We start from the raw sequence: 288,358 nt of genomic DNA, 5'->3' as shown, positions 1-288,358 counted from the left end.
CATTCATCAAGTCACACTTGTTCATGAAGTGTCACGAATTGCTTTCAGTACATAACACCTCATCATCACAGGTAATATTAATCTCACTTGATAGAATTAGTTAAGAGTGCTTCAGAATTGATTGCACATTGTCTTGAAACAAAAAGTCGCAAGTTAAAAAAAAACTATTGAAGTTGCCTTGGAAACTAATCACTCTAGACAAACTACATGCTCCATTTATAATGAACCCATGGGAGCCCATAGAATTGCATTTTTATTCACGGACATGTACTTTCTCAAAGACTGTAAAGTAATGAGCCTGTTTCGTATGCTTGTCATAGAAGTATGACATTAAGACATTAACCCATTATATTACTGAGATTTTCTCTTCCTATCCAGTCGCCCTCATTTGAAAACACCCAAGAAAATATTGTTTCCAACCCACTGCGTCTCCAACAGTTCTGAATTTAACTTTGCTTGTCATCTCCTGTGACACAAAAGTACATATACACTGAGCTAACACTCTCCAGAGATTTCCATTTAGCCTTGCTATAATGGTAGACAGTGGTATTTTTTATCTTTAGGCTTTTTACTCAAAGGCAGCATTAAAATAACATGCGTTGAGAACAGCGGGCAACATGTCATGTGACTGTAAGAAAGGAATAACATCCACATTTAAATTAGTGTATTTACCATTATGTAATGAGTTTCAGAGGTACATGCAGGCAACTGCTAGCTGCTTTCTTCTGCGCTTTGTGCTAAGCTAAGCTAGCTGGCTAACTGACCTATATTTACTTTGTGTCTATAAAGGCATAAATTCGTAAAGTTTTTATTAATATTATTAGCAAAAGAAGCCCTGAGATGGAAAAAGACAGCAACTTAACAGCGCTGCAGAAAAAGTCTGTCAATTCTCCATCCATCTCAAGCCATGCATTGCAATTTCAGATAAGTTTACAGTTACCATTACCGAATTTCTATCACCTAAAACTGCCATAGCCCCTAAGCACCACTTAAGCAGTGTTTGTTTTTGATCTTGCAAAGCAAGATCCACTTACAGTTCAAACAGACCTATGCATTTTTGATCTTGATGGATCACTAATGCTTCATTTAGTAGGCATTAGTGACCCATCACATAATTAGGTTTTGGATAAGGGAGTAATATTTTGGTTAGGTTAGCACAAGCCTCTGGTTTAATGCTAAACCGAATAGACTGAAAACTAAATACAAGAAAACTAAGCCAAAAACTAGAAACAAGGAACTAAAACTAGGAAACTGGAAAACTAAGACTGGAACAGAGAACTGGGAATTACAAGGAGGGCGACGCAACAACAAGAAGAGGAAGACAGAGGACTAAATGCATAGAGGGTATGAGAAACAGGAGGGAAACACAGCTGGAACAGATCTAACCGAATGAGACGGGGAGGAAGCAAAACAGAATACAATAAACACAGGACAAGGGACTATCAAAATAAAACAGGAAACACAAGAAACACACTGACAGACAGACTGGGACTGGGGAAGAACAGACATGCGAACATAACTGACTAAGGAGACAGAAAGACAACACAGTCAGGACACAGGAGATGCACAAACATAGAGACAAGGGTGACTAGATGTGACACAGGAGAGGCACAGAAACAAAACCTAAAGACTAGAGACTACAAATATAACCAGAAAATAACTAAGAGAACTAGAAATACAAATCACTACACCATGAATAACACCAAATCCTCACAGGGGTTGAAAGAGAGTGTTTAACTGCAGTCCCATATTTCAGGCTTTGGAGGCAACTGAGACCAAACTGAGGGGCTAGACCAACTGAACAACAGCCATTTGAGTATTTTGGCTCAACCAACCTTGTAAAATTAACTGGTGGGCAGGGTAGGCAAGCATTGATCTCCTCTAACTGAAAAAAAACGTGTAAGGGTAGTTCTGAAAATGCTAACCTACTACACTTTAATGCCATAGAATCATGCTTTCTGTCACTGTCGACCTACTTGATTAGCTCAAGATAACAACTTTAATCTTCAAAGAAAATCAAAGTCATGCCAATATTTGTTTCAATTTATGTGTGAACAACGGGAGACGCCTAATAGTAACTGCACAAAAAAGAGCACAATGTCTGAATGCGAATCTGCAACTTTTCATTTTGTTTTTTTAATCACACATTGCAGTATAATTGTACAAAGAAACCAGGGTGCACGCTTTGGTTGTCTTGGACCACCCTTTTAGATTATGAGAGATAAGAAAGCATAATGAAAGTCTGGAATCACAACAGCCCCAAGAGGGGTGGAAGGCTGCCTTCTATCAAATCTTACTTTATAATCTTACTTCATCACAATCCAAGTCATGCTTCGTTCTTGGTAACTGCTGTGACACTTCACCAACTGTATGCAGACAAAAGCGATTGTCTCACCTCAAAGTGAGAATCCCAGGTAATTTTCAGAGTGGAAATAATAGGATTTCAGTCCGACATAACTCCCTGTTGCTATTTTAAATTCTACTGAAGAATAAAGGAAAGCTGTCTATAAACATATTGTATCGCAGAGGGATGACGGGGTCAGTTGTAAACAAAGCACAGATGAAGGATGATCAGTACTGGAGACGACCAAGCTTCCATCCAAGGCTCACGGATGTTTTTAGGGTTTTATTTGCAGCACTGAAGATTTTATACCGGAATAGTCTAAAAGTTAGTAATAACCATAACAGCCCCGTGAGGGGGTATTCGCGTTATACAACAGACAGTCCGAGGGCTCAACAACAGAGGTACATGTTGTTATTCTGAGCCATCCATGAGGCAAAAAAGGAAAAAAAAGAAAAAAGTTTGGCCTGGGGGTTGTGACAGAAAAAAGGCCACACTATACTGCTACTTAAATCAAAAAGATTTATCCTCTGGGTGACATCAAAGTTTTATTTGTATTTATTTTTTGGCCTCAGGGTGGTGCTTTAGGAAAGGTTATTGCTGCACACGTCTTTTTAAATTTGGGGATATTTTTGGGATGGGACTCGTGTTTCTCTTCTGACATGTTGCCAAGAATAATAATAGTATGACAATTTGCTCAATAAACGCAGGTTTTTCATGCTATCCCCTGAGTTGCTCAATTCACCAAGAAGTTGGCTGCACACTTCAATTCAATTTTATTTATATAGCGTCAAATCACAACAACAGTTGCCTCAAGGCGCTTTATATTGTAAGGTAGACCCTACAATAATACATCACAATGTGAGTAAATGTTATCTAAAGATGTCTAGGAAATGTTAAGTGTGCACATAAAAAAAAAACATGATAATAGAGTAAAACACTTTAGGAACCAAAAAAATATTAGTTCAATATAATTTATTATTATTTTTTAATTATATTTTGTTAATTATTTGTGGTGGCTGTGAAAGCTGAGTTCAGTGTATTTACATACCATGCCAAAACACCACTTTAGCTACACTCCAACCATGAGATCTTGCAGTTAAGATTAACCATTTCACAGCAATAACACACTGTAAGCATAAATGGAGGCCAAACCAAACAAAACAGGCATTCCTTCAGCCATTATATCGTATGTTGTGATCCAGATTATTCAACACGGAACACCAGAATCTTGTTAGGATGTACATCTTACCATGGATCGGTGTAAGAACTTTCCAGAAGCAACAGTTTCGATTCCATTTCTTATCAGTATTGACACATCCTCGACAACAACTCCCTGTTTTATATGCTTTGCAGATTAAAACGCATTTTTGTAAAGAACTAAAAAACATGTCAATGAAATCAAATACATTTTCTCTGATGCAACAGATTGGAGTTGCACTTAAGAGCATATCTAAGTTATATTACACAAATGTGATATCCACTGGTACATTTTACATGGTTTCTGCTTCCAGTTCAAGGTCTGTTTTCTTCTTTTGAAACTGACCTGAGAGACAGCTACAAAAAAATTTTACCGTTTCCTCACCTCAGAGCAGTTAATGTATTAAAAGAAAAACTAAAAAAATAAATACATTTACTTTATTAATGTAACTGTTTTCAGTGCAAGAGCAACACAGCAATGGCAAAGTGCTTTATAGATGAAGCAGTTAGTCAGTTTATCATCAGTGAATTTTGATTAATAATTAATTAATTCTTTGTAATTTATAAATGTGTGACTAATTAAACCCTCGACCTTGCAGTAAGACAGCGATTCTTCTGCCATGGCCAACGTTTTTCTCTGAAGGTTTGACTCTATCTGCTACATAGAAGGTTGATCTGAAGGGTCATCTACGTCACCGACTGGTTCGTGAAAATAGTGTGACTCATCCGGCATTAAATATTAGATTAAAGCGTTCTCCACCCCACTTTGAAATGTCATAGTGCAGTGGTCACCAACCCCCGGCCCACGGACTGGTACCGGTCCGTGAGTTGCTTGGCACCGGGCCACAAGAGTCGAAGCTCGGGTGTGAAATTTACGGTTTTCAGGGTTTTTATCGTTAACTCGGTTTCCCTGGGTCTTTTCCTGTGTTGTAGTTGTGTGTCTTATTTTGAAAGAAATATTTACGCGTTATCATAGCGACCAGAGAGCATTAAGGGGCAGAGAGGAGGATGTTACTCTCATTGTTGTTGGCACATTTCAGGAGGTCGCCGCTAATAAAGCTACACAAATACACAGTGAATTTGCATTTATTATTATATTTGCAAAATACCACAGTTTTTGTCTTGGTCGTATCATTTATTTTCTTGTATTATCTGCACCACCTTAAAGGCTGGTCCGTGAAAATATGGTCTGACATTGAACCGCAAAAAAGGCGCAAAAAAGGTTGGGGACCGCTGGTATAGTGCACAAATTTCTGGTGTATGCCTCAGTTTCCTCTAATGGGGTTTAAAGCAATGTATTTCTACCCTTTAGTCGTGCATGAAACCATTTTTAGTCTGAATATTTTGCAGCTTATAGAGTTTACTTTTTTATTTCTTTACCCAGATGCATTGCTCTTGTAGCTTGATGAGCCGCTGACTCTGGAAAAACCACTGCACATTCCAGTGGCCCAAACCTGCTTCTGGTGCTTTTCATAATATTTCCAGCTTCTCCTCGATTTGATACTCTGCTGTGTCAGCAACTTGAAATTTCACACTCCTACCAATTATATATATTTCTTTGTCTCTATACTCACAAGTGCAGTAACTTATCAAATCAGGATGTAGTCTGGGGGGCAAGGGGTTTTTTGATCGTGCCATCTGTAGGTGGAGTCCTATGCAAGCATTATGCCCTTTAAAACATGTGATTATTTAATATAAACTGATTTTAAACACACCTTCATCGTCAGTGACCTTTATTTCCCAGGTTAACAAGGACTGTTTTAGATAAACCAGTAAAATTGGATGTCTGCGCCTTCTTTGTTCAAATTATTGTCAGTTTAATCTAAATACAAATGAAAAGGCAAAGTCAGTGATTCAGCCCAAAAAAAAAATAATCAGGTAAGAGTGGCTTGCTTGCTCTTCTTCTGAATACAGATTGAACAACAGCAAAAGGCTTTTCAGCAGAGCTATATTGTGGCTCAGGCTCATCCAAGGCTCTCTGGGGATGGCTGGGTCAGAGAAGGAAGCAGCGGCAGCAGCCTGAAACTAAACTCCATCTATCACACTTAAAAAGCTGCCCACCTCCACCTAGCTGCAAATATGCCAGGAGATGTTGGGGGATTATAGAGGGATTTTGCAGCGAGATAAAGCTGTGAATAACCATTGGCTTGTTTTTTCCATTAAAAGAAGCCGATATTGTTTAAGGTTAATTACTGACTTGGGGACATGGTTCAAAAGAATACAAGTCCCTGCATAATTGCGGGGTGTATTAAACAACTGATTTGTCTCAGACAGGGTACATTTTGAAGAGAAGCGACTTAAGGTAAGTCTGACAAAAGAAAAGGCAGGACACTGAGGACTAAATGAATCAGAATAAGATTAGAGAAGTAGTTTTTCCCCTTCATTTAAAGTCTCTGATAATTTTACACTGATTAGGCCTAATACACATGTAAAGTACACTTAGTCAGATTTTGTTTCCGTCTCACTCATGCCACTGGAAAAATGTTTGCAGGGGATCTTTTGTGGCCTCGTGTCCTGATTTACTCCTGCACAACTTCCAACACCATAAAGATGAATTCAAAAGGACCCAAAGCTTCCCAAAAGAGCTCTATACTCTGACAAGATGATCAGTACTGGTCTATTTACCCGTCAGAGGTTTTAATGTTTTGGTGTGCATGATGTGTGCATGGCCTTGCTGATACTAAGATTATAAGTACAGGATTACTTAAAAAACCCTTGAAATAAAAAAATGTTGAAGGCAAAAGAAAAGATTTATTGCACCCTTTTTGTATTTCGTTTTTGAGGAGGGGCAATAAGCCTGTTCAAAGAAAAATTAGCAATGAATCAGCTCTAACCTCCGTTAACTTTTGTGAAATTTTTGACCATCAATCCCTCTGGCAAAATGATTAGAAAGCACTGGACCTATATCTATCTGCAAAGGCAGGTGACGCAAATCAATTCGTTAAATGATAAGCATGTCTTAAAGCCATAAAGGCCCGAGCGACCTGTAATTTTCTACTTCTAAATTCAGACGCAATTAAAGTTATTATATTTTAGCCCTATTACATTTAGAAAGCCAGGTGTCCTACCAGATAGATACTCAGGACGACATTACCTTGGCCTCCAGAACAGCTGTCCTTTAACGTGCATATTAAGCAAATTAAAGAAAATCTCGAGGGCCACCTTCCTTCATTGGCTCAATATTGTCTAAATTAGGAACATCCTGCCTCAAAGTGATGCTGAAAAACTATTCCAAGCATTAGTTATTTCTAGACTGGACTACTGTAATACCTTATTATTAGGAAATGCTCCAGGGTGAGCACTAAAGGAAATTAGAAAGAGAGATCACATTTCTGCCACACTAGCTTCTATTCACTGAATCTCTTTAAGATCCAGAATAGAATTCAATATCATTCTCCTCACAAAGTCCTGAATGAACAAGCTTCACCATACCCTAAAGACTTCACATTAATATATTACCCCATTAATGCACTCCGTTTTCAGATTGCAAGCTTACTTGTGGTTCCTGGAGTTTTTAGAAGTACATTTAAAGGCACAGTCTTCAAGTGTTAGGCTACTTTCCTGTAAAACCAGTTCTCAATTCAGGTTCAGGAGACTGATGCCCTCTCTGCTTTTAAGATTGGGCTTAACACTTTCCTTTTTGATAACTTTTACTGCCAGAATCAGGTGACCCTGAACCATCCTTTAATATTCTGATATTGGCCCAAGCTGCCGGGGGACCTCCCAGCACCTCTCCTTCACTCGCTTCTCTTTAACTCATCATGCATTTATATGCTACTAATACATTAACCTTGTAACTTTTCTCTACTGTAGTCTGTGCCATGTCCCCCCTTCTCTCTGTATATACCTGTTCCTTTTTGCGGATATCTCTGGCTCTGGTAGAGCTACATGTTCCTGCTCTGCACTTACTGGTCCCACCAGCCTGTCGAGAATATCAGCTTATATTTGAATAACAGCTGATGTCAGTAATTCATTAATATAACCAAAACTAAGAACACTTTTACTGCTCCCAAATTGCATTAAGAAGGTAAGTTGCAGCCAGAGGTTCAATAACAGAACATCACTCGGGTTCTGAGAAGGTGGTACATCCCAAACATGCCCCTCCAAGACTCACTGCTATTGCCTACATGAGCATTGAACGCTCCCATTGGGTGATGGAGCAGGTGGAACAGCTTCCAGCAGCTTCAAATATGCTGGGGTCTCTAAGCTGTTGTTTGGAGCATAAGCACAAACAACAGTGAGAAATTGATCCCCAGCTAGAAGGTACAATAAAGCAACCCTCTCGTCCACTTACAAAAATGCAAATGTATATGCAGCAAGCCGAGGGGATACAAGGATTCACAGTTTGTCCACAGTGAACACCATATTTGAACATAAGGGTGTCTATAAGTGGATGACCATAACCATCCACCCATGCTCTTTCGTTTATCCACATCAGGGTTGCAGGACGGCTGGAGCCTAGGCACACCCTGGATAGGTTGTCAGTCAATCACAGGCTAACATAGAGAGACAGACACCCATTCGCACTCACATTCACATCTATGGGCAATTTAGAATCACCAATTAACCTAACCCCACTAAATGCATGGCTTTAAACTGTGGGGGGAAGCCGGAGTACCCGGAGAGAACCCACGCAAACACGGGGAGAACATGCAAACTCCACACAGAAAAGCCCCGTTCAGGTGGTGATGTCGAACTCAGGACCTTTTTGCTGTGAGGCACAAGTCCGATCCACTATGTTGCCATAACCACTGAGTGTAATTAGTTTTTCAGTGGACTGCATAGAGGCCTGTTCTTTTTCTTTGGACTGCAGCAGCATACCTGAGAACCCACAGCAATGCAATGCAGACATGGCAGACCAGATCTGTTTTGTTACACGTGAGAAAGGCAAAAATATATTCAATATGTATAAAAGGTTTCCTCCTGTTTGCCCCTCCACTCCCAATCCTCGTCATTCATATGACTGTCTGACTTCACAGAAGCCTCTTTCCTGTTTCTCACCAAGTGCTTGCTCATGGAGGCACACTGAATCACTGCATTTCCAGTTTGTGTGTTAATATTGTAGGGTTTTTTTATGCTACAACATAAAGTGAATTCAGATGACTGTTGTTGGGAAATGATGTTATATAAATAAAAATTAACTGAACGGAAAATTAATCCATTTCGATGTCAGTGTTATTCATTTTTTCTTATATAAAAGTTGTCATTTTCATTTGTTCTCTGTTGCTAATGTTAATGCACGACAATCTGATGGAATCCCCGCTTTATTGTAGATCTTAATTTTACATAGCTGTACCAACATAGAAGTAGTGTCTGTTATTGGCGTTTTCATTTATTTATTTTTCCATTACCTGGTAGTGCTCAGTGTTCATTTAAAAGTAAACAGCCTCCTCTTTGACTGAGAGGATTTTTTAATGGACTCTGCCTAACCGTATCCCAAAATTGGGTTAGATGTAGAGAGTATTCAAGTGTAAAATGTTTCTATGCATCAAATCATTTTATCTGATATAGCATATTACAAATGCAGATCCCATAATGCACTATGCGTAAAAGCACTACTCTTTTGTCTTTTGACAAGGTGAAAGCACTATTTAAGAATGCAAATTGAACTCTGAGATTGAAAGGATGAACAAAAAAGCAATTTACTCTATCAATTTACTGTATTTTTGAGAATATTGTTAATCATTGCTCTTTGGATAAGGTTCCAGTAACAAGGCAATATTTTAGTAAGTAAACAAACCTAAATAAGTCATTATCACCCTAGCATCCAGCTACTAAACACCACTGTACAGTAAAGAGTCTCCATCTGACCTCTGGCCCAGCCAGTTTCAACACCATATCTCTTCCTCACAGTGGAATTATAATTAGTAGGACAGATGCATAAGAAACTGCTGTATCATGCTGTCAGATGGTTTGAAACATTCAGGTTACTGGTCATCATTATTTTCATGTAGAGATACACAATTAAGATTGAACCTGAAAGTAACTTTGTTTTGCTTCTTGAATTTTATTTGCAGATTAAAAAAACAAACAAACAAAAATATACAGAAAAATATAAACTACACATCTTAAGGCAGGTTTGATGTGACCACACTATCAGAACTGCCTTCTCCTCACTGGTGAGTGGAAGCAAGGACAGCTAAGATTAGGGCAACTGATGAACTGGGCATTAATCAAACGTGGCAAGTGTTGTACAAAAAAGTAGAAAAAATCAGAGGCAAAAGTTACTTCCTTACAAAAATTATCAATAGCAAAGCAGATTAATGTCTAGAAAAAAAACTAATGTACTTTGTCTGACAAACAATACTATGCTTAGGCCTTGTCAGGAAGGATGTGTATTGCAAGTGGTTGCTGGAGGTTAGCTAAAAAAAAAGAGAGCGCTACACACAAATTTCTTTCTCTTTCTGATTGGAATAATTTGCATGAAAGATGCCATGTTGGCTGCAAACAAACACCTTTTACCTTCCAGGCTTTTTTTTAGCGATGCAATGCAAATCAGAAATGAAGAACATTTGCCTTCAAAGTAAAAGCTGTCTCTTACCGCTGCAACAAATACATTTCAAAAGCAACAAATTTTACCTTTACCAACAGAATTTTACCTCCGGTTTGCGTTGCACTGTACAGATTTGCTACCACTTGGAATTTAGTTTGCAACTGTTTGCTGCCAAGTCAGTCTTTTCCATGGAAGCTACCAGAGATGGGGAGTAACGCATTAAAAGTAACACGTTACTATAATCCTACTATTTTTTCAAGTAATGAGTAAAGTAAGGGATTACTATAGCAAAAAGTAATTAGATTACTGTTACTTTCCCATAAGCAGGTACTGCGTTACTGTGCTACTAAGCCGTGATTTTGTTTGAGAGTGTCTCATGACAATGACGTACGAGTGTGCGACATCTGTGGTAGCAACAGATGTGTGTAGATCCACAATGGATAATATGGAGTGTGGGAGAGAGTACGACCATGCAGCGTTTAAAGCTTGGAAGCACTGACATTACTTAGAGTTTGATTCCGTAAATCAGAATCAGAATACTTTATTAATCCCTAAGCAAATTATGTAAAAAGTGACAAAAACATTAGCGTCCACTGTTCACTCTGCGTGGAAAGAAAACTTCTTTCTACAGCGAAAAATTAAACTTCAAATCTGAGCAAGCACCTAGCACACTGCCACGGGAATGTGAAATTCACAGAGAAACCCCCGGATCCCCCCACCGACATGACAGCTGTGGCTACCACATCCAATTCCACCAGGCAAACCTCCACCAGCCCCACCCCTGCTAAACAGGTGAAAATAGACTTAAGAGCGACAGGACTTAGTGCTGCTGAATCTTTGATTTTATTTCTTTTTTGCTGTGTTTTACTTGCATCTATTTTAAAGAGTGAATGTAAACACAACAAGTTATTTTATTTATATGCTGGAATACGCAGAAAATAGGTTTAAATGTCAAACAAATTTCTTCAAGTCAAAGACAGTTGCATATAATTAAATCTTTGCTTGATACATAAAGTTAAAAGATTAAAACTAATAAAACAAGTTTTAAAAAGAGACTTTTTAATTTGATTACATTTTATATGATGGATTATGCAGAAAAAACAGATTTGGGCTGAAAGCTCTATTGCTTTATTACGGATTCAGGTTGTGTATCACGTTTTTAAAAAGTAACCAAGTAATAAAGTAACTAATTATGTTTGAAAATAAGTAACTGGATTACTTTCTTGGAGAAGTAATTAGTAATTAGGAACTAATTACTATTTTCAAGTAACTTGACCAACACTGGAAGCTACATGCAGCCTGCCAGCAAACAAAGCAAGTGCAAAGAGGTTTTTTGTGCACATATACCTCTTTGCGACCAAGACTCAGAAACACTGACCAATAAGCCTCTGAATACACACCAGCGTCCAGCAGTTACCAGGGAGTCACTGACCACTCTCTAGGCTGAACTGACTTTAACCATCAACTACTACCAACTGTCATGGTCCCCGTGCCTGCTCGGCTGGCCCTGTGTGGCTACATGTGTTGTTTTTGCCTCTCTCCTCTCTTCTCTCCCTCTCTCTCTACTCGCTGCCTGGGCGGAGCTCATAGTGGGCTCCCGCTCCTGGCCTTCACCACCTGTAGGCAATCACCTGTGGCTCCTCACCTTGTTTGCTCTCGCTACTTAAGGCTGTGACTGAGAGCATCTCACCGCTGGACTATTGAGTAACGCTCGTCAGTGCTACTTTAGCCTCAGCCAGTTTTTGAGCTCTCTTCGTGAAAGTTTTCCATGTTAACTCTTGTTCTCTGTATACAGATTTCTCGTGCTTGGTTTGGAGATCTGGACACCTAAGCCTGTTCGTGAGTGCCGTAGTGAGAGTGGCGTGTGTGAGGAAAGGACCTTTCCAAGCGCGCCGCCCTGCCCGAGTGGGGTGGAGTAAGAGAGGACACTTTTCCCGATTCTTCCCTGTACCCCTGGGAACCCTGGCCCCCTTCTCCTTCACCAGTGTATAGTGCACCAGGAGTGTGTAAATAAAACCTGTTTTCTGTGATTTCAGTCTGCACCGAGTCCTCCCTGCTCCCTCGTGACACCAACAACCTCCAGTCACCAATCTCAACTTCCTCGGGAATACATATTTTTCCCTGTCAACGCCAGATGGTCACTAACTGGTATCATGGCCTGTGCGACTGGTACCTGGGGAATTTAAACAGAGACATTCACTTATTGATTCTCAAAACAAAACAGACAGGACACCCTTCAGCCTGAAATGTCACCAGAAAATTACTCCCATGTGTTTACCTATTTTAAAGCTCGTGTGCTTGAACATTTATCCGCCAAATGATTCAGTGCAGCCTACCAGATGGTTTCAATCAAAATACTAAGCTTGAAGCTGTTTAGTTCCACTTCACATTTTCAGGTTTATTTTATTTGTAGCGTCACTGCGATCTTTAAATTGTAATGTACATGCTGTGACCATAGACTGACTGAATGTGGATAAAACAAACAACTAAATGACTGATAATGGACCCATTGTTTATTTCTTTTCATTTTAATCACTGCCTGGTCAGCCTATATTTTGTAAACTAAAGCAGAAAACACCACAATAATAATATAAAATACTGAAAAGCATTAAAACTAAACTTTGACACCGTCTCTAAGAAAATGTGATATTATAAAAGAGGGTCTACTGAGATCATATTACACCAGGGTCCAGATTTTTATTCTGGGAATAAAGTAGCTTTGCTCAAAATAATCCTCTGTATTTTTTTTTTTTTTTTTTTTAACGGGCTTTTTTGCAACCATTCAGTTTAGTCACTGTCTGAAACAAGTAGTTTTACTTCCTTTAAACTAATTTTTCTGTCCCCGGTGGCCTCGAGCAAACAAAAGCAGCAGAACCTCTGTGCTCACCGCCAGAGCTCCGTACCTGAGATTACCATATTCGTGAGGTCTGCTCTCAGTGACCTCATACGGAGCCAGGAAGAAACTTAACAGTGTGAAGCCTGAAATTTTCTGGTTCAGAGCATAATAAATGCCCTTAAACCAAATTATTTAGAACTTTGTAATATTTATTTACATTTGCTATGTTGCCAAGAGCTAGATGACAAGATACCTCTCTCTTATCTGTGCGCTAACTGTGAGGCAGGAAACAGGAGTCGCTCAAATTTGCTTAGCATAAAAACGAAATGTTGAGAAACAGTTAGCCTTACTCTGCCCAAAGTTCAAAAATAAGTCAGCCGTAACTTTTAAAACTCAGAAATGAATACATTGCATCTCATTTGCACGGTTCACAGAGGATATTGTAAAAACAAGATGTTACTTTATAGGCAGATACGTGCAGGAACTTCATTTGGCTGTTGGATGCTGTTTGAACAGGAAGTCTAACTAATTAAATTCTCTGCAAGAAAGCAAATAAGCATGATTCACAAAGTGTCAAGCTATTCCTTTAACTTTTAATGAAAGATCTGCATAGTTGATACTGTACTCAAGTGGTGCAAATTAGCAATTGATCAAATCAATCAAGGGATGTGCAGAGACCTGATGGTTTCTCCTGCTGCGGTTTCCTATCCTGCCTTATTAATGGTTCATCCTTGTGGATATGCATTTGAAACAACGAATGCATCTGATCAGTTTTCTCAAATGCAATACTAATTCTAATTTCTAAAATTTCAGTATCTTTTAAAATCTTATGAGTTCTCTGCAGCATCGTCAACATATGACTGGTATTCATAGCACCCCTTCAAATTCTGCTATCGCATAAATTGGACTGAAAGAAAAAAAAATCTAGGTTGTCTTTCTTCAAAGACTTTGAAAATATCACACTTAAAAACACCCAGAGAGAGACGAGCTCGCTGAAAACAAATGAGGTTAACAGCCACTCCCCACCCCAGCGGCGAGAAGTGATTGGCAAAGACAATGTTTTCATACAAATATGTTTCAATATCAGATAGTCCCGTCTCTCTTTCTGTGCGGACATGATGTTCATGTTTTGAAAATTCTTGACATTTCTTCCAAAGAATGATTTTTACACTGGGGAGAAAAAAAAGGTAATTTCTACTTTGAAGAAAAAGCTGTTTCATTTTTCTCCAAACATGTAAAATATTCATCGGTTTACATCGTGCAACAATTCTTTTCATGCAATATCCAGTCTGCTCAACAGAGACCTTCACAGTAGCCACACTGCCAGTTCACAATTACACATTAGACAAGGCGGTTTACAAATATGCAACTGACTGATAAATATATGCCACGAATAGGATGAAATAGAATGGCATTCCCACGGTAATGCAGAAAACACCAACCCATACCCTCAAATGAGGTCAGTCTGTTCATATTCAGAGACTGTTGCAAAGCACCAGGAATATCTTTCGATCTACACTCATCACAAGGTTTTAAACAGCTACAAAAGATAATGGAATTAAGCAAGATGAAGATAACCAGTTTTACAGGGTTTCTAATAAGTTGTTCTTTGTTGTTTTCTTTATGTTGCAAACATCGTGCATGCAATAAAAGTCACACGTAGGCTGGAATTTCAGTATGAGACACTTCAAGTTGAGAAAATTACCATACGTAACAAATACTTAAAAACTTTGACTCGGTTCCCAAAGCAACAAGGATTCTGAGATCTAACCCTGAACCAAAATTATTGCTTCCTGCTTAGTAAGCATTGGAAGGGAGCACATAAAACACTCCAAAAAACAACCGAGCCTCTGTGATCCACCAATATGAGTCTGTGCAACAATTTCACAGGAACTCAAGCCCTTCTCCTCCAAGAACAGTTTTTATCATTTCAAGGCATCACTGCTGTTTTGCTCATATCATTTTCTTTATAAATAACAGCTTACTACTTCACTGTAATTCTTTTTCCCTGTTTAATTTCATCATTTATATTTAAACCGTTCACTTCCTTAGTCCTTATAGCTGCGTTTCAATAAATTATTTTTATGTGAGTTTTATCACAGCTTTCTTTCTGATGTATATTTTTTGGGTTTTCATTATTTTATTTACATTATAAAAACAAAATGGCAATAAAAAGGAGGTATCTTGGCACATATTACTTGTCCCAGACTATATTTACTGCCTTGTGCATCTTTCAGTCAGTTGTAAACCATTTCCATGAAAGGTGCTGTATAAATAAATTTTGTTTGATTTATTGATTGAGAAGTAGCTCAGGAAGCATGCCGGACGCCCTCAGGTAAACATGAATCCCCAGTGAAAGGAAATATTCTAAACTAAATACATCTCAGTTTTACCATCCATTTCTTAATTGTTTATCCAGCTAAGGCCGTGATGGAGTTAAGGCTATCCCAGCTTAGACCAAGGACACAATGACAGACAGGCATGCATGCTTATGTTCACATCTACAGCCAATTTAAAACGAACGTCTTGTGGATTCTGGGGGAACGTGGGACCATGGAGGAACAGGAAGAATGTGCAGACTCCACACAGAAAGGCCCCAGCTGAACCCAGAACCTTTTTCTACCGTGCTGCCCACTAAATTTTAAACCAAGCCCACCTTTTCTATGGGAAGCAACAAAGATTGTTGCAATTTATCGTGATTACTTTGATAAACCCATGGCATGCTGTTAACACGCATGTTGTTAAATGAGAAATATTTCACCACTAAAAGGGACGTAGATTCTTCTTTCATGCAAGTCAGGCCTCCTCTCCTCTCTTAAAGCAACTAAATTATTCATTAGAATGAGATGAAACTGAGATAAATTGAAAGTCCTGTTGTGAATGCAACGCTGATCATTTTCATGTTTGTTTGATTCTCAGTTGCTGATGAGCAGGATTGGAGTGATAAAAAGGAAGTGATATGGTGTGGCCTGGGTATCTGTTGTTTATCTGGGATTGTTTTATTCAACAAAATGTATACTGGTTTTAGTTTTTGAAGAACGTCGCATAGGGATATAGATATAGATTCTATTACACTAGGATAACAACAAACAAAAACCACGATAATTAGATGAAAAGCACACTGGAGCAACGGGAAAACCTCAAAAATCATGAGTGGAAAATAAAATATGGCCCAACCTACTAGGATCACTGTGTGCATTGGGCGTAAGTCATGCCAAATAACCCAAGCAAAAGTTAGCTTAACTGTTGTATGGACTTCTAATAATGACCTGGACAATAGATTCTGAATAAATATGCAGAGATTCAGCAGCATAATAGTAAATTGAGCAGCAAGAATTTCCAGTTTGTTTACAGGTTTATGCCAAAAACACACCTGTCAAAATATACAAGCAGTGAAGAAAAGCACAAGCAGCACAGCAGAAGATAGGTTACTTAACTTAGACCTTGGGAAGATGGCAAGTTGAAAGCAGCTGCAGAAATCGCAGCTTTAGTCTTGGCAATTTTCCAAAGTGGCAGAAAGACTCACAAAGTAATGGCATTGTATCTTTCCCAAGATGAGACGCATCAGATCTAATAATGATGTGACTGATTATCCAGGTAACAGAAACCCTTTAAGGCCGTAAAGTCCTGCACCTGGATGTCTATGACTATTTACTGCATGTATAAGTGAGCCAGTCGTCATTAGTAGTATCCTGGAATTGGTGATGTGTATCAGCCAATACAGGCATTTCTTAATTATTAGATCCAAGCTAATGATAAAATTGTCCAACTGTCATATACCCGAGACAAAGGGTGCTACAGCTGTACTAGCTTTCTACAGAGACAGACGTGCAGGTGAGACAAAAAGAAAGAGAATAAATATATATGAGAAATCCTAGGTAAGTCATTGTTTATGTAAGCCTTTTTTTAACACAGTACACAGTATTCATCAACGTACAAAACATAATCATTAATGAGTGAATTTCTTAGCCTTGATGTCACTGCTATAAAAGAGCTTTTCATTTTATCCCAAACCGCAAAACATTTTGCAAAGGCCATTTCAATAAATGGCCTATGAAATAATAACAATAATAATCATTAATTATAGAGCACAAAGTGCTTAAAAAAGCACTTTAGAAGGCATAAAACCAAGAAAAGAAAGAATAATACAGCTTAACAAGGAACATTTAAAAAGAACAGAAATAAAAGTATCAGTAAAATTGAGAAATGCTTTCTAGTAAATAAAGAATAGATTTACATACACATCAAACACACACACTAACTGTGAATTTGACCAGAAATTTGAAAATATATAACAAAAATAGATAAGTCAAATCGGGGATAAACACATGACGTAAGAAGAGGTCATTGTCTCAGCTGATCTTATTTCACTTGGGCTGTTCATTCTGCATCTTCAGGGTCTTACTGAAATGTAAATATTCTGTCACCTTTAGCTTTTAAACGTGCCTTTGCAACAGATAAAATCACTGCTTATCCTTCTTATCTTTAATAGTAATTGTAGCTATGCCAACAACCATCTACAGGTAGGCTACATGTGTTTAATTTGTGGCCCACTGTGAAAGCATTGCTGTAAAGTCAGTGTCTGCATTTCTTTGCAGTACTTCAGGCCAACTGTAGCATTGTCTGAAAGGTGTAAAAGCAGTTGGCTGTATATGAGCATTTCAGTGTCAGTGGGTGCAAATAAGGCTTATATTTGCATTTCTAGATACTGAGAACTCTAATAAGGAGTTTCCAGCTGTAATAATTTGAATAAAATACTGCATATGCACATTTAGTTTTTAGTCATGCATCTACAGTACAGTGTTATGTGCATCATCTACAGAATGCTTTGTAGGAATCACATTACAAATGTATTTACATGCAAAGCAACAAAAAATGTCCACATGCATGCATTTTGCACAGTAACTTAAACTTTGCACACAATGGAATATTCCAATAAATACACTTCCACAGTTAATAAGCATTAGATGCAAAACTCTCATGAATGTAGGAATTATGGAAGTAATATTTCAAACAAAATTATTAAGATATAAGATAAGATAAGATAAGATAAGATAAGATAAACCATTATTAGTCCCACATGTGGGAAATTTTTGGTAATGACAGGAAGTACAAGAGCAGTAAAAAAATTAAGAGAAAAAGAGAAAAAACAACAGAATAGAATAAGATAAACAGAATAACATACAATACAAAATAGAAAGAATACTATATACAATAGAATAAGTACTATACAAATAGAATAAAATACTTTGTTACATAGGGAAAACTGCACTTGGTGCCATTGCACATTAGTACATTATTTGAACAGGAGCTCAGGTCCAAGAATGAGCCAGTTATTAACCCTTTAAGACCTACCATAGAACCAAGTCCGCCAGAGCTTATATTATATTTTTACATGCTGTAGTGCCATTTTTGGGAGCATTTCAAGTTGATATACATCAATACAACCATTATAGCCCAAATTTTGATAATATGTATGCATTAAGTGCATAGTAATTACATAAATTGCAAAAAAGTGCAATAAACTACAAAAATTGAAAATCGTTTTTGTTTTTTTAATAAAATGGTCAAATGTGGAGGTGAAGTCCCAGAAGCATTGCTGTAGTTCATATACAGGATGAACTTTGTGGTACTGAAGCTAATAATTTAGTAAGTACAGACATGGTAATGAATTGTGTTGCAACTTCACACTGCATCCAAAATAGCTGCATTATCGGTACGAGTACACAATCTCCATTCAACTACTGACATTCCAACCTTTTTGTGGAAATGAAACATGCATGTGCTAGAGTATGCTTGTGAAGCCCAGGGCATCCAGTGTTTAATTTTTAATCTGGGCAGAATCAAACTATCTGAAGACACTCGCTTTAGTCTTACCACAAGTCTAATTAAATCCAGTTTATGCCATGGACTGAACTGTAAGGCTATATGTCCATATATAAATATAATTAAATAAAATAAATATATAATTAAATAAAATAAAAATAAAAAAGGTCACATGGACACTAATTTTATATAAAAAAAAACAGCATATGAGATAATTCACTAAAGAATCTGTCGTTATTCAACATCACAATTAATATTAATAGAATAGAATAGAATAGAATAATCCTTTAATTGTCCCACAGGGGGAAATTTGGTTGTAACAGCAGCCAAAAAGACACATATACAAACAAACAGTACACAGGACACAGAACAGAAACATACACAATTTTAATAACATTAATAATATCTTTTTGTAAATGCACAGATGACTTTACACCATCTTGCCTGAACATAAATGTATTTTTACGGCTCCTTATTGCTGTCTTACCTTATGTTGATAAATGACTTGCTGGATAAATCTTATCACACACAGTTATATCCTCATACTATCAACGTAAGCAGCCAGATGTGTCCACATTCTGCTCCTTTTATACTTGCATCAAATATTTGTAGAATAGTGCAGCTGTAAGACCAAAAGAGAGCTTTACATCAACTGAGCACACGGGGAATTTATATTAATGTGTTGCAATGTTTATAAAATTATGTCAACCATTCAGGAATGTTGACAATGAAGCTGACCTAAGTGCTTACTGTAAAAACATTTCCAGTAGATGTGGAACTGCAGAAATACTACATGTCTAGCTCCTTTGCATTGCTAGACATGCTCCTGGTTATCCAGGCAAAGATTAGCATCTTTAACTAAGCACACACACTAACTAGTGACAGTTTTGGTTGTCCAAATTTTTTATAGCATCCAAATAGGGCTGTGGAATAAATCTGTAGGGATGGGGAAAAATGGGATGCTGTGTAAAATGTAAATGAACAAATATAACACAAACATGAAAGACAGTATAGAGTCATAAGAACACAGTTTTTTACAGGACTCTGTTTCCACAGCAAAGAAGTGTGTAAGTAGTGGCCAGGTGCTGCTGATCAAAGGCACCTGATTAATTGATCATTAGCCACTGTGACCACCTCTATGAAAGTAGTGGCCTTTTGGTATTTTACTGGTCTGCAGCATTCAGCTGTGTGTTAACACTATGCCACCATTTTCCCATGAGTGGACGTCTCACTGTAAATTCACCTCAAGTTCAGATGGAAAAATTGTTAAAAAAGCAAAGAGCTAAAGTACACTTCAGACTCCACAGGCCTCAGTTATGTCTTAAATCCTAAGGTTCACGACAGTACAATTAGAAATAGGCGCAACAAATATGACTTATTTTGAAGGGGTACCAAGAGAAAGCCTCTTCTCTTTAAAGAGAGTAGAGTAGAGATGTTTGACCATAATGGATTTGTTTTACAGTCACGGGACCTGAGATGTATGCTGGCCCCTCAAGAAAGCCAGGCTTAATTTGAGTTATCTGGCTTGACAAAACCTCAAACCCCCAGTTAGAGAGAAAGTATAACAATGAAGGCTGTCAACAGTCTCTCTTAAGCTGGCATTCTGCTTCAGGCTCTGTGAGGGCGGACTTCAAAAAAAGGAGTTTTCTGCATCACATGACTCTTGTTGACTGACATCACATGACTCACACACAAAACGATCCCTGCGAGTGCCACCTGCTCCAATCGGAGATGTTATCTGATGATGTTGATGATAAAATGGCGACGAAAAGGACATAAAAGAACTGAAAAATGCAACCATGTTGCAAATAAGACGAGAGATTAATGCTGCGGAAAATGTTAATCTGGTGATTTAGCACACAGAGCAGTAAACTAAACATTTTATTTCAAGTTAATTATTTCACTGATGAGTGCCCTCTCAGTGCTGCTGTTTACTCATAATGTGACAGCTGCACATTAGCACTGTGAAACTTTAAACTGGAAACATTTAAACATTAAAAGTTACTGCCCCATAGCCCAATCAAGAAGCCGCGGAACTCAATTTAGCTTGTCGCGGATCAAAGATAAATGAATTTGATTTATTAACAGATATTCTTGGTTTGAGTTCTAGTAGTTGCAATTCCAACAATGTAAAAAAGACTCAGGGAATACACTTTCTATACATTTTCTGCATCACCAGCTAAATACATGCAAATCCCAGTGAGAATGCAATGCAAAGACTGTGGCGCTGTAAACTTACAGTTCGACTTCAGGTTATAATGATCAGGTTATGTGTTCAGCATAAGTTACCATGGTTTTTTTTAGCCAGGTAAAAAGTGGGGCACTTTTGTGACACAAAAAACCTTCATTTTAAGCTTGACTTAGCTCGTTAAGCCATTAATCGTTCTTCATAGTATAGCCCTCAGGGCACCTTGTAGTCATTGAGTCCACGATTAACTCCTCTTTATACCCACTCTGGAGTCAGATGTGAGCCCATCTGTCTGACAGCTAAATGTGGCCAAAATTAGGTCATGCCACAGGACAATGATCCCAAGCACAGCAGCAAATCTACAATTGAATGACTGAAAAAGAAAAGAATCAAGGTGTTGCATTGGCCCACTCAAAGTTCAGACCTCAGCCTGATTGAAATGCTGTGGTGGGTCTTGTGCATAAAATAATGACAACAAAACTCAGTGAACTGAAGCAACACTGTAAAGAAGAGTGGGCCAAAATTCCTCCACATTGATGTGAGTGATGGATAAATTCATACATAAAATGATCATTTCAAATTTTTTTTTAATATGACTGTATGTTGAAACTTAGACATAAATCTCTTTTTAAATAGCTTTAAATAATAGTTTTAAATAAAATTAAATAAATATTAAATAAATACTTATTTAATAAACCAGCAAGACGTTTCAAAGAACTTGAGACACGTCAGAGTATATTTGCCACTGAGATTAAAATTAAAAACTTTCTGTAAAAACATTGACATTGACATTTTTGTGATGTTTTCAAAAGGTGAAAAGGTGAAAGGTCACCCACATTTTTTTTTTTCTTTGGAGGCATTAATTTGTGATACATACACATACATATTTTGGCATTCTCTTGTTGAAATAAGCAAGGTCCTCCCTGCACAAAACCTCTACGCTTACATTAGAATACTTTTTTTTAAACTTGCACTAAAAAAAAGATTCTTCACCTTCAGAAAACACGAGGCAATAATTTTAAGTATAAAAATAAAAGGTTTATTTATTCACATAAAATGAATACATACCAATCACGTAAATTGGATTTGACCAGATTCTATGAAGTGCAAAATGTTACATTGTGCTTAACAAATGTAACAAATTTTACATATATTTAAATTTTGGGGCAGAATTTGTGTTTGTGTGTGTTTCAAACACCAAAATAATTTTTAAACGTATAAAAAATTATTATGATTCATCATAAGTTGCCTCATTACAGCATAACCAGGTTTTACAATGAATATTATTTCAGGTTTTTGGTTGTTTTTTAATCAAAAAACTGTGATATAGAGAGCTGAAGTGAAAAATTGTTGATTATTCAATATTTATGTTCTTTAGTGACCTTCGGTAAACACAATTTTCCATAAAGGTCAAAAGTGTCTGCTCAAAGGGAGAAGCAAGACCTGGAGGGTGTTGAGGGGTTGAAGTTAGTTCACATAGCTTTAATAACAGCTGAACGGCATGGTCTGAGCACTGTAGAAGCTTTTCAACAGCCGAAATTACAAGGAGATGATTAAAAATAACTTTGATAAGAAACTTAGGAAAATTTATGGCTGCAGCATTAAACGATTTGCTTTTTGTGTGTTCAGAAATGATGCGACTAATTAAAATTACGAAGCTTTTAGTTTGTTAGAGGCACAACTCCTGTTGAATTTTCCTAACAGTAACTTCAACTTCACCTATTTTTTGGGTCTATGTTACTTGACAACTGGTTATATGGTGACAATGTTGAAAGCCATGGTTTGGGTGATCAGCTGATCAAACTACAGAACAGTATTAGAGGCTAAACAGCTGCTGGAGACCAGTGGAAAGAGAAATCTGCATGTATCAAACCATTAACTTTACAAATGCTAAAAACACATCCTTCCAAAGAAGCTGCTCTCTTATGCTATTCATGGAAGTCAGGCATATGTTGTACTTGCATTCATATACAGTATGAGTGTATCAGCCAGATGATTCATGGCAGGGTCAAAGATACAGCCTCTGAAGTAGCGGTGTTATGTGTATATTTTTCTCTTACTAACATACTTTTACCTTCGGTAGATAATACTGATAAAGTATCCGCATTTACAATCATAGCAGGTACAGTAGCTGGTTTGCAGCTGCTATCCTGCACCAGATCTCCAAAACAGTATCCGTATCTGATCTGTGGACAGAGTGATAAACATTGAATTCCAATATTCTCCATGCAAAACATTTTCTTCACAGTTTATTAGTTGGGGTAACACCATTACTCTTATAAAACATTTAAATGTCAAACTGTATGTCACTGTCTGAATTAGACTGTGAAATGTCTGCATGACAAAAACACTAGTTGAAGGATTGTCCACAGTGAATGAGCCTTTAATCTTTTCTTTCACTCTTATCAAAGTGCTCAAGATAATATTCTTTAAAAAGATGGCATGCCCTGTGCCACCGGATCAGACTAACTAGAACAGAGCAAAAAGAAAAAAGGGGAAGAACAAAAGAAGGAGTTATACTACAGCACGTGTTACACTGATAGTGGTACTTTGACACGTAGAAGGTGCAACCACATTTCAACCATGAATATATTAAAGTCCTGGGACTCCATGGTCTTCCATCCTTACAGCTCGTGATACTGGGCGCTCTCTCAGGCCTTCAAACTCTCCAAGGTGCAAGATCAAATCTGTGATGAGCCAGCTTTTAGTTTTTATGTTCTAGGATGAGAGAACAGCTTAAAGATGATTTGTTTCATTGTTTCATTTTAGAAAATAAGGGCGGCACAGTGATGAAGTGTTTAGCTATGTCACCCCACAAAAAGAAGGATCTGGGTTTGAATCTCTGTGTAGCATCTGCATGTTCTCACTGTGCTCTATGAATTCCTCCAACAGCCCAGAGACACGAGTGTTAAGTTAGCTGATGGCTGTAATTGGTTGTAGGTGTTAACACGAACCTGCCCAGGTGTATCTCTCCCTTTGCCCAGAATGGGACAAGCAGTTAAGACAAGTTGCTGTCTGTTTCATTTGTTGTTGTAATTTCTTATAAATTTTTTTTATAAAACATCTTTTTCTTTTACTTAGTTATTTTTCAGTGTTTTAATTCTCATGTTAAATAGTTTTACTCATTTCATTTAAACTTTCCTGTTGTCAGCTGTAAGTCACGTGTAAGGGACGCAGGATAAATAACAATGATAAGATTTCCTCATTTCTGTTAAAGTCTTGATAAAACAGACTGTCACACACAGTTCACTCTGTAATGACTATAACCTGCTGCGATTAAATGTGCGGAATGATATGGATGGATATAAGCTTCTTTAATCATTTTCATTTTTTCATTTTCATTCATGTCATATTTTTTTTTACAGTGCTTATATAGAAGGTTCTCAATCAATTAACCTAACAGGGTCAGTCCATATTCTTCTTTTAAAACCTACTGTGCAGAAGAAAACAAAAAGAACAATAACATTACCAAATTATTCACACTGTTAATCTTTCAAAATATCTTTGTACTTTTATTTCGAAAAACAAAATCAAATTTCACATTTCTATAGTTGTGCATTATTCCATAGTTTAACAATAAAGATTCATCGTGTTTAATTCTCTTTATTGGCTAAATTATGAAACCACTCAAATCATATTGGCTTCTGTCCACTGAAAAAATGTGCACAGTTTGAAGTGATTAATAATCCATAAGTGTCTGTAAATGTGCATCCTTGTGTATTATCTTAAGACTATTATTATTAAAACACAATTCATACAGAAAAAAACAAAATATCTCTTTTTTGGTGTTGTGTGCCTTTTTTATAAGAGTGTCAAGTTGTTGAATTTTGTGTTGTTAATGACTGAACAAGTACACCAACTCTACGGTTTCTACGTCACTGAAACTCATGCACTTGACAAGCATTGCACTAAGACCAGCTCCTGCTCTAAATAAGGTATTATTTCAGAATTACATGATCACTCTTTGTCAGAGGTGAGAAGTAACAAAGTACAAATAATTGTTACTGTACTCAAGTACAATTTTCAGGTATCTGCACTTTACTTGAGATGTATTTTTCTGAGTACTTTTTACTTATACTCCCTGCATTTTTAAGCAAATATCTGTACTTTTCACTTCTTACATTTTCAAAACAGACTTGTTACTTTTGGTTTAACGCATTTCAAGGGAGTTATTATTTCATCACTGTAAGCCTTCAAACATCAAACCGATTTGAGCCTAAAAAGAAACACAGCAAAATCAGGGATTAAAAGTGGGTTGTGTTTTGGGTGATTGGATATGTTTATTAGCTGCGGTACTTCAGCATGTAGCTAGCCCTACTGAAGAGGAGTGAGCATAAAGGGAGTCATATTATTAAGTGGCGGGTGATTTCAAATGCAGCGTTTCTATCAGCATAACAAACATCAACAAGCACAATGGGCAGTTTGTCTCACAGTGTGTTGCTAGCTAAAGGTCCAGCTGCTGTATTTTATAGGGAGAGAAAAGAAAGAGAGCTAACTTCACTCACAGATGGAGAAAGATAAGAAAGAGGACAGGAGAGGAAGAAGAGAGGTTAGATTTAAAGGTAAGGACTGCTCGGTGGGATCTGATAAACTGGAAATGTGAAGCTTACATGTAAGTTCTCGTGTTTTTAAATTAAATACTGGGTATGTACACGTGACATCATGTTTTTTTCATGTTGCAAAGCAAATTGATGTGGACTAACTGTTATTTAAAGGTTGCATGAAAATCCTCTGCAGGTTAGTGCAGGATAAACAGGTTAGTTTGCTGCACTGTGGCTGTGGTTCATGGTCAGAGTTAGGTTACACAGATCCCTTTGAGCTTGAGATCTGTGGTCTCTTTTAAAAAACAGCTAAAAACTCATCTTTTTAAACTTGCTTTTGGTTAATTTTTGTTTTTATGTTTTAGCTTTACTGTGAAGCACTTTGTGATTTTTATCTTGAAAGGTGCTGTACAAATAAAATCTGACTTAGTTTACTTACATCAAGGGTAGCAGAGATTCATCTGAAGTTTTAGCTGATGATGCTGAGATTCACTGACTAAATTCCACCTTTATACCAACTTTATAACTTCTAGAAAAAAGACACCATAAACAGTGTAGTGTCAGTGTAGCGGATAAAATCAGCCAGAAGAACTTATAAGACATCTGCTCACATCTGGTTGAATTCAGTTGTGTAATTGAACAAAAAGCAGCAGGTCAGCTGATCACATCCTGTACACTAAGAAAACCTCCTGGAGCTCACAATAGAAATTATTGTGAGGTATGATTCATTTCCCCACATTGAGCCATTACAACCAATTTTAGGTTTCCCACCTGCTGAATCCACTTTAACCCCTGACATTTTCCTGTTTAGAGGCAAAGTCGCCCTCTACAATGCAGGCAACAGAAAATAAAGAGATTGTTTTTAATTCTCTTTTTTCTTTAGATTCAAGCTGAATATAATTAGAACTAAAAAAAACATTAGCTTTGGACAAAAATAGAAACATCCTCCAAAGAGCTATTCTTACTTTGATTACATTTCAGAACTGTACTTTTTTACTTTTACTTGAGTAAGAAGTTGAATAAGTGCTTCTATTTAAGTACAGACTGTCTGTACTTTTGCCACCTCTGCTCTTAGTTAACTCTGTTAGTATCCACAAAAATGCTCCTGGCCCACAAGTACCCTACATCCAGGACAACTGTGAGATGAAATGACACAATCCAGATTGTTTTTGTTTTTAACCACTGAGCTCCATCCAATTCAACCACTTACACTAAGGCTAGACTTAATTGTGCTCCAATATTATGCATCCCTTTTTGATGGTATTCTCCTCTGAGCTGGTCGAGTGGCCTAATTGAATGTATTCAATAGACAATTTATTGGCAGGATGACATTAGCTTACTGGCACACATCAGCATTACATTTGCCAGTTGGAGCTGACTGATGTGTTGAAACCGAAAGTGAAGTGAAAATACAGCACAGCACCTACCGAGGTGTTAATAGAAGAGATTCAGCAGCAGGATCAAGGTGAACAACACCCACAAACATCACAGTGTCACGTTTTATAATGGAATTTATAAAGCACATGAATGAGGGTTTAGTCTGTGGGACTTATAATGGAATTCTATGACACAGATGAACATTATGCTGAAACTTTTATTGCTTGTCCACAATGAACACACTTATTTCTTTTATAATAAAGTGATTCAGTCTTCTTTTTTTGCTTCTTTTATTTTAAATGATTAAGCTATGTTTATATTTCAAAAAAACAAGAAAAGATGAACACCTGAGCGATTACAGAAATCAGAAATGTCACCCTAAAGCGAGGTTATAAGAATATTTTCTGCTGCTGTTGTACCATAAATTGAAACTAATTAGGTGACAGTAGAGCTGAGTCAGTGCAACACTAATATGACTGAAGGATCGTTGGTTTAAACGTGTACTTGGGGAAAATCTTCCTGGAGTATATTTGAAGCATTCATCTTTCTTCAGTAAAAGTCATTAGAGTAATATTGTGCAAGACACGGAGGCCGCAATCGGTCTGCTGAAGCTGTCCAGTGGTGCATCAGCTCAGCATAAGGTGGGGCGATCCGCCCAGATTGTGGTGCCCTGTGGTATGTGTGCTTAAAATTAAAATATGACTCTAATACCTTATTAGCAGACTTCTACAGACCCACTGCCAGCTATTCGAGGCACAGCAGTTGTTGTGCTAATGATGCTAACGTACAGATTTTTAACAGGTATAATGTTTACCACACTAGTTTGACTTTAGTGTAATGTCATGCAGACTTACTCAAATATTTCACTGAGGAGCAAACATTTGCACCCTTGTCTCATAAGTGTCTTAAAAGTGAATAATTGCACAAGGTTTTGCGCCAACTCATTTAGCAGATGTTGAGATATTTTGGAAACATCGTATCCATCCGACACTTGTCCAGACACCTCATTTAAACAAAAATCTCCACTTCATGGAGGCATTTGGAAGCAATCCCTGTTAGACTGTTGACCCCAGTTCAAGAACTCTGGTGCCACGTGCCAGCCTCTGTTTGGAGATGAATCTAAATCATCATCACATGATAGTAATGGACTGGTTCTTTAAAGTGCTTATCCAATTTGTCTCATTCACCCATTCATACACTTTGCTTAAGTGCTTTCTATCTAACACTCACACTCAGTTTTTTAAAATTTATTTTATTTTTTTGTAGAAGGTCTAAAACCTTCTGATTAGTAGATGACCTGCTCCACCCCCTGAGCTACAGCCACCCCTAATGGTGACAGTTTCAGTAAACATAGTCGCTCTGGCTCTCCAAGTGGACTGTTTACATACATGCACCCAAATGCTTGGTCAAATATTAAGAGTCAATACTAAGACTAAGTCCACATGTATATGGGTACTTGAGAATTTCTGCTTTTGTTTTGAAAGATACATCTGTCCACATGAAAATGTAACAGATGCCATGCTGTCTCAAGTGCATACTAAAAGCACCTCAGCGGTTTTAAAGAAGGCCCAACTGCATCTCCATGTTCTGAGAATCCTCAGAAAAATGGACCTGAGAAAGGAGCTGCTGATCGTCTTCAACCGTTATATGACATATGGCATCTCTGTATGGTTCTCCAGCTGCACCACAGCACACAAAAAGGGTCATTAATATGGCCCAAAAAAATCAGTGGACATCTTCTTCCCTCCCTGAAGGACCTGCACAGCACTCGCTGTCTCAAGAAGGCAGAATCCTACGGGACGGTACACACCCAGGACAACCGGGTGTTTAAGCTGCTGCCGTCTGGCAGGAGCTTCAGGCTGCTGAGGTCCTGACTAATAGACTCAAGAACAGCTTTACAACAGGGCAATAGCCCTAATCAATGCTAACAGCTGACCTGGACTTTTTTTTGGGGGGGGGGAACAACAATAACAATAATAATATTAATAACAATGTGCAATAATAATGTGCAATAAACATACACTCATTCTGCCTTTTATTACTAAGTTACTGTGTTGTGTTATACAGTTTACCAATTTCATTGTACTATTGTACTATGTATGACTGTGCAATGACAATAAAGCTCTTATCTATCTTAAAGAAAGAGGCTGTGTTATATCTGTAAGTGTATAGAAATGTTGGCTAATCAGAAGCTTAAAAACAGTAACACTGCATACCATCTGATATTTTAAAAAGGACATAAAGGTGCACGCCTTTGACATAACACAAATCTTCATTTTCCCTGTCTGCATGTCAAATGCATTATTCGAGTCTCTGAAAACATTTACATTGGAGGGACTTTTTCAAAAGCTCCATTTTCAGTGACCCAAAATGCCTTTTATATGTGGACAAAGACCTAAAACGTATAGAGAAAGCTACATTGACAATAACACCTCAAAACCCACAATCTTGTCCTTCGTCCAAAGATTCTGCATTTTCATATGCCGGTATCTTTTTCCAGACATTACAGTAAATGTAAAAAGGAGTACAAAAGGAAATTTACTTGATCTTCCGGGAACCTTGAATACCTGAATAAACTATCACAGGTGTTGACCTGTGAACCAGAGGGGTAGACAAACGCACTGATCCAGATTGTCTAGCCCTTAACGAACACGACCTCCACTGTGACTAAAATGGTTAGAAATCATCCACCCTTCCACAGAGAACGTGCCACATATCACACAACGATGATGCAAAATAACTTTTACTGCTCTGAAATGGGAAGCACCTACCAATCAGAGTGAAACATATATTGATTGACATATGAGGGTCTGGTAAATACAAAAGAAAGATGCAACCAGAGCCTCGAACATCCACTAGCAACCAACTGTCAGCTAAATGTGACAAATAAATCCCAGCTGTTATAGTGCAGGAGGTGGGGTATTATAGACACATTGCTGCATATAACTCAAAATAGTTCTATAAAATCCCTTTAAGAGACAAAACTATAGTAGGTTTTAAACAGTCTATTCTTTCTTAACATGCCGTGAAGCGTGCATATGTCCGTCTCTTCAAGGTCTTTGCTGTGTAACTGACAAAAATTTTAGGTAATGATATTCATTGATATATTTGGAGTCATTCTACTGTCTTTCATATGGTAAGTTATTGGTCTATTTTTCCATGGTGGATATGGAAATGTATTTCTGAAGTAATATTCTCTGCATATTAGGGGCCTGTGATTAAAGCAGCTAACTGATGGAAAGTTACAGCCTTAGACTCCCACACATTTTTAGGCATTCTAGGCAGAGGCTTGGTAATACACGGGGTGAAAGTTTTAATTTCCAATTCAGCAATTCATAAATGAAAGATAAACAAATCTTTAAATAAACCACTGGATGTTGGCTCTGAGACACCAATTTGTTTTCGAAGCACTTATAAGTTCTGATTGCTGCACCGATGCCCCCCCACCCCCCACACACACAGAAATTCTCACAGAGGGATCAGTCCACACACAGACTTGTCTTCATCATTCAGATGATTCATAAGCCGCCGCAGTGGAATTGCGCCTTTATTGTCTCGGCTGATCATCTTGACAGACAGTAATGAAATGAATGACAGAAGATATCCCAACATAGTGCTCAGCCTCCACACATAATGCGGCCCAGAGTCCCTGTCCACAGGAAGTGAAGGAATTCATTACCATCAAATTAATTAGACTTAAAAGTCTCACAAAAACTTAGCGTGCCGTCTACAGTTTGAGCTGTGTGCCCTATCGCTGCCTCCTAAATGATCTGTGACATTTGTTGACACAGGTGCATCCCTGGATTGTGCTTCTCGCAGCCCCCGACACGAGGTCTCTTCACTGCACTCAATCTCGCTTTGTGCTTTTTAGGCCTTCCCTCTTAATCCCCATGATATAGCTTACTTGACATTCTCTCATAATGCATTTCACTGCAGCTGTCAAGGCTAAGGACTCTTATATCCTGTCCCATCATTCAGAAATTCAGTTGGGCTTTCCAATCTACTTGACTGAAACACAACAAAGGCAGAACGGTGTAAGACTAAGGCTGCAACTTGTTACTGTTTTCACTTTGCTTGGTAATTGTTCTGATTGATCAGTTAACTATTTGGCATATAAATTGACCACCCCTATTTCTTTATGCTCCACTGATGTATTGAAATATCCAAACAGTCCAAAATCAACCATATTTGAGTAATAATATAAGAGCAAAGCTTTAAACCTCTAAATTAGCTGTGATTAATCTGCAAATCGACTGAGAAATCATCTCAAATCCAACCGAGGAACAAATCACTACAGGCGTGTGTAATGGTGGTTTGCATGAGATAAAACTCTCCTACTTACAGAAATCTTTATCTCATCTAATGAACCTATAAAGAAATTATAATAATTATTGCTATTCTTTAGGGTTCACAGCAGAGCCATTCTACTTCCTTTTAATCTCATCATACATAAATTGCCTCCAACTTGGCCAGGGGGGGGTGTCTTTTTTTCTTAAAGAAATGATGCCAATGCTAGCATTCTGCTGAGGCGTGCCTATTGGTCAATCACTACAGTATGTTATAAATCCTTGATTTATAACATACTGTAGTGACACCACCTTTCTAAATGATAAGTAAACAATATGAAATTACAACAGAAACTTATCTGTGTACAAACAGAGCTGTGGACTACTGTACTACTAAAGTTGTTCTGAATTTTGTTGCTGCTTTTATAGCCTCATATCAATATCAATCCAAGGCTTGTGATAGCCACACATTCAAAGCGAATGTAACTCTTCCTGTTGTATTCAAACTGTCCTCAATTTCCAGAAACCAGTATCTATGAACACAGTTCACCATGCCATTCATAAATCCAGGTTTAAGATCTATGGTGGAAAGAAGAAGCCATATGTGAACATAATCCAAAAGCACCAGCATCTTCTCTGGGCCAAATCTCATTTAGTCCAAGTGGAAAACTGACAAATCTATATTTGAAATTCTTTTTGGAAAACAAGGACACTGCATCCTCTGGACTACAGAGGAGTGGGACCATCTGGCTTGTTATCAGCACTGAGTTTAAAAGCCTGCATCTCTAATGGTATGGAGATGCATTTGAGTCCATAGAACTGGCAGCTTGCATATCTGAAAAGGCACCATCGGTGTTAAATATACAGGTTTCAGGCCAACATCTGCTCCCATCCAGACAGCGTCTTTCCAAGGCGATGATAAACCACATACTGCAGCTATTATAACTGTGTGGCTTTGTAGTAGAAGAGTCCGGTGCTGAACTGGTCTGCCTGCAGTCCTGACCTCTAACTAATTGAAAACATTTGGAGCATCATGAAACGAAAAATATGACAAAGGAGCCTCAGGACTGTTGAGGAGCTAGAAACCTCTATCAGACAAGAATATGACAACGTTCCTCCCCGAAAGTCGTGCAGCTGGTCGCATCAGTTTCCAGACATTTACAGACTGCTGTTAAAAGAAGAGGGGATGCATCTGCTAACTTGGTAAACATGGCCCTATCCCAACTTTTTTAGAAGCTGATATTAAATTCAAAATAACCTTTTTTGTCTTTTTAATGATACATTTTGACAGTTTAAACATGAACTATTGTGACTAAAATCATTTGAGATATGCAATTCATTGCATTCCGTTTTTAATTGACATTTTAGAGTAGCCCAGTTTTCTTGGAAAAATGATGTCGAATCTATGCTATGAAATTTAAGTTCTCATATTTTTCTGAATTTTTGCCATTGTTACCAAGATATGCACTGTTTTCATATTGACTATACTGCCTATGTTTCTGTCCTCAGTCAGTGCTTCCTTACAATACAGCCAAACCACGACACCTTTCTAGGCCTCGTCCAAGTCCCCATCACTTCACCGCCACTAGCGTCTACACTCCCAGGATCTTCTCCTTCTTCCTACCATCATTTTCAAGTAAGGACTCGGTGTTGGGGTTGTATTAGTAGTCATCTATATGGTTTTGCAGTTGAGTTTGCAAGTTTTGGACACTTTGCTTTTTAATTACTTGCATCCCAGCTTCCAATAGAAATGACTGCATTGAGCTGCTTGTTTATTTTTCTATCTTACCTTTTCGCCATTTAATCTATCATTAACATATTACATAATAACTCTGTTCTAGCCCAGGAAGAAATGTCATTGCTCATTATACAGGTGCTGCTGTCCCACTCTTTTCTAACCCAAAAAAAAAGATCCAAACCTAAACTTTTACACAGGTGCTCGCATCGCTAGGTCATTATAAAATCCTCAATTTTACATGTATAGCCTTTCACCTACTTAAAAAAAACATATACAATCAATTTATTCTGCATGTCTTTTATCCTGTTTTCCTTCTCTCACCCTAACCAGTCGCAGCAGATGGCCCCGCCCCTCCCTGAGCCTGGTTCTGCCGGAGGTTTCTTCCTGTTAAAAGAGAGTTTTTCCTTCCCACTGTCACCAACGTGCTTGCTCATAGGGGGTCATATGATTGTTGGGTTTTTCTCTGCATGTATTATTGTAGGGTCTACCTTACAATATAAAGCGCCTTGAGGCGACTGTTGTTGTGATTTGGCGCTATATAAATCAAATTGAATTGAACTATTCCTTTAGCACTCCTCCAACAAACTTACTGTGAATGTCTCAAAATCCGAGCCCTGTTTAGAGACCTTATACCCACCCAAAATTATCAATACGCCCTCTACAAAGATGACATCCTTGTATTACCTCTGCAAACCTAATACTTTTCCCCAATCAGGTCTGGCCAGGCATTCTTCTTTCCTGCCATCTTACTCCCTTTCCTTTCACAATTTGCTGTGAATTGTCGCAGAGAAAATAATTCCAGTCTATTAAAAGAGAGGAAAAAAAGCAGACCTGTATGCTAATAACAACAGCAAAATAACAACACGATGTACTGCAGGGCTTTTAATTTTGCAAATTCATGTAATATTGTGTTATTGAACTGCCTGCCATTTGACAAGCAGCACGCTGCATTGTGCTTTCGAGAGGGGCTGGATTGCTCCCCCTTGTAATGAATAAAAGCTGGCTGAGACAGAACAGCTGTAAGTGATGAAGAATGGCTGTAGCTGCTATGGATTTTTCAAACCGTCTGAGTTGACTCTCCTGACATTTAGGCTAACATACAGAGACAGTGAGCAAACACGATTTTTCACTGTAGCACCAGCGCAGAAAATGATATAAAGTGTGCACAAACTCTTCATGGAAAAACAAGGGATACCCGCTCAAACAACTGTTTCTTTTTATTATTTAGAAAGCAGGCAAATCAAACTGTTTGTTGTATATGTAATACATGCAATTGATTTTTATGGGAAAATGATGCCCCAGATGCATACTGCTGTTTTTGTTTTGGTTTATTTTACATTTCATTCATAATTCTTCTGCAGGAGACATGACGTGAACATGTTTGGACGTATATTTGCAATGCGCAGCTATATTGAGGGATCTCAGAGAGCTTATCTCGATTCTACTTATAGATACGAGTTCACTGAAATTACTGGGGAACTAGAGACACCCACTGGTATGTTTTTGCTGTTACTTTAAATCAAAGGAAGCAGAGACTACCACATATATGTACCTTATTTAAAGTCACAACTTCAGATCGTGTTCCTCCAAATAAACAAATTAAGATGACAGTGTTTGGTGAATTAAACAGACTTCATCCTATTGAAATTGTGTCCAAACACTAATGAATCTCAAGATTCTGGCAGACTATACCCGACCTTAATTGAATATTCACTCCAAATCATGCCACTTTAAAAGCTATCAATCCAGCAGCGCGGCTGATAAATATCAACGTGTGCGTCATTTGAGGGGAAGCGAGGGAATGAGCGGACAGGTAAAAACGAACAGATGCAGGGGGCGAAGGGGCAGAGACTGAGTAAACAAGGCCATGAGGGAAATAACTCCAGTCATTTCCATGCATGTTCCTCTGAGCCTGAGGTTTAACAAGCTGTGCATAAAGACAAGCCTGTGTGGGCAGTGTTCCTCTTAATCATAGCTATGAATGTTCAGCAGGAACCCTACAGGGAGGGGAAACTTGTTAATTGAGATCTTGATTCTCCAGAGGTGTCTGCTATAACTTCAAGCTCTCCATTTCTTTTATTTTTTATTTTTTTATCCCAGACATTTTATTAGCTCACGCAGGCCACACTTGAGGGCACAATTTAATGAGGTTTGTGCATTGTTGATATTTGTGAGAGCCACCAACCATCCAGAACACTGTATATGCCGGATTAAAATGGAGGAAAGACATTAAAGACAACATAATTCATCTTTTAATTCTGCTGAATTGTTACAGATCAATGAAGTGCATTTCAGTTTGAACTGGGTACTAGATTATACTACCCCCGCCCCCCTCCTCCAACAACAAATACACTCTCTCTCTCTCGTGCAGTCTTCTTGGTCTGAGAATTTAATCAGCATTTTCAACGTACACCCAAAAATCAAACTTCTATGTTACCTAGTGAGTGGCTATTTCCTTTTACCTTTTTAAAAATGACCCCCCTCTGAACTGAGTTTTGTGGATTTGATGCAGATTTCTTGCATGTTGTTTTAAATTATATCTAAACCGAATGGCTACATATTAAAGCAGAGACCTCGATATTTGCACACTCGTTCAGCCTGCGACTACGTGTCTCAGCGAAGCGTCATTTGCTGAAAACGCGTCCGTTTATCGTTTCTGTCAAAGACCAAACTCTAAAACTCTCAGACAGAATGAATTAATGATTGATGAGAATGACGTCAAAACTTTGCAATGAGTACAAATCAGTGTACTCTAAATTATTGATTGACGACTACACCGATGTGTCACAAACACTTTGTCCTACCTTTGACTTTAGCAAAAAATAAATAAGACTTCAAATGACACAAATCCTTTTGCTGCATTTCAGACTCTGTAAAAAGAACAAAGAGCTTTGTAATATTTTAATTTCTGGCAAATTTGTAATCAGTTCAGTGAAAAACAATTGAATATGCGACCACTTGAAATTCATTAGAAATGAAGTACATTTATTCATTTGCGCAAAACATTTCTTTTTGATGACCTTGTGAACACCAAACTGCAAACACATTATTAGCATAAATGAAAGATGCTACCAAACGTAAGAAATCATTTTTGGGGGATGTTGTGAAGCCGATACAGGAGGTCTGTGGAAAAGTCCAAACTGGGGCAACTGTCAAAGTCCATTTCACTGCTCAGCTTTCATCTGCCTCCAGGTTAATGTTGTTACCAAACTTGGCATAAAGCTGCACCTTCAGATCACTCAACACTTGCTGTATCGCTGACACTTGTTTCTCAAGGTCTTGGACCTCTTGCTCCAGTGTTTCCTGATTACAGAACACAGAAACTCCAATTACAGAACAGCCAGTTCAATTTCCCCACAGCAGGCAAGCAACAGACACAAGACATTTCCTAAACCAATTTCACCAAATGACTCCATTTATGTCATCAAAAGCACATTCCAAACACTAAAAGAGATCATTTTAGGTAAGAAATCATCTAAAATGACTGGTATAAATCCACATTAAAATATAATCTGCCGATATAATGACTGAGCTGTCTTCGACATATTTGTCATTCAAGGTTTGCAGCAGACTCCTTTCAATCAATCAGTTCAGGGCTGTGCAGTATGTCCTATTGTGACGAAGTCACAGCAACACAAGGACAAATGGAGACATAATGGAAATTACAGAACGGAGAAGGTTTAATCTTAAGTCCCTCTTGGTTAACGTCTCTCATGCAGCAGCCACAGAGCACCGCCATTGCTACACGTCTTTCCAAAAGGTGCAGCAGGAAGCTCTCAAACCTAAAATTGAGACTTAGACTTGTACTTTTTGTAAAAGGAGAATTTTTGTAAGGGAACTGAATTATGAATACTTGGCAGGCAAAGATAACAATGACTGCTTTTTGGACATAACAACAGGACTGCTAGAAATCCTTTACCCAGGGGAGCATTTCTAAAAATACTCTCCATTTAAAATAAAAGCATTTGTTAATTATGTATTATCAGATAAATGCACAAGTCCAATTCAGGTCTGAGTGATGAAAAGACTCAAAATCCTGATTGATTTATGAAGAAATTCTTGGTCTAAAGAGATTTTGGAATTAATACATTAGATTTAACTGACAAAACTACAGTTTTTCCATTTTGCAAGCAAGTTATTCTTATCTGCAAAACACATGACACAGTTTTGATGAATTGTGATTCATAGCTAGTAAGCAGTAGGTATAACTGAACAGGCATTTAGCACTGTTTGTCCACGCACTTCTGAAAGTAATTATAAACTACACAACAGACACATTTGTCAAACTGTGCTCAGTGAGTCTGTTTAGATGAGTTCTGAATGTTGTGCATGCAACGATATTTTCATCTTTGGACAACAACACATTAGAGAAAGCAAAAAGCATGCAAAATTCACTTTTCCCTCAACATTTTGGGACTGCATTGGCCTCCAGTACTGATAAGCTGACTTTCAAAGGAATGACACGACAAGGATAAATCTTTGTGTTTACAGAAAGGAATGTCTTTGAAACAAACTGTGATCGATAAAAGCCATTGAAATTTGAAAAGAAGCTCACAAGACAGTGATTTAGAGAAGGTATTGAGAAACCGTCTGCGTTACACTTACCTTTGCGGATTCCAGCATCTCTTGTGTTTCGTCCTGGGAGTGATTTATAAAGACGTCGCCGATTTGATAAGGGATAAATAGAGAGTTGTCGTCAAACAGCATTAGGTCATCACTGGCATCCTGAAGGTTCTGAAGAGTTTTCTGCAGGAAGACATTCACAGTCAGTCAGTTTGAGGTGGTTGTAAATAAACCTCGGTAATTAAGGAGTCATTTAGTGTCACAGTTCAAGATGCATCATTCAACGCTCAAATCCAGTTTTGTTTTTTTAATGACACAAACAAAACTGGATGAACTGTAAATGTTAAATTAGCTTGATGTTGCAAATGGGGGGGGGGGGGGGGGGGGAAGTATAATTATACACATATACACAGCAAATTAGCAGGTCACAGCTGATGAGGGTGTGGGTAAGGGTGTGGGTAACAAAACACAGGGACAACACAGGGGCTGAGAATATGGTGCAAGCCAAACTTTTCACATACATTTCTCTCTAGAATACAAATGTGAGGGATTTGAGGTTCATTCTGTGTTTCTTCAATACTGTAATCATTTATTGAAGTCAAAAGGAATTTGACAACTGCAGGCAAACAACTCATCTACTTATGTTTCTACAAAATCCTGAATGAATTATTCTTGAATGCCTGAAAGACATCTTGCAAGATTTAAATCTCACAAGAAGAACACCATTAATGTAACACCCTTCAGATCTAGGATGGAGGGACTAACAGCATCAAAGACAGAGCTGCGCATAAAGGTGAAGCCGTCAATTCCCTGGCCAACTGGTTCTTAAACTGACCTATAACAAGATCAGATACAAGCAACAGAAATGAGCTTCCTCATAAGAGCATCTGGTTTCAGCTTTAGAGATTGAGGATGAGGAGGCCAGTTACTCAGGAGGAACTTGGTACAGCTGCTGCTCTGCTGATCATTAGGAGCCAGTTCAGGCATCTGATTAGGATGCCCCCTGCACACCTCCTCGGAGAGGCATTTCGGGCATATCCAACTGGGAGGAGATCCCAGGACATGTCTGAAAGAAGACATCTCTTGACTGCCTTGGATATGCCTCTGAACCCCCCCCCACCCCAAAGAGCTGAAGGAGGTGGCTGGGGAGGGGAAATCTGGGCATGGTCTGCTCAGACTGCTGCCCCTCAATGACCCAGACAAGCAGCAGAAAAGTGGATACATGGAACAGGTTTTTTCCCTTAAACCAAGAGGTTTGTGCTGATGAGAGTAAATGTGGTCCAAAGTATCGACTGAGTCAGTTTTGTGGTCATTTTAAAGTAAAAGGACAACAAAAGAGCATTAGAAACATCTCCATGGATATCCATATCCACCAGCAGGACAATGACAAGGTTTACCAAACAGCTAATTAAAGTCACTTTTCCAGCAACTAGGCTAGAAAGTGAAACCAGTGCACAAGTGATAAAGGAATGAGGTTACTTTCTGTTAAATTCAAACACAAGCCGATTCAAATAAAGTGCTAAGTAGTCAGACTTCTCCTCCAGTCATTAACCAAGTTCAATCTTCCTGATCAGAGTGCCAGTTGTCATTTTGAATTTAATGTAATAATTTTATCTAGATATAAAAACTCACATCTGGGTGTAGTTTGACTTTTGTAAATTTAATTGAACACTCTAAATCCTTGCTCCGATATAAGACTAAACCACGTCTTCCCACCCCCGGTAGTACTCACCCTCCTTTCCAATATCTCATTCTTCAGCTCCGTCATCCGATTCGTGTTCCTGGCAAATTTATTGATCTTTTGCTGGTCTTCAAACGTTACATTCACATCTTCAACTGCCTGCAAACAAGGAGAAATGACTTGAGTTTGCAGTTCATTTTAGCCTGTTAAACATGACAATCTTACATGCCCTGACAGAATTTAGCTCATTCTGCTATGAGTTATAAGTATTGTTCAGCAGCAACTTTTCCAAAGATGAAATCACAAGCATCACAAGGACATGTCAACTGTGTTAACTGGGAAAAACAACAACAACAACAACAAAAACCCACCACCTTATGATGGGAAAAGCATTTAGTAAGATCAAAATAAGCCTTATAAATAAAGAATGTGTGTGGGGTTTTTGTTTTTAAATCAAGCCTAAGGAGTAAAACCAACGAGCTGTGTTCAGTTTCATTTAGAGTGACCAAGTGGCCTACTTTATGCGGGATTGCACAATGTTTTTATTTTTCACCTCCTGTCCTGGACTTCGAATTGGCCCCAATTCACCACAGCACAGGTCTGGCTTTTAGTCGACTATGTATCGAAAAATACCGCAAATAAAAGTTATGTGGTGTGATTTTGCTGGCACTGCACTGCAATTTCCCTTTTGAGAGGGTAAAATAAATAAATAAACTATGCATTTTTTATTTGAACCTCGAGATAGGCTATATCTGTGAACCTCAAAAACCTGTAATTTAGTTGATTCGAAGTGCTAAAAGAAATTTATCAGTGCATTCCTCCTCAACACAAAGATTATTAAGAGGGGAACAGCAGATCAGACACCAGAACAAATTCTAAACAAGTACTGCAATACAAGACTATTGCATTAAAAAAAATAAAAAGCAATAGCTGGAAAGTTGTTTGTAATGGTGCATATAGATTTGTACCCGTCAGTCACATCCTCTGCAACCCGCATAGCTTTATCACACTGCCTCTTAGCATTACCGTGACCCACATTGTCCAACACATGAAAACCATTTGCTCCACATTTGGCTCGTTGTGATGTGGTCGTCCTACTGTGCTGTTGGCCCGTCAGAAGCACTTAAATATCATTTGAACGAGACTGAGCAGGGTATTGGTCATTCATTGGGGACATAAACTGCTTTAGCTTGTCGTTTCTTAGACAGTTAACTACAGGCCAGTTTTTATTTTGTTTGCTAGCATGCTAGCTTGGGTGTCCCATCACCTGCAGCGGCCACTGCCCTGATCTGGATATTGAGCTCATTATTTCACCACATAGTTTTTAAGCTTGCACGAACAACAGCTGCAAAATTACAACGTATGTCGAGCTAGTGTTTTAACACAAGGAGGTATCGCTTTACGGTAGCTACACGAGGGTGTGACGGCGCTTTCAAATATCACCGCCGTGAGAAAGCTCGGCGTCTTAATCGCACACATACACGATGCCACCTTTCTTTCTGCATCCCTTGTTAAAACAGCGATACAGTAACAAAAATTGCAAGACAAAAAAAGTGGATTTTTGTTTAAAAATATTCCTCACCACGGACGATTTCATGGTCGCTGCCATCTTTGCTTCTTCGACTGTTCACCCGCAGCGTCGCTCAGCGGAATAAATATCCCCACACTGCCACCTATCAGCAGGCCTGATCTGGAGTTTGACCCCCACAAGTTGGCCAGAAAATGTGTTTACTTCTCTCAAAATGTTTGTTCAGTTCTTTTCCTTCTTTTTGAGTTTTTGTGTGATTGATTTGATTATTTAGTTGAGTTCATGTTCTGGTAAATATAGTTAGATATGTCGCAAGGTGCTTTCCCTTACATTTACATCTAAAAGCTGAAATTTGATTTATTTAAAAAAAAAAAAACAGCATTTTTTTTGTTCTGTTGTAGGTAATTATCTCAATAAATGTGCAAACGTGCTTTCAATATGCCAAACTAGTTATTATGCCAACCGGAACTGCTGTTCTGTAAATATTTGCACACAGTACTGCACCCAAGTTCAAATATTTAATGAATACATCTGTAATGGGAGAAGACTAGAAATTCATATTTGTCTAAACCGAATTACAATGCACCACCTGTAGTTTTAAGCATCACTGGCGTTTTGGTCTGAGTGAAAAACAAATTGTAAATATGCAGGTTTTTCTGTCTCAAAATCAGCAGTCTTTATCTAACTTTGTAGGAACCACTAGCATACCTAGTAGGCTGTTATGCGTTGGTGCACCATGAAGAGCTTTCTTGAGGCCCCTCAGCTGCAGGCCTTGCATGAAGTCACCAAACAGGGGAATCCAACTCCCACCTCAGAATGCAGTCTATAGGATACAGTCGAGCCATTGTTTTCATGGATTCCAGGGCTTGCCATAATAAAGTCAATAAATAGTGCACATGTTATAGTCTTTTTTAGTTTGTTTCTTAAGCATGCTTGTTTGTGATAAAACGCATTCACATACTTTGATTGACTTGCATTAACAAGATGTTGAATGATTTGACGTTTGACGTCCTCCAGGAGTCGAATGACTTCTAGAAGTTAAATCCAATAAAACAAAAGCCTTTGTCAGCATTATCATGGCCTATTTACTTACAAAAAAAGCAAACATAAAGATGAGTTCATCTTCAGTACCATATTGACATACACTGATAATCAATAGTATCTAACTATGGACACGTGGAAGCCTTTAAACACAGACATTTTGACATGATTTTATCACAAAGCTTGTTACCTGCCTTGATGACCTCTTTTCTCTTTTTTAATCAGATAATACCAAAACAACACAATGGGTATGTTAAAGCACATCTGTGTGAATAGATTTATTTTTATCAATTAACTGCATCTTTAAAGACTAAATCAGTAAAAAATGCTAAAAGTGTTCTCTTCAATTTAACCAGTGCCAACATAGTTGTTTTGGTTTTGTCAGCGTGGATGCTTGCCAGACCGGTATCCTTAATATCCTTAATCCTGTTAGGTCCCCGCCAGATTGGTCAACAAACTGTTTGGACCGCCTTATCACAGTGGGCTTGGACAGATTCACACCTCATTATGATCTTGTCAGGGTATTTTCAGGATGCCACATGGAGATTACTGTGAGTTGATCAAAGCACCAATACAGCGCACTTTTTTTTTCAGAGGAAATCCAACTGCCAACGTGAAAACAGACCCACCCATTTTAACACACACATAAAGTGTCCAGTTAACAAAAGTCTATATACATAGTTGGGCAAAAGGAGGAAGTCCATCTCAGACAGACCCGCCGTATCCTTAAGAAGGAAGTCAAATAACAAGGTAAGACATTTCACTGAAGTTAAAGCAGTATTAAAACTTTTAAATGGCTTTGCAAAAGTCTTAATAGATGTTAACCATTATTTGCAGATTATCTTTGCTTATCAGTACAACATAACAAAATGACATTTCTATTTCATTTAATTCTATTGCAGCCTGCAGGTCTTAACTGGGAAAAAGATGGGAAACGAGCAGTCAGTAAACATAGAAGAGCTATCCAAGGTAAAACAATGCAAATTACATGGCAGACATTACAGGCTAAAAGCTGCATGTGTCATTTTTCTATATGATGCACACTTTTCCAAAACTCTAGCATGCACAGGTGACAGGTGACAGGTGAAAAAACTCTTCTAGTCTAGATAACCCTTCTGGACTAGAAAGCACAATGCTGACATTGTTATTTACTCACAGAATGGGACAATTCCTGAAAAGCATGAGAATGGAACCGTGAATGGCATCTCTATAGAAGTCACGTCTGGCGGACTGGAGATTAATGGTAAGTGAGTTTTATTTTATTTTTAATTTCTCTTAGGATAAATAACATCCAAGCAATCTGTGATAATGATCTACCTGATCTACAGTGGTGGTGTCACTGTAAAGCAGGAGCAAATCAATGCTCAACACTGGCAAATTAAAGTCTTACTTAGGAATGAATGTTTTATTACTGTCAGACTGTTGTGTTTTACCGTATCACGCTTTATGCTGATATACTTTATGGTTCTCCTTCAATTAAAAAAAAGCAAATAATTTTACAAATTTATTAGTAGTGACTACTCCTTTAATCCTTTTAATACTCTGCAAACACAGTGACTCCCAGTTGCACGGTGTCTGAGTAAACCACATGTGTTGTCTCAGGAATTATCAAGGAGCAAGTATTTGACTTGTCAAGGTGTGGTGGTTTGTGTCTTCACTATAAAAATAAAATACTGTGGGATTCCCATGGCCCTTGACTGTTGATGCCTGAGATAACGTTTTCACACTGACTTGCCCGTGTTTACTAGCTCATGGAAATTTTCGGCACAAATCAGCCTGACGTTACGTTAAACAAGCTTCACATACATTTTTGAACAGTTTCAGTAACATCGCTTTTGCTGAATTTTGTGGCAACTGTTTAAATTCTCTTTAAGCTGGAAGTAAAAATCACTCTTTGGGCTAATACTAAATAAAATGACACTTGTGTTTAAAAATAAATTCCATAAAACCCAGAATTGTTCATTTTGACCTTTTTAGCTGTTGTGGACTCATTAGGGGGATGTTTGTTAAGGTGGAAATTTATAGAAAAGGTCCAGAATCAGAATAAGGAAATTGCTTTGTAATAGACATCTAATTAAGGTGTAATAAGGTGTGTCATTCAAGCTGCAATATATTAAATAAATATTTCAAAGCTAAAAAAAAAAGCTATGTGCAGTATTTACAAGATTGAACAAATGATGTTGCCAGGTCCAGATGTTGCAGGGAGGAACTGATACATTTTAACAGGAATGATGTGCTCTGACATTCCATGTTGCATTGCTGTGGTCATAGCCTTTGGTGAATGTGCTCCTATTACTGCCTAGCACATCATGGATGTGATGTGAAGGATTATCTATGAGTTCCCATAACTTTGACAGTATTCCCCTTTCTGCCATTGCTGTCAGAGGATCAAGCTCCACAATCTCAGATTTAGGCGCCTTGAGGATCACTTTGTTGAGTTTGTCGGTGTCCATAAAGATGCTTAATGTAGTTTCCTTTGGTTCAAAGTAACAAAACACTTTCCCCAAATTAACTAAAGCTATGACGTGATGCACTGGTTAAGACTTTGGGTTTAAAATATCTATATATTGTGTTGAAGAGATATCAACTGAAATGGAACTAGAGCTGGGCTGCACTTTCATGCAATGCCAATTTGTACCACTAGGTGGTATAGTAAGTCCATGTAATCTTTATTGAACCAGACACGTAATTTATTGTTATTTACAATGACAGCCTGGCAAAATGCTAAATATCCTAAAGAAAGAAAGAAAGAAAGAAAAGCACCACCACACATGTGAAAACATCTGAACACACCCTGTGGTAAAATGTTGCTACCTGGCAGTGAAAATGTTAAGTAAGTCTGCAGACGGTAATTATAAAAAGGGTCTTTAAGCATATGTCCAACAGTTATTTTATAGTAATTTTTTCCTAAAAAAAATTAAATTCAGCCTGGGTTTAACAATACTTTCAGTCCTTTATTTCAATGTTTTTCCTGTATGTGGCATTTTGCTTATTTTGAACTTTTTTATTTTTTAGGTAAAAGTGAAACTACAGTCTGCCAAAATGGCAAGGCCCACTCTTTAAACTCTGCCATACAATCAACTGATGTGATCGGCAAATCAGAGTGTCAACCTGATATTGTCCAAGATGTTTCTGAAGCCCCTGACGCCAAAATCCAAGCTGTTTCTGAAGCCCCTGACGCCAAAATCCAAGCTGTTTCTGAAGTTCCTGACACCAACACCCAGAAGGAAGAGGTCAAGAAAAGCAAAGGAGAAAAAGGTCGTCATCATTTTGGCAAACTGTTCAAAAAGAAATCAGAACCTAAAGCTGAAGCTGAGACTGTTGAAGAAAAAGAAAAAGAGACACAGAGGGAAGATCAAACGGATGTAAGTGTTCCTCCCACTGAGCCACAGCAGGTGAGGGCACTTTTCATGTTTATTCTCATCAGATGAGTCTAGTTGTTTTTTTCTATTTGCCAACAAAGCTGTGAAGAGACGAGCCAGAGCAAGTCAGGTTACTTTGCATAGCACAATTTACACATAAGGGAAATTCAAAGGGATTTTCTAATGTACGGATGAATGGCCATTGGAATCTATGATGGATGTACTGCAATGAAAGTATGCAAAAACACAAATAAACTCATAGTAGAATTTTAAAGGTAATAGTGGCATATCAATTAAAAGCAGTGGAAAAAGCAAAAATCTTTAGCTAAGTTTTAAAAACTGATAAATTATGATAACTCTCATGTTGTGCAATAGACCTCCATTGTTGCTGAAAACCAGCAATAATAATAATACATATAGCAGCACATAAAATTGAACCACACATCTTCCTTTTTAGAGTGAGCACAGACACTGTGGTGTGTTTTTGAATTGTGTTATTTTATCATTCTGCAGCTAACATGAACTAAAACAGGCCCACAGGGTATAACCCTTTAAAAAAATAAAAATAAAAGAAGATAAATATGTCACACGTTGTTTATCTTTGACAAAGATTAGTGGGCGTGGGCCTCTGCAGCACTGATGCCCACGCCCACGACAGGAAATTCAGAGAGCACTGAGATGTGCCGCTCACATTGTTAGTTTTGATGTTATCATGGGATTTCCTGAAAATGTCTAAAAGGGGGGGGGGGGGGGGGGGGGGGAGCCACACTCTTTTATGTTGTGCTGTTTTTGTCAATTATCAGTTGACCAGATTGCCAGAAGACACTTGGCATGATTAAAATTCCCTGATGTCGACTTTTAGCTGTGCAAAGAAAATTACCTTATTTTGTCAGCCTGCCAAATAGTCCAAATCATCTTAGCAGTGTAATGTAGTCCAACACACCATGCACTACATGCATTTAATCATTTTTTTCCTTTTTGTTTTTGTTTTTTTAGCCTTGTTTGCAATGGGCAACATAATGTAGAATCGCGCTTATTGCAAAAAACAAACACCTAAATAAGCAAGTAAATAAATAAAAATGTAAGCATGTTATACTACATGACTAATTTTTCTGATTACTCATGATCAGCCACACGGACCCGGGAAAATAGACACAAGTTGTATGTTGGTTTACATAATTTAATATTCAAATAGAGAGGAAGCTCCCGTTATAGTTTACATTGACCATCAAGACGGAAATGAATGAACATCAAAAAGTTGAATTAGCAACATAAAAGCAGATATTTCAATATTTCAGGGTGATGGTGACTTCACAACTGTGGAAGATCCACTGAGTGAGCATGCCATTAGCAAAGCTGACGAGGTTGTTAGAGACCCTTTAAAAGATGAAACCTCAACATTCAGAGCAGAGCAATTTTAAGCGACATAAAATTTGGGGCTTGAGAAATCTGACTCAAAAGATGACACTGTTGCAGAGGGACAGACGAGCGAGAAAACTCTGGCGAAGGAGTTCACTTCCACCATTCCAAAAGCAGCGGCAAGTTGTGTTGAAGCAGTTTTGGCAGTTGCCTCTGACTGCGCTGTAATTGCGTCAGAGCTGGGAGTAGGTGAAGCAATTACTGAAGACAACAGTAAAGGAGCTGCAGACACGTCAGCTGATGTAGTGCTGATTGAAACCGCTGAACCTGAGTCTAATGCTGTCACTCCTGAGGGTCTAGGGAGCAAATGACATTACCTCCCTAGACAAAGAGGCAGTGACTGGAGTGACGGAAACAATCTCTGAGGTTGTTCATGAGAAGCCAAACTCCGCAGCCGCAAATGAAGACATGCCTGTAAAAGAAGCTGCTGTCCGTTTTCAGAATGGAAATCTAGTTAAGGTGGATCTGGCCCATGAGGAAGTCACTCCTGATGACGCACCACAGCTGAAGATTTGCTACAAATAAGTGAGCAAGACAATATTAGCCCTGTAACTACCAATGAGTATGGAGAAAAGTGCAGTAGTTGTCCCAAAGAAGAAATTAATATTGCAGAAGCCTGAAGTTACTTTAAAATCTCTGGCAATTGAAGTCAATCCACATTGTATTCTAGAGATTATTATAGAAGACATTGAGGTTGAAGAATGTTTGATAACTGAGATGGAATCAAGAATTTGAACCCAGCTACCACGCTTCAGGAGCCTGCAGTGGATAACAACAACACAGTCACAGAAGAGGACATTGTGGCAACAGCTTTTGTGCTTCTCCCTGGAGAACATGAAGAACGTCTTTCCCTTTCAGATGAGCTCGCTGCTAAAGAAATGATTGAACAAGCTTTTTCAGATCAAGCTTAAACAGTGGCTGACAGTGTTGAGGAAAATGGTCCAAGGTTTATCTACTGAAGGAGAGGTAGAGGTTGCAAGTTCTGAAAAAGCTGTAGAAGAAAGTGACATAGAAAAGGAAAAGGTTAAGAATCTAAAGATGATGAAAGCCATAACACACCTGAACAAACCCTTGTAATCTTAGAGGAAGCAGGACGAGAATCCAAGCCCTTTGTAAAGAAGATGGTACCAGTGAGGGTTAGGTTTGTTTTTTTTTCCAGAAATCCTACAAATAATTGAAACAACTAACAACTGAAGGACACCACAGAAGATTTAGAGCCTTGTGTTTCAGTCTAAGGAGAATTCACTGAGGAGAATACTGCCCCGGAGAATGTTGGTCAAGGATAGATGCTGTCATGTGTGATTTTATATGTGAGCCTTGGGATTAAATCCTAAAAAAATAAATCCAACCTTGTTTTTGCTTTTTTTTTTCTCTGAAAAGCAAAGATGGCAAAGATAGTAGAGAACAAATAAAAATGAGTCACTCTTTCTCATCCTTGAGACAACTGAAAGTGAACATTTCACCTCTGAAGATTCTTAAACTGCCATTTGATGAGCCTGTGGCAAGGTGTGCCGAAGCACTCCCAGGCCAGAAGTTGAATACACCTCTAGGTGGAGAGTGACACTGAAGAGATGCATGAGAGGTAGTGCAAACCGGATAGATTCAACATGTGAAGTACAGAATTTCCCTAAGGCGTCTCAGTCACAAGCTCAAACACTGAATGTTTACCTCTTAGGTTTCAGTCACCTTTAGCTGTTGAGAAAACCAACATACCTGGTGACTGAAAGATAATTTCACCAGTCCTCCATATTATTGACATCCACAAGTCTACAAACAAACAAATAAATTATGAATGAGCAGTGATCAATAAGCAGACACGGAAATATTAATTTGAAGTTTCCTTTTCTCATTCATTCATGATTTTAGTCAAACTGTGTTTAATGACAAATAATACTTAAAGGGACATATTGTGCTCATTCTGCACTTTACATTCTTAGAACTTTTATTTGAGTTCAATTCAATTCAGTTTTAATGCTATAGTGCCAAATCACAACACTTACTCAAAGTGCTTTATATTGTACAGAGAAAACCCAACAAATCAGACGACCCCTTATGGGAAACACCCACTTGATAGAAGTGGGAAAGAAAAACTTGCTTTTAACAAGGAGAAACCTGCAGAACCAGGCTCAGGGAGGGGCAGCCATCTGTTGTGACCGGTTAGGGGTTACGGAGAGGAAGATGGGACAAAAGAAACGCCATGACAGGGGAGTTATGGGAGTTATTACATATATACATATGTAATATATATGAAAATCAAGAGAACTGGTATTAAGAATAAATCTTTAAAAAAGCCCAAATATATGTTACTAATCACTGTATGTGTTACAATGTTCATACAAAGTCTTGTTCAGACTGGCACATCTGTTTAAGGACGAGATAGGCTGCATGCAGGCGTACATACACTTTGATCAGCCCTTGTGCTCCTCACTTCATCCACTGCTTAGAGCAAACTTTTATGCTCTCTTTCCTCTGATTTAAACCTTCTTTCTTCTGATTGGCTGCCCCTCCTGAGTAGAAAGTGGGTCTGGCTACTGTGAGCCGACCTGTGTGACGGAGGTCTGTGTTGCTGGTCTCATTAACTGAAACTTTGGCAACATTTATTTTGGTGTTTGTAACAGAAAATATGGAAAAGCAAAATAGGCCACCTCTACAGTTGCTAATGGGATAATAAATCGGGCCAAAATAATGTATCAAGATTGCTGGAAGAAAAGGAAAAAAATGTATAAATGAATCGACATTGGTTCAGTTCACATATTTTATAGACGCACACCATATGGGCATAGCTAGGTATTTGATTTTCCTGACATTTCTCGAGAAATAACTCTCACACATTGTTGAATATCAATGACTGAGGGGTGGGACACACACATTAATAAAAGGGTGATTGTTGACAATGCCCCGAGTAGGCAGAGGCATGGTTGGAATTGTGCTCCCATCTCAATGCTGCGATTAAGACACTCACTGCTTAGATATCAGCTCCGCTCTGCTCTAACATAATTCTCAAAGGCTAATTCTTTTGTCATGGTGTATAGGAGACGGCTAACCTAAACCAAGAGCCTGAATCATTAAAGGAGCCAGAGAGGGTGACTCCAGTCTCCAGTCCCAAGGAAGAAAACGTTCCTGAAACTGACAACGGAGACAGTGAGGCCGTGGAAAGCAAAGAGGAGAGTAACCCCGAAGAGAATCCAGTTATGAACTTCTTCAAAACCCTAGTAAGTGGCATCATTTGGGAATTTAAGCTGACTTTTTTATGCTCTTGCTATTTCTGTTTATCATGTCAAATTAGACTATTTGGGGGAAAGGGGAAAGAACAAATGTACTTTTTATCTGTTTCTTTTTCTGAAGGGAAACAGGCAAAAAAACTAAAAAACTAAAATAAGGTTAATGCACCTTTCAGTCATGCCCCAGTCAAAGTGAGATGTATGGTCATTTTTCCAATCATTTAGCAGTAATCGGTAGTAATACACTTGAAAATTTTGCATTAGTTTGTATATATTTGCGAATCTTTTTGTTCTGTGTAGTGATGTGGGAAGGCAGTATAACTGTATATGACATTAAATGTAACCATAGCGAAATCTGCCATCATGACAGTGCCAGATGGAAAAGTTGCAACAAGCAGCTATTGTATTTCCTCTTCATCATGCTGTCTTTTGGATTCATGCCGTTTTAAAGAGTTACCATTGCCCTAGCCCCATGCTAATCAAGTCTTTGAACATGCGGGAATGTGGTGGCCTATTGTTCATCCCATAGTGTGAGCTCACAAGGGAGGCCTGTGCGGTTGGAAGTCGAGATTTGTGAAGATAGAGCGAGAGCAGGCCTACGCCATCTCCGGAGCACAATGGCTGTCACAATGACAGCGCATGTACTGTATGTGCTCTGTCAGGGACCTCTGTGGGCCTCAGTTAGCTTACCATAAAGGCCCATGTCTGCATTCATGAAAGGCTTCTGTTTTATCCAAATAATTATTTTTCTGTTTCATCAACTGTATCCCCTGGCATTTTGCTTTTCACACTGCTTAACCGCCACATACATAGTGCTCCACAATGCTTACACAGTTCACAGTTAAAGATTACGATTTTTTTCTCTTGTGTTTTCTTGTGGATCACGACACAAAAAATAAAGACGGTTCATTTTTATTCCTCTGTTGCACAGGTGACCCCTACTAAAACGTCCAAAAAGGAAACGGCTATTCCCGATGCCGCAAAAGTTAAGGTGAACAGACGTTCATTTTAACCTATCACTCTCTCCTGCTGCTTTTATCAAACCATATCTCTGATTATCTAATACGGACAGCTATACAATGAGCTGTCACACCCTCGCCTGTTCTGTTTCTGCTTTAACTAAGGATGTTCCTGAATTTAAAAAGTAACATTTATTTTTAAAAGGTGGTTTATTTTTGCAGAATTTGTGCATAAAGCTTTTTTTTGCATCCTTTGTTTGCTTCAGTTTAACCTTTTTTTAAAATGCTTTCTTTTCTGTTGCAAAATAGTCCCAGAAGGAGACCCAACCAGCGGCAACCACTACTGTGAGCATATAGCCCATAAGTTTTGATTTCCATAACCATAATCTTGCATTTCACATTAAATGTATATATTTATTACACATGGTGGGTTTAGTTAATTTCGGGATATGCTGCCTTATTTGCTCATTTTACATAGCAATGCATTTTTATTGGGTGAAACTGGAAGGAAATACAGTTGCTGATGTCATATCTGACAAACCTGCCCTGTCAAAAAATGTCTTTGCAGTGTAAGAGGGCTGTGTAACCCATTGCTTTAACAGCCCTTCTCTTTCTTCAATAGGTTGCACAAATATCTGAACCGCCTGCAGCACCGAAAGGAATGTCCGTCCCACCACCCCCACCTCCAGAGCCACCGAAAATGGAAATCAAAGGAGAGCCAACTGCCAAACCTGTAAAGGCCTCGGCGAAAGAAGAACCTAAAGCTGCTGAAAAGGAGCCTGTGTCCTCGAAAGGAAAATCAGCCAAAGATACTCTGAGCAAATTATTCCGCCAGAAGGTAAACAAACAGCTTTAACTGCAGATTACAAGATCCAATCACTATTTTAAGGAATAGCTATTCATGTAGACACTCACTGCATGTTCAATGAGAACACAGTGTGAAACATACTGTATGTCAGTTTGAGGTATTGCTAGGAGTCAAGACCTCCAAAAGCAATGGTGCTTCAGCAAGTGGAGCCAAAGCCCCGGGCAAGACTGCAGCAGTGGTACAGTAAATGATCATATTCTCAAACTGACCATGGCTCATCAGTTACTAACTGAACAAGAGCTCATTTGTCCAGAGGCAGCAGGAATTTACAACTTACTGTTTTCGAATAGGAGCTATAGTTTTGTGAAGTAGCATTAGTCCCATGCTGAAACCTTTTCTCTTGGGAGAATCAGGTTTTCTTATTTGAGAATTAGATAAGAAGAATGACATTGTCCTTATGTCTTTTCATAATAGATAAAGACAAAAATAAAAGATTATAGCTTCAGCATAAGGAGCAGAAGCAGGGACAAAGGGCTAACAAGGCTCATCAGCACCCACCAGCACCACAAATGCTCACCCACAACACTGCATCTCCTTTCTTTTAACCGCACTGACCGTTAAGTCACATTTGCATCACTGTGAGCTCAACAAGAAGCCATTACATTTAGCTGCTGCCCAGAGAAGGTGTTATAGAGCATAACTACAACAGATTTTTTTTATTTTAGTTTCCGTAGAGCCAAAATAAACAACATGTGTATTTTAAAATAAAAACGCTTTAATTTACAAGATCAAATCGTTATGTTGTTACATTTTTGAGCATTTTCCATGTTTTTTTTTTCTGTTTTCTTCTTTGCAGGGGAACTTTTATGCTAAACAAACTAATTGCTGGATTTTGTCCCATATTTAAACACAGATCAACCAATTCAACCCAACACCTTTCATTTTCAAACAGCAGAATTACAAGCTGCCAAGACAGCAATAAATAAATAATAAATAAATAAAAAGTTAAAGTAAACAGACAAACAACATGAAGAGGGTAAAATGTCCAACATAAGTACGCTAACAGTAATTAATTGCTATCTGAAATAATTAAAAAGACAACATTTCATGAAAAAGAATCACATTACAACAAACATCAAACTAAACATAAGTGAGGAAAACAGATTAAAACACTTAAAAAAACAATGAAGTAACAAAATCAAACTCTTACTCAGTAAAATAAATTAAAATAAATAATCTAAATCAGTAATCTACACAATCTAAAAGCTGGTTTTGTCCTGTACTTTGGACTATCTGCAGTAATGCCAGAGGAGCTGTGGGGCTGTGCTGACATTACAGTGTGGAGATCTTTCTTACTCTTCTAATGCATTTGAACTTCCTTGACCAGTTGATAAAGTCACCATTCATTGTCATGTTAACATAGTGAGTAGTCCATAAATATAACTTTTCACGTGTTTTGAGGTTCTGAAGTCATTTTGCATTTTAATAAAAGTAAGAATTCCTTTGCTGTCCTGCAGACAATCAATCATGTGCAACAGTCAGCTGTAGGAGTAGAGATACAGCCAGGTGTAAACTTACATGTGAACTAGAGCCTGCTTAATCTTCCCAGCTGTATGTAGGGAATGTTACATTAATGTATTAAGATGTGAACATGAATCTACCGCACACGAGGCCTTGCTGGAGACGACTAATTACAAACCATCTTGCCCGTGTTACATAACAAACATGCTTTATGGTTAATTACAGGGTTTGAAATGTTCATCGCAATTTGCATCTGTGCAGAATAAAATAACAGTTTTACTCTGCAGGAGACACCAGTGGAGGTGCCAGCGCCTGTTGTAGAAGTGCAGGTAAATGAAAGGAAACTTCTCACTCTTGGGGTTTTGTACTCTTTTAGGGAGTGGAATGGTCTTTTGAGCCTCTGATTAAACCACGTACCCTCTTCCAAAGCTGTTTTTGTATGTAAAGATTCATTTCTATTTGCTTAGATTCAAAATGAGGTTGAACCTCAGGAGGCAGCAGCAGTGGGGGAAGAGCCCGTTGTAGAAGTGCAGGTAAATGAGCAAGAAATGCTTAGGAATATTAATTCTTGATTTTCTTCACTCTGCAGGCACCTCTGCAATAACGTTGCCACACTTATATTGTACCAGAACATTTCCCACATTTACTCTTTGTAATTCGTCCATTTTTTAAATAATTTTATCACATCACATCCCAAACTGTACAGATTAAACAACCCCCATTATGGCACAAAATGAGTAAGATGTAAGATTTAATGACTATCATTATTTACGCTCTTCGAATTCAGGATATAACAAATAACTCTCCCTTTTCTGTAGATAAAGGAAGAGGTACCACAACCAGTGGTAGAAACTGAGGTAAATTAGTGGTGTTTAACGTTCTGGGAAAGCTTTTTTCTTTTCTTATGTTTCTTTTAATAGTTAGGGGAGATGAGTGGCTATAAAATAACCATAAGAGTCATACCTGACAATCACAGTATGTGTGAGGCCAAAGTACCAAGATGGCTGACTGAGCTTTAGCAGAAAGACTACAAGTACGAGGAAGCAGCCTTGCAGCCTTGCAGCCTTGCACTATTCAACTGTGACACAATCAACCTAGATATCTGGGGTTATATGACTCTTCTTTTCTTACTTTCTTGAAGAATTAAAGTTTTCCCAAAATGTTTAACTGGTTGTTTCTTTAAAGGTGAACATCTCTGAAATGTAAAGTGAATATTGATGGGCTTTACCTTTTTCCTCTTTCTTCCTCTTTACAGATTTTGGCTTTTGCGCTTGACAATGTGGGCTTCCTCACTAGTTCTTATCTTGAACTGATTATATTCTGTCTCTCTACTCTGATCACAGATATCTTTCTACTGCTTTACCTCCTCTTTCATGTCACAGATGGAAGCTCCTACTCTCACTCTGTCACCCAAATTGATGAGCATCCCTTTGATTTTTTTTTCCGATTTTTTAGTAAATATTCATGATACATATTTTTCTTTTTCCTGCTTTGGTTAAAGAAGGTGGATTCCTCAAAAGCTGACACCCGGGAGGCTGCTGCAAAACCAGAGCCACCACCACCTGCTCAGGAAGAGAAGAAAAGCGCCTCAAAATCACCATTCCTTTCTTTCTTCAAGCCCCAAGTAAGAACCTATTCCCATAAACATTTATAAGATCTCTGAAAAGAAACAACTCTGAAATACATTAGCTATGAATTGTGGTGAAATTACAGAATGGTAAGTAACAGGTTAATGTGAATTTGAGGTACTATTAGATCACATGACCACAAAAGTCCAGGCAGCCTCCACAAGTGGAATTCGGTTCCTCAGGAAAACTACTGGACTGGTAAATACATGGAATACGTTGCCTCTTGCAAACAGATGCATTATTAACCAGAGTAATTTCATCAATTACATCTGGTATTAAAACATGCTCTAAACAACTTCTTTGCCAGAAGCATTTTTCTCCATTTGCTGTTATCTTTGAGCATATGTCATCATCCCTCGTAATGTTGCGCATGATGTCGTATCCTAACAGCAGGTGTACATTTTAATCCCACTTCATGTGCCACCTCAAAGTCCATCTGCACTCAACGAGTGAAGTGTATGAGCCACCGGTATGTGAATCTCTAGCTTGTCAAGGACTGAAATAATCGAATGCTTCATTATGTGCCACGACACTTTTAGGCTGCTGAGCCCAAGAAGGTGACCCCGACCCCACCTGCAGCAGCGGAGGCAGCTCAAGCAGTTAAAGCCAAGGAGGAACCTAAAGTGGCAGCCAAGTCTTCAGAGCAAGCTGCAGATAACAAACCAGCCTCTGTGCCTTCCCAAGCTGGCGATGATGCAGCCAGTGTGCCCAAAAAACTGGAAAAGAGGAACTCCATTCAGCTATTCTTTAAAAATCTGGTAAGAAGAACATTACTTTCCCCACATACTGACATTAGAAACATGCACAATATCCTTATAATATCCTTATCACTGCATAGTGCAAAGTATTTTTGTATTATCCCCACTAGATGGCAGCAGACACTTAAGGTGTAGGCTCCACATTACTGAAAACCAAGCGGACTGATATAACACATCTGGAAATGCAGTTTAGTTTTAGGACAATCACCGCTACTTAAATGTAACAAATTTAGTCAGAGTCCAGTTTAATACATTTGATGCCTGTGAAAGAAATTAAGTTTTTGTTCAACTAAAAAAACAATTAAAGCTTATAAAAGACAAAAATTAAATAAAAATAGATATTGAAAGAGTTACATTTTCTAAAGACAAATTAAAGACACTGCAACAAAATGTGCCATTTTCTCCCTGCAAACTGTAGACTCAGAAACGTCCTTCTACAGACGCCGGAGTCCAGACAGAGCCACTGACCGCTGCTCAAGGAGCTGAGAAAGCCAAATGAGACCAGAAGCAACCCTTACGTTTTCCTGTACAGTCTCCTTCCCTCCTTCTCACTTGTACTCAGTCCTTCTTTTTCTCTCTTATCGCCTTCTTGAATCCCCTGAGTTACTTTGACTACTTTGTTTTTTAATTGTTACTGCTTAAAAGTCACGATATCAAAGGTAAGGTTTTGGAAGAGTAAAGGAAAGTGGACAGAACAGTTAGCAGGGAGTTGAACTTGTGGAGATTTAAAATGGTCAAAGGTTGTTTGGACATATTTTTTTGTCACATAAATGTCTTGTCAGCAATGTGACATTTTCTACAGACATTTAAAATGACTTTTCTCTGTTTTGCAATCTAACATACTGGGCTTATGCAATATATAGTGCCATGCTTTGCCTTGAACAACTATTTTGTGTTAAATCAATAAAACTCAATGTCATATAGGTTCTATTTTTACACTTCACACCAGAGAATTCACACAGTTCAGGTAATGCAGTGGTTAACATGAAGTACGTAGATATGAGTCATAGAAATGCTCTTAATGGAGCTGGTCTAAGGAGTATTAAAGTTTATATAGCAGAGTGTGCTTACAGATTTTTGAACTCTATGCAAGTTATATGTGGACTAAAACAAAAAGCTATCTTTTAGCTTTAATGGGACATCACAATCTCTACTGATCTTTGGGGAACTGATTGTAAATACTCAACAAATGCTTAAAAATGCATCCGAGGTATTGAAATGGTGTCTTTGTGCAAATGTCTCCTTGTGATAAGCTCTGCATTACTCATAAATCACAACCGAGAAGCTTTTATTTTGATTTTAGCACTTTGTCTCGTGTCAACTAACAAGTCTTCCGGTGTAAGTAAACTGTGTCAGGCGTATGTGCAATTAATGTGACGCTTTAGTTTGTCGTTATGTAGTGTGCATGTGAAACTTGAGCTATTCTGAAGACAATAAATGCAAATAAATATACCACATGTCTGTTTTGTTTCAGAGTTTTCATTTTTAATGTAAGCTATAAAAGCATGGGGAGTGTTATCAAGAATAATTGGGTGTTCCAGCAATTTTTAAAAAAAAAAGATGACCAGGCAAGTTTGGCCAAAAAAAATAAAAGATGCCTCTATTGCGTGAGCAGTGTCATTGCAACCATTTTTATGCATATATGAGTGCAGGAAAGGTGTGGCGTATCACTCTACACCCATTCCGGGTGTTGAGTCAAATACTGTAAGTCTGACTCATGTTCATAAAGATGTCTGACAAATCATAGGAAAAACCTGATCCCTTGACCCCTTTGGTGAGAGGATCTGGTGGTTGCATGGCAACATTTTTTGGGTCCACGTGTTCTCATATAGGGCAGAGTCAGTGCAAATCATTATAAGATTATGGGGAGCCATCTTAACCCTTTATTATGATGAAATGCTTCTGTTGGGAGTGGCCTCTTCCAAGATGGCACCTCGAGCCACAAGTATGTACAAGAATTCAAATCGCATTCTGTGGCCTTCACAGTCAGCAGATCAGTTTCCATTTGAAAGAGTGGTCTAACATGCTAGACAGCTGGCTAACGTGCTGCCATGGTCAACAAAACAAGTTAGGGAGTGTTATTTTTTGGAAAAGGTTTTCCTTTTTTGTTTGTTTTCCTTTAATTTGTCACCCACTCGTATATATTTGTAATGCCAGCAAATAAATGTCAGTTACCTGGAGAAAAAGCAAATTAACCAGAGTACAGCTCATATTTTTATTTTAGACGGACAGATGGCTGTTGGACATTACTGCCGAATTTTAGTGTCTGTGAGGCGTACCTTGGAGATAAAAAATGTAAAATAAGATCTAAGGAATTTGATATTTCAGGTAAAGGAAGACCTCAAATCATCTTCTCCTTTTATGATGTAATTTCTGTGATTGATGGCGTAGTGTGCAGTCTCTGGAAGGATGTGTTTTAGATAGAAGTGTCTGAGAACCACTATTCACCCACCATTAAGTGATGAGTCGCAGCCCCCGAAGGCATAACTCACACTGCTCCTTTGTTATCAATGAGGCACACTATTCTTGTATTACTGTCTATAATAGGTGTGATCATTTTAAATTGTGCATCAAAGTAATTGCCACGGCACTGAGGGAGAAAAAGTGAGGTACTGCTGCTTGCACAGCTTAAGACATGTGCTCCATTGTCTCTCCTTTCCCTGGAGGAATGTCTCAATTAAGATACACTGTGACGACTTTGCCAGCAGTTTTGTTTATGTGTGAAGAGCTCATTTTCATTAGCAAACAGAGTATAGTGTTGATGAATCTGGGAGTGAGGAATTCTGACTGAGTTTTAATGAGACGGAAGTGAAGAAGAAAGCAAAACTACTCACACATCTCGCTTAGATTACTAAAACTAATTGGAAGAGTGACTAAAAAGATGCCCTTACACAATACTTTAACTGGAAATCACAAGCAACTTTGTGGCCTTGCTAACAGTTCCAGATGTTTTAAACTTCCGTGTGTAGTTATTTAGAAATCTGCTCAGCCTTTTCTGTATTTAGTGACTTGGCAAATAACAGTGAAGATGATGATAACAGCTGCATGCCCCTACACGCAGCGTTCCGGGAGTGAGAGTTAAGGGAACACTTTTTCCAGTTGGGAAAGTGATTGCGCGTCACAAGGACTAGTCACTCCCTTTTTTTTTTTTTTTTGCACAATCACATATGATAATGACCTAAAAAGGCTTATTAATAAAGAGATAGTTCCAAGTATGGATTTAACAATGCACAGACTGTACATAGTGCAGCAGATTTTCTCAGCCACCATGTTGCTGCAGTTCATCCTAGGACAATGCATGTGACTGTGTGAATGCACTGAGCTCAGAGGGGGTGAAACAGGGGAATAGTGGGAGGAGAAGCCTGATAGGAGGCCTGCTGTCAGCACTAAAGTGCATCATGGCAGTGCTTGCTAGTAATATGGAATATGAGAGGTTAAAACTATTCCGGGTACTGATGAAAAGAAAAAAGAAAACCGTCATAACCGGTTCTGATCCTTTCACAAACTGATGTAATTGTTTTACCTATAAGGAAAAAGCAAGCTAAATCTCTCAATGTGTTCCCCCTGCAGTGCTTACGGGGACAACACATACATGTGCGTGTCTGTTAGGGAAGTTTTGTAATGCGGATGCTATCTACTGTGTCTCTACATTTTTTGTTTGTTTGTTTTAGTCTTTTGAGCGGAAAATTAGATTATACTGCTGAAGGGATGCAAATGAGTGACGTAATCATGATCTGCCTTCAACTGATAGATAAATGTTCATCTTAAGAACAACTATACAGACATACATTTAGACAAAAACACTTTCGCTTCTGTTTTTACACTTGGATACATCAAAGTTTGTTCTAAGTTGGCAGAATCTGAGCACAGTATTACAGCTTTGGGATCATTTTGAGAGTAGAGATAATAAAAGATGTTGTTTACATGTTATTATGTGTGCTTAACTTGCTAGAAACTTGGGAATGCGCGCAAATACCACAGCTGTTGTATGTCCAGGCTGCTAAGCTGGTTTTGCTTAATTTTGTAAACAGAACAAATCAGTTTCAGTTTTAGGTGTGGTGCTCATAACGTAAAATTTTTATAGAAGAGATGATTATATCACAAGGATTGCACACTCTGAATGACAAGAGACTGACGTGACTGCCATCATTATAACTAATAACAAGAAAGTGTTGTGCAAATACATACGTCACTATTACCATAATTTAAAAAGGTAAAGTTCTTTGCTTTTTTTAAACATTTGCATATATTTTTCCTGCACAGTTAATCAACAAATAATGTATATCCTTTGTGTCTTTTTTATGTGTAACTGTCATTTATGCACTTCACTGAGAGGTCATAGTGAAACAAAGAAAGGTCAGGAAAAAAAAAGTCATCAAAAGAGGTCACGCAGACAGCGGGGCACTAGCAGCAGAACAAAGAGACACTTCCTTCACCCAGTTTCTACTCAGAAAAGACGGGTACTGTTTTCAGTATGAACTGTGAAAATTTCTGTTTGGCCACTGATACTTCTATGATCAACAGAACACAACAGCTGGTAGAACTGAATAAACGTTCGGGGTGATAAAGAAGCTTACGTATTATCAGTGTCTTTCAGAAGCGACACCAGGATTATGAAAGAACTCAGGCTGTGAATCTGAAGGAGAACAATGCGGTCAGCTGCTCCTGACACGTCAAGACAAAAAACAAGCCATCACAGCCTTCCCCGAGTCGCTGATCCAATTCCTGTTAGGATGTCTGCCCGCAGAATACATTATAATTCTCTAAAGTACTGAGGTTTTTTCTTACAGATACCCCTTCTTTAATTAGATTTAACTGCTTTTAGCTAAATGTTTTAATAAAGAAACTATCTGAGATAATGACTTCAAAAAAATCTATTAGCATAATGTCAAACAATAGCACAGAGTTAATTAAATCAGTTAAAAGTAAACAATGCTCGGCCACTTGTTGCTGTCATTGCCACTACAGATGATGAATGCTATTTAAATTATCATAATAAATCAATGATAAAAGTTCCAGCCAGCTAAAGATATATTTGTAGGATTAGACACAAACAACCACTGGCTTCAGATAAAAGGCATTTCCTGTGATGGGCTACAACATCTTTTGGCAATTTCATCATCCTGAGGAATGATACTGCTGCTCCAGACTGATAGCTTTTCACAGAGGCTTTGTGGTTGCTGAACAATAGGAAATGACCGAGAGGCCTCGATGTGTCACATGTGGTGCCTTTGATTAACATACTAGCCTTGTTTGCAACAGGATCTCGGGGGAAGGCACGAGTACCTATAACTGAATCGTAGCACTGCGAGGGGAGAAAGTGTTTTTTAGTTTAGGGTAAGCAGCATATGTAAACGAGTCTTACTAAAGAAAAAATATGCATTTTTTTAATCAGTCAGCTGAGTCATTTATTAAGACAAAATACAAATGAAAAAAAGTTCATTGGTATCCTTGGAATGAACTTAATTATCAAATTCATTATTCAAACCAAACATTTTTATTAAGTATGTTTTCTAGGCTGGAAAATCACATGTATGTTTATTTCATTATGAGAACTACATTGGTTCAACCTGTTTGGTGACAATAAGTGCTTGACAACAGCTTGTAATATAGGCAAAAGAGCAGGCTGCTTACAGCCAACCCTTGGCTCATGTGAGAGCCATAGCTTAAGCAAATCAAGCACTCCAGTCTTTGTTCACTGTTTTTCAACTGGGAGTGGCTACTGATAAAGTTTTGTTTTCTTCCAGACATTGCTGCCATTCTGGGGGGGAGATAGAGTGGGTCTACATAATGAGTGTACACTGAAGTCAGCTGAATATCTTCATTGACTGATTAAGTGCCCATCAGTGTCTCTGCTTTTAAGAGTGGAGGAGGGGTTGATTTTACATAGGAGGGTGTGGAGGCTACTGTAGGTGAAGGTCTTTATCTCACAAGCACCAGTCTATTAATCTTAGGTGATTACACAATCCAACAGTAAATGTGTGCTGATTCTCTATTATTATTATTAACAGCAATATAGTATATAACTAAAAGTTAAGGTTTTTCCTTCCATTTTTCTGTAAGATCAAATGTGTTTACATGCACCATCTCATGGCTTTGTCAGAGGTATGTTTTGGGTGGCAACAACTCATATGGGATATAAAAGTGGGCTGTGCGCCTTGGTACGTTTTTGTGTCACCATATAGGAAGAACTTGTAATTTCTCATGACTCAACCAACCTGCTTCTGCAAAAAAAAAAAAAAAAAAAAAAAAAAGCCTCATGTAACTGAAAAGTTTGAGGCACCCCTCCCCCAGCTCCACATGGTAGCTGGTGCATGACGTGCTGACTGGCTGCACTTTTAGGTAACTTAAAATGCAGCGTACACATCAAAGAGTGTTATATGGCGTCTATTCAGCGCACTCACTCTTACTCCGTGGAAGTTTAAAGCATCGTTAGACACATGATTGAACCACTCGAAACGCAAAGCGTGACAAGAGACTTCACTGTAAGCGAATACGACTCTAATATTGGCCGTTTGAAGCACAAATGAAGCAGCTTACACATCTAATAGTGAAAACACTGGGAATAAAAATAAAAAATAAAAACCTCACATGTGACGACTTGTAAGTAGCTCATTGTGGGCTAGAACAATCAAATAAAATATGCCCTCATGCTTTATTGGCGTGTATGAGATAAGATGATTATGTGCACTAATCCCTCTCTGTTATACGTGACCACGTGATTGCCCTTTTTTGTGGTGGTGGAGGGAGGGGGGGGGGCTGCCGTGCACGCGCCCCATCTTCCCCTTGAGAAAAAGTTGAGAGAGCGCGCCCCGGATTTCAACAGCTGCAGCAGGGAGGACTCGCCAAGTCGAACAAATATGATTCACATTCAAACAATTGAATAGGTGAGCTGTCCACCAGCGGCAACGCGTTGTGTGAAATGAAGAAGCAAACTCGAGCAAACACCCGAATTCCCTGAATTCAGTCGCTCGTAGTATCAGTATCATTATTAATCCGGAAATTCTGAGTTGGTAGGTATTGTTTGGTGAGTTTCTACAGTTTGCTCGAAGTCGAGGCAACAGAAAGTGTTGTTTGCTAACGTTGCTGTCGTTAAGAATGACCGAGGCTATGGGAGTAAAAGTAGTTAGCGTTTTGTTATGCCACTCTCTCAATCTGGGTGAACTTTTGAAAGTGGCGTTGGAAAACAAACCGTAGGGGACAGCGTAAGTAGACACACACATAAAAAAAAAAAGTCAGGTCGATAATGTTCTTTTTGTACCACAGTGTTGTCATGAAATAACGTCGTCGCCACTCGAGTAGGGTTTGTGTCTGGATGTATTGATTTAAAATTCAGTCTTCCTCAGTCACAAACGCGGACAGGGCTGATAATTGATCTGAGTGTTTCCAAAATGAGTAAGGAAGCCCTCGTGCTCGGCTTATGATGCACATATAGAAACGTAATAGCCAGTCTGTTAAATGCACCGACTTTATTGACGTTAGCTGGAACTTTTCAACTGTTAACTTCGAGCATCGCCTCCGGGGTAAAATTACGTTCAAACCGGAGCTTTGCTTTCTTGAATAACAAGGTGGCAAACGTTAACGCTTGCCTCCCGAAGCATGTGTGTACTTCAGAAAACCACACAGGATCATTAAGAGATTCCTGTGCTCACCTGGCCGAAGGCAAAAGTACCACACAGCAAACTAATTCCAGGTAAATTGGTTATGAATAGCGTTGATGTATAAAAAAAAATATATGTGTGTGCGCGCATGTATTATATAAAACTGAAAATAAAACCAATTATCATTGGCTTGAATGACTTGAAACCTACAGTTGGGACTTCCCCTTTATCTACTCATTTGTGGGTTTTTTGTTTTGTAGCCTTCTACTGAAAACTTGATTTAAAGGTAACAGTTAAAAATGTGTGAAAAGGGGGAGGGTCTTTGATGCTACAGTAGACAGCTATAGGTATTGCTGGTGCCACAGCCTTGATTAGCATTTTGCATGGGCCTTGAGCATTTTGTCCTTGCTGAACCAGTTACTCCACTTCTCCACCAATCAAAGAGCTAAGCAGTTCGAGCCTTCCCCAATATAAGCAGTTCAGTATACAAGCTGAAACCACTACACAGAGAAAAACCACACTGTTTTTTGTCACTGATGCCTGAAGAAAAGGATATGCTGGGATTTGTGAGTAAAGATTTTAGAGTTTTCAAAAATAGTTTAACAACTTGAAATTCTTAGACTTTTGCTGGGATGTTGCTTTTTATGTTGTTGACTATCAGTTAATCTGTTTCTGTAGATTGTATTTTAACACTACATTTTTAGTGTGATTAGTTAAAGTAGTTGGTGTGTTTTGTTAGAAACAAAAAAACAGAAGTAAAGGTTTGTTAGATTTAGAAAAAAAATGAAAAAAAACATTGACCTTACTTAATCATCTTACTGTACAATTTTATTATGTTAATGTTAGTCATATTAAGCTTAGACACAAAGGCATAAATTCTAAATTAAGTTAAATAATGTCTGCGAGTGAGTGATAAAAAAAGACTGTTTTATCATTGGCCTGCACATAGAGGAAATGACTTGTCTGTGTAGTTGATTGCTAAAAAAGATACATTTCCTGTTTCAGTGTAAGGAAAGGCAATTCTCTCTGTGGTGTTTTTTCAAACAGATTTTATGATAACTTAGGTGTTCCAGTTACCTGATCCTGTTTTGTTTTTTGAGCAAAGCCTAAAAAACATTTTTCCCATTTTTTCCAGGCTCCTAATAATCTGGACTGCTTGTAAAACATTAGGAGAAAATGCCGACTCATTCATTGCTGCCATTTGTAAATAGCCCAGATGGACTTGCCCAAGATATTCTTATTAGTAAAGATGCAAGCATCCCAGGGTTGGGCTTTAGCATGACGCCACACACTACCTACCCAGAAAAGACTGTGTTGCAAAATGAAGAAAGTGCATCGCTGTACTGTATGTTCTGCGAGGAGACTTTCACTCATCAGGATGAGCTTGGCCCCCACGTGTTAACACAGCACCCCACAACATTCTCCGAGCCGACTGTGCTTCGGGTTGAAGCAGAATTCAGGATCCCAGGAGAGAGACCCCGGGCCAAACAAAGCAGCCTTCCTGCCGAAAAAGACGAGGTTCACAGCTGTATCCTGTGTGGTCATGTATCCCAAGATGGCAGCGAGCTTGAAGCCCACATGAGAAAGCACAAGGACTACTTTACTTATTGTTGCAATTTTTGTGGGCGTCGGTTTAGAGAGCACTGGTTCCTCAAGAACCACATGAAGATGCATGTTAAAGCAGGAGCAAAGAACAAGGCCCAGCAAGACCCAGAGAGCCCAATCACAATTAATGGTATCATCCAAGAGCCTCCATCAGAGCCTGTAGGCACCGCATACAAAATGTGCATGGTTTGTGGGTTTTTCTTCCCTGACCACGATAGTTTGGTTGAACACAGTAAAATGCATAATCGAGAGGCACAGCCTGGAAAAGATCAAAGCAAGGATAAGATGGGTGATACTAATGAACCCACTGCCAACCAGGATTCATTTCTTCAGTTCCTAAACCTTCAGCCTCGCCCCGCAGGAAAGGATTTGGAACCTGTGAGATCATCAAAATGGATTCCCCAGCTAGATCCTGTCAACACATATCAGGCCTGGCAGCTTGCTACGAAAGGCAAGATCGCAGTTGGGCCTAATAATACAAAAGATGTTGGTCAGGAAAACAGCACAGACAATGACGAATCTGGCTCTGACAAGGAGGAGTTGAATAATATTTGGACTGAGGGCCAAGGAGACAAGGCCGTGAAAGAAGTTGGGAGAGAGCTCCGGTCTCAGCAACAGGCCCCTGTTAAAAGCCCAGACCCACAGCGAAGGTCTCCAGTTCAGAAAGATAAGGACAAACAAAGGCCAACGACTTGTGAGGAATGTCAAAGAAATTTCAGGACCTACCACCAGCTGGTGCTCCACTCCAGGGTCCACAAGCGTGAGAGAGGAGGTGAAGAAAGTCCAACCTCATCTGTTGATGGCAAGCTTTCAAGAGCAGGCTCACTGGAAAATACTGAGGAAGGCTCTGAGGAGGGTATAGAGGAAAACTTGGGTTCAGGTAAGTCTGTTTTTCTGTATACACTCAGATTATCTTATCTGTGGTGTAGTAATTGTTTGTTACCAAGGGCTCCCTCTGCTGAGGGGACGGATAATAACACATGCCTTTTGTGGCCATTGTTCTGTCCTTTGTGTGTTGTGTTAATATTTCAATTTTTGTTTGTTTTCAAAGGTGAAGATGGATTTGACCGATCCAATGGCAGATCAAAAGACTGCAGTTACTGTGGCAAAACCTTCAGATCCTGCTACTACCTCACAGTTCATTTGAGGACTCACACAGGTAAATTCACAACAAATGATTATAAATTATCCTAAAAATAAACTGACCTTAAACTCTGACTTATGTTATGTTTATGCAAAACTATTTGTTCCAGGTGAGAAACCATTTAAGTGTGCTTACTGCGAGTACGCTGCAGCCCAGAAAACTTCACTGAAATATCACCTGGATCGACGCCACAAGGATAAGCCCTACGTGGAGATCCCCAGCAGACCTGTGCCTTTAGTGCCCTCACCCAGTGATGGAAAAAATGGAAACAATGCTGAAAATCCTGCGCCAAAGAAATCCTGGGTGCCTCCAGCCAGGCCGTGCATCGATGGAACACCAGAAAGCGGACTGGATAGTGTCGATGGCAAGCTTGGCAAGCCACTTGTCCAAGTAAATGCTGTGCCTGCCTGCTCTCCGGAAGATGATGCACTCGCCAAGTGCTCTGTGCCTGTTAACCTGAAGAAAAAAAGGGAGGAGGTGCAAGAAGAGAACTGTGAGGCCCCATTAAATCTGTCCATAAAAGTCTCTGTCTCCACACCTGCCAGTGTTGAACCAAGAAATGGTATTGTTCCAATTGCCTGCCCATTTTGTGCTTATAAAACCATCTACCCAGAAGTTCTGATAATGCATAAAAAGCTCTCTCACAAAGACAAGTCAGACAGCACCAAAAAGAATGGGTTCGGAGGCAATTTAAGTGAAAGTCGTCATACGGGTTGCCCGCCTGCCCTCAATGGGAAAGATGTTTCCTCAGTTCTGATCACTGAGAGGATCTTCCCTCGCCGAACCAAGTCTCCACCTCCCCAACCTGCAAAACCTCAAGAAAAAACACCTGTTAACCTACCGCATGTTCCTAAGCCATCCCCTGTCCACGCACCCATAAAAGATGTCCAGGAGACCCAGCGTTACAGGCAGAGCATCGACTCACATCCCAGTCAGGAATCCTCCAGATATACAGAGCTAATGAGAAAAAACAACACAGCCAACAAATATGTGATGGACAGAGTGGGCATCGGCGATCGGAGCTACCCAGTACGAAGCGGTGTCCTTTGGCACACAGATGCCGCCAGGCTCTGCCTATCCAGCCGATTTGGAAGCCTCCCCCAGATGGACTTTGGCGAGCCGTCCAGCAAGCGATTAAAGTTTTCTGTGCCTACAAACAGGGACGCTGAGGCTGGCGAGAAGGCTGCTTTTAGAGGGCCACCAGCAGATGGATCTAACAGGATGTTTATTAAAAGAACTGTGAAACCCACACAGCAAGGGTCATGTCCACCCACAGCTTCTGAGGTTTTGGGTCCGGCAAAGAATGCACCTACGACTATCGGAGGCAGTTTGGAATCTGAATGGAGCATGATGAACCTTCTCCGCTCCTATCCACCCCATGACCTGGCATCTTTCTATCACACCAACCCAGCAAACCCCAGTCATGCAGGACTAGCCAACTCAGGAGCAGGTAAGCATTAGACTTGCAGTTTCAGTAGAGTGAATATACATTTTTTGGGATATTTGGCTATTTTGTATCTGCATATTCTGATACTTTGAAGAGTTATTGTTATATTTTTTTTTTGTTTTCTCAGGGGGCAGAAGTGTTCTGTTCCAACATCTGCCCAGTCTACCCAGCCTGCAAAGAAGAGATGTTTCAGGCCCATTCCCCAATCAACGCTGTGGGGCCACTGACAAAAGTGCCTAAAGTAAAAAGAAACAAAGAAAAGGTTGAAAACTTTCATTTAAAAAAAACCTGACGAGAATTTTTGAAAATGACATTGAACTTCATATAGTTGAATCAAATCATTTTCTTGTCCTTCTAGATGTAAACAGTGCTGCTGCCTTATTTTGGAGAATTTCTAGAAACGTTTAATGTACATATTTAGAAAGAGAGGTAGTTCGTGCTCACAGCGTGCTTATCCTCTTAATTTAATGTTTCTTTTTCAACAGAAAAACATTTGTGTTATATGGACATTTCAGGGCTACAGTTTCAACAGAAGTCCATGTGTTCTTTTTTTGAATGCAAAGGTGCAGATAACCTTTGGTTTTTTTTGTGTATAGTCCACTGGTGTGCACTGTAATATTTCTGTTTGAGACTGTTGATAAATCTGACCCACACTAATGTTCCAGAGCCTGTCTTAGCTGTAAAAGTTGTGTGTGTGGGATGGCATAAAAATATCTCTACATAAACTGTGTTAAGCTAAAACCTAAGAAAAACCTGTGTGGGGAAAAAAATGCTGCTCTGTGTAATTGCTGCACTGCACTGGATGGTGGGGAGTTTCTGTCGGATAACTTGATGGCTTCGGTCCAGTTGTTTACAAACAGGCCACAGCAGCGAGCTCTGCTGTGTGTTTCAAGTGTTCTACCTCAAGTTGTGCTCTGAAGGCTTCTTTTTGTAAAGCCTTTGAAGCTATCATGTTAGCTGAGCCTATATACCTACTTCGACCAGAGACTGGTGTTTTGAGTTGTAGTAATAGTAGTAGTACATGGAGAAGTGACCCGTGACATCTATAAAACACCACAGGAAGCTCAAGCTCATTTGGTGACACTGGACTACTACTGCTGCTACTGTTTTTTGAACTATACCACAATTTGGGCTGTACGTTAATTTTGATAAACTCGCTATATACAAGTATTGTTATTTTCCTTGAAAAGCAGAAAGGTGCTTAAGTGGTGCCTCACATCCGTCAGCTGTAAAATGTACCAGATTTTTTGTAATTTTCTGGGTTTGTGTGAAATAGTCATGCAGTGTTAGTTGATTACTGCACATTTAGCCGCTCGCATGTTCGGGAGTTTGCTTTTGCTATGCAAAGTCTTGAAAGTGTTTCTTGTGTCAAGGGGCAGCAATCACTGCCAACTGGATGTCAAGGAGCATTTAAGGTGTCGTGATGGTGCAGTTTTAGGGGAGACAAAAATGCAAAAGCAGCGATGTTGATTGCTTCAATTAACTTTATGCTAAAGAGGGAAAAAAGACTCAGGTTAATTCAATTTTACATGCTGGGTAGTGTTTGGTATAATTTTGAAAAGCCTTTTTTAAATTATTTCTTTTTTTTTTTGTTTGGTGTTCACATTACTGGTGTGTTTATATATTAAGTATTGTTTTGAAATTTCTGATGGCACGTTTCAACAATAAAGTGAGAGGCGAAGAACAAAAGTATATAGGTGTTGTATTTAAGCTGAACCATAATGAACCTAGGATCACATTTCTTAATCTCCTGAGACCCGTTTTTCTAATCTCTCCTAGCTATTTAGGATTAGTCGGACCTGATTAGACTTGCCCCCATAGAGGACAATGGTTTTATATTACAGCATAACATGGCAAAGTCACAATTGATTAAAAAAAATATAAAAACACAGAATATAAAATACAAGGTGCAAAGCAAAATGTAATGTTGCCATATGAGGACACAAAGTTAAGAAATAAAATCATAGTTGGATACAGTTGAGCACATTGTTCACAGACTCAAGGCACCAATTATACAGCTATGTTCATAACATCTGGGGGATGTAGGGTAAGCACTTCCAGCTATATTATAATATATATATGCTTATATATGCATATATTTAGCAATATACCGAAACCAAGAGATGCAGTGGTTCACGGTCATAACAATAATCTGCTTTCTTTAACTTGCACCTGGGGTTCTAGCTCCTTTAATGACAACTTTAATACCTGATTACACAGACACAGAGAAAGATAAATTCGGTAATATCTGTTCTAATTAAATCATCAGTGGACTGTAATATTCCAATAACTCGATTACCATTTCAGGCTATTAGTCCTCCAGAATCTCCAAATATAGGCAACAAGTATTGGTGTCACCCCTATATTACAACATAAGAAAACAATTTTTTGTTGGAGTATTTGTCACTAGTAAACTGTGTTTAGTTTTTGCATTTGACAGCAGATTATGTGGGCTATTCTTGACTTTTCAATCAATTACTCAAATCGAACACTAGAGAGCAGTATTTACAAAGTCAAGATTATAGTCTCGTTAGATTCAGGTTTCACAGCCTTAAAACGTCCAGACCTTTTGTAGTGCATTTACCTTTTATAAAACTTCACACCTTGACCACACTGAGAATAGAATTAATAAAATCATACTGTCAGTTACATACTGCTATAAGCCTTAATACTGAATAGTTCTTAAAAAAGAAAATATGGTATTCACTTTAAATGTTTACATAAACAAAAACACATGCACTCCTCTGTTTAGCTTTAAACCTGTAGTGACAAGAATGCCATGCTTGGGGCTACACCTGTAATTGATGATGTCACACAGGTGTTGCACGTTAGTTGTCAAAGACAACACATCTGCCATGACATCATTGATTGTAATTGAATGACTCAAACAGCAGTGCACCCAGATTATATTCCCCGAACATCAAGTCCTTAAGAAAATAAAACCGCTTCGGAGAAGTTGGTTAATAGCTTCTACATCTGCAGAGACATCAGAGCACTATTGTTTCACATCTATAAAAGCAGAAGACTGACAACACCTATCACTGCTTTTCATTCTGTAAACAACAAATTGCAAAGGACAATCTTCAGCACATTGAACACTTTAAACTTTGATTTTTTTTTTCTTTTTTTGCCCCCCTCCTCCCCTTTTGAGTAGACCACATCTGTTTGCTGTCTGTTCCCCTGGGCCAGCACTGTGTAATCTATTGCATTAGCTCACATTAGTGCATATCGCCCATGGGCCTTGGTAATCACAAACGCAAAATGAGCATTTCACTTAGCATCACCCTCATATTCCCTCACACTGTGGCAAACTTAGTGCAAACGCTTGGCAGAGAACGCAAGTCGACAACAGCTTATGACATCCATCCCGTTACACTCGATCCCCGTGTCCAGAATGCTGCGAGGGCTTTCATGTCAAAAGCTCCTTTAATAAGCAAAGATACATGTTGAATTTTCCTTCTGTTTACTTCCTCTTCTGTATTGTTTCTTTGTGATTTGGAGCCCTCGAGAAACGTCATTTCTGAGCGTTCCTGCCAGAATTTTTGTCTTTACCATAACATATGTGTTCGTGTTTTGCAGGCCTTTCATGATACCGCACCCTCTGTATGGTCTACATTAAAGATGCAATGATGCAGTGTCACGAAAGAAGGTCTAAAGGCCTAAAATAATGTTGCTTTAATAAAACAATTTAGTAGAGTAACAGAGATCAAGGACACAATGCTTCACTCAGGTTAGTTACAGAAAACAGATTTCGGTGAAGTTATTAGAACACAGGCTTTTATTTAATCCACAAACGCTGCGATTTTTCCAGTTATGCACAGACCCAAGAAAATACCCACGTTTCAGGCAAATTCACCCGGGATTGCTCTGGTTCATAATTCTTTGGCATAAAACACCTGATGTCTTCACGGCTTCTTATCAAGTTTTTTTCATCACATTAGCTTTTGTGTGATAAGGATTCCCACAGCAGCCATTTTATTGCACAAGTCAACACACAAATGGCATTTTATGCTTGCATTGCTCCTCATTCATCTGTTCAGAGTGTTTGGTTTTACAAGAGGTGATGTTTAAGACTTGGATACATTCATCTGTGACTGACGATGTGCCGAGCAATTTAAACCCTTTTCTCTCCAGTTTTCTCTCTAGACTATCAAATTTCCTACCTCCCTCCATTCTTGCAAAGTAAACTTCATGTTTTTATCCCCCTTAAGTGCTCTCTCCTCTTATTTTCACTCCTTTCATCACTCATAATTGTTGCCTCCAGATTGTCAACTTGCATGAATTAGCAATTGGGCCAACAAAGCAGATATGGTCAATTGTTGAGTATCCTGTCAGAATTTCAGGCTGAAAGTCTGCTCTCGCTGTGATTGCTCATCATCGTCACCCCATTCCTCTGAGGAAGAGGAGCAATGTAATGGTTCCCACAAAAACAGCCCCTGGCCTAAGGAAAGGGATTTGGGTGTCTAGAGACAACAGGGGCCATATGGAGCGGGCTGAGATAGCAAGGCACATGTACAGAATAATGGATGATGTGTCATGTTTCATGTTGCAGGGAAGCCATCAAGAGAGTTGGGTTTGGGAAATCAAAAGGCTCACGTACAGGAAAAGCGACTGTTGGACCATTTAGCATTTTTGTTTATTTTCTGAACGTGTAGGCTTGAAAAATGCGGTGTTCTATTTTCAATGCCTGTGGTCTGCTGATGTTATTTATAACTAAAATAATAATCATGACTTTTTTTGGGCTAGATGTAGCCCTGTGTGCAATATTAAAGCAGATGACCTTATGAGTATAATGAGCCAACCACCTGTTTACTAAAACTAAGAAATATACTCTCTGAAGCAGCAATTAAATTAAGGCTAGATTTGTAAAACAGATGAAACCAAATTTGTACACAATGTATTTATCCTGCTCAGTGGGTGGCAATGTCAGACAGGCACTTGATGCTGACAGGAATATTTAATCAAATCATGCTCTCCTGAGGATAAATCACATTCACTTTAGTGATCCCTTTACTTTTCATCCAGTGCCATCAGGAGGCTGATGAGCAGTATTTTGGTTTGGTCTGGACAAAATACCTGCAAAATTAACAAGACCACCAATCTGGGAGCACAGACTGTATATAAATGATGGATGCAATTACTGTGGCAGCACCTTTTGGATGTTTTAAAGTTTAAATATTATATGTCATGTTGTTATTTTAAAGCCAGGCAAACAGCAGGGTTTTTGGAGCCACAAATGATCATATTTGGGGCCCCAAAAGCCTCAAATTCGATTTCAGTTAGCTAATGCTAACTTAGCACAGTCAGTAAGGTGCATCAGTAAACTGAATGATTTCACCACACAGAGACACATACCTTGTAAAACTAAGAGAATTAAAATTTCACTGACCAAATCTGAAGTACGAATGTTCTTGACGAGCTGTTAGTTTAATCTATCACACAGCAAACCATGTTATTTGTCAAATACATGACACAGAGATCATACCACAACAGGGTCAACCTATAATTTTTATTGGTGGAAGTAAAGCTAGCAGACAGCTGTCTGTTACAGCAGTTTGCATCCGCAACCACCTGTTAGTCAAAGTAGCCACGCCCCTAACGTTAACGCTGTAAATTTTATAATTTACTGGCAGGTGCATAACCTCAGGGAGTTACTGTGAAATATAATTTATTTTATAAGTTACCATAAACAGTGTTTACAGAAGTGGTTCCCAAACTTTTTTTTTGCCAGGCCCCCCTTTGTTTTACAAGAAAAATGTTCGCGCCCCCCCCGCCGCACAAACACATCCTCCAACCACACACACCCATATTTTGTTTACAAACTCCATTGCGGTTTATTTCACACCTCAAACATTTAGTAAACAATTAAGCAAATACAAGTAAACGGCAATAAATTACAGGTAGTAATAAAATATACTACTAACTCTTTTACGCTGCGTCCACACCTACACGGGTATTTTTGAAAACGCAGCTGTTTCTATGCGTTTGGGCCTTTCGTTCACACGTAAAAGGCGTTGCGATTCACCGAAAACGGAGATTATTTAAAACAAAAAATGCCTCTCTGTGCAAAATGGGTTCAAAAACAAAACCAGCTGTGGGATACTGTTAGTCCGTGATTTGAACCGGGGGGAACAAATTACGCCAGGATCAGCCTGATATTATTTGTATCCCACTGTAACTTTACTGCATAAAGAGCTAACATCTCCAAAATGTCAGGGGTAGTCATTACAAGAAGTGTTTGTGAACTAAAAATCAAGAATGTGGGATACTGTTTGTCCATGATTTGGAGAGCCCAGCGCGTGCTCCCGACGCAGGGAAAACTAATTTTGCAGGGCAGACCTACCTTGGCACCTGTGCAGGTGAAGCCAAAGGGAAGATATGCTTCACCATATTTTCCTGTCTTTGGCTTGGAAGGAAGTTGGTTTGGAAACATATTTGGCGATGCTTCATCTCCTGCTTTGCGTTTGTGTGGGAGCCCCGTCAAAAACCTGTCCACAGTGTCCAAGCGCTCTTTTTTTTTTTTTTCCTTTTCTTACCGCGCCTCCCCTGCAATGGCTCTGCGCCCCCCCTAGGGGGCGGGCCTCACACTTTGGGAACCTCTGGTTTACAGTAACTTTCATTTCATTTCATTATCCAAGAATAGAAATCTTGATGTAATTTTATTCAAGGTAAAGTTACTGTAGGTGAAATTACAGTAAGATTAATGTTACTGTAAATGAAACTGCAACTTTTTTTTACTATAATTACTGTAAAGTTACAGTAACTTATAGGCAGCCATTACTGGCTATTTACTGTATTTTAATTTATGTTGTTATAGTTTTATAATAGATTTTTTGTAGTTAGCAATAGAAGTGTATTTTTTATTTGCATCTCTATATATAGTGTTTAACTACAGAAAAGACGCTGTAGTTAAGCACTATAAGCCAGCGGTTTCCCTGGGTCTTTTCCTGTGTGTTATGAATAAATCTTTTTTTTTGGTACCGGTACTGGTTTTATTTTGTTGTATTTATCCACGACACCTTAAAGGCCGGTCCATGAAAATACTGTGGGACATAAACCGGTCCGTGGCGCAAAAAAGGTTGGGGACCGCTGCTATAAGCCATATTTCAAATAAATGAATAAAAACAGTTGTTAACAGTTTTTTCCACTTTAAATTTGAACATTTGAATGCAAGGGCCTACAGAGATTAACCTGCTTTTTTGAGCCTTCAAAGAACATTCAAAGTTTTTGACCTTTCTGGGAACACATCATCTGATTTAGTCAAATGTAGTCAAAATTAAGATATTCATATATCTATATATATAGAGAGAGATACATATATATTCTTTCTTTTGCTTGCCATATGAACTGTTTCCTTCCATGCAAGCAAAGCCTGTAAATGTAATTGGTCAACAAAGCCCAGACTACAGCCAGGCTGCTAACAGAAACCAGAAGTCTTGCAGTATCAAAAATCTCACCCCTTCCCCTGAATTCTGTCTCTCCTTTCATAGGTATCTATTTATAGAGACTCATAACCTTATTATCAGATATTCTTTATGTTTGGTGCTAATGAGTGAAATTCATTAATTAACACGAATAGGAATCCAAGATGTTGAACACGTCTGCTAAAATTAAAAATATTACCATTGTTCCTGGAATTAAATATAGTTTCACAGATCTAACTGCTCGGCTGTAGATCCTTCAGTGTTGTTTTAGTTTCATTTCATTGGAAATAACTCTAATAGTGAGGACAAAGTGAACATACAAAAGAGGAAAGGAAAAAAATCCTCCACTGTTGTGGAGATAAAAACTCCTTTGTCCAAGCTCCACCGCTACGGGGGCACTGTATACTTAGACCCTCCCTCCCCTCTTATCTGCTCTACCTGCATGTGGAATAAGCAGAGCACCTCATCTCTGTTTTTCTCCCAGTGTCAGAACTACACTTAAGTGCTGTTTCCGATACCCATGAGTAAGCCCCATAAAAGCTGCCCCATCGCCACAGCGTTATTGTTTCTTGCGGATGATTGATTGATGGATGAGGGCTGACACTTCAATGAAGCCATTTCCACTGGCATCTCTATCCGATGATGTGCAGCGTATATTTTCCATCCACGCCTCATTGCTCGCCTGTGTCATTCCTGGAACTTCATTTACACCATGTTCCCTGAAGGACCTTTTTTAGCCCCATCTCCCTTTTTCTCTCTCCGGCTCCTCTTTTTATCTCTTTCTTTTTCTATGCCATAAAATAATGCTATTTCTTGTACACTCTGGAGGGGCTTGGAATCATTTGCAGGGAATGATAAAACCAAAGGCATGAAGGGGTTATTTACAGGAAGTGTAACACTGACAGGGTCCCACTGTTCTGCTTTTTTCACTGTCACATGCCAAGTCCATGCTGAGGCAGGGCAGGGATATGATATACATTTCAGGCGCACTCGACCTACACTGTCTGCACACACGATCATTTACTGTTATCTCCACAAGCAAAATAGGCACTTCCAGCTTTGCACATTGTAACAGGATGATGTCCAAAGCTACCCAAAATACATGTTAAAGTATAGTTTGATGGCAACATGATTGAGGTGCCTTCTCTGAGACAATTGCCTGTTTTTGCTCATATGGGGAGCAGATGGTAAGCAGGCATCAGAGCGGCAGGCTTTCTGGGATGACAGCCATGAGATTCCCCCTCAGGTGCCATTGGAGCCCCTTTAGAAGGGGAGAGTGATTGGTAGGACATGGCACCCCTAAGCAAGTGTTTTTTTTCTTTCCTCCCTCGAGTTTTCTGATTTTACAGTTCTCATCAACAAGCCACAGTGCCGGAAATAGATGTACAATGTCACCTATGACATTATCTAATTTAGGAGCCTACATCACATATGGAGAACTTTATATTTAGCACCAACAACAATGTGTTTCCAAGACTTCGCCATTATTTCTTAGATGCGAAATGCCAGTTTTAATTCTGGATTTCTGTCTGCCCATGTTGTACAATATGTAGTGGGGCTCTATTTAACACCTTTCACCCTTTTCACATTAAGGATATTGTCCCTGTGTGGGCTTTAGTAGTTGCAAGAAAATAGGAGATTTCTGTTTATTAAATTTTGACAAACAAAAACCTTCATCGCTGACCCCTAACTCTCATGGCTCTGCTATGCTATGAGGTGCATGGTTTGGGTCTAGGATCACCACCAATCAATACAAAGTTGTTCCCACCAATCGCTTTCATACTGTGACGAAACATTTCTGATGGGAGCAGTCTCTTCATAGCGTACGAGGTGACGCTAAACAGCTTAATGTCAACAGATCTCACTCTAATTGAAGATCTATGTGAAATTTATACAGACATCTTCACCACCATCCCTGAAAACACCAGATGAGGAAATCTCATTTGGAAAAAAATAGTATCCCATCTCTCCAGATGAGTTGTAAGAGACTTGTGGAATCTCTGGCGAGATGAATTCAAGCTGTTCTGGTGGCACGTCGTGAGCACACGGCTTTCCAGTTTTTTCCTTTAATTTGTCACTCAGCACTATAATGTTCAGCAAAATTCTGGATTATAATTAAAACTTATTTCAAAATATTCTAACCAGATCTTTGAACATCTATATATGAATGACACACCTTCATGTAGCTACAAGATAATTGGATACAATGTATAAAATTGTATGACTTCAGTTGCATATAGACAAAACTGCTATATGATAGGATTACACAAAGCTGTGCTGTTTGAGATCATATGGCTGTTAGCCATGCATGTTAGATTAATAGGTAATTCTAAATAGGCCATGGATGTAAGGTAGATAAAATGCTTGAAGTGTATAGAATAAAGTGCTATGTGGTTAAAATGTGACTTTTAGTTTCAAGTGAACGGCCTGTACGACTACAAAGGCGCTGTATAAATGCAAGTCTAGAACACAGATAACCATATTAAGCTTCATAAACTTAGCATTGTTATGTGTGCAGGATTTTTTTTTTCCACAAATGCTGAAATGATCCTTATTTCAGCTTCACTGTGGATATATGTGCCCCAAAGCACACAAAGCTTCATGTTCCTCGTGATATTTTTTTAGCTATCCTGTTTTTATTTCTGCCCTCTCAATGTACAAATACTAACATATAAAAATCTGTTGAAAAACCAATAATGAATGCCTCATAAGATGAGTTGCTGCTATAGTGATAAATACTCTATACTACAGAACAGCATGTTGTGATACACGATATGAATTGGTTACATACTGCGTGATATTAGATGCTATTATGTGACAAACAGTTTAGAACTGCCTGTAGGCTATATTAAGATGTTAATGTGTCACTGTTTTTGTGCAAAAAAAACATCTTTTGAAGTGTCTTCCTTTCAGTACCTTGAGATCAAAACCTTTCCTGTTGTAGACTACAGGGGGGGAAATAACGGACACAATGCACAGTTGAACACATGATGCATTCACTGTAGCTGTTTCTGTCTGTGTGCGTCTGTGTGTGTACTTGACCTTGGCGGCTACAGGACATTTTGGTTCATCAGGAAAGATGATTGTTTCCTTTAAAAGATATTAGGAGGACTGTGTCTAAAGGAAACTGACATGCCTCCCTGCATCCCTGATGGTTTCCACTCCGTTTCTTTTATAGTCACTCAGTAGGTAAGGGAATAGTGTCCCACCTCAGTATTTATACATTAAGCAAGGTCTCCCTGTCCAGAAACAAGAGATGAGCAGTGATTGGGCCCAGAGAATAATTTCTTCTGTGTCTACACTGGGGAGTCAACCTTAATCAATAATCACCTTGGAGGGAAGTGATGCTCTAGTTTAAGGTGAATTGACCTCTGTGGTGATGAGTCTGTGGACAGTGGTCATCCATTACCACAATACTGGACCCTAATATCTGCAAATGGGGAGGGTAGGAGTCCTGGAGCAGGGCAGGTCTTTTATTGTCCGTGCAGGAATTAGTGTGGGATCACGAACATTCAGTGTCCCACCCATCCAGAACTGTCACCACTCCGGTAAACCCATCTCAGAGCTGTCGCTTTCACCACATGTCATGGTAAGAAAGAAGAGGGCAAATGGTTTTGCTTTCAAAAAGATAAAAGCAGAAGGAGTCTGGACAATGTGGCCTTTATTTAAATCCTTTTAAGACATTATATGTTTGAGGTACATGTACTTAAAAAAAAGAAAAACATGTAAACTAATGAACATCTCCGTGTGGGAAAGGAGGAGCGAGGAAGTTACGTATCCATTCCAAAAAGCAATAGCCCTCATCCTCTAATGCAATGTGACATTGAATACTACACACAGAGAAACAAGTAACCCCAAATTGGGTTATTCCTCCTACCTGCCAGTAATCCAGTTGATAAGCACTATACATGTAGATTTCTGGGGAGCAGAGAAATCAGATTACCCTGAGCTGAACTGGGATTTTCAGTCTAAATTGGCTGTTCTTCCTCGGGTCTCTCATTCTAACAGGATGAATGAGGGGAAATAAATGATTTGACTTTGCACCAGATAAATTATCTGTGCAGGAGCACACAGCAAAGTAAAGAAAAGGATGCTCGGGTTATTGAGCTTACAAAAATGAACCATGTTCCTACATTTAAAACAATAACACAAGTTTAAAAATACAAAATAGTTGGATGACTTCTTGATATTTAGGGATGTAAAGTTATAAAGAAACGACAATTTTGCAAAACAAACACAGGCAAAGATTTCAACTTGTAACTGCTTAGTTTTCCATAGGGCACCAGTTGTACATCAACTGAAATTAACTTTTACCTGGGCCTTTATTGGACATGGAAGACTTATTGGTGTCATGGATGACCAGAGGGGTGTTTCTGTGTTTCATAAAGGTGTCTCAGGAAAGCAGGGGGTTATTGTGCAAAATCCCATCTTGAACGGATATAAGGAACCAAAACAGAAAGGTTCTTTGAGGATTTACAGCAACGCTTTGAACTGAATTCATGTCAGCAGCTGGTATTAGTCAGGCAATACGTTTACAATCATAGTTGTGCATATAAGCATCTAATGATCATTTACTAATAAAGACAAATCCTGATAATATGAGTTAGCTGCAGCTTACATAGACTGTATGTGAAAGATGGCCACTATGACTTTTTTTGTGAAGTTTCATTTTGAAGTGATTTTAGCCATTTTATGACCACTTCTGTCTTTTGAGTAACTATAATGTGATAATAGGATGGGTGGCTGTGCTATTGCTAAACTAGCTAAACAAACTTGGTAAGCTAGCTGAAGCCTAACTGACACTAGAATCTCACTCACCAAAACTCAAAACCCAAGCGCAAAATTCTTGGATGGTTTCTTTCTACATTTAATGCCACAGCATACTATACTATTTGTTATGACTGTATAAACATTTACCAAAATGCAGCAACACCACAAGCACAGCTGAGAGGTCTAGTTCAGTGACATGTGCACCCTGCATTGAGCTAGCTACCATGTCCTGTACAGTTGGTATGTAGAAAGGTAGTTATAGAGACCTTTATTTGTTGTTGTTTCTTTGGTACTCATTTAAGGTAAAGTCAAGTCTTTGGACACTCACAGGCTTTTGGAGCCACCCTTGAGGAACAGCAAGTCTTGCATGTTGCTATTTGAATTGTAATAGCAATCTTCGAAGAAGTCTGTGACCCAGTTTTTTTGGTAAGACATTTTTTTTTATTGCTACAGATAGTTACCAGGTGTCTGCACCTGTGGATTTACCTATCTTAGCATCCCAGGTTTCATCCAAATATGGTCACTGTTAGCTCAAAAAAAAAAAAACAAGACAGCAAAATGCAAAACTTGAGGTTGCAAACTGATAGCCCTCAAAAATCACAGTGGCTTAGTTCATCTCTGATTTAAAGCCAGTTCAGACCTATTTGAACCTCCATAGCACTGATTGAAAATGAATTCTCCCATGAAAAGAGGATGCATTTTTCCTTTAGCACTTATTTGTTGCTTTTGGTTACGGTGCAGTTAATATTCCGAAAGCACAGTTTAAGCAAGAACATTAGAATTCAAGCATTTATGTGGCCCTTGCATCCGTGCATGTGTGACTTGCATGCAACGCCTCGGCATGATTTATGTCCCGAGCAGCTTTTTCTTGCATTGCAAATAGGTAGAGGCTCAGCGTCTCTTCTGCTGTTTTTGTATTTTCTAACATGACACATGAATCCCCGGTGGCCCTGAGAATCAGACAACCCAGGTGCAACACTAATATCCTCCCAGTATCCAAACATTTCCTTTAAAAGTAACTGGCACATTGGGGCCCATAAATTAGAACTGAATGCTGCTCAAGATGTCTGGCTTCCAATAAGACCGTACCCAGAGCAATAAACTTTGACATTGCTGCTTGAAAAATGCCTGCCCTTTTTCATTGTCAAGTGTTACAAATTGATGAAATGAGTTCATCGATGTTCCCTGGTCATTATCTCTCCAGTGGCACTTTGTTTTACAGACAGTGGGAAAAGGGACAGTGCAGATTAGAGGCCCAGGCACAGTTTATCAAACAAAATCTAATATCATCCATAAGAGAGGAATCTGGAAATCAATACTTCATTACTAAATTGTTAGTGGGGATGAAGAGTAATTGTGTGAGTTCAGAGATGTGTCTCGGCGGCCGGGGCATAGGAAGTTCAATGTCACCCGGGAAGTGATAAGTAAAGGCACTGATGGGAAGAAACATTTCTGTAATGGGGGGTGCTGTAGGAGGGCAGTGGCCTGAGCACAAGAACAGACAATAGACACTGGTTTGCCATTGATTGGCTCAGCTATAAAGATGGAATAGTTTAAAGAGCTGTAGAGAGATAGAGGGGGGAGACAGAGTGAGACAGGAAAAAAAGAGTTAAATTGAGCACCACCTCCTGAATTTACCCTTGTCTTGTCACCAGTTTTTGTGCATTGCGTAAAGTCTTCGGCTGTGGTCACTCCGATCAATCGTCCGGTACATTTGCATCCTGACAGAGATAAGTGCAATGATAAAACCTCTGCAAAAATGGAAGACCGCTTGATGACACGGCCATTACTGCTGGCTGAAGGTTCGGCGCTGAAATGGCTTTGTGTTAATGAACGCTAATAAATATCTTTGATGAATAATCAAAGCCGTCGCAGCAGATTCTGTAATGTTTACAGTATTGTACATTCATCTGTTAGGTGTGATCTTAGCAGGGCCCTGTAGCTCCTCTTTTGTTCGCCATGTGTAAGGTCACATCAGTGGAATGAGCACATCACCTCTGTGCAGCCTGGCATGGCCTCATCCCTCTAAAAGCTTGTGTCTGGAGTCCCTCTGACCTGTTCCCCTGCCTCGCCATGTTCAGCCATGCAAATCGGAGTGCCTTCAATTTCAACATTCATAAGCCAAACCTGCAGCTTGCGTTTGAAGCCAGAGGGAGCTCAGAGGAAGCACAGCGCTTCCTGACATACAATAGGGGACTTTTATGTTTTGGCAAAAGGACAAAAAGCGAGCCAATGGTAGAGAAAGTCTTTGTTCTGTGCTAAACCAAACTGTTTACCTGTGTGTGTTTACTTCATTTAGAGACACTTGGGGGTAATCTGAAAATGTCACTCTGTCTGTTCACCACTTTGTTCAGACATGGTCCTAAGAGGATGATTTTTGTCTAGCACCACAATGAGGTTGACATTTTTGTTTTGAGTGAAATATCTTGACATCTATTGGATACACTGACATTAAATTTGCTCCATATATTTCAGGTCTATCCATCCATTTTCTTCCATCTATACAATTCAGGGTTGCAGGAAGGGGTTGGACCGTATCCCAGTCATCATAGGACCAGAGGCAGGAAACACAACGACAGGTGGCCAGTCTGTCGCATATTAAGACAGACAAGCATTCACGCTCACACCTAAAGTCAATTTAAATATCACCAAATAATCCAAGGTGGGTTCTTTAAAATAGGTGGGTTCCCTATCAGAGAATCTGCAAAGAACCATGCACACTCCACACATAAAGGCCCCAGGCTAGATCAGTAGCCGGGTGCTAACAACATACCATTGTGTTACCCCAAATATCTGGTACCAAGTATATTTATTCTAGTTACTCCAATTATTGGCTGAAATATTGGCTAGCAAATTTGACGAGTCAAACTTGTCCACTTCTTTGTTTCCTGGCAAAAATATCAGCAAAAATAATGACATTCTCTAATAAGCTAATGCTAATATGCTAATAGCGTTGGCTTACACTATTAGCTAGCTTGCACATTGTTACCTTGCTTGCTTCCTATTTTAGAAGCCCCAGGGAGCTCTCGGCATAGCTTTAAGAGAGTTTAGTGTTTATCAAAAATGTGGACCAGGAAACCCAAATAATGACCTCAAAGACATCTTTATAACACCGAGGAGAGCGTTTCAGAATCAGGTGACAGTTCTCAGGTTTGTCACAACTTCTTCAAAAGATATTTTAAAAATCTGATTGTTGATGAGGAAACACTGATTATAGCAGCTTTAGGTCTACAGACTCCTAAAACCTTGACTGAAAATGTAAATAATTATAATAAAGATAAGCTAGTAACAATTCATATTGGAACAAAAAGTTTACTGTTACGCGTCTCATGTGGCGTAGATATCTACCACTGCAGATTCTACAGATGGAGTAGCTTTTCTAATTAACAAAAAACACCGCCTCGCTTACACATCAAAAACTAGTGGTGGGAGTGATATAACAAGCTGTTAGAATCCAGATACTCTCATTTCGTGAGCACATGTTTGACTGTTCAGCAAGTATACTGTTCCATTTTAAAAAAGAGGCTTCCCCCATTGTTGACAGAGATAATCATTTTTTTATCGTGGTGCTTTGACGTCGGTGAAGTGAGGCTGACAGTCCAGTAACAGGGGCCGTTTGCTAATGATTTTTGAGCAGCCCCCAACTGAGTCCTAAATGTCTGCAATATCCATAAACAACTCTATACTGTCCAATTAGGCAGACAGAGATGTACTGGGCTGTCAGACAGATTTGCATGGCTAAGCACCTGAGATCCAGAGGATGATGAGGGGGATGGTTCACCGGCCAGGGAAAGAATGTGCACAATGGATGACTTTCATTACAGCATTACCGCTTTACATACACACTCATCCAATTACTGCTTGGATTAATTGATCATCGTACTTTTCTTTCCCCAGCACCCGAGTCGGAGCTGGTGTGTTTTTCTCCCTTCTTTACCGACTACACAATCTGCTGCTTTTATTCCTTTTGCTCTATAGCCCCTGTCCCAGGTTTACAGCCAGGGCTCTTCATAAAAAGTCTGAGGGGACATTTTGAGCAGGGTGGGAGGGTTGAGGGGGGTGATTGTTAGAGGAAACCGTCACCGGCCACCACTGTGAGGATGGCCATTTGCAGGATCGCATACATTGGGAATAATTAGAATTTATGTGTGCTCGTCAATCCCGCCTCATCCTCTTCCCTGCTGTAGACCCATCAGTGGTCAGAAGGGTTCACCGGAGCATGACTCATCCCTGAGTGCGTTTGATCAGAATGAATTATGCCTTTTAGATTCATTATGGCACTTTATTTCTCCTCTCTGTCCTCCTCCCTTGTCCGTTCAGCACAGGGAATGAAATGTACAAGACAGGGTACATATTTTATTGTATGCATGCTGTCATGCACGCACGGTTAAGGATAAGAAGTAGACAGTGGTGGTTTAAGCTAGCTACCCAGTGCTGCACATTTTGCAGAACACTTTTTCCAGAGGCAGTGCAGAAAAAAAACACACAGTATGGACATACAGGAATGTTTATAATATCAGCTCCCAAGCTTGGAACCTTAATGCATGAGAAACATTTGTCAGAGCAAAAAGATTTTCAAAGTGGCATCGCAAAACCACTTTAATATGACAAAAAATCTAATTGAACTCACGCTGTTTAGTGTACAGGACTATGACAAGTGCTAATGGGATCATTTAAGATCATTTAAAATACAAACGAGTCTTTTCTTTCTCTTCATTAATTACTGCTAATTATACGAACAGCTAGCCTTGTCGGGGCAGTGCATTTGGCTGTCTCCGAGTTGTGAACATCAGGTCTGAACAAGAGGATGTCCCATTTCCCTCCTGGATGGCTGGCTGATAATGTGTGGTGATAGTAAGATGAATAAACAACAGCGTGCATGGATCAGGCTGCATTCATAAGCGAGTCTCGTGTTGCTTTACTGGCCTAACTGTGTTTATCTGAATGATGATTTTGCTCTTCTTTTGCCTTTTTCTTTTCTTTTTTGTAAAGAATTGTCTAACCTTATTTATCAAAATATGGAGCATGAAGTGCTCCCTTTTTCTTGACTGTGTTCTAGGGAATATTGATAGCGCTAAGGGAGAGCACCTGGCTGGTATTCAGTGCTGGAGAAAAGCACTTGTTTCCTAATATGAACATTTTTAGTCCTTGTTTTGAAATGCGCTGCGTGAGATAAGGGTTTGTTTTTAAACACACGTTCTGTGAATTACAGCAAAGAAGTGAGAATTATTGGAGATATTTGAGTGAACTAAATATTTTAAGCTGCTTACGGTAATTTATTTTGAAAATCCTTTCTTTCAGTTATGTGCAAATCACAACTGTCCGTTCTCTGAATACGGTTGATGCAGCGATGCGTTGGAGATTTCAGCAGAATAAGTCTGCAACGTCGTTTAGAGTGAGCAGATTGCATCAACTCATTTTTGCATTTTTAATTGTTTTTTTCCTTCTTTTTTCCCCCTGCCATGGTCCCATTCCCCTGCAGGGAAAGAGTCCAGTCGAACAGAAAGGTTAGTAATCTTTGTTGCAAGCAAGCTGCTGGATTTCAGATCTGTTAGTGCTTTTTTATCCCTGTTAATAATGTAGTTTCCTATCCTAATTTATGTACGCACATAAGCTTTACCTAACCAGATGTTGTTTTTTTTAAAAATTTGAAACAGTGATATCTGAAATAATTATTGCTACTGAGTGGTCAATCTTTTTAAAATGTTGTTTTCAGCCTCTGTTCAGAGCTTCATCAGTAATCAAGGGTTAATTTCACACCTCAGTGGATTGCCTGCCTTAATCTCTATTCAGTGTAATTAAATCTGTCCAATAAAGTGAGCTCTTTTCCTCTTTGTTCTCTCACATCTCCTACTCTCTCTTTTTTTAATTGTTTTACACCCATCACATCTCATCGTCTGAACTACAGGCCATCCAGCCTCGCTTGACAGGCAGAATCTATCCCTAAAATTAAAACATTCCTGACCGAGATTGTAAGGGGAAAGCGAGGGAGGCAGGAAAAATGAGCAAAAGGGAGGGAGAGAACAGGGGAGTTTGCTGAGCTTGGGAGAGGAAAAGAAAAGGAAGGGAAAGGGAAGGGAAGCTGACACATCCAGTGTCTATTTTACTTTCTTTTTTCTCATTTCAGCAGAATGGAATGTGAAGATTTGACCCTGTCAATCAGGCCTCTTGACAAGTTTAATCACGATGTGCCCTCTGCAAAATCACGGCTAAATAGGAATGCAAATAATAGAGCGCTGGGGCCTCTTATAAATGGTAATCAAGAGGACTAATCAACTGACAGGTCCACAGATCTGGCTTGCTCAAAGAGTCACTCAGATTTCTTTTCTTTTTTTTCCATTTTAAGTGCTTGCACACTTTTAAACGACATCAATAAAAGGAGGAGGGAAAAGGGAGAATTAACACCTCCATCTGTCCTATTCTTGTTTTCTTTGTACGCGTATGTACGTAACACCTTATTTATGATTGCTTTTTATGCCGCCAACTACTTTTTTTCGTTCAAACTTTTTCCCCCGGTGGAGTAAAAGACAAAAGGTTACATTTAAGCCATGTAAAGGGTATTTTTCTTTTCAAGACAGACCAGCCACACATTTCTGAACAATGTAAATGAGCCTTGCCAATCCACTCCTCTGTGATCTGCCACAAAAGTCAAGGGCTCCATGAAGACTTTGAAATGTTGATTCAGTTGAGTATGGTGACTTCCCTTAGCACCTTTAAAAATACAACTGATCTAAGTTTTATGTGCGCTTGAAAGTTGTGAAGGTTGACTCTCTCTCCCCAATTGTCAAAGATGTCAAAGCTAAATATGAAATTCCGTCTTGCCCTGACTGCATCAAAAGTCAGGACTTTTTCTTTTTTTTAAGTCCATATATATGAAAGAGATGGTACAAATCTCACTGCTTTGCTATTTCTACTGGACAAAATAGATCACATGTGAAATCCTGCAAACAAATCACTTATAATGTAATCTCTTATTTGCATTGCACACGTTAAGATTCAAATCCAGTGATATTCTATGTGAAATCCTGCAGATTCTTTATGTTTCTGTATCTGTAAATCATTTATTTAGAGGGAAAAAAACATTCCAAAGGGGGTAAATTGGATTTGCAGCAGCGTAATTATACATGATTTTAGATGGTTTGGTTTGTCACTGGGATTAAAAAGGGTTATATGGCACGTCAGCTGGATCTAACATTTTAAAGACTTACACTTCTCTACTCGCTAATGATGGTTTACAGGCCAATTCTCTGGGGGCAGTCTGAGTGCTTCCAAGATATCACATCTTCACAGGCAATCCACATAACTTAGTCTGGCAATGCCAAAGGGAGGTTTAAAGACGAGCCAAAAGAATGAGTAAGAGACATGTCAGAAAACAACATCATGTATAAATGTCTGCAAACAAAACATTACAATATTAAATCCTCTTTTACCTTCCTTCTCTTCCACTGGCTCATTTCTCTAAATTATGAAATTTAAGCGTTAATGAGAATTTTTCAGGCTTCACTGTAAATCCCATGTGTTTCATTTCCCATGTTGCATTCATCCACCGAGGCGCGGCCATATGTGCACCAGAAAGTCGTTTAACACAGATTTCTTTTAAAAAATGCTTATTTTTGCTTTGTGTTGGATTAAGTCCAGGTAAATTCAGTCACCTTCCTCACCTACAGAAGAAGATCAGCATCCAAACAATGGAACAGGCAAGACCAGACATCATTAGGCTTCTTAACACCTCACAAGACACAGACAGATTGACATCCAGCCAATTTGGCCATGAGCTGCGATAGCTACTAGTAGTCTGCAACCTCACCATGGACTAATGATGGTCCAAGCCTGTCTTGGCCCTTCACAGGCCCTTTTGATCAGGTAGTAGAAATCCAGTGTTATGTGAAGTTCACTATACATTCAGCAGTATTTACCTGCTTGAATCCTGCCGCGAGTCTGGCAGTTGATCAACATAAGAGTTATTTCCACTGATGTACATCATCTTTACAGTACAGCGCTGGTCACCTGTCATCATCCACACTGGAGAATGTGCTAAAATTAACAGAGTGAGAAACAGAGTGATAAACATCCAAACAAGGTGATGGCATATTGCTGATGTGCAATATGCAAAGTTTTCCTGCAAAAAAAAAAATATGATGTGATGATGCTATCATTAGCAGCCGACTTATCTATACGACCTGTTTTGATTAAAAACAAATGGCACGGATCAGTTTGCACAGAACAGACCATCAACTCAGGACTGCAGGCAGCTGCATGGATGGTATGAAGGCAAATATAAGCAGGAATGATGCACAGTATTTATAGCATCCAGATAACACTAGGTTGGAAATTGACAGGCCCACCTAATGATGCTCCTCAAAGTGGCATGGATGCAGACGAGTGGACCTCTTCAAATGGGAGGCCAATCCCTGCTGACACAGGGGATAATAGCCCAGCATTGAGCCCATTGTCTGGGCACCACACACCATGGCATTTGGAACTGAGCAGCCCCTGTTCCTGCGGACAAATGATCCGCACTCTGCCAGGGGATGTCAGCCATCACATCTCTCAGTCAGTCTGTTCGCATGAGAGATGATGGCAGAGGGCACTTTTTCTTAACCCTATTAATTTATGAATAATTAGCGTCATTACAGCAGCAAATGGGGAATTTATCTATCTATCTATCTATCTATCTATCTATCTATCTATCTATCTATCTATCTATCTATCTATCTATCTATCTATCTCTTTGGACATTGGCTGCTTTTACAGTACTTTTCAGAGTTTTTGTTTATTAAGCCACTTTACACGGACCTATGAATTATTCAAGAATAAAAAAGGCACATAACTCAAGAGATGATCAACCAGTGTTGTGTCTACATAACAGACAACTTAGCAAAGAACTCCATTTAAATTGTATCTTTAGGCACTTTGTTAGAAGCAGCCTGTCACAAAAACATGTAATTTGTTCCCATTTATTTAGCCGAATCTATGAAAAATGTCAAAGAAAAGACAGTTGACATAAAATAGCATTTTTGGACCAACAAGGTGATTGCCAAAGAGCTATTAGTTGAAAACTTGGCATATCTTGGCACAGTGTGCTTGTGTCCTTAAAAAAATTGTGGAAACAGGACAAGTGGAGGACAAAAGAAGAAATGACAGTCCTAAAAACTAACTACACCCGAGGAACAGTATCTGAAAGTCACGTCCTTAAGAAATCGAAAAAAAATCCAAAGACCTGGCACAGGACCTGAGAGATGCATCTGGCCCTTCATTTGATCTACTGTTCTCTAAAGCCTCATCAGAAATTGCTTCAATGGAAGTGTGGCTGTCAAGAAGCCAATCACAGGGAAACAGGAAGAAAAGGTATGCCTAGTCACACAAGTACTGGACTGAAATTCCAGCAGTAGGCCATATGGAGTGATGAACTGAAATTTTTCATTCAAATTGTCATCAACATGTATGGATGAGACACCACTGCCTAAATTTCAATATGACGAAGATCCCAATTACAGTGCCATAAAAGCACACATGGATGGAAAAACACACAGTCATAGATTCTATCAGTCATAGATTGGACTCCCCAGAGTTAGGACCTCAACTTTATTGATGCAGTGAGGGATCATCTTGACAGAGAATGGAAGAAAAGGCAGCCAACATCCAAAGAATAGCTTTAAAACTGTCCTTCAGGAAGTCTGAAGAACTATTCCTGAAGAAATGACAAGAAAAGCTCACCTAAGAGAGTTCAGGCTGTGTTGAAGCACATTTTGTAAATTGTAAAATCCACATTAGAGCTGAAAAAGATGATAAAAGTGTTACTTGTGATTGTTAAGTCAACCAAATGGCTTTTCAGTCAGATTCACTTTGTCAGTTCCAGTTTCAAAGAACCAAGATGCCACCAGCAAAAACACCCAGTTCAAGATTTTACAATGAGGTCTCACTAATAGGTGACATCCTTTTTTCTATACAGTCTATGCCACCAACCAATTTGGGAACAGATCCCCTTATATTTCATGTGTAGCCAGCAGATATCTGGGACAAGACATCCTGCTCCACAACCTGGTCATTGCTCACGAATGACCACTAATAAAACAAAAAACAGGTGACTGCAATCCTCTCGAGGTTGTGTTTTTCTGTTTTTCTAGAAAATACATAGCTGCAATTTCATTTTTGATTTATAGGGGATTTTGTTTGTTGTAAAGTACCATGCTGTGAGTATTACGGTAGGTGTGTTACAGCACCAAGACTCACCTTACGGCATTCACCATTTTGATTTGACATCAAACAAGCAGAAGCAGCAGGAAGTGACGAACAGCAGCCACAACAGTCACCCAGCTGCTTCTTGTACACACATGCAAGTTTCTCGTTTTATTTAACTAACATCTGCTGCAGTTATAGCTGGGAACAGGTGCCACTGACGCAGTACGTCATGTTGACCAAAAAGGGTTTCCCTATAACAAAAACAACAGTATGAGTATGATAATGTTTCATTTCAGTCCAGACATATAGAAACCATGCTAAATTTGCAAAAAGTATGATAAAACTGAGGGCTTTTTGTGTAGAAGCAGGTGTAGCCAAAATCATTTTTTATTTTTATTGGCCATTATTAGACTATTAGTAGCCATTAGCCATTTATCTCCATTCACTAGTATTCATTGAGGACCATTTGACGACTCCTGTTGACTTCCAGCCAATTTCAGTACAATGGTGCTAATAAAAAGTACTCTCGGTGTAGACAGGCTCCAGTGAAACCAAAACCTGCTCAAGTGTGATTTATCTGCAGAACTCCAACTACAAGCAGTCGACAAGAAGAAATCAAAAAACGTTGGTATCAAAAATCATTGTCATTACATACAGATTCCCCATATTTACAATTGACCACCCAACCAAACAACTCCATTGCTTACCTGTTTCACCTTGGCTTTTATAACTGCAAGCAAACAAAACAAATGCTTAACTTCTTTAAGTAGTCCAGGCTGGACTACTGTAATTCTTTATTATCAGGATGTCCTAAAAACTCGCTGAAAAGCCTTCAGCTAATCCAAAATGCTGCAGCAAGGGTACTGACAGGGACTAGAAAGAGAGAGCATATTTCTCCTGTTTTGGCTTCCCTTCATTGGCTTCCTGTTAAATCCAGAATTGAATTCAAAATCCTGCTCCTCACATACAAGGTCTTAAATAATCAGGCCCCATCTTATCTTAATGACCTTGTAGTACCATATCACCCTATTAGAGCACTTCGCTCTTGCACTGCAGGCCTACTTGTTGTTCCTAGAGTATTTAAAAGTAGAATGGGAGGCAGAGCCTTCAGTTTTCAGGCCCCTCTTCTGTGGAACCAACTTCCAGTTTGGATTCGGGAGACAGACACTATCTCTACTTTCAAGATTAGGCTTAAAACTTTCCTTTTTGCTAAAGCATATAGTTAGGGCTGGACCAGGTGACCCTGAATCCTCCCTTAGTTATGCTGCAATAGACGTAGGCTGCCGGGGATTCCCATGATGCATTGAGTTTTTCCCTTCCAGTCACCTTTCTCACTCACTATGTGCTAATAGACCTCTCTGCATCGAATCATATCTGTTATTAATCTCTGTCTCTCTTCCACAGCATGTCTTTATCCTGTTTTCCTTCTTTCACCCCAACCGGTCGCAGCAGATGGCCGCCCCTCCCTGAGCCTGGTTCTGCCGGAGGTTTCTTCCTGTTAAAAGGGAGTTTTTCCTTCCCACTGTCGCCAAAGTGCTTGCTCATAGGGGGTCATATGATTGTTGGGTTTTTCTCTGTATTTATTATTGTGCTATCTACTGTACAATATAAAGCGCCTTGAGGCGACTTTTGTTGTGATTTGGCGCTATATAAATAAAATTGAATTGAATTGAATTGAATTGAATTGAATTGAACATAATCAAATGTCTGCTATCTATCTGGAGTAGCTTGGAGCTGTAAAAACAAGATAATATGATAATAACTAGTATTTTACATAGCTTATATATTCTGTGTTATTAGAAATATATATATTCTTGTCAATAAGGAAGTTGGATATATATTAACTGACTATACTTTAGTTTTTTCTCTTTTATTCCTAAACAACCTTCTATATATTGTTTATAAATAAACAATTAGGTGTATTTTTGAATTACAATTATGAAATACATTGAAAAATACAGAATAAAAGATCTATCTATCTATCTATCTATCTATCTATCTATCTCTGTCTGGATTTGTGTTATAATTGCAAGTAAACAAAAGAAACACTCAACAGTCATTATAAACCCACCCACAGCTGCCACTGGGACCTCCATTAAGCCCAGTGTTCCTGAGATGCTCTGGTCTTATCTGATTCATCAACAAGACGTTGGCTGGCATGATTTATCTATGCCACTTACTTGTTTTCATTTTGCCCGAGGGCTGCTGCCAGCATCAGGGGCTTCTTTTTACAATGTGACAGCTCCATCTCAAGAGAAAAGACTCCCCATGCAAAAACAGTGCATCAAAACAAATAAGGCCCGAGCCACTTAAGAGAAGTGGCTGCGTTCGGGCCCCATTTTCGCTGCATGTCAACCAAATGATGCAACGGCACGCACAAATCTGCATTACTTCTGTGCTTGTGCCTTTTGTCTGGAAATTACACGTAGGAGCCTAAACACAGAGTTTGAATACGTATAGTGTAACATGTTGCCACTTGAATCTGAAAAAATATTACCCCAAAATCATTTATACTGATTTCTTTATTGATTATCTGTATTTTTCCACTGTGGGGCTCAATTTACCCACACTCTGTGAATTCTGTACCTCCTAGTTTACATCTCCCTTCCCTTTGCTACTCCCCAAATCTACAGGCAACGGGACGCTCTTGTACATTAAATAAGAACTGTCACCCTGGGCAACTTGCAGCAATGAAGCATTTATTCTGCCTCACATTTCCTGGCACTTGGAATTATTTCCTTCATGCCTGATAACCAAATTACAATATGGCAGGTCTCCCTGGAGCCACAGGATTGTTAGTGCCAGCTCACAACATACTTTCAACTGATGTGGCATTTCATGTACAGCTGCCAATCAAAGCCAGCAGAAGGCTGAGATGTAAATGAGGGCGGGCCCGACGGTGTTCAATTACTGCTCTGAGCTCTGCATAATCCCCCTTCCCACTGACTGACTGACTGACAGCTCCACATTCCTCCTCATCCCCAGCTTTCTCCCCTAATTTCACCACCTTGGTTTTTTCTCACACTGGGACACGGAACCAGACATTGGAGGGAATTTCTGTCGTTTCCATTTCCATTTAGAATAGCGCCTAAAAATGTACTATCTGACATCTGTAAGGAAAAGGCGTCCGTATTCTGAAAGTAAATTATCGCTAACAACAATTTCCCTAAAATTTGTGACCCAGAGCTCCAAGCTAAGCAAAGTCTCCTATATGTTATGTCAGTGTCTTTCCCTCTATTGAATATAATTTTCCTTTTCCCATTACAAAACAATGGGAATTTCAACAGTCGAGTGGGCCGAGATACTCTCAGCTGCCTACTCAGCATCAACCTTTGGTAAATACTCAGATTAAAAAGATCCATGAATAGCGGCGGTATCTTTTGCTCTTTCTGTCATAAAGACGCCTTTAGATTCCTCTTAATCCTCGTGTTAAAGGTACGCCAGCTGAATGGCTTAAGCAATGTTCTGCTTGAGACTGAGAAATGATGCCATTAGACCTGCAGGATTCAAAATGCTATGTTTTGTGCAGGAGCGCTTTAATACCGCGATGTATCATCGGACATAATTCCATATAGCTCGCCTGGCTTCATTTAATTTTAAAATATCAAATTGTTTTCCTCCACAGTCACCTGATTTCGCCTGCCATCGTCTTCGTCATTTTCCCCACTCGTCTGTCTAAAACTGGCACTTTTGTTGCATTCCGAGAGGTTGATAAATCAATCCATCAAAAAATTCTTTGCGGTGAAACTCAATCAAGAAAGGTCATGTCGGCGGGAAAAGAACAGATTAAATTAGCATTGAATTAGACATGGAAAGTGAGCTCTGTCAAAACCATCACTGTGCTCAGCACAATTAGAATATGTTAATTATGCATTTCATTAAGGGGCCTCAGCGCTCTTTGAATGTGAGATGAAATGTCACTGGTGTAGGCAGCCGAAAAATGGAAGATTGCCAGGCACAACTTTCTTTGTGCAATGTGTGACACCTTCATTAACATCAGGGATTGCTAGTCTGATTAGACTTTTTGTATTAGTTTAAGCCTTTAGGCTTTCAAATGCTATGCTGCCTTCTTTTTTTCTCCATTTTGATGTGGCAGCTAAGACCCTTCTCTATTTCCAAGCAGATATTGTCTGTGGTTCAATTCTTTGTTGAAATTCTCCAACATAATGCCGTGACATTGGACGTAACATCTCATTGTCTTTGTGTGGATGACGCCATTTACCGCGTCTTTGTTTCACGTAATCTCGGGTCACTTTCAGCAATGCGAGACTTGAAGAGCCAAATTCCCACACAGCGAGCTCATAATTAGGATATTCAGGGAAGCCTTTGAAATAAATCACTCACGATGTTGACATTAAATTGCATAGCTGCAGTCCCAATATAAATACTATATACGGTTTCAGTTTATACCATCCTGTATGGTCACGCTTTATTCTTTTGATTAACGTAGGTACGTGGACACGGTATTATTTTTAATAAATAGAAAGAAGAGGTGGGCACTTACAGCCCGATACCGGTATGACTCTTCATCATAGCAAAGAAACTCCAGGACAGACTTATTTCTCCGCACTAGTGATTAACTCCTGAGTGAACTCGGGAATATCCCACACACAGTGTAATGGTTGACAGGTCATCATATTGTATTCTGTGGCAATCACACGGAGAACAGATGATAGGTAAGTGAGAGTTGGATCGTAGCAGCAGCTTACATTACAGATCAGCCAAGTTTTAAAACTTCATTAAAACAAAATGAAAGCACTTCCCGGCACACTTAAATTAAATCGAAATGCTTTGGGAAGAGATGATGAAAGCCAGAAGTGGGAGCTGTCTGACAATTTCAGCGCTCACATACTTTCATGACATAAGATGATTCTTGTGTGTTGGAAGTGAATCGTAGGAATGATTGTCTCTGGAAGACCCTATCTCGCAGATGTAATATAGATGTCTTGAATGAGTGACTACCTGCTGGTCTATCTTTGTACCCATAACTGAGAATATACAATACCTGTAGAATACAGCTCCCACCTGACTAGCTACACCACAAGATTACCTTCCTTTGCCCACCACTGGAGGGTTAAGGAGGGGTGGAGGGGATCCATTTCTTTACGTCTTTATGGGTTGCTGTATAAGAGTCATTAATATAAAATCAATCACTGGTTTGATATTGTAGTTTAATATCAAGATTTCATTTTCCATCAAGGACTTTAACAAGTAGAGCATCTTCTTCAGAGTCCTTTATCTTTGCCTGAAAGGATGTATTACACTGCAAGGCTGTTCATATTTTCTGTGGCTACTTTTCACTTTATCCACCTCGCACGGTCAGCATTACGTTCCAGATGAGAGATGGTTCGGAGAAATCCACAAGGATGAGGGTCCTGTAAACGATGAAGTCCGATCATTCACTGTCTCAGCTCCGTTTCAGGTTTTGGTTTATGGGGATCCTGCGGTTGCACTGAAGGCTCTGACATGTGCGGGACTGACTGCTCAGGTGGGAGAAATTTAGTTTGTTCACAACTTTGCCACAGGTGTGTCATTTGCCTTTCTTGTCTCGCTGTCAACCGTTCGTCACGTTAAAACCTCGGCAGCTCTGACGGTTGCGCTCCTAAGAGAAGTGGAGTAATTAAAATGTATCAATCACTTGTTTTAGCTCGCCGAGCTATTTTTCACGAGTTTGATCCGATATAGGCAGCAATAACAAAACGAACAATGAAAGCGTCATGTTGGAAAATAATCTACTTACGGGTCCAGCACTGGAGGGAAGCACTCAATCAAAAGTGAAAAATGGAGGACTGTGTCCAAGGCCTAAATGTATTCCATGGCCGGAGAATGAACTTGCTGCCCATGTGACACATGATTTACACAGGAAAAGGCCTGTGACTCTCTACAATGATAGATCTATGCCTAAGTCTGCCTGGGCTTACTCTATGACATATAATCCTTCTCTTTTAAGTTGTAAGATAGAGATAGATAACAAAATGCTGTATTGATTTCCCTGTCTGCACAGCGGCTGGGTTTTTAAGACTGCACATGTCCATGTCTGAATCTGGACTCCAGTGACAGCTGTCTCTCTGCACCTCGTTGTATCCCTGCTTCTTACATTTGCATCGTTAGATTTAAGTCAATCTCAGTGCATCTTCCACATAAAAATAAAAGATCTTTCATAGGACTGTTTATTCACACACGACTCTAGCATACTTGATATGTTGCAGGCTGTTCAGTTTGTGAGACATATATCTTGCAGTGTTTTCAACTGATCATCAAACTGCATGCTGTTCGCGCTTGGTAAGGTGTCTTCTTCATTGATTCAGAAACCGTTATGATATTAGTTAGCAGTGGGATTAGTTTGCATACTTCAAAAATGCAGAGGGCAGAGGATATTCGGCTAACTTGTTTAAACAAATGTAAAGCAAGATTATTTAAATACTATATTTGATGCAATGCTGCTGTGTCCACAACCAAATCTAAGGTGGTTTTTATGTCAGTGAAAGCAACACTGTGTGTGTGTTGCACGTTCACAGTTTTTCTTGCAAAAATATTCACTTCACTTGTAAACACCATGAAGTGTCACACAATGTGTGACCTGCCAACCAATGTTCCATCATATATGTGATATTTCTGACAATCTGATTTTCTTACATTAGACAGACCTATGTGAAAACGTTGCTTAGTTCAACAACAAAAAAAGACCAGAAGCTAGGAAATAATAAACCCACACTGCATTTCAGAGATACCTAGAAATACACTGCACTGTTGGTAATTTGCAGAGTACAGATTTTTTATATAGCGACGGGAAATTTCCTCTGAAAGCATAGTTTTGCAACCTAGTAATGTCCTTACCTTGATTATTGAGCATGCATCATGACAAGCTACCAATTATTCCTTACTTTGAGAATGTGAATTACAACGAGAGTACTGTGATAGGAACTCTAATTTGATTAACTGACACTACTTGGAAAAGCTGGCTTATTGCAAAATGAATGAATTGACAATGTGCATGTGAAAACACACAAAAATACACACACACACAAAATCAATTAGAATATCATATACCTGCAGGCAAAAGGAAAAACAGAAAACCAGTCAGATAAGCTTGTTCAAAAAGTGACCAGTTGCCGACAGGTTACATAAAAACAAACAGTAATAATGATCAAGTCAAATAAATAATAACTGGGGGTTTGAACCAAACCAATAGCATGCTACTACTTCCTTAGCTTTTCTTAATAAATAGCCAAAATCAATACTGACTAAATCTAGTCAGGTTTACATTCAGATACATTCACTGGTGAGCTGACATACAATTTTCTGAAAGACCCCTAACGCCTAAACCTGTCCCAAACAAAACAACCTCTCTATTTGCAAGAAATGTTACATTATGCCTGAAAGAAATCTGGATTTTGTATTATGTGAACCGTAAAAGTGTCAATTATATCAGACAGGCAGCAGTTATCTAAACCAGCGGTCCCCAACCTTTTTTGTGCCACGGACCGGTTTATGTCCAACAATATTTTCACGGACCGGCCTATAAGGTGTCGCGGATAAACACAACAAAATAAAACCAGTACTGACACCAAAAAAAAGATTTATTCATAACGCATGGGAAAAGACCCAGGGAAACCGAGCTAACAATAAAAAACAACTATAAAAACCCTGAAAACCATAAATTTCACACCCGAGTCTCAACTCTCACGGCCCAGTACCAAACAACTCATGGACTAGTATCGGTCCATGGCCCGGGGGTTGGGGACCACTGATCTAAACAATAATCATCCACAAAAATAACTGAACTATTTACAAATCAATAAAGTCAAACTGACTTGTTTTATTAGTGTTAGAATAGTAAGACTTGACTTTTTTGAGTTCTTGGTTTGTTTGTTTTTTGTTTTAGTTTTGTTTTGTTTTTTTTTGTCCAAATTCTTTCTGTAATTACCAATGTCATTATGTTATTATCATTATTATTATTATTATTATTATTATTATTATTAGTTTCATTATGTTATTACTTTTTGTGTTTGGTTTTCGGATGTCTGAGGTTATCCTTGAAAGGCATGGATACAAGAGTGTGCACCTAGGAGTGCTCCTGTGGTCACAATGGCCTGCCATGTTGTGGTTAGTTGTAGATGTTTGCTGTGTGCCATAGTTGTGAGCTTTTTGTTTGTTTGTTCGCTTTGTTTGTTTTGTTTGTCTGTTTTCCAATTTGAAAAAGAAAATAAAGCTTATGAAAAAAAAAGAATAGTAAGACTTAAGTTATATCAACAAATTATACTATATTATATAATAATGTCATAAAGTTTAGCTACTATCATGGTCATACATACACTCACCACCGCTTAATTAGGTCCACCTGTGTTGGACCATGCTTTGCCTTCAGAGCTGCCTTATTTCTTCAGGTCATAGATTCAACAAGGTGTCCATATTGACTAGGAGTGTCACACAGTTGCTGCAAATTGGTTGGCTGCACATCCATGATATGACTCTCCTGTTCCACCACATCCCAAAGGTGTTCGACTGGATTAAAATCTACTGGCTGTGGTTTATTTGACTACACTGATCTCGTTGTCATGTTAAAAAAACAGCTTGAGATGATTTGAGATTCATGGCATGGCGCATTATCCTGCCGGAAGAACCCATAAGTCTCTGTGCAGAAGTCTCTTCTGCATACTTTAGTTGTAATGAATGGGTACAGTATTTGAGTTACTGTTGCCTGAATATTCTCCTCCTCTGACCGGCATTAACGAGGTATTTTTATCCAAAGAGCTGTCGCTCACTAGGTAATTTCTCTCTTTCGGACCATTTTCTGGAAACTTCACAAATGCTTATTACGAAAAAACTCTTAGTAGACTGTTTATTTGTTTATTATTTTATTAATTTATTGTGTTATATGTTTACAGGATCATTTAATTTCATGGCCATAATCTCCATTGTTTTAAAAAACTAAAATCAGAGAAGCATTAACATGTGCTTCACATCTGACTCAGTATCTCAAAAGAAACTCACTAAAAACATTTTATTTTGAAGAAATCTGCCATACATTATCCAACCACAGCGTGCTGGGTTGATGGGAGATTTACTGCTACAACAATGCGTTTTCTCAGTCTGAAACTGTGCCTTAATCTGGGCCAGGAAAAGTGAGTTGCAGCAGCATGTCACATCACATTAACACAACCTGATTGTCACATCACATTTAATTGGAGTTATATCACAGAAAAAAACCCCAAAACATGTCTAACCATATTCTTATGCATGCTCTCTCGTGCTCTTATGGGTCATTAGACAACATTCAGTAGTTTTTGGATAGGTGGTGAAGGGTGTTTTTTTTTTTTTTCAAACTTTGCTTGAGGCCCATGGACCCAGGCTGTGTTTACAGGCTGAGAGAAATAGCTTAAATCTGCTGGCGTCAATGCTGATTCATGTCAAATTGAGTGGCAGGTGACCCGAGAGCCGGCAGCCAGACAGTGAGACGGATTACAAGTGAGCAAAACGCCAACAACCTCTGGCCTGCTGTGGGGCAACAGATGACAGCAGAGGAGGGCAAGAGGTGGAGAGCTCTGTGTGCAAACCCCCCCCCCCAGCTCTCCATCTATCCATCAACCCATCCCCCTCTTGGCCACTATCCATTCAAGCTTACTGATAGACAAGGGGAAATGAGAGCATTCACTTGTTAAAATAATACAGCTATGTCAGATGTTGAAGTAACTTGTTACAGATTCGTTGTTTTACTTTTTAAGTGTCACTTCTACCAAGACTATAGTGCATCTGGCTAGAGTTAGACTCCGTAATGTTACAGCACACGTACAAATCACCAGATTTTAAAATTGCTTGTCAATCAAAAAGGTCATTGTAGTTACATTATGCGGTCGTAGCAGCGGAAATTACATTGTAGCCAAATACAAGTGAGGAATAAGTGTTTGTGGCTTCAGGACTAACAAGGCTGCAAGTCAGGAAGCGGTCCATTAATAGAAAGGTGTGAACACTATATGCTCCTAGTGAAAAATGTGGACAAGAAGAGAGAGGGAATGAAAATGCTCCTGCTCGCCTACAAATGTGCAGTGGCAAAACGTAAGCATGCATGTGCCCTTGTTGACGGCTGGTTGCAGCAGAGCCAACAAACCCCGAATTCTCCTGACAGCGTCTGAGGGGCCCGAATCCAATCCCCTCCAATTCCGGTTGTTAGTTTACAGCGAGGACGACCTTGCACGGTGCTGACAGTCAAATTCTTTCCAGGCTGTTTCCTTGGATTTTATAAATGTTATATCTCGCTGTGCCACGATGTTACAAAAAACTGCATTAAATCGTTTGCAGCTGAAAGTCGATAAAATGAAACGATTAAAAGCATCAATATTCTATAATGTCTGATTAAAAAAATCAGCTTTCGAAAAATTTATATTAGTAAAAATAAGTAATAGTAATTTCGCACCCAAAATGTCCCCATCTGGACCAATCAGCAACAAATGTGTCACTTTGTTTTGAAATGTAATTTCCCCTCGGACCAATCAGTGTAATTCTGATTGCCGAAAAGCAGCGGCGATATGAATCATTTTCCACATTTTGTCAAAGTGAGATCAGTCATGTCTGATGTTTTGTGTCTGACACATAAATGAGCAAACAGATGTTGCGCTGTTTCTATTGGGCTCATATGTGTAATTCGGAAAATCTGAAAACACAGCTGTTAGTTTCATCATTTTCAAGATTTAGCTCGATATGAAAAGAAGTGGCTCCACGACTCTTATGTTGCATTAAACTTACCTTTAACATATTTAAAAGAGCATCGTCACCCTGGCCCCAAGTTACTGTCAGGCCAGCGGAGCATTTTAGCGTCCATCAGCTCATTCTGCTTTCTGTTTTGGTTTTCTCTGACCGTTTCCATCAGATTTATTTAAAGCTGCAAGCAGTTGCTTATAAACCCATGCTGTAGCTCATATCAGCAACAAACTGGTGAACTTTGGCATCTAGAGATCCTGATAACTCATTCCCACAAGCTTATAACCTTGAACAAATGCAGCTGTAGTCTCCTGGATGTGCAAATAGGCAACTGCTTGTTCACAAATGCGCCTTATCAACTTTATAGGGAAATGATAACAAGGTGTGATCCTAAAGTCCTGCACCTCCAACTATAAAATAATAAAAATAAATGAACTACCTGGCCCCTTCAAAGTTATGTCTTTGTGGACGTTTGGACCACCTCCAGCACAGCTTCTGTTTTTAGAGCTCTCCTTGGAAACGCAGCTCTGACCTCTCGCATGTGCTCGACTGCAGTTTCACTACATGCCTCAAATATGAGCAGAGAGCAAACATCGACTTCTGTGTGAAACGGGTTCAAATTTCAGGTTGAGAATCATCCCTGGTGGATGAACTGCAGCTATCACCCAGAGCCCAAACAGGAGTTTTGGGCATCAGGTCAAGAGTATAACCAGGAGAACGGCTGTGCGCTGTGAATTCATCTCCCACAGTCAGACTGTCAGTGCAGAGTGTTGCTGTCATTCAGTAAGAATTCAGTAGAAGCAACTTCATCTGTAAAGCACGCTGTGACGTCATCGCAGCGCAAGACGTTTCACGCAGGTGTTCAACTATCGGCTGACCGCCTTCCCTCAAAGTTTAGTCTTGTTAAAAGTGAACTCAACACATTTGTTTGGATTTTTAGCGAGGTGACATCTGTGTACAAGAACGGTTATTATATCCTTTAATTTGTTAGAAGAAAATTAAATCAACAAAACAACAAATGGAGAGAATAAAAAAACATTTGGCCAAAACTCAAACTTGCCGCCCACAGTTAGTCTTTTAAGCCAATAAGATAAATAATCTGTATGCTACTTCACTCACACCACTGGTTTATAATGCTGATATTAGATGGTAGTAAGATCACCAGCCAATAAATGAGACATAATTAACAGATAGATAAGAATAAGTATCATCGATATGTTGTTAATAATTACAACAGGAGGTCCAATAATACTGCTGAACACTACATGGCTGTCGGTGCAGCATCGTTTATTAACCAAATAAGCTGTCAATCAATTTCTGTGGTCCTGTTTTTGTTTTAGATCAATTTTGACTTAAGTAAATTTGTCATTTCAACCATGTTTGCGTGATGGCCACACCAACATAACCTTTGCTTACCTTCCACCATGCTCACCTGATCCTTGCTGAAAGGCCACCATGACATAGTGGACGTGATACTGCAAACATCAGGGATGCACAAGTCCACAAGACCTCCAAGTAGCAATCTAAAAATAGCAGCTAAAGTAGGGCAGAGCTGCCCAAAGAGCCTTCAAGTGAAGACCAGCCAAATTTATCTCAGGTATGTTTTTCATTTTTATGATTGCACCAAGTTTAAGACTTTTTGCATCGTCCCTAAGCAGATAAATCAGTGAAGTCTCGACTTTCCTCTGGGTTTTTCAAGTCGTCACGTGACCACAACAGCTAGCGCAACAAACTAGCTAATTTTCTACCAAAGGAGTTGCTTTATTTTCTGAATACTTTTACCATATCATTACAAATATGTCCTGTATTGATGAGTAAGTTACAGTAAAAGTCAGAGTCTGCCCGGGTGACAGCAGGCTCTGGGCTGTTTACAGGTGTGAGTCGTCATATAAGCTGCTGCTTTTTCACTGTAGCTAACATCAAGCTGGAAATTACTGCAACAATACATCTGTGGGTGCTTGGTGCTACAGGAAGCTGTAGTCATTTGTAATCTTTCTCCTTCTGGCACTGACTGTTTAGTTCAGTTTATCTTTGAAATCCCCTTGTCACGCACACTAGCACTCTCTGGTATCAGAGCCTTACAAAAAAAAAAAAAAAAGGTTTCTGTTGGCTGGAATGTGAGAAAAAGTGACTGGGTTTCTGCTCGCTCCCAGCAAAATCTTCATATCTCCTGCTAGGATATGTTTTGTTCTTAACCTGAGTGTCTGTTATCTGCATTAAAGCTCAGGATGTACTTCGGAAGCTCAGTTTCACATCTCTGGACCCGGTAACCATTAATCTTCATTAACTTGTAGTTTCATGCATTTTTATTTGACGACATTAAGATTTGATCTGAATAAGCTTAAAACTTTGCTTCACAGTTTAAGCACTGCACTTAATGCACATGAATTTAAGAATTGGGTTGGGCAGTTTTAAAAAAAAAAGACCACAGCTGATGCAACACAATAGAGAGAAATTGTACCAAGCAGTTCATTACTGTTGTTATAAAAACGGCTGCCTATATTGCCTACAATTCCTAAGCAGACACGAGGAGCTGCTATAAATATCTGATAAGCTGACTTCTTCTGTATCTACACTCAGAGATTTTTTTTTTACAAATGTTCTAGCTTGTAGTCCGATTTTAAGCTGATTTAAGTGACAGAATCATTGGGCACAACTCGACCTCTCTCTCAGGTCACACCAAAGACTGTAAATAGAAGACGGAAGCTGCCACCAACTTACTATGTTGATTTAAGAAAATTGAAGCCTCGTGTTTTCAACATTGTAGCCACAGTCATTAACATTTGATAAACTGATCCGTAAGGCCAGTAGTGTTGTGGGGATGGAGCTGGACTCCCTCAAGGTGGTGTCAGAGAGGCGGATGTTGACCAAAATAAAGACAATGTTGGATAACACCTCCCACCCACTCCATGACATGCTGGTCAGTCACAGGAGCACGTTCAGTGAGAGACTGAGAGTACCGAAAAGCACCACTGAACGACACAGGAAATCATTCCTGCCTGTGGCCATCTCCCTGTACAACGCATCCACTTAACACACTGGTTACTGCTACAACTACATGTTTCTTTCCAGCTATTTATTAATGTGTGACTTATGTATATATATATATATGTATATTGTACTATTCTTAGTTAGCGTGTTGTCTGTTTTGTTAATGTTGGTTTATAATGGAGCACTGTAACAAAAAATAATTTCCCCCAGGGATCAATAAAGTATTCTGATTCTGATTCTGATTTTTTATGGCTCCACATGGGCCTATATTTAGACAAGAAAATGGACAGTTCAGTTATCAGTTAATGCTAGCAAGCTTGGTTAGTAAGGTGCAAAGGTATGGTTCAATAACCTCAGTTAGTTAATGCAACACCTACCAGTGGGCTTGCCAGCACCAGCCTGTCACTTAAAGTGCCCATTCCTCTGGTAATGAATACACTGATCCTTAGTGTAGTTTAAGTGAGTGAATAAGAAAGAAATTCAGTCCCTGTACAGCCTGAAAAATCAAAAAGTTACATTTGTTTCTGCTGCAAAAGTGGACTTTTTAAAATGGGAGCGTAAAGGGACTGACAAGTCTATGTGGACTTGAGCTATGACATTTGTACAGTAAACACTGTTCAATTTGTGTATAGTCTCAATTGCTAGTTTCATATTGTGTTGATTACTATATGACAGCAGTCCCCAACCCCCAGGGCATGGACCGGTACCGGTCCGTGAGTCGTTTGGTACCGGGCCACGAGAGCTGAGGCTCGGGTGGGAAATTTATGGTTTTCAGGGTTTTTATTGTTTGTTTTATCGTTATTCTTTTCATCGTTAACTTGGTTTCACTGGGTTTTTTCCCGTGTGTTATTAATAAATCTTCTTTTTTTTGGTACCGGTACTGTTTTTTTTTTTTTTTTGTTGCATTTATCTGCGACACCTTAAAGGCCAGTCCGTGAAAATATTGTTGGACATAAACTGGTCCGTGGCGCAAAAAAGGTTGGGGACCGCGGTTAATATGATATTCATTTTGTAAATTGAGGTCCTTGTTAGAGTGAAAAAGAGTCTGCTTTAGGGCGGGGCCGAAGCAGACGAATGAGCATGCAGTCTCTTCAAAAAACCAAGATGGCAACATTCAAAATAAATGGTTGTGTCCATCATTTATATACAGTCTATGCAGTGTTCAAATGAGCAAATTCCATTCACAAATGTCTTTGCATAGTGTAAATTGTTAGTGATGTTACACTGAAGTCAAAAACAAACGATACATAGCCTTAAAAGAGTGCATCAGACCTGTTTCTGTATCATTGTTAACAGAAAGAAACACATTTCATCATCAACATCTGGATTTTTATATTGCTTTTAGTTACACTTTTATGTGGGTGCAGAAAAAGGCACCTGCTGTTAAAATTCCAGACTAGACAATTTTTTCCTCCAAAAATGTTGCTGCATTGACATTAATTTTATTATCAACCCCCTGGTTTTACTTCCAGTCTTCCTGTTTTTTTTTAATTGTAGCTGCATTCCCTGTCACCATTTTTTTTATTTTAAACAACTGAATAATCCACTGAGTCAAATTTGGACATTCCCTTTTCATTTGTCACAAGAATCAATATGTGTGTTTCCAGATATAATTTATTATCTATTTACAGCTGAACCACAGATTACTCAAAGCACAATCCTGTTAGATGAGTTGCACATGTTCCTACCGCCATATTAAAGCCTCCTAATAAGCCTAGGTGTCACCCCTGTCTCTGGTGTCTGGCCACTTTCTTCCTTTTCTCAGCGAGTCCAGAGATGCTTGGGAGGCACAAGCAGCCAGTCGGCAAGAATTAGAGCAGCGTCCGTGATTGTGCTGACGTCTGCAAGGGGCTAGGCTGGAGATTAAGCCCAATAAAAATGTGTGATTTGTTGCTTTCATATTTGGAAGATGTCAGCTTCAATTTGAGCTAGCACGCTGCCTTGAGGCAGGCTGGGTGAAAAATATGAAGGATGCGCTGATGAACTGCTGGCAATCAAGTGTTAGTTCTCTCATCCACTATATGATGGCAGTGAAAACCTCCACACATTGTTACACAGCGGCTTGGCAAAATACTGATGGCATCATTTTGTTTATTATAATACATTTCAGTTTAAAATGAAGGGAATTTAATGTATTTAATAATCTTTTGTTCAGTCATCCATTTACACTTTTGCCAAAGGCTTCTCGTGCTCCCACGACTACCCCAATTTGGCAACTTTAAGCCGCCCTGTTCAGCGTTCGCAAGGAACATGCAAACATTTGCTGGTTCATTTTTGCCATTTTTGTTGTCCACATTTATATTATTGAGATTATCCCCGCTGTTATAAATTTCTGTAAACATCTATTAAATGTTTACTTCTTATAAATTCTAATTCTGTTTTTAGGTAAAGTACTACTTAAATTTGACATTTATATTAGAATACAAATGTAAAAACTAATGAATTATTTACATGCTAAAGTACAGCCCTAAATATCCTGAATGAAGCCCGGCTCACTGACAATGACTCAAACACAATAACGTTAGTCACCCATCCTTTTCGGAGCACTGGCAGTAGTGGTGCCTAAAAGACAGAGGGGAGAAAAAGGGGGAGAAATAATTAAAAAGCCAAATGTGCAAAGATTTAAGATCGCTTGAGCATTATCAGGAGCGTGGCTGGACCGACTGTTTAAGATTCTGAAAGTTTCAGAATATCTCATGCATTATAACTGAAGCACCACCCTGAGTTCCCTGAGTTTAATCCTTTTTGCAAGTGCTTCATCAACCTTCAGCTTTTTTGACAAGACAGAAGTTTCAGCATGTATGATTAATAAGATACAAATGTGCAACTGATATTTGATAAATGACTTTGGTTTCATATTCATGATGTACAATGAATATGCAGCACCAGGGGCTTAGGCCTACTTGATTGATCAAATGTATTCCATTCATCACTTATTTTTGCTTAATTAGCATATTTGAAGCAACACCATTAACAGTGGAGGACTATGGGCTATTTGGAAGATATGATGTATGTAAGGGAGCAGACATACGTGCATAACTCTTTGTCTTGCAGTGCTCATATTCTCAGGAGGTAGAATTCATTAGAAGGCAGATTTTAGAGCTTGTTATTAACCACAAAAAGGAGGAAATAAAGATGGAAGGCATGGGTGTAGCATTAGGATACGTTGTTTTTATCCCACTACTACTTTTATATTTAGAGTATGTTCTCCGCCATATTTAAAACTAATATCATGTCACCGTGTCTTCGATAGTACATTGTAGGGCAATAAAATGTTCTGATATGTAATATGTGATAGGAATGGAGCAATGCGATGCTCTTTGTTGGAGATTTCTCCGAGGGACGTAATAACCTGAGGACTTTGGGGAGAATAAATGGGAGTAAAGGGAGTTAGGATGTGGGTCATTATAGCTATAAGTTCTAAAGCCCTTCATTAAACACATGAGCTCGTCATTACGCTGCTGCTGCTGCTGCTGCTGTGTGATGAACATTTTGAACCCTCCTCCCTCCCCGCCACCTCCAGTTTACAGGCCAGATGATGCAAGTGAATCCATGCTTGTCTGGCACGGGGCGAAGCAAAGTCAAACACAGTGTAAATGTTTTGTGTGTATCCAAGCAGGCAAATTCTGATGCACATTTGCCCTATTACAGCACATCAGCATCAGAGAGACGCACGCCAGTGCAAGCAAGGAGAGCACACTTATCATTATTTGATAGCATGTTTAATGACAGATTGACAAAGGATTCGCAGATGCGAGCTGGCGTCGATTTTGCTAAGGTCGCTTTTCACTGCATCTGCGACGCAAGTAGACTTATGTGCATAATTTGATTTTTCAGCCAAGCCATTAGGACTATTTTAGAAAGTATCTTCAAGGAGGGAATAATAGAAGCACTTTTGGTATTTTGAGTCTGACATTGAGACATTTGCAAAGCCTTAAAACATTTCAAAACAATTTCACAGCTGAACTTTTGTAAAAATCAATGATATTAATAGTGAAAATAACATAATAAATTGGCTTCATTCCATTTAGGGCGAGGTGTGACCGCATCCACTGTTCGCTACATGTTTTTTTAATTTTATTTCTTTTTTCATTAAGAGCAACATGGACGGAGTCATGCTTCATCACTGGGCCATCTACCCAGCGCTAATGTGGAACTGCAACAAATAAAAGCTTATATTGTGTTTATATCAGGTCTACGTATGAGCGCGTTAGCATCACTGATCCCTATGACAACCAGTTTTTTGGGGGTTTTTTAACCGTGCATGTATCTGTGGGTGTGTCTGTGTTCAGTAATTAGCCATGACATGTTGCATGTAGAATGCAATTAACAGCGTTAATGTATGCAAACACTCAAAATGAATATAAAGCACCCAAAGAATAATGGGGTTATTTCACCTAATTATGATGATTATGGCACCTAAAGAATGTAGGTATTTAATAAATCACGCACTGGAAAGAATAATGTGTATTTGAAAACAGCGGATATGTATTTTGATTTGCACCTTTAAATTATTTCACGATAAGAATCTTATTAACCTTAAAAAATGCACATCCATACAAGCTTTTTGTGTACCAACAATAAATCCCACATTGACTTTGACTTATTAGGGCAAATTATAGCCAGAGACAACTAATTTCCTTCTGCGGCTGCACTGATGACAGCATTTTTCTTTAGTTAGCCTTGGGTAAGTCTCTACTAGGTTGTGCTGATTCTTCAAAATGCACTTGTAGACTAAATATGCTCTGAATAACTGCTGTGGATAGAATTACGGCAAATCAACGTGCATTTTAGATAAAAATGGAAAAGTATGTGCTGCAAAATGCACAGCCTCGCTTTAATGAACAAAAAAACCCCCAATAGTATTGTCATTGTTTCTCTGCAGAGCATTCTGCTGCAGCTTAAGGACAATGCTTGCTTCAAACAAAAAAAAAGAAAGAAGTAAGTTGCTCCTTTAAAACATAATGGCCCCACAGACAAATCAGAGATCCATCGGCGAAGAAAGGCACTAAATAATTTATAGCTTTAATCTGCTCACTGAGGTGTGTGGTCTTTGACAGTAATTATAAATGCAGGGAGAAATTATAGCTGAATACTTTAACTGCATTAGGAGTCATCTGATGAACAACGTGATTGCCTGCTCATTTCCAACAATAGGGGGCAAGTTGGTGTCACAGCATTCAAATCACCACAGTGCCCATGTGCTTTTTCCCATTTACCATCAAATGTCAGTTGCCTGTTATAAAATAGAGATTTGATGGGTGGAGGTAATTGAGGACTTGATTGCTTGAAAAAAAAGATGAATTGCATAAAATGTTTATGAATTTAGGAGGCAATTATTTTTAATAGCCTTGAAATAATAGAGCTGGAGGAAATATGTTTAATTGTTATGATACCATCTTGCGGCAGCATTCACAGGAAAGCAATAAAGTCTGACAACAAGATCTTTGAAGTGTATCTAAAAGTCATAAGGTAACAAATGAGTGTGGCGTGCTCTATAGTGGCGTGATGTTGTTCTTTGTCGTGTATAGGTTCTGTGTGGCCTGCAAAGATTTCAGTTTATGTTTCACAGTATTTTACAGGTCCACACATTCAGCTGATACAGTGTGAATAACCGGAAAGGCTATATTGTAAATGAATTATATTATTATTGTGAATCATATCAGCTGATTATTCTGTGTAAAAGTAGGAAAATAATCAAATTAAAAAGGGAGCCAAAAAATACAAGGCATTATCAAATGTTAACTCTTTATTTGAATAAGTAAAAAAAGGTGCAGGTATCACAGGTATCATCTGCCTTTTTGTTATCCTTGTTGCATGAAACACACGTTTTTTTTTCTTCTAAAATATATTTACATGTGAAAGAGCCTCATTCTGAAACTGTCTAATTTATTTTTGAGTCATGTACAGGATCCGAGTCTAAACTGGTGATTAAATTTTTATTAAAGTGCTTTTTTCCCCCCCTCGTCTATCGTTGCAACACGAAACATCTTTACATAGCAATACACTGTACAGGTCTGCATGAGTGTGGTCGCGTTATCAGGCTACCTGCTTCAACAGCTGCACGTCTGTGCGGCTGGACTGTATCACAGAGGTTGTAAAGTACAGTTAGGTCATTATTTTGTCTTTGAAATACAATTGAAACTTGACATATCATACAAATAAATAGTAGTCATAGCCAGGGCTATTGCATGCAAACATCAGCAATAATGTTTCTTCAAGCAGTAATACATTTCATTACTGGTGATGCATTTGAGCAGGGTGCAAAAGTATCTCTTAGTGTTTCCTTACACAAATTCTAACCAGTGTGTCTTTGCTGTAATCCATTAATTTTTTTTTAAGTCGTTACAATGCACACTACACAATGATAATTGAAAAATGGTTGAATTATCTGACCCGTGTATTGAAATAAAAAGGCAAGAAAAGGAAAAAAAAGGTGACGGTAATATGAAAAACTACTCCTTGTCCATTTCCACATATTGTGAATGGTTGTCAGGGGATTTGCTGTGAGTTTTACTCAAATGGAGTTTGACTGCATGATTACTTGCAAATGTCCGACAGCAGAGCTTACATTTGAATTTTGAGTCAATGTCCTCCTCTGCGACTAGAGCCTCTGTGGCTCTGACGCTGAGGGCCTTCGACAGTTCTGGCTCCTCTACCTTCGTCTGGTGCTCTACCGGCATTTTGCACATGTCTTTGATTTGGAACCCGAGATGGGATTCCAGATGGGAAATGAATGTGGTGGGTGACCTAAACTGGGAAGCGCAGTCATTGCAGTAGAAGACTGGGTGGCCCGTGTCCATGTTCTTCAGGAATTTGGTCCCTCCCGTTTTCCGCAGCTGGTACTTTACATTTGCTAACCAATGGCTTATGGTAGTCATGGACAGGCCAGTGAATTTAGAGATGTGCATCCGTTCCTGAGGGCCGAGGTCCGAGAGCAAATACTTTCCTTCAGAGGTCTGGAAGAGGCTGGAGGCAAACTGAGCTTGCAGGATGAGAAGATGGCGCGGATTCCAGTTTGACTGTCTACCTTTACGCTTGTGGACGGAGTACACCTCCGCTGAGACATCTTCGAAGCGCCTGACATCCGATTCCAGTTTCATAGATGGAATCCTTGATGGTAATGATGGTTTTGGAGTGGTGGCTTTTGGAAGCACTTTAACCATATCGGCGATATCAGACAGAGCATATTTCTGTGGCATCGGTGCGGAGGGCTGCACTAGCAGGGAGCTCGCCTTGTTGTGTTTAGATTTCGTCAGATCTATTGGCTGGTCATCGCTAACAAAGAGAAAGGTGTTATCGCGCTTATTTCTTACAGGATTTCCGAGCATTAAAGCCGACTTCTCGCTGCTACGATTAATGTCAGCAAACATAGACTGTGTGTGAGCCGATAGTTTATCTACTCTTGAGTTATTGGGCTTATTTGCTTTCCCCAGATGATTGTTCAGAACTGACTGCAGTGCACTAAGAGGGTTTATGCCAAGTATATCCGGAGTGTCACTGAGAGGCTCTGAAGCAGTGCTGCGTCCATTGCTGGCAGTGGGGCTCGGTGTCTTGCCTCTGTCGGAGAAATCTGGGCTCAACTTTCCTTTGATCGCTTCACTCCCTTCATTCACACAGTCTGCATCAAGCTTTGAAGAGGAAGAGGAATCGTCCTGACAATCGCTGTCATCATTCTCTACCAGATCAAACTTAATATTCTGACTTTCTTTACCATCGCTAATGCCAGCCTTTTCTTTTTTGATGTCCACAGTCTGATGCTGTCCCTGGGGAGCCTCAACTCCCACAGCACTGTGGTATAACTTCCCCTTTGGGGCAATCGGTCTCAGCTTGTGGTTGAACGTCTGCTTTAGCTGAGTAGGTGGAGATGCTGAGAGAGGGGCGCTTTTGATGATGCCAGAGAGCTGATAGGCAGCATGAATGCTTGGGTAGGCACTCCAGCTCGGTGTCCCGGTTTGAGCTTTATTTATGGCAGAGGCCACTGTGTTGGCTAAAGATTTAAGAATGTCACCTCCTCCACCCGAGTCCTGTTCAAGATCCTCCTCACGTAGATAAGGGTACTTAAAAGTCCCATTGCCGGCCTTTTGATCCTCACTCTCTTGCTTGTCATCTTTAGTATCACTTTCTTCCATTTTGTCTGAAGTACCTTCCCCCTGGCTATCCTTCTCACCGTTCCCTGGGGAAGGATTTTTTGGAGACACTTTTTCTCCTTCAGTGTCACTGACAGCAGGCTCAGCCAAGCCCTGGATCTTCTCTATGGCCAAGGGGTCAAGGGCTAACTGTTTACCCTTTTTAGAAGCTGAGTTTGTAACTTTGATGAAGTGTCCAGTAACCATCATATGTGTGGTCAGTTGCTGAAGGGTGTCATGGGAGCTTCCACACTCCATGCATTTCAGAATCTGAGATTTGCACGTCTCAAACTGCCAGGTGTAACTCGCTCCATTCTGATATCCATATCGATTGTTGTTGGCGTTTGCAATGCTGGCAGCTCGTTGTGCCTCAGTGTAGCCAGACACACCAGTCGTGGAGTCAGGGGAGCAGGGCCTCGTTGTTTCGAAAGCCCGTTTCTTTGCTGGTGGCAGTAATTTGGGTGTGATTACTGGGATTGGCTCTTTTAAAGGCACTTTTTGGTAATGCTTAGTTTTAATCATATGGACACTCAAATCCTGGAGCGAGTCAAAAGAATGGCCACAAAACATGCACTTCAAAACTTTCTGCGCATCCTCCTTCCCTTCCATGTCTTGCAAGTTTCGTTTCCTAGATTTGGAGGACGAGGCAGAGGAATTACTCTGTTTGCTGTGGTTGTTGTCTTGGTAGTGCCCGCTCTTGTTCATGTGAACTGTCAGCTCAACCAGAGTGTCATAAGCAGCGCTGCAGTCCTTGCAGCGAAATCGGCTGGCTCCCGTGAACACCGAGCCACAGGGTTTGGTGGTTTGCCTATAGAGGTGCACAGAGCTAAAGAGGTTGGGTTTGGTTGCAGGCTTTGGGGAGAGTGTCTGCTGCAAGGTCTTAGAGAGCGCGTCCTGGTGCCAGTCAAACTCACTCTTGGTGCTTCCATTGGTGCTGTCACAGTTGGCTTTGCTGGTGTTTTTGCCAATTTTCAAGTCCATTCCTATCCCCGTCCAATAAGAATCCGCGAGAAAGTTTGCATAGGCCGCCCTCATTTTCTCCAAGCTGCTGCCCGTCTCTTCTTTATGCTTGGAGCTGCTGCTTTCTTCGTCTCGCTGACTCTCAGGTGGCGATGAGGTTTTGAAGTCTGAGAGCCTGTCACTGCTGTCGCTAAGGCGCGATTCCAACTCTGCCTCTTGATTGGAAAGGACACTAATGGGAGAGTTCTGGTTGCTGTAAGTGTTAGTGCTCTTGTTGTCGAGCTCTCTGTCCTCAGACACTTTGGGGCTGGTCTTCTCTGAGCATTCCTCTTCAGTCTGAGTGTCGTTATCTCCGTCTTCTTCAGCGATGGAATCCTGAAGAGCGGCATCTTCATCGGGCACGTACACTAAAAAAGCAAGAGAGATAGCGTATAACATTAAAAACACACTGTGAAACAACAGTTTTCCTAATTTATAATTTCTAAACAATCTATACAGTGAAAGCAAAAGTCATTCCAGAAAGCATAATGGCGATTGCCTTGTGCCTTGGGAGGCTGCTGAGTATAGGTGGACATAATGTTTCTGCTAACAGACTGCTGCTGGTGTAACAGCACCATTTGATTCACGACAGGCCATTGACTTAGTGCTGTGTCCAAGCTTTCCCTGGCCTCAAGTTGAGATGTTTACAACAATCATTGGCCACTGAGTGACAAAAGGAAATTGATTCTTCTGGGGCTTGTTGAGCGTTATTGCAAATGACCTATTCCACGGTGATTATAGATGCCTCAAAACTGCAATGAAAATGTAAGCCTGCTGTTCTGGATAACATCTTAGACTCCCCGAAGCCACTTGTGAGGAATGGCTTAACATAAACTGAGATATTATAACATCCCTCAGTGATTTAGAAATAAATTAAAAGCCATGGCTGAGAAAAATGAGAATATTCGGAATATTCTTTCAGCATTCTGTAATTTAACATCGGGCAACAGATTTTGTTGATAGCAAAAATAAAAATATATTGTAAATACGACGCTGGTTCCGATGCAAATGTTGATCACGCTGGTGGAAAAAGTGATTCAATTATCAGTGCTAAAACCAGACAATTATACAAAATTTCAAAAGATTACTGGCAATCTGTCAAGTCATTATATTTTCCCTGACAGTCTCATAAACAGCAATTACTTCTTTCATTATTCACCTGTTCATTCTCTCAACTCATAGAGCACAAACATTATTGCTTCAATTAACAGATAATTAAACAACAGTATTTCTAATTGACACATTTCCCATCATCCAATTAGTGGAAACTCTGACTCAGCACAGAGCCGTGGCTGCAGGGTCTGCGTGGCATATGAAGACGGCTACAGAAGATTATTACAACCTTTCTGACAATAACTGTTTCCGATTATTTTAAATCTAACTACCCGGCAACCCACGCCAACAATATCACAAACAAAGTTTGCATATCTGTTGAAGACATCCTGCAGTAAATGCAGTTTGTCAGAGTTGTCACACATCTGAGATATTTTCCGCCTCGTAGTCGTGCTGGAAAATGTGCATTTTGGGAGAGACGCGGCAGATGTGCTCCGAGTTAAATATGAATAGGACATAACAGCCCTGTCCAGGCACTTATGCATTTCATGTGGTTAATATTTCTCTTCTGAATAAAGGGGCACTCCATGAGGGGATGACTGAAGCCGAGCACTCAGAAGTCCCACACTGGGCAGCCCATAGAATGTCTTCGTCTTCTCTGCCTTCTGAAAGTAAGACTTTTTTATTATCAATATTTCACAAGTGCCTCAAGAGAAACCCCGGAGATGAACTGCTTGCTAGCTAATGGATGGAGATGGAGATGGGATTCGGACTTTCAAAACAAACATCGAGCACAGGGCCTGGCGAACAAGAGCCTGTACACACACACACACACACACACACACACACTCAAGAGCCCCAATGTGCTGTGACCTTGATCTACCGCAAGAGAAATGTTTTGATTGGCCAGCCGAGGTCTGTGATGGCCTCCGAAACACCCTTGATGCTAAGGGAGAGAGTTGTCAAGAGCACAGAGGTATGTTTTATTTATAGTCTTATATATAGTATTCACAGTGAAGGAGAACACCAATGGCTTTGACAAGCAGCCAGTTGATGTCATCTCTCTTCAAAGTCATCACTAAAGCTGAAAGTATAGTAAGAATGTACACCAAAGTGGGGGGAACAGTATTTTCCAGTCTGGTGGTGGTTAAAGGAAAATTGTTCACTCCTTGATCAGACCATAATTTACAGTGCAGGCCATTTTCTGCATATCTCCTGTGCCTAGAAATTTACTGCCCTCTTAGTAAAATAATTGTGCATTTGACAAAGAAGGGATAAACACTGGGTTCCTGGAAATACGACAAAGCTGTACCGACTTTAATGTGAATGTTTGTCCTCATCTTAGTATTTGAGGATGAAATTGACAGAGATTAACAGCTGCCCTTCCTGCTGTTGTACGCCTTTCTATCAGATGCCCCGAGTAGCAGACATCCTGAGGCACCAATTAACCTTCTAGAGGGGATCATTCCAAGATACCCACATGTCTAACTCCGCTTCTCACACTATTTGTAACTGTGCTTTGCCAGCTCTTGATCTACCACAGAACTGCTGCCATGCCAAGCTGCATTACTCTGTAATCCAAGAGCACACTCAAGGACAATGGGAAAACAACCAAACACCTACGAGAGTGATCATTGTATTGTGACAAACATGTTTGTCAAGTGATACGCTTCATAAAGCAGCATTGTTCAAAGCATAAGCACTAAGTTGTGTATCATCTTGTAAAACAATAGCGAACAGCTATTTCTAGTTCTTCTTGTTTTTTCATAAATCAGAAAGAATAAGAAATGCTGGCTTTGAAAATGTTGTCTCAGAGTCCGAACGAGGCAACTCAGCTAGCCTTAGAAAACAAGAGGCTGGCATGCCTTGCTTGAGATTTAGCATGTCATAAACTGCTGTAAAGCCTCCAATCTGTGTCACTACAAATTTATATCTTCAGACAGAGATATGCAAAGGTCAAAAAACCTGAGGTGTCCATCATAAATCAGACGGTTGAAGTGTTTACAACCTTTATCCGTTAGAACAGACTCTTGGCATAGCGAGGCTGGGATTTACAGAAGCGGCAGCCTGTTTCTGAGCCAAAAGCTTTTTCCCCATACATCCAGAGAAAAACAGCTAACTGCACAGAAAATAATAGATTATATTTACTGCTACCTTCATGGTGGCATGCTGTCCAACAGGGCCGGTGTTAAAAGCGTACATGAGATTATATTTACAACTCAACTTTCAGCATTAGTATCTTCATCGAGCAAAATCCCCTCTCCCAGAGGAAGTGAGTCTATTCAAAATGCGTCAGTCATTGTAGAAATGTATGTGACAGCTGTAAAAGGGCATTCTGTTTCCGATATTAACATGCCAGGAGAAACTTTTGTAATGGTGAGAACATCAACATTTATCCCTTGGAAGGTCAACATTTCCTTCATTAATCTGACAAGCCACAGAGAGTTAGCAGCCTGAGGAGCTTAGCTAATGGACAGCTGCAATACCCATCGCAGGACTTTGTGAGTATCCGAGGTAACACTATCTTCAGAGAAGATTGGGTAATTCATAGGTGCCAGTGACAGGTCTGCACGTCTGCGCCACTTTCCCCAGTGCTCCCTGGTTGTCTCAAGCTACAGTTTTTGCTGCTCGCAAATCAATATCTCTTTTTACTTCTCATTGATTGCATAGCGGTGGGACCAACCTAAGCAGGACTGTTATGACATTTCTAGATTTCCCCCTGTCCTTGGAACAATCAATTACACGCGCATGGCAATCAAAACCTCTTTGCAAAATGAACCTGCTCCATGACATTTTCATCTCCCGGATTTATGCCACGTGAAGAAAAAAAAAGGAAAGAGAGAGAAGGAGATAGAGAGAGGCCTGCTGGATAGGCAGAGCACACAGTAACAACGCAGGTCAGGACTGAAGCTTCTCTCCGGGTTGTCTGTAAATGTAGTACTATGTATCTGTTTCCACTTTGTGCTTTCACTCACATCTAAGCAATGTACCCACTTAACTGCAGCTTTACGTTGCGCAGCACTTAGTCACCGTCTGCTCATCTGTTGTTATAAATAGGTGGGAAATGTCACTCAGAAAGTACTTGCTGTACAAAACATAATTGCAAACAAAGTTGTGAAGTTTTTTCTCCTTTGTCAATGTTGGAAACAGCATGATGTGTTTATAAAAGTCACCACGATGCGATTTCTTCAGTGAGCTATCATTAGAATGAGACGCGCACATGCCACAAGGTTTAATATTTGACAGTGATATCTGACAAACTCGGTGAGAAGTGCACGTCAAGATCAAACAGATACATTGTCAGACATCCTGATGATAGTCCTGATGACACATCTGAAGTTAATTCTGAACTGAATCACATGAGAAACGGCGAAGACCTAATTCTGAGCCCCGAAGCCATCTGTAAAGATCTGTAAACACCTCTCTCTTCATTGTTCCCTGTCAGGAAACAGTCTCCCCGAGCCCAAGGACACTGCAGAGTAAAGAGAGAACAATCACACGCAGCCTGCTCCCTTTGACAAAATTTGTCTGGAGGTTAATTGATATCACAGAATGAAACAGTTTTTGAGTTGCTTTTAAATCAGAAAGTGCCATTAGATCCTGTCTGACCTATTATTTAGTTTGAGCACTTTTGTGTTAAATGATTCCAACGATGCAGTTAACAGACTTGGAAACTGTGCAGACAGACCGAGTCTTTATCGTGTTGTATTTAGCTGCAAACGGTTATTAAGAATACTGCAAAAAATATAAAAGACTAGATAATGTTTTAAAAGCAGCCACGAGTCCCTGCAAAGTAGTTTTGCTGGATCTTTCTCAGGCTTTGTCTAGAAATCCATGAGACAGAAACACTGTTGTTAATTTTTGTATGCATGAAGGAGATGTAACTTAAAGCGCATTACGTACTTCACTAAACACAAGCTATTCATGCAGATAAATGCCTTGCTTTCATCCACCCTCAACTTTAATATTTAATAGTCTAATATAATCAAATAAAAACTGGAAGCTCAAAAAAGACACGGACAACTTGAGGACAGATTGTGAACACAACAAATGGCACAATGTGCTCAGATGGACCCGGAGCCAGATTAATATGATAGGATCGCAAATATGACACCATATCCTGCCATCTGGCTGTTCATTTGGGCAAAAATGATCACAATAATTATGGCAATTAATCAAAAATGTTTTCACAACCAACATTCTGTTAACTAAAAACACAGAGAACTTTGGAATGCACAATCGCTAATAAACACACACACTCACGCGCACAAGTCGCACAGCTTTCGAGCATGTTTAGTTTGAGTTATGGGACATTTTTATGTAATGACACAAATGTGGGAGTTAGTAAAAGTCTGTTCCTGCATGTTGCATGGATGCTAATCATGGTATTTACTGAGCCACATCAGATTGCAATGTCTAACTCCAGGAGCCCCTTCTCAACATGAAGTCACTGCTCCTTTTGATGCCTACTAGAAGCTTCTGCTCTGAGATGCATCAGTCGGCCCGCTGCCTAATTGGAAGTGAGCGGTGGGAGAGCATTGCAATCTGCACTCCAGCACCCAAGTCATCGCTTTGAACGTGCCACAGCCGCCACATTATATGATGCTGCCTGGTGTTGCGTCTCACCAAAGGGTCCCCTGTCAGCACCAGAGGAGACAATTATACATATAATGTTTCCTTCCTGTCTCGTAGGATTTTTTAAACCCTGACGGCACAAAGCCAGGTGCTGTATGCGCATATGATAACAACGGGAATTTTGAATGTGTCAGGTAGCCTAAATTTTGGAAATAGTTTTCAGTCTCTTCAATATTACCAGTTCTAATGAACTGCTAATAAGCATTGACCCAAATCTGTTTAACACAGCTTTCCACTGGTCTCTGGTTCAGTATGAACTGTACTCACACTGTGTATCTAAATGCATTTAAGAATAATCCAAAAACATATAAATCTCTAACGCTGAGCTTTCTATTTTTCACATATGTTGTATTTTGTGCCACAGCATCGATACATTTTCTTAAGTAAATTATGTGAATGGCTCTTCCTCCACTAAAACGACTGAATTTCATTAAAACGAGGGGGCAGATTTTTAAAAATCCATAACATTTACTTGGCTAGCTGTAATTAAGAAGAGCTGGAAAAAAAGCGAGTTAATGCTTTAAATTACTGGCTGCTGAATAAACCGTAATGAGGTATTTTTTGTAGCTAGCAGCACAACCAAAATCCGCAGTCTCTCGCTAACAGGTATATATAAAAAATTCAAGAACATGTATAAGCTTACAATTGAAGAGGCTTAAAAGCCTCTGCGTATATTTGCCAGATTATGGATGATCTTCTCTGCCCTAACTGATAAAGTTCCAGTTGGTGGAGCAGAAGCGGGGCTGCTTCAGCTCCAGTGTGTTTTCCACTAGCGGGAGGGGAGCAGCCTCGCGCCGCTCTGTCACTTGGTTTCTGAAGAGCCCGTGACACGGCTCTCCAGGAGCGACATGATGAGGTCTGATGGTTCCTTTCTGCAGAATAGCAGTTTACCCCTCATTCACCCTTATCAGAGAGTGAACCCATCATCTTACAGTACGCCACTCAAACCGCTTCGCATATTGGAGCTGACCAGTCGAGCAAACAGGGCGGTACTAATAAAAGACCATCTTGCTTCGGTTCAAATTTCCCTGATTGAATGTCAGTCAGGAATGTTTGCGTGGCAGCGGGGAGGAAAGTGGGCCATCGTTTAAAGGACCACTGCCTTGAACACATAAGGCCTTTGTTCGAGTTTTATGAGATACTGAGTGAAAGGTATGATGGCCTGCAGTCACCTAACGTGCTGTTTGTTTTTCATGCTCACTAGCCTGACTAAATAAAGCGGTTTTCAATTCCAATTCAATCATTTTCTGATGTTTTAGAAGCATTTTGTTATTTTGCATCTGAGTGGCAACATCCAGGATGCAATTATCCTTATTATTGAATTGAACTTTTATTTCCTTGTGATCTGGGATGCGTTATTTCATAACATAATACTACAGCATCAAAAGCCAGTGGCAAGTCTTTTTGGACGCTGTTCCATTTAGTTTTCCCTCGAGAGCAGTAGATGTATATACAGCGCATACAGTCCCCGCATCATAAACTTTGCATGAACCCTAAACACTGGCCCTCCCAAACAGCAACGGCCCTCCATCAAGGTCAGGCCTTGATGAATCTGATAGTGCAGCTGGAAGAGACTGTGTGTATTCTATTAAAACAATCTGCATTTCACTAACTCCTCCCGCCCGCTCTGTCCCTGTATAGATCTTTCATTAGATTCTGGATGGGCTCCAGCCAAAGCTTTCCTTGTACAAGCAGTTTTATGCCGTTTTCAGCAAAGGGAGGCATTTTTTTACATTCCAAGTTCATTAATAGTAGATTGCCACTTTTTCCCTTCATTAAATACAATGAGGCTACAGAGTGAATTTGCAGCTGAAGCATGGTACTGTCAGTTTCTAGTGGGACCAAAGGCTGCTTCATGGCAAGCATAAAGGGAGAGAAGCAAGGCAGCCAAACCTGGAGCTCCGTGGGACAAGACAAGCAGCAGTAAGAGAGGCAGAAATGCTTCAAAACAGCCCGCTCCCTCCTATTCAGATTCATTTTAATGGCAAATTTGTTGTCAAGTGTCCTCCACAAAATGATTAGGGCCCGCTGTTTTCTGAAAAGTGCAAACTTCTGGATTTGCCTGGTGCGCATTGTCACTTTGACAGCCCATTCGGAGAACAATGGCTGCCCAAATAGTGAAATGTGTTGGCACCCAATAGTTGAAAGTTTCCCCTCAAAACAGGCTTTCTGCTGTTTGTGGGTATTCTGCTGTGTTGATATCTAGATGTTGATTAGAATGAAAAAAGAAGCCAGTGAATTGGGCTCCCCAGAGCAGGCACATCAACCATTGTAAGAGATTGACAGTCACTCCATTGAGCCAATTATTTCTGTTCATAAGACCTGTTTCTATAAAAACTGGTTAAAGACTACAGTCATTGTGAGAGTGCCTGAATTAAGCTACTGGTAGGATTTACAGAAAACCAACAGCATTTTAATAGCTGGACTAGGGGTGCTTTTAGTGCACGAAATAATTACAGACATAATATTGTTTCCATTAACTGTAAGACTTTTCCGAATGAAAGCATAAATGGCAAATTCATCCACGATGAAGGAAACATAATAAAGCCAGGCGCAGCGCCCTATACGTGCGCAATATACGTTCATTGATAAAACACTGCAAACATATCAAAGCTGTTCAAATATTGCCACCGGAAAAGTCGGTGCAACAAAAATATTTTCTCTGCGCTATATCCTCATTTAGCCTACGAGTCAGCGGCATGACATTTCTAAGGTGTTCGGCTATAATGGAGGAGGAGTAGGTGCCGACTGCAAGACGAGTGCAGAGCCTTTTTATTCATTGCATGGGAGAAAGTGGTTAATTTATTGAAAAGAAGGTAGGCGGACGAAGCAGCGGCACGGAACTGATACCCTGCGTGGCTGTAGGTTGTGCACCGAGGGGGGAGGAGAAAGGAGTGGGAAAAGGGGGAGAAAAAAAAGGAGGTTGAGGGAGGCGGAGACCAGAGCGACAGAGGAACGGTTAATGGAAATGAGTGACAGGCTTTCAGAATGATTTACAACGGGTGGCGCTGCGGCAGAGCCAGCGCTTGATGGATGATCCTGAAAGACGGAGACGAACCATAAATCATGTCTTTGAATCATTGACAGAGATAAAGGAGGGGGAGAAAAAGCAATGGCATTGACGTTCATTCTTCCAATAATGTACATTGACGAGTTACACTACGGAGCCTTAATTAAAAAGTGAACACGGGTCTTCTCCCTCTCTCAGCTCCCCCTCACCCAGCCTCCCCCCGGCTATGCTCCTCTACCCCTCTTTTCTCTATTGCGATATCAATGGTAATTAAAGATGCAGCATCCCCGGCCCCCGTCCCATAGCCACTTCCTCCAGCTTCCCACAGCAGCCAGATTAGATAAGTGCTCTGCTAAAAGATAATGTCACCCCTCAACAAATATCAATATGTGTCTGGCCCATTTGTTTCTACATCTGTAAACACACACTGAGATGAGGGGGATGTGGGGGAGAAAGAGGGTTCTTATCCGGCACCCCCACCAAACGGCCGTGTTTCTCAAAAGACAAAAATGGACTAAAGCTAAACACCAGTAATTACATACGCTGCTACTGTGTTGGTTTTAGCGTATAAAAGAGTCTTATTACCCCAAAACACTGAATCCATCTTCCCAACATCCCACTCTTAAACATTGTGTAGCTCTGTCTTGAGTGCAGATGGCACTTTGATAAGCAGGAGGAGCCCTGTAAGAGCAGAGAGCCTGAATGAGTGGCATTCCACATCAGCTGAGCTCCCTTAAAGTGCACACAATAGAGCAATGAGGTGAAAGTAATCCTAAACATCTGTCTTATGTGTTCTACACGCACTGGCTGTTTGTTCAAGTTCTAGGAAAGACATTAGCGAGGGGGGCAGAGAGAGAGAGACGGAGAGAGAGGAGGATATATCAATTCATGCACTAGTTCTCCAAAGGGATTAAGCCGGGCCCCTGTTGTCTGTCCTCTCGCTGCTCTGGCAAACAAAATGGAGAAGACTGCCCCACTAATGCAAATACCCTCTTTCGTGACATACTGTAGCGAGCATGTGCCTGCTACAAATTAATACTTACAACTACACCGTAACGTCGCGATCGTCGTTAATTATTCAGGCTTATTATAACCCAGTTTACGTTAGCGCATTGTAAAGCTGCTAATAATCACGAGTGTTTCTGAGGCCGTGTGAGAAGAGACGGCACGGCTGGCCTAGTCCGCTGTCCCGTTTGAAAGCTACGCAGGGAGATCAGGGGGCAGCCGGTCAGCCCAGTGCATATAGGGATATTCAGCAGCAAACACTGAAAGACACACAAAGCTGTCACTCTCTCCCTCTCTATCCCTCTCCTGCTGTGAGAAGACATTTTGGCAAGCCAAAATGGAAATGAATACACAATGGTCATCTAACATTGAAAAGCTGTGGCAATAATATTGGTCCAGCAGAAAAGGGTGCCCTGCCCAGTGCGCTTGAGTGCGCGTGTTCATGTATATGCGCACGTTTATGAATGATTCATGCAGCAGCTCAACACAAAAGCTCGCGCTCCGGCTTCGCACGATTTGAGAATCATTTTCATTTGAAGGCTTGAGATTGTTCATATCATGTTTGATCGCATCCCTGCATCAAAACACAGTTTGATGGACAAGAGAAATAATTACTTGTCATTCATGTGTCGGGGGTTTCTCTTCTCTCCTCTTTTGTTGCTGTTAAACATGTTCCTCTGTTAAACACTTTTTCCTCCACCAAACTCCAAAACAGCCTGACTCAACTTTCAAGTTGCGCTCCGAAATGGAAATGAAACAATTTCATTACATTTACAAAAGAAGAAAATAAATCTCCACTTTTCTGATAACTGACTGTTCGGCTGAATGAATCAAATGGATTGAGCATAATGAACTTCTTGGAGTCTGTGTCATTAATGGCCGATAGCTCTCTCTGATCTTAAACGGTCTTAAAAGATGATCCATACAGTAATGAAGCCAGCTCTGCTGCTGGCCTGCTGCCTAAAATGGGACATAATCAAAGTCGCAGGGGATAAGCTGGGGCTACTGTTACCAAATAACATCCCTCCTCGTCCCCATTGTATGTTTTTTTAAAGACTGAGATCTGTTTGTCATTACACTGTAAATTCTGAATAGTAAATATTCAAATTCATTGCATGTGTTTCAAGGCCAGCAGCTGGGACTAGAGAGCAGCAGGAAGGCTTATAACCTACTGGGTCTTTTGGAAAAGCAGCATGCACTGTCCAAGGCCCAGCCTCCTCCTGACTCTTCTGCCTGGACCACCCTGCTCGCTGCGTTACACTACATGACAGGACGATGCTGCTCAGTCCTTGGACCCATCGCATTGTTTTTCTTGGACCATAGTGAAAGCAAATAGCAGCTAAAGGGCCCCGGCGCTCGCAGTAAAAACCAAAAACCCATGCAGTCATTCATCAAAGCCCAGACAACTCGCTGCTCCCCCACCAACTACCAACCCCCCCAAGGCACGACCATCTCCCCCCACTCTGGGTTTTAACTAGGACTCCAAATAATTCCAGAAATGACAAATGATACTTATATCTCTGGCCTGTGCCGAATCAATAAGCATGCAGAACAACTATCCATCTTGAGAGGTATCGACATACGCGGCTCGACATCGGCTGAGAAGCGCTTGGTGGCTTTATTCGGGATTGGAATGGGAGGGACGGAGGAAAGCGGCACGCTCATTTTTAAATTACAATAAACCACCCACCACTGTTAACAATCAAAAATCTATTAGAGGAAGCGCAGCATGCGGAGATCTCTTCCAAAATCACCAAGAAGGAGGATACGTCCTAACGATGACCGTTTGTGAAAATATGCATGACCTTGTGAACTGGGACAAGGGTTATTCTGACAGGCACACCTGCACATGTTTACATGGCGCTTGTGTGCTGGGTATGAGCTGATGGGTGGCGATATGGCCCCTTTCTGGTCCCCCGGCTGGATCGGAGCAGCTGACAGATAGCACTTCAGAGCAGCTTTAGCTGCAGCTCCCCTTGAGGGGCTGTGATTGATGACTCGCACTGCCACCTAGATCCATTTTCTCCTCCAATCTGACTCCTCACAGGTAAAGTGGAGGCCTGCTTCTCTCTCTCTCTCTCCGTCTCCTTCTCTCTTCCTTCTCTCTCGCCCTCTCGTCTCCTTTCGAGTTTGAGTGGGCTCATTTTTGCAAAGGAGTTTACCAACAGAGCGATTAGAAAACATCTACTTTGAACAAATTAAAAACAGAATTGTACAGAGGAAATAATTTGAGCTAAATGCCTCGCAAAGTCATTTTGATCCTGCACATTAGAGATCAGAAAAGTTAAGGGAAAAAAAAGAAAAACTATGAGATGTTTGCAGGCATAATGTCATTAGCAGGGGAAATGTTAAGACCCAGGACCCCTGCAGGTCTGAAGGCATTTAAGAACAGTTAGCTTAGCCATCTGGTAGACAATTACACAGGAACAAACACACCGCCTCAGCAAATAAAGCTTGGCTCATCAATCACAAGAATGGCCAGAACTTGGCCTGTTATTCCCTCTGATTTAATAACCCGGTGAACTGCAGTGCTATCCAGCACCAGTCTTCAAGTCAACTGAACAACATTTCAACATGAACCAACAGCAGTATGTCGTGAAAAAGCTTCAACTGGAAGCGCGAGCAACCTTGAGGTGGCAAAGGATTAATTTCATTTTAAATTTGCAATTAAAAATGTAGAAAATATTTCAGAGCTTGGAATGTAAGGAAACTAAAAAAATGAAATTATGTCTCATTTCTAATTTGCACCGGGCTCTGAATATAAACGGGAGTGAAAAAGAAGCGCAAGGTTAAAAGTAAAAACATTTAAAACTGTCGCTGTTTCCAGTTTGAAGTAGTTTACTTAATTAACATTTGCCCCATGCTTTTAATTGCAATCACGCTCCCCCATGGGACCTGAATGTGGATTGTGTGGTAATTGCAGTTGTTGATATGAGATGGTGACACAATGTCAAGTCTATTTCTGAAAATTACCGAACAAAAAGGAGGATGATCAGGAATGCACAGCCACTAAATAAACCCCTAAATTCACTAACGAGGGGATTTTATCAACTTGAGACACTACGGTGAGGAACTACTGACCCAGAAGAAGGATTCAAAAACAGACGAGCGCTGTGCTGGTCTGTGCTGCACTGTGGTGAATGAAAGAGATCCCCAAGCATAAAAAGGCTAAGAATGCGCCTGAATTTCACCTGGATGCGGGTCAGTCTTTGTCAGTTTCACCAGGGTGTTTTCTGAGCCAAGAACATATTCATCTGTGTTTCTGGGTTGTGGCCTAGACGGCCTGTGTGGAAGAAAAGAAGTAGGCCACCGCTGCGGTCTCCGATTCTCCTCAGTACACGCGTCACCTGCCAGCTCATGTGGCCCAGCTGAGATGTGAACAGGTCTGGCAAGAACCAAATGTTTTCATTTACCTCAGGGGCATCTACACTCTTCTTTAGCAGGCGGTGGCAGGCTAACATGTCAAGATATTGGCCCGGGACTCGGGGCCTCTGGGAGGGGTCATGCACTCAGAGCTTGGGTTCAGAAAACATCAAAATATTACCCTCCGCAAGGCGGAAGGCAGTCCAGACCTCTGCATTGAATACAGCTGCAGCTTTAAAGGTAAAGATTACAAAATAGCATCGATATCAGAGGTGTTTTTAAATGGAGTTTATCTTTGTCTACACAAAGACAGACCAAAGGCAGCTTTGAATCATTTTGTTTTATAGCAGATACCAACACCTCGAAACCTGAAAATGTACTTCATTACACCTCTACACTCAGATTTGATATGTGTTCACGTTGTTTGATGGATCCACATTCTACTGGGCAGCAGGGGGTGGCGGTGCTTCTCAGGCTAACCTCAACACGTCTATTTCTAGCTGAGGACTTGCTGACAGCACATTTAACTTTGTGATCTGCACATGAGAGACAGCTAACAGTTGCTGACAGCTGAAACACACCAAGAACCATTTCCCTATACAATATCTTATTGACACTTTTCATGTGATGAGGACTTCAACTAACTTTCAGAACAAAAAAAAAAAAATCCAACCTAAAAGTAAGAACGGTGGGTGCAAAAATATCATAAAGCAGAGGTTGATTTCTGGGCAGCTTATGGAAACCAGTAGCTCCTTTGGGGAGGGATGGGGGGGCAGTGGCTGTCTATAGAAGCCTGATTTATGATCTGCTCAGTTTTGCATGTGTGTTCACAGGTTTCTGGGAGTTACACTCAATTAGAGCAGCAGGGGTTGGGAGTATGTTTTTCAGAGGATAAGTTAAAGCTTGACACGTTTATTTCTGCCAGTGCAGCTGAAGAGCTGGTGACAGCCTTATCAAAAGTCGTTTTCTTTGATCACCCAGCTCAAAATGTGGGAAATAGTAACCGTCCCTGACAAGTGAAGAGAAAAATCCAAAGGAACACAAAATGTTTATAAAGCACAATCTTAAATACCAGTCAACAGAACCTGAAGGAGGAAGAAAATAACAGTATGGTGAAGATGAAAATGTCATCACTTAGCAGGACAACAAGAAGCTGACAAATGCAGTGCTAATCAAATTTGTAAATTCAAATTAGCTTAAATATAATTCTTGCAAAGTGGGAGCACAGAGCTGCATCAAACCAAAGACTGAAGAGTGACTTAATGGATTCAGCAGGACAAAATCCCCAATTACAAGTTAAATGCCATGTCCCTTCACAATTTATATAAAACCAGTAAATCTTATTTTTGAGACTTTTAATGACTGAGCCAGCCAGTGAAACAGGGGAACAAAGTAGCTGTGCAAAGGAGTTACTCATATCCCTGTTGAAAAACTCCTCCGTTTAATGATTCACCGCTAAGGAGAGTCCACACACTTCCAGAAGAATTCAAATCCCTTTTCCCACAGCCTCTTTCAGTCCGTATGATAAATGACACCCGTCATTCCGCCGTTGCCAAACAGCACAGAGGGGAATTGTACTGATATATGATTCACAAGAACAGGAAATAAACTCTGCCTTTCTCTGTAGCTCTCCCTCTTGCCAAGTAGGACGGACCTGGACAGTGTCAAGGATCTCATGGTGGAGGCAGTGGGAAGGCTGACGGCACTGAAACCCAAAAAGGGAATAGACAGTGGGTTTCCAAAATGAACTCTCCCCTCTCTCAAAAACGCTGGAGCTTCTGATGACTGATGAAAGGCACAAGAGCCACGGCATTAAAATAACAGCGGCATCTATGGGAACCAGCATACATACATATATATATGTACATATATAGAAATTAAACAAGAGGGCACATTAAAGTCTACAATTAACAATATAGAATGAGCAACCTCCTTCTGCCCCCAATTACAATACAGCAAGTGAGGCTAATTACTGCGCCTTGATTATTTCAGATTTCTGAGTGAGCGAGGATGACAACGGCTTAGAGAGATGGGGTGCAAGTTCAGATAAGGCTGCTATACATGTATATATAAATATAAGATACATCATATAGATAGATTACTTTAAAACTAAAAACATCAGGCTAATTAAATACTTTCCACTGCCTGTTCCGTTAATAGCGAATGAAGCTGTTACACCAAGTTGGTGTTCTTCTGTCAGAGACAGAAGGAGAGGCACATCCTGCTGCTGTGCGGCTGCTCGCCTTCAGGCTAGTCCCTTCAGGCCAGCGCTCAGCAGTAGGCCTCCCACTTGGGCTCAGAGCGCAGGGATGTGCCCAGGGCCAGGACCAGCAGCACTCAATCACCCAGACAGCGACATCCTTTCGCCATCACCATCAGAGAGGCCCCTTTGGGGTGGGTTGAGGGGAGGGGGGGGGGGGGGGGGGGGGGGGGCTGGGGTTGGGGAGATATTTATGGGCAGAGCGTTCACACATACACACCCATGCAGCTGCGATTCCGCTGATATACTGTCGGCTGGACTGCGGGACGGAGCCATATAGTTCATCTCCTCCTCATTTTTAGCCCCTAACCAGACCCCCGTAAGTGGTCCTCTGAGCTTTACAGGTTGGGCCTGATGCACGAAGCAGACAACGGCCGCTACACTCTATGTAAATCAAGCCCTCCAATGTGGAACCGAAGTTAGAAGCCAGTTATCGGATCTCATTATAAGGCATTGCTTTGTTTTGAAAATGTGAACCAAATGACCGAAATAAGTTGCAGCAGGGAGACAAAGCTGCGGGATTTTGGAAGTATTTGTTGCTAAAGACACTTTTGAGTGAAGCCCTATATGATGAGCAGCATATGTTTACCTAGGAGGTGCATTTTAATGCCTCTTTACCTTTGATTTCAGAGCAGAATAATTACAGAGGAAGCCATGTAAAACCCTGTGGCAGATTAGGGAAGTGAGTTGGAAATGGGTTCAAATTGTCGTTCCGAAGTAAAGAGGCTACTTTGCACCACAAGGGGTTCCTTTCCTCAGGCAGGCCAGGGGATTAAAAGAAGCCATAAAAGGTCTCTGTAATGGCATCAGTAATGTCTTGCTGCCATTAAAAACGGTGAGAAAAACATCTGCTTTGCATTTTTCACTCCCCTGCTACTCATTTGTCTTTCAAACTATCTGAGAGAGTGCCTCGGTTTCACCGTGCTCATATTTCTTCAGAATAAGGTTATTTTACTGACTTCATCCGACGAGTGTTTGCCTTAAATCAGGGCTCTATTTTCAAATGCCAAAACAACGGCAAACTGGCAGAGGTCACATGTTGTGAAAGATTGTGTTTTCTATACCATAAATTTGCAATCTGGCATCCCCAAATTATGTCAATTCGATCGCAAACAGCAAGATTTTTAGCGCTGTAATGTTTGCTTTGTCTTCAACTTCAACCAAAAGACACATTTCAACACCGTCTTTATTCACACCCACATAATAGATCACATAATAGGAGCCAGATTATAGTAAACACCTTGATTGCTTTACGGCTAGCCCCTAACCATTAGCGGTGCACTGTATCCTCCTTCACTGGGCTTCTGGGAAGCCTGGGCCCTGCAGTAATCTTTTCTCTGCTAACCCTTTAATAAACCATAGCCTGCTTCATTAGCTTCCCCTCACAGAGTGATTGATCGGTGCCAGTCACAGAAACCCCATCCCTGCTCTGCCTACCTCTCCCCAACCAACTAAATAAGGCACTTTTTTCAGTCAGCTACCACCCATCACACTATTAAAGGAGAGTATTCAGCGTGAGCCAAAGAGGGAGTGGCATCAGCCGTGGATGGCAATGCAACAGTGTTCCTTTTGTTCAAAGGCTGGGTCAAAATCAATTTATGGGATGCACTATACTGGGCTCAGTATATTAGATTCTTATGGGTTCAGGTTCTGTCTCTGCACGTGAAACGAAAAAAGGAAGAAGGAAAAAAAGAGATTGGGTGAATTTTCAACAATGAGCTGTTCACATTACACTGACAAAATACATTAAGAATGCAGCCTGATGGAGGGGGAAAAAAATTAAATGGGATTAAAGGTGCAGTTTATAGACAGAATGACTCATTATTTTGTCTATTGCTTAACAAGTCTCACATTATTTAATTACATTCAGTGTGATTCTATTTCACTCACTTCAAGAAGTCATTTTTAGGATAAATATAGAGACGGAACACTGAAAATCACATCTATCAGACAAGTTTGAACAAAATTTGATCACGTCCCTAAATTACACATTAGATCACATATTATATCACTTGAGAAGGAAATCAGTAAAGTGAGCCCTTAATGGCAACATAAGAAACTGCACTTGAATACTAATTCAAAGCAAATTGTCCATCTGATAAAACGCACCACACACCACATGCTTATCCAGATAGCCACTAAGCAAGATCCATTTGCAAGAAGACAAACAATGCAACATTTATTGAGTTAGGATACAACTAAAGTAAATGTAAAACCCAACCAGAGGGAAGAAAAAACATGTAAGTGTATGATAAGAGCGGATAATAGAGCATTACTGTTATAATGACATATCATTTCCCTGCCCCCCCATTAGGAGCTGGACGCTTATTTTTTTCTTTTTGCTTTAGTAATACAGACAATGTATGTGCTGTGTGATCCCTCACCGCTCTACAGTGGAGGGATAGAGAGATACTGAGGTGCTAGATGCTGCTCAGCTGCAGTGATAAAGTCAGTAATATCACTATCTCGCCCTCCTCTCTCAAGAATTGCTATAAACCTATTTCGAAAATTGCACCCATATATTCAGCGAAGACAGTGAGCTCATCCCGGTGACAGTGCAAACTTTTAGGCTGAATTATGCCCGTGTCATTCAGAGGGGTTTATCAACGAGGGTCAATAACTCAGAGACCCAAATCTGAGATAGGCCAGCCCAGTGCCTCTTCCCCTAAACTACAGGCAGCTGGTGTGCTGCCACGGAACAGCCTGCTGCTATTGCTCAGGACACAAGATGGTGCCCAGTCACACTACTACAGCACTTGAAGCTATACAACTCCAGCACAAACAGACACGGGAACACAATGTGAAATACGGGGAGTCATTACAGCTGAGACACAAAAACTGTGACAGACTAAGGCTGCGCACGACGGTGAATCTATTTGTTAAACTGCTTTGGTTAAGTGATCAATTATTCAAAATTCAAATAGCATTAGAGTAACAGCTGAAAATCACAGCAGGGGAATTTTTTTTAATGTTTTGCTTAACGAATTTATTAATATAATTATAGTTTATTTCTGATCATCAAATAATCAACTAATTGCAAAAAAAGGGGATTTTTTTCCAACTAATTCCAAGTACAGTTAATAAGGTCTGTAATTTATTTAAATAAACAACAAACATATTGACTTTTTATATCCAATTTTCACATCTATATATAATTATTCACTAAGCGTAGCCTACACTCAGATAATGTTTAACTGGATTAACCAATTAAAAGTACTTAGGTGAAGTTTTGGAAGATGTGACACATACTTACATATATATGAGTTAATGAGCTGCTATTGTAGCTGGCAGCAGCAAAATCAAAAAAAGCACCGAACAGGCTGGTGTGCAGACAATCAAGTATCACACCAGGCTCACATGAAGTGTATGGATGTGTAATGTCACTTGACAGTTGACACATAAAAAAATTTAACTAACTCTGTTGCCTTTAGGCAAGAGAAAAAAAAATCAAGATCTTGGTAAATAAAATTTAAAAATTTTAACAGGTTCTGAGGCCTTTTTAAGGGAAATGAATAAATTGTTTCATAACCTGCAGACACCCTAATTCATAATGCACCGAATGTGTAAGGAAAATAAATCCAGGACTTGTTTTCTTGTTACAAACAGTCTGTGCAGTATGTGCCTTTCTTTTTATTTTCACAAGAAATGCAGATGTCGGTCATGAGACATGAGAAGCGTTTAACTTTGCTCTTTCTTAAATGACCTTAACAACCACAATGACTCAACGCTGACAAACACTGAAGATGCAGACAAACGTTTCTGCCTTTCTAAAGGAAATCTCGTGGCACATTTGCTCCAAAGCTCGGCTTTATCACTACTATACTAAAACAGAAATACACAACGCCATTTTGCACCATCCTAGGCTCAAAACACATTTCACCCTGACACTTATCTGCAATTAGCCATGTTAGATGTTTGTCATGTGCAAACACTTAGCAGAATTTGACATTCATTTGATTCTAATGGGCTTTTCAGTAGGGGTTTCTGCCTGTAGGATGTTGCAGTGCAAAAGCCTGAATGTTTGCAAAAAAAACATTTGTCACTTGAGGACAGAGTAAATTGGTATCATTTATTGTTAAAACAGAGACTTGATATTTTCCTCAGTAGGATAGACTGGATTGCAGTGTTCTTTTACATTGGGAGCTTTTCAGTAGGACTTTTTACCCCTGCTTTGTCTATAGTCTGAAGGGTGATATCACCTGCAGCTGTTTACAATTAGCTGAATTGTGTCCCTTTGCAGCGCTTAAGTTTTACTCACCCTCTTTAAAAGCTGTATTTTCCAGATGGCCTAACATTAAGTTCCTTTATAGATATATATATGTGTAATCCTGGAGCAACTTGACCTGCACAGCCTAGAGTAAGAATTTTATTAATGTAAAGAAATGTGGAAAAAGTTAACCCATTTAAAACAGTTTAATTGGCTCCGACCGCTCAAACACTCTAACAAAAGCTCAGCCTCCGCAGCCACACAAAGTGTATTAACTTTCTGAAAAGGCATTATATAAATGCACAGGTGACACCACGTCCACCAAAGTATAACCTGCACTCGTGGTGAAAGAGGCACCGGCTGCAATACACAAACTACTTTGCTGCACCAGTCAGCATTAAAAGTGTGTTTGGGTCAGAGTGATACATGCCCACACTCTCTCTGCGTAGAGTTGAAGCTGCACCATAAAAGAAACCGAGGTCTATCAGACACCCACAGCCACAAGCTATTTTGCATCTTGCAGACCTCAGATGACAGACCGTTGCATGAGTTTCCACACGCTTACTGTAGAGAGGGATAATTCTGTTATCATATGTGGCCCAGATTTGAAGCCAAACAATACGGATGAAGTTCTGAGCGCTCTAAATTCACTAGTGAAAACCATCAAGTGCCATCTTTGAGAGTGAGCTGTCACAGTGACGACACGAGACAAAACGGCAAGTCTTCAGATTCAATTTTGTAATAATAATTCTTTTTTTAAAAAACGTCTGAAAACAGCTTTTCGTGATTAATAATTTATTACGGTCGACTTCCTGTGTTTGGTACAACTCTCAGATTTGTTATTAGGAGCTACAATCTCACCTCGTATTTCAAGCAAAACACAGTGCTGTTTTTCTAATACCTGTTAATGTGCTTTGCTGTTAAATACAGGGAAACACAAACACAGCATTCTGGGTGTAAGTATAAACTCCATGAATGGTGTGTGGGATGCTTGCGAACTGTATATACACACTGCTGCATACGCCTGTAGGGCAGGAGTGCATTCCAGTGTGTGGAGCGCTCTTTATCCAGCCAGAGGTGGAGATGATCCTCTCTCACAGTGGGACCTTTCCTTTGTGTACATGTGTGTTTAGGGTTGTCTCGGCAACTGAAAGCCCGCTCCTTCATTGGGCAAGGCCTCCCCACCCTGAGCACTGTTGTGCATAGCGGAGGGCAGGGATCCTGCTAGTGGAGCTAATAGTCTACCTGAGGTTTAGTTAAGTAGGCGCATGTGTGTGTTGAGTATATATGGCATCATCAAAGCATGCCAATAATTACAGAGTTGGGTTATTACTGTACGCGACTGTTATTTTCATTAACATTCATTTCCTGTCTCCGGTAAGAGTAAATACCCACCCACCAGCTTAATCACAGGTTTATTTCAAACCAGTGCAGTTATCTCCATGATATCATCAAGCACTCATAACTTAGGAGTGAATGAAATGTTCATTTTATGAGAAACAGACCTATGGAAAAGACAGGTAAATACAGCCTACAGTGAAATTGGAGTAATTGAGCCTAACAATGAGCTAGATTTATAACAAAATGGATTATCGTACTGATGCACACTAAAGTTTTAAGGAATCGTATTACAATAACATTAACAACCCTGGGACTTCCTTTTTTTTGATATGGCATGATACTAATAACATGGAACTGGCCATGTCCAAATGGGAGCATGTTTGCAGGTCTTTGCAGATTTACGTCGCATTAAAATGCAGGCAACCTTGGCAGGAAATAAGAGATGGGAAAAAAGCCAGCCTTTCATCATTTTCCCCAAATCAGAGGAGGAAATGAATATGGATGCCCTCAGGCGTGAGGGGAAGGAAATTCAGGGGCTGATGAGGTCCCTAAAGGATGCGTCTGGACAGTACCGGAACTTTTCAGCTGGGTCGCTGCCAGGGTGTGAGGGCTGCCATGAAGCATGCAAGAAACACATGCAAACACAACAGTAACACATGCAAAAACCCAGAAACAACTCAAAGAAAGAAAGCATACATACAAAAAGGTTGCACGCGCAGAGGCTGATGAGTTAAAGACCCTTGTAACATCTCTCTCTTAGCGAGCTAAATTTCAATGAGTAGAAATCCGACTGATACAAAGAGTGTTTTTTAAAGACACAAAGATGTCAATAAGCTCCGACTAAAACAGTCCCGTGTGGCACCTCAGGTTAATTCTCATATTTCAACGGGACAATCTGAAAGTAGCTGTGTAAACACTACAAAGTCACCCTCAGTCACAAGTCTCAGAATGAAGGGATAAATTCCGTTATCACACTCTGTAAATAGTCATATAGCACCAACGAGTGCTATTCGCCTCGCTGTGGCATGTGAGGATGTGGCAGGCGAGGCTTTAGAAAAATAGAAGTGTTTAGACACACTGAGGCAGCAGCCGGAGATCAACAGTGAGGCTGGAGAGTCAGGACGCCCCCTGGAAGTTGGGTAAAACTGATCCGCCACATCAACAACTAATTCACTGAGGGAGACGGGAATTCCTGGTTAGGGATTAGAACAGATTTCAAGGCGGAAAAGTACATGCAGCATGTAAAAGGACTGAGCTAAACTGCATTTCCTAAGATGAAATTACAAAATAAGATATGCATGAAGTGTACTGTAACAACTTTTCATAATGATGAGGTTACTGATGGGATGTTTAATGCCATTTAGGCATGCAAGGTCATTTGCGCCATCTTCCTGTTGCTTAAAGCTAGAAGTACTTACTTAACTACTTTCCAGTTTTCTTTTATTGTTATATCCATTTTCAGTCGCTGTTTGTTTAGGTTTAGGAAATATTCATGCCGTGGGATAACATGGGCCCTATCTGCACTCCGTGTGGTCACAATGGCAGTTAAGCAAGAACGAGATTACGGTGCGCTGACGTAAGAGCCAAACGTACATGAAAGAAGACGAGTGATTAACAAACTTCGAAAGGACTTGCGTAGGTTTTTGGCTCGCATGGACAGATGGTGTCACATCCAGGAGGCGAGGGAATATGTGGACGGAGTTTGCAGAAAGCAAGGGAGTATGAGAGGCGAGGCTATGCAGAAAGGAGGTGCAGAAGGCTCAACACAACTTCTTCAAAGAAGTTTTGAAGCAGATGTCTCTTTTCACTGCTCTCGCCTCCACCACCACCACTACAGCAGCATCTACACACACACACTGATTAGACAGCAACAAGGGCAGAGCGATGTTGACCCCACTCAAACTAGACCCCACTCAAACCGCAAGCCAGTGCTGTACCAAAAGATTATAGATTACTTGAAGATCTTGCACATATGGAAAATACCGGCTGGCTTTCTTCGGTGACTGTTACGGGCATGTCTAAATTAAAGTGGGAGGAAAAGTTATGTAAAATTAAAATATGCTTGAAACATATATTTCTGTCACTTCAACAGACTGATGAAGACTGCGTCAGGTCTGAAAAACCCAAACCTATGAAAAAAAGCAGAAGTCACAATACTACTGCGTTTCTGAAAAGTTTGGAGAATTTTCCAAGATTTTCCAAACCAATGCTGAGCCTTCGTTTAACATCTCAATCTGTGCAGTTACAACGTTAACTAATGTTAGCTCTTTAGCTATAGTGCAGATGGGGAGCTGTCAAAAGGATCACTTAGATGACAACTGATATCTTCAGCTTTAATTAGTTAATTAATCAGACATGGCTTACTTAGTGTGCCATTAGTACCATAAGCAACTGCAACTGCAAAGCGGTCACCTTTAAATACTTTTGGACAGAATCAGGGTAATATAACTATTTTAGGTCAGCATGGTTTGTACAATACAGAAGATTTTTTGTAGTTACTCATAGTTTAAGCAAATAAATATTTACTCGTAGGTGATCAAATCAAAGGCATGCCTTATTTATTTTTTAAATATTTCTTTGATATCAAAAAAATATTATATTAATGTTAGTATTTTATCTATTGGATCACTTTTCACTCTCATCCAGGTCAGGTTTCCACACAATCAAACTCTCTATAATACTGATGATGGAGCAGGTTTCCAGATTCATCACTGACCAGCTGCTGTACCGCTGTGTCCTGTGCAGGTCACTCTGTATTAAAGTCAGGGCCTTTGGCTAAAGCAATGATCTGTGTGTGACCTCTGTTACATTTTAGGGATGAGTGAGTGGGCCCCAGGCGACAGTTACCACGGATACAGTACGCAGCACAGAGAGGACATGTCAGTCACCAACACAGGGAGCTGGAAGGACAGGTAGATATTCAGATTGAATAGGAGTTGGGTATAACAAGAAGTAGTTTTGACACAAGGACAAATGACCACACAGACGGAGTAAAGCCGTGCAAATGGAAATATTCGACAAGATTCATATATGCCAGTTTAATAAGCAGGTTTAAAATTGACAGCTGGGTAGTCTTAGGTGTCAAGAATAAAAGTTTGGAGCTCTGGAAGCAATCCAACAAATGCTTCAAGCTCTTTTAGACTTTCTACGAGCACAAGGAGTACAAAGAGACAGGCGTGAAGACACACAGTGAGAGGCGACTACACCGGACAAAATGTCTTTAAGGTTCCCAACAGACTCTGTTTCACCAGACCGAATAGCTTTGCTGACTGCCACAGCACTGACCTCCCACTGACACAGAGAAAATGACCACTTTCTACAACTTTAAAATGGCCTGGGGGGTGGGGGTGGGGGCATGAGATACCAGTACTGAAAATACAACAGACAATTGCTGACTCAATGTTTGTCAGGATATGGGAGGGAGGAAAATGTGTCCTTGACACCTTAAGCGGTTTTGGATTGAACGCAACTTATTTTGACAGTTAGTTCTATATCATTGACTTTTTTGCAGCTAGACACACGTCATGACAAAAAAAAAAATCCTTTAAAGAACAAATATTAAAAAACAAACTAAAAGGATGAGAAGAACAACCTCACACGTGATGTCCACTTGTGACGATGACCAGGTGCGGCCAGGTTTCCTGTGCTGTACACGTGTTATCATTATCAACCTAATGATAAACAGCAGTAACACAGCACCATTATTTTCTACACTCCCCGAGGTGCAATGCAGGCCTATTAGATCCTTAAGCTGATCTGTCTACACACACGCACACGCACGACCTCACACACTAAAAGCCATAAAATATGACTGTAACATATCATACTATTATAGTTTGCTTTTAGAGGCCTCCCTGTCACTCTGTTAATCTAAAGAATGCTGTTCTGGTTTACAAGTAACAGCTGAAAATCAAGCAGAGAAACACGGTGCCGTCCTGATGGACAGGAAGACTTATGGCTGGCCTGGCTAGCAACCTCCTGAATGTCTGGGCTGAGATATATGATGAACAGGCAAACGTGGGAGGACATGGAGTCCCTGGAATTCTTGTAGAGGGGGCGAGCGTGATGAATCTGCATCTGCTCCTAACAGTACGGCGAATGTGGACATACTGTAGTTATCATCAGTGAGGTCATAAGTGGTGAGGTTATGTGTTTGGTGGAAATGCGTAACCTTGAAAACATGAAAAAGAAGGAAATGCACGTCACCGTCGGGTTTTATTGAAGCTAAACCCATATGCCCACAGTTTCTAGGAGGCAGTCGCCAGCTGGACGTAGTATACTGAAAGCCAGACTTCTGCCGTTGCTCAATCAGTTGTGGGCTTAGCATCATGAAATCTGGGTGACGATGACATCACCCCGCACCCGCATGAACCATTTGTGTGACGTGTCAGTGTAGTTCCTACTGGCTGTCTTTGTTTGCTCTCAGTCAAGACACAGTTGGACCATAATTAGACATGCTGCTTCCTGTACAAAGACTTCCCTGTGTAATATTAATCATGTGAGGATAAAGTTGTAAATCCATCCTCTGCGGAAATTCCCCCTCTTTCATCTACTCTCAAAATGGAGAAAAGGGTTCTTTCTCTTATGGGAACAGAACGTCGGTTTAATCAGATGTCAGCAATTTGAGAAGCTGCACAGGCCTCGAAATCTGAAAATGATAAGGATTTTAATGTAGCTTTTTTTTTTATCCAAGGCTGTCAAAGAAAGCAAACAAACAAAACCCTAGAAGGGTACTTAGAGAGCACAGGCCGATACCAAAGCCAGTGCTTAGTCTCCCAGTTTAAAAGAAAGTGATGTGGATCCAAACCAAAATGTAATAGGCTGTTTCTTCTCCCATAATCCACCTCTCCCCCAGGTTTCAGCAAATTCGGGTAGGTAGTTTTTGCGTAAAGCAGCTGACAGAAAGACAAACAGACAGCGCTAAAAATCAAATCACACTAACTTGAGAATCTGCCTCGTGCCCTGGTGACCTGATCCTCACTGTTTTATGATACTGTAGAAAAATATTATGAGTAGATTTTATGTGGTATTTAGTGAAATTAGTTCATCTTCATGGAATATCACAGCATATAAAATGCCGCAGAATAATATTTTTGGTTCCCTAGCATTCATTTTCTTCTCTAAATTATACCATTCGTCATGCACTCATTACAAAGACAGTCAATTTTGAACCAATTCCAATTGCCTTTAATTTCTAACAGAAATAATACAAGATGCACATTTTTCATCTGCCTGACATCCATTGACTTTATTATTGTATGAAAATGCCAGACTGTGGCTGAATAAACACAAAGAAAAGTCAACATTATTCACATTTATAGATGAAGTATATTGGTTGGTGTTGCACTCTCCGCAAAATCTATCAAAATCAAAGTCAAATGAAGTAAAAACTATTTTTAATCCTCGTGCGAAATTCTAATACTTGTTTATGTAGTGCTTGAAAACTTGTTTATTTCAGGCACACACACACAAATGCTTGAGATTAACTTAAAGGCAGACTGCAGGTAGCAATAAGAAATCATTGCTGGTAAGTGCACACAGACCAAGCCATAGGCTACAACACTGACATGTTGTGTGCTTCTCCTTAATCAAGTTGTAAGTACAACAGAATTATTCAACATTCATCATGGATACCTAAGCTGTCACTGCTGTTTAATGAGTATCAATTAAGCTGTTTCAACAGACTAGCTCAGCACATACTGTAGACACAAACAGGCAGGCACAGCCCTAAGGAGAAGGTTCTTAACACGATGCCGTGCAAATCTCAGGCACTGCTTAGGTACAGCAGTAAAGCTAAAACAAAGAAAATGTTTGGTATTTTTACCGAGCAATGTCTCTTAGTTTTATGGCAAACAGGTAAACAGTATCTGCTTCTAAGGTTTTTTTTAAACACTTGTGTGTTTTTCTGATTTTTTTCTACTTTTGGAGTCTCCGTGATGACGATGGTGACGCTTTCAAGAAGGAAATTCTTTTTTAGCGCTCTGTAAAGACGTACAGGATATGCTTAGGTTGTGGCTAATATTACTCAGTCGACAAAAATAGACAAATTTTATGTATGTGGAGAAAAATGAAGCACTTTACCGATTGTTTTTTATTTGACAATATTTTTGGGGGCAGTTTTAATAACGCAAAATAGAAATATCACCATAATAACTTAAAAAACACACGAAATATTAGTTACACAGTAAAGTGGAAACTTTATTGTCATTCTTTATTCACGACCACATTTAGGTTTCAGCCAATCTGCACCTCAAAGTGTCACGGGGCCGAATGGTAATGTGTTTAATAGAGTGCATGATCCACTGGACCCCCCGCCACGAGGAAAAAACAAACTCTTTATTCCTGTCACTTTACATTCAGTTTGACATTAAAACGTGTCTACTGCTAACAAAAATTGTCAAATGAGCCATTCAGCATTTGAAAGCTGTGCTAATTAGCAAGCTGAAGTTTCTACTCCCCTAAATCAGTGTTTCTAGTACGAGAAGAGTTTGTTAGATAACGTCACTGAAAGCATTAAGAACACAGAATCATGAGAGTGCTGTCTGTTTTCTAAATCAGTGGGACTAATATTAGTTATTATTTCACCACTTTACATTATGTGTTTAATTTATAATTTAAGCTTTCTGTATCTGTATCAAGTAATACGTAAGATGACCATTAAAATCATTTAATTAAATCTCGTTAAACCGTCTGATAGTCTAACCACTGTGTGGTTACTCACATATAAAACAGTTTGACTACAGCAGATTTTTTGGGATGTTTTGATAGTTTATAAAATCCACAAAAATCCACAAAAATTAAAATTATATTATTCCATCTTAACTGTGGCCAGGTCTTTTATTACTTTTTGGGCATTCGGTCCCTGCGGTCATGCCAGTGAAACACATCGGTATAAATTAGACAATTTAAGGTGTTTAAATGCAGTTAATTATAGAATGAAGATTACAAAATACCTCCAAATGACATTTCAGCTTGTTTTCCACAACCGAGTCTATATAATGTGTATTAAAACGAAAAAGATCCGAAACACAGGAATCATTTTGCATTCCAATACGATGGAATACAAAATAGGCTAATTAACTGATTCATTTGAAAGTTTACCAAAGACATTTAAAACAAGGCAAGAAAATTTCTCATTACAAATCTTGATTGGCAATAATAAGAAGTGCGAGTTAATTCTATTTTTCTTTGTCTGCCTAACTGTAACTGAATAGTACAAAATGCGAAAGCCTCTATATGACCCCCGAAGAGAGACGGACGATCACAGGCCACCAAGGTCAACAGAGCCGGCAGAACATTGACTTGATTCATCAAATTAGCTCCTATGTAATTGTGCTGCATGACGACTCATAAAACACGTAGGCTATAAAGCTGTCAGGAAGCCATCAGCCTCGTGGTAAATGAAGTTACACAAGGTGCAAGGTTCACAACTTCATGCAGTGCTAGAGTAAAGTGTCCAGCAGCAATTCCTCTGGTCATAACCTCAAAGGCTGTGGCACAGGTGTGGATTTCAGACGGGGGAGGCACAAAGGATGCATCCTCCTTAATATTTAGAAGAAATGCGTTTGCATAGACTTTTATTTTGAAAAAAATATATGCAATGCTACTGAGAGTCCACAAAGAGGATCACAAAACAAAGATACATATGTGCCACATGTTTTCATCATGCTGAGATTTTTAAGATGAGCAGAAATTTTGCTCATGAATAGATAATCATGAAATATGAATAGGAGCCACATGCACATTAAAACTATTTGATTCCCCCAGAAAAACACACCAAAAAGGACAGAAGAGTGAATCAGGCCTGTATTTGGAGTGTCTTAGGATTCAGGATTATTTAAACAATGATAAATAATTGCAATTTATTTGGTATAGTTGTTAAAATATGTATTTCGTTAATATAAGTAAAGAAAAATTCCATTTAAATGAATGCAGAAAATGGAAAATTTTGTACATAAAGATTTGCTGGAATGCATAAAACGGACTGTTTGAAATTTCCTGTGGCAGGACCACCAGGACCTTGACTAATGTGTCCCATCCAGAGTTCAAATGAAACCCATGCCCACTGAGCCTGGCTGTATGCCAGCATTTTGAATTTTGCTTGTAATGTGCAGCTCAGTAAAGGTGAAGGTAAACCCAGCCACTGAAAGTAATTAAATAAATTAAGAAGAGAAAAAACCAAACAAACAAAAAAAACCAACTAACATAAATATGTAGATTTTCTTGTGACATTTTCTTCTTTTTTGAGTTAATGAGGTAATTACCACTTAGAAGTATACATCACTGTACTTATTTGGTGCATGTTTGTGGGTGGTATGCTCTATACTGTGGATGAATACTGCAGGGTCCAGAGCGGGCCTCTTGATAAGGTTCTGGGTTTGCAGAGCAGATTATGGACATTAACGATGTTCTGTCGTTGCGAGCTCTTTGTTTTTCTCCCCACAGGATATTTAGTGTCTAGCTTACGATTTGTTTATCTTTAAGTCAGAACAGCTAACTTGTAAAAGCACGAGTGAAGTTGCTGAGTTGATGACCAGCACGTGTACATTTTGACATTCGTTTCAATGTGAAAAGAAAGCTCCTAACGCAAGAGCAAAAAGTAATGAATATTAATTCCACTAATTAACTTGATGAGATAATTAGACACATTACCTGTCCAGGCCTTAAGTGTTGGAATAACAATGCTGCACGTTTATTTTTGTGTTTAAGAGACAGAGAGAGAAATATTACCTGAAATAGTTTCAGTTAAATTCATGAGCATTTGATTTCAGCTGGAATCAAACACCTGAATATTTTTTTTATTTTGAAAATATTTCATTTATAATAAAATAAATACAGCTAGCTGCCTATTTTTTAAGCTCTGTCAACTTCTTTTAGTTTACAGCGTCAGATTTCCTCTACCCTTTGCCTTCCTTTGTTTAAGTTTAGCTAAATAAATACATATACTGGCAAACACTATATAAAAAAAGCAGCTATAAGCAGCAGCAGTGCTTGTGAACACATCGCATATCAGGGAAACAATCACATTTCTATCTACTGCTATCCAAAAGACTAATTAATAAAGACTTGATAAACAATTTTCCAAACCTCCAGAACACCTGAACGCATATTTAGTGGTCTGACCTCTCAGAGGCTCGTGGAGCATGCACTGTGAAGGCAGTTTACCTTTGTAATTGTTACAGATCACACCATTAGCACAATATTGTCATAGCTCCTGCTCCTGCAGTCAGTAGCAGCCGAGGGTTAATTTGCATAATAAATCTTAATTGAAGCTCATTAAGGATTTGATAAGAAGCAAATCAGGTACACCGCGGATAACTTAAGATTAATGCTTTCTCTTTTTTTTGGTGCTCACATATTGAAGTGAAATGTCATATTCATTCATTACTGGGCATTTTACATCACTGTAAGATATATGATATAAGTTAAAGTAAACTTTTAACACAGGAACCGGTGAAAAACATCTAAATGGGGATCTTTCTCTACTTGAAACTATCAGCCACGTTGCTGCTGAGCTAAAGCAGCGCAGGAACCCCAGATGGTCCCCACCCCTGAAACCTGAGCAGATGTGATTTTTAAATCTGGAGAGGACCTCTTTTTAAGAAACATAATATGTTAAGAGCTTTGAAAAGCCTCTCAGGTTAGGTTAACCTGATCCGGCTGTGATTGTATATAAAAACCTCCTAACCATATGGCCAACATGTATGCTCTCTGACTGACTACACATGTAGGTCAACAACTACAAGATGGATCTCTTCACTTACATCTTCTCGACTCTGCGTGGACACAGACGATGTCCTGACAAAGCGGCATAAACTATGGTAGGAATGTATATCATTACAATAATACAAAGCATATGAGCTGCAGTCCGCTTTACCATAAACCATATAAGACACACCATACCTCCTCTGTGTAATCAATACCAGGTCCTCAGCGCTACTGTATTAACTGTAAACCCGCCTTGCATTCTTATCCTCTAAATCCACATAAATGAACAACCAAAGCTATAAAGTCTCCTCCCTATTTTCCTCTGTAAATCATTACATCTTTAGGGACCTGGACAAAATACCATAACATAATTTCTTTTGTACTTGGAATGTCTAGCAGAAATAATGAGTTTTAGCCTCCTTGCAATAAACTCTCCCAATATTCCAGTTATTGTCAGACTTAATGAGTAAAAAAAAAAAAAAAACATAACAAGAAATAGTCTCTTTTCTGCAGTGATGATCACATGGAAACATTATCCACATGAATCACCCCAACGGCATATCAAATTGTGTCATTTGCCTGGAAACTAGTGCAGGTCTCTGAGGGAAGGCAAGGTGAATGAGCAGTTGCTGTAGAGAGGTGCAACACTGCACAGGCACTTGCCTTGAGACCAATCATAACAGGCTGTTTTTTCCACACAGGAGAGCGCAGCGCGGAGGAGAGAGATCACTGTGCTGGAGGGCACAGGAGTCTTGGTTCTTATCACCTAGACAGTGCACCACACTGTCTGCCTCTCACGCAAACAAAAGCCTTCCCAAACTATTAGCCATCTACACCTGTCAACTAACTAGCACGCAGGAGAAAATGCATCGAGATCACACTGGAACCACCTGACTTGATCCTACCCCCCCCCTTTTTTTTTTCCCCCACCGTGGCGAGAATATACAGCAAGAAAACTAGCTGATGAGGAGAAAGTTATTAAAGGATATCTCTATGGGGAGCGGCTGCAAGTTAGAGAATTGCAAGCTTTGCAACAAAGTGTGCATATAGAGTCAGGTTTGCTCATAAGAAAACAAAATTTCAAGGCTGGATTTGATCAAAACAAAATATTTGCCCTGCTGAAATAAATTCACAGAGATATGGTGCAGACAAATACACTGATTTAATGAGTGCTAATGATAATATCCTTTGGTAACTATTCAAACAAGAGTTTTGCACTCAGAATGAGCACTGTTACAAAATGACTACTACATATTTTTTATTATAAAGGGAGGCTTTTTGCATCTTATTCTGCACAAACTTTCATTATCTTCTGTATCAAAATGACAAAAAAGGCACATGGAGGCTTTTTTTTTTTGAGCAGTAACAATCACATGATTTCCAAGGCCAAGAAGATGGTTTGCCTCATTGTTGTCATGCACTGTGTCTTTTCTCTGGAACACCAGTAAGATTATGGGGTGTACTCTGTAGAAGGGTCGGGCAGTCACTATATGTTGTGTCTTGCATAGATTCCTAACTTAGCCTGATGCTGCAACCGTATCAAGTATAGGGAGAAGCTCAGTATGTCAAAAAGCAATGTTTGCAAAAAGTCAAATCCGTACTCTGGAGTCATAGTCACAGGATAAATATTAAAAAACAGGCATACACTAGATCAGTTAAATTATAGAAAAAACTTCAATCTAGCAAGACCATCATTCCTGTTTAATCTTAATTAGTGGAATAAATGTAAGAAAAATCACAGAAAAAAAGTCGCTACAAAGGCTTTAGACAAAAGAGAGTGAATACAGAGGAACGAGAGCAGTAATGGGGTTTTAAAAAATACAATAAGACACTCTTGTACTTGCTGCCATTTTCCTCCCAGTTTTTGTCATACAAAATGGACTTCCTTTTTCTACCTAAACTGGATAAACAACATCTGCCTTGATCGTAGGATGTTTTCTGAACAAACCACTTAGGAGGAATTTCTGCTAGCCAATTCCCACAAGCTGCTGTCAGTCACTAGCTGGCACTGCAACACTTAATGCCTTTGTCTGTTCTCCAATTTATCTTGTTAACAGCAAATTGGGCTAACAGTTTGAGGCAGAGAGCTATTGTAAAAAACAGAAAGAGGAATACTCCCACGGCCGCAAAATAACATATGGCTCCCTTCACTCAAAAATGCATCCCGTGCACTTATAGGGCTTTACGTTTACACCATATATAAAGCCGATACACAAATTTCATCCTGGAATCTGCAGCCTGATGGCCTCGGCCTTAGTGATGTTTTCTCAGTAATAAAGTAAAGGTTTAGTGCATCCTATCCCGGACTGGTGAGTAATTGGCGTTTTAAATTACCACACAAACCCTGTATGTAAAGGAAGTAAATCAGATACAACTGTGGTCTCACATTTACAAATACGCCTATTAATAATACAATCCCCAGTAGAGAATGCAAGAGCCCTGAGTGCGGCATGTCCTTTGAATAAATGCTCGAGCTGGAAATTGCGATTTTTTTTTTACCCCCTCACAACACCTTGCAAAACACTATTTCCTACCAAGGGGGGGATACTGCATCTTTAAGAGCCCTACAAAAATGAAACCTATTCCTTTGCATCTTCCATGCTCTTATTTCAATACTCCTCTCTCCTTGTTCCCCCTCCACACATCATTAAACATATTATTATAACATGACTGTCAGCCTGCGCCTCTCTTCGCTCCATTCTTGCTCTGCCAGGTAATCAATTTGTCGTCACTCTCTGTAACCCCAGTAAAGTCATCAAGTGAAATGAGTTACAGCTGCAAAGAGCCTTCAAGAATACAGGAGGAAAAAAAAAAAAAGAATGCGAGAAAAATGACAACACAGCCCAGGAATATTCCACCGCTTGATAGCACATCCCAGGTCTTGAAGATGAAATATTAATGCACAATTTGTTTATCTGCAGGCCCACATCTCTCCAGTGCCGAGCTGTTAATTTTCTATCGGCACAGACAACGGATCAGTCAGTCATGAACTCTTCACAGCCATTACCGGGAGACATTTTGATTAAGTATTCCTAATGTAGTGGATAGGAAAGAATGAAAACACTCTGCCTGCCAACTTTTGATTGACCATTAAGCCACTGATGAATGTGCCTGTCAAAGAGGAGACAATTACCTCAACAATGAAGAAACTCTTCTGGAAGGCTTATTTCTCTATAGGGCTGACACATTTACCAGAGTACAGGCGAGGCAGCTGAGAGCGTGTAAAGGGATCACTTAGGCATCTACTCAAAAGTTCTCTGAATAAAACTGGGGGCATTGTTTTTAAGAAAAGAGGGCTTTTGGCGACTGAAATGTGGGAAAAATATTTAGTGTGTGACTGTATGGCACCGAGTGTCTATGTGTGTGTGTGTGTAAACTGAGAGTGTGCCGGGCAGATAAGGGTCTCAGTATCTTAAGCGGGTATAAAGAGACGCTATTATTGGCAGCGAACAATCACCATCTGGTTGCTACATCCGCAACCATAATAAAGACTGATAACTTCTCAGCACACCACAACCAAGTAATTGCATCCTCAAACGCTGAAATACCCTTGATCAATCTAGTTTTAATGCACCGGCTCGATCGTAATGAGGCAGCCTTTTTGGGAACATTATAATTTACATTAAATAGCACAATTGCTAATGCTGCTTAAAAAGCGGTCAAAGGTAATTTGTGACCTTTTTGTGTAGTTTAGATTTTTTTTAAAAATATTATAAGCAAAAATTAAGTTTAGTGGTATTTTTGGGGGGTCCTCTGGGATAGAAAAGCTGAGATTCAGTATCCCTACAGTGCTGCATTAAAAAAGAGAAGCTGTAAACACAAACATTTACAAAACCGTTTTACAACTAACATGCTGGCCTCCAGCGCACACTGCACGGGCCTCCATATTGCGGCGTTTGTGTGCTTTAACAAACAGCAGAATGTACATAAGCATTTGACTAGATTACCCCGCTTCACAAAAAGTAAAAATGCGTGTGTTGTGGAAGTGTGTGAGTGCACATCCTGTTTTGCCTGCCAGCAGCAAGGATGGAGTGTATATGGGTGCCTCTGTGTGTGTGTGTGAGAGAGAGAGAGAGAGAGTGTGTGAGCGAGTGTAACCCATTCTCCATTTGTCCATAAGATTATGAAGAGTTCATACAGAGTTCATCTGCTACGGATCCAGCAGCTCCACATCTTTCAGCCCCTCTCCACACTTCATGCGGGTCAAATCAAATGCAGTGACAGAGGGTTAAAAAAAAAAAAAAAGTATGGGCAAAGAAAGTTTCTGATCAATGAATGAATAAATGCCCCTTGACATGGTATGAGTATTTTTTTCTTTTTTGGAGGGGTGGGGGGCACCTAGAAGGCTTTATTGTCCTTCCTTTCTAGTGTTTTCCATTATTAATCTGATTAATCATCCCAGAAGTGCTCTTAAAGCTGCAAGTCTTGCTCTACTGTTTTATAACATTTGACTTTTTACAGTAATTGATACCAAAAACTGGTGTCTGAGGTCCCTGATGAACCCCCCTCACTGGGCGTCTAGAAGGTCCCGAGTGAAATGAGAATTAGTTTCATTTCCGTATTATTAAATTCACTTTATCTGCGTTCACGTTCTTCTCTACATGACATATAGTAACCCATAGACACATGTACATTTATAGAAAACCTGCTCTGATGGGACTCCTCGGGACAATCTCTTACTAAACGGAAGGATCTGATTCGTATCTCTTCGGGGGTCCCACATGATAAAAGTTTGAAAGGGAAACCCTGTGTTGTAGACACGCTATTCGCAGAATCGTAAAACAAATATCGACAAATCTCACACTCATTTTAAAACAGGTTCTTTTTTGGAAAAAAAAAAAAATCTCTTACCCGCAGCCCGTTTGGGTGCCTGCTGTTTCCTCCGTGGCATTTTTTTTTCTGGAGTCGCAGTTCACTACTGTGCCCAGGTGAAAACTGAATGCGGTCTACGATAGTCCATGCATAGACAGAGAGTGTGTGTGAGTCTTTATTGTGGCTCTCCGACTACTTCAGCCTCTCTCACTATATTAAAAAAAAAATCCAGTTAGGAATCGTTTTTAGAGAGAGCGGTGGGGGGGAACAGATGTTAAATCGGGATCGTTCTTTCACCTTCTTCTTCCTCCTACGGGCTGCGAATCTTCTTCTTTCACGATCCGTTTGTGTCCATCAGTGCCACATATGTTGATCGACGCGTGTCAGTCAGTCCCGCAGGCTGTTTTCGGTGGCTAAAATGTGTTAGGAATGCGCGTAAAAAGCGTTTGGTAATGGTACAGTATATTACGCACGGTGCAGGCGAGGGGAGAGGCGATGCCAGCAGACATCGATCCATAGAACAAACTGAACATTAAAAACTCCTCCCTCCTCGCCTGGACTTGATGATGGCAGCGAGACATTTGTTACACTAGATAACCATGAGTTTATTAAAGGAACAGAGGCCAGAGAAAAGAGACGGGAGCACAGGCTGTGTGCTGCTGGGCTGCTGCTTTCTATCACTCTGTGCTCGGCGCCTTTTCATGCAGCTTTTCTTGTTTTTAGAGCCTTTCCTGCAGCTTCCGCTTTGCTCGCTGGATGAAAGACAAGTTTGTAAGATCTCCAGCAGATATGAATGAACTGCCGCAGACACACGGTTATTGTGTGGGTTTAACCGAGTAACTCGCTGAATGTTGGAATAAACCTACTTATCTGAACAGGCTGCTTCCAAAAAACAGTCCGCTCTTTGCAGGAGTATCAAAATGCACAAAACTGTTTTTTTTGTTTCGGTTAATATTTTCCAGGCTGAATGCAGTTCTGGAGGCCTGGTCTAAAAATGCTTTATATGCGTTGTAAATGCTTCATAAAGTCCCTATGAACGTGTAATTGGTCTGAGATTATGTATGGCCATCTCGATGGCACTGTGAATAATCAAATTGCAAAAGGGTCCTGAATCGATAATTACAAAACACACAGCAAAAACTGACATTTCAGGACACTGTTTACATAAAGATCACATTAGACTTAGTTACTCCCTCTTAGAATTGCAACCTACGAATACTTTCATTATTAATCATTATTATTATTATAATTATTAATCTGCCAATTATTTTCTTGATAAAGTGTATGATGAAAGTAAAAGCAGCAAAGCTACAGTGAAAACCGAGCAGACTGACTTTTTTATTTGAGTGTAGTCTGCAAACTGTGAGGGAAAAGAGTAAAGAAAAAATGCTCACACTGATGTAATCACAATGCTTACTTTCCCTGACCAACACTCCAAAATACTACAAACTTTCCTTTTTGAATAAAACAAAGAAAATCATCACCACTGCTAACATGACATTTTATTCTACTTCTAATTTGATCCCATTCTCTAAAAGTGACAAAGTGGTAGGAAAAAAAGTATTAGTAGCTCTGCTCTACTTCCAGGAAGGGGATTTGTATGTTGCCAGATTTTTCTGAGACAATCTCAGAAAGCATTTTAAACTTTATTCACTTTAAACAGAACATTTCTTTGCCTTAAATACTCTATGGCTAAGGAGCGTAATAGTAAAGACTCTCTTTCTCTTTAAAAGCGACTCGTGACCTAATCAAATATGAAGTTGAGTTGATGGATGACTTCATTTCAGAGAGACAACACCCCTTTGAGATCCAGGCTCTCCCCGCATTACAAATGGCTTCCTGATAATATTCCATCACCCTATTTTGTGTCTGTCACTCATTTCGCCAATGATACCAGAGACCTCCCGTGAACTCCACCTGAACCTGTGTGATCAATCACGTCTCAGATCAAGCCTGAGCCATACCTGTCTGACAGCTCTTAACACCCTGTGTGTACACAAAGCATGCATGTGCGGTGACAGCCGTTACACCAGCGCCCACCACAAACTCACCTTATCTCTCCCAGAATGGCCTCGCTCCGCTGCCGCCTGCACCTACTGTATCCTGTATCTCCACACCTTCATTCACCGAGCTGTAAAAACAAAACAGTTTCTGATCAGCACTTGTATTTACAGCTTTTTACACACCATCCATGCATGTGGATCTGGTGCTGGAGCATGACTGGCGGGTTAAAAAAAGTTTCTGATCAGCGCTTGTGTTTACAACTTTTTACCTACCGTTCATGCGTCAGCAGCGCACACATGCAGATGGTTGAATCTGCCATCCTTTAAGTCTTGATGAGCTTTTTTCTTCCTCTCGTGTTTGCAGTTTTTATGCCTGGATACCCGAGGATTTTCCGGGATACAACTTCAACAGATTTCACTTAAGCGTGATCCGCCACTGTAACCGCATCTGACAAACATATATCTTGTTAGTGCTTTTTCACAGCCACCTGTGGCTCTCATTACAGTGAAGTTAATATAGAGCACACATGCTGAGAAACTAGACATCAAAAAAAGGGAAAAAAAACTTGACTAGTTTTTGACGCCAGGCTTATAAACCGTAAGTGGAATTAAAATCATATATCAAATTTACTGCTGAAAAAAACAAATCTACAAAACTAATTGAAATTCTTCCCAGTTACACAAGCAGATGTTTCCCAAGCTGGAAATCTGATCTTAATTCAGTAAATCTTTTGCCTCATATCTCATCACGAAGCGAGGCTGCGTCTCCGACAAAGAACAAAAAACAGAGTTTTTACATTCTTTAAATTTTTGTTTGAGCTTTGACACCCATGTAATCCCGATCAGTCAGCTCTGAAACCAAAAATGTGCCCACATTCCTTGGAAGTCACCCATAGCACTGTTTTTTGGAGTGTCAACAAAATCAGTCTTTTATTTATTGTCAACAAAGAGGCTCAACCAAGTGTCTTTTGACTGCAGCCAAAGTTCTGACCTCTCATAGTTTTTACTTTGAGAGGGTTTGAAGCATCTTCGCAGTCTATTTTGGACCATTCAGAGCTTGTCAAACACCGCTTTTGGAGTGAAGTTTGAGGTTAACCTTGAACGGTGTGCCTCACATACAGTCGGTGTTGTAAACTGAAATAAAACTGCATAACAGACAGCTGTTAGGAGTTTCACATGTTTGATATCGGTGTCTGAAAAAACAGTTCTCATTTTTTTCAAAAAGAACATTATACGATAACCGTGACCCCCGATATGGATCTAAATAGCTAAAATAAATTAAAGTCAGTAATACTTCACAAGCTACTAATTTAAGCAAAATATATAGCTTGAAGTGGATTTTCAGTTTCCCCTAGCCAACTGGAACACTTTCGCATCTTTCAGCATGTTATTTTGGTCTCGCCTCATCATGTGCATCTCAATAAACACACCGTACAAAGGAAGCAAATAGCAGAGACATAGTAACTGCTTGGACAGCACAGTAAAGCCCTGAAAGCTAAAGAGGCACATATTTCCCACAGGAGATGATATAGGCCAGACGAGCTTAACGGATAGCGAATATTGGAAACACAACGTTAATGCTACATCGTTTATCCCGATTGCGTAAAGACGTAACTGTTTCCTAAATCTTATAATATAAATATGTTGATTGTGTTTTTACGGCTTGTTTTGCTGACCCAAAGTGACCCTATTTGTTATGTTTAATATGCCCAGAAAATGAATGGATGTCTTTCAAATTCCCTGATTTGTTTCTTTGTGAAACTAATGGCCTTTAAAGAAAATGAATCGCAACTCTTTGGTTTGAGCCAGTGCAGCGAGATAGAAGACAATACTGCAATTAAGACATTTTATTTCTTTTTTTCTCCATCTTTGACATTTGTGTCCGTCTTCTCCCACTCTCTAGCATTTCAGATTTATCTAATTGGCTGCATATGAGCTCACACAGTTCACCAGCACTTAAAAGTGTAGTTTAAAAAATCTGAGTGTGAAATGTGTCAAGATTTTCCATTGTTTTCATACAGGAATTATCGCATTTTTTCCTGTTTGATCATCATAGATATTATAAACTCTCCAAGAAGATTTATGGACACTTTTTCCCAGGTCAGAACAGGAAATGTGAAAACAATTTCGACACAGTTCCTCTAAAGCTTTGCCATGCAAACACGATCCAGGGGAATCTTTCAAATTATTTCATAATTGTTAAGACAATGCAACAGACTCAGAAAATATTTGACAGACAGCGATGCACAAGAACAGAGCGAGTTCAAAGTGAACCCAAACAAGCACCGTCGTCGAGACTTCACAGATCTGCTCACGTTACGAGATTGACAAGCTACCGCCTGTGAATGTGGAACATTTAGAAACACCCGAGCTTTTTGTGGATCCGCACTGGTCAATTATCCATTCGAGTGAAATCTGGGCTCAACCTAAGAATGTTTCCAATATCACGAGACTGAGTGCATTCATATTTTGTGGCTGAACTATTTAGTTACAGTCTTTCCACAATAGGGAATCTAATTATAATGTTCTAGTCATGATAAAAGGAGGATGGTCTGAAAATCCAAACCTGTCTTTAATCAAAAGATGAAATTTCATGTACAATGGACAGCCTCTGATTGAAGTCTGGTTTCACTATTTTCAAAGCAGTGCAACAACATATGCATGCAGTCAAAAGCAGCTGCTTGATTTTAAGATGTAATTCTTGTAATGCTTGTGAAAACTTACCAAAGCCTTAAAAAAAACCAAAGAGCTATTACATTTTCTGTGGAAATAACTGAAGTTTCCAGTTGCGTGATTGACAAGTGGTTAAAAATAAAATTTCTGAGAGCAGGACTACATTTCAGCAATTTAATGATGCACGCTTAATATGAACTTATGTCAAGACTGAGGGATAAAAAAATAACACGCACACACACATGAAACAGGATAAGAGTAATCTGTGATCATATAAACAGATACAAACATCATCTAACATTTTTCAAATGACGCCGTGGTTGTGGATTTTTCATGATGACACTAAGACGTCTCGATGAATAGCGTGAGTTATAAATAATGTTTGCAATGAAAGAGTTAATCTAAACACAGAGAGAAGAAAAGGCTACCCGTGGTTATATACACACACGACAGTATGTGGGCCCGTCCTGTGTGAGAAGAAAACCGTTTTGTTAAAAGTAGGTGAACAAGCTGATGTGTGTGTTGTTGTTGAAAGCACATTTAAAGGAGCTTTGCGGGACTCGGCGTGTTTGTCCTCGGGGCTCGGTGTAACAGATGACAGAGATCGTTGGAGCTTTTTTTCACATTAGTCAGAACTTACTCCTTTTCACAATTTTACAGTACTCCATAGAGACTCAGACACCATTCTGATATTGTTGAACTAGACTTTGTACCTAAGGTTGGTGCTTGACAAGTGGGTACTTGTTGTTCTTTTCTTGACAGGTGTTAATGCCTCACACTCCTTCTCCTGTTATTTTGGTGACTACTTTTGATTCTGTATTGTCTAAGGCTTTTTGCACATCGGAAATTGTATGTGCAGAAGAATATACTGTCATTGCTGTGCATTTATTTAGCTAATATTAACCTCTGGCTCTCTGCCACAGTGTGTTTTTTGTCCCGACTTCCTCCCCGCCTTAAACAGTTATGGCAGATGTATGCCCCTCTCTGAGCTTGGCTCTGCTGGAGGTTTCTTCCTGTTAAAAGGGAGTTTTTCCTTACCACTGTCACCAAGCAGGGTCATGGTGGTTTCGAACCCTGTTCCAACTATTCAATTCAATTCAATTCAATTTTATTTATACAGCGCCAAATCACAACAACAGTCGCCTCAAGGCGCTTTATATTGTACAGTAGATCCTACAATAATAGATACAGAGAAAAACCCAACAATCATTTGACCCGCTATGAGCAAGCATTTTGGCGACAGTGGGAAGGAAAAACTCCCTTTTAGCAGGAAGAAACCTCCGGCAGAACCAGGCTCAGGGAGGGGCGGGGCCATCTGCTGCGACTGGTTGGGGTAGAGAAGGAAAACAGGATAAAGACATGCTGTGGAAGAGAGACAGAGATATTCTGGGGCAAAAGGCAAGGTACACCCTGGACAGAGACAGCCAGGTGACCACTTATGCTCACATTCACACCAATAAGCAGTTTAGAATCACTAGTTAGCCTAACAAGCAAGTCTTTGGACTGTGGGAGAAAGCCAGAGTACCAGGAGAGAACCAACACAGGCACAGAGAGAACATGTAAGCTCTATGCAGAAAGGCCAAAGCTGGCCCGTGGATTCAAACCCAGGGGTTTGTTGCTGCCGGCCACAATGCTAACACTGCATCACCATGCCACCTCATCTTATTTATGTAGTGCTGATTTACAGGATAGACTCTAACAAAGATTTTACAAGCCATCAGATTTCATTTTGGAACATGATTACAAAAACATCTGAGAACTGTAGCACCATAATGTAAACAGCACTAAACACAAAAACAGGGACATGTCATAAACTCTTGTCAAAACAGCGAAAACTAAAGGATTTAGAGACGTTTTGTTCTGGCCAGAGAAATACTGAAAAACAAATGTTGTGGGTTATGACACAGTGTCAAAGATCAGACTCCTTAAAGCCTTTTTTTAAATATAGGTACAGTGGATCTGATGTGTAAACGAGTCGTGTTTGGTGATAAACAGACTGAAAAATAAAATCTGGCTCTGCAGTTTGCATTTGCTCTACAGATCATTTTATGATCTTCCAGCTCTTCGTTTCACTTGAACTTAATTTTAAAAGCAAGCAGATGTTTTCTTTTTGCAAAAAGAAAAAAAACATATGACAGACCCAGCCCTTTACAACAGGCAGACAAAGCTAGCTACTAGTTGTAAAATCAACACATTCTCATCCCATGGTTCTGTCAAATGCTGCTGGTGTCACTAATTAAGAACAAGGAGCTTTTTAGTGTCAGTTCTCCAGTCATGGCAATGCTCTGGACCACAAGTTGCTCCTTTTAAGAGCAGCAAAGACTGCATTGTGAGGCTGGATAGGAGGCAATCACCATCATTTAAAAACTCTTTGGGAGTTTTTGTGTTTTGAACTTGGCGATTAGTTTTCCAGGATGTACCCCGCCTCTCACACTATGGAAGGTTAAAGGAAATAACCTACAATCATATAGTTATGAGTCCGGATTTCCTGGGGAAATTTAGGGCCTCTTTATGACGGGGCTTCACTATAATACGCAACAGGAAACCTTTAAGTAAATACAATACCTTGGATAGTCTCTTAGATGTTGTCATAATTGTATTATTCCGGTCTTTATTATCCATGCCACCCCCAGAAGATATTTCTTTACAATGTGTCTAATTTTAAAAAATGCTTTATGATTACGGACTCATTCTTTATAAAAATAAAGTCTGTCAAAAACAATAGCAAAAAAATCAGATAGACATCTTAAAAATAAATTATTAAGGTTAGTTAAGGTTAAAGTTGACCTGTTATCTCAGGTGGAATGGCACCATGACCTAAATCTAACCCTAACAAACGAATGACTCGTCATTAAAGCTTTTCATATGTGTAGGAAAATGAGTCTGAATCTGGGTCTGTCAGTCATCCTGCAGAGTAAGTACAGCATGCGGGCCGAGAAGGGAGGGGAGCATTGTACACCGACTTTTTAACCCGATAAAACCCATACAAACAATCTTTCTTACACTGCTGCTTGACCTATTTCTTCTCATGTAATATATCGTTAAAGCAGCCTTGTGAAATGGCTTAATTATTCATGCTTGATTTCAAAATGAAGAGCTTTGAGAACATGGCTCCACAGGAGGACTGACACACGCAACAGTGCTCTTACAAGCACACACACTGAGGCACACTGGGGCCCGGCTTACTCGAAAAAAAAAAAAAAGAACACCCATGACTGACTTCATCCAGTGTGTTGTGCACAGAGCATTAAAGCAAGAGTGAAGATAAATGCCCTGTCAGTGCCTTTAATGATTTATTTCAAACATTTCACTCGATCCAATAAGGTTACAATCTATGGCAGGTAATTGTTTATAGAGAAAGAGAGGGCATTTTGTTTGTTTTATTGAGCATTGAGCAGAGTGAACATACTAACCTCAGAAATGGATGCACTGTCAGAAATATCAATTTGCTGTTTTCGGCTACATTCTGCGCTTGTAACTCTTATCACACATATTAACATACAGTGCCATCTTCAGCATTCTGACTTTTTTGAATTGAGCCATGCGCTGTAGTTTATTAAATATCCTTTTCCAGGGTGTGAGGCCCATCTGTCCGTAAAGACTAGTGTGGATGTGGGTGTCCGATCAGCCACACACTATTTTTGACTCCCCGCGTGCGTGTGCTGCAGTTAGGTAAGGCATCAGAACAGCCTGTCACTTGTCCCTTGGTATTGCTTTAGTCTGCGTCGACAGTGTGTCCACTCTGGGTTTGTCAGTGTCTATTCAGACCTGACCTGTCTTGTTCAGCTCATGGCAGAGGACGCTGATGGACATTTCCAGTTCTCCTTCTCAGTGTCCATCACTCGGTGCAGGATGCATCCCTGACGCATCTTAGTTTGAGCTCCTGAAATTTGTTGACAGTTGCAGAGGGTGGTCTGCAGTTCTGCCACCCTCAATTATGGGAGATGTGATCTGATTCTGACTTGAGGGATGTAGGTTGCCTGCTGTGCATAAATGCTCAATTGTGGTCGATCGATATCTTGCTAATAGGTTTTGAAAATTGAAAACAATGCAAATAGAAAAGATGCGCAAACCCTGCTGAGGGATTTTGAAATACAAACCCAAAGGGCTAAGCGAAGGTGGGGTAAGTGACATCATTTATTTATTTATTTGCAGCCCTTGTGGATTTGATTCATTCATCCTCTTTTATGTTTGTTGCTTTGCTGCCAGTCAATCTTGTGTTTGTTCTCTTAATTTCCTTCGAGTCGCTGATGAAAAAGAAGGAGTATTTAATTAGCACTCCCTCTGTTCTGTTGAAACAGTAAGTGTATTTTTATAGGACCAGGAATAGAGCTCAAGTCTGTTTCTAATGGAGATGGAGGCAATCAGATAACCAACACTGCCACCCATGCTCTCTTTTCCTCTTCTTGAAGAGGACAACTTCAGCTTTTAATAAACATGTAATAAGAAGGAAAACAGCTGGTAGCTGCATCACAGATGGTGCCGTTCTTGGCATCTCCAAGGAAGGGACCACACATACAGATGGCTCATTATTCCAGCATTTGGTTATGCATATTGCACAAAATTTTATTCCAATGCTTAACAACCAGTATAAGCAATACAGGTGTTACTATTTTTCACGAGGCTCTCCCTGCAAAGTAAGCAGTTGGGATCGTGTTTTGGTCATATCTTTGCGGATCACTCGCACAAGCCCCAGAAACGACTTCTCCCTATCAATATTTCAGTGCTGTCTCTGTTTGCGAGAAGCGCCACGTTAATCTGCACTCAGGTGTGATTCATGGCTAAACCAGCTGTCAGTCTTGCCTCGACTGCAGCTCTGTTTTCAAAGCGCACCTTTGTGTCATTAAGGTAACAGCCCGCAAATACCTCAGCGGGTCGCTGATTAAGACAGAGGGAGGGATATTGATCACAAAGCAACGGCGAAACAATTCAGCACAGCCAGCCGAGAGCGAGGCCAAACACCTCGGCAAGCAACCTTGACCTCTGCGAAATCCCTCAGACCGGGCATTTTTAAAAATCTAAACTTGTAAACTCATATCGCAGTCTGCCTATCTGCATATTTCTGAACTCCAGTGTCCTCTGTGTATTATTTATTTTCACTCAAATAGAAAATGTCACTGGTAAAAAATAATTTGAATGAAAACAAGGCAAAGGATTCAGTCCCATGAGAGAAATGTGTTCTTCGTTGAGTCTTTTTTTAGGCTGACTGTTTTAAATTACAGATGCTCTCTAATTGGCTACGGTCAAATAAAACCCGCCTAATGAGGCATTGCATTCATTTGCTTATTTCCTTTCAAGTCATTTCCCTTTGTATCTCAGAGCAAAAGTCTGCTCTTGTGCTTACTGTCGTTTCAAGCAGGGTATTCTTAGTCAAAAGACTATCATGCCTCAAATGAATATGTAAATGCACTTTTTTTCCCTGCCGCAGAATAGTCGAGACCCTGAATTTACTCATTAAGTATAAACAGTAACAATAATAAACTCCAACTTTAGCTGTTATCCCACCTTTATCTGTTATTTTAATGACCACCACCAGGTTTGAAAGTAAAGGCAGCAAAAACCTACGAGTGCATCTCCATTATGTGATGAACTTAGCTTAGACTTCTCTTTTAATGCGATGATTAAGTGTGCTAATCACAAGTGAGAGCGAGACGTAGACACTTTTATCCGTCTGTCCGCCTGCGTGTGTGTCCTGAAACATCCGAGAGATTTTCTTTCAGACCTCCTCACACTTGACACTCCATGTATGCTGGAGCTGTCCTCTCCAATTTATAACAGAAGTCAATGTGACCTTTATCCCGGCAATGACTATAATGTACTTTAGCACATGTCAGTCTCAGGTCAGGATTATCCCCTGTGTCATATGTTTTGTCTTGCATGTTTTACAGTCACCAGGGACGCACCGCTGTGCTTCTGCGCTGCAGCCTATTCAACTTTAAAGTGAACTTAGACAGGTGATAGCTTCAAAAAACGTGTAACATATTATTACCATAGAGACAGTATTCAGAGGCCCAGTGCAGCATACTATTATGGGCCTATTCCTTCAGCGTTATTATACGTTCAGAGATATTTATAGCCCGCAAAATGCAATTAGACATTATAATTACACAGTAATGACTATTTTGAACCCCAGTTTAATAATAATAGCTTTGCCTTCTACTCTATTCTAGTCTGCAGGAAACAAAAGAAGCCAAACGACTTAAAGTGCTTAAAAGCACTGGTAGGCTGCACGAAATAACTGTCACATGTTTTTGGCTCTAATTTCCCCCCTCATACTCATCTTATTGCTCATCAGCTAAGTTGTCAGGTCTGCTACATCCCTTTGATGGCATCACTGACAATTAGCAAGACGATGCCACACAAAACCATCTGGACAGGCACATCTCTCGTTGCTGAGGGAGACAGTTTCTGGTGTGACAAAAATAAATCTCAAGGTCAGTTGCTGTCACTTTTTAAAAGTATCAGATTCCTTCAGAGGTAGATTTATGGGATTGGATTTATTTTGAGAAGGTTTACTGGCTAATGACAAGGTGTCTGAGACTGTTAAGTGGAGAGGAGGAATTAAATCAGTAGAGTATACAAGCCAGTACCCCGCTTAATTTTAGCTATTGCTTTTTTCATCACCTTTCACTGTCATTGCCTGAATTTATTGACAGATTGATGTGTTCAAAAATATGTTAAATATATAGACAGACAGCTGCCTGACTACCATTCAAAAAATAATAGACCTGCTATGACATTTTTCCAGTACACACTGAAAAAAAATTATCAAGAGGGGTGGGAAATTGATTTTCCCCTTCCCCATACGCAGCAAATGTTCCACATAAATATATGATGCTTTGACAAACCTCCTCACATTAAACGTGAAGGATCCTGGCAATGAAAGTCAGACTAAATATAACTCTGTTAGGGCCCAGCCACAGCAGCATACTTTTGCATCATTATAATCTGTATAAACATTTACACAAAGGAAGGAGTGAAACCAACTGACCAGGAAACACCATCCTCACTTTAAGGTATAGAGAGTTACAGATTTCAAAATAAAGGAATCCAGCTTTAAACAGGTGTGGCTGAATCTACTTTAGCTTGAAATGCTCAAATAAAGACTGTCTAGGGATAAAGTGCCAAACATAGTGTGTGTGGTCATAAAACAAGACGGTGCAATTGTATAAACTGCGTGCCTTGTTAGCAACAAAGCTAACGAGCCTATTAACTGACAGATAAGTTGGGTTTGCTAGCTCTGACCTTTTTCCCCTTTTTGGTAGCTCTTCAATAAATGCAGTACTTACAGTTCCATCACATTTGACCATCTTTAATCTTTTTTTTAACAATACAAAAGGAATCATGTCTAGTATTTTGTCTAATATGTGAATACAACATATCCTGGAGAGCTTGCTAAATTTCAAAAACAATTTTATAATATTTAGCCTAATCCATTATATCAAACAAGTTCTCGTTATGTTGCTATAATTGTTTTCTTAACTCCAATTATGTAAAAATAATATAAATAATATACAGTTTAAATTAAAAACTGGTAGTGGATTAGCTGTTAGCCCAGCAACACAAAATCTTTGCCTAAATTTTCTTAAGGATTTCATAGAATGAAGAAACAGCCACAACAGACAAACTTCAAACGTTAACTAAAAGTAACATTTGCCCTTTGAAACATGAACCTAGAGCACTATAGACTGACTGATTATTGACTACTTGGTGTCGCACATATGAAGGGAAACAAGGGCCAATGCTTCAGCCTATATTTGTTACAGTGCTGGACTCAAAACTCCGCCCCCAACAAATGTGTCAGGTTAAGAATTTAGTGACCTTTCTCCAGGTTGTCCTGTACTACCAGAAAGGTTTTTCTTTTGAAAAGTAAGTAATTTAAAAATAAATATAAAAAATTTAAAGAAATAAAAGAGAAATAAATCATTGGATTTGCAGTTATTTTGTTTGATGGATGGATTCTTCCTGTGCAGCCCTCAATCATATGCCGGTTTCATAAATTGGCACTCAGTCATCAGAGCTTTGAGAACCCCTGCCAGAGTAAAAGATGAATTCATGGCTACCATTACGTCACCCATTGATTTGTCAGTTCTGTTTTGAAGCTTTGAGTTTTGGAACCTCACTATTTTGGTGTTTTGAAACTGGGCCTTATGAGCAAAGAGCAGATTCTGCTGAGAATTTGAAGACAACGCACACAAAGAGTAACAACCAGAAAGCAGACCCGCTCTGGAGCAAAGGCTACCTGTCATTCTTTATTATATCACCTATCATTCTATAATGAACTTTAAAAAGCATAAAAATGTAAAAACGTGTCAAACTAAACTTCATAAATCTAGTATGGTCACTTTCCTATACTTTGATACAACCTGATTTATTGTGTGACCTTATGAGTCGCCCCCTTCTGGCCATTAGAAAGAAAGCAGGCTTAAAGTGATTATGCATAAAACTGGAAAGCCCACCTTTTGTATATATTCTATATAGTCATATCTTAAGTCACTAGCCTAAAATGTGTCTAAATTTTTTGTTCAGAGTTAATCGATTCTGTGAAGGACACAAGCTTTAACACTGCCCGTAATCATTCGATCTTCATTTTTAACTGCTTTCCTTTTGCCTGTCGGTTTGGATCAAGGATTCAGGGGCAAATGGATCATTAAACAGAAACTAGAACATACTGTCATTGTTTTGAAGAGCATATTCTATGCAAGCCCAGCTCTTGCTACAGTAACTCATCTGCAGCTCTTCCATTGTGTGGTCCCATGATGCTTCTCTGCTTGTGTTTCCATACATCATGTTTGTGCGGGCTGTACTGAAGCAGATCCCCTACAGAATAGGATCCAGAGTGTCATCCATGCAGAGTTATCCCTCACCACTGGCTGACCGTGGCATTATTCCGATGGGGACTGTTTGACTAATAAGCATTTTCGTTTCACAAGTGCTGGCTCTAGTCAATGCTGCTGCTACGGATATACATACTGTATAGAGGACACCTTGAATTGGAAAAAAAAGAAAGAAAGGTGGCCAACACTATTAAAAGCACCCACTGGTCCGGAAAACACACTGTGATTTCATTACAAAAATCATATAATGGTCGTAAACACAATAAAAAAGTTGCACTTTTACTCGGGGAATTTGCAGTGTATGTAGAACAGATACAGCGCTTTCTTTCTGTGACAAGTTACACTTGAATGCACAAGATGTATCCTTTTGTTTGATTTCAGCATAACACAGTGGTTATAGAGGTAAACCGATATCTTACTGAGCAAACAGAAGGCGGTGCATTAAAGATAAAATAGGGTGGCACCTGATTTTGAATGCATTGTGTGAAAAAGAAAAGGACGCTCTGTCCACACATTAATGGGTCAGCTTAGAGCGGATGCTGTGATTCCTCTCTCTTTAACTGGGGCATTGTATGTTAGGAATGCTCGTTTACAGAGTGCATCTTTATGATATGCTGCAGATGTTTCATAAATGTAGGTGAGTAAAAATAGTACATTTGCTGAGGGATATCCCCAAGTTATGTATTTGAGAGCACGAGTGGCCCCGCATATCTGAGCTTTATATTGTTAAAGAATGTGACACACATTAACAGTCTCTCACTAATGGGTAAGAATCTCACAAATGCCTGTAATAAAATTCATGCGCAGCTTGCTGTTGGCTCGTCCTTTACGGCCCTTTACTCTAAAACCGAGAAAGAAAGTAGAACAAGAAGACCTCATTGACCTTCTCTGCGCTGGCAGACACTTCATATTTCGACAACCAACCACTAAAAAGTATTTTAGCTCTACGATGCTACCTGAGTGTTTTCCTCCCACACAGAGTTAAAAATGCACGCCACTAAATGACCTCTTTCTTTTTGCTCAGTTGGTGGAACTGAGCGGTTGCAGATTTACTTGCAAATTTGTTTTTCTATCTATATAAATATGCATATCTTTGCTGTAAATAATATTTGTTGCAGCCACCAAAACAAATTCGCAGCACTCTGAAAATTCAAGTCTAATGAGCGACTCCGCTCTGCACTCCGGGTTCCGTACCGCGGGTATATTTGCTCCCGTCGGGTCCGGGTCCGAGCATGTTACTTAGCAAATTGCTGCAATCACCTCAGCAGACCACCCAGACAACCTCTTCCTCTGTGCTCGACTTCCCCGAAGAAAAGCCTCCGAGCGCAGGGATCGAGTCCGCAGAGGTTTCCATCAGATGGTGTAGAGCATCCCGCAGTCTCTCACGGTAGGGCTTTGGTAGAAGTTCAGCACACATGAGACACCATCATTTGAAAAACATCTGTCACTCTGACAAATAATAAGTGCACAGGGCCTCCAGGGAAAAGGGAAGTGCAAGCTCCATATTTTATTTCTTTTTGTATAGCACTGTGACTGACTGCTGTTTTTGTGTGCGGTGAACTGTACTTTATATCTAATGCAATGCATGCTCACACTGACAATTGACATTTTAAGGGCATTACCCTTGACAAGGCGACCTGGACAAATGAAAGAAAAAGGCAGAATGATTTATCGGAGGGGGGGGCTGCTGAAATATTTTGACTTACGTTTTTTCCGTGCTGTTCGAAATGAATAGTGAAGACATATACCGCACCCCTGCTCCTGGCTGTGTGAGCTGTCTGCAGAATAGCCTGATGACCTGAGATCAGGTAGGGCTATATCTCCCCAGGGTGCTTGCAAAGCCAAGACAGCACTGCACTGCTCTCCTTTTCTAATTCTGCCAGTTCCTCCTGGCTTAATTGAGAATTTGAACAAACAAATTAATCATTGCAGCCCATAAAAATGACAGGATTCATGCAGTAGCATTCTTCATTCTCTCTAATTTGTTGTGCGTTGTCGTTCCCCCGCCCCTGTTCCTGTGCCTTTTCTCGAGCCCCCACAGCATTTTTTGTGCTGAATCTGCTAGTTTACCCCCTTATGAAAATTACAAATACTTGTCAAGGTTAACGAGTTAATATTCTCATTCAATATTTATTTTATGGGCGAAAGAGAGCGTCTCCCTTCAGCGCGTCCTCTTCCAGAGCGAGGATGGGTTTGTTAATCAAAATGACAAGGACAGTGTCCTTTTGATAATCCCCTGAATCATCGGGAATAAAAAATGAACTTTATTAATCAGCGGCCTCTGATTAATTGTTATGAAGTGTTGCTCATCCATTTCCCCTGCATTTCCGTAATTTTCACAGAAGCCTAACAATCTCCCCAATGATTTGAAGCCTTTTGAGCTGGCGATGCATTCAGCAGCACAGCAATAAATAGCTGGGCAGCACACTCTTCTTCCTGGATGAGCTTCTTTTACAAAAACACAATGCTTATTTTCCCTCTTTGCTTACAGCATTACTTTTTTTTTTAATATAACTTCTTTTTTTTTTCTTCTAGCTTCTGAGTTTGCATTTTTAAAACGGCATTTTACAAAAACGTCAATACTGACACTAACATCAGTTTAGTAGCAGCCATCAGTCTTCCTTTATGTTTATATCCCACATCAATACTGCACTTTCTGCCCACTTAATCCTTGAATGTGAGACACAAATGTAATATCCATTCCTCTCCAGATGGATCCAACAGTACAGTTCCAGCAAGCTAATAGTGTAAAGCAAGACTTAGGACAAAATCAAATATAAATAAGCAGCTAGTAAATGAAATCATGTTACACATTATCTACAAATTAACAACTCAGACTCAGCAGACCTCCCCACAGCAGAACACGATACCCAAGTTTTCTTTCATCTTAAGAAAGTAGGACAATTAATACTGCATACATTGGTGATGTCTATGATTAATATATAACCCTGAATGTCGTTTTCACAGTGAATGGTGCAAGGTTGGGATTCTGATGTAATTTACATGAGTGAGCGAGACGCGGGGTGCTCATTTTCTCTGAAGTGATGTCCATGAAACAGAATGTACAAAGGATGGGAAAGTTTCCTATCAGAAGGGCGTCTCTCTTTTATTTTCCTTCTCCTCTGGCATGCCACAAAAGGTGGGGAAGGGTGGGCGTGAAGCGACAAAGAGAGCGATATTTCATCTCACGCCCATTAATCAGCATCCGTCTTTGACTGTATTTACCTAGAAGTTATTATTTTCACATTTAACTCTATATTTAAAAGTCCCGTGCACGGAAATGATACATTTAACAAGCGCACGCTATGAATTTCAGCCTCTTCAAGAGATTTAAGGGGGTTGGGTGGCTCACATGCAATTAATTGTGGAGGTGTTTTATCCATCAGAATGAATAATTTAAAGGGAGTGTTAATAGGTATCCCAGACTTGGCCAAAGGAGCGGAGACAAAGTGTTGTTGAAAGACGTTTCATTACTTTCCCTCTGATGCTGCTCTTCATTTGTTCTCCCGTGTCTTTTTTGGGTCAGTCTAGTCGCGATCAATGACGGCGACAAAGAAATATTAATAAATAATTATTTGCATTATAATAATAAAAAAGGGGAGAGTTACATCAACTGTGCACGACCGCTGGATTTGATTCATTTCGAAGCTCGATTAGAATTTTGACACCGAGCCATAATCATTGTAGCATAAAGCCAGAAGTTAAACTTTGCCCATAAATAAAAGCTAGTCTGGTTCTTCGCACATGGGAACAAAATCTGAGCAAGACCTTTCCCCCAGCTGAGTTACCTTTGAGAAATCTGCTTTATACAACATAAATTGTTCTGAGGGAGGAACATTAAAGCTACAATCCATCTTTTCTTCCCCCCGTATAAATGTTAAGTATATTCTCATAAATAAATGCTTTGATTTATAGATTAAAAATAACCTCATCATACATGTTTCCCTGCTCTTTTACCCAGAAATACTGATGTCAACTAACCTTTAACAAGAGTAAAAATTAAACAGTCGTACATATTGATAATAGATTGGCTCTTTGGATGCCAAAAAGTACACTACAGTTGAAGACTTAAGAATGCACTTACTAACAAATGTACCACATTCACTGATAAAGATTATCTTGTGGCAAATTTCCATAGACTCTTAACACATAAAACCCACATTTCCCCTTGAAGGAAGCATTAAGTTGATGATGTTGGAGACTTGAACTCAGCACAGCTTTGACTGATTCCTCCTGTGTGTGTGTGTGTGTGTGTGTGCGCACGCGTGTGCATCTCCTCTTGTGGGAAACAATGGGAACTTCACTGACTCCCACATGCACAGAGGGATGACTTCAGAAAGAAGTCATCTCTGTCACATGCAATAAAAGCAAGTCCACATGTGCATAGTTCCCCATCCTTCATGCTTTGTTTACACCCAACCCACAACATAAATTAGCTACGGTGACTACTCTCCTTTCAACACCTGTCCAACACGGGGACATTTGGGTGGAAAAACAAGAAAAAAGATGAGCGCTAAGGATGTGTTGCTAGCCAGGTTTCCCAAAATTCAAACAGTAAATTCCGATGAGATCTTGTAAAATTAATTTTCTGACGCTATCCTTTTCCCCTCGGTAAAATGAGTCTGTTAATTTTTCACAAAAGGATTCACAAATACATGAGTCCTTTTGTACAATTTTCTCAGATGGAGATCTATGGCGTTGTGAACAAAAGACACTCCTTCAATGACAAGTGCCAAGTACATCAGCCAGGCCTTCTTTTCAAGTAATTCCAACCCCGGCTATTCAGGGTTTGCCCTGTGGCGAGACCGAGCACTTCGTTCTCCAGAAATAGCCATAGCTCATCTTTCACAAGGACTCAGGTCGTCTTATCACGGGGAGAGAGGTTCATTTGAATTTCTGTCTCTTCAATATGCCTGGCAATCATGATGCCCGCTTAATATTGAAGTTTGGGGAGTGCTTGGTGTTGTTCTCCCCCAGGCTCAGTGGCAGGCACAAAGAACTTGTAAGTTGCCATCAAATATCTTATCACGTGACTTTTATCTGCGAGCAATGGCAGACAGTCTCACCTCAGCAGATTTCCACCTTGTAGAAATCATGAGCTCCCAAATGTGTTTTCTCTCTTCTATCCTGATAGCATTCAATATGGTCTGGCTTTATGAACAAATATAATTCTGAATGGTTATTCTCAAGCACTGGGGGCTAAAAGCAAAATGATTTTATACCGCCAGCAAAAGACAAAGACTTGGTTTATTTTGCTGGATTTAGATTTATTTGTTGTCCACCACCACCTCTTCTGAAATCCGAATTTCCTTTTGTTCCCTCGTAGCAGCAGAACGGCAAAATTGGCTTACCACATCTAATTAACACCCAAACACACCTTGACAACTTTTGCATGACACTCACTCAGCTAAAATCCTTTCAGAATAACAAAAAAAATCCTCACTTCAACTGAAAAGAGAGGCGTTTTTCTTGATAAATTTAAGATAAAAGACGTGGCAGTCATTTTCTCCCATGACATATTTGTTCTTTAACAACAAATCAATGGCTGTGAAAGCTTGGCACCTGAATACAGAACAATGGGGAGATGAAGCGAAGATTGTCTTCATTAGGCACATTAATATTCATAGAAAGTAGAAAATCTGACACCACGGAGGACTTGGTAACCTTTTCTCATATTAGATTTTTTTTTTTCAACTTCTTAACACAATTAAAGTCCAGCAATGACTTAATTAATGCGGCTTTCTGTCAGGCGCTTTAAAGAACTGTCAATTTGGCCTGGGTCTGCCTGTCAGCAGGGAAGAAAGACAGTCATCCCACTCTTACAGGAGACAGTCGGAATCACAGTGCCGGATAAAGTCACATTCTTAGACACCTTGCCAAATTGATTCTTTTAAGGGTTTTCTTGCAGATTACCATTTCTTCCCTCCTGTCTCTTTTTCCGCACGAGTGTCAAATCTGAGAGAAAATCTAAATTCAGTTTTAGGTTCTGGCTATTACCGTCTTCTCCTATTGTGCTCATTGTTGCTGATACCCTGTTAAATTATGATTTGAATAAAATATTTTCTTGTGCAAGATGGTGTCCTCAGAGCTCCGAATCAATTACTGAGATACTGGCAACAATACGGTGCGGTCAGAGCAGCCTGCCCTCGCAGTAGCCGAAGTTATTGAATCAACAACTTCAGCTCGGTTATTAGTTTGCAGGAAGTTACCGCACATTTTTCTTCTCGTTACACATTTTTACAACATGCCCTTTTGACAAATGGTATAAGTAATAAGTCATTTCGATTGTGCTGTGAGTTTCTTGGCGAATCAACCTCTGCAGAGAGGGCTGAGGCTGCGAGGGACGAGGCAGGTGCATTTCCTTTAGAGCCGCAACTGTCTTCAAGTGGAAGCCACAGGCTGTCCAAACAACATGACACTGCGAACGGCGACTGATAATGACTAATTCTCCTCTTCCCTGGGTTTTGATCAAAAATAGCTCCTTCTCCTCTCTCTCCCGCTCTCGCCAGTGAGCAAAATTGAGGTAATGGCCCTTACTTTAGACTCTGGCACAGCTGCAGGATTTGTTATCACTTTGACTGAGATCAGTCTCACTTTTTAATAAGTCAGCTGAGATTTTCATGAAATAATGACTCATATGCACATGTAGCGTGAGTACAGCCAAATCCAGAAATGAACAGTGTTGGCTTTTTGGGAATTTCAGTTTTCCTAAACTCCTCCTCCTCCTTACTGAATGTAATTTTGAATGCTGTGAATTTGCTACTGAAAGAGAAATGCAGTCAAAATCAGATTATAACATTGGTTTTTTGTGGTTTTTTTATCTATTCGCTCGGTGTGACCGGGGGAATTCATACACTGCCATTCTCTGTATTAATGAACCAATACCTGTGATCATTCTGCAGGAGGTGTAACTGGCTTGGCAGGTGTGCTGCCACAGGGAAACAGATTAAAATAGTCAGGGCTCCTTTCAAGACTTGTACAGAAAACAATGGAGGCTTCACAAGGTAATCATGCCATTATATGAGACAGAGGGACTAATTGGAATTATACTAGAACAGGCAGGGAGCTCATTAAAACCTTGAGCACTACCTCATGATAAACAGTCACTTTAAGGGCTGGCACTAATATGATGAGGCAAAGTCTTTATTTCTCACTTTCCAATGAACACATCTGATGTTTAAGCTCCTTATACTCACTCAGCAGGTATCATGTGGAATGTAAGACTCCTTAATTGCCACTGGAAATTAGTAGCGCAGTTATATAGAGCGCTTTGTTGTCATGCAGAAACACTGATGATTGTGTACTGTCTCTTAAGATCTGCATCATTTTGAATTCTAGCATTTCATATTTCACGTTACAATTTCATATACTGTCGCCTGCTTTTGCACATGCATCCAGTCGGCGTTACAAATTCAGCCGTGTGTTAATACATTAATTGCTCAACTTTGCTCATTATAGCCATATAAAGCCTCACCAATACAATTCCATAATAGCACAGTGAGCTTGTTATGGACTCTGACAACCCGTGATTAAAATCAGACTCATTTTGCTTGATGAGAAATTGGCTTTACCCAAAATAACTTTATGTCCCTGTGCTTTCCAACCACAGTTCATTAGCTCCATCTTGCTCAGGCAGGATTCTTTGTACCATTTTGACTGTATTCAAATCTCTTTAATGCCATCTCATGTTTAAAGACTGGCCATAAATCCCATATCAGTTCTTAATGACCACTGCTGGCCAGCCGGTAATATGTCATTGTTCGCAGGCGATCACCCAGCGGGGAATAGACCATGCCAGTCTTTGTAATTGCACACCCAGAAAGATTTATACTGCCATTATGCACACCCATAAGAAATAATTCAAACATATCATTGAAAAAAACAGCCTGCACATTGCTGATCCCCAAATCTCCACTCAGCATCCAGAGAGTATAATATTCTGCCGTCTCTCTGCTAATGTAGCTTTACTGTCTTCTAGTAAAGATGTCTTCAACGCTCATATTCCATATGTCTATTTATTAGCTGTACAGTTTCTTCTACTGGAGGTTACTAAGGAAGAACGTGCAAGTGCTGTATAGGAAATGCAAGGTGTCATATAACTGCCACACCACTACAGTGGCTAAGTGGCTGGAATATTCCTCGTGCCGTATGCATCCTAAACAAACTCCTCCATGCACACTGCTGCCTGCAATCCTTGGTTGGCTCTGAGATGCGGTGATTGAAGATGCAGTTAGCTGAACTCCCCAAGTGTGCCGCCACAGCTTTGTTGTGCTGCCTGTCCTGGTTTCTCCTGAGAGGGGAGGCAGGTGTGGGCTGACGCAGGTTTGATCACCTTGGTGAATGTGGACCTAAGTGGCTTCACCAAGTCTGCAGGGAGGACAACAGCAGCTAGGTGCAGAAGGACGAGTGTTTGACTTGGGCTAATGAATTGCCTGGTTGAACAGAATTACATCATGCTTGTTTTCTTTAAAAGGATTTGACAGGTACTCAAATATGCTGGCTGACGTTATAATTTAAGCTGCGACACGCTGCATGAGGGAACAGAAAGAAAACGTTACTGTAGATTGATCAAATGTTACGGTCCTGGATATGCAGGATGTTTATTCATGAACAGCTGATATAAGTGATGCACAGTACTTGATAATATTTATGTTTTCAGGGGAAAGAAAAACTGCAGCTACTAACCCCAGAACAGCAGTGCACTTTGCTTGTTCTCTTTGTCCTTGGTTTGAGGGCCAGAGAAGTAGCGGGGAAGTTGAAGTGCCCTGCTGAAGTCAGCCATCAAAAGCAGGCCAGTCATACAGACTCCTGTTTCAGAGTCTACTGAGACTGCTCCCAGGGACTCTTTGTTCCTTTTCAACCAGACTGCTGCTGTCTCCGCGCTCAGGGGGCTCACTCACCAGTGACAGCCGCAGTCAGATCATACCCCCACAATCAAATACAGTTTTATTAGATCTGTCTTGCAGAGCGGCACTCCACTGCAAAAACATGTTTTGTTCTCTTTAACCTATTCCACCGGGGACACAAACCAACAGTGACACTGTCATTTGTGAGCAATGCAGTATGACTCCCTTGTGGTACAAATGTCAGATTATACCGTGCAGTACTAGTTATCCTCCCTAAATATAGCCTCTCTGGTATCATAGCCTGTCGCAAGAAATTCATGGCTTCACACACATGGCCTTTAGTGGAGCCCCAGACACTGTCACAAACCTTAAGAAGTCGCCAGGATGAGACTAATTGTAAATTCATATCTGTCTGCAAACTCTCCTTGTAATTCTGAGAAGAGAGGCACCTGCCCCCAGCTTGATCCTGGCTCGTAATGTGTGATGTGCACTTTTCAGTCCCCGTAGATATTAAATTGATTTGCACATGGAGTTGTCATCTCTTATTAAGCTGGCATTTAAGCAGTGTACAAGATTTAAAAAGGCATATGTGTCTGGAGGTATGACTAGCCACGAGATGGTCACTCACACAGTTAGACTACTTGTAGAGGTTTAAACGGGCAGGGTTAAAGCCTCCTTAATCCCATTTTCTTGATCACTTCTTTTACTTTCAGTGATTCCTACGTGCATGTTAAAGCAATATTTTTATGTATGTTGCAACGTTTTTGCTTAATTAACACAAAAAGTTCCTGATTTTCCTTTAGTACTCTTCCTGTCGGTTTGAGGTGGATGTGATTCAGTTGGAGAAACATGACTTCTGGTGGGTGGTTCTAAAACTGAATTTGCCATACAAATATTTACTGTGATGTGTGTTTGAGTTTCTCCATTGACCTCTTATCATGTTACTAATAGAGACTCTGATCTCTCTGACATCAAGAGGCTGTAAAAGTAACTCAGTGCACAAATGTAAACACAGACAAACCAGGATTATGTCACAGAAGAAACATCAGGATGATTATATGACAAGCACAACACTGCATCCTTGCACTGCAGGGACACTACTAGTGCATTAGTCAAAATTTGTGGTGAAATACACATTGTTTTAATGACGAGCACACTTTATTTTGTTTTGGTCTAAACAGCATGTCTCTATATAGGATGCATGAAAGCATTCAAAATTAGCTTTGGTAAATTTTTAAGTCTAGCTCTACAGGGGGCAGAACAGTGGGTCCTGGGTTCAAATCCAAACTAGGGCCTCTGTGTGGAGTTTGCATGTTGCATGCAAACTGATATCACGTCAAAGCTTGTAACAGACACACTGGTCCACTGTGTCCATTTCACGCTTTGCCTCTCCAAAGTGTGAAATGGACACGCATATAGAAGTTACATTGCCAGCAGGGGGAGATAATATATTTAAAGCCAAGAAGTCGCTAGTGACCAAGGAAGGCATGAAGTACATTCCTGGGTCCTTCTTAAGCTAGGTTGCTAACATGCATTTACATGTAAATGTGTAAATAATGTCTTTTTAAACACTTTCCTGTCATTATTTTCATGTTGGCTTGAAATAAAATATTTAGCTTTGCTGGTACTGCAGCTTACTGCAACTTCTTTGTTTTGCTTTGCCTCTCCAAAGTGCAAAATGGACACAGTGGTCCATTACACGCTTTGTAGGGATATTGGGTATTCTCTATTCGAATCGAGTTCTCTTTGGGTACTCTGGCTTCCTGCCAGAGTACCAAACACATGCATGTGGTTTGGTTAATTGGTGGGTCCAAATTGGCCATAGGTGTGAGTGTGAATGGCTGTCTCTATGTGTTAGCCCTGTGACAGACTGCCGACCTGTCCAGGGTGTGCCTTCCCTCTTGCTGTATGACAGCAAAAGCTAAGCTAGACCCCCCGCCCCGCAACAAGCCTGAACTAATTTAGATAAGCGTAAGAAAATGGATGGATGGCTTATAGTGATTAGCTTTTATGATTAGCTTTTATGCTTGCTAGCAACGTGGAGTTGTAATGCCACCTTGAAACATACTAGTCTGTAATGCTTAAAGCTATAACGTTTAAGGATCATTCAGGTAATGAATGAACACTGGGTTCATGGTCCAGAAGTCATTGCACCTGTGTTAAAATTATTTTTCCTTCTTTTTTATTGTTAGAATCTACAGATTTGGAGAATCGTTTCACCCTCAATAAACTCAGGTACTAGCTCCTATGTAGAACTGTTTGAATAAGGATTGGCTGAAGTAGAGCTGACAGATTTTGAAATCCATATCTCTAAATAAATATTACATTAAGCAGACTTGATCTTGTAATCTTACTTTTTATTTGGTTTTATGTATTGTGTGTTAATCTCAATTTAGGTATAGTGCAGCCTTTTGATTCTTGTGAGTTTTAATCAACAGTCTCTTTCATTTTTTACACTACAACTGTGCCCATTTTTTGCATAAAACAACCATGGTTACACATGTTTTACAGTGCAATGTTAGTGGATTAGGGTACCTGCAGAAGAAAAATGTCTATATCACTCTGCACTTCACCAATACTATAAACTTTGAGGTCCATTCCACTGTAGGACAAATTTTTCAGAACTAACACTAAAATTCTGCCAACTGCAAAAGTCCAGATCAGGGGTGTCCAATCCCAGTCCTCGAGAGCTACTGTACTGCAGCTTTTAGATGCATCCTTGTTCCGACACACCTGTGTCAAATGAATGGCTTGTTATCAGGCCTTTGCCAAACTTGATAGCATGCTGAAGAAGTAATCCAACCATTTGATTCAGCTGTGTTGGAGTAGGGATGCATCTAAAAGCTGCAGGACAGTAGCTCTCGAGGACTGGGATTGGGCCCCCCTGGTCCAGATAAAGGTAGCTTCACCTTCCTTTAAAGATACAGTGTGTAAAACCTCAACTCTGGATGTCATAATATTGCAATCAATATATGTGCATAATCGTAGCTATGGTGGCCACTGGAATAATTAACATGTTTAAGTCAACCAAGAAAGATCAAAAGCATTTTTTTGGCGGGGGATGGTTCATGTTTAGACATAACGGCTGCGGCCGTTGCTTTTTGTTTCCCCCATAACAGCTGCAGCTGGCCAGCATGTTTCTACTACTGTTTGTGTTGAGTTCAACATTTTTGACCTCGCTATATTTTACCAAATTGTTGAGGATGAGTTCTTGAGCTTTATGCTGGTAAGCAATTTCCTTTTTGACACTGTTAGCCAGAATTAGTGAAACTTTCACTGAAGTGAACGACATGTTCAGACGATACTGGACTCAGACACTTGAATCCAGTATCGTGAATAAACTCTCATAACATGTGAGAATATAATCAAACAGCTTATCATAGGGAAAGTATCATTTTTAAGTCTTATAACCAGCTGTTGTTGTTTAGCTAGCTCATTGTCACATGGATATTTGGTGTATTATGTACGATGGCCAATGTTTTGCCAAATACATAAAATCAGGTGAAACAACAACGTCCACCTCGGCCACCGTATTCACAATGTTGGGACAACATGGCGGCTTCCACAGACCTTCCTTTGTAGTTATGAGAATGCATCAATTTGTTGAATTTGAAGAGAAAATACACACTAATCAACATATATTTATGAGTACAAGATTCCTTTTTCTATTCAATCACCTTTAAAGAAAGCTGAACATGAACATGCAGTGTAACCAAATAAAACCAGTGTTAACAGTTAAAAAGGATTAAAACCATCCCAGTATATTAGTTCATGTTCATTTATTGCCAACTGCTTCTTTACAAAAGAAGTTGTTGTGAACTGGTGTTTTACATACATATAACAGGCCTTGTTTTAAAAATTGTTCTTTAATTTTATTCTAAAAATGTTAAAACATATATATTTTTGTTGTTGAAATTAAGGCTAACCTCAAGTCATTTTGATTTCTATGATTTAATTGATGTTTATTAAATAATGAATTTTCTTTTTCATTGAAAGATACTTAAGACTTGAAACCAAGTTTTCAGAGGTTTTAAATCCTCCCTACTGGGACATTAAAACCTGACACTCTATCTTGTTGTTTTGGGTTGGGTTTTTTTGAAAAGTAAAATAAGCTGATCATGATCAGAGGGTAAGGTGAATCAAAAGCACTAGTCACAATAACGTGATCATTATTCTCTTGAAGGGATGCTTGTTTTTCTCTTTTCTCTCAAACAAAGCTTCGTATAATTCACGGGCTTTTCATGTTGCAAACATGGGAGAGAATTACACACAAACAGCAGGTGAAGTCACAAAAACAAGGTGAACAAAAGCACCATGAAACAACGCTGACAATCCAGAAGTCATTCCTGACCAGGCTCACTCATATGCATGACTCATGTCCAGCATGTCATGTCATGGCCTGGCATATAACACGCTGGTAGAAAGTCTCACTTGAAGCGATGCATTACATGAGTGTTAAAAACAAAAGCAACTTTTAAGATTACAATCATCTAATCTCTAACATTTCATTACTACGTATTAGAATCCCTGTTTTGTTTTTTTTTACAATAATATTATCTTTTAGCAACAGGAAATCATTTAAACTAGCATGTATTTTTTTTCCTCTTCAGACATTCAGCCCTATAAATAATCAAGGCCTTCTCCGATCCTTGCAAGTAATTATCTGTGTTCTCTGACAGCCACAGGCAGCAGCAAACTGACAGGCCTCCATGAGGGAGATGTTGTGTAAATTTTATGAGTGACAAAGGAGATTAGTAGAGTGACTTTGTACATGTAACTTTGACCTCCTTGGAGCTGTGCATGCAGGAAGGTGAAAGGGAAGGCAGGAGAGGAGACGCCCAGGGATCCACTTCTGTGTGCTTCACAAAAATCCACATTTGAGATGAACTGCTAATTGATTTGTTGATGAATAAAATGTATTTTCTGAGCAAGATATCACATAAAAAACACTTTTGACGACGCGTCAGTTAGATTTCTTCTGTGTCTAGCAAATCTGAAAAGATGTGTATCATTTCCCAAGTTTCCCAAGCGTATTTACATCAGTCTGTTGTCATATTTTGGCAGATGGGGTTTGGATATTGTGTTGAATTTGGGGGAAAGCAATAGTTTTCCACAGATATAGTGATTCTGGAGAGGCACTCATCAGTTAAATAGCAACCTGCCTCAACAATTTCTGTCTCCGAAACTCCCCCCTTATCATACACCTATTGTGTGCTGCTAGAGACAGACAAACCCTAAGCATTCTTTGCTCTGATTTTCCATTGATGGTCTTTCATATAGTGAGTCTGCTCAGAGAGGCTTTGTTCCCCATAATTACAGGGAATGTGATTTCAGCACGTACGTCTGTCTTGCCTCGAGCTCTGTGATTGTCAAGGAGATTTGATGGAGGTATCAAGCACGTGTGAGTGAAGGGGAACATGGTCGTGCCATCACACCCTTGTGTTTACGCCGAGTGTCAGAGGGCTGATGTCACCCTGGGAGAGAACAGAAGAGGCGGGCCTTGGTGAATTCCTCCACGTCTGTCTTTCTGTCTCTCTGGACATGTTATGGGGAAGAGATGATAACAGGGATGTGCGTGGAGTTCAGCGGCCACGCAGCGCTGCAAATCTCCCTGGCCATCTTGCACGGCTCACGCTGTTCAAACAGGTTCCACGCCGGCTTGTGTCTTGTCTTGTCAAGTGGCTGACATTCTGATTTAATCAACATCCACGCCTACCAGATGAATTAGATCACTATCAAAAATGCACAGGGAGCGCCATGTCCCTCACTTGTCAGAACCAAACTCATCTGCTAATTTATTTATTACATTCTCCATGAGAGGAGCATTATAACACTGTGTGGGCTTAAGGTTGTCTGTCCTTGGTGCTTTGTTAAACTTGGATGAGCCCCAGGGACTTTATAATTCTATCTACAACTCGCATCTACTGAAAACACATAACGGTGGTCTGAAGAAGAAAAAACAAACACGGCATTCCTTCCGCCTCTCCTCCGAACATCCGACAGCAATCTGCTCTCAGTGCAAAATGATTCCACTACTATGTTTTAATTTCCACCCTATCTACTTGTTAATAAATCTAAAATCCAGGCACTCCAAATAGAGACCCAGACATTCTTTGTTTTTACGTGATGAATGACTTGGAAATGTTTAGACATCGATGTTGATTGTGCTTCTCATGGAACACCGCGCCTTGTTTTTTAGCTTGCTGCAATGATTAAAATAAATGGGGAGGATGAGTGCACGCAGGCAAAGCAATTGATAGCAGCATGATAATATAGAAACAGCTGAAAGGGACTGATGTGGTGTTCACTTGATGGTATCAAGGCCAAACTGCTCATTCTCAGAATGGAGATCATTTCTGGAACTATGTACTTTGTGAGAAAATGCTTTCTCTTATATATCACTGAACTCGGGCTTTTTCATTAAATGCGCTATTTTGTTCAATATTTGAAAAGAGCCTGTGCCGGGGCCTGAATGGATTGAATTGATGTTCATTGGACAACTGTATATCAAAGTGATGGCCAAGTCTAAGAAATGACAAAAATCCATTTCATTTCAAGTTTAACAGAATTACTGTGCTTGATGCCGCCTGTGAACAATTACCAGAGAAAGGAGAGAAGTGTGCGGGGATGGTTCAGCGTGTTGCTAATGAAAGTGTATGTTGCATGAATTATCAGTGGGAGGACGGCTGTGGTTTAGCTGAGCTGAAGAGATTCAGATTGAGATGTCCACTCACGGCTCACTGGTTTGATATTTCCATCATCGACAGCAAAGGAGACTCTGACAGTTGGGCTGCACAAAGCCAGCTGTTTTCATGGTTTGAAGCGTCCTGAACGTGCACCCAAGTTGAAGGATTGGTAGGAGATTATTAAACAAAGTGACACCCAGAACACAGGCATCCACAGTTGGAAAATCACTGGGTGTCTCTCTCTCTCTCTCTTTCTCTCCTTTTCCCTCTGCCGTTTGCTTTCTGGCTCTCTAATTTTGGAGCTGCAGCAAAGTGCTCCAGCATGTTTGTGTCAAAAGTTCCAAATTGAAAAGTGTGATAAGGTAGGAGCAACATTAAAAATAGATAAACACACATCTCTGGACTAATCTGAGGGAAAAACAATGAACAAGGTGGGATGAGGATCATATCCCTGCTTATCAAGTGATTCGAGAAAAACAGGGGAGATTGGATCTGTCGTCGGTCCAATAGACTGATGTCCTGAAATGACTCTGCTATGACTAAATTATTCAGAAACATTAACTCAATAGGTCTGCTTTCTATTTAAACAGACAATGCATCAGGTTAGGAGAACATACACAATATACATTAGTACCTGAGTTGACAATGATATTTGGGAATGTCTAACATTTTTCTATTCATAATAATGAACGCCATGATAATGCTGAACAGTTTCTATGATTTTAACAGTATTTGTTTACTAATTATTCACCTAAAATACAAGATATGGGGTCATGTAAGTGGTGGTAAAGCATCGGGGACAGCTGATAAATGTATTCAGTTTATAACTTTTATAGTTCTGTGCATTGAATTTCACAACTTTACCTCCCACTTGCCTCTTAATGTAATTTAAGTAACGTATCATGAGTTCACATCAGCACAGGTTAGGTGCCTTCAGGTGTTACACTTGAATAGAAATATTTTATTCATTATCATTACTGCGATGCCTTTTGTATCTTTATTGTTCTCTGGATGTTGTTCAGTTGAACATTCAAACTTTGGTTACAGAATGGACGGTGAAATGGTGTGAAGATGCTGTAATGATCGTTGCAGCTAGAAGGCAGCACAAAGTTGTTCCTGCTTCTACTTTATTTGCACTCCAAGTAGTCTCTATGTTGCAGGGGTAAAAATATTTTAGTATAATTTTATATAGAGAGGGTTAATGCTAATTGTTATCAGTTACTGTTCCTCCAGGAATTCTTGATAAACACTTTTATTCTTAATGGGCAGCACAGTTTTCACAAATGGTACAATAGTGGTAACTGGAGACCAATTTAAACATAACAAAGAAGAAAAAAAAGTAAAGTAACATGCGTGTGCAACCCTACAAAATAAGACAATATGAATGTTAAAGATGCACCAACAGTGTAATTTTGGGCAGATGTGAATGTTTTAAACTACAATTTGATCAATAGTTGGTGCTGACACGGATTTTATATGTTTTTGTTTTGTTTATTTCATTTTTATTTAGCCCATCACTGCAGCTGCCATTAAAGCCAGTCAATGCTTTTGTGTGGCATAATTCCTCCTTTGTTTGTGAAGCTCTTCACTATAGAGCAGCACAATGGTGCAATGGTGATCACTGTCACCTCATAGCAAGAAGGCCTCTGGTTTGAATTCACCAGTCAGCTGTGGCCTTTCTGTACGTGGTCCCATAGAGTTACTCCAGCTTCCTTCCATCGTCCAAAGACATGCTCGTTTTGTGATTCAAAATTAGCTGTAGATGTGAATGTAAGAATGGATGGTTGTCTGTCTTTCTGTGTTAGCGCTCTGATAGACTGGTGACTTGTCCAAGGTTTATCCAGCCTTTCACCCTATGATAGCTGGGACAGGCTCCAGCCTCCTCACTCCCTGAATTAGACTAGTGGTATAAAATAGATGTGACCAGCACTTAGAATATGAAATGAAGGCCAGATATCTGAATCTGTATACTGACAAAGAAGTAAGAATTAATTAATTAAGAATTAAGAAAGTACTTTTTGGCGATTAGATATGGCTTTGTTATTCATTAATAATCAAACATGCAATATTGTTTCTGTTTATGAAAAATTGCTTCAATCTCTTAAATATCAGGGTGGTGGAGGAGAGTTATGACAAAATATTTCTTTCACTTTACTTATAAAACTGCTTTTGTAAAAATATTTTTTTTTAAAAGAAAGTGAAAGAAACAAAGAAATAACTGTTCTTGCTAATTGTTTCTGTAACATTTCTTCTTTCAGACTAGCAAAAATTTAAATCTGATGGGCACAGTTTCCTTATTTTAACATAAAACAACTTGAAATTTTACAAAAAAAGAAGTTTAAATTAAGGTTATCATTAAAAGATGTTTCACTGTAATATTGGTTTATTAAAATTCATACAATTAAATACAGGCTATTTTCTTAAAATGACACTCCGAGCAAGAAGTCCCCAGCAGCACGTAAACAGAGATCACACTTTCCAGTTTATTCCTGTCTAATTTTTAAAGGTTTTTGTGGAAGAGTTTGTTTATACAGGCCATGAAACAGAGCTTGATTTATAGGGGAAAAAACATGAGTCGACTGATTTATCAAAAATCCATCTGTAAACACTTTTGACTCTAATGAAACAAAATGAATCAAGGATTACAAACCTGGTTTTATCCAATATTCAATATTCTGAAAAAGTATATGAATTAGCCCAAATTTAAGGACATGTCTCATTTGCATCTTTAAATTTATATTTTAGAAAATCCTAAAAATTATAATCTTTACAGACTTAATCAACTGGATAACTTTCATGGCGATGAGTAAAATACAATCTATCATAACATGATTTTTATTATTTATTTATTTTTAAACTTAAACAAAGCAAAGTAGTAAAGTTTAAGGTTTTTGCTTTACATGACAACTAAAAGTCGCAATCATTTGTTTTATGCATTAACACAATCACCACATAGAGGAACTATACAATGGTAATCACTGCAGTTAACTACGCCTCCAAAATATGAGGCCATTTGTGTCTATTGAATAATATCTGGTGTACCGCAGGCGCTGCTTCACTGTTTTTCCGTCCAGGCCAAGTTCAGGTCATTCCTGAATGTGATCTGAAAAATGCTCGGTCCTCAGTGATGCCTCATACATGCACTGAAAACAACAAAAAAAAAAGCTATTTGGCTTCTGTGGATCAGCATTCTTCTCAGGCATGTGTACAGGAGTGAAAATACAATATCGTTTTGGAAGATGCTTGCATTCATCTTAGAATGAGTCTCTCAACCTAAGCCTCACTTTTAGCCACCTCACAGAAAAGAAAGAAAAAAATCTTGAGGTTTGGGAAGAAATGAAACCCCCAGCGCTGCTCACTCATCTAAGAAACATTAAATGTACGGTTTGTTTACCCGCATGTGCACTTATGAATCCCAAGGGTGCCGCAACCTGTGTATAACTCACCCTTAGGGCCTTGGAGTATTTTTCACTATGAAATGAAATTTTATAGCATGCGAGATTAGCCGACACTAATGCAAGGTCAAAAATAATAGAATCAATAGGCAGGCTTGGCGATGTTAACATTTACAGAAAATAATGGGCTGAAAAGCGCTGTTGAAAACAGAATGAAATGACTCTCTGCAGAATTCTTATTGATGGCTTTTCATTATTTCTAATAATTTGACTTTCTTTTGTGTGCTGTTGCCGGGGGTATGGCCCTTGCTTTGGCACTATGGTTTATCTCTGTATGTGTAGGTGTTTGCGTGTGTGCACTTGCACTCGTGTAAGTGCAGGGGCGTGCATTTGTGCTTTCATGTGTGCACGCACATGTTTTATGGTCAATAAACAGCTATTTTCTGCCAAAGTCTTTCAGCTGCTGGTCAGATCTCTGGTTATAATGTTCCAATAGCAGTTTGGAAGATGAATCTCTGCAGATCAGCCAACTTTGTAGATTTGGGCCTCGTCTCACATTCAGAAATGGACGATGTTTATTGCTTCTGACAACACTCGCTCCTTCAGAGAATGGGCCAACATCAAATGAAGTGTCCAAGATAAACCCAAACGAGTATTCTCTGTGACCTCATGTTTTATAGTCTATTGGAGTAGTTGCAGTATCTGCAGCTAATTCAAGTGTGATTACAGGGGGGGGTCTGAGATCCCTCTCCAATATAACCCCGCTCGCTGCTATTGTCTTTCCCTCCGACTAATGAAAATAATGGTTATGAATGTTTTTGGTGCACTTTGATTGTCACATCAACTGTTTTTATTGCTGTCATTATGGTTTAACATCGCACTGTTAATTCTGTTAATTAAAAAGCTGATTGCTTTTGCCAGTCTGTGATCTCCATTTGGTGAGTCCATATGGTAGAGATTGCTTGTTGTAAATTTCAATGAAGCCTTATCACAGCGTTGCTATGTATAATCAAGCAGTACAAGTGCTTGAATTGCCTAGAAACCCCCATCATCCTCCCTTGCAACTCTTGTCCACAACTTCACTCAAACTACCATTTTCCTTAAATAGCTTTTGTTTAAAATCACTAGAGAGATTAAAGGGCCATTGTTTGTAAGCAAAGCAAGCGCATTTTAATGCACACAGTACAGTAGATAATATGGGATTGAGATGATAGCGTTCCCATGTAAATTTAGGGGTGGCGTTTCCAGTTTTAGAAATGCAATTAAACAGAAGCAATAAGCACATGTAGGAAGCAATCCGGCGTATTTACGCATCAAGAAGCACTTAATATACATTCAAGTCAAATATACGTATGCTCTCTATGCACATATGCTGCACACATAACAGTTGTTCAGAGCTCAGCAGTGATGACCTACTTCAGCTGGATTTTTATTTGTTGTTTGCTTTAGTGAAAAGTCCCTCAGTCCACTCCTCTGTCTGAAAACACACTGGTTGAATCCCTAAAGGATGGATTAGATTTGCTTTTAGGTATCAGCGTATAAATGTTATGTTCAATATCAAAGCGCAGGCAACCAAACAAATCAACCAAGCCAGAAGATCAGTGTACGCTTCTTTGAGAATTTGCTATGAAATTAAAACAAAAACTGTGTTGACATTAACACAAGTACTTGGTATGTGGTTTGTTTTTACCAGACCAGATATAGTTTTGGGACATGCTGTCAGTGGGATCAAAGCCTCGTTTCCTGTATCTGTCCTAAGAGCAAGTTTGTACACACAGATAAGAGAGCTCAGCTGCACTGGGCACCGCTACAACAAAGTCTGGAATTAAAATGCCACAAACGTATCGTCCAATGTATTTGGAAGCTCGATGACAGCAAAATTATTAACTTTAAAAACAGTCGTGACCACGTTCCCCGCGACCACGCAACACAGAACGTAACCTCGGAGTCCGTGTTGCTACGCCGCCCGACAATCTGACTACATGTATTCCAAACAGAGGAGTTTTCATGATTGATAACAACATAAAACACAGCATTCTGGGTGAGCCACATAAGTCTTGTCATCGCAGGTCTTTGAATTCTTGACAAAGCTTTTTCTAAATGATGTTCTCATGTGCGTGGAATGTCCGTGTTTACAGAAGAGACAGGGAGAGGGTGCACACATGGACGCGTCTGCCCTCATCAAGCCTGCTCGGGAGTGGACGTCTATCAGTTCAGAAGTCAGCGACTTGCACGAGTCACCCATTCTTCATTTAATTCCCTCTGACAGGCCCGGGCTCTGTCTCTTCTCTGCAGTATTTACAGCGGTGGAATCTGTTTATGTCACACAGATGTAAATGTTTATACTTGATGAACACTGGCTGAGTTTTTACAGTCCGAAAAGATGTGTACGGTTTTGAATGTGTGGAAATAGTTTAGCTTAATTTACTGTCATCATTAGGAATGTGAGATCTGTCTCAGACACCAGTTATTGCTTTTAAGCATGGTGCCAGGTTTACATGTTTAATCGTGGTCTGTTTGTAGTGCCAAATCCAGCAGCGTCCTTGTTAGGCTCTCGTTTGCAAATGCCAGCTGATGTGGAATAAATTGGGTGGCTTATGGTTTGTTTTTTGTTTTATTTTTTTATTTCACACGTGGATAACTTTCTCAGCAAGTTCTTCCTGCCGCTACACATAAAAATTAAAAAAAAACTGTTTTGTGGAATTTTGGAGACAACAAAGTAAATGATGGGTGGTATTTAATGGATAAAATTATACATAATGGAGTATGATGATCATAATGGTGAACTATACACATTGTTATTTTTTTGGTGAGGGAGCATCGGGGCAATAGCAGCTTTAAGCAGAGCACTGCAGTCTTAATTTGTTAAAGTCATTGTCCTGAGCTCTTTTCAGAAGGCGAGCTATTTATCATTTAGGCGGCCGTTATTTTTAATGAGTCTGTTATCATTCATTTTAGGGCATCCCACCTTTCCTTGACACGGATAGTATTTCTTTTTATATAGGACATAGGATTTATGTCTCCCTCTCCTATCAGCCTCTCTTCCTCTCTTGCCTGGCTGGGAGCTGTCGGCTGGATGGCAGTTTGGGAAGGTGGTGCGGTGCACATACCAGGGCCACAGGGCTCATAGAGCTCAAAGTATATCTCGCTTATACAACAGAATATATGGACATTATGTGGCCCTATCCTTGCCTGTTATGTTTTTACAGAAGGTGTCAGCTGGTGCTTCAGTAGAGAACATGAAACACTTTTCCATTTTGGAATAAATTTTGGAGGCTGGATTAAAAAATAAAAGTATAATGTGGGAACTGAAACCTTAGAAAGTCAGAAGTCAACAACTCTAGACTGCTGAGAGATCCAACAATGGCCTGTTAAATAATAATAAATATACTTACATACAAATCTATTTCTCTTAAGGTTGCCAAATAAAAGTATTGCAATTATTTATATCTACAAAATATGAACAACCAGCACATGTAACACTGAACCTAAGGAGGCATTCAGACATAAAACAATTCCGTGTTTTTTGCTGGCTTTTTTTCCCATGTACTGGTGAGATGATAAGATACATTCAAGGAAGTCAAGCTGAAGTAAAACATCAATAAATTTCAAGGCTTATCAGATGTCAAAACACTGCACTGCAGTTTATAATACTCGAAGACTGGATTTTATAACTCTGGAAAGTTACTCTGCTGGTAATGTTTTTCTTTTTTCTTTCAGTCATCTAGCCAAACTGTGGGCTTGCACATATGTGATAAGCCAATGGTGTGCTCCAGCAGATGATATTACACTCCACTAGAACCCTGCTGCATCACAGTTTGTTTTTTCTTTGCAGAAATAATATTAGTGTGAATATGATGTGCAAACTATCTGGAGAAATATTCGCTTTCCTGGAGCTATCCAATTTGTCAATTACTAATACATATATTTAGCCATACCATCATGTTAAATGCATACAAAATGCGCACATCTGCATGTGGAAAATTACCACACAAATATGAGGCATCATAAAACAATAAATCTCTGTAGTAACACTTGTTCTCAACATCTTCTGCTGCTGTTATTTTCCTGGCTAACAGATTGTGCAGGTATGTTTTGAACTGAAGTGCATAAGTGCCTTAAACTTGTTCTTTCTAATGGCATGCAAGGGACAAAAAAGTCTGATCTGCATCAAAGACAACAGGAAAACTGCCCTCAGTTCTTTTGATCTATGACCTCAGTAAACACTCTCTCGATGAGTTTATGGTGTCAATTGCGAGTTTTAAAGTTTTACTCAATACGAGATGACACTTGTTTTGCAAGTTATTGCCCCCATTACAGACAAAAAAGAAAATAAAAGTACACTTTGATGTGGACTTTTCTTGCAATTGACAAGTCTCTATGGCATATGCGTGCAATGTTCCTCGGTTTATCAGTCAGATCGACCGCTCGCTTGTCTCGTCTGGTTTAAGTGAGATGGTGAAGGCCAAAATGCTGAGGTTGAGGCTTCACAACAAGACTTCACAAGGCTAAGGTCTAATCGAAATGATAACATCAAAAAAACCCTGATGAGGGTGCCTCCAAATGGCAGATCTTAGGAATGAAAAATGACTCGAGAACTGATGTGCCAAAAACTACAATTCCTCAAATGGCCACTTAGGCTGGACTTCAAAAAGTTAGCTCGAGCTGCCAAAACGTTCAGCATGGCACCCTTGTTTTGTAAAAGTATGCAGAGAAGGAGGAAGTTTTCCTCACTGTTATTTTCATATCAGCCAATAAGCCATCAATTGTCAGTTTGCCAACAAGTTTGTTGGAATTATAACCATGGTGTTTTTTAATGATAGCAGACTCTCGACAACCCGAGACATATTGTCGAAATTTCACCCTTTTTTCTTAAGACAGCTATCTTAAGGTGTTTATCGTCTGTGCTGCATATACAAATTATGGAGCAATTTAAAATTATGCTCCTCAACTTCTAATATCACATCATCTACTGTACATAACGTCATTAAAGGATGGCTAAAACTCACAAGGGACAAGGTTGCAAATAAATTTGGATGCCACTGAAGTACGGGCAGCGCTGCATTAAAAACAGATATGATTGCACCATGGAAAAGTCAGGCATGGGCTCAGGAACACTTCTAGAAATCACCATTCCATTCATATATGCAAGTTAAAGCATTATCATGCAAAGAAGCACACATCTGTGAACATGATGGATTGGTGCAAAGTGGAAAACTGGGATCAGACAAATCAAAATTTGAAATTTGTACAGAAATTTGTACACAGACACATGGTATATACAGGTTTTAGGAACTGCTTTCAATTTAAAATCACAGCAAACTGATGTACCCTATTACAAACACTGCTTAGCAAGTGCTAGGATTAGCTTATGACTCCCCACTTGCACTCTTCCTTAACAGTATTCTGATTATGAGACGTATCATTGAAGATGTTTACTAATAAAGACAATTTATAATACCTACCACTAAGTGCCTATTTCTTAAGTACTGTTTTAATTATTGCACTAGCCATTGTACTCTTGAAATACTTTTGCAGTTACTCTTGCTTCCTGAGTGCTTGACTCAGTTCCTAAATAAATGTGTCACTGCAGTAGTACTGCACTCCCCACGGTGGATGTACGTGCATATACAGTATATATCTTGGTCATGCTAGCAGCAGACACGTGTTTGTGTTTGTACATTACTAAGTGTTGGGCTTTGATGTCTGTTCCCTGAAGTGTTGATCTAGGCCATATGTAGAGCTGGCGACAAACTGTAATAGCAGGTGAAAGAATGTGCACTTGGCATCTTTCTCACACTCTTGGAGGCACACACAGGACATTGGCTCAAATTTTCTTGCTATAACAGAAATGACCCGACAGGTTTAGCGCAGCAAGATGTTTTCTGCTCTGCTACACTTTTGGGTGGTGGTATCAGGATGTCCGTTCGGTGCCAACACTCAGTTCCTCCTATGTTGTTACAATCCATGTCTATTTGTAGGGGCCTCGACAGAATCCATCTTTGCATTTCTGCTTATGAAAATGTCTTAATCTACCAGACGATGCTTACAGTGAAGGCCCGAGATGTGAAGTGGGATAAAGTAACAGACTGTTCCAGGAGATAGGCAAAGCGCCCTTCGTCGAAAGTTACTGCCAGGCAGCCGGGGGTAATACATCACAGCTTTTGTGAGGACAATGCTACGAAGCCAAATCCAAGTACAGATGCATCATAGTTGCACAGTGAGCATTTTGTTACAAATAATGTTGTCATCAATTTTCATCTTTTGTTTAAACATATTAGTCTTTTGGACAAGATAGGTCATATTTCAGCAGGTTGATAAATTTTCTCCCCTCTCCTCTTCACAGAATGTGCACTTAATTAATTACACAACCTTTAATTGGACAGATTATTCCTAATGGTGGTACAGTGCTAAATGTACAAACTCTGAGAGGGCTCACAAGTAATTATTTTAATGCCACTTTCTCGCCTAGCTGTAATCAGTATATTTCAAATAATTAGTATTTTTCATGGGATAAGGTACAGATGCTCTAAAATAGACAAATTACATTTACATTTGTGTGTTGGATTTCTGTGCAGCTGATGCCTCATCTACTGCATCATTTCCACGTGCCGAGGCTTTACTGTGTTAAGGGGCGTATGATCACCCCTTGATATTTTACGATATCTGGCAGTATTACCTCCTGTTTAATTACCTCGGTAATGTGCATTGATGTACATGATGGATTTTTACGGAAGCCCACTTCTTAACTATCGGATGCGGCGATATGAATGATCGTCACTGCTGCGGTAGTCTTAAGAGATAAATTAATAATTGTGATAGAGGAAGCGGAATACAATTAGCAAATGCATCTGCGGTCAACTAACGAAGATAAAAACGAACACGTGCTTGCTCGCGTGTTTTTTTGCCATGTAAACTGCAGATATCAACACGTCATTTCACGTTGTTTAAATAAACACACTTGGGGTTTTTGACCTCAGCAATTCAGCCGAAAGAAGCTCCGCATATTCATTTAACTGAAGATCACACGATATGAGTAGACAAACAATCTTAATTTAGCTATAAGTCTACTAGTATACACAGCGACGGTGGAACAATTTAGGGAGGAAAGAGGAGAATGATGGTGCTGTAAAAACTTCACAGCTTGACTCTGAGATAAGGAAAGAGTGGTTAAACTAATGGCTGAGGCCTGCTTTGAGGGTGCCCAGGCCTCAAAGTCATATAATTCAAAGCATGTATGTCTGCCTTGTGCTCATTACCATGACTGATCATACTGTCTTCCAGTATCCTGCCCGCCTGGCACCCAGGACCTGCAGGTGGTACTTTATCTAATGTCCATGTCAATTTTTCACAGAAATTTTTTGCAGCTAAGCAGTCCGAAATCACAGCTTGGCAAGGAACAAAGAGCAAAAACATTTACTCAAATGAATAGTTGAACAACTGCATACAGCTTCTGTTTTTCTAAGGTGAAGACAAACTGCAAAAACGATGCAGTTGTACAGAGGTCTATCAGTTTATTGCGAGGAAAAGACTATTTTTTTGGTTATAGTGGACAGTGTAATACTGTGAAATGTATTCCATGCATTTTTATATACATATATATATATTGGGAGTTTTCTGCAGCGAGTGGCCCAGTACCACAGCGCTTGTCCATTCTGACAAACCCTGATTTCATTTATCTAAGTGCTAAAATGTCCAAAATTCATGCGTCACTGGCCATCATTTTTCCCTTTTCAGCGTCGAAGCATCTTTTTTTGTTTTTCCCTCGTTCTCCCCCCTCTGTCTCTTGTCCTTCTCTTTTATTGCTTTGTACAGCAAAGCACCATTACTGATCCCTTCCAAAGCACAAACTAAAAATCTATCCCGTTGTCATTTGCTGCACCGTGCCATCTATCATCGGGGGTGCTTGGCAGCGTCTCCATACGAGAGAGGAGGTGCTGGAACAGGAGGCAGAGTCAAGGACTTTCACGCGCAACAAAAAACTTGTCACAATTATTTATGGCTCTTGCTGGGACACATAATAGGACACATCAAACTGCTGTTTTTTTGTGTGATGAGCGCCCTCACATCGCTGGCTCCCTTGTCGAAGTGGGTCACAGGCATCTCTTGCCTTACACATACAATTTCCAAGACAATGGCGGAGCACTTGGGGAAGTGACAGTGACAAATACTGGAGCCCCCACAGAAAGCTGGGCAGGCTGTTACATGAGTGATTGCGCCAATAATCATGCGGAGTCGTCACGTGTCTGTGGAGCAGGAGGGAGATGGGCAGCAGGGGTGGCAGGGGGTGGGAAGAGGCAGAGTGAGAGAGAGAGGGAGAGAGAGGGAGTCTATGAGTGTGTGAATAAGACAGGGAGGAGCTGAGGGGGGGCAGCAGGCCTGTGTAGAGAAGTGGCTAACAGGTCCTGGCAAATCATTTTTTATTTCCTTATCATCCATCTCCCACTTCCTCCCCTCAGATGAGTTGCTGCTAAATGACTGTCACTTTGGACGGTGCTGTGATATGTTCTGCTGTAGCGCCCGTAATTGGGAAGGGGTCACCAGTGCCTGTTTCTCTGTGTGACCTTTCTTAAACTCAGCCGCCCAGGGAATTGGGCAGAGCCTCAGATTAAATTACTTCTCCAGCGCCTCGGCCCTTCACCTTAAGTGCTGGCACTTGGCTCCAGTTCATGGGAAAGAAGCCCCTTGTTCTCGCTTCAGCGCTTCAGGCACCGAGCACAGACTTGCCCAGTTTGCCAGCCGGAGCTAACAGGAGAGAGACCATCGGACTATAAGGCTTAAATACTGGTATACGATGTCTTACAGATACACTTCCAGATACTGCACTGCACTCAAATTGGATCACATTTCAAGAATCCCTTGTGAGATGTCCTTTTCTTCCTTTTTTTTAAAGCCAGATGATATAGGATGTAGCACAATATGCAGGCTAAAGTAATTACTTTGTTTCTTCTATTAGTTTCTGCTTTTGGTAAACAACAACGAAGAGTTAAATGTGAAATCATCATCTCGCTGTCAACAATATACCCCCACCGCCTCTCTCCCGTCACCACTTAAAAAATGGCACATTGACCTGACACAGCAATGTGAGGAGAGAGGCAGCTATTCACTGCTCTGTTAGATATGATATAATGAGACGCCACCGCGCTGAAAGACTGACAGAAGAAAAAACACCACCCAATTGTTCTCCAAACATTGTGGGGACGTCTAAATAAAAATGTCACATTTTGGCTCGCTATCATGCAAATTAATGGCATATCTGGCTGTAAAATAGACATTATGTGAAATCAAATCATCTCAGAAGACATAAAAAAGCTCTGATCAAGTGTTCGTCCTCCCCTTTGAGAGCCTTCAACAGCTCGACTACCTCCTCAATTACTTTGGGTGTCAACAGACAGCTATCTGCAATGAGGGCATGTTTTCCCACATAATGACAACTGATAGCTGGTGTCAGACAGGTTATGCTTTTCAATTTGTGTCTGGCAATAATAACAATTACAGCTCATGCAAGTCCTCATTACCTTACAGTATGAATTCATTTTGCTGTGCATATTTCCCAAAACGCTTATGTCCACACCCGTCAGCTGAGACGGGCAACGGGAAGGACAACACAGGATGGAAAACAAAATGGTAAACTTTGTTATGGTTGACCATTAACTTTAAGCAGGATCAGTCCTGCCAGACCTGCCTCTGATTCATTCTGGCTACTCAAATTGTCCTGCATTTACAGGGTGGGGTCCTGTTCTAGCTACCAATCCAGGAAGATTAATGGTTTAAGGAAAATATGGCAAAATTAAGGCTGCCGGCTGTTCGGTGACACAGATTTTCCCGTTAGTGGAGAAGATCTTATTGCTGTTGAACTAATTATAACATGAGTCTTTATTTCAGCATCTCTGCAGCATGCCAACAACTGCAGTTGTATTCATGCTGAGATGAACAGCAAAATTTTCAGGCTCTTGGCAGTGCAATTTGCACTAAAACAGGTGGTGTGGTGAGGATTTTAGGATCGAAGCACAATCTACCCCAAACAGACAAATATGTGAATGCGATCTAATAACATTTGTAACTCAGTGCTACGCTGTGTGTTTTAGAGTAAAAGGGGCATAAGCAGGATTACGTGGAGAGAGTGTTTCAGAATAAAAGTCTCATTCATTTGTGGCACAGACTCGGATTCATTAAAAAGAAGCAGTACGGCTCAGTTAGGCAATATCATAGATCCAAAACAAATAGTGTGAATTCGGCTTGTTAACAACAACATTTAGTTTTCTTGGAGGGAAAGGCTCTTTAAGTATTCCACTGGAAAAAAAAAATGTTTCATGTTTGAAACATTTCCAAATTAGCATTTTACTTTTTTTTCTTAAAGAGATGTATACCAAACCAAAACTCTTGTAATATTCGATTTCTTTCATTTTGACAGATGAATTTTACCTCCTTGGACTCTTGTGGCCTTCAGTCACCCCTGAAAGGAATGTACCAAACTCTCCCTTAATACATTAAATTATAATGTAGCTTTAAAAGTAGGTCATTACAGCAACAGTACATTCGTAAACAGTAAAAGATGGCTGCGTTGAGGGTCAGCGCTTCTGTCACTGAGCTGCGGTAGCTCATTTTCCCAGCCTGGCATCTAGCCCTATAAGTCACTGCCCTCAGTCTGGAGACTGCCTTTGCATATACAACAAAGACAGACATTTCTGGACACAATTCAGTGCTCCATGGTACAAGGCCCACCCACTCTGAAGTGCTTGTTTTCCCTTCATGACATGTGCAACGGTATTGTCCATCTGGCAAGAATTTCCCCAAAAAGAAGGAAGAAAAGAAAAGCAGAAGAAACATTAACTTGTTAATTATCTTTCAGCCTGTACTTTTAGCCTATCTAGCAACTAATCTGAAAACTTTCCCTTACATATAATTTTTTTTTTTTTTAAAAGCCAATTAAGAGTATACAGCCTTTACAAGTAGCTCTGAGACTGTAGGGACTGCAGTGCCTTGAGATAAATAATGCGACCATGTTCACATCTTCATTTACTGTTGTAGCATGCTAACATTTTCTAATTAGATCTAAAGCTTCGGGTGTTGGGAACATCATAAACCAAAGCGATGACATTTGACCTGATGATTACACCAGATGTAAAGTTAAGGGATTGCTATATTTATTACAATTCATCATGAGCAGGACACAGAAAGGGATCTGCATCCCAGATGAAACACAGCTAAGATATTTAAGTCTTCAACAGTGTGGTAAACCAGTTAACCAACAGCCAAGTGACATTTCCATACGCAGAGCCATTAAGTGTGGCTAAAGAAAGTCACTGTGGGGTGAAGATTACCCAGAAAAAACAGCCTTTATGTGCTTGCTTGTGGTTGTCTACTCATTCCTGAAGAAGACAAATGAGACTTTGCTGAGCTCACTGCTTGCCTGGTTGAGTCTACTTGCACAAACCTGGCATGACACTATTCACTCATCTACGTCACCCCACATGGCTGTAATTTGAGTTTGGTCTATCAGCTTTTAGGATCAGCTTCAGACCAGATCAGGATTAAGAACACAGAGCCAAAGTATAATCACTATAACAAATCTGTCAGACACAGAATTTGTTCAAAACATACTAATGAATAGGTACTGGTATGCATAATGCTTTTGGATATTACTCTTCTTTAATTAAAATTGAGAGCAAATATTTTTTCCACCAAAGTGGTGCCAGTGTCTAATCTAAAATTACAAAGTTGGAACCACTAATGCTGGTGGCTGTATAAGGGGTTCTATGGGTTTTCTTCCCATAGAAGTAACCCCAGCTTCTGCTTCATGACACATAACCAGCTACACTCTAGCGCCCACCTGCAACCGCAGGGGCTAAAAAAATTAAATCAACGCAGTGGTGCCATAAACTGCAATTCCTCTATTGGCCACATGAGGCTTGCTTCACAGCAAGTCAATCACCAGTTTCAATGTTTTTAAACAATAATTTTTACAGGAGAATACAAAAATTAGATTGGACCTGTATGAATCATTTCCACCCTTCACGATAACTGTTCGACTCTTCCATATAATTATTGATGAGGCTTAAAGCTAGGGGCAAGGCTGTTTTGATTGACAGTTGTGCCCACGTAGGCAGCTGCTGGCTGCCAAGTGTCACCTCTACAAATTCCATTCACTGGACATCTTGACCTTGTTTGTGCTGTTTGTGCTTTTATTGGTTTATTTGGTTGCAGTTATCCTGAAATACTGTGGCTTACTGTGCGGTACTGAGCATTCAAGAAGTCTGTGCTTTAGAATTTGAATCTTTAGAACCAGAATGCTTTCAATCCAAGTGGAAATTAGGTATTTCTGATAAGTAAAACTTTAGTACTTCAGTTTTTAATTGGCATATATTTTGCTTCCCCTCCACAGTGATTATAAATGCCAACCAAGTTTGCTATCCTTAATAACGTCATCTACTCGTCCAAATATGGTAACTTCCGGCTGCAAAGAATCAACACATCAGCAGTGCAAACACTAACATTTAGCCTTCAAAATGTAGAGCACAAAACCAATATATGACATCATGATGATTACACCAATCTTTTATACACAGTCTGTGATCAGCACTGACACCACCCCATCAAAGGAAAATAGACACATCAATGCAACTGCATGTGCTTTATCAATTTATGTTATAAAGCATAAAATGGTTACATCTTTCAGTTAATAGGAGAGAGGAAAATGAAGTTTGATTACTATGACAGTCTCCTGCCTTTTGGAGGGGGGGGGGCAACACCTAGTTATGACTGGCAGTCCATCAAAGGCCTGAAGACCAGTGGTTGGTGAGCAGTTGCTGGAGGTTACTGGCAGTCAAACAAAGACCATTCACCTTGTCCTTCTGAAACATGTAGTGGTAAGGCATGGAAACCTCTAAGTTGAAGGCCAACATTCCCTGTATTTAGATTCTGCTGCACTTTTTAAAGTTTCGCTACTGCTTGGTAAATAGTTGGCGAGTGCAGACAAGTTCACATTTCCCATGCAAACTACCGGCAACCATGCTGTTGGTAACCAATAATATGGCAAGAAGGTTTTTGGTGCACCACACCCTTTAAAACCAACTGCAATTAGCAAAAGCCAAGAGCTTTCAGCAAACACTTGCCAACCACTTGGGGAATATACCTTCCTAGCAAGTACTTGTTGCCAACCGGTCTCCAGGCCTGAATGAGGCTTTTCAGGCAGATGGTACAAAGGCTCAACTTTGTTGAGAGCAGAGGCTTAATATATGCCTACAGGTAGTTTTTTGTGTGGTGTGACTGGAGGTGAATGCCAGCGTGTTCAACAAGTCTTCCAAAAAGATAGCCTCTTCAAAATGTTCATGTTCAAATGTTTTTGGGAAGTTAATCTGAAATGATTAGGAATTATTTGAAGTCAGTATTAAGTGATTTAAGTGGTCAGTGTTGTGGAGTGTTCCAGGGATTTAACATATTCCTCCAACGTCTTTCTTAATTCTAGTTGACATCTTCCCGCGGAGGGATTGCATTGCACTGGCATCCGTGTGTGTCTGCTCCTTTTTAAGCACCATCCATGTGTGGCCAGAGCCCCACTTGACAATGACGCAGAGTGATGCCCCCTCAAAAGCAGAGAAAGAGGAAATCTGAGATGAATCACGTCCCATGGAGAGAAAATGTGTTAAATAGTACTTGGACACTGCAGCATGATAATTTTCTATCACAGCAGCCTATAAGTATCTGACAAGCCCTATGCTGACTCGGCAGTCTGTTACAAAATGGCAGGCGTGCCCTTTTATCTCGGTACATGTTTCACGGCAATTGGACAATCAGCCACTGCAGTGAAAATCCATAGTATTGATCGGCCTGTATCTTCTCTATAATTCTCCACCAGGAAATCCCTGATGACAAATTATATCTGCACCAGTTTTTGATTGGTGCTTTGATGTAAGCGATCTCCAAGGGCAGACTGAGGAACTGGTTGAAGCTTTATTAACTGAGTCTAAGCTGGCTCTTCCTCGTCTCACACCTGCCCAAAGCCAGACCGTCTGTCAGTCATATCGCAGGCAGACAGTCAAAACCGCTTCAGTGAGTCGGAATATACAGCTGCACATACAGGCCACCCAGCATCATCACAGAGAGACACGCAGGCCTACCGGTGGGAGGGATAGCTGGCTGTGAAGGTGACTGTCTGCCTCCTGTGTCTAGACTTGAAGAGCACACACACACACATATGCCAATATAAGCGTGGCACAATAAATCTTGCATCAGATATCGCACAACTTTTTCCTGTTTATTTCTAGATCAGAGGAAAGTCATTCCTGTATTTCATTACAATTTACAACATGTATACTGCATTTTTATAAGTCTATCCCGAGATAGTCACTGCCTTTTATTATGCCTTTGTAAATTGTGCTGCAGTGTTAAGTTTCAATTTACTGTCAGTGTAAGCGGTCATTTCATTCAAGCAGCTCCTATTCTGTTTCCCTTGCATCTGCCATAATGGCACTGCTACAGTGGAGCTAACCGTCTCCTCCAATCTGCTGTTTATGAACGCAACGCAAAGAGGTAGAAAAGGCAGCACAAGACAAATTAAATGTGATAGTGTATTCTATTGATTCTAAACAAACACAGGCCTTTTCTCACTCTCTGCTTTTAGCACTTGATGTGTACAACGAGCCTTATCATTATGCACAATGTACTACTCCCCTTTTTCCTCAGTTGATCACCCTGACCACAATGCATTGCTCAACACCGTGGAGTGCACACATCAAGAGGCCTCTTCTAATCCTGGCGGGGTACTTAGCAGGCATCAAAATTGGCGAAGAACTTTTCCGAAATCCACTGTCATAAATCCGATGATTTTTGAAAGGAGAAGAGGAGAGAGAAAGCCCTTTATTGCAGAGTCGGGTGTGTGTGCTGGGGGGGTGGTGGTGGATAATGTTGGACATAATCCAGCCTCTGACAGAGGAGGAGGGGGAGCCAGCATCGTTTACAGAGAGGCATATGCTCCCTCCCTTCACACAGTCATGAACTACAGCAAAGCAACCTTTTACCAGCCAGTCAGAGAAGGATAATCTTTCCCCTCGTAGCACAATGCAGGAGATTACATGGAGAACATGTCAGTCTGCACTGGATTTGCTAGACACTAGATCTCTTGTCCCTATCGATTTGCAGGCTGCTCATTCATGTTTTCACACGGGTCTCACAGGCAGAGCAGCCAAAAGCATATAGTTAGGAAAGCAGCCATTCTCTCCTTTCTGCTCTCTTACCCTCTTTGTATGATTGGGTGCTTCACATTGTGTGTGTGTGAGTGCGTCGTGTGTGTGTGCGTGCGTGCGTGCGCGTGCTTCGGTTTGCACCATCCTTTGCACATACATGCTCGCAACAGTGTCAATGTAACACCTGGTCCCGGTAAATGCGTTTTGTAATCACAGGACAAGTTAACCTCGACACCGCAGACTGCAGATGTTGTAATCCCTGGTGCTATTCTGTCGCTGTTGATTTGCTTCGGCACAAGCACAATCATCGCCCTCATTTTAGGGGTTATAGTTTTCCCTAAAGCTTTGCATTATTAATCAATTATTACATTGCACCCCCACCCCAACCCCATACCCCCACCCGCTCCCCAACACAAATAACAGAAGCTGCTACGGTTTACACACTGCTGGGCCCAGGTGGTTAGGATATTGACCATTATAAACTGGGCTCCTTCCTGTTTGTTTCAAAATGCATCACAGCAATTTAAATTACAAAAGCAAAGCTGTAATCTAAAGCGGCTCGGGGAAGCATAAGCAGTCGGTTTATCAAACACAAATGTGTCTAAACTTCAACGGCATTTTGGCAAGTTATTAAATGTTATTTTATGTTAAACAAACTGTTTCTTATACAGTGCTTTTTACACTTTCTAAAACATGCTTCACAAATTCATACAAGCACTTTTTGACCTATGCTTAAGGGCTTTCTATCTAACATTCACACACCAATGGATGGATCAGAGAGCAACTTTAGTAGCTTCCCCGACGACATTTGGCATGTAAGCAGAAGCCAGGGAACTTTGTGATTAGTAAATGGCCTGATCTACCTCCTGAGCTATAGCCTCCCCAATTGATTTCCTGGTCAGCTGTTTGTACTATAATTAAAGAAGACATATTATTCTCATTTCCACATTAGCTACTCTTTATTCTAGCTAAACTAGGGCTTTTTGCAGGCCCTCCTTTGTCTGCTACCTGAAACAAGCTGTTTTAAGTCCTTTCCCCCTGCCTATAGGACATTGGGTACCTTTTGCAAACAGAAGGTTTGAACCAAAGGTGTGTGGGACTTCTGTGTTCTAAGTCAGGGCTGTTTTCCATATTAGGGATATCCAATCTTATCATACACAGCTAAGAACAAAAAAAATAAAATTGTAACAGTCTGTATTTGTTGTTCGGCTACACAAGATTTACATGACCACAATGTCTGCTTTGGTAGTCCTTGAGGACAACATGATGGTCTGGATTTTTGTGGAATATAGAAGATCATGAGAAAGGGCCACATGGCTCTACACTGGAAAGATGATGTTTACCTTTACCGTATTTTGAGTTCTTTTGTAGTTGTTAAATCTAAATAGGAAAAAAGAAACTGAACACTAATGAGAGTAAACCAACTAAACTAAACTAATGAAAAGAACACTATACTGAAAGAGTTCGTTTTGTAGAAACTTCACTCCACCAAAGTTTTTGATATAAACTAAAGAAAGTCTTTGGTGTGTCTCTTGGTCCTGAATGACAAAAGCCCTGCATCTTTTATGCAACTTTGAGGAGGGCAGATTAAGGCCCACTGCAGTAGACTTTGACAGAAGAGTCCCGTGGACTCACAATGCCCATTTTAAGGAGCAGAAAACAAGAAGTCCTCACTCATGCGTTTCTCAGTGATCAATATGCTAACTCTGGGAATGCTAAAATCGAGGCGGATGCTTGACAAAGATGGATAGATTTGCACCGTCCGTGAAATGTCACTGATTCAGTGGAGGATGTCACCTCAGGATCGCTCGGCTGTGTGATAAGCCTGACACATCAGCTTGGGGTGGAAAGTGGTGTGGCGCCACTCTCTCCCTCTCCCTTCCTGTCAGAGCAGACGGATGACAACGACCACCGCTGCACCGAGTCCAGTGGGACCCAGGTAAAAATGAACACAATTAAAAAATGGATGAGTTGCAATCTGTGGAGAAAAGTCAATGTGTGGGGTTTCGGGTGGTTAGCGTCTGAGTGGTCGCAGAAAAGCAAAATCATTAATTCCAAGTGAGGGCTGTCAATCTAGATTTGACAGAAACACTCTGAGCTTAAAAAAGTTTTTTTTTATTATTTATTGATTAGTTGCATGTCTGAGCACTTGTGTTTACTTGCAAATTGTAATCAAATTTCAGCACGTTAAACTGCTGAATACAACCACCTTGACATACTGTAGCGTGGCAAGTCCACACTCGCTGTGATATATTCAGACTGACATACATCACTTTCATTTTCAGCACATCAGACACTCCTTGCCAGAGATTTCACTGATAATGGGAACAAAGCTCTGTCATTTTCCATAGATAATGTAATTGCCATAGGGAATGAGGCCATAAAGATGGCAATAAAGGTTTTAATTTTACTGCCTTCTTCTAGAATTTGACCCTTTGTGGTGCCCATATTTCTTCATGCCCCAAGGCAGGTGCTCTGAGACTCTTCTCTCTATTTGTTCAAGATCAAAGGTCTGTCCAACAACAAGCAGCACTGACAGGCTGCTTTGGCATATGTTGGGCCTTTCTATTGGACCACGGGGAAGGTGAGAGAGCAAGAGGTTTCTGTTTTCTTCATCGCTCTGTCAGAGGGGCACATCTCTGGGGACATTGGGGCAGTTTGTGTGGTCAAAACAAGAGAGTTACACAAGGGGAAAAACAGCAATCAACAGAGTGGTACTTCACACTGACCCATAGCTTGACCTACTGTCAAATTCTCCACCTTCTTCTGTTCTGCTGCTCCCTTTTGGCTGATTTTGACTGATTGGTTTTGTTTTGTCTTTTGTTGATCCGTCTTCCTCCTTTTCACTTCTAGGTAGCAGGCATCATATCTCATGTGGTATTCCCAAAGACTCTGATTGCAATCCTGTTGCCTTCTGAAGGAAAAACACCAGAATCTGACAGAAGACAAAGTACCATCTAGCCACAGGATCCCGGGTAACTAATAGCCCAGGTCAAAGTCTGTCCTTTTATTTATAATCCTCAACAACATGAAAGATGAAGGGGTAGATTGAGATGCATAACTTCACCCTCTTTTTAAGCAGGAAGCCCACAGACACCAAAAATGATGAAATGCTTTGGCTGAGAGGTAAACTATTAATAGACTCCTCTACCTGAAACTGTCATTGTGATCCCTGCTCTACAGCCCTGCATCCACACCAGGAGCACCTTCCGGGGACCTGTAAAGGGCTGCTCCTAAATAATTCATAGATAAAACAAAACACAACAAATACCTTGAGACGTGTGCTACACAGTAAGTTAATCCCACAAAATGAAATAGAACTTTATCTTGGAGCTTAAATTGAAGCAATACTGTGATATTAAAGTGTGAAAGAGAACACAAACACTGCAACAAATTACAAAATACCAGGGGGACCGACAACAGTATTACAGAGGACAGCCAAATACCATTTCATTTTAGAGTGTGGGACATGCGGTTCAATATTATCGTTATTGTCAATAAATTGTAGCATGCAAGCTAGTTTGAGTTATCACTGCCTGTCTCACATATCAAAGCATGAGGTATCTTTGATAATTCACAATTGTGCGTTGTCAAAAATATCATGCAAGAGCAGCAGAAGCACTGGGAATAATAAAAGGGGGGGAAAAAGTTTTGTTTGGGCCAAGCATGAAAAGTACTCCAGAATCCTAATGTACCAGACTGTGTTGAGATGTCATACCTTCTGCCGTCTGCTCGTTTTGTATTACCACTTTCCCTGTGATCAAAAGCATTAATCTAAAAAAAGGCGATATCTGAGTGCAAATATCATCTTTATGTGGCCATTACTTATTAATCTTTATGTTCATTCCGGGGCCACTAAGTCATGTCACCTAGATGTCCTCTGAAAGCACAGGGGCCGACAGTATATTGAATTACATGTTCCCCTATTTACTGGAAAAGCAGGTCTTGGAGATAACAAGAAAGGTGATATTTACAGTAGCCTGCAGCAGTGTGATGTGTCCTGCCAAATCACTGCTCAGGTGGGCCGAGTAACTTCTCCGTGCTAGGTGGGAGGATGCGACTATGTTAGACACACAGGCAAGATGCATTTTTAAAGATCGCTCTCATATCAGTGTGCTTAAAAGCAATTCATATAATTGTCTGTGAAGATGAGCAACTAAGGTTTAAGTATCATTTTGATTTTCTCCTGTTTTAGATTGTCTCCTGTAACGTGCTAGTGTAGGACAAGCATGGTTATAAATACCAAAATTAATGATGTCTGAATTCCATTTAGCTACTTTAGTTTCAGGCTCCTTGTATCGTGCACACCGCCTCACTGATAATCTGTCATGGCTCACTGGAACACTTGAACAGAACAGAGCCATCGCTTTGTTATAGGTAACACCTGTGCTTTTACAAACAGTCATATACTTCAAGTTAAGACACGGTGTCCAGTGAATTTCCTCAAAAAATTAAACACAAACCAAAAAGATTAACCAGTTTTGTTAAAAGCAGCATAAACTGAACTGCAAAAACCAGCTTGAGGATTCCAAGGTTTATGTGGCAATAACCAGACAGTTGTATTAGGTTAATTAACATAATTTTTTATTTTATAGATAGATAGATTAGATAGATTAGTTAGATTAGTTAGATAGATTCCTTCAATACAGTGTATTATCAAGTTGAGCTCAGCTCACAAGACTGGTCAGTACCATTTTTGGAAAAACTACAGAAGATTAACTACAGAACCAAAACAATTACTCAATTAGCAGATTAGTTGATCAACAGAAATCAAAACAGCAAGAATTAATTTATTTTCAAATAAATTAGAATTGCCTCCTCGCGTCCTGGACCAATAAATTAGCATTTTTCACCCTTTTCTGTATGCTTTTCTAAGCTCACAGGGCTAAGGCTCATATGTAGTCAAGAAATGTGTTAAGTATATTCATCACTGGCCAATTAAGCTGATTCTGACAGAGCCCAAAGTTGAAGCCATGACAGTAAACAATGCAACAAAAGTGAATGTTGATGCAAGGATGCTACAAATTCTAAAACATGGATGCTTCACACACATCTTTAATAGAGCAACACAGTAAAGCCAAAATCACCAAGGTGGCACCTGAGGTTATTGATATTAATTCAGTATATGATCAAATGTGAAATAAATTCACAACCTTTCCTTCTTTTAATAAGTAATGGTTATGAATGAGTATTCTTGCAGAATATTCTGACGTAACGGTGAATTGACCTTTAACATTTTGAGTGTAAAATGTCATCCCATGTGTGTAAAATGTAGAGCCGACTGATTTATTGGCAGGCCAGTATTACCGGTGAATATTAGCCATTTGCTGATCTATCAGTATCAGCATTTATAACTACCAATATATTAAAATGTTAAAGTACAGGGGAGACAGGAGAAACACCCTTCAATCATGTTATAAGTGTGGATGTTACATGCTTTGTCCACCAGTGGGCACTCTGTAGCATCCCTGTTGACAACAGGTGTTTAAAACGCTACAAATACTCAGCCAATCTGAGAAGAGTCAAAACAAATAAATAAATAAATAAATAGCAAATAAGTAATTATAAATAAAAAATGTCAGGGAAAAAATAGCTGATATGTCAGGATATCAAATTTTTAAATACATTTTTAAACCACCAAACATCATTATTTATTATTTATTATAATATTTGGTGAGTTATTTGGTAAAATGGTACCACTACTGTTAGAAGATTACTGAGTTATAGCCAAAAACACATTTTGTCAAGGTGATCTTGACCTTCGAACACCAAATTCCAACCAGTTCATCGTTCAGTCGAAGTTAATGTTTTTGCAAAACTGTTTTTTTCCTGTGACTTTACAAGAATGCTACTATGATGAGATATCAGTGACCCTGAGATTTGAGTTCATGCTTGAGTTTGAGTGATAATTTTAGCAAGGTTGGAAAAGATTATCTTCAGGCATTCAAGAAAGACACATATCTGTACAACCTAAAAACAGTCATAGGTGTCACAGTTCAAGCTTTTGATTATGTTACATGAAAGTAAAGTGATAACCATTATGTTCTTTATTTTTGGTTGAACTCAACAAGTCCACATGTGTCATTTTTGCCCTATAAAGTTGGCATTTTTCATCATCTTCTAATTAAAAAACACAATGAAGATATTAACCAATTTTGGAGGAAAAACACTTTCAGTCCTTTATAAGAAGTTTTTTTTTCACATTTTAATGGTTAAGTGAGAACATGTTTTGGGGTAGTGTTCCACTACACATTCAGCATACATAGTGTACTCATCGGCTGACTTCAAAGTTGCAGCTATGCACCTGTTTAATTTTGTAGTTCTTTCCTACCGACATACAAATGGCTGCCAAATTACACAAAACATAAATCCAGATTTAGCTTGTATCTTTCTAACTTTATGTATGTAGAACATGACTGATTGGATTTTATGTACATATGGAGCCAGTTCACAACAATAATAATCTCAAGGCACCTAAAGTTAAACAGTGATGGCATATTTTCACTTCATTTCATTTTGTCTGCCTTGAACAAATAACTTCTCTGGTAAAATCATGAGTGTGTCAAGATCATCACAAGTCAGCATCACAAGTTTCACACTTCTTTTTTATGTTATTAGACAAATTTTAGATTTTTAAATTTGTTTATCTGCTGCAAATATCACATCTCAGCATGGCTTTGATCACAATTACAATCAAACTTGTTACATGGAGCCACATATTTCTGGAATAGATGAAACAATGCTTTCATGTATTTGAGAAATAAGTGTAACCGACACAGCACAACTTCTTTAGGTTCTTTATGGCAATGCCACTGTTATGTTTAGAAAGCCGTACTTTAATATAAACAGATTAAAATGCCATGGAGCCTGTGTCTCCTTACTGCTGCTGCCGACTATATTCTTGCACGAGCTATTTCTACTGTAGTTTAAATCATTATTTATTAATCTGCAAAAGTAGCATATTCAAGTTTAGGTTGGACATGTTGTCCTTGTTAATGTAACTTTTGACACAATAATACGCGCCGCACGACTTAATTATTTCTAATGATATGTGCCTGATACAGGCAGTGACATTGTGGCATATGAGCGAGAGCACTTTATGGTTAATAAAGTGTTTTGATCATCATATACAGGACTCAGGGAAACAGGTGCAGATGAAACAACTGGAACACATGGTGGAAGCCAGAAGCTCAGCACACCTGTTCCCTTCCTGCTAAACAGCCTCGCAGTGGATCGTCTCTGGAGCACAAAATAGCTTCCATCTCACACACACAGCACACATTTCTCCAATTCCAATTGCTCAGAGATGGAGAACAGACATTTGTCCCTTTTAGGGCCAATAGCAATAGTGATAAATGAAAGCAGGACTCTTTCTCTATGCTGCTGGAAGATCTTAATGCATTTTCCTCTGGTCTGTGTAGACAGAGCACTCCGCAGGGAGGGAGGGGAGGATAAGTAACTATAGGAGGTGGTAATGGTGTTGGTATCGGCTGGTGTTGTTTGCCCTAGCTGTATTGAAGCGATGGTCCCCGAGGAGCCTGGCACAGGGAGCTGGGTTTGTCAACCTTGTCTGAGGGACTTAATATGAAAACAACACTAATGAGAACCATTTCCATTGCTCTGTTTATTTTCAGAGATGCATTGAGCGGGGCATACGCACGGCTCAGTGATCGCACGTTGCATTGCATTCATTATGGGGCCCTGGATGGGCTACTGATACATTACACACAAACACACTTATAATTGCATTTTTTTATTGTTCAGTGCTACTTTTAATGCTGCAGTGAAGCAAAATGGGCTCCATCTGACCAAACACAACCGTAACGTTATGCATCTGGCTGGCATCTTTTATCCTTTTTAGAAACACTTACTAAAAACTAAAAAAAAACACACTACGTCTGTACATATACTGTAGATTCTATAGTATGTGAGGAGGAATTCTCTTCATCAATAAATGACAAGCTTCAGCAGACAAGTATCATTTCCTCAAGCAAAATGAATCCTCCCGCGTCCATCTATTCACTCACAGACATGCCATTTTGAAAATCTCTCTAAAGTGACATTACTCTAGAGATTGAAACCACTATTTCATTGAGCAGAAAATTGCTATTGAATTTGGGGCTGAATAATTGGAAGCTATGTTCCAATGCAACCCACAGAAAAGGTGGAGTTATGTTTTATTGTCACACTCAAACCAATGACATTCTGAAGCTGAGCAGCACAAATGGTATGGGTATTGTTGGACGGGACATTGCTCTCCTTTGTATATGAGCCATATCAAGCAAGGAGTTGGAAGGCAATTTGGAAAGGATGCAATTCACTTTGAGCTGAAAGAAGGCCATGGATGGCATGAAAAGATATCAGCATTTTAAGGGAAAAAATCCGAGCATTCAACTGTGTAGTTCTATGTTTGTTAAAGCCTAGACCAAACATTCATTTTCAAACATGTTTGCTGTATTGAAAACCAAAGAAGGCAACATTTTTCATCCAAATATATTTTTTTTCCTTGCAAGAAAATACATGGTAGAGTCTGCAATTATAAAATCCTTAATTAAATATTTTCATACATAAGCTGCGTCTGATTGCATGTATCTACATCAACAACAGGCGCCACTCCTTAAAAAACAGCACTTGTGAAAGCGGCCACCATTTAATAGAAGAATAACTGTTTCTGCTATCCTCTTTGCTGCATTTTGTTTTTAGTTTTGTGGCACTTCCTCTCCCTTCCTGCCCCTCCTTTTATCCAGTGATCGTTTTGTGAACCCTTTACCCTGTCATTGGTTTAGAGACTCCAAATGACTCTCTGTTTCTGCAGAAGACTAATTCATCCCCTTTCCTCCCTCCCTTGGCCACTGGCAATACTGATGACCACCAGAAAGACGCACACACACAAGCGTGAACACTTTTCATACAGCTAGACGTTGGTGCATGCACATACACACTCACACATACACACACACGCTGATGGCTGCTGTGGTGTGCTGGTGTAATGTGCTTTGTTGTGTGAAGGTATCAATCAGAGGGGAGCAGATTATTAGAGTGTCTGAAAGAGATCAAACAATGTTGCCGTCTGCACCCACACATGGCTGATTTACAGGCAGGCAGATAAAGTACTGCAGCTCTCTGTCAGGGGCTACATGACGGCTCGCCGCGCTCTTAGGATAAATTATTGCAGAGGCCCGCGGTAATGTCTCTCCACCTAGCAACCAGCCGCTCCAGCCGCTGCCAGGGGAGCCCTGCTCGTCTGCCATAATGGCACTGTGTCCGGGGTCAGCAGTTACTGTATCGTTGCAGAGTAGGAGGGATATACACACATGCACGCGCACGCACACACATACACACACATATATATATATAGAGAGAGAGAGACACACACACACATCCTTGAATGCAAGCGCGTGCAGGTTTGAGCACTGTTTCTCGTTTGTCTCTACACCTGCCATAGGAAGCAATGCCAAAAGACACTCAGGGATGACTACAGGAGGACTGAGTGGACACAGGGGAGGTGCCGATGTCTCGCTGCAATTTTGCAGCAGAGCAACATTTTGAAAAACTGACACCAAGGTTCCAAACAAGACAGCGCTGAGGGGAGGGGGGTTGCCATTATCAAAAAATAAAACTTGGCAAAAACATTACAGAAAGCCATTTGTAACACTAAGTCTGATCTCACTTGTGCAATTGGCCAAGAGGCAATTGTATAGACGCGTTATTTCATAGTACGCTCCAACTGCTGCTGTCCTTAGGTTGGCATGTAGGCCGGCACAAAAACAATCACTTTGTGACTGATAAAAGCCTCAGAGGCATATTGACATATACCAGTGACTTTTAGAACAAAACACAGTACCTATTTGATCCACTTTCTGAAACAAGACTACATATTTTGAGCTATGCTTTAGTAGACAGTGACAAAGATATATATATATATATATATATTTGTATAGACAGACAGCAGGAAATTGAAATGAATAAGTCACTAACCTGAAGTGGATTTCACTTACAGATGACACATAACTATTTTATATGTCGCTGAGCTCCTGGCCTTTTATTTATTTCAAGATGGCATTTTTTTTTCTGAACACCAAGCAAGGTCAGAGTAAGTAAAATTCATCCGAGGAATTGGCAGGAAAGAAACAGGGCTGCAAAAAGACAGCAGAAAAACTATAGTGAGATGCTAAAAGATAGATGCTGTCGATTGAGTGTAATGAATATTTTAGGGAGGCTTTCTCCATTAGAGCCTTTCAACAGTGTATTTCTATATAAAAAGAGGAGGGAAACTAAGAAATAAAAACACAAACAACTAAAAAATACATTTTTCCTTTTTCTTGAACCATGGCGGTCCACATCAGGAGTTCAGAAACTGGCTTTGGCTAGCCGCTCTGCCATTTCAGTGATGACTGGGTGATCGCCTCCTCCCTGCCCCCTCCCCCGTGTTATCTCGCTCAAAGCAGTGCCATCCCTCCATTGTAATAATGCCGCTTCCCAGCAGCCCTTGGAATGACCTTTCTTTAATTAACTGCATCTTGATGAGCAGATCTACATAGAATGTGAAGGTTAATTAATGAAGTATCACTGCTTAGTCTTAAAACCATCACCTAGCGGATGACAGCCAGCCCACCACTCTCAATTTTACCCCCGATCTCATTAGCAATGTAAGGCCAATGGACAGCTCGGCTCTGGCCAGTGGATCTCAAATAAATTGTATCAAAGATGGGCCCTTTGATATCCTTCATATGGCTACGTAAGACCATATTCTGACTCTACACTTTGAATAATATATGAGAAATACTCACAAATACACACTCACATTCTTGCATCACATAATGTGTTCATGTTTTTCTCTGAGGTATGAATCTAGTCAGCAAACGCATAAATAATTCAAATGAAGGTAAAATAATATTTCAATTAAGATCCATGTAATCTGTTTCCTGCAAACAAATACATGATGGATGGTGATGGATAATTCTTGTATTATTGCACAGTTTCATCTTGATAAGCTTTCGGTTTCCATGTGATTTCATTTCAGGGCACATTTCAGCGTTGCTTATCATCGCAATTTGGAAAGAAGATCCACATTAGCGAATGTTGCCCGACGACTTAAAGTGTCTAAAGCTGGTAAAAGATGGGACGATGATGACTCGGGGTCTACGGTTACAGCGAATTTCCCAAAACTGGCTGCACTCACACAGCTTTTTGTCTATCCATATCCATCTATCACACGGGAGGATGAGGTGAGCTATCGCCCACGTATGCTGAGCACTCCGAGCGCAGACACTAGGTGGACATGCAAGACTATCCATCACCGTGGAAGCTTGGTTTTGTTGTCGTTGATTACAAGATTTCCCTCCTGGGTATCACCGTCCAGGAAAGCCACCTGGGCTCACTTACCTTCCAACTTGCCCTGGACATTGGAAAAATGACCCGAAAGTATCCAAGATAAGAGAAGTTTTCTGACCCCTTTCATTCCGAATAAAAGCCTCATTCAAAAGGTGATGATTTCATTCATTCATTGCACCCAATCAAATGGTGCACATTATCCTGCTGTGAACATTATCCTGTTTCTTTCCATGTACTGCTGTTGTCTATTTAGATGCACATGCAATTCTCCATCAGGAGAACCGCTACTGTCTCTGTATGAAAATTCCTCCTGAAAACAGAGAAAAATGATTGAAGCTCCCTCTGTAACCTTGTTCCAGCCCTAAAGTCAAAGCATTAATGCATGACTTGGCGTCGGGTAGCATAAGAAGCACAAAACAACTTCCATGAAACAGCAGAGTTTGACAGGTGCATGTTTATCCTTTTTATCCAATATCTGCAGAATAAAGAATAAAATATGACAAATATACTCAGGCCATCTGGATACGGCTAAACAAGCAAAGCTACCAGTCTCTATTTGTGTCTGTTAGCACTACAAAGTTATTGATTCTCACCATTTACCACTACAACCCTTTGACAGCAGACACAAGCTCATATGTTAAAACTGGCATGGCTGACTTCATGACAAGCTAACAAAGAGTGATAACCCCCTGGTGTCTTGTTGCTGTCTGTGTTTTTATGGAACACAAAAACAAAAGAATAACATATAAGCAGAATTCTCTCCACTGCTTTTATATCCGTGCCTAATCTGTATACTGAATGACAATGATTTCCAACCCTCATTTACGGATCGAGTCATGAAGAAAGACGGAGTGAAATCCCATTTTGTTGCCCATAAATTGTTAAGATTTTGCCAGAGTAAACTCGATCCCTAATTGGTGTAGCTTTTTGCTACCAGTGATATAGTGTCACACCGTCACTGATGACTGTCAGGTAAACTTTCTATATAGAAGTATTTCTCCGTTGAAGCGTCTATCTGATTTCCCTTTCAGCACCTCGAATGACACCCCGCTAAAAGCTGGCACAATACGCTTCCCGCACACAACGCTGTCACCAAAGACAACTTGGGAGAAGCGAGTGTTTTGAGAGTTTGAAACAAAATAGCTGGTGCAGCATTTCCCCATTTCCGTCTGAAATCCTTGACACCAGAGGATTTACAGTGAAGTGAAGTGAGGTGGGTGCTGTATGGAACGAGCTGTGGGGGCTGCGTTAGCCGGGGTGGGGGGTGGGGGGTCCGCACTACATTCGTGCTGACAGGGATCCTCCCTGTAGCGCATGCTTTTTTTCCATTAGTTCCTTACTCACTCTCTTGCCCTCCAGACCCACAGAGTGAGGAAGATTTAAGTGGCCAGTCAAGAGAAATCCCCAAGGTTTGGCAGGTGTGAGGTCTGGCTTCATTATCTACAGACACCTCTGTCCAATTATGAGCCTTGCTCCCTCTGTGACGATGATGATGCTGTGTGTGTGTCTATAGGTGTGTGTGTGCACGTGCGTATGTGTGTGTGGAGGGCATGAATAAGCCACCCTCATTGTTATCTGTCTAACTATCAAGATTCTCTCTTCCATTGTGACATCATTGACAATTTCACACAAAAAAAAATGTATGCGCGCGAACTCATATTCACATATCACACACGGACACACGCGCACACACAGCATGCACATGCCTTTTGTTTAGATTTAGCTCCATAGATCGGCCTAAACCTGAAATATTCGGCCCATGGCCTCATTTCCTCCTCTGCTCTACTTGGAAGAAGAAAGCAACACCTGAAAACTACTCGCGCGCTCACAGTAACGGTCACTTCCCACCGAAAATAATTAGGACTCGCGATAAAGAATAACCAAAGGCCCATAATAAATTACACACAACAATCCCGTGATCAAAAGTCTCACTGGTTTTGATACATCTCCATGGTTTCTCCATTTTGCTGACCCACTGGTTCCAAAATGTCAGCTACTACAAACTGGAGCAGTGCCTTGTAAGCTGCTTCAAACAAGCACAGGGGTCTCTTTCTCTGGACTGCTTTTGGACACCCCCTGCTGACACTAAAGTGAAACACAACCTACAGAACCTTCTTTTCCAAAGCAGACTGCACTGATAAACATGACAGAACAGATGACAAAAATATCATCTATTTTGAGAGACGTGCACTTTTAAGATGGAGAAAAGAAACCTAATTATTTATTTGCTACTATGGCAACATTTGCATAAATGCATGCTTCTACGCTAGATCTTAATGCTTGACAATATGGAGAATTCTAAACTACATTTTTTTTAAAAGGGGGGGGGGGTTACATTTTTGTCTTAATTTATATCCCAGCATGTTCCTTGGGATTGCACACACTACTCCCAGGGCTATGGCCTGCTATTGTCTATGAAGCCACATGTACCCTCTCCTCTCTGGTTTGCCTGCACTCATATGCAGCCCTATCATCTGCATCACTTGGCAGATACAAAGAGCATAGCACTGATTTGCGTGTGAGCATGTGCGCCTTTTGTGTGTAGCACGGCTGCACTTGCTTGCGTGTGCAAATGTGTGTGTTTGTGTGCATGCTTGTGTACAGTCTCTTTTTTTTTTTCATATGATAAAGTGGGAGTGTCGGAGGCATCTGATGGTTCCCAGACTTTGGCTCTGTTTTATCTGATGCTGAGATGGCAGCTGTTGACCAAAGGAATTCATACATGTGTGTATAATTTGTCTTATGGCTCAAAACAAACACGGGACATGGGACATCTTTTAGCCATTCAATTTGACACGACACAAACCAAAGGTCGCCGTGTGTGTTTTGGTTTCCCGAGTTCAGGACTGTCTAGAAATAGAACGGACAACAAATCTAAACACATTACGCAGTTATTTTCTTGGAACTGTACAAATAACAAATCATTAACATATAAGAACAAATGCGGGTTGAAGCAGGTTGCAGCACAGCTCTGAACTCACCAATTTATTTGCCTCCTCTTAATGATGATAATCTTAGGACTGGCGGCAGCAAATGAGCTTCCCCTGAAAAAAAAAAAATTGCATGAATTAATAATGAGCAAAATTACTCAAACTCTGCACACCACAACCTGCCGCAGCACGGTGGGCAGTGGGCCCTAAGGTGACAAAGCTGGGTAAATATTTTATGTCTAAATATGATTTTGGGGTCCTGAGTCTTCTGTCTGACAATGCTGCCCTTATCCTTGCAGAACATGGGTAAACCATTAAGCTTAGAGGAGACTTGGAATCCATTGGCGGCTCTTGTCTGGACGCAAGCGAGATTCGGAGATCGGGTTTGCGTGCAGCAGTCGGCTTTTGAGGTTTATGTCTGTGAAGTGAGTCGACGGTGTTCTTTGGGTGCCCTCAGGTGGAAGCCTGGTATAATTGCTGTTGACAACCTACAAGTCATTGTGCAATTAAAGCATCTGCCGCTCCTGTGTGGCAGTGGGCTGTGATGCCTTGTGACAGCGCGTAGCCATTAAGCAACTGTAAGCAGCTGGCGTGCCTCGGTGGGGGAAAATAATGTGACAGAGGCACTCCCCCCTATTGTTGCCCTTGTCTCATTGGGGAAAAGAGGGACATTACATCACTCACCAAATACACGGGTGTCTCAATGAATGGGAAAGGGGCATGTCTACAAATGATAGTTTGTTTCTGAATGCAAAAACTGAAAGTGCTTTTATTGTTTTCTAACAAGAGATGGAAGCCTAGGGAAAACACAATCAAGACTATGCAGTGTGCTCAACCAGGAGCTATTGGAAATTAATCAAATAGTGAAGTGATTGATTAGTTCAAGTGAAAACAATGACAACAATTAGATAATTCAAAGTTTATGGATTTTTTTTCTTTTGTTTTGGGTTTTTTGGGGGGTGTAAAACAACAAATTTCCATTGGTTTCAACTTGTTACATGTTTTTCTTTTTCATATCACTGAAATTTAATATCTCTGGATCTTAAATTATTTTGAGCAGACACCGAAACATATAAACTGGGAAAAACTGTGATGAGCACTTTTTGTTACTTTCTGATATTTCAAATCATTAAATGGAAAAATCCTAAGAATCAAGTGTGAAAAGTGAAAAAAGCAGATTTACAGTTCTAGATCAAAGTAGGGAGCATTTTGGCCAGTTCTTCACTGCTGTGAGAAGGGCGGGAGGGACATAAGTCTTTTTTTTTATTACACCACCACTAAGTCATTTGGGTGTCACATGTAAATGTGGTCTTTTGATGTACATTTAAGTATACTGAATTTGCGAGAGGGGGGGGATTTATGTGCATGCAATTTGCACACTCTTTGGTCAGATGCAATTATTTATTTAATTAGCTCATTTTCATGTCTTCATGTCTCCTGAGCTGTGTCATCAAATTTCAAACTGCCAAGAAAACAGTACTTTGTTAATAATATCATCAATGGATTTACCATATCACTAACTGAACATTTATGGATTATACGTGACAAATTATAAGTCAAATAGGGTGATAATCAACTAGTCACATTCATGTGGGTAGGCTATGAAAGGCCTTGCAAGTCTAAGTGTGTGTGTTCGTGTGTCTAGTGTACTTAAATATATGTGTGTGTCTCCTGTCTGTCTCAAGGATTTGCTGTTTCAGCAGGGAAGGAATCAGTCCTATGCCTTTGCCATGCAGGAAAGTCAGCGTAAGGAAATTCCTGAGCTTCACAGTGGCAATCAGGCAGTTAAGGACCTGCCACTGAAAATGGAGCTGTATGTCAGTCACTTTCATGGCTTATTCACACTAGCACAACTGCTCTGGCATAAAAAAAAAAAGAGGCATTCTCATTCACTCACACCAACAACCAAGTAAATTGCCCTTACTTGAAAATGGTAGAGCATGTATATTTAAGTAGCCTACCATTTGAAAGCTTACCTTGCACACGAGAAATACTCTATTAAGTCGCTGCAGGCACCACAGCAAGTGTTAAGGCAATATTCTGCTGCCTAGAGTAAACAATAAAGCTAACTGCTGATTTCTGTGCCGACGTAAGTTAGAATTTGACATTTATATGGCCCAACAAATAGTTTCAACATACATGTAAAAGCCATCGTTGCCTCTCTTTGTGAAATTTCCAATAAGTACTAACCGTTTTGGTGGCTTTCTGGGAACAAAGAGGTAAGCTAATAGCTACTATCCTCTCCAAGTCAACTAATGCAGCTACTCGTTAAACCTTTATATAATATACTTCTTGTTTTTAAAGAATTTTAAATTTTGAAATCAGATTTAGTTTTGTTCAGCATCATAACCTGAAGACCTCGAATGGGCCGGGGGGACCAACCACACAATGATGTTGCGTTCAAGTGCTCATAAATACGCAATTTCAGCTTTTGAAATTCCGGTTTGCAAAAGAATTAACACAGTGTAAATAGATTTGTTTATTCTAAACAGGATAGTCAAACAGTCAGTCAGATAGCTTTATTAATAGTATGATTTATTGACTTATAAGTTGATTTGGGTGATCAGACTTTGTAGTTTGATTTTCCCACGTTTTTCAAAGCAGCATATGACGACACCAGCAAAGCCTTGTGCGGTTGCCGCAAACCCAACGTAGAATGTCGTAAAACATGGAGTCGGCAGAGAAGTAAAGTGCGAGTTCTATTGATATGCAAACCGTGGTAGATTTCGCAGTTGGAAATAGATAGTGATGTTTCATTGGCTACTTTTTGACCCGTTCGGCATGTTTTAAAACTACAATGGACACCGCGAGGACACAGAAAATGAGCTGATCTCCAGCAAAACCACCTCGAAAATGGCTGCATACACCGCTGAAGGTAAAACAAAACAGTTGCTAAAATTCATAACTGGAAGACAAATCTATGATATCACGATTTAGCTCCAAATTATTGTAGCCATCTTGTAATCACTTTCACATATGTACATTATGCAACGTCCTATGAAGTCATTATTTCCTGTTTTGTGTTCTCTGCAATCCGAAGTGGCTGCAGGTCATTCTGTGGTGGTGGAGGTGAGCCCAGATATCCACATCTGTGGCTCCTGCAAAAAGCAGTACAATAATTATAAGGTCTTTCTCGCCCATAAGCAAAATGAATGTTTCCTGTCCATCCCTGACACCCCAACCACTACTGCCACATCCACTCTCACAGGTAACATACTCCTGTTTCTGCTTTTGTTGTCCATAATTTGAATGAAAACTTGACTTTGCCTGTCAAATTACTTTCAGACTCCAGCACTGAGTTTGTTTTTGAGGAGACCTACCAGACCTGTGTTGTGAGAGGTGTCAAAAAGATGACCAAAGCCCCAAAGACACCTTCCAAAAAACTAAAACCTGCCCTGACTTCAAAGAGACACAGCTGCTGTTTCTCAGGTCGGTGCCTCTTGCTGCTGATGAACGCAGATCTTCAATCTCTAACAGGAAGAACTGCACTTCCTGCCACTCAAGCCCCATATCATTAATATTTCCAGTGCTGTAAAAAAGTATTTGCCTCCTTCCCTTTCCTGTTCCATATCATCAAACAAACTTTATTAAGTAAAATACAAAGACAACCCAAGTATATACAAAATACAGTTTTTAAATGCTAATTTAATTTATTAAGAATAAAAAGCTATCCAAAGCTACCCTATGTGAAAAGATAATCAAGCAAAGTAATCCATAAATAACAAAATTACACCCAAGAGTGCATCGAAGGAGCATCCAGGAGGTCACAAAAGAATCCAGAACAGCATCTAAGGAACTCTAAGCCTCACTTGCCTCAGTTAAAGCTAGTGATCATTATTCAACAATAATAAGGAGACTGTGCAAAAATTGCATCCACGGGAGACGTGAGGTGAAAACCACTGCTGACCAAGAAGAACGCAAAGACCCGTCTTATATTTACCAAGAATATCTTGAACATCTCCATGATTTTGGGAAATATTGTGTGGACTGACGAGACAAAAATTTAACTTTTTGGCAGGTTTGCATCCTGTCACAGCATTTCATAAACGACATCATACCAACAGTCAAACATGGTGGTATTGTGATGGTCTTGGGCTGCTTTGCTGCTCCAGGACCTGGATGACTAGTTATAATTCAAAGAACCATGAATTCTGCTCTACTACAAAATCAGTTTGGCTTATGCAGCAGGACAATAATCCAAAAAACTCATTGGCAAGTTCAAAATTCCATTCCAGCTTTGGAAAGTGCTATAAAACAGCCACCGCTGACACAAAATGCTGTACATCAGCAAAAAATTGAAAAGAGAGGCAATAAAGTAGAACTAAAACGTACAACATTACACAAGTAAAAACAGCCATAATAGAGTTTTATAAGCGCACCCCCACAAATTCATGGGCAATTACTTTTTGACATAGACTCAGGTAGGTGTAGATGTCTTTTTACCCCTTAAGAAATGAAGTTGTCATTTAAAAACTGCATTTTGTATTTCCTCAGGAAATTTGTTTGATGTCCTAAAACATACAAAGTGCCAGCCCGAGTCATCGTTACTTACAGAGCACTTTCTAAAAGTGCTGTACAAAGGCATCAACAGAGTGACAAATGGGCAAAAAAAGAAAGAAATCGGGAACTTTTTCACAGCACTGTATGTATTTAGTACAGTGTTGATTGGACTTTTTACAAATGCAGAGGCTGCACACAATTTAAGAAAATGTTTGGGGCTTTTTTACAATCTACAGGTTGCACTTTCAAGACACAGTATGGCCAAAAAGACATGGAGCGACATCTTAAAACTCACACCGGTACGCTAATGCTTTCAAAATATGTTCTTCAGCTGCAAAACCCCCTTTCGAGTAAGTTTTAACCCCAGTTGTTTTTCTGTCTACCATCCAGGTGAGAAGCCATTTGAATGTGAATTGTGCCACAAGCGCTTCAGTCGGCGGGACAAGCTGAACATGCACAGCCGCTCGCACACAGGTGAGAAGCCACACAAATGTAAACACTGTCCTTATGCAGCAGCAGACAGCAGCAGCCTGAAGAAGCACCTGCGTATCCACTATGATGAACGGCCATTCAAATGCCAGATCTGTCCTTACGCCAGCCGCAACTCCAGCCAACTTACCGTGCATCTCCGCTCGCACACAGGTAGGGTAGGTAGCCAAAACATCCAAAATTGTCAGCAGCTGTGTGACAGTTGTAGCTTAGAGACTGGTATTAAAACTGGTTTTATTTTGTTTATGTATTTATTTTCTAAGGGGATGCACCTTTTCAGTGCCAACAATGTGATGCAAAGTTCAAAATAAACTCAGACCTGAAGAGGCACATCCGGATTCACTCTGGCGAAAAACCTTACAAATGTGACTTTTGTGAGTACCGCTGCGCCATGAAAGGAAACCTGAAATCGCACATTCAGATCAAACATGGTACGGAGAACTCCTTTCAGTGCATGCACTGTGATTTCAAGTGTGCCAACAAGACTGCTCTGCGACAACACTTGAGAGAACACCAACCCACTCAGCCCATTCAGTGTTCCAAGTGCACTTACTCCTGCTCCAGCAAGGGGGCGCTCAAGGTCCACGAGCGGATCCACTCCGAAGACCGCCCTTTCAAATGTGACTTCTGCAACTTTGCCTCTAAGCAGCGCAGCAATCTCGTCATTCACAAGAAGAAGTGTCACTCGGATAAGCTTGAAAAAGGCAGCGGTGGGAAAGGAGGCAGAGGTGGAGGGAAAAATTTAGGCACTGACTCTCCGAAGCCTGTCAGCTCTCGGTATCGAGCCAAACTAGATGCAGCTCGAGCCTTTTGCTGTGACTCGTGTGATGCTTCGTTTGTGAGGGAGGACTCCCTGCGGAGCCACAAGAAGCAGCATCGGGACACTCAGAGTGTGTTGCAACTCCAGCTCTCTACCCCAGCGGAAGCAGTTAACTTGGTTCCCATTACCATGTCACAAACCAGCGCTGAGCTCGAAGTTCCTATCCCGTGTAACCCAATGCCTCCTTATAGTAATGCACAGCTTAAAATCATTGTATCTCACCCGTTAGGCCAGGATAACCCCTTGCTCTCGACTGCTGGAGATGGCCAGAATAAGAGCAACATGGTCTTGCTTAGCCCAGAAAACCAGGACATGGTAGTTAACTCCATGATCCAGCAGGTCAACCTGCTGGCGCCTGTACAACCACTCGGTTCATCCCAAACCACAGAAGCCACTCTTGAACCCCAGACTGTCCTCCTGACTCAACTCAGCACCGACGATGCCAACAACCCGCTCCACCAGGCCCTGATGCAAACGGCTATAACCGCTCAGGACTCAAGCAGCAGCACACAGACGTTCATCACCACCTGCTCTGAGCTGGAGGGGCTCAATGCTTTGATCCAGGAAGGTGGCACAGAGATTACAGTGGTTACGGAAGGAAACTCAGCTTTGGTGACCACAGCACCTCTGCCTGACGTGGACATGTCCAAGCCAGCAGAGACTGTGACGGTTGAGGAGAGTGCCTTACCCTGTGAGGAAAGTGCATTACTGGTGCCAAACATCAGCCTGGGCAGCCAGAATGTGGTCATCCACAGCGTTCCACTTATAGTGTCTCCTCAGCCTCAGCAGAGCACGGTGGATCAGCTCTCCCCTCATGCACTCTATTCCAGTTCACATACACTTGAAAGCATGCCACAGTGAGCAGCGGTGTGTGTTTCTGAAAGTGAAAAGACAGTAACTGCATCATAAGCTATTTCTCTGCTGATAGTAACTTGTAGATCTAACGGAAACCACTAAAATAACAAAACTGTTGGCTTTGGAGGTGTAGTTTGTTTAGTCTTCACATTTTAGAATAAAACATCCATTTTAACATTGTTTCATGCACTGTATTTTCATCTGTTATATTTGCAGGCATCAAAAATTGAAATTAAACCATATTTCAATTACAATATTTAATTGAAATCAGGTTTAATTTAAAGCAACATCATAAAAGAATAAAAGAATAATACCGCAAATGAACAAAATGTGAAAGTGACTGAATGTATTTGTATGATGTATGTTTTATGTTTGTCCATTAGGTGGCAGCAGAGTGATGAGAGTAAATAATGAAACTTGCTCTGCTTTATGGAGTATTCAGACTGTAAGTGTACTGCTGCCCCGTAGTATTGATTATACATATTCTGTATGTATAGCTTTTTTTAAAAAATAAATAAATATTTTTTTTCAAGCCCTCATTCTGAATCTGAAAAAGTAGATGTCAATTGTAGAAAACATTAGGCTGCATATCAAGGTCTTAGCTTCTAAAAGGCGACTTGCATTCCCGATAGATTTTTCAATAAAGAGCCAGTTTTTTGCTTGCTGCTTTCTATTATTCTTCCTATTTTTACATTCAGACTTCAGCACTTAGTATTTGCAGAGAGCGGATGCTGCACCTGAATAGGATTCTCCTGTGTAAACACTTGACCATTGATTTCTTTCTGGTCTCTGAGCACTAATGGCTCTGCTGAAGCAGACTCTTACATTTTCTCGCTCAGCATGGCCACAAACTCAGATGAAGTGGTTTGATGGTTTAAAAAAAATGTTTGCCAGCACTATAGGTTGAGAGAGTTGGTTTGCGTTTTAGACAGGGGACTGTAGCTAGCAAGGGCATTACTATAGTTTGTGCGCTTTAACACTGAAAATATATGAAGGATGGCTTTTCTATAATATCCCCATATTACTAATTTTCTTGAGAAATGCTGCACTTTTTTATACCACTGTGTTTCTATAAGATACGACTGCTACTCACTTGAAGGTTGATACATTGTGTCTTTTTGAAAGTGCTAGCCAAGAATTGAACTGATATGAAATGACTGCTGTGTCTGTCATTAAATGTGAAGCTAGGAGTAGGAGGCAGCTACCTTAGCATAAACACTGGATATGGAAAAACAGCTAGCCTAGCTGGGTAAGAAAGCGTAGTTACTTTTATTTTGTGAATTCTGTTTTGAACTGAAATTTTAGGGTGCTAATTTGAGACATCCTTATGAAAGGGTTAGGCATATTGTTTTAGAGACTTGGTTGTCTCCAAACTAAGCTAATTGTGTGCTGATTGGTTAGAGTGCTAGCTTTAGCCTACATTTGCTAATAATTGTTTTACTTGTGAATGCAGTATTTGACCTATCAAATTAAAATGCTACTTATTTCCTGTTCACGCAGGTCCTCAAACAACAAACATGGTAGAAATCTAATCGTTTGACATATAACCCATTGTATCCTTTATAGGATAACTTAAAATTTCAACTTACCTCAATTGTTTCCAGTGACTGAAAAAAGCTTCCATGGATAACAGTGCTAACTTTTAATACCACCTGATGCCACAGAAACTACTACTACTAGTCAGGTTGGCATTGAACATTCTTTTGTTTTAGGTTCAATTTTAAACAATAAAACTTTTTATTCGTAGATGGTGATTACCATATTTGTTTTTTTGTGTATTTATGTAAACTTAAGCAAGCTCTTTAGATTGTTTGCTGTGCTTTTTGTACAATTTTTCTATTTTCTACCTTAAAATTAAATGACAGCTCAAAATACTCATTCTGCACCTAAAAAGAAGGGAAAATCTGAAGTTTGGTTTTGTTTCTTGTATGATTTAAGCTACATAAAGCCAGCTTATAGTGAAGAATGTACCACAAAGAGAGCAGTATGCAAACTAAATCTGCATCAGTTCTGCACTTGGGTTGCATTATGAGTGCCTGCACTCAAACTCAGATTTTTTGAACCATTTTGTGTTACCTCTTCTTCAGGTGGAACTAGGGGAAAAAAATCCTGAAATTCCATTATGCATGAAGATGAGTGTTATGTGGGAAAACCACAAAGCACTCTGATGTATCTCTTTGATCTATTATCTAACAGACTTCCAGGCCATAATCCTAAGCACCCTTGAGGAGGACAGACCCTTTCTTTCCCCCTTCTTCTCTTCCACATGTGACGTCATAGCTGGGTTAAGTGCCTTTTCTATGGGTTACAATGTCTTAAGAGCCCTACTTGGGGAGAAGGTTTGAAGAGAGTTGATGTTATATTTATTTACTTTTTCTGTTTACATTTTTTGGAAAAATAGTGACTCGGTTACAGTATAAATCATACCCAATTTGGTCTGTAAGCTTGTTTTCATATTTCAAAGCTAACTGGAGTGCATTCTGTTGGCAAATTCTAAAGCTTTCTTGCTTTTCTTTTTTGATAAATGGTAGGAGGAGTTTAAAATGAAGCTCTTCATACTGTATAGCACTTCTGTGTTCCTTCCTTCCTGTGTTTGAGATGCCAGCCTTTGAATGGGGGCCATAAATGGCTTCCCAAAAAGCAATTTCCACTCACAGCTGCTTAAAGAAATCGTAACTTGTGATGCATTCCTTCTGGACATAAATAGATCCAGAAAGGACCAGGTGATGGAAAGATGGACAACAACCAGAGCAAGATGACACTTTGGCAAAAAACTGCCGGTGCTCTAAATAGTGTGAAAATGTCACAAGGTAGTAAAATAAACCTAAATGAATTGAGTTTGTTCATTTCTGTCATCAGAGGTAGCTATAAATCAGCCACCGAGTCCAAACAGTTTTTCTCTCCTTCAGATACAATCTGTCGCTCGGTTCAACAATGCATCTCTGACCTTTGGTTTGTTTGCACACAATTTGCAATCCCATCAGTAAATGGCATTGAATGCCTTAATGAAATTAACTGATTGGCGAAGTATTGATATGGATTTGTTTTTCCGATGCAGGCATCTTTTGGCTGTGACACTATTGACATCTTAAGTGAATTTTGATTTCTTAGTGCACTGGAGGCTTTTATCTTGTCTGTGTTCAATTCTTTTTGTCTTTGCGATAGAAATTCATGATGAAAGCGGTATTTGATCAGCCGAGGGACAAAAAGACACCTCACTTTGCCTTTCTGAATGCAATGTGATTATTTGCTGAGACATTATTAGGCTATTGTAGCGTCTACAAGAGGAATCAATAGTATCACTTTAGGGCAAACTCTGGATTTAAAATGACTTTGCCTCTGTGGGTGGTTGTATATTTCACGCTGCATGTTTGTTCTTCTTTAATGAACTCGGGCACAATTCGAAGCTGCTCAAATTTGTTCCTGTGATTCTTGAGTTTTTCACACTCTGTCAAAGCTTTGACACTATTTTGTGGTATTTATTTAGCATTTGAGTGTTTGGGGTGTTGTTTTTGTCTTTTGTCGTCTATCTTGGGCTGTCAGGAAGCATTACTCTGACAGGCCCTTTTGTTGTTGTTACTTTAAGATTGAAAGCAGAGTTTAAAACCAGTCCTCGGGGTGAGGGCAGAAAAATAAGTATAATTTTGGGCCAATAGGCATGGCTGCAGTGGGAGCACCAGAGCCCATAAAAGTCCTTTAGTGGACAAAAGAATGCTACAGTATCTCCTGCTCTTCAATGCAGAGCCAGTGCCTTTTAAAATAATGTCTTTTATTCTTCTGTGACAATGTGGGCTTCACCGTTTTGCAGCGATAGCTGCGCGTAATCTTGTGAATGCAAATAACCGGCTATCAGCTTTTGTGATTCAGGAACAAAGACATTTAGCTATTGTTTTCCTGTCTTGTTTCTGTGCCGCTAACCCTATACAAATGCATGTTTTAATGATTTTGGCCTTGCACATCAGTGCCATATATTCAAAGGGAAACAAGCACTCGGTTGTTTTCTTTTATTCCATATATGGTCGAACGCAGGTTTTGCTGGGAACCCGAGCCAAGTGTTAGTCTTGGGCCATCAGGTTTGGCTCTGCGCAGATATGGGATTTGTTTTTTTATGCTCGGTTTTGCGACAACCTTTGATCATTCTCATATGTCAGCATGTTGCTTTGTGTGTTCTCTGTCCGCATAGTCTCATAGTTTGCAGAGCAGCACAGTCAGTTTTTGTGTGCTTCAACATTTGTTTTCATCAGACTGCCCTTATACGGTGATTTGATTGTTGTTAAGCATTCCATAATTTCGGTCATAGTAAGTTTGATAATAAGGGTATTTGTACAATTACTGATGTGTTTATTATAAGGACACACTGGTTGTTAGTCCCTGGTAGGAGTTGCTTTTTACACATGTGGCTTTTGAATCAATACTTATGTGTTAACTGTGAATATTGTCCTCAAAGGAGGAACAAAACTGTTGCATAAGCAAACAAACCTATTTACAATTTTAGAAATTCCATTGGTTTTCAGCAGATGCCTATGAGCAAGCAAAATATTTTCTCTGTTCACACATGCCTTATCCTAAAACAACAAACACGATGGAAATCTAATCTTTTGACATACAAGCCATTGTTGTGTGTGCGTGTGCGCGCACATGCTTGTGTATGCGCTTAAGTCTTTGTTTACCATGTGTGCTTTCAGAGTGCTTAATGCGCACAGATACTGCTGCCTCAATAATTCTTATACAATGGGAAACACTGAAGCCTTTGGTGGATCTGAAACACTTCAGCTGAGAAATGTGGGGTTTTTAAAACTGCATCCCCGTCAAAAATCTCTCCAGTTTTTATTCTTTTTGTGTGTTTGATGTATTTTACTTAATAAATCACATAATAAATAAAAGATTTTCTTTTTAAAGAATTGCAGAAATACTTTTATATCCCTAAATCTATTGTGGTGGCCCTACATACATTTATTGCATCCTACCTGTAATTTCTTTAGTGTATCTTTTTTGTATAACCTTTTTATCATTGTTGATCATTTACTACACTGCAGGAGTCACTGCTAGACCCATAGAAATGTTTGAGATGCTCAGGAATGGAATGGTGAAGAGATGAAGGGTAAGATTTTGACTCTCTGTTAGTATTAATATCATAATTAATATGATAGAGAAGAAGACATTTCCAGTTTTACTGTTACTAGTGAAAAAGCTTTGGTGAATTGGGGATGGCCAGCCTTTTTTTAACCTTTAAATAAAGTTGTCTTTGTACCACCATAATGTCCACCCAACCCCATGAAAAGTCATAGCTTGTCCATATTTGATGTTTGTTTGACCCCATAAGGGCACGAACCTTGGCTGATCCTTCATCTGAGGACAAAGCTTATGTTTGCAGTGACATCATAAATGCCTGCGCAGAGAAAACAATGGCTGATGAATTTAGCTGGAGTCCAGCACACTGGACAGCAGTGACACAGAGACGTTGGCCGAAACTTCCAGTGTCATGGAAATTTTTCAAACAATGACCAACACCTTGGCCAAACATGCAGAGTACTCCCAAAATGAGGGGAGCTGTAGTCTGAAGAGATCAAAATGCTGTGGTTGTTTTAGGAACAGTGGCAGGGAGAGCCTGAGCATGGCTGGGATTATCAGGTTATAACACCAAGTGTTTATATGAATCTTTGTGACTGTTGGAGACAGTCAGGGATGGGGCACTGCTCCTAGGGGAAGAAAGACACTTTGTTTTTATAGGCTGCCTGGAATGTGTTGAGGACTCTGGACATCTGCTTTATTAGCATATGTGAATCTACCCCCAGCTATGTATCTGCTGGTGGTCTGATAATGGATCTTACTGTTACTGATAAATGTAAATACAGACTAGGAGGACTGGTTTGCGTTTTTTGCGCCGTTTAATTGATGGCTTTATTTTCATAATAATGTTTACGTTTGAACCCCTGACTAAAGCATAGGAGGCAGGCTTTGTGAAATTCATGCTTTTTTGAATGGAAGTTGGGTTTTTTTCCCCTGTTTTCTCAGTTGCACTACTTTGCTGTTTCAGTCTGGCTCTCCTGCAGCTTATTGGTGTGAAAATTCCTCAGAAGCATTCTCAGAGTCATTCTCGGGTCGTTACAGATGCACCCCACCCATGCACTCATACTGGCTCGTGGATTACCATTTTCTTTGTTAAGCTAATTGCATTATTGTGTCTTTCTAAAAATCAAGTAGGGGGTATGTGAGCCTATGAATGAATGCACAAGGACTTATGGATGAGATGTATTTTCTTCAAATGTAAATTAAATAATTGGCATGGTTGGATATGATTTTTAAAATGACTAATTGATTAGTTACATATTTTTTCTAACAATTCTCGGCTCAAACTCGATTGTATTACCCTGTTATGAAGTCGACTCGGGTTGTTTCCTGCTATCACGTCTTCATGACAGAAAATTAATTAGTTTATGAATAATGAACCATTTCTCTTGGGATAAAGATCATGTGGCAAAGTGCCTTCAGACAGATATCATCTATTAAATAGACCAGGCTCGTGTAACCTAACACCTTGTGGGGAATGCACTCAATCAAGCCTATTGTTTCTGTTCACATACAGTTCCTTCTGTGAGATAAGTCTGACCTGGCCACGGAGATAACAACAATGCCCTAAAAGCATGGATGAGGCATTCACTGTCAGCGCCTCAGTTAGCAAGATTTCCACCCAGATTCATATGCAGTTCAGGTTAGGCTAGCAGCTGCGGTCATCAGAGGTGCAATAAATTAACTTAATAAATAATACAGGGAAAGTAAGCCATTGTTTCTAATATCACATTATCCCAGACTAATATTCAGACTCTTAGTCAGGATGTAATTTAGTGAGCTGGTGCCTGTGGTGTGATTCATGCAGCAATTTGATCATGCCACCATTTGAATAGGCAGCATAAATATTATGGCACAGAGGATGTGAGTCAGGACAGAGAATCCAGTTCACTGGGCCATTACTTGAGTTGAAAGGAAAAAGAGGAAGCTGGTTTGAAGATTTGTCACCATCAGATCTCTCCGTTTTAGAAAGGGGGTGGGCTCAACAAAGCTCAGGAATGTGAAGAAAGATCTGGGTGTTGGGAATGTTTGTTCCCATAAATAGGAGCGACTAGTCGCCAGTTTCTGGGTGGGAAGAACAGCTAATAATACTATGCCAGCTGCATTATTATAGCTCCTTATTAACTGATATAATACAGAGAATTTTAATTTAATTTACATAAAACATCATTTTTGTTTTGTTTAATGCTTTGATTTCATAATGTGGGACAAAATAGCGGTGCCACTAGTTCCAGTCAGCTTGCTTTACTTCTAACAAAACCTGCTTCAAATGCCTGAATATGCATTATGTTTATCTTGATCAGCAGGTTTAGTCTATTGCCACAAATCTGCAGTGCAACAGGTTAATCAAAACTGACCCTTTGTTTCGTGTCATCCTCCTAAAATGCAGATGTGGTTGTCTTGTCGTATGATTTTGGACCTGAATTCCTGCTAGAAGCTCATTTGAGGCAGTTGCCCATGCTCAGCCACTCATCACTGGTGGTGGTGGTGGTGGCTGATGTATCCATCTGTGCCAGCAAAGGGGAGCTAATCCCTGACAACTGCACGCCTCTGACACCATGTCTGTTGCACTGCTGGTTGTGCGATACAATAGCTTCTCCTCTTTTGTCCTTGAAATTGTTTTAATTAGCCCCACAGCAGGGAGAAGTCGAAAACATAAGATTGACACAGTAGGATGGACAAAAGTACACAAGTATGACAGTACAGCATTGCAGATGACAGTCAGTAATATAATTGAAATGAGCACTGAAATCAAGCAATGAATAAACTTCAAATACTATAAAAGCATCTAAATGTTTATGAACAACTGAAACTTCCAAAGCACGGGATGCCTTTTTAAGTCATAGTTAATTATGCTTATTTCAAAATCAGCTACTCTTCCTAATAAAAATTATGACTTTTAGTATATTTTATTTATTTATTGTTCCATTAGAAGTATCATCCTGTAGTTGAATAGCCAGAGACTAATTTAAGTGCGCATTAATGAGTATTTCATGAGCGATACGCCCACTAGAAAGTTTTAAAAAGCAAATTACTTTAAAACTCCAGAACCTGTTATGCTTGCTAAACCATGATTAACAAGTGCAATGTAGGTAGTTGTGTGCATGTGGGGGTGTGTGTGAACATGCATGTGTAGGCTGAGGTAAGCCACAGCCTCATGCGATCACTTATTCCACCACCGCAACTCGGTGGACCTCCCAGCAGCCGACGAGAGGTGAGCATGATCCGAGAGGATCATGTGACCTCTAAAATGCCGCAATAATCCAATATCCATGTCTGTTAGTTGTGCGCGTCACTTTCTGTTGGAAAGTTAATGCATGGAATCTTTGTGGAATGCCAGCCTACGTGTTAACTTTAGATATCGATAAGGAGAAGACGGGGTCGTCATTTTAGGGCAAAGGTTGCCTTAAGTTTCTGTAGATTAAAATGGAGGTTGAAAAACTTAGATTGGCCATTTATGTAAATACTCAACCCCCCTCCCAGTTTCTGCTCTCCCAAGTCAAACACCCATCCCCCTCAGACTCTCCTCTTCTCCTTGCCCCATGAGAGGAGAGGTGGTGGAGGGGGAAGAGAGACAGAGATCCCAAACCATCTGAATCCCTTTTAACTAAGTGGACTGAGAGCAGTAGGGCAATTATTCCACCATGATGCATTCCTTTTCAAAAGAGGATGCCATCACCGTGCAACAAATGGAATGCAAGCTGTGTTTTGGCCAGTGAAGGAATGCCACATCCAACTCACAGAAAAAGTACATGAAAGAAAACATAAAATCAGGTGCTTTAAAAAAACTATATAAGTTTAAGCGTTCTATAAATTTATTATGACCACACTATAAAAACAGAACAAAACATGTAAAGCAAAAGACATTACTTGAAGTTAAGTCGTATTTATTATGCAGAATCTCCTCAGTCGGGATGATGTGAAATATTAGCAAAATAAATATTGTCCAATCAATCAATTATGATTGGTTAAGATGGAGCACAACTAAAGTGCAATCAAATATATGGATAATAACTAAAAAATAAAACTTCTATACAGACAATAACAGTCTGTAAATTAGGTAACAGTTACAATGGCTCAGATTGCTTTGTAACTGATTAATTCATGTTTAAAGCATGAATTCTCCCCATGTTCAGAGGATGAATGCTTGGATAAACAGTGTGTGGTTTGTGGTAGCTGACCACAAGCTGTTAGTTTTCTTGAGATTTGATTATCTATCACTTACATTGTAGGCCAATTTCCTCCAACTATAAACACAGGCTTAATGATGAAAAATACAGCTGCGTGGTGTTTGAATGGAGAAGCCTACAATTAACTAAGATTAATAACAGTGTGCTGTGATGGAGCCCCCCCTCATACTCGGACCCTCAGGCAAAAGTTCTGTGAGAAAAATGTTCTCATTTTCAGTCGCAGCGTCAAAAGAGATGTGTTTTGTAAAGGTTTGCCGATCTGTCTGTTTGGAATTTTAAGGCTTTATTTTTCTATTTCTGTCAATTTTAAACTTTGTTTTACAGAAAATATAAGAAAAAACAGCAATTTTTTATGAGAAATCATTCATTAAAACCTCAAAGCAATGTTTGCTTTTGTAGTTTATTATTGTTTTATTTATAATAACAATGCTGTGAATTCTTTAACAATATATAATAAAAATCCATACACTTTGTGGTCACTAAAGATATGATTTTAGTCTGGCGGGGGCTCTTTTCCCATACCCCACCTGTAGATTGTGCACCGCTGATTACTCCAGACACCCTTTCCAGGTCCACTTCTTCAGTGTTTAATGGAGCTCATCGTCCCCTACTAATTCTCTCACCATTTCCCCTGAAACTGGACACTCTGCCACATGTATCATCCAATAGCACCTTTCTTAGGAAGTGACTGGAGCATGGAGTGAGAGCTTTAGCACTTCTTTTAAAGAGTAAGACAATGGGAACAAGACAAATTTCCAACTGAGCAGCTGTGTGGTGGAAAACACTTGCCTTTGTGTAGTCCTTCCCACAGTCGCATAGGGGCTGTCATATGCTCAGCATTTGTTCAACTTTTTTAATGGGTTTTTGAATGCATGTGGGGTGAAACCAAACACATCCTTAGATGTGTGAAAGTCGCAGGGTATAAAGACAGATGTATGAATGCTCAGTTCCTATTCTCCCACCTCATCTCTGATAATGATTTAGTGCCTGTTTAAGAAAAATCGCCTTTTTTGTCATATAGCCACAGATGTTTCCTCCCATCTGTCTTATATTTATGGCTGATAAAGCAGTATATTTAAGCAGTATATTTACATTCATCCTTACAGAGTTAGATGACAATAGTACATTCATAAACAATAGTGCTTTGTATCTATATGCTAAATTACTAGCTTGGTTCAGATCTGTAGGAAAAAACAATGTGTCTTTGTATGTGACCTCATTGTTCCTTGGTTGAACCTAAGTCCATCTAAAAGCCTCACCACTAAGCAGCCATCTTGGTAATTCCTCCAGGTATTTATTTGGAATATTTTTTTATTATTAGGGAAAATCAGCTGCTCTTCTCTTTTATAATCTCACTTCTATATTTAGCAATGACAGCTGTTGAATGTGACACGCGAAATGAACGCAAATGGAAAACATAACATTTCATTTAATGATAAAAATGAAAATCAAGAATTAGTATCTATAATATATACTATATAATATTTTTAAAAAATCTTTAAATGTTTGGAGGGGTTTTTAAAATATACCTGGCTAGTTTTAATTAATTTTGCTAGCGTTAGCTGACAACCATCTTCTCTAAATGGTTCACTTCTGTCTTCAAAAAGAAAAACAACAATGTAGTGGCTTCCTTTTGGGCATTTCGTAGTGGCCAAAATGTCCAAAAGGGCTTTAAAACAGTTTTTGAGGGTGCTTGTTTAGTTCATTGGGTTGAGCAGGTTACATAGATATAAGTCTGAGGTACCTGGGTTCAACTCCATACCAAGGCCAATCTACTGTGTTGTTCCCCTGGTCTTTCCCACAGTTTTACTATTTCTTCCCCACTGTCAGCCACCAAAATACAGGCTTAAAAAACAGCTGTGAGGTTACTATGGTCTGGAAGTGTAGCTGGTCATTCTACTGGTCATTAGACTACAGGTGCTAACCCTGGTTACGACCCCAACTTCCACAATTATTCAGTGATATCCCAGTGGCTAAATGCCATCTTTTATATGCAGTTTGTTTGTTTGCTTTGCTTTAACCGTTGGAGAGACTGAGCCAAACATATTTCTTTCTTTGTATTCATGCTAAGCTACGATTTATGCTGAAGCCTCATATTAACCTTACAAACATGAGTCAAACATCTCGTCCAATAGTTGAGCAAGAAATCGAAATGTGTCCAATTTTAAGTTTGCAAATGTGAAACAGTAGCTTGAAATCTCTGCAGTCTGTGCGTTAAACTTCCCAGTGTCTGTGTCGTGTTAGCAGTCAGTTTCTGTGTGCTGACACACAGAAAGCAGTCAGTTAAATGCGTCTGCGAGATAACTCCAGTCCGAGCCTTTCATCCTCTGGACATTTGGACGGAGGCTCAGACAGGTCAGGGTTAATGACAGGCTGTCAGTGCACCTTTAATGTACTATGTGTTGAGTAAAGGCCGTTTTCTCATCCGCACATAGATAATGGTTTTGAAAAGAAAAAGGTCAACACTGATAAATAACTGGATTTTGATCATCAAATATTGATGAAAAACTAATGATTCATGTCCCAACCTACACTACCCAGGTGAGTTCATATTTCATATCAGTGTATCCGACCTCTCATCTGTCCTGAAAAACATTTCCTTTAGGGAAGTCTGACTGTAATGGAATACTAGTAAAAAACAGAAGAATGTGCTTTAATTTGTCAAGGGGATCTGAGCTGACAACTTTAGTAAAGTCCACTATAACAACCTTCCAGGGCCCCTGACCTAGGGAGGGAGTGACCCCTGACCTTATTTGGGCCTCTTTTATGAGGACTTTTTTGGCTCAGCCAGATGGCTAAACTATCAAAGGGTTTTTTATGAGAAAAATCTGCAGGCAAGGGTGGAGTAGTATATTTATCTCATTGTCTGGAGGACCAAGCCTCTGTAACTTCCGACTAGATCGGGTAGAAAGAGTTGAAGAAGAGTTACATAGCGGAGTGTGCACGTGGGAACCTACACACTATCGATGAGCATACAAAATATGAATTTGTAATTATTTTCATATTGAACACGAGCTTCATTCTCATGTTTTAAGCCACTGGAGTTGGTTCATTAGACATACTTTTATATTTATCTGAAAAACATATTCATGCACACAGCATCAAACTATACAGTGCGATGTGTTTGCAAGGTATTTAACTGTCTGCTCTAAAATTTATTATTAGCAATTTCTTGTTTACTCAGTCATCCAGTTGACAACCAATGCAAACAGCAGCAGCAAGCAAGGAAAAACGACTCAGCAGCTCAAACAACCTGCTGTCAAATAGTGACAGGCAGCAGAATGAAATGAACAGCCTGTTGTTGAAAGAAGCTGCTGCTCTTCTAAAACTTTTTACAAGTAATGCAAAACTTGTGTATGGACACATCTTGTAATGAATCCGATGTGTTGTTTACTAAAGATCAAAAATGTGTAGAAACCAGGGGAATTTGCATGTTTGGGGAAGGGAAGAGTTGTGTGTCCCAGGGTCACTATAACTTGCTCCGCTCACATCACTCATGTGGCGTCTTTATGAGCGATGGCCTGTTTTGTTGGATTAGGTTTCTGGGGAAGCATTTAGGGCCTGTCTATGAGCTGTGCAATACAGGAATAGATTCAAGATTCCAGTAAATGTTTGACGGGACGTGAGCTGTGCATAATCCGGAGCACGTGCTTGTACATGCATGAATCTGACTTTAAGAAAGTGTTTTGAGCTAATCATAACAAAGCTACTTTATGTGTATAGTTACACAGGTGAAAACCCCACTCAGTAGCACCTTCTTATACACTCGGGTCGCACAGCTGTTGTAAGCATTACCAGTTTGTTGTTCTCTACAGAAACAAACTCAGCTGTTCCCTCTGAAGCCACTCATCATCATCTTTGGACTTCTGTATGGACAGAGGCACAAAAAAGTAGACACGTGTTTCTAATGATTAGGAAGAGAAAAAACAGTTTTAAAATAGATCTGAGACAAGATTAGTCATGTATATTCAATTAAAATGTAATTTGAAGGATTTATATATAGGAATTCATAATTGTTCCCAGATTCAAGAAGAATCATTTATGAATCAACATCACTAATTAATAATTTATGTTATCTAATTTTTATAACAAGGGTAACCTAAGCTGTGGTTTGCCTGGTTGTTTTAATGTGGCCATACCTTCCCTTGATTGCACTCAGAGGTCGAGTGAGATCTGAAGTAACTGGAAGCAGTTAAAATAATAGGAGCTTACCATGTGTTTGAGGTTATAAGAAGAGGAGGAATGGCCTCTTTACACAGAACAGCCACACTGAGGACAGCTGATGTTTACTTCAACATTTGGAGGACCTGGAGAGTGTGAATGATAAAAATGTCTTTAAAGGGTTTTCATCAGGCAGGTCAGATCACTTTGCATTGTATTCTGCCTCTTTGTGTTAATTTTGCATTATCAAAAAGATAAAATCAAGTAGTCAGAAACAATGACAACAGCTGAAAAGCAGCCCCTGCAAACAGAAAAACATTGAAGCAGTTTTGGTTATTTTCCACTGTCAGACAACAACTCAGCACATGTACACACCCACCTGCATTCAGAAATAGTCATTCTTACATAGATTCCACATAGCTGTCTCCTCCCATTTTCATTCACAAAGAGAAGCGTGGTGGTGGGGGGTAGGGGGGCGGGGCTAATCTTTTTTCAAATTTGTATGAGTCACTGAAAGAGCCCAACAGGCATGTGCCATGTGCTGCCGAGAATGCCACTTGTTTTCCAGTCACAGTGAAAAAAAAAATCACTTAAAGTTTGACTGAAGCTGTTCACCATGCAGACGTTTTTCACTTAGGCGTCCTTTCAGTTTAGCTCCTCGCCATTTTGACTTCACAGTTTGATTTGTGTGTCTTGCAAATGAGCTAGAAACCAGATTTATGGGGGGGATCCTTCACCTTAAGACGGTTTTTTTTCTCCTAGTTTCACTGTTAAATCTCCTAAAGTTTAGAACACAAAGACCCCTCAGCGCTGACCAGCCCACCCCGCAGATGGCCAGAGGATCAGAGACTGTCAGCACGCTTAAACGAGCCAAGAGTCGAGGTTCCAGCCCTGCGGGGAGGACGGAGCATGAATGGGGTATTTCCACCAACTTCTATAGCCCCCCGCTGAGCATTTGTAAAATGATTTGTGGCAAATTTGTTTAATCAATATGGATGCGGGGGAAGTCTAAAGTCTTTCTTTTGCCTTCTTTTCCTGCCTGTAAATGCATCATTGGTCACTACCTATGATGACGACAGAATTACTTTCTGTTTATCTGTGCGTGCATGTGTGTGTGCATGTAAATGCTAAATAGAAGCATACCTGAGAGAAAGCACTTACTTATCAGTAGTTTACTGGATAGGGCAGGGATTCAAACAAGCAATACAAGTTTGAGTGCTGCATTGCAGAGAGTTTCTTTTTAAAGCCTCTATTGAATGTTTGTTCTGAAAGAAAAATCCACTTTCATTTGCTCTAGCTGAATTTTATCGTTTTCCCCTCCTTTTAAGTTGTATTTGTATGAATCAATAAAGTAATTAGTGTGATATGCTGCACAGGTTGGAATGCAGATTGAGACAATTTTGTCAATAATTCGTGGAAAAAATAAATAAAACTGATGTCCAGAGTTTAATAAGCCCTGTTAATAATAAATCCTGTTTTTAGATTTGGGAGTTTTATATATATATTAGGAGTCACCAGCTTTAGGATCTTTTATGTGAATCTACTAAGCACAGTCCTTTAAAAAGAAAGAGTGTCTCTTCTGTATTCGGTCTGCATGGTGTCTTTGCAGACACGCAGGTGGCTTCGATCCAATTCTTCCAAGGCTGCTGTCTAGAAATCAAAAGACAAAGGCACTATAGGGTTTTCTCCTTTCTGTCCAGCTTTTAATTTACAGTATTGCTTGTTAAAGAGTAACCCCACCCCTTTTCTCTCTATACTTCAAACAATTCCTTATATTACAGGGGAGAGTGAGGCTGTTTACATCCCTCGAATTCATTGTTTTTGCTAGAGGAAACATTAAAAAGTAATTGTACCATAAATTGTATACATTCAGTCTGAGAATAATAGAAACTGTGACCTATGTCCTGCATTTTATCCTGGATCCTATGCAAAGTTATTATTCACAGCCCTTTTCAGATGCCTGTTACTGACTCTTCCTCTAAATTGTTTGCCATTATAAACCTTGCAAAGCTCATAAGACCATTTGTCACACACCTTTCAACTCCACTGACTCGAATGAATTCAGCACACTCTCCAAATGTTTCTTTTTTTTTCAAACTTTCTATCTAAACTGTCGCACCAGAGCTTACCACACCACAGCCCCTCCACAGATGTTGGCAGAATTCCTAATTTTATTCTCTTTCTCTCAGCCTGTCAGTTTTGAAAGGGGGAAGCAGGACAGAAAATAATCGGCAGAACATCCCATAAGTCTCTATGTGAGGGCAGCAGATGTGGGTGTGGAGGGGGGGAGTTGCCACTGGGCCTCCCCAAAGACCCATCTGACTATTGTTCAGCAGAAAAGCCATTTCTGTGGTTGCTATAACAACCATAATGCACTCTTATCCATGTTCCTGTGCAGTACTTGTGGCAGTATGAGATCTGATTTTTTTAAACTGTATTCACAAGAAGGAGAATTAGCAGTCTTATTCAATTATTTTTTATTGTAATTTTTTAATCAGAGTGCTATTCAACATGTAAGACTGCATGGGACAACAGGAAGATACTTCCAATAAGTTTTCATAGCACAAGAACTATGATATTTAGGCTGCTTGTCTTACAGGAAATGCAAATAGATTTTTTTTTAAAGTGCCCCCAAGTAAATACTATTGAATACAATAGGCAGAAGCCGAGGGGATAAACAGTTTCAGTCAGTGCTCACAAAAAGCAGTCAGTACATCTGGTACATCTGGTACATCAGGTCCACGGCTGTCTTTGTCTGCAGCCACTGTAAACCTCCGCCCAGAGACACAAAGCCTACCAGGTGTCTTAAAGTCTGTGGGCCACCACATTCACTGTCAAGTGCTATAGGCTGCCAGTTTCTTTTGTATTTAGAAAAGATTTACCCATTTGATTCCCGAGGGCCCTTTAGGGTGCTTTCAGCTGATGGTAAATCTACCACTTAGACTTGCATTAAATAATTTACTTATTATTTTTTTAGATCTGCTTGCATTGCCACTGGTAATGCAAAAATTAAAGGTTTATTCACAGATATCTAAAAAAAATTCAGTGTCTGACAATGTCAGCAATATGTCAACACTCAGTGTCTTCTTGTCATATTTAAGCAATTTTTAGGTTAATGTGATTTTATATGTTCAATGAGAAGTTCCAGATAGACTTTCTGCTTTTTTGCAAAACCTGAGCATGTGTGTCGGCATGATATCATTGCTGACACACAAAGAAGTGTTACAGTCATTAATGCTTCATTGGCACCCTACCATACATGTTCTCATCCCCCATGAACCACCTGAGTTAGTTTCATTCTTCAGGTGACACTGAAAACAATGTGATCTTCCAAAAGAACACAATAAGAGAAATGTTAGAATTAAATTATTTGTATATAGTTTTCCCCTTCATCCCGGTGCTTGAGTGTGATTATTCATTAACTTAAATGAACATATATAACCAAATTTGGATGGTGTGCTGTGCTGCTGTACAACCATTATATTCTCATAAGCTAATTAGAAGTGCGAGAGGACTGATATCCTGCAGCCCCTCTGCTCACCACTTCCCACCCTGTAAATCTTTATGGCCCTGACCCAGATTGCATCTCAGATTTGAATGATTGGCCCCCTGTTGACTCACAGCTTGCTGTGGACTGCCCAGCTCTCCCTATCTCTTTGTTTATTGTGTCGCAGATTCTTTAAGTTTGACCTCCTCATCCCCCAAACTATAATTCCTTTAGATAATCCCACCAAGATTTGTAAATTAAGAGTACTTAATTTTAATGCTTTTCTCCCTGACATCTTTATTTTTTTAAATAGCCTCTTAAAAATTATATATCTGTGGTTGTGCGTTAACTTCTTTAATGTGTAACTTCAGGTATTGAATCTTATTATTGCGCAGATTTCTTTATTGTGGCTCTAACTAAAAAAACCGAGAGTGAGAAGTGGACACAGTGGGGTTCTATTCATACAGTGAGTCCTTGTTTCCCCCAACACGCTATTGTTTATTGATGAAGGCAGTTGTCATAGTCATGCAATAACAAAAGCCTGACTATTGCTGTGTTTACATCTGCACAGGAACCACTGGGCAATTCTCCATTAAATTACAGCCATGTGTGGGCCACTGATCTCTCCCCTCACCCGCTAGCCCCTGTGCCACAGACACACACATTCACACAGATCCCACACTCAGAGTTGAGCTGGATATTAAACTGTTGCCATCACTGTAGACCAGGACTTAACAAATAAAACCAACACTGACTCATTTTGTGATGTCAGCGCCTGAAATTGCTCAAAATTGTGTGCCGAAACAGTTACTTCAATTTGGGCAGAAACTAGGCCCGAAAGCTAAAATCAAAGAATTCACGACCAGAGTAGAAGTTGTTTGTGGAATGCTGTAGCACATAATCTCCTCAGGCCCCTACCCCCCATCCTCTCAGTCAGTGGTGTGAGACAAATAAGCACTCATCTCGCTATCTCTAAAGACACAGATCTAGTTTAAAGAGTCTTTTATACTTCCTGTTCCACCCAGGTGTCATAACAATTTCCGGTTAAACTCTTTACATGGAAACGCGTTTGTTAAATTTTAACATTTTATAATCAAGTACCCTCGATGAGATGGGTTTTTTTATATTTACTTGATATGATATATATTTAAATAATTATTTTAAATGATATATTTTATATATCCCAAAATAATTAAGACACCCTATAAAAAAATCTTAGAAAAAACGCTAGATTCACACTCAGTGGCCCATGAAGAATGCAGAATCCACAAATAAGTAAACATTCTTTGTTTAAAAAGCTTAACTGCTTTTATTGCACTAAATGCACACAGATGGGTCCTGTTTCTCTGAAAGGTTCACATGTCCACTGGAAATGTCAGGTTTCCACACTGCAGGTTGCATGTTGGACCTGGACTGAACCTGGACTTAACTTCACATTTACGACAATGACAGAGAAAAATTTCCCCCTTCAGCAAACAAATGTCAAAAGAGCCTTTTAGCGTCCAGCTCTGCACGTACAACATTCTGCACAGTGAAGGTCAAATTTCCAAGAAGGGTAACAAAAAGTGCAGTCCATTTTTTTTAAAAAAAGAAAGAAATTATTAGAGACGGGCCATCTACATCTATGGAGAAGATTAGCCAGTCGGTTTATCTAACAGGCTCTACATAAACAGAAACATTCACCGGGAAAAACAATATTGGCACAGCCAGCAAACATCCAATACCTTTCACCTCAGTGCCCTCAGCCTCTATTCTAGGCTGATGCTACCAAACAAAAGAACAAAATACACATGTTCATGAAAAGGAGGACATTGCAAAGGGTGTTTGCTGATCAATAACGAAAACAGTCGGACACTATAGTAATTGCAGAGAGCCACTATACTTGTATTTTCTAGATAATGCCATGTTTAGGTGATTGAAAATCAACAGTGGCAGGGAAAATGACTGTATAGTCTTAAGAAAAGGAACATTGATTGCCTTCAAGCAGCACTCACGTTCTGATATGACAAATATGAAGGGGGAAATCACTGGACCTAGATATAGTTCAAGTAACAAAAAAGGTCACCCAAACTGTTTTCATTTTCTTTTCCTATCCTCAGCGTTGCTTACCCTTTCCATGGGACTCAAGTCTTGCATGAAAAAAAAACTTTTTCCCTTTGTCCTTTGTGTAAAATTAATGACGTTATTTATGACTACAAGGGAGGAAATGTTTTAAGGGGCACCTGAAGAAAGCCATCAAAGGATAAAATAATAAAACAGGATCTGGGAAATACACTCATAAGAAATCCTGATGTCAGTGAGCAAGAAACTAGTCAACCATTAAAAGACTATTTGTGGTGTCCTGCTGGTGAGAAAACATCTAAAAGGGTCAGACAGCCTGGCATGGTTTTTTTAGGTCTTTACATAGAACAAATATGCCATTTTTCCCTTTTGCTTCTCTAGTAGACAGTTAATTATTTGCAATCTAACACGTGTAATGTCTGTGATTTAATCAAGGAGCTCGGGAATGACACTCAAATGTCATCAAGAGTGTTGATGAGGGTCATGCCAGAGAGATTCATAGCTAATGATACTGCGTAGTAGCTTTTATATGCTATGAGCCTTTAGGTTTTATCACAAGAATGCACAATTTTACAAAATAATATAACCTCTACCTTTTATTTTAGACTTGAATATACAGAAAAAAGTCAAACATGGTGTGTTTTCTTCCAACTCTGCAAGCTTCTGTTTATATCACTTTATTTGACAGCAAGGAAGAGTAAAGCTTTTCCAGAAATAAAGCTAAAAAACAAATCTGCTTGTTTTGACAGCAGCACTGATTGTCACACTGAGGTGAAATAGCTCACCCTTCCCCGATTGGTCTGTGCCTTTCATCTTTTACTGAGTCCTAAAAAACACATGTTCAATTCACAATTCCTCAGCAAGTGTCAGGCTGTTATTGTTTGTCTGCTGCAAGGTCGTCGTAAAGCTCATCGAGTGACACATCTGAGAAACTTAAAGTCTCTCTATCCCACAGCACTCTCTTGTGAAAAGACAAGGAGAGGATGAAAATTAGGCCAGGATATAGAAAATAATAACTCAGTAGTTACTGTCATGAGGCTGTTTTCAAGCTGCCTTGTTGGCCGTTTATGAGACCTTCTGTCACCAGTGTAGATATACTATTGTCAGATACATGACCTGGTCAAGGACACAGTATTAGGTTTGCTTTCTGCCTTCGCTGCCTCTTCTACTGCCGTTTCTCTTTTCTCAAAAATTACATAACTGAAACTGAACAGTGCAAAATGATGACTATAGATTTCAGGCACCAACAAACGCATGTAACCTCAACAACACAAGGCCATGGAATCTATATGTCTCGATGGTGTATTACATTATACAAAGCAAGAATGTGTGTCAAATAGAAAACAGCTTTTAGTTTAATTCACTGGTATATTTCATTATGATTATTTACTTATGGGACTTTTTTTTTTCCAAGCAGTCAGCCATTTTTCCAAATTTTACAACTGTGCACAGTTTAAGTTGTATAGATTGAACGTTGAAGAAGCAGCGTATTGAAGTATGGTTTCTTATTGGGGCTATAAACTGTCTAGACAACACTCCCCTCTTTTTCACCTTCAGCCAGTCCCTTAAAGGACATTTGTTTATTTGAATATAATGCTGTGTCTTTGTCTCACACTTATCAGCTGTGGAATTATATAACACTTACTGAGGCATTTTAGAGTGATAAAGAATGGTCGAATGGCCAGTATCACCAAGAGTTACTGAAACTTTGCATACTCCTGTCTGTAGGTCATTTAAATTATATTTTCTTAAATGAACATCAGCGCTTTCGCCTAGTATGAATCACTCTTTCATGCATGGAGCCACTTGGAAAAAGGAAAAAACAAATTAAAAATGTTTCATGAACTTAGCAGGGTCAAAAACATGTTTTGTATAAATACAAAAAAAAATTGAAAGGATACAGAGCAAGCTGATCTGATTCTCACATAGGAAGTTGCATGAACACCAGCCTTAACTACAATGTTGCTGTTTATACTTTTGTTTTTTGCTTTTCTTAAAACTTTAACATTCAAGCCTCAATCTATGAAGCATGAACCACTTGGCCTAACTTGCCTAATAGACTACAAGATCTGCATTTATGTGTCAGTTGTACTTCCACAAACAATTTAATCCCTTTACAAGCTTTATATCTATATGCCTGTTGCTTCTTTTCCTGTCAACATACATAATTTTACCCAAAATGCACTTTTGTCAAACTACAGTGACCTTCACTGTCCTCTATGAAAGCAACAGTTTAGCATGCCCTTGGTATACCAATTAATGTCTGCATGAGTTAATCTGCGAAAAAGAGACCTACAAATAGAACTCCAAGGTTACACTACAACCATATTCTGTTATTCCTATACTTTGCCCCACATTGCTGCAGACTGTGTGTTTCCACCGGAACATATAGCACTCTTTAGAAATCTGTGGGTGACTGCTGTTGTGTGGTGAGCTATAAACATCCAGGAGGTGATCACTGTGCTCTGCATTAATAAAGGTTCCCCCTTTGTAAATTCTCCTTTGTGATGTGTAGTGAACTTCCTGGAATGTTTTTCGGCACACCGACTGTGCCAACAATGTGAATGCTAATGTGAAGCAGGACCAACAGAGTCATTCCAGCATCATCCTGATCCCATAACAGAACCCTTGTTTTTTTCTTTATTTTCAGTTTCCCCCCCTGACATAACAACATTATTATGGCGAGTACAGCAGCAGGAAATACAGTGACAGATTCAGCCTCTTTAATAAATAATACATCACTGCAAATGGTTAACCACTCACAGCAGTTAGGGACATCACCTAGTATCACAATAATTTACTGACCAGCTCCTGCAATGCAAAACCACACATTTTGAGCTATTTTGAAAAAGGAGTTGCGTAGTGGGGGTGGGGGGCTTGACCGTTTGGCTTTCTCATTCATTCAAATATAACCAACAAGACGTTGTTTTCATTTCATGTTTGACTCTGTTTCCTGTTATGGCTCAACGGTATCCTTAGATGACTGTGTTCCCTCCATTAGTGTACATCCTTGAGACAAAACTGCTCTAACATTTCATATTTACGAGATCAACTTTTACTAGTATACAATATTTTAAAAAAGATTAAAGGGACACATATATGCATGTACATGGTTATAGCCTATGTTTTGATGAGCATAAACTGACTTTCTGTAGAACTATTTTGCCATATTTCCCTGTAGGGACATCCTACTTAGCCTACAGTGATGTTATAGGATATTAAACGCTGTATGTAAAATATGTGGAGTTTCCTGGAAAGGGATGGCCAAAAACCCATAAACAATAAGTTGCTTTAATGAAAATAAATGGCATAAAGTAGGATCGGATCATTATATTTCGCTGCTTTGAATTTAAAGTCAAGGAAACAATATTTGGCTGAACTCTCGGTCGCCTTTGTCTTTCTGTGGCAGGCAAAATATAGTTTTCCTGAACAAGGAAAAGTACTATAAGTTGGGTGTTATTAACCCTGCCTCCATCCAGAGCGCCATCCACTAGCATGGCTCCTCCCGCCCCCTTCTGGCACTCCGCTCCGCTCATCAATAGGGAGCGCATTTAAATAATGTGTGAGCGCTTGGATCAGAGCCAATCAGCTGTCAGGGGACCGTGATAAATCGCAATGCATTATTGATAATAATAATTACGTTGACATGCGCATTTCTACTTCAGGGGTTAATTTTCCAGCCGAAGAATCTGTTGAAGAAGGGGAGGAAATTTGTCTGTAACTCTTTGCTCCTGATGGTCGCACCATGTCGCGGCGCAAGCAAGCCAAACCGCAGCACATCAACTCCGACGAGCCCGGATCGATGGAAAATGGTAAGTTTACGCAAGAAGATGTGCTTGTTGGCAAGAAAAGTTAACATGTAGGAATGACACAGTATCGACAATTTATTTAAAAGTCTGGAGGGGGGCTGCTTTTACATTGTCCTCCTCGCACTTTGACCTGTTGCTGTCCCTCTGAACTGACCAGGGCTAAAACTTCGGTCGAGAAGCGACAGATTTAGAAATCAGGTGCTCCACGAGGGGCTCTTTTTAAATTGAAACATTGTAAGCTTTCTGGCTCTCTTTTTTGATAAAAGGCCTAAAAATATCGTTTATTCTTGGCTCTGTTTTGTCTTGTTTCGTTGTTTATATTGACGGTTTGATTCTAATGAAAAAATTGAGGTTGTTTCGCGGACTAAATTAAAGACGGTAAAGTCCTTTGAACTTTTTGTTGATTCATTGAAGGACACGTTGCTACATTTTGGATTGTTTAAGCTTTTTAAATTTAGAATAATTACCTAATTTGGTCAGCATGCCTATCGTGTGTAACTTTATTTCATTCACGTATTGCCGGCTGGTTTTACTGTTAAATTTGAATTGGCTTTTTTAGATTTTGCGCAGTACCTTTGACTCTTTGTGCCGGATTCCCATAGGTATCGTTACAGTTTATTCTGCTGTAATTATAATTATCCGTACTTTCTGCCCCTTGTAATTAATAATTGTGTAATCTGGCGAGAGTTTATCTGCAAATCTGCGCCGCAATTGGAAGTTTCAGACAAAGGTACCCAAAACTGTATGAAATATGACTCTGTAGTAAGCCGACCTAAAGGCAATAAATCCCCCAGTTTAATGCATGACTGTTTCCTTTCGTACATATGTGGAGAGGTGGGGGATGGAGCAGTGGCCTTTTTGTGGAGACTGGGTGGGGGTGCGTTTTGGTGTTGCCATAAGCAAACTTCAGCGCCGCTGTAGCCCTCATAATTAGAAAACTTGACAAGATTTCCCTTTTTTCATGAACTGTAGAGCATAAAGTGCCAAAAGGTTATGCATGAATCTTATTCAGCCCGCATAAGCTGAACGTTCATCTCTGACCTCCTCATGTTGTCCACCAAAGGTTATCACAGGAGGCTCACGCGCCGTCAAGTGGCGAGCGAGTGTGCTGCGTCCTGTAGTTATCTAATGATGGATCCGCTCTGATAAGGACTGTTTAAAAAGTTTTAAATGCTGCGAAGATGCATCATGGGTGCTTTTCCAGTCGACGTTAAAGGTGTTGCAGAGCCATAGTTGGCGCTTCCTCATGGATCAGAATGTAATGCTGTTTGCAAATTTTTCGTGACACCGCCTCAGTGCCGCCTGGTGAGCAATTAACAAGTCCAGCAGATTCCTTGGGCAAATGCAAACAGGTGGTCTACCCCCCATTCTTCCAGGCATTAGCATTTAACAATACACCCAGTTGTGAAATGGCCTCTTGGTTAGCACACAAATTAAAATGCTCACTTGGAGCTCTTATCAATCTTTCAAAAGGCTGAAAAATGCTTAGGAGGTTTTTTAATAAATGTAAAGCTGTCTTGTGTTTGAGCTATTCTCATGTATATAATGGAAATGGTTTATATTTGTTTACTGTGGAAATAAGATTGATCTTTAACTGGGGTTAGTTTAGTGTAGGGTGTTTCTTTTTTGGGGGGGGGGTCAAATGTACCTTTTTTTTTTTTTTTTTTTTTTTTCCCTCAGAATCTAACTTGAGCGTAACTTGATGCTCAATCTGTAGCTCTTTGTTTCTGTGGACATTGTTCTAGGTAGTCAAAGATAAATGATTGCCCTCTACAGGCCCTTTGGACAATAGGGCAATTCACAATTTTTACAGCCCGGTGCAGTTACCTAGAGAGAGTGGACAAAACAGGGGGAACCCTTTTAGATGTGATGGTGTGAGCCAATGAATAAATGCATCACAAAATCAGCAAAATGTCAGAGCTTGACAAATTAACAAAACATTGTAGCCTTTAATGTGTTACAGGAATTGCATTATTTGATTTGACGAACATGGTTGTAATTGTATAAGAAGTATTCATGTAAATACTTTATTCTCTCGTTGAAGGGATTCATCAAGGTGATTCCGCTGAGGAGATTGGAAATGAAGTAAAGAGGTTCAGAATGGATGAAACCAGAGTGTGCACCAAGTGCTGTGCTGAATTCTTTGATGAAGAAGAATTTCTTGAACATGAGAAAAATTGCACAAAAAGTCAACAAGTGGTCATCATGAAAGATGGAGATGGCAGTGACGAGCCTGAGAAATATTCACAGGGTTCTTCTGAAGGCCTTACCAGTGATCACGAAGACAGCCACTCCAGCAATCATTCTCCATCGCATGCCAACACAGACCAGCTGGAAAGATTGGAGGAGGAGTCCAGTGCAAATGCAGAGGATTCCGGACACCAGGATCAGGGAGAGATGTCTGCTGGTCCTGAGATGACTTTCCAACCCTCCCTGAAAATGCAAGATTCAAATGTTACTCTTGAAACCATGGCTGACACTAAAGTGGCTGTTTCCCAAATTCCTTCAAACACTTCTCAGACTTCACAGGATGCCATGCAGGCCATTCCAGTAATCTTGGAACAGCTAGTGTGCCTCCAGCAGCAACAGCTACAGCAAATCCAGCTCACTGAACAGATCAGAATCCAAATAGCCATGATGATCCCACAGGGTCTCCAATCATCAGTAGAGTCAACAATGGATCCTCTGAGAGCCCTTGGTGCACATCTCTCTCAGCAACTGTCTGCTGCAGCAGCACTGATAGGAAAAAGAACCGGCAGTCAGAGCCTTTCCATGGAGAAACTAAAGCAAGGTAAACTACCTCTACCCACTGGCATGTCTCCTGCTCTGAATGCAGGAATGGGCTCGATGACCGCAAACACAGACATTTTAAAGGGTGCTCCAGATCTAGCCGGACGTTTACCAGTACTCATGCCACAGTCTCCAGGTGTTCTGGGTTTCCCTAGCGTGTTCAGTGGTGTCCAGGCAGGGATCGATGCCTCCAAAAAAGTGAAGCCAAAGATGCTGAACATCCCACCAGAATCAAAGAATGGGGACCCGCTATACAAGCACAAGTGCAAATACTGTGGAAAGACTTTTGGAAATGACAGTGCCCTCCAGATTCATTTGCGTTCTCACACCGGGGAGAGGCCTTTCAAGTGTAACATCTGCGGAAACCGTTTCACAACTAAGGGAAACCTCAAAGTGCATTTCCAGCGGCATAAAGACAAATATCCTAACATCAGCATGAATCCTCATCCTGTACCCGAGCACCTTGACAATATTCCGACCAGCAGTGGGATTCCCTTTGGTATGTCCGTACCCATGGATGAGTCAAACATAACCGAAATGAAGCCTGTGCTAAGTCACCCACCGGCTGTTTTCAACCCATCATCCATGCCAGGGTTCAAAACATTTGATGGCTTTGGGGGTGATCCATTTTCCCAGAGACCCTCGCCATCAACAAGTGATGGCTCCCCAAATGTTTCGTCTGTGTATGGCCAAGAGGCGGGCCTGGAGCCCAACCAGAAAGATGCTAAAGAGCTGCTTGGAACATTGCACCACATGAATGGTAATGCTCTCCTAGGGGAGCAAAGCTCTGGAACAGCAAAACTTCAGCAGATGGTGGATGGACTGGAGAAGAAGACTGGTGATCCCAATGAGTGTGTGATCTGCCATAGGGTACTGAGTTGTCAGAGCTCACTCAAAATGCATTACCGCACACACACTGGCGAAAGGCCGTACAAGTGCAAAATCTGTGGCCGCGCATTCACCACAAAGGGTAACCTCAAGGCTCATTATGGTGTGCACAGGGCTAGCACTCCTCTTAAAATGCAACACTCATGCCCAATCTGCCAGAAAAAGTTCACAAACGCAGTGGTTCTGCAGCAGCACATTCGCATGCACATGGGTGGGCAGATCCCCAACACCCCGATGCCAGAAAACCAGTTTGAACCTGCAGAAGCAATTGTGCCTTCTCTCCCAGAAGAGAAGCCCATCGACGCCAACGGATTTGAAGCCAGCATGGAAGATCAAGAGCCAGAGCTGAACAAGACTGCAAATGACTCCTCCAATTCCCTGCCATCTGCCGCTGAGGAGCAACCACAGAAGCTTGCAGCCCCTGCAATGTTATCCAGCCTAGATGTTTTGAAGAATCTCTCCTCTGCCCTTGCACTGAAACGACAAAATAGCACTACTTCAGAAAGTGAAGGAACATCCAAAGAATCCCCACCAGCTCAGAGAGAGCAGGAGTATCAAAACGGCCGTAGTCCCTCCATCTCAGACTCGGCCGTGTCATTTCGCTCCTCTTCTCCAGTAAACAACAATAACAGCAAATCTCCTCAGCCTGCTCTTGATGAATTTCCCCAGAGCGGGTCAAAACCAGAGTCGGATGACGCTAAAGATGAGTCAAGTGGCGCACTTGACCTCACAGCTTACAGCAGCTTCACCCCAAAAGCAATTAAGGAAGAGCCTGGCATGTCATTTTCAAATGGAGACTATGGTAAGTTTACAAATTGAGTGAAGTATGTTAGATGCTGTCATCTTGAATGTGTAGGCCTAATCTTCAATCTTTCTGTATTAGTAGCTTCCAGTAACATGCCTTTCATGAGGATACCACCAACGTTGGCCAGTCTAGAGATGAAGATTCCCCCAGAGAATCCTCTGGGCCCTCACGGGTTGTTCAGCTCCCATGTGCCTCAGGGAACAGCCATGCCCTCCTCAGTCTCCCCTGCGCAACGACGATCAGCCAAACCACATGTGTGCAATGTCTGTGGCAAGAACTTCTCATCTGCCAGTGCCCTGCAGATCCATGAGCGCACACATACAGGGGAGAAGCCTTTCGCCTGCCACATTTGTGGCAGGGCTTTCACAACGAAGGGAAATCTAAAGGTGAGTCATCACTTGTCTGAGAAATGGTTGAATTAGACATTAGAGTTCATGTATGTAGATGATGTGGCTGTTTACTGAAAAATAAGTGTTTTGTTTTTTGTTTTGTTTTAAGGTTCATATTGGCACCCACATGTGGAACAACTCATCAAGGCGTGGCCAGCGTCTGTCTCTAGATAATCCCATGGCGTTGATGGCAATGACCTCAGATGCAAAGATGATGCCAGAAATGATGCAGGCCCCCAAAGAGCTGGTCGCTCCTCCGATGAACTTTGACCCATCTCTGTGGAACCAGTATGCGAATGCTGCCTTCAGTGGTGGCCTGACCATGAAGACCAATGAAATTTCTGTCATCCAGGGAGGTGGCATCCCACTCCCTGGGAGCCCTGCTGGTGGGCCCCTGATTGGCTCCACTGGAGGCCTCATGAAGATTGATGGATCCCACTCAGGCTTGCCTGCCACCATGGCTGAAATTGAGAAAAATGGCTCTGACAGTGTGCCAAAATCACAGTTTCCACATTTCATGGAAGAGGGCAAAATAGCAGTCAATTAGTTCCAATTTCTTTCTTCTTTTTTTTTAATCCATCAGGTAATAAACACCATTCACTTTTGTGAATGTCTCTCTTCTTTATTGAGGTACAATCAATATTCTGAGAAAACCTTGTTGATTTGCTGTTAAATTGGTTAAAAATGTCCAATTAACTTTATTGCAGCTCTTTTCCTCCTGATCTCAGCGATTCTTAAGTGTTATTTCTAGTCAAATCTGTATAACTACTAGGGATGCATCAATACAACAGGTTTTTTTTTTTTGATGGACATTGACAAATAACACTTGCTGATGTTTATGATTAATGGTTGTCTATTGTTGCATAAACTTCGATGGCATGATGAAGTGCTGAAAAACTTTATTAATTTAGTTATAAAAAGATTTCTCTGGTTCCCTGGTACAGAAGGGGAGGAAAATGACAATATCCCAAGCCCATGATTCCAGTTGGTGCATCCCTAAAAACTACTGTAGTTGTATTTTATTTCATGTAATTATATATGCGGGTATTTGTTCTCTCTTTTTTTTTTTTTTTTTTTTTAAACCAGTGAGTTGTTTTGTTGTCTCTCCAGAAATTGAATGTATAACTTACTTGAAACTGCTTTAATTCAAGACTGTCTCCTTGATACTTTTGAAGGATTTTGACTTTAATAGGAAAAGTTTCAGGGAATAACCTGAGCTTGCCAGCCTGATGAGTCAGAAATAATGACGTATTTAACCACATGTGTCCATACTACTTCCCCCTCCTGTTGTGTGCCATAGGTTACATGATATTGTACATATTTGTAGTGGTAAATGTTATTAGCTTGTTTGTATTTGAAGAGGCTTTCTGATCAGATTAATGTAATGGGCAATGCAAAAATCTCTCAAAGTGCAACAGTTCAGTCATAACTGCATTTTTGTTGTACTGGCGCCAGGATACAGTAGTTAATAACTTGTACCCTTTTCCAAGTGCCTAGTCTGATTTCATGGCACCATCTGGTTGTAACAAAGGTGCTGTTTGACTTGAGATATTGTGTTGTGACATGGCATGTATATCACATCTTTGTCAGCTTACTAAAATCGTTTTTTTACACCCAAGTAGTCCACTTCTACAACTACGAAGTTAAATTTTGTTGGCTGAGCTCTGAAGGCTATCCCATGCTTAATGTTCTCATGCCTGCACTTTATTTAAGGTTTTAGTTTCATTTACATTGTATAGATGCATTTACGTCACTGCTTAATTGTACTGGCTAAACAGGAAGAGGTCAAATCAACATTTGTATGTGTATTTCCTTCCTGGAACAAACAGCTGTTTACAACTTGTAGCATGATTAATTTATTTATATTACACAGTGCTTGAGTTTAGGGGTGAGTTCTACCTCGCTTAGATTTTAGTTGTCCCCCACATGCCCCTTACACTCAATGCAATGCTCTGTACATTTCTGGGTACATTGTTTAGTTTTTTTCCGATAATGCGATAAGATTTCTCACTCTCAACCTGCTGAGTTGAACAGTAATGAATGTATGTCTGACACTTTACACAACTCAGAATGGTCCAAGTGCTTTGTAGGTCCCTGCTGTACATTCCTTATTGATATGCATTTGCCAAGTTGTGCCTTTCTTTAGCAACCATGTCAGAAACTGCTTTCAAGTTGTCTCTACAGTTCAAGTAATGTTGAGCCAGTTTGATCTGTTTACAGTGTAAATATTTCTTTTTTTTTTCTTTTTTTTTTCAAAGGTTTTCTTCACGTAAATGTTTTCTGATTTTTGAAAAATAAAATCAGGGTGACTTTTTCAACATTCCTCCTGTCATTACTTCAAAGATTATCCAACTTTAGTGATTGAAATTTAAAAAAAGCCTTAACCTTCTAAGACCCGAACTCTTCCACAGCATGCAATTTTAATTTCTCTTTGATATTTGGTCACATTGGGGCCTGATGAGTGTAAAAACAAAGAATTACCAGATTTTTTTTTTTTTTTTATACCTTATTTTTGATTTTAAGAAAAATAAGCCACATATGAGGATATTCATTTAAAATTTTGATAGAACAGTAGCAGTATAATGTCCCCCGTAAGTGGGTATCAGGCCCTTGTAAAGCAAAATTCAGTATTTTGGTCTAAATAACCCAAAATGTGATGTCAACATATGTGGACGGCAGGTCCTAGGAGGTTAAGACTACAGGGAGTGCAGAATTATTAGGCAAGTTGTATTTTTGAGGAATAATTTTATTATTGAACAACAACCATGTTCTCAATGAACCCAAAAAACTCATTAATATCAAAGCTGAATGTTTCTGGAAGTAGTTTTTAGTTTGTTTTTAGTTTTAGCTATTTTAGGGGGATATCTGTGTGTGCAGGTGACTATTACTGTGCAGAATTATTAGGCAACTTAACAAAAAACAAATATATACCCATTTCAATTATTTATTTTTCCCAGTGAAACCAATATAACATCTCCACATTCACAAATATACATTTCTGACATTCAAAAACAAATCAGCGACCAATATAGCCACCTTTCTTTGCAAGGACACTCAAAAGCCTGCCATCCATGGATTCTGTCAGTGTTTTGATCTGTTCACCATCAACATTGCGTGCAGCAGCAACCACAGCCTCCCAGACACTGTTCAGAGAGGTGTACTGTTTTCCCTCCTTGCAAATCTCACATTTGATGATGGACCACAGGTTCTCAATGGGGTTCAGATCAGGTGAACAAGGAGGCCATGTCATTAGTTTTTCTTCTTTTATACCCTTTCTTGCCAGCCACGCTGTGGAGTACTTGGACGCGTGTGATGGAGCATTGTCCTGCATGACAATCATGTTTTTCTTGAAGGATGCAGACTTCTTCCTGTACCACTGCTTGAAGAAGGTGTCTTCCAGAAACTGGCAGTAGGACTGGGAGTTGAGCTTGACTCCATCCTCAACCCGAAAAGGCCCCACAAGCTCATCTTTGATGATACCAGCCCAAACCAGTACTCCACCTCCACCTTGCTGGCGTCTGAGTGGGACTGGAGCTCTCTGCCCTTTACCAATCCAGCCACGGGCCCATCCATCTGGCCCATCAAGACTCACTCTCATTTCATCAGTCCATAAAACCTTAGAAAAATCAGTCTTGAGATATTTCTTGGCCCAGTCTTGACGTTTCAGCTTGTGTGTCTTGTTCAGTGGTGGTCGTCTTTCAGCCTTTCTTACCTTGGCCATGTCTCTGAGTATTGCACACCTTGTGCTTTTGGGCACTCCAGTGATGTTGCAGCTCTGAAATATGGCCAAACTGGTGGCAAGTGGCATCTTGGCAGCTGCACGCTTGACTTTTCTCAGTTCATGGGCAGTTATTTTGCGCCTTGGTTTTTCCACACGCTTCTTGCGACCCTGTTGACTATTTTGAATGAAATGCTTGATTGTTCGATGATCACGCTTCAGAAGCTTTGCAATTTTAAGACTGCTGCATCCCTCTGCAAGATATCTCACTATTTTTGACTTTTCTGAGCCTGTCAAGTCCTTCTTTTGACCCATTTTGCCAAAGGAAAGGAAGTTGCCTAATAATTATGCACACCTGATATAGGGTGTTGATGTCATTAGACCACACCCCTTCTCATTACAGAGATGCACATCACCTAATATGCTTAATTGGTAGTAGGCTTTCGAGCCTATACAGCTTGGAGTAAGACAACATGCATGAAGAGGATGATGTGGACAAAATACTCATTTGCCTAATAATTCTGCACTCCCTGTAGACAGCGTTGCACTAGCCACACCTCTAGGCTAATATTTATGGCTACACAGGCTGGTTTGAATGTACATAAAATCCCTTATTTACATAAATTCACGCTTGGATAACTACTGCAATTTTTATTTTCTTTTTTTAATTCTCATTACCCAACAGGAGCTATTAATCCTTTGCCATTTTGCATTCTCAACGAAAAACTATTTGCATCCCCAACTGAAGCATGCTGTCCAATCGTCCATTTTCGGTAAGCAGCACAGTGGCCTCTTCCTGAGGAATTTTGAAATGCTCCATTAGTTTGCATAAGTCTCCCTATGGAATACAAAGTAGTTCCAGGCAAACAGAGTGAGCAGGAATACAGAAAAACCTGTAATGCAAAAATACAGCATGGCAATCATAACCGTCAGATGTCTTTGTTGAGGAGAGTTGTTTGCATGTCAGCTCATTTTAATAGTACCTTTTATGCAATATCATTTTAGATTTTGTAAGGGCTAACAAAAAGATGGCTCTGTAGTGTTGTGGTTTACACATTCACCTACCAAGCAAAAGGTCCCCAGTTTGAGGAGACACAAATCCCTTTGGAGATGTGTCAGGAAGCACATCTAGTGTAAAAATCTGCCAAATCAAAACATGCAGAGCTACCTGCTGGAAAAAGCCCCTGTGATTAAGGAGGCAGCATTACAGACAACAAAAAGATACAAAGATGCAATGTTTTATGCGTATATCTGAAATGTGGTGCACGATAGATGCTTTCATAGTGGCTGCCTTTTCGCATCATTTTTTCAATCGACTCTTTCTCTGTCACAGCCTGAGGTCAAAGTTGTGGGATGCAAATTTAATTGCTGTAGGTTAAACTCATTATACAAATTTTACAATTTGCTACAGTCGTTTAAGTTTACCCTTTTGTCCTTGCTCAAGCCTTTTTAAATAAGCACTTTTACAGTCTTATGAGATCTCTTCTAATGTGCTAAAAAATGCCCCAGTAGGCTGATGACTGGCCCATTTGACTGCATTACACTGGGGTGTGCTTTTAATATTGGACGCCTGGATGGAAGGATGGATGGGTTCAATTCAGTTTTATTTACATAATGACAAATCACAACAACAGATGCCTCAAGGTGGTTTTTATTGTAAGGTAAAGACCCTACAATAATACAGAGAAACGCTTTTGACAGGAAGAAACCTCTTAGAACCAGGCTCAGGGAAAGGGAGCCTTCTGCCATAGATGGATGGATGGATTGAGCGATATGTGTTAATCACGTTACAGTCTATCAGATCACATCACTTTCTACTCAGATTGTGGGTATTTTGGAAAGATGCTGAAATTGGTGAAAAATAAATCAATACTTCTCCTTTCCAGTCTTAAGAAACATGGTGAATAAGAATAGTGCTAGCGAATATGGGTCATAAAAACTGCACAAACCTGTGTTTGGAGAAAAGCCTTACTATCACCCAAACTGTACCCCAACTGTAAAGCACAGTGGAGAGAACATCATGGTTTGGAGCTGCTTTGCTGCCACAGGGACCAGAGGCTTTGCGGTCATTGGGTAGCATTGAAATTAAAATGATAACATTTTATTTAACATATAAACATTTATCAAGTAAAAGATATCGTACAGCTGAGTATCAGAGCAGCAGTCCTTGAGATGGTCCTATCAACAATGTCAGAAAAATCACAGAAATAATGAAAAAAGGAAAAAAACAACGGGTTGGAAGAGTTAATAATAAAGCCAATAATTTTTGATTAAAAAGAGAATACTGCTCAGTCAAGACAGTCCAGAAATACTATATGAAATTTAACAGTTTGTCTATTTTAATGTCAAATAAAATCTATGACACTTAATTCAGCTATTTTAATTTTTTAGAGCCAAATTTCATTTGATAACTATCTGCTAAAAATAATTAACTCTCTCTATTTTCTTTTTAAAATGTTTTTTACTGTATTTATTTCTGATATAGTGTGTCCTGGATTTCCTGTACTCCTCACTGTGTCTCGCTCGTTTTTGGTCTTTCCTGTGCCGCCCCACTGAAAAAAAATACTATTACTAATATATACTATTAAAACTAAAACACCTTATTTGAAAAAATAATATAGTAACTAATTATTAATGACATGAGTGTGGTATAGTAGTTCAGTGGGAGATTGGTTTGCTTGGTGTAGCACTGTCCCAGCACTGCTTCCCTGCTGACCGCTGTTGAACCGTCCTGAATGAGTGACAGCAGGGAAGCCTCCGCCCAGCAGCTCCACAGCCAAGCGGACTCCCTCCAGCTTCCACCCGCGACAAGGGGCTGCAGGAATGACCGACAATATCCCGCTACAACCCGTGAGGCGACCGAAAAGACACGACAGTAAACACAGAAATGGGTAAGGGCGTTATACAGCTCGGTATTATCACTGTGAAGCCATTTGTTTACGTGCTTTGCTCGTCGGCTTCTCCTGCTGTCACTGTAGCGGTTAAAAGTGTCTACAGGAGCGCGTCGACATTGTCTCAGAAACCAGCTAAGCAGCTTTCTGGGTAAAATATAACAGTACGGAGGGAAACATAAGGACGAGCAGCCCGTAGATGTACTAATAAATATGATGTAGCCATTCATTGTAGCTTTGAAACGGCTAATGTTAGCCGGACACATCCTTGTTCCGGGGTTGCAGTAGCAAGTGCATTTAACGCCCATGTCAATATTTGCTCGCCTGACATTAAGCTCAGGCTGTCAAAGAGCAGAAACCTCATAGGGCTGTCTGCCCTGATTTAAATACATTCTGCCCCTAATTTTTACATACGGACGAGGTGATCCCTTTAGTGTTATTTGACCACCACAAAAAGGGGCAGGCCTAAGAAATAATGATGGAGAAAGTGGAGAGACACAGTGCTGAAATGCTGCCAGCAGACTGATCAGGCTGCCATGGTGATGTCACCTCCTGTTATAAAGACTCAAGATCCTCGAATGAGCTATGATGTTGCAGAAATAAAGGCCTGCATATATACAAGGATGATGGGTGTATGATTTCTAGCTGGCAGTGTGATATATAGTGACCATTAGTGCAGCCAGTGCACTTTCTTTGCCTCCTACAGAGTGAGGCATGCCAAGGCGAGGGTTTATTTGTATAGCACACTTGAATAAGACATTTGAGGGCCTTACATAAGTCTTTAATGATATCAAAGAAACACGTATAAGTTGGATTTGGTGTAATAAAGTAAAATGATTGAGAATTAGAAGTACATGCTTTCTGTCTAACGTTCACACACATTCAGATTCCAGTGGATGCCCAAAACATTTTACCTATCTGCTTCTCGTTGTTTATGAGCTCTGTGTTTTTGAGATTATGTTACATAAAGAGATTTTGTTGTTTTCCATTAACTAAATAATCTAGAGCATTTAAGCAAAGGTGGATCAGTGCTATTTCTCTGTAAAGCTCCTTAGTAATTTTTAAAAATAAAGATATCAACAAACTAGTCGGTGCTGTGTCTCAGGAGGTCCAGTGGGACTTTATATCAATATTTTAAAGTGATCTTTATAAAAACACTGATGGAGTGGGACAGCTCTGTATAAAGCACTTAAACATTTAATTTGTATTAAAAATTAGGGATGGGCAGATTGTTTGTTTCCCCCATTTGTGGAAAAAAAGGTAAAAAAAAATAATATGAGAAAAAATAATTAATATAAGTCTTTCATCTCTTCATCACACTATCTTTGAACTTTGTTCCGGCACATAGTTCATCCAGCACAACAGATAAACATGGCAGCTGACATCAGGAAAGGTCATCTCATTGCTGATAGGCTGATAACAGTCCACATTTAGGTGTCCCATTTATTAGTGAATAAACAGTCACTCTAATGGTTGCTGTAAATATAGAATTATACAGAAAGACTAAGACTGTATTGATATACAGTACTAACCTGTATTTTGATAACACGTACATGTAACACTTATTAACATAAGGGAGAACATTTTGAATATGTCAGCTTGGGTGTTTTAGCTACTTTTCACAGGTTAGCATAATGACTACTCATTATATATGCCTGATACTGCTCTAAACAGTTAATTAGGAAACACAGTATTGCATAACAAATACAATTTAAATTGTCTGGATGGGTGGGTTTGAATTGCCATTGCACCAAAGTCAGATTAATGGCCTGTGTTATGCTTTCCATGTTTATTCTTTCTATGTCTGCAAGTATGAGGGGGTCTACTTGGTTCCAAGTGATGTAAATTTTATCACTGCAGGGTTGTTGAATCATTGCTACGGTGCTATGATGTTTTTCTTTTAATTTGTCAGGCCTGGCAGACAGGATATTGTTGGCATCTAAAACTTGAGTCATCTGCCATAAAAGTCAAATATATTGTTTAGAGTTAGGTTCAATTATTAATCGCAAAGCCACTGAGCTGTTCGTGGGTTTTTACGAAATGCTTTGTTTTCTTAGTCTAAAGGGAGTGACCAGCTTTTCCAAGATAAAGTTAATATTTATTTTTCACAGCATGATCTTTCCACACACCTTTGGTCATGGGTCTGTAGCTCAGTGCAGTGTGCTCTGTGGGATTTGGCTACAATAAGCAACACATTAACAAGAAGATGTGAGAGGAAATTCATTAGGGTTACCTCAGTGCAGCTCTCTGAGTGTTTGGAGAGTGAATTCAAATACTTCCCAAATATTAATTGTCTTTTCGTCACATAATAGTCTTTGTCTTTGCATCCTTACTACAGAATCAAACACTGGAATTAAATGTGAAGTGTTACTTGTGTCTTCCATCTCCTCCTCCTCTCAGGTGCTGCCCGTGGTCGAGATGCTGCGGCATGGGTGACTTCCGTCCCCGCACCGTGTGGCTCGGCCACCCAGAAAAAAGGGAGCAGAGGTACCCCAGGAATGTCATTAACAACCAGAAGTACAACTTCTTCACCTTCCTGCCTGGGGTTAGTGCCAGTCAAAGGTCACCGCTTCACCTGCCCTTTGTTTAACCCCCTGAAGCCGTCATCCAGCTCTTTCCTCCTGGTCATGATTCACTGTCTGTTTGATCGGCACATTTTCAGAGAATCATAGGATATGTCTGTCTTAATTAATATTTTTTAAATCCTCCCTGTTGGTTGCTTGTAATGTAAGTATGGAAGGCACTGATGCTCATTTCAAATTATCCTGCTTCAGAGTATCAGGTTTGGCTTAGTTTGGCCTGCAGCTAGTAGTTAGTTTTAGTATTGGTTGAAAAATGACAGTACTAATAAAAACACTAAATAGAATAGGGTGTGATCTGGGTTCATCCACCATAACCAACTGTGAGTATTTAATGTCATGTTTTGTTAATCAGCCAAAAGTCACTTTAACAGGAGTAAGCAATAAAGAAAAGCAGGGAATAGTGAAGTTTTTGTATGAATGGTTTATAAAAACAGCTGGCTAATAAAGAAAGTGACTGAGTGATTCATCTCCAGATAAGATCAGGTCCTTATGAATGACAAGTGCTTTTTTTTAGTTCTTTAGTTTCCTATAAGAATACAGTAGTCTGTCTTTATGCTTACACTAAACCTAACCCAAAACATTAGGTGATACATGTGAGGATATTTAATGAGAGATGCACTGTTTGTGGCGTCTTAGCCCTGATATGCAGGACAGGCTTGTTTTGTGAATTCAGTATTAATTACTGTATTCCGATTGCATCTAAGTAGTATAAAGAGATAATTCGCCATTTTTAAACAGTACAATGTTGCATATTAGAATGAATGAGAGATGCATCATAGTTTCAGCTACCAGCTGACCAGCGCCTGTAAGTCACCAGGTCTTATACAAGCACTTTCTTGATATTGCGTGACAGATGTGACTTTGGTTGGATATTGCATGGAAGGCAGTTACCGAGCTATGTGGCTTTGATTTCTGTATTTTCCCTAACTTATTTACATATGCATTTGTTTTCCAGGCATTCAGTTGTCTTAAGATCTTATTTTTGCTTATGGAGTCAGACGTTGAAAGTAGCTCAGATTTGTTTGTAAAGCAAAAGACAAGAGCAAAGCCTTTTTGCATTGCAAATCATGATGCTTTTTATTTACTTTGGTTCATGTGAAGAACTTCTTTTCTCTAGATCATATTTAAAACATATTTGTCGCTCATGTGCTTTGCTCTCCACTTGCTAGCCGTTTTTGACATAAAGTGGAAAAGTCTTTCTGGTAGTAATCTCACATGCTGATGGTAATGAAACCGAGCAAAGCTGTAGTGTGTGTGTTGAATTTTAGACTGACGCTGGCAGATGAAAAGTAACCATATGTGTTTGCACATTGCTCCATATCTGTTGGTTCATGAAAAGATTTGTACACCTAACTGAAAAGTGTACTTCTTTAGTAAGGCTGCGTGAGATGCTTACATGAGGTGAGAAATTATACACCTATAGATGCTGCCAGATTTCCTGCAACGCTACGTCTGTGGTGGGTTTTTTCGAATATTGTGTGTAAATGTGGACAATGTTGCAGTTGTGGAGATTTTAGTTCTAGATTTAGTAGGATTTTTTTTTCTATCACCTAAACATCTTTTAACTTTGATTTTTAATTCACTCAAAAAGATTGCAGTGTCAGATCATTTTCATTCTTTATTAATTTAACGTGTTGCCAGTTAAACTGCTATTTTTTGCCACTTTCCCCACTCAACATTTCCCACATTCAACGCTTTTTAACCTGCCAGCTTTGTGGAAAAGATCCAGGTGATGTCTGATTGTCCCAATTTATGGCAAAGGAAGACTACTGAAGATAACAGGCCAGCAAACTCATAGCTAGTGGTCTTCCTATGCCCTGGTATACTCGGATTGCATCGTCATCTCAACCGAGAGAGCATTTCCGTTAGAGAGAACTATGTCCTGCTGGGTGCTGCATGTCAGTAATAAGAAAAGATGGATCCAGCATCCGTGACATCACCTAATTGGTGGCGAGTCCACATTTTGAGGCCTTATTTTTAGTGTTTTGGATGCGCCCGTTGTCATCATGTTTGCATGAGAGGGTGGAGTGCTAAGTGCTGCATTTGTAAACTGGATGAGTAAAAAGTACTGATGCAGATACCTGATGATTTATAAAAGTAGAAGACCGATAAAATACAAGGATATCTCTCAACAAAGCTGAATCACAAACTTACTGGATAAGCTGTATGACAAAGCAGGTCGTAGTATTTGCCAGAAAATCCTGTTAAAGGCAGAAGAGAGGTTCAGCTCAGTAAATTAACTGAGATGAGGCCAAGGAGACAGCAATCAGCTATAGCTACTTGTGTGGGCACACTTGACAATCAAAGAATCCACAGCTGGGATTTTAAGACTTAGCAGCACTTATTAAAAAATTCCCCCAGCACACATTTGTTATGGAGGAAAAGCTACTGGTCGAGGCCATAACCAGTTTTTGTCCAAGTTTGTACACATACTTTGTAATGTAATATTTAAGATGGGAATTGACTCGCTTTTGTAGCCAGCCTCAAGTGGTCATTAGAGGAACTGCAGTAAAAACATTTGTTTTAAATCAGGGGTGTCGAACTCCAGGCCTCGAGGGCCTCGAGGGCCGGTGTCCTGCAGGTTTTAGATATCACCCTGGGTCAACACACCTGAATCAAATGATTGGTTCGTTACCAGACCTCTGGAGAACTTCAAGACATGTTGAGGAGGTAATTTAGCCATTTAAATCAGCTGTGTTGGATCAAGGACACATCTAAAACCTGCAGGACACCGGCCCTCGAGGCCTGGAGTTCGACACCTGTGTTTTAAATGACATATTATACTTGTTACACAAAACTAAAAAAAAAGGAAAGAAACCACAATAAAAAAAATCCTTTAGGCTTACTCAAAGGCATTTTCATTGATGATCAGATGACAAATAAATTCTCTATTAAGTCAAATACTGTCAAGCAGGAAAGTAGACTTTTTGGGGGGCAGGGTTGTGACACTGGTGATGATGTATGGTTGAGGCAGTGAGTGAGCATTTTCCTGTTTTGTTTTGTTTTTCTGGTAAATGGCAGCACATGTTATTTTTGGGTAAATTAAAACTTACTTAATATGAAAGCTGCTTTCATCTACTCCCTTATTCACAAGAGGTCCTCATATCTGAGCAGCATTTTAGCAGATTTTTACACTAGATGCCCTTCCTAACGCAGCCCCCAGGGGATTTGTGCCTCCTCCCGGGATCCAACTAGGGATTTTTTGCTTGCTAGGCAAATGTGTACTACACCATGGAGCTCCTAAACCCTACTTAAAATAATACTTGGAATTCTGTTCATCACAGTCCTGGTTATTATTCTTTGTGGGAAAGACAGAAACTGATAATCTTGTATATTCAATAAAAGCCTCCATATGCACATTGCTTTGCGAAACTGTGAATATTTCACTCTTGATCCTTTGCCTTTTTGTTCTCAGGTGCTGTTCAATCAGTTCAAGTACTTCTTCAACTTGTACTTTTTGCTTTTGGCCTGCTCTCAATTTGTCGAGGAGTTACGCTTAGGTGCTCTCTACACCTACTGGGTCCCTCTGGTATGTGGCATTTCACTTACTGTTAATCATTAAGGTCAATCAGCTTCATTTTCCATTATTTGTGTTCCTCTTCAATGCTTTTTAAAATGTACTTTTGCTGAAAATTAAGGTTTAGATATTTCTTTTCACTTCCACTGCTGCAGCACTCACATGAACTTTATTAGTTACTTTTTCACTGTGACTTGTCACTCTCCAGGGTCTTGTTTTGATCATTACCATCATGCGAGAGGCAATTGAAGAAATAAGGTGCTACCTTCGAGACAAAGAAGTGAACTCTCAGATTTACAGCAAGCTTTCAACAAGAGGTAAGAACTGAAAGCTTAAGGAACATGTGCAGGTTTTACCTGCGTCGATTTCTGCGTTGCATTTTTGTTTTCTTAGCAAACATGTCTATTAACTGTAGGAGGTTGGTCCTGTTAAAACTTATTGGGGCTAGGGGAAATGGTGGGTAATTCAAAGCAGAGATGTAAAAGTGTACATAAGAGGCCTTGGTATAAAGTGCTACCAGCAATAAAAAGCATGGGACCTCTTGTGGTTTCCATCACTTTGCCTCTTTGATGTGGCAGCTTGTTTTACCCATAAACACAATGACTGGTTGCCTCCATGATAGCAGCCCCTCTGCATATTTTGTGGTTTATAGAAACTTTATGGTGTCAGAACTCAGTGTACTGGTTGCAGTTGTTTTGTCTAAGTTCCTTTAAATTGTATGTTTATGAATACACGTGCATGAGATAGTGCCATATGATCAGTCAAAACCATCTAGAACCTTTCATCACTTAATGCTTTTCTGCTAAAAGCTGTGGTGTGAAGTGCTACCGAATAGGTCTTTTTTGTGTTTGTGTGTAAAATGTAAATGCATTTGTAGAGTAAAGTTCCATGAACCCGAATGCAAAGCGATATTAATGTGCTTTAATGTCTTACATATGCAAAGCTCAGAGGTCACAGCAGAGTTCAAGGGTCAGTGATCTCTTCCAAACAATTTTGCCGTTCATTCCAAGTGGAATGAAAGAAAAGGCTCAACTCCCCCAGCATTCTTTCAAATCTTCATGGAGACTTACTTTCCCAGATTCACTCAGGTGACTAGTGAGCCATGCAATTCGCTCAGAGGTCTGGGTTTTGTGAAGACATATTTGCTGAAAAAATACCGCATTCTCTCACTAGCTTATAATTAGGGAAACTTCTAAGACAAAAATCTAAATGTTGGGTGGTCTCATTTAAATTCTTAACTACACGACTCACATAAAAATTTCAAATAGCTACGTGTATGTGAGACTTTAATTCACATTCAAACTTGCCAAACACTCAACTTTATGTTTTGTTCTGTATTTCAGGCACTGTGAAGGTTAAAAGCAGCGGCATTCAAGTTGGTGATCTAATAATTGTGGAAAAGGTTTGTTGAAGTTTTTTTTCATCCACATCTGTGAATAGTTTTGCTTTTTAGACCTGTCAAGTTACCGTTTATATGACAGCTAGTAATGAGGGGGTTGTTAATCTTCTGTGCTCTGCTGGTGACTGAGGTGAAAAGAGTTAGTAAAGATTTTGTAATCTTGTGATCAATGCTGAGCGTCGGCCTGTCAGACTCGATGCGCGCGTGGCATATGTGAACATGAAATGCCTTTTAATTAAATCTGAAATACAAATTCAATTAAGCGCTTTAGTTTTATCTCGAGATTTCATTTATAGTTTCTAGTTTGATATCTGTGGAAGTTTGGGATCTGCTGTGTTCTCCCCTCGCGCACAGACTGGAGTCCCTGAGGTCTTTGTACATGAAATGTGAGAAGCATGTTCTGTCTTCAGTTTCCAGCGGAGGGCTTCTCTCTGAATCACTCATTAAGTGCAGTTGAGGGAAAGGTCACACATGTTGTCCTACACATTTTGCTAATATGACCGAGTGATTCCGAGTCATCTGGGTTAGAATTCACAAAGTCATCAGTGGAGGTGATGGCAAAAGTTTTCAAATAAATCTCACTTTGAAAAGCCATGCCACTTGCTTTGTTAAACTACTATTAATCACGTAAACTCATCTAAACAGTTAGATTTTGCCAAAGCGGTCAAGTGAATTTAATGTGTAATGTCTTGAGTGAAATGGCTGGGTCAGGCTGAGTGTAAAAGCTGGCTTGGGTCCTTTTAGGGCCATGACAGAATGATTTGCTGAGGGGCTTAATATTTTGACTGACTGACTGTTGGTAATGTGGCACATGAAGTGAAAAAAAAGTCACAAGAGCATAAGGAGGTAGAAGGAAAGTATAGAATCAGGATGTAAGGTTCACGTCATTTTTTTTTCTTTCTGCCTTTCTTTGTAGAACCAGCGTGTTCCTGCTGACATGATCTTTCTAAGGACCTCTGAAAGAAATGGTAAACATCTGCCGGTCATTCATCCATATATCCACAACAGGCCGGCTGGGGAAATGAGTTGTTTAAAAAGGCGCTGAGGTGCAGGGATTAGCCCTGAGCTGCGACAGGAAGTCCTACATTGTATAAATCGTAACCGTGACCACTACTAAGTTATCACTCAAAGTTATGGTGGCGAGTTGCCACGGCCACATAGACAAAACATTGTTTGATTTTCATCTTTGTCTCTGACTAATTTTGTCTTTCAAATGAGAAGATAATGAAAAGGAAAATCAAGGGACACAAAAAAAAAATCAAATGCAAAGAACAAAAAGAAGACAAGAGGGGAAGATCCCTCATCTGAATAATCAAATATGGATTGGTGTATCATTTGTGAGAGATGACACCAAACATTGACTAAGGCAGTTTAAATTGAAATGCACAGGCTGCTGCTGTTTTATTTATAGCCTAGAAATCCAAATGTGACTAAGAAAGAAACGCTAGATGCTTGTTGTTGTTGCGTCTTCCTGTTGGGGGAAGAAAAACATCAACTTTGTTTTACTGGAAATAGTGCTCGGTTATCTCCCATTCCATGTGGAGGCCATTAGGTCAATTATGAAGGGCCTAGGATAGGATTTAGAGTTTTGGGCAGGATGACTCATGCTGGCCAGTGGGGGGGAAGGGCTCTGGTAGACGCTTCCACTTCTATCCCAACAGAAATAAACTGCTCAGTCCTGTTCCCAGTAGTCAGTGTTCATCTGTGACCCCGTGTTAAAATAAATCCACACATACAAGTAACTTAAAAAATGGATGTTTATTAAAAAAGATGAGAATACGATGAACTCGCAGTCTAGCCTTCAGTATGGTTGATAATCTGTTGTAGGCAGTGAAGTGATCAATAATGGAGTTTATGAGTTTGCTTCTTTGAAATAAAAACCTTTCTGTTGTTGCCCCCTAGAGGTGACTGTTTTCATATGGCATCAGTAGCAGCTCTTGTCCTCTCTTTTCCAGGCTCCTGTTTCCTGCGGACTGACCAGCTTGATGGAGAGACGGACTGGAAACTACGCCTCCCAGTGGCCTGCACACAGAGACTACCAACTGCTGGCGTGAGTTGTCAACTGTAGATGGAGGCTGGCAGTAACAATTCGACTGGAAACTGAATGTTTGCCCTGTTGTTGTTTCTCTTTTTCTTTTTTTATAACAACTAATAAATACAAGAGTAATTTGAACTGAGAGAAACAAGTCTTTTATTTAGCCACTACATGCTAAGTTAAGTAGGTAATCTAAAAATTAAATTCATTAATAATTGTTGCATGTACAATGTTCTGCACCACGTAGGACTCGTAAAGCCTTTTCTTTTCTTCTTCAGGTGATTTTAATCCATGTTGTCTAATCTCTCACAGGACCTTCTCCAAATCAGATCATACGTGTATGCAGAAGAGCCAAACATTGATATCCACAACTTTATCGGAACCTTTACCAGGGTAAGTGGTTGCATTGTTACGCTGAACCCTAATCTCCCTTCAGACATGTTAATCTCATCTCCAACATCTGAGTCTTTGTCACTTTTATGCTCGAGCTGTAACAGAAACCGTGCTCGACTTTGCAGCACACACAAGTCTGAACTGAGTACAGTGATTTCAGTGTTGTTAAATAACCCTCAACAGAAGCTAAAGCATGCAGAAAGAAAGATGCTCATTGAAGTGTATTTGTGCTCTCAGTTGTTGTCTTATAGAAAACAATTTATTGGTTTCATCTATAAAAACTGTGAAAGTGACACTTTTAAGTTGTTGAATGCCTTATTTTAGATCAGGAGCTGTGATACACTAGTGACCTCTCCAGATTGTACCTCGCCTGTCACCCAGTAATAGCTGGATTAGGCTCAAGTTTCAGCAACCCTGAATCTGATAAATGGCTGAATAGATATTAGATCAGACTTAAAAACCAATTTCCTTAAAGTGTTTCACCACGCTACATGGATAAAAAGTTGAAATCCTGCAAAACTCTTAACATATAGCACACCCCAACAAGCAAAAGAGTCCAAATTTAACTTCCTAGCGCTTGCTGTGTTATATATTCTAAATCACTGAATGATAAAACCGATTAATAGGTTATCTGTGGCTCAATTAGGAGAAGCAGGGACAAGCTGGTTTCTGTCCTTAGTAATCATTCTGCATGTCTGTTGTATCAACTGTTACAGGAAGATGGAGACCCACCAGTTAATGAAAGCCTCAGCATTGAAAACACCCTGTGGGCGAGCACTGTTATTGCCTCTGGTAAATATCTGACTGGTGGTGCATCTATAAAGCTGTTAAAATCCAAGTAACCAGGACCTGCGTGTTCACTAAAGCCTGATCCTTCATAGCTGTTGATTTGATGGTGTATCTAATCAAATCTACACTCTGGAAAAAAGCCCAATGAGGTAGCCCTTTCTAAAAAAGCAGAGGCACCGCTAACTATAATTATAAAGAAAGTGTGCTTCGTCTGTGGGAGAATCCACTTTAACCGGCACAAGCATGTGTTGTTCATTAAGCAATTAGAAATCTGCGTCCTCCATTCAAAATGTCATTCTTCATTTGGAAAAATCTATTCATGTCAAGATTATAAGTCTGGAAAACATCTTCCTGACATGCTGTGTTTTATGTTGTACCTTTACTATATTGCCCTGAGGCCATTTTTTTGGTCTTTTTTCTTTCCCTCTGCCTCACTTACTCCAGGCACAGTGGTGGGGGTCGTGATTTACACAGGCAAGGAGCTGCGCAGTGTCATGAACACCTCCAACCCTAGGCACAAGGTACAGTAGTGTAAGCCAGAGCTGGAAGACAGAAGTCTGATCATTTAATTGCATGAAGGTGTTTTTCCTAGTATGTGTATTTTGATACAGTACATGTGTGATTGGATTTAACTTAATTATAATTTGTCACTTCACTTTTTTACATTTGCATTTAAGTAGTTTTTAAGTAAGTAGACGCTTGATGTTTGCTTCTCTTATAGGTTGGTTTGTTTGACTTGGAGGTGAACTGTTTGACTAAAATCCTGTTTGGAGCCCTGGTTGTGGTGTCACTGGTCATGGTGGCCCTCCAGCACTTCGCCGGCCGTTGGTACCTGCAAATCTTTCGCTTCCTGCTGCTCTTCTCCCACATTGTGCCCATTAGGTCCGACTTAACGCTCTTTCTTAATGGCATCTGCAGTGCTACGTTATATTTACATGTGAGGAATGAAAAATTGCGTGCTTCCTTGTTTTATCTGATGCAGTTTGCGTGTAAATCTGGATATGGGAAAGATGGTTTTCAGTTGGATGATTAAGAAAGACTCAAAGATCCCTGGGACGGTGGTGAGGGCAAGCACCATACCTGAACAGCTCGGACGGATCTCCTACCTGCTGACTGACAAAACGGGTAACTCGGCATACCGTTTTTTTGTTGAGCAGTAACACGAGAGGATAAAGTGGTGAGGATTTTCCTAGGAGGTATTCTGTAAGACAGAGTTTAGCTGTTTCCTACCCTGCGGCGTTGCTATGCGGTGGGTTTCTTGCTCCCTGAGACCAGCTACTTACAGGACCTTTAAATCATAAAAAATCAAAGTCTCTCATCTATACACACCTTTAGAGCATAACACCTCCACCAGTGAACTTCCTCAGGCAGGAGGTGTTACTCGTCAGATTTACAGCCCTCATGCCTAATAAAATGATCGGCCATTTCCACATCCAGAGAGTGATAAGGCCAGTGGGGTCTGCGGGTCACACTAATGTATGTGCAAGTCCCCTGAAGTCTTTTTGACATACTGGCAGAAATGCTTTTAAAGTAAGTGTGAGGATACAGAGGTTGTGTGTAGTGTCAAATGCTTCTGGCATTTTTCTGGTCACCATATGTGGCTGTTACAGGTGACTGATTGTTGTTTGTTAGTTAGATAATTTAATCTTTACAATAGGGTCATAATTTGTGCTGTCAACCGTGATAACTTTTACTGTTTAAATGTCTGTAATGTGACTTTGAACAGGAACTCTTACCCAAAATGAAATGGTGTTCAGACGGCTCCATCTTGGGACTGTGGCATATGGGATGGACTCTATGGATGAAGTACAGAGCCATGTGTTCAGTGCCTACACCCAGGTGAAAACGTGCATGAGGTTGTACGATGTTATGTGTCTCTTAAGAAGAAAAAGTGACTAAATTGAGCAAACGGTGTCCCAGTATTCAGAAAAGGAGATTCAAATTTCCAAAGCTCTTGAAAGGATTAAAAAAGCATTTTTTTTTTTTTTTTTACAAAATGTATTAGTTTGTGATTATTGTTCAGCTGAATGCTTCCTGACCTCAAATGACATTCTTTATCCCTCTTGACACCAGAGGTTAGTAGAGCAGGAAACAGGATTAGCCCACAAGCGAAGCACTGACCGGACTCCTTTAATGACACCATCATTAACCCTGAGAACATGCAGCCTTCTAAAAATAGCAAATTCACAATGCAGAAGCAAATAGTTTATATTTACTCTACACATCTGGTTATGTTTACAGGCAGCTAACATAGCGATAATGGAAACTGTTGAAATGAAGAAGCTAGTTCCTCAGTCTGTGAAGCATTTCAAGTGTTAATGCAGCTTCCTCACAAACTCTCAGTCACTAGTGGCCCACGGTTTTTTCATCTTTTTTTTTTTTAAGTTGACAGTACTGATAATTAGCTCTGTTGGCTAGAATACTTCCCCTCTCTTGACCGCTGACAACAGTGAAAGACTCACATGAAAGAAGTCTGTTAAAACGTTTATATTCTTTGTTCTTCTTGCGCTAACAGTACCTTCTCTAATTCTCTTCAGCCCACCCATGACCTTCCAGCCTCCAGGGCTCCAGCAGCCACTAAGGTTCGAAAAACCATCAGCAGTAGAGTTCACGAGGCTGTGAAGGCCATCGCCCTGGTGCACAACGTAACACCCGTGTACGAGTCCAACGGCGTGACGGACCAGGCCGAGGCCGAGCAGCACTACGAAGACACTTGCAGAGTCTACCAGGCATCCAGCCCAGATGAGGTATTCAGTCCAAGAAAATGCTGTTTTTTAAAAACCTATAAGGCATATAATGATATGCACATTATTATTGTGTAAAACAGAGGTGGGCAACTCCAGGCCTCGAGGGCCGGTGTCCTGCAGGTTTTAGATCTCACCCTGGGTCAACACACCTGAATCAAACGATTAGTTCACTACCAGGCCTCTGGAGAACTTCAAGACATGCTGAGGAGATAATTTAGCCATTTGAATGAGTGTTGGATCAAGGACACATCTAAAACCTGCAGGACTCCAGCCCTCGAGACCTGGAGTTGCCCACCCCTGGTGTAAAACAAGTAACTAATATAAGTATATTGTGGTTGTTGTTACCTCACTTTGATCCGTACACAAATGATGACTCTAAAAGACTGTTTTCATATCAACGTGCTGAAGTTGAAAGCGTCATTAGACCTTCATTATTCATTCATCAGATGATATATGTTAATATATAAAGCTGAACTCTTATTTTTTGATATGTTTCAGCTTGAAATCCTTAAAATGTACTTATTCTACCCAAACCTAAGAACAAGAGCAAAACAGGGAAGCAGATTTCTGCATGTAAGATGGGTAGGTTTTTGGTTTTGGTCAAGGCTGTTACAGAGTGTCTGTATTTCTTGAATAGGGAGAGTCTCACAGAATTGCAGTCCACACTTATGTCCTTGATCAGTATGAATCCTTTTGAACATCAGGAAGAAGGCTGTGGATTTCGACTCGATCCATTTCCTGCCATGTAAATACGGATTTCCTTAATGTGCTCCTCAGCCCATTGCACTTAGCCCCCTCTGAGTTTCCTTTTTTTTTGTGATAGCACATTTTAATAGCACCCAATACACTATGTGGTGATCACCAGAAAAGAAAAAAGAAAAAAGTGTAGCATCGGTGGTTTGCGTTGTTGGTAGGAAATGGAGCCGTTTTATTGTTGTAGGTCACAATGGATAAAACAGTTGGCTTTGAGTTGCTGAGACCTGAAAGTTGCATTCAGTCAGTTTGATACAATCGAGACAGATTCAGTTTGCTTTGCAACAGCTTTCAGGAAGTCTTATTTATAGATCTGGTTTTGTGTGTGAGCACATTAGATGCAATGTCAGTGACTGTTAAATGTATGGTTTCTACTACTGTAATGTAAACTGACAGTTTGCCGCTATCCGCATGCAGATGAAAGTAGGGTTTTTTTCTTCTTTTTTTTTGTTCAACATTTATGAAAATTTTAATAAATGTTCGTTTGTATGGTTCGGTTCAACGAGGAGTGAAATCTGAATCACTTCGCTTTCCGGCTCATAAAGAATATGTCAGCCATGTGGTGTTTCTGAGTCAAGCCATCTGGGTCAAGCATTATTCAGTCCAGTTACAAATGGGCCGCTAACTCAGATGCTTCTATTATAAGGTAGTGCTGTTGTGGCAGACACCCGATCCCAAAATTCCTCCGCAGTGAATATTTCTAGACTCTGACTAAGCATAATCTTCATACTTCCCAACCTGTATGACAAACACTTCAGTAGTCAGAGCTTTGGTGACGCTAAAACGTTTCTGGTCAGACATTTTTAGGCTATGTGGTGCATATTTCCAAAATAAGTAATTTTGGTATCCCAAAATCAGTGATTTTAAAGTTGTTGTAGGAGCAGAGCAGTCTCCCTTTTTGTCTCTTATCTGCATCTGTTTGGCTTGTCTGCTGTTTGTCCTGGCAGAAGATGGATAATGAATTGGGAATGTGATCTGGTTTCTAGTCTGGAAGTTATTGGGCAATGCCATCTCCCCTCATTCTCTCTCCCCACACACACACACACACACCACCCCCGCACACATGCTTCTATTGTATTAATGGATGTCGTCTGTTGTGTCCTTCAGAAAGGAACAAGCAGAAACTATATTTTCAGTTAAGAAATGGACATCTTCCCAGTTTATCAATCAATAGTCTTAAGTGCTGAAAATGCTTGAGCTATTGATGTTCTCTGACAGTCTACTTCAAAGTGGCCTTCGCTGTTTTCTGTGTAATTCAAGTAATGGAACATCATATTGACAATGCTTTTGCCATGAAAATAATAAAATGACCCAGGCAGAGGTCACTTTCTCTTAATGGGTTCTTGAATGATGATAATATTTTATTTGGTAGAAATATATGTTATTAGCTAAAAGCTACATATTTTGCCTTCTTATTGTGCTCTATATATATTTAGTGTCAGTTGTGCATTTTAATGACCGCTCACTAAAGCCTTTACACTGTGCTTTTGATAGGTGTCGCTGGTGCAGTGGACTGAGAGCGTCGGCCTTACACTTGTAGGAAGAGACCAGTCATCCATGCAGCTGCGGACCCCTACTGGCCAAATACTGAACTTCACCATCCTTCAGATATTTCCCTTCACTTATGAGAGCAAGAGGATGGGGATTATAGTCAGAGTGAGTGCCAAAATGAATATTATTACTAGCTGTTAGTGTTAGTAGGGGCTGCTGTCCATCTTGCTTGAAATATTTTGATACAAAGGAAATGTACTGATTTCCTCACATCTCTATTGCTTAGAAATTACTTTCAGTTACAGTCAATGTAGGTCAGTGGTTGTTGCTATGATGTTGATTCTTGCTTGGTGCTGACTTTAACAAGAAAAACAAACGAAAAACAGATTTGTACTAAAGTGTATAATCTGAGAAAAACCTCACCTTGTGACCTCTGACTAAGTCGGATGACTAACTTTATTATTGCTGGCTGGGATATTACTCAGGAAGCCAGGGATTTTTAAAGTTGACTTCCTCCTGATAATATTTTCAAACACTTTTTAACTCTCTTGTGGATACCAAAATAAGTTATGAATTTCTAGGCAACACTAAATAATAGAATGGCGCACGTGCACTTTGGCTCGTGCACGCTGAGAATAAATCCCCCTGCGCGAAGCATGGCTGGGTAATCATTGTACCAAATATTAAATAAAATTTTATGTACCGTTTGCACATGATAAAGCACAAATCAATGTTTTTCTAGGATGAATCAACAGGAGAGATCACTTTCTACATGAAAGGTGCCGATGTGGTGATGTCAGGCATCGTCCAGTATAACGACTGGCTGGAAGAGGAGGTATGTTTCTATGTTTCCCATGAGTCACGCCGCATACCTGATGACACTGATTTTATTCCTGTTAATAGTAAATCACATACATTTAGATCACATGCAGATGTTGTCTGTGTTTTGTAGTGTGGGAACATGGCGAGGGAAGGTCTGAGAGTCCTCGTGGTTTCCAAAAAGTCGCTGACAGAGGAACAGTATCAGGATTTTGAGGTAACAGCCCTCCATGAAATTGACCTACAGCAATCTAAGACTGAGCTCAGAGTTGGGTTTCAGATTCAAGTATGAGAAGATGGGGCTGGTGAAGTGTGCTTAGGTTTACAAGTGCTGTTATACATGCATTGTTTGGTCTCTGTCTAGTAAAGCCATTACAGTTTCAACAGTGTGATAGTAAAACATGCTCAAGTTACATTAAGCATCTGCCGACTGACAAGCATTACACATGAGACTGATATTTGGAGCAGACATGTTCAGCATTTCTAAATGTCAAAGTGTGTCCTTGGGTAATTAGACTAACCTCTGACCCCCCCCTTCAGTATTTCTACCCCACTGTTCCTCACATACACCAGGCCCCCCTCATTGTTTGAGCAGGGCATGGCTGTCTCCCCTGCAGTTGTTAGCCCCAGGCCTATTACTGAAGTGTATAATTGAGTGAGCAGAGCTGGTGGGCAGCAGTGAGTCACCAACTGAGTCACACACAGAGTTTATGTTCCTGTATGAGTCACACTCAGATTGTTTTTGCTTTATCTCACTTACAAATTGCCCTCGAGCTGAAATGCTAAAGATGGGCGTTAACTGATTGATTAGGTCTGTCCAGTGTGCTGTATGTATAGTGTGCTGTAAGTACAGTGTGCTATATGTACAGTGTGCTGTATGTACAGCTATTCAGTTTAACAAAGCTATATTTATAGCTTCCAGGGCTGCTTGAAAATTTACATTTATACACAGATATTTGTATTCAAAGTATCAATGCATTTAGGATGGTATATCTTTATATATACATGATTAAGTCTTGTGTAGGTAGACTGCAAATTTGGCCTTATGTATGCACAATGCATGACATATTCCTATCTAATTTTATTCCTTATTTATTTGTTTTTCTTGACTCTCGTGGCTGACAGCCACATTCCTGTTTCCTTCTTTTATTCCTGGCTGTTTCATTTCTTGCAGTGATTTCACAGTATTTAAACTTTCTTATCCTCCCGCTACTACTCTCCAGGCGCGGTACGTGCAGGCCAAGCTCAGCGTCCATGACCGCTCTCTGAAGGTGGCCACAGTGATTGAGAGTCTTGAGATGGAGATGGAGTTGTTGTGTCTGACTGGGGTGGAGGATCAGCTCCAGACTGATGTCAGGCCCACTCTGGAGATCCTCCGCAATGCAGGCATCAAGGTCTGTGGGGTGGGGTGGAGTGGGTAGATGGCCTTACAGTGCACAGCAGCAACAAACTAAGAAGACAAGCACATATGTTTATGTCATATTGGCTGTATGTATCTCAGTACAACCTTCATTTTTTCCGTCCCTTAAACTTTAAAACTGACACTTTAGTTATTTGCTGATGATTTTAGATGTTCAATTCAGGCGACGTCCACACTAGCCCGGATAGATTTGAAAATGTTGTTTTCGTCTGAAAACGCTCCGCGTCCACACTATCATTTTCAGTCATTTTCACAGAGTTGTACGTCCACATTGAAACAGCTGAAAACGCTTACGTTCCAGTACTGCGCATGCGTGAAACACAAGACGATTCGACCTGCCTCTTTTCTGTCGGCTGTTTATTTACTTTCCGGCTCTTTGAAACGTTGCGGAGGAAAAGCACTGAGTTTTTTAAATGGACTAAGAATGAGGTGGAGTTGTTGCTGCGAGTAACACAAAACAACAAAGTTGCAAAAGTGAGTGAGAATTCAAGAATTTGAAGAAAAGTTATCTGAAGCTTGTACAAACTGATATTAATCTTCAATAGGGCTGTCAAAATTGAGAGCAAACAAAACAACTGCTGTGTAATGCCCTCCGCTATCTTAGTTTAATTGGTCACATGACTGCATCACATGACTAAAATGTGTCATCATTTTCAAAAAGGCTCCAGGTTCGCTGTCAACACTGCAACGCGAAAACAGCGTTTTCGCGTTGCAAAAACCTTCTTCTGACGAGGTTGACATCCTTATTAATTCTTTTAATGAACACTGTCTTGCCATTCTTAATCAGGTTGCTCCTTTCAAAACTAGTCATTGCACTGTTAGTTCCTGCACACCATGGTTAAATAATCAAACCCGTGGTCTTCGACGCTCCTGTCGAAAAGCAGAGCGTCTCTGGAAGTCCACTGGGCTGGTTGTCCATCGGGAACACTTTAAAGAACTTCTTCACTTATTTAATGAGTCAGTTAAAGAGGCCAGAGCCTCTTACTTCAATAATCTCATAAATCGTCACAAAAATAACCCAAGAATTCTATTTGATACCATCAACAGTATTGTTTCTCCTCCAACTCAGCATGCTGTGTTACTTTCTGATGAAGACTGTAGCACTTTCCTTAATTACTTTGTAAATAAGGTGATGGACTTGAGATCCAAAATCTCCTCAAGTGCCTCCCCTTATGAAGATGCCCCTTGTTGTCCCGGGTCATTTACTTCTTTTTCTCCAATCACACTCAATGACTTAATTGCAGTAATAGGTAAAATGAAATCCTCATCATGCTCCTTAGATATGTTACCTCCCTCTGTTCTGTCTGGGACTCTCACCAGCATTGGTCCCACACTACTATCCATCATCAACAATTCACTGAGGCAAGGCTGCGTTCCGTCCTATTTTAAACACGCTGAGGTAACCCCTCTGTTAAAAAAACAGAATCTAGATCCTACCTCCCCTAGTAGTTATCGTCCTATTTCAAGATTGCCATTTATAAGTAAATTACTAGAAAAAATTGTAGAAAATCAGTTCAGGTCCTTACTATGCCGATTGCAGATTTTTGACCCTTTTCAGTCTGGCTTTCAAAAGCAGCACTCTACAGAGACCGCTCTCTTAAGGGTCCATAATGATCTACTAATGGCATCTGATGCAGGAAATTGTTCCGTGATCATTTTGCTAGATCTTAGCGCAGCCTTCGATACCATCGACCACAAAATCCTACTCAACAGGCTGAAGGTTCTGGCTGGTATATCTGGCACCGCCTTAGACTGGTTTTCTTCCTACTTATCAGACAGGACCTTTTCTGTTAGGACTGATAGGTTCTCCTCCAACACTGCTGCCCTAACCTGCGGGGTTCCACAGGGTTCAGTTTTGGGTCCATTATTATTTTCTTTTTATATGCTTCCTTTAGCTGGCATTATTCAGTCTTTTAGTGACCTTTCTTATCATTTCTATGCCGATGACATTCAGCTGTATATGTCCTTTAAGCCTCATCAGCTGGATAGGCTGTCCACCCTAGTCCAGGCTTTAACTCAAATCTCTGATTGGCTTTCTAACAATTACCTTGTTTTAAACATGAACAAGACAGAGACCATGATCATAGCTCCTCCTGATCTATATTCTAAAATCAGTCAGGTTCTTGCCCCTTTCTGTTCTTCTGCTAAGCCAAATATTCGAAATCTTGGAGTAATATTTGACTCTTCTTTGGGCCTTGACTCACACGTAAAATCTCTGTCTCGTTCCTGTTTCTTTCATTTAAGGAATATTTCCAAACTGCGACATATGGTCTCCTTAGCTGAACTGGAAAAAATTGTCCACGCATTTGTGTCATCGCGTTTAGATTATTGTAATTCCCTGTTTACCAGCTTGGATAAATCATCTCTTTCTCGCCTCCAAGCTATACAAAACGCAGCAGCCAGACTGCTAACTCGCTCTAGCAAGCGAGCTCACATCACTCCTATTTTATGTTCTTTACATTGGCTCCCAATAGATTTTAGAATTCGTTTTAAAATTATTGTTTTAACATACAGAGCACTAAATGGCCAAGCCCCAGATTATTTATCCAAGCTTCTCACAAAATACACTACTGCTCGCCGTCTCCGCTCACAGACTCAGAGTTTGTTGGTTGCTCCCAGAACACGTCTGAAGACAAAAGGGGACAGAGCCTTTCAGGCTGTGGCGCCAAGGCTGTGGAACAGTCTACCTCTACAACTACGTTTGGTTGACTCTGTGGAATCCTTTAAAAAACAGTTAAAAACTTTACTGTTTAAACAAGCTTTCTGTTGACCAATGCTTTTTACATTTTTATATTTTTTAATTTACATTTAAATTATATATTGTGTATATTGTGCATTTTGCTATTTATTGTACTGTTTATTTTAATCTCTGTGTGCAGCGCTTTGTGACTACCTGTCTATGAAAAGCGCTTAATAAATAAACTTTACAAAATAAACTTTACAAATGTATCTGCTTTGGAGAGCGTTTTCAAAACGCTGCATTTTCCTTGACCGAAAACGCCGTCTCAGTGTGGACGGGAGACCAAAACGGAGAGAAAAAGATGCGTTTTCAAACGAAAACGTATTAGTGTGGACACGGCCTCAGTCTTTGAAAAGGATGCTCTTTCCCAGTATGCTCTTCATAGGCGCTAAAGCACAAGCGTAGCTCACATGTTTCACACCCAAAAGGTAAACAACAGGCACTTAAACCAAACTTCAGAAAAAGTAACAAATCTCAGTTTCTCCGGTTTATTGTGGCCATGGCAACAAACATGATAACGATTCAACTTACAGTCTTAAGTCTTTCCTGTAAGCCCGTTTTCATCCTCTGCTTTAGTACAGCAGATGGAAATAGAGTCAAATTTCTTTGGGTCATGGCCTTTAAAACGTTTTTAAAAATCAGCGGCTGTGCAGTTTTCCAAAACTCTTGACAAACTACTGAACACGGAGTCAGCTTCTTCTGTAAAAAGTCATCCAATAAAAATGTGTGTGTTTTATAAATAAACCACACGAACAGAACATTGCTTTTTAAAAGTTACCACTCATGTAATTTGTTAAAATTAAATTCAACTCAGCTGCATTTGGGTGGAGTCAGAAATGTCAAGATGTGAGGATAAAATCCCCCCCAAACTTTTTCTTTGGGATATTGATGAATCAGCCATGTCAATTCTCTTATATAATCGTATGCAAGATCCAAAATACTAATGAGAAAGAATTTGGATGCTGTGATACCAGTCTGTGTGATGACTTGCGTTATTTTTGTTTGAAGCACAAGAACTAAACTAACACTGTTTTTAATGGTAAAATAGTTTCACAGGCTTTGTCTTAAAAGCTTGTGGAGCTATCTTCACAGGCTTTCATTATCAAGATGATTAGTCTCAAAGTCTTATCTCTGGGTTTCAAGACACTGGAGTGGGATTTCTGTCTCTGTTTCCTGTGTAGGTTTGGATGCTGACCGGAGACAAGCTTGAAACGGCCACGTGCACTGCTAAGAACGCCCATCTGATCACCCGCAACCAGGACATTCATATCTTCAGACCAGTAAGTCCAGGAAACAGACCCGTGTTTCTCTTGTGCACATATCTAGTGGGTAATAGTTGATTTTACTCCAGGGCTGATGTCAGTTCAAAGCTGCCCTGACAGTTTCTTGAATCTGTCAACCCACGGGCATCCAGGCTCTGTGACCAAGGCCCATTAGCTAGTGGTCATACAGCCCAACACAACTACGCATGCAGGCCCGAGCCAGCATCCACAGCTGAATAAATCACCTCCCACCAGTGAAAGCATCCAAGCCACTGTCAAAGAGAACAAACAGCCCTTCGCTCAAACAGAGGAGAAACCAGCTGAACCACTCCCAGAGGGAACATGCAGAGGGCTCACTTCCTAATTTGTTTTGCAGGTTTCAGGCACTGTAGCTGCTTTGATAGTCCCCTTCTGCCTTCACCTCTGGATCCATGCCAGAGCAGAAGGAGCGTCTGCCACATAGGAAGGTTAAAACTTGCGTACAACTGTGGTTACTGGAAGAGAATAACAATGGTTGGCAGTGCTTAAAAACCTCTGTCCCAGTGGACGGGGGTGTGCTGACTGGGCCTGCTACACATACATCTGGATTAGTTTCCTGGTGGCCACCAATGGCCTGAACTGGACTGACGTATGAATTGTCAGTGGTTGAAGGATATTCATTCCAGAGCATAGCTTTTGTTGACAGATTAACACCATGCCTTGTCAGTGCTGAATTTTTGGAGAATTTGAGTCTATATTTGAACCTGACACAACTGTTAAGAAATTCTGTTTATTTTTTCAGTTTTTTTTATGCAGGATATTATCCCGTTTCCCCTTTCCGTTTTTCCTTTAACACACCCTTTTAATATTTGCATTGTAATACATCAACAATACACTACAGTCTAGTTGTGTGCAAATGTAAGGACAAACCCTGAATAATTTGCATATGCATAATTTTATTTTTAACCTCCTCTGCGGTAAGTTTAAAAACATTTTTACAATAGGGTGAAATTACCTTATGCCTTTTTTGTGTCAATACATGCCTCTTTAAGACACAGTGCTCAGCTAAAAGGTCAATCATTTTACTTTTTAATTTAATCTGAATGATCTTATGGACTTTCAGTTCAGTCATTTACAGTCTAGTTTTTGTGAAGTGAAATTGTCTGCTAAACTAATATTAAAATTTTAAGGTTTTTGTGCCAGCCTTGCCTGCATCTGTGGACTCGGTTACTTCTTTTTTCAGGTTGTGTGTCACTTCCATTCTCATAGATGCAATAGCTCTTAATACCTTTGGTGGAATTTATTGAAATATACTCACTTGGACTCAGAGAAAAACTATTTATATTTTCATGGGAAAAGGTCAAAGTCGCTTTGATGTAATGTTCTGAGTAATTACATGTAGCAAAAACATGTAGAATAATAGTTGTACTTGAGGTACAAGATCAAAATTGACCTAAACTCAAGAATTCACAATCTATTTATGGTAAAAGTTTATGCACTTGTCTGTGCACATCCACACAGACATTTTCAGTCTGTGTGGTGTCTTTTAGTTAATCATTTGACTGAACCTCCTATGTCTTTGTGCTCTTCTCATCTGCTTTGTGCAGCACATTTTGTATCAAAGTCTCACTTTCACTGTGACATCATCTTGTTCTGCAAAAAAAAAAAAACAATCTTGCAGATATCAATATTTCACATTTTGTCAGATGCTCAATTTGTGTCACCAATATTTGATTCTGACCTCTCAATTAAAAATCGTAACTAAAGATATTTTGTGAGCATGGACAGGCGTGGATATAAAGTGGAACTTGACTGGTTGGAAACAGTAAGGCGTTAAACTGAGTGAAGTTTCAGGCTCATCCTGCTGTTACCTGCTATTCCCTACATCAACCTGATATCCGCCTGTAGGCTCCACAGAAACGTTTAATCGTCACTCCAATTTTATATCAAACACAAGTAGAGATAGGAACCTATATGCCGAATTATACTTGCTATTTAGTAGCTACATGGTGCTGTTTAATAAATTAAATATTTGAGTGTGAGTTTTGTGACTGAATTCTAGTGTATTTAGCTGGTTGAATGTCAGCTAGGTGTTTGGTTGCTCTAACATTTGTCATTGCTGCAGTTGGAGAGAGACAAGCTTCCCTTCTTCTGTCTGATAACAGAGAGACAAACATGCAAAGCCTGGCAGATTTTCCCCTGTGATAATTCTACATTAGAGTGTTTTGTTGGGGCATACAAGTGCATTTAAGAATGTGTGGTTGCCATTGGTATAGGTGACAACACGAGGGGAAGCCCACCTGGAGCTCAACGCTTTCAGGAGAAAGCATGACTGCGCTCTGGTGATATCGGGGGACTCGCTTGAGGTAAGTGTGCCACTCAGACTGTCTAACCCACATCCCATTAACTTATATCTCCTTATGAAACTTTGACATATATTCTGCATGAAGCGTGCACAATATATCACTCTGGAAGTGGTGTCTGTGGTTAGAGTCACTATCTTGACCACAATAGGAGCTAAACTGTAAGCTGAGTGGAGGTATTCGAGCGCCACAGCTGAAAGCAGTTAAATGTGGGTGCCTGAGTGTTTTATCTGTCCATTCTGCTGGTTTTCTTGCAGGTTTGTCTGAAGTATTATGAATATGAGTTCATGGAGCTTGCGTGCCAGTGTCCCGCTGTGGTTTGCTGCCGATGCACCCCCACTCAGAAGGCTCAGATAGTCCGACTGTTGCAAGAGCGCACAGGCAAACTCACCTGTGCAGTAGGTGAGTGGAAAATTTAAACTGGGCCAGCAGGTTTTTTATTTGTTTAAAGTTTTTCTTTGCACTGTGGTTTTGTTGTTGTTGTTTGTTTTAGTTTTAATATGTGTTTTATAATGTTGTTATTCTTTTATAATAATGAATAATAATGAAAAAACACACTAATGTGCTGAAAAAACACAATAATAATGAAAAAAGTTATATATCTATATATCTAAATCTCTCTCTATATATCTATATATCTATATCTATATGTATATAGATATAGATATATATATCTTTCTCTCTCTATATATAGAGAGATATATATATAGATATATATAGATATATATAGATATATAGATATATATATATATATATGTATAGATATATGTATAGATATAGATATATGTATACATATATATATATATATATATATATAGATATATAGATATATATATATATATATATATATATATATATAGATAGATATATAGATATATAGATATCTATATATATATATATAGATATCTATATATATATATAGATATATATATATCTATACATATATATATATATATATATATATATATATATATATATATTTCTCTGGCAGAGTTGAGGGAGGTGATTTCTTTTCATTTCTATGAACTTGGCTTGGATCTATTAATCAGGCCAAATTAAGGGAGTGTCTTGTGAACATGTACTCAATACTTTCACTAACAGTTTGTATTGGTGAGTCACTGATGTGAATCCTGACACCTCTATGGCTTTTGTTTTCTCTTAGGGGATGGAGGAAACGATGTCAGCATGATCCAGGAAGCGGACTGTGGCGTGGGAGTGGAGGGGAAAGTAAGACTCTCTCCATCTCATCGCTTCACATTGACGTGCCACTCGCACAGATTTTTGCTTTCTGTTTCCTGTCAAGATCTCTCTCACATTCAGAGAGTTGTGAAAGGACATGCACACAGATGATTCCTCTTTTTGAGGAACTATTGTGTGAATAGAGGAAACAAAATGACAGGATGCTTTGTGCTTTGTACTGTATATTTATCATAAAAGTAACCATCTCTCATCAGCCCGTCTCTTCTACTTCTCATTGTTCTCTCTGAAAGTTGCCTGTCAAGTTGGTTAGTATGCTCAGACATGGATCCTTATATTTGTGACTACAGTGGTATTACGGACAGCAGACGGTGCAGCTGTGTTCCTGGTTTAGTCTTTACTCTTTACTTTTTAACATAAAGTAAATAAGCATATTAAAATATGGAGTTTAGTACAGCTGACCTTAAAAGTTTAAAACTGCTCAATAGTTGACTATAAATTTTATCTTTATTATGAAGAGAAACAAACTTACAAATCTGGTTGCAAACTAAAAGATGCTGTAGGTGACGTACATCAGCGGTCCCCAACCTTTTTTGCACTACGGACCGGTTTAATGTCAGACAATATTTTCACGACCGGCCTTAAAGGTGTCGCTGTGGTATTTTGTAAATATAATAATAAAGGCAAATTCACTGTGTAATTGTGTAACTTTATTAGCAGCGTCCTCCTGAAATGCGCCAACAACAATGAGAGTAACATCCTCCTCTCTGCCCCCTCTGGTCGCTATGGTAACGCGTAAACATTTCTTTCAAAATAAGACACACAACTACAACACGGGAAAAGACCCAGGGAAACCGGGTTAACGATAAAAACCCTTAAAACCATAAATTTCACACCCGAGCCTCAACTCTCGCGGCCCGGTACCAAACGACTCCGCTGACGTACATAACTTATCTTTTCCGCTATCTACTGTATATTTATCGTCCATCATTTATTCTTAACTGCTTATCCATATAAGGTTTCACACAGCTGAAACCTGTCCCAGGTGATATTGTGGGGAGAGGCTGGGTAAAGGATGACAAGTCCGAGACAGGGCTATCAGAGGCAACCATGCATACTCACATCCACACCAATGCAGATTCTGTGATTCTCAGGTTTTTCTTCTGCTATGTCCAAATTGAGAACTTGAAGAAAAGTTCACACCACAGTCAATCATGTTTTTCCTACAACTTTTTCTCCATATTTTTAGCATGGCATCTTTGCCCTTCCTGCAGTGAGAACCACTGATCTAAGCTAACATGCTTGACTGTGGATTATAGGGGAGAGTCTATGCGGGCACAAAGAGAACATGAAAACAAATAACAGCAGGCTCGAACTCAGAAACCTTTTACTGCGAGGAAATGGTTGCTTACCACAGTTCCACCATTCTGGCAATGATGCCCCCTATCCCAACAATCTTTGGGATAGGGGGCATCATTGCCAGATCTTAACTCTCTCATTTCATGCATACTGCATAGACAAACTCATTCAGACTAATATGCATAAAAAGCTGAAAAACCATTTGGATTTTGGAAGGAAGACTGTGCACTCACAGGATGGACTTGGCATCTTAAATACATTTTTTCTGTATGTTCCAAACATAATCTTATGATGGTAAATAAAAGGTGGAAAACTACACAGTTATTCCTGGGCTGCTTGTCAGAGAGGAAGCTAAAGGTTTAATAACAGAAAATCTGCAGTTCTTCTATGAAAATTCTCTGGTTCTAACATCTCAAACATGAATATTTGCTAGATTTTGTAGTCCTCTCTCATGTTTAACTGAGATTTAGCAAATTAAACAGGAGACTTATTATGTGCAGTGCTGTTCTTTGTGAATTTGTATTGCTAATTATGCACTTTATGCTCATTGTACCTTCAGTCTGTTTTTTTTTTTTCCCAAAAAAACTGTTTTATTTGTATAAAATCAATTCACAATACTCAAAGCATGCTTTTCAGGCCAGTCTTTGCGCAGTATGTCCTCAGTGTCCTCTGCTGTGTGTTTGGCAGGAAGGAAAGCAGGCCTCTTTGGCTGCCGACTTCTCGGTGACTCAGTTTAAACATTTAGGCCGTCTCCTCATGGTCCATGGGCGGAACAGCTACAAAAGGTCTGCGGCCCTCAGCCAGTTTGTCATCCACAGGAGCCTGTGCATCAGCACCATGCAGGTAGAGACTAACAGAAACACAGTGCCGTATTGGTTTGTGTGCATGAGTCATGTAAACATCATGCTGAATAACTTAGAACTACAAATATTTTCCAGTTGCTGTGGGTTAGTTTCTTGTTTTAGTTTGCAAAACTGTCACTACTTTATATTTTACTCCTTTATCGGTCTTCAGTTGTAGCAATTTAGGTAATGCACCACACACTTGAGAGGGTATTGTTTTTTTCTGTGTTAAATATTGTGCTGTTAACCAGGATGTCAAGATATTTCAGTCCCTTGTGAATTAAATTTAACCTTCTAAAAACAGTAAACTTCAGTGATCTAGAGATATTTCTCTTTTCTTTATTTTCTTTACTCCCATGCTCAACTGCATAATGTCAAAAAAAGGTTGAGATGATTACAAGCAAAAGGACTGTGTTTAGTGTTTGAATTTAGCTAATCGGTTTGGCCCTTTTCTGTTTGTTTGTAGCCAAAACCACACTGCAGATCTCTAAAAAAAAGTGAAAAAAGTGTATGCAACCTTAAAGTTAATGCAGGGAGGTGTTTTTTGTTCTTACTCACAGCACCTAAAATCTAAATGTAGAGAGGATCAGTTTGGGGAGAGGCAGGGAGAGGTTTCAGGGGTGGTCTTGAAAGGGCGGGATGCACGATGACTCAGAGAAGGCAGTCTGTGGTGCTCTTCTAAACTGCCCCCACCAGGCCTAACAAGTCTGTCTAGTTCCCATGTCCCAGTCCAATGTCAGCCCCCGCGGTGGAGGGGCAACCCATGACTCACTGTATCGTGGACTTTGGGGTTTTGGGGAGGCCTTCCTCCGCATGTCTCACAATAACACCAACCACAGCTGGAGCTGTGACCTCTCCAGTTTGCAGCTGTCTGACTAATTGACATCTCATCATTTTAAACTGTAGAATTTGCCATTGTAGTCCAAGTATTTGCAGTAGTTTGCTTTAGAATGATGTCCTTGTCCTCACCTTTTGATTTTTGTGTTCCCACAGAAGGTTAATGTTAAAGCTGGGTTTCTTTTAATGGGGCCTATTATGCTTTCCCATGTTTAAAAATCAGTTTTAAACTGTAAGTCATGCAAAGGTACTCAATTAAAAATGAGTATAAAAGGCCTCCTTTAATGAAAGTATGGTGTTTTTGCTGTCATGGAGTTCAAATATCAGTGTGTCAATGTTCCAATACTGCTTATAATCACATTTGGGTGTTGAAATGAGAAAAATCACAAATAACAGATTTTCTCATTTGTTCTTCTTCTTCTGTTCCTTTAGGCAGTTTTCTCCTCTGTTTTCTACTTTGCTTCAGTCCCTCTCTACCAAGGATTCCTGATTATTGGGTAAGATACACGCTCTGAATGGAGATGACTTATCAAGAGAGCATTTAGCTGCCTTGTGTCCCTGGCATTTCCTCTGTGTTAAGACTATTGAAAATTTTAAAAGGGGAAATATGCAAAATCTTACAATGAAAGATTTCAACCAATTTGTACACGTGACATCTTATCTGGGAAGTATTCATCACACTCGATTTTTGTCTGTTTCAGCTATTCCACTATCTACACCATGTTCCCTGTGTTCTCCCTGGTGTTGGACAAAGATGTTAAGTCAGAGGTTGCCATGCTGTACCCAGAGTTGTATAAGGATCTTTTGAAGGTATCTCGTAAATGTTCGCAGATTAACAGTCACTGTGCAGGCACGTAAGTTGGAATCGGTGAATATGAATGCACTGTCTTCTTTTCACAGGGTCGACCACTATCTTTCAAGACGTTCCTAATATGGGTTTTAATAAGTATATATCAAGGTAAGAGAGAGTTTGTGCAAACTGCTGGCAATGAGTCAGTAATTCTAAATATACTTAATTTTTGAGTACTTTACAGCATCTAAGCTGTATTTCAGGTCATATGCTTGTTTAAATGTTTGTATCTGTACAAGACATCTACGCTGGCAGACTGATGAGTCACTCCCCGTCAAACAAACAAGATATATTGCTTAGGTTCATGACTTATCACTCTTGAAAAGCCCACACACTTTCTTCTTTTCTTTAGGGACTTTGTTAAAGAAAAACTTGAGGTAACTTTCCGACATGGACCGTTGCAATGAAAGCTGTTTACGCGGGCATTCTAAACTACACCCCGAAACCTTTTTTGTCTATTTCTGTCGAAACACTGTATATCCAAGCAGTGGTAAGGGCGTTTTTTGCAAACCACTTCTGTGTGTGTGTATCATTCTTCTCGGTACTATTCATGCTTGTATGTTAAAGGAGGCACGATTCTATTAGATAGAAGAGTGCTACTGTTACTGGCCAAAGATTACTTTGGAAAATCTCTCATTACAACCATAATATGCAGAAAATGCTTAAATGTAATGGTATTTTAAAGAGGTAATAAAGTGGGCTTTGTTCTTCTTATATAAGAGCTAATTTTTCTCTTTTAATTATTTTGATTAATTTTCTTTTTTAGTCTCTGTAATAAGCCAAACATCTTGGCCACTTTATTAGGTACACCTCGTCAGCCCCATTTGCCTGCTTAATTTTTTACCACATTGATTCAACGAGGTGCAGAAAACTTTACTCTGAGATTTTTGGTCCAACATAAAACAAGACAACATAAAACAGTTGCTGAATCTCCCATTTCTCCACATCCACATCGCAGAGGTTCTCTATTAGATTGATCTCTGCTGACTTTGGAGGCCATTTGAGTACAGTGAACATGTTGCCATGTTCACAGTGTTTGAGCTTTGTGACATGATGGTGTGTTATCTAGCATCAGAATCAGCATACTTTATTAATCCCTAAGGAAATGCTCCAGTATAAATAACAGAAACAGACTAGACTATTTAACAATAGAATATGTTACAGATTTAAGAAATTTAAGAAATAGCACAATATATACAGCTCACTCAATAATTATTTATCAAGGATTGACAGAGGTGATTGTAATTATAAATCAAGAATGTTGACAGGAATTTTACATAGTAGAAAAGAGCATGTGCAAAAAGGCTGTAACTATTGCAGTGTTTACAGTGTATTAGATGGAGGAGTTGTACAGGGAGATGGCCACAGGCAGGAATGATTCCCTGTGTCCTTCAGTGGTGCTTTTTGGTAATATCAGTCTCTCACTGAACGTACTCCTGTGGCTAGCCAGCATGTCGTGGAGTGGGTGGGAGGTATTATCCAACATTGTCTTTATCTTGGACAACATCTGCCTCTCCGACACCACCTTAAAGGAATCCAGCTCCATCCCCACAACATTACTGGCCATACAGATCAGTTTATTGAGTCTGTTGGTGTCTGTGACTCTCAAACTGCTGCCCCAGCATGCAACAGCATAGAGGATAGCACTGGCCACAACAGAATGATGGGAAATCCTGAGCATTGTCCGACAGATGTTGAAGGCCGCCTCAGAAAATAGAGACGACTCTGGCCCTTCTTGTAAAGTGCAGTGTTGTTTTTAACCCAGTCCAGTTTATTGTCTATGTACACTCCAAGGTATTTATAGTCCTCCACAATGTAGAGGATGGTACACTGGTGGTATCGTCAGTACCCAGCTAGGCAGTGACATGTAAATGAAGTTCAGTTAGTATCAAAGTGTGTCTGTTCTTAGCTAATAGGAGTGTCACGTGATGTCAAGTCAGTGTGTTCAGAGATACTCTTCTGCATATCTTGATTGTAACGAGTGCTTGTTTGTGTTACTCTTCCCTTATTGTCACTCGAAGCAGTCTGGCCATTCTTCTCTGACATCAACATTGCATTTTATCCTAGAAAGCTACCGCTCACTGGATATTTTCTCTTTTTCGGGCGCTTCTCTGTAAACTCTAGAGGTGGTTGTTTGGGAAAATCCCAGTAGATCAGCAGTTTCTGAAATACTCAGACCAGCCCTTCTGGCACGAACAATGGTGCCACATTCAAAGTCACTGTAGTCACACAAACATGCAGACACCCCTATTTGGACTCTCAGTTTGAACTTCAGCAGGTCTACATGCCTGAATGCACTGAGTTGCTGCCATTCGATTGGCTGATTAGATATTTGCTTTGACGAGCAGCTGAACTGAACAAAGTGTTGATTGTAATTTGTAAGCACCTCAGTTTTCCTTTTACTCAAAGCGTAAGTTTCATTATTTCAACGTTCCCGTTATTGTCATGGCTGTATGATGAGATTACCATAAATATTTAATATCTTCATTGTCATTATTTTAATATTTTAATTGTAATGTTAAACAGCTTATTTCAAACTGTGGATGAGCTGAGGGAGTGGATCAATTATCACATTTTGAAGCTACATTAAGGCCTCTTTTTCCTCCACAGGGAGCATCATCATGTATGGAGCGCTGCTGCTCTTTGAGTCCGAATTTGTCCATATCGTCGCCATTTCGTTCACCTCTCTTATCCTGACTGAGCTACTGATGGTGGCCCTGACCATTCAGACATGGCACTGGCTCATGATAGTTGCCGAGCTCCTGAGCCTGGCTTCTTATGTCGCCTCGCTCGTCTTCCTGCACGAGTTCATCGGTAAGTGAACACGATCACACATAGATGCATTTGTCAGACAAAGAGTGGCTTTCAGACTGTAGCGGTATCTAATTCATGGGGATGCGAAGGCAAATGCATTCATTTCTGAACTGATTTCACTACAGTGTTATTTTGTTTTTTTGCTGACCTTGAAATAGTACGTCAGCATTCAGCAGTACGGAGACCCCGCTCATTCATATTGTGTCTCTAGTGTACAATAAACAGTGGTATGCTGAATATTAGGAAGTCCAAAGCTGACTGTATTGACAAATTCTCCTGGTGTGGACGACGCTCAGGCATGCTGTAGTATCAAAGAGGAAATGCCTACAGTCCAGTTAATTTCCTGTGAGCTGCCAAGGTTTATGTGTTTATCACAGCGAAGGTGTGTTAGAGAATATTACCCCCCAAAAAAATGTTCCCACCAAATAAATAAATTCATAGCCGTTAAAAATCTAAAAGAAAAACATTCATAGAACAACAGTTTATTGCCCTGTTGCACCCACACATTTACTTTAGTTGACAAACAGTAAGGCATTTTTAGTTGTGCCATATTAAGATTTGTGACATACACAATACTGTGACCAAGGGCTCTTCAAGGTCTTATTTTGAGCTTTATGTGGGGTGTGGAGTTCCATTTTCAGCCTGCAACCTCGACCACTGAGGATCGTGACTGGCATGTGGTCAAGAGTACCCTTTTGGTACACGTTTTCTCCCTCTTCAAGTCAGACTAGAATAGATTTTAAAGCCTATTCTTCTGTTGAACGTGCAGTTTACACTTTTAATTGGACATTTTCCAGGGTTTATTTTTCTGTCTCCTGCATTCTAAGCATTCTGTAACAATATGGCTTTAACTCAAAAAGACTTGGTCAAGAACTCCTGAAGGAAATTGTGTTCTTTTTTTAACATGGAAAGTGTATACCATAAGACTTTAAACTGCGAGGTGTGCATTTCCAGTAAGACACAGGACTAAACTGATAGGGGTCGGGGGTGCAGATGGTGTGATGTAAGGCAGATATACGTGTGTGTGTGTGTGTGTGAGGTATAGGTGCATGCTAGTGTTGTAAAAACAATAGGAAGTAGCTTGTCCTGCTGAAGAACAATGAGCAGCATAGAGGCTACTTCAAAGCCTTATTGGTACAAAAATGAAAGCAGAAGCATTATACGCATTAAGTGTGTTTCTGTGTGATCGTGCTTTCTGAGATCATCATGGTCTCATTTCCTATTTTCATTGCACAAATAATAGTTTTGAAGTACAAAAAATTTGTAGCTTTATAACCCCACATCCTGTCTGAAAATCCTCTTTTATGGTTTCCATCACTATCTAACGCTGTAACCGTTGTCTCTACACCCTAGAATACCTGTTGATAGTTGAAGCCGCAGGTATGCCAGAATAATAATATGCATCATTTTAATTAAAACACCTTCAAAACTATTAAATTCCCTTAAACATAGGTTGGAGGTTCCTCAGTCTTTTTAGCGGTGTCACCACTTTACAAACTAATATGAAGTAGGCTGACACATTAGTACACATTAGCTGTTAGCTTTTAGCATTAGCTAAAAATTAAAACACCACTTAAAAAATTGTCAAACAAACAAAACAAAACAAACAAACTCTGGTGGTTAGGCTCAAGGTTAGACAAGGGGAAAAGTCATTTTATACTCATTGACCCTGAGGGAGCACCAAGTCTTGCAATACACTGAAATTCTGAAGGTGATGAAAAAGACCTTGGTAGCCAGCATTCAGTGTGTGAAACTGGGAGGATGTATGTTTAAGGACAAAAAGAAAAACAGCTGCTGTTGATGGTTGAAGTCAGTGTTTGGAAATACTTACAAAGCAAACTGCACTGTGTGTGGAAGGTGTTTTAGACTTTATTCATATGCATTTCTATTGCAAGTTTGCATTTTTATTAAAAGTCTGGTCTTAAATTTCATTCAAAGTGGCATTGAAAAGGTATTTAAAATTCTGTATCTGCAGACACCCTAAAACAACAACAATCAGGTTGTAGCCCAGACATAAAGAAGTCAGAACTGAACTCTTGACACAGCAAAATTAGCTGAGTTGCAGGTGCGAACAAGAAAAAAAGAGAAAAATGTTTTCCCTCCTGAACTCTTGTGTGATGGTGATGATGTCTGTTTGTATCCTATAACAACAATCTTACCTTTACCTCTTTTTTGTGTCAGATATTTATTTCATCACCACCGTATCGTTCCTGTGGAAAGTGACTGTCATCACGCTGGTGAGCTGTCTGCCCCTGTACATCCTCAAGTACCTGCGCAGACGCTTCTCTCCACCCAATTACTCCAAGCTGACCTCTTAAACCACGGTCTCCTCCGAGAGGTCTCCGGGTTTGTTTTTTGTGGGAAAACACAAAGATTTTCCTCTCTTTGAACTGCAAACCCTGCACCTTGACCAGAGAATCAAATACAGATAAATGCCCTTTAATTTTCTCTGAAAAACTCTCGTTAGAAATGTCAAATGTAGACTGAATCGACAGGGACAGATTGTTTACTGGTTGGGAGAGTTTGTGTCAGTTTAAAAAAACAACGAAACGGTGTTAATTGCCATGTATTTCCATGAAAGGACAGACTGATTGATTGTTATTGTGAAGAGCACCTGCAACAAATTGTGGGATGGATTCGATTGACCAGCTTGGACTGGTTTCAGTCGTCCTGTCAGCATTGAAAACATCCCTAACATAAATATACCTGAAACCATTTAGCCTGAATGTAATAAATGCAAAATGCAAACAGCTTTCAGTGAATTATGCAGGTCCAATTTGTTCTATATTTAGGAAATTACACTGGAAAGTTAACTCATATAGAGATCTGTAGACGTATCACTGGTTTTGCAAAGGAATTTGGTCTAATTTCCAGTTCCATCTTAAATAGTAAATTAGTTTTTAATCTAAGAACTGGAATTTGACGTAGCATTTTCACTCAGGACTTGGGTCACACTCTCCTTAAACAGTTATTTCTAAACAGAGTTTGAGAATTGTACGGTTACAAAAGAAGTTTGCTGGCTAGACTGCATAAAACAGACGTCTGCAAGTTTGTGTATTTGTTTATGCGTCACCTCGAAGCTACATCCCAGCACGGCGGAGGTGGTGTGGTAGTTTATTTTAGCATGACCCGTGGTGTCTGATGTTAAATCTGTCCTTGTCTCATTGTGCGGACCCTGAGTTGTTATTGTTTGTGGAGCGTGGTCAAAACGACCACAAAGGAGTGCCGGTTATTTGCAGCCGAGCCTTCCGCCGGGGCTCCCGACAGGCTGTTTGTTCACAGGAGAATGCACAGTCTCTAATGTGGCCACTTGGGCAGGCCAGCAACGGCCACGCTTCAGCATTGCATGATGACTCACTGTAACAGTGACCTAAAGCCATAACTGAAAATACCCTGGTGACCGGCGTCCAGCCGCCACCTTTCATGTCATCTAATCCAGGGCCCCCTCACTTCTCACTGCAACAACAAAAAAAAAGGGATCAAATCAACACACTACTCATCCAAATGTGAATATTGTCAATAAGTATTAGTACTGCACCTTCAAAGAAAAACGTCACGATGCTACACTCCTCATATTTCATTTCACTAGTGGTGTGATGGTGGACTGTGAAAAATCAGCAGCTAACATGACCACATTGTTTCAGTTTTAAAAAGGGGTTACTTTTCTCTTATGTAATTGATATGTCAGTATCCAGGGTGTCATAATTAATCATTTCTTTTGTATGCTAAATGGGAATTTCAGTCTTCACTGACTTCAGCAAGCTGTTTGCACTGAATCTTTTTTTTTCTACAACTAATTAGTATATTTTTATGTTGTAATTGAAGTGCAGAGCGTAAATGATGCTAAAATGGTTTGCTTGCTTGTAAATAACATAATTTTTAATTTATTGCCATGTTTTATTTAACAATGTTGTTTGCACTCAAATGAGCAGAACAAAAAAGGGAGAACTGTGCTGATGTTAATGTTGTGATGATAATTAATAAACATGTTTTCTTTAATTGTGCCATTCTTGTGGATATTTCTTTTACTATTACATTTTTATTCCGCTTCACACCATGATTTCTTGTTGTGAGCCATGTCTGTAGCACTCAAAAATCTTTATACGATTTCCAGACGATCCTGATCCTTATATCTTAAAGATCTCAGCTGATATCATTGCTGAGCCAATCGCTCACATTTTTAATTTGAGTCCAGCTCCATACCTAATATTTGGAAAGCTGCCTCTATTCTCCCTTTCTTTAAAGGTGGAGATCATCCTGAAATCTTTAAATCTCAGGTAAGTTTGCTATTATAAAAGTTTTTAATCTGCTTATATTTTAAGGTTATTTTCAGTCTGGTTTTACAACTAGGGACAGTATAATTACTGCTGCTGCAACTGTGATAAATGATCTCATTGGTGCCCTGGGCAGGAAAGTACACTGTGCTGTCTTGTTTCTGGATCTAAGTCATTTGATTCAGTGGCTCAAGGATTGCCACTGAAAAAAGCACATTAATGCTGCTCTTGGTCCTGAGGCTGTTAGGCTAAAGGGTTTTTGAAATTATTTTGTAAACTGAACTCTGTGTTTATGCAGAGGACCCTAAATTTGTTAACCCTAAAGTTAACTAAGGGTGTGCCGCAGGGCTCTATTATGGGGCCTATTTTATTGCCTTGTTTTATGAATGATTTAGTAAAGAACATTCCAGTGAAAATACATTTTTATGCTGACGATACTGTCATGTACACACATGCTCCCTCTGTGGGCCAGGCAGGCTGGATTTCACTCATTCATTACAAACTGTATTTAAAAGTGATTTTTAAATATTTAACAAAATTTATGTTCCTGCCTGCAGGAATTTGATGATTTGATGCAGGAATTTGTGACATCTGATGGTAAATGAAAGGCTACATGCTTACCAGTATTTGGGTATATGATTAGATGACAAGTTTCTCTTTAATGTAGATGTCACAAATCTTCTTTGGGTTCTAAGCTCAAAGTAAAGTTTTTTTTTTTAGAAATTAAAGTTAATTTATTTTTTATTATAAGAAAAAAAACTTGTTTTATTGTACTCTGGATTATTTTATTACAAAGCCTGTCACTCACCATTTCTTTATGATTTGGTAGTTTGGCCATCGAATACAACTTGCAGAAAACAGCACTGGTATATTTCTCTTCTATATTTGACCTTTGTACCCTTCTCTGTCTCAGTAGCAATGGTTACAATTAACTTAAACATGGATATATATTTACTGGTGAATTTAAAAGCATCACAAATGAGCACCACTTTAGCTCAATGGGTGAGCATTGCCAGAGTGCAGCAGCCCAGGTTTGAGTCTGACCCTTGGCCCTTTGCTGTGTCTTCCCCCTTCACTGTCTACTATCCAATAAAATAAAAAAATAAAAAAGGTGATGAAGGAGATTTCTTGATTTTTTTTCTTGAGAGGCCACTGTATACTCTATTTCATGTTGGTTTCTTTTAGAGCTTTTGAGATGTTTTGAGTTTATATGGCTGCTACCTAAGCCAGGTCTCTCCTGCAAAAGAGATTTGCTCTCAATGGGACTTCCTTAATAAATAAAGGTGATAACTGTAACCCGTTGTGCTCAGCGTAGCCTGACTAAAAGTCAGTGGTCAGCAGCAGGCTATGATAAGAAGAGTATATAAAGAAAACATTTGTGAATG

The 288,358-nt window shown here is 39.9% G+C and overlaps 7 protein-coding genes across 23 annotated transcripts; 5 read left to right on the top strand and 2 right to left on the bottom strand.

Moving 5' to 3' along the window:
* Positions 1 to 35,711: 35,711 nt before the first annotated feature.
* pfdn4 (prefoldin subunit 4) lies at positions 35,712 to 40,790 on the bottom strand. Its single transcript, XM_003438969.4, has 4 exons — positions 40,653 to 40,790; positions 39,122 to 39,229; positions 37,432 to 37,572; positions 35,712 to 36,129 (listed from the first exon to the last, which is right to left on the bottom strand). The coding sequence occupies exons 1-4, from the start codon at positions 40,677 to 40,679 to the stop codon at positions 35,998 to 36,000; spliced, it is 408 nt and encodes a 135-aa protein (XP_003439017.1). The 5' UTR covers positions 40,680 to 40,790; the 3' UTR covers positions 35,712 to 35,997.
* A 1,356-nt stretch (positions 40,791 to 42,146) lies between these two features.
* On the top strand, positions 42,147 to 56,776 carry bcas1 (brain enriched myelin associated protein 1). 7 transcript variants are annotated; one of them, XM_019349486.2, is made up of 16 exons: positions 42,147 to 42,389; positions 42,542 to 42,608; positions 42,798 to 42,882; positions 44,655 to 45,034; positions 49,453 to 49,632; positions 50,573 to 50,632; positions 50,910 to 50,945; positions 51,223 to 51,438; positions 51,560 to 51,646; positions 53,217 to 53,258; positions 53,397 to 53,462; positions 53,748 to 53,786; positions 54,431 to 54,553; positions 54,675 to 54,755; positions 55,097 to 55,315; positions 55,734 to 56,776. In XM_019349486.2, the coding sequence occupies exons 2-16, from the start codon at positions 42,567 to 42,569 to the stop codon at positions 55,812 to 55,814; spliced, it is 1,737 nt and encodes a 578-aa protein (XP_019205031.1). In that variant the 5' UTR covers positions 42,147 to 42,389; positions 42,542 to 42,566; the 3' UTR covers positions 55,815 to 56,776. The 7 variants fall into 7 exon arrangements, with proteins under 7 accessions (XP_019205031.1, XP_019205032.1, XP_025757682.1 ...); XM_019349487.2 differs by lacking the exon at positions 51,560 to 51,646; XM_025901897.1 differs by lacking the exons at positions 51,560 to 51,646; positions 53,748 to 53,786.
* Positions 56,777 to 62,063: 5,287 nt separating this feature from the next.
* On the top strand, positions 62,064 to 68,804 carry znf217 (zinc finger protein 217). Of its 6 annotated transcripts, none has more exons than XM_005448380.4 (5): positions 62,064 to 62,202; positions 64,052 to 65,401; positions 65,573 to 65,680; positions 65,775 to 67,115; positions 67,240 to 68,804. In XM_005448380.4, exons 2-5 carry the CDS (start codon positions 64,093 to 64,095, stop codon positions 67,350 to 67,352), a joined length of 2,871 nt encoding a protein of 956 aa, XP_005448437.1. In that variant the 5' UTR covers positions 62,064 to 62,202; positions 64,052 to 64,092; the 3' UTR covers positions 67,353 to 68,804. The 6 variants fall into 6 exon arrangements, with proteins under 6 accessions (XP_005448437.1, XP_005448438.1, XP_013131671.1 ...); XM_005448381.3 differs by having other exon boundaries at positions 62,078 to 62,328; XM_013276217.3 differs by having other exon boundaries at positions 62,078 to 62,342.
* A 40,107-nt stretch (positions 68,805 to 108,911) lies between these two features.
* tshz2 (teashirt zinc finger homeobox 2) lies at positions 108,912 to 216,218 on the bottom strand. Its single transcript, XM_005448379.3, has 7 exons — positions 216,086 to 216,218; positions 209,640 to 209,702; positions 149,976 to 150,150; positions 149,751 to 149,830; positions 147,997 to 148,112; positions 147,739 to 147,909; positions 108,912 to 112,673 (listed from the first exon to the last, which is right to left on the bottom strand). The coding sequence occupies exons 6-7, from the start codon at positions 147,776 to 147,778 to the stop codon at positions 109,633 to 109,635; spliced, it is 3,081 nt and encodes a 1,026-aa protein (XP_005448436.1). The 5' UTR covers positions 147,779 to 147,909; positions 147,997 to 148,112; positions 149,751 to 149,830; positions 149,976 to 150,150; positions 209,640 to 209,702; positions 216,086 to 216,218; the 3' UTR covers positions 108,912 to 109,632.
* zfp64 (zinc finger protein 64 homolog (mouse)) lies at positions 212,210 to 216,791 on the top strand. Of its 4 annotated transcripts, none has more exons than XM_013275536.3 (6): positions 212,210 to 212,463; positions 212,629 to 212,796; positions 212,874 to 213,017; positions 214,325 to 214,387; positions 214,479 to 214,562; positions 214,841 to 216,791. In XM_013275536.3, the coding sequence occupies exons 1-6, from the start codon at positions 212,442 to 212,444 to the stop codon at positions 216,256 to 216,258; spliced, it is 1,899 nt and encodes a 632-aa protein (XP_013130990.1). In that variant the 5' UTR covers positions 212,210 to 212,441; the 3' UTR covers positions 216,259 to 216,791. The 4 variants fall into 4 exon arrangements, with proteins under 4 accessions (XP_013130990.1, XP_013130995.1, XP_005448888.1 ...); XM_013275541.3 differs by having other exon boundaries at positions 212,211 to 212,463; positions 212,733 to 212,796; positions 214,479 to 214,730; XM_005448831.4 differs by having other exon boundaries at positions 212,211 to 212,463; positions 214,479 to 214,730.
* A 182-nt stretch (positions 216,792 to 216,973) lies between these two features.
* sall4 (spalt-like transcription factor 4) lies at positions 216,974 to 246,231 on the top strand. 3 transcript variants are annotated; one of them, XM_005448374.4, is made up of 5 exons: positions 216,974 to 217,501; positions 238,887 to 239,033; positions 241,075 to 243,510; positions 243,592 to 243,899; positions 244,012 to 246,231. In XM_005448374.4, exons 2-5 carry the CDS (start codon positions 238,967 to 238,969, stop codon positions 244,447 to 244,449), a joined length of 3,249 nt encoding a protein of 1,082 aa, XP_005448431.1. In that variant the 5' UTR covers positions 216,974 to 217,501; positions 238,887 to 238,966; the 3' UTR covers positions 244,450 to 246,231. The 3 variants fall into 3 exon arrangements, with proteins under 3 accessions (XP_005448431.1, XP_025757450.1, XP_019205027.1); XM_025901665.1 differs by lacking the exon at positions 216,974 to 217,501 and adding an exon at positions 230,504 to 230,591; XM_019349482.2 differs by lacking the exon at positions 216,974 to 217,501 and having other exon boundaries at positions 238,744 to 239,033; positions 243,595 to 243,899.
* Positions 246,232 to 250,282: 4,051 nt separating this feature from the next.
* On the top strand, positions 250,283 to 286,698 carry atp9a (ATPase phospholipid transporting 9A). The gene is made up of 28 exons (XM_003438934.5): positions 250,283 to 250,511; positions 252,912 to 253,056; positions 256,509 to 256,622; positions 256,819 to 256,927; positions 257,954 to 258,012; positions 258,926 to 258,977; positions 259,965 to 260,059; positions 260,357 to 260,437; positions 261,154 to 261,229; positions 261,671 to 261,747; positions 261,948 to 262,108; positions 262,209 to 262,351; positions 262,953 to 263,065; positions 263,764 to 263,973; positions 266,221 to 266,382; positions 266,960 to 267,052; positions 267,170 to 267,253; positions 268,260 to 268,430; positions 272,378 to 272,476; positions 274,714 to 274,803; positions 275,058 to 275,202; positions 275,963 to 276,027; positions 278,044 to 278,199; positions 279,468 to 279,532; positions 279,737 to 279,845; positions 279,936 to 279,993; positions 282,496 to 282,699; positions 284,881 to 286,698. The coding sequence occupies exons 1-28, from the start codon at positions 250,444 to 250,446 to the stop codon at positions 285,015 to 285,017; spliced, it is 3,141 nt and encodes a 1,046-aa protein (XP_003438982.1). The 5' UTR covers positions 250,283 to 250,443; the 3' UTR covers positions 285,018 to 286,698.
* Positions 286,699 to 288,358: the final 1,660 nt, after the last annotated feature.

Source organism: Oreochromis niloticus, linkage group LG20 (genome assembly GCF_001858045.2).
Source record: "Oreochromis niloticus isolate F11D_XX linkage group LG20, O_niloticus_UMD_NMBU, whole genome shotgun sequence".
Classification (NCBI taxonomy): domain Eukaryota; kingdom Metazoa; phylum Chordata; class Actinopteri; order Cichliformes; family Cichlidae; genus Oreochromis; species Oreochromis niloticus.
This window is presented reverse-complemented; position numbering and strand designations above follow the sequence as displayed.

Coding starts and splice junctions, on each gene's coding strand:
- pfdn4 (XM_003438969.4), bottom strand. CDS start 40,679: ATGGCAGCGACCATGAAATCGTCCGTG. Junction 37,573..39,121: donor ATGAGATATTGGAAAGGAGG/GTGAGTACTACC, acceptor GTCTTCCTGCAG/AAAACTCTTCAGAACCTTCA. Junction 36,130..37,431: donor AGATGCTGGAATCCGCAAAG/GTAAGTGTAACG, acceptor TTCTGTAATCAG/GAAACACTGGAGCAAGAGGT.
- bcas1 (XM_019349486.2), top strand. CDS start 42,567: ATGGGAAACGAGCAGTCAGTAAACATAGAAGAGCTATCCAAG. Junction 49,633..50,572: donor TGAACTTCTTCAAAACCCTA/GTAAGTGGCATC, acceptor TCTGTTGCACAG/GTGACCCCTACTAAAACGTC. Junction 50,633..50,909: donor CCGATGCCGCAAAAGTTAAG/GTGAACAGACGT, acceptor GTTGCAAAATAG/TCCCAGAAGGAGACCCAACC.
- znf217 (XM_005448380.4), top strand. CDS start 64,093: ATGCCGACTCATTCATTGCTGCCATTTGTAAATAGCCCAGATGGACTT. Junction 65,402..65,572: donor AGAGGAAAACTTGGGTTCAG/GTAAGTCTGTTT, acceptor TTGTTTTCAAAG/GTGAAGATGGATTTGACCGA. Junction 67,116..67,239: donor ACTAGCCAACTCAGGAGCAG/GTAAGCATTAGA, acceptor TTGTTTTCTCAG/GGGGCAGAAGTGTTCTGTTC.
- tshz2 (XM_005448379.3), bottom strand. CDS start 147,778: ATGCCACGGAGGAAACAGCAGGCACCCAAACGGGCTGCGG. Junction 112,674..147,738: donor GGCACCCAAACGGGCTGCGG/GTAAGAGATTTT, acceptor TTGCTTTTTTAG/TGTACGTGCCCGATGAAGAT.
- zfp64 (XM_005448831.4), top strand. CDS start 212,442: ATGGCTGCATACACCGCTGAAG. Junction 212,464..212,628: donor GGCTGCATACACCGCTGAAG/GTAAAACAAAAC, acceptor TGCAATCCGAAG/TGGCTGCAGGTCATTCTGTG. Junction 214,388..214,478: donor ACATCTTAAAACTCACACCG/GTACGCTAATGC, acceptor TCTACCATCCAG/GTGAGAAGCCATTTGAATGT.
- sall4 (XM_005448374.4), top strand. CDS start 238,967: ATGTCGCGGCGCAAGCAAGCCAAACCGCAGCACATCAACTCCGACGAG. Junction 239,034..241,074: donor GCCCGGATCGATGGAAAATG/GTAAGTTTACGC, acceptor CTCTCGTTGAAG/GGATTCATCAAGGTGATTCC. Junction 243,900..244,011: donor CAACGAAGGGAAATCTAAAG/GTGAGTCATCAC, acceptor TTTTGTTTTAAG/GTTCATATTGGCACCCACAT.
- atp9a (XM_003438934.5), top strand. CDS start 250,444: ATGACCGACAATATCCCGCTACAACCCGTGAGGCGACCGAAAAGACAC. Junction 260,438..261,153: donor TTATCGGAACCTTTACCAGG/GTAAGTGGTTGC, acceptor CAACTGTTACAG/GAAGATGGAGACCCACCAGT. Junction 275,203..275,962: donor CAAACTCACCTGTGCAGTAG/GTGAGTGGAAAA, acceptor GTTTTCTCTTAG/GGGATGGAGGAAACGATGTC.